This window comes from Denticeps clupeoides, chromosome 10 (assembly GCF_900700375.1).
Source record: "Denticeps clupeoides chromosome 10, fDenClu1.1, whole genome shotgun sequence".
In the NCBI taxonomy this organism is placed as follows: Eukaryota; Metazoa; Chordata; class Actinopteri; order Clupeiformes; family Denticipitidae; genus Denticeps; species Denticeps clupeoides.
In genome coordinates, this window is record NC_041716.1 from 15,904,414 (window position 1) to 16,168,254 (window position 263,841).

General features: G+C 44.2%; 10 protein-coding genes and 1 long non-coding RNA gene across 17 annotated transcripts; 4 read left to right on the forward strand and 7 right to left on the reverse strand.

Annotated features, from left to right (window-relative positions):
- Positions 1-640: 640 nt before the first annotated feature.
- On the forward strand, positions 641-38,847 carry LOC114797647 (protein kinase C and casein kinase substrate in neurons protein 1-like). 3 transcript variants are annotated; one of them, XM_028992587.1, is made up of 11 exons: positions 641-756; positions 8,767-8,829; positions 28,539-28,665; positions 30,288-30,444; positions 30,562-30,797; positions 31,155-31,310; positions 33,038-33,213; positions 34,416-34,536; positions 35,080-35,192; positions 35,269-35,465; positions 36,494-38,847. In XM_028992587.1, the coding sequence occupies exons 3-11, from the start codon at positions 28,606-28,608 to the stop codon at positions 36,601-36,603; spliced, it is 1,326 nt and encodes a 441-aa protein (XP_028848420.1). In that variant the 5' UTR covers positions 641-756; positions 8,767-8,829; positions 28,539-28,605; the 3' UTR covers positions 36,604-38,847. The 3 variants fall into 3 exon arrangements, with proteins under 3 accessions (XP_028848420.1, XP_028848421.1, XP_028848422.1); XM_028992588.1 differs by lacking the exon at positions 641-756 and adding an exon at positions 8,063-8,109; XM_028992589.1 differs by lacking the exons at positions 641-756; positions 8,767-8,829 and adding an exon at positions 23,232-23,498.
- A 1,884-nt stretch (positions 38,848-40,731) lies between these two features.
- On the reverse strand, positions 40,732-47,124 carry spdef (SAM pointed domain containing ets transcription factor). The gene is made up of 6 exons (XM_028992591.1): positions 46,790-47,124; positions 44,542-44,967; positions 43,340-43,537; positions 43,131-43,169; positions 41,906-42,040; positions 40,732-41,814 (listed from the first exon to the last, which is right to left on the reverse strand). The coding sequence occupies exons 2-6, from the start codon at positions 44,957-44,959 to the stop codon at positions 41,636-41,638; spliced, it is 969 nt and encodes a 322-aa protein (XP_028848424.1). The 5' UTR covers positions 44,960-44,967; positions 46,790-47,124; the 3' UTR covers positions 40,732-41,635.
- Positions 47,125-62,324: 15,200 nt separating this feature from the next.
- On the reverse strand, positions 62,325-73,399 carry ilrun (inflammation and lipid regulator with UBA-like and NBR1-like domains). The gene is made up of 5 exons (XM_028992592.1): positions 73,109-73,399; positions 71,258-71,412; positions 70,829-71,026; positions 70,362-70,687; positions 62,325-62,680 (listed from the first exon to the last, which is right to left on the reverse strand). The coding sequence occupies exons 1-5, from the start codon at positions 73,264-73,266 to the stop codon at positions 62,645-62,647; spliced, it is 873 nt and encodes a 290-aa protein (XP_028848425.1). The 5' UTR covers positions 73,267-73,399; the 3' UTR covers positions 62,325-62,644.
- Positions 73,400-77,874: 4,475 nt separating this feature from the next.
- bltp3a (bridge-like lipid transfer protein family member 3A) lies at positions 77,875-100,833 on the forward strand. The gene is given in 22 exon segments (XM_028992581.1): positions 77,875-78,041; positions 83,585-83,747; positions 84,522-84,560; positions 84,686-84,733; positions 84,735-84,778; positions 85,346-85,535; positions 86,108-86,248; positions 86,738-86,908; positions 87,248-87,428; positions 88,988-89,074; positions 89,397-89,567; positions 89,809-89,945; positions 91,113-91,257; positions 91,786-91,979; positions 93,763-95,078; positions 95,526-95,710; positions 95,861-96,006; positions 96,508-96,655; positions 96,877-97,154; positions 97,910-98,018; positions 98,170-98,249; positions 100,470-100,833. Coding segments are annotated over 22 exon segments (4,134 nt in total). The 5' UTR covers positions 77,875-77,997; the 3' UTR covers positions 100,587-100,833.
- A 2,690-nt stretch (positions 100,834-103,523) lies between these two features.
- Positions 103,524-105,876, reverse strand: taf11 (TAF11 RNA polymerase II, TATA box binding protein (TBP)-associated factor). Its single transcript, XM_028992593.1, has 6 exons — positions 105,729-105,876; positions 104,814-104,993; positions 104,591-104,736; positions 104,431-104,518; positions 104,256-104,352; positions 103,524-103,881 (listed from the first exon to the last, which is right to left on the reverse strand). Exons 2-6 carry the CDS (start codon positions 104,967-104,969, stop codon positions 103,751-103,753), a joined length of 618 nt encoding a protein of 205 aa, XP_028848426.1. The 5' UTR covers positions 104,970-104,993; positions 105,729-105,876; the 3' UTR covers positions 103,524-103,750.
- anks1aa (ankyrin repeat and sterile alpha motif domain containing 1Aa) lies at positions 105,819-178,827 on the forward strand. Its single transcript, XM_028993419.1, has 28 exons — positions 105,819-106,539; positions 119,349-119,429; positions 120,164-120,320; positions 127,685-127,981; positions 131,265-131,340; positions 131,802-131,903; positions 132,455-132,541; positions 132,940-133,112; positions 133,744-133,806; positions 134,841-134,970; positions 136,258-136,304; positions 137,230-137,344; positions 138,397-138,463; positions 139,303-139,526; positions 140,075-140,514; positions 152,116-152,185; positions 156,168-156,655; positions 169,052-169,150; positions 169,416-169,562; positions 169,798-169,905; positions 171,459-171,623; positions 171,851-171,988; positions 172,559-172,630; positions 173,349-173,435; positions 173,590-173,727; positions 175,816-176,004; positions 176,986-177,084; positions 177,581-178,827. The coding sequence occupies exons 1-28, from the start codon at positions 106,397-106,399 to the stop codon at positions 177,695-177,697; spliced, it is 4,119 nt and encodes a 1,372-aa protein (XP_028849252.1). The 5' UTR covers positions 105,819-106,396; the 3' UTR covers positions 177,698-178,827.
- Positions 178,828-182,721: 3,894 nt separating this feature from the next.
- LOC114797644 (protein SOGA1) lies at positions 182,722-198,315 on the reverse strand. 2 transcript variants are annotated; one of them, XM_028992583.1, is made up of 12 exons: positions 198,115-198,315; positions 197,480-198,023; positions 196,334-196,558; positions 193,385-193,543; positions 190,867-190,932; positions 188,954-189,997; positions 188,294-188,359; positions 187,938-188,093; positions 186,891-187,079; positions 185,549-185,598; positions 183,894-185,157; positions 182,722-183,812 (listed from the first exon to the last, which is right to left on the reverse strand). In XM_028992583.1, exons 2-12 carry the CDS (start codon positions 198,011-198,013, stop codon positions 183,672-183,674), a joined length of 3,894 nt encoding a protein of 1,297 aa, XP_028848416.1. In that variant the 5' UTR covers positions 198,014-198,023; positions 198,115-198,315; the 3' UTR covers positions 182,722-183,671. The 2 variants fall into 2 exon arrangements, with proteins under 2 accessions (XP_028848416.1, XP_028848415.1); XM_028992582.1 differs by having other exon boundaries at positions 197,480-198,315.
- Positions 198,316-198,481: 166 nt separating this feature from the next.
- Positions 198,482-208,257, forward strand: osbpl2a (oxysterol binding protein-like 2a). 3 transcript variants are annotated; one of them, XM_028992585.1, is made up of 14 exons: positions 198,482-198,626; positions 201,359-201,503; positions 202,109-202,220; positions 202,313-202,388; positions 202,501-202,635; positions 202,777-202,874; positions 203,007-203,189; positions 203,627-203,734; positions 203,815-203,904; positions 204,420-204,546; positions 204,900-205,019; positions 205,257-205,380; positions 205,526-205,616; positions 206,002-208,257. In XM_028992585.1, exons 2-14 carry the CDS (start codon positions 201,467-201,469, stop codon positions 206,102-206,104), a joined length of 1,404 nt encoding a protein of 467 aa, XP_028848418.1. In that variant the 5' UTR covers positions 198,482-198,626; positions 201,359-201,466; the 3' UTR covers positions 206,105-208,257. The 3 variants fall into 3 exon arrangements, with proteins under 3 accessions (XP_028848418.1, XP_028848419.1, XP_028848417.1); XM_028992584.1 differs by lacking the exon at positions 198,482-198,626 and adding an exon at positions 199,188-199,302; XM_028992586.1 differs by lacking the exons at positions 198,482-198,626; positions 203,007-203,189 and adding an exon at positions 199,071-199,302.
- On the reverse strand, positions 205,064-209,687 carry LOC114797653 (uncharacterized). Of its 2 annotated transcripts, XR_003750967.1 has the most exons (3): positions 209,520-209,687; positions 208,456-208,823; positions 205,064-205,849 (listed from the first exon to the last, which is right to left on the reverse strand). It is a non-coding gene; the product is annotated as an uncharacterized LOC114797653 (long non-coding RNA). The 2 variants fall into 2 exon arrangements; XR_003750966.1 differs by lacking the exon at positions 205,064-205,849 and having other exon boundaries at positions 206,665-208,823.
- Positions 209,688-211,155: 1,468 nt separating this feature from the next.
- On the reverse strand, positions 211,156-224,847 carry samhd1 (SAM domain and HD domain 1). Its single transcript, XM_028994647.1, has 15 exons — positions 224,801-224,847; positions 224,585-224,627; positions 224,262-224,422; positions 224,050-224,165; positions 220,135-220,211; positions 219,799-219,945; positions 219,634-219,725; positions 219,290-219,398; positions 216,686-216,777; positions 216,454-216,569; positions 215,694-215,830; positions 215,517-215,585; positions 214,926-215,030; positions 214,425-214,538; positions 211,156-211,920 (listed from the first exon to the last, which is right to left on the reverse strand). Exons 1-15 carry the CDS (start codon positions 224,815-224,817, stop codon positions 211,714-211,716), a joined length of 1,602 nt encoding a protein of 533 aa, XP_028850480.1. The 5' UTR covers positions 224,818-224,847; the 3' UTR covers positions 211,156-211,713.
- Positions 224,848-256,783: 31,936 nt separating this feature from the next.
- snai1b (snail family zinc finger 1b) lies at positions 256,784-258,918 on the reverse strand. The gene is made up of 3 exons (XM_028994207.1): positions 258,578-258,918; positions 257,935-258,453; positions 256,784-257,851 (listed from the first exon to the last, which is right to left on the reverse strand). The coding sequence occupies exons 1-3, from the start codon at positions 258,876-258,878 to the stop codon at positions 257,670-257,672; spliced, it is 1,002 nt and encodes a 333-aa protein (XP_028850040.1). The 5' UTR covers positions 258,879-258,918; the 3' UTR covers positions 256,784-257,669.
- Between the last annotated feature and the right edge of the window lie 4,923 nt (positions 258,919-263,841).

Genomic DNA, 263,841 nt, shown 5'->3' on the forward strand with positions numbered 1-263,841 from the left:
TTGCCCTGTTGGTGGGATAACGTTTGAAATTTACAAACGATTTTTTGGTGTTTCTTTTTTATACAACATAATGGCCATTTCATTTCATTTGTCATCTTGTTTGCGTTGTTACTCTCTTTGTTATAAGCAGGTATAGATGTCTGGCGGTTTATGCTGACAGGCCAACATAGATCATTCAGGCTTAATTGGCACCTCTTTCATTCTTCAGCCTTAAATAATACAGTTGTTTTTATGTGCTGTATATTAATATGAACGTGGGTCTTGTGGTGGTGGCCTGGGGCAGTGATGGCCTAACAGGCCCCGTGATAAGAAGGTTGCCGGTTCGAGTCCCGATCCGCCAAGGGGCCACTGAGGTGCCACTGAGCAAAGCACCGTCCCCACACACTGCTCCCCGGGCGCCTGTCATTGCTGCTCACTGCTAACCAAGGGTGATGGTTAAAAGCAGAGGACACGTTTCGTTGTGTCACCGTGTGCTGTGCTGCAGTGTTTCACAATGACAATCACTTCGCTTTCTCGGCGGCCCGTTTACCTTCGCCACGTTTACACTCACATTAAAAAAAAAAAAAAAGCGAGTAAATGTTGAATATCGAATCCATTTATCGACAGTCGCGGGGCCGCCTTAATTGGCGCGGAGCGCCCCGCCCCCGGCAGCCCGTCGCAGCTCCCCCTGCTGCATTCACCGTGATCCGTGGATGCGGAGAGAGCAGGGTCACCTTCCATCGAGGGGAAAAGCCTGTCCGAACCTCCGATCGCTGGGTAAGCACGGCAACGCACTGCAGCAGCTTGGTTTTACACGTCCATAGCTTTTATTATTTTTCTTTGTGTGTGTGTGTGTGTGTGTGCAACTCCGGGATGTAGGGATCGCGTCGTCCCCGTCTTGCACGTTTGTTTTCCTCTTGCATGACACCCGTCGGTGCACCAAAAAAAAAAAAAAGAGAAAGAAATAAAGAAAGAAAAACCAAGGATGTGTTTTCTAACCTCTGCTCGCGTTTTTCTTCGTAACCCGTACGCAGCAACGCGGGCTTTACGCACCATGTTGTTTTCGTTGAAGTATTTCGCCTGGTTCTTTTTTTATTTTTATTTTTTTCAGTTCTGGCTTCTATTTCGGATCGTCGTGTGAATAATTCATGTGGCGCGTACTACGGCGCCGCTTTACGCGCGTCGTGCCGTCGACAGCCGCGTCCGAGGGCTGAAGGTTGGAGGATCGTCTTCCTCCGGAGCTTGTAAACACTCGCAGGACGCAGCCGATCTTTGCCGACCAGTGGGCTGGTTATGTAATGGGCAACAATGACATTCAAAACTGAGCAAGATCGCTGGAGTCCACGCACCTTTCGGGGGATTTTAATCACATTAAATAAAAGATAGCCTAGCCTAAATGGCAAATCCCATCAGACCAGCCCTTTTACGTCATTTGTGGACCTCGGATTAATTGTCCATGTGCGGATCTCGAATGGACGTCCTGTCCTCACGGAGAGCGCGGCTGGCTTTAAGGGCGACTAGCCACGTTTTTCGACGTAATAGAAGATGTGCAGGATTGTCCCTCGGCTTGCGTCCGATCTGTCGGACGGGCTTCGCTGTCCAGGGTGCTGAAGTTGGGGGGACGCTGGTCTGCACAGAAGTTAAAGATGGCGGCTGTTTGGGGAGGGAGGGGGGGGGTGTTAGTGCAGCTCCACCATTCAGTTCACATGATTTAACATTATATAATTTATTTAGTTCGTGTTTTTTTTTTTTTTTCTTCTTTTTTCTCGGTGTGCATTCGATTAAAAAAGGGGGCGATTCATCATGCAGACGGGTGCAGGGGTACGAGGGGTCGTGTCGTCATTCACGTACATCAACGCCAAGGGCGATGTGTTCGGCACGTCGTTGGGGACTTTTGCTAATGTAAGATTTGTCAGTCAGATCAAATAAAAGCGCAGATAGTTTATCTGCGGGTCTATTTTGGTAGCGGCTGCGGTCCCGAAACAGGATCAGGTTTGTGAGGGAGGAGGGGAAGAGGGATCGGCAGAAGCTGGGCAGAATTTGGTCCCATGGTTGTGACAGTGCTTGTCAAGAATAGGCACAGAGGAAGCCAATCCTTATTTAATGGAACATATTATATTGAAGTATTAAGTAAAGTTGCTGCATCAGTTCAATTTCATCAGATAGTTTAGGCAGTTCTCTCTCTCTCTCTCTCTCTCTCTCTCTCTCTCACTCTCTCTCTGGTTTTGTGAATTTTTCAGATATCAGGAAACACTGCTTGCTCCGCACTTGCTTGTAACATGTACGGAAATGAGTTCAGATCATCCAGAATGAGGAGTTAGGGTGAGCGAGAGTAATCTTGTGGGTAATTGAATAATCACACTGAAACGAAAAGGGGCCTGTAAGTTCACCAATGCGCATGCAGTCCTTTTTTGGAAGGGTGGTCGTTTTGTAGCTTGGTAAGGGATGGTAGTAGCCTAGTGGGTAACACACTCGCCTATGAACCAGAAGACCCGGGTTCGAATCCCACTTACTACCATTGTGTCCCTGAGCAAGACACTTAACCCTAAAATTGCTCCAGGGAGACTGTCCCTGTAACTACTGATTGTAAGTCGCTCTGGATAAGGGCGTCTGATAAATGCTGTAAATGTAAATGTAAATGTAAATGGTAACGCGCTCGCCTATGAACCAGAAGACCTGAGAGTCACAGGTTCAGACCCCACCTACTACCACTGTGTCCCTGAGCAAGACACTTAACCCTGAGTTAACCCTGTCCCTGTAACTACTGGTTGTAAGTCGCTCTGGATAAGGGCGTCTGATAAATGGCGTGAATGTACAGGTAAAAACCCAAAGACGTTCTTGATGTGACATTTGCAAAACATGCCCCGGAAGGTAAATCTTTTACAGCGCTCTGTAAATTCGAGGGAAGGTGCACGGGAAGGTGGGAGCCAAGCACAGCAACGCTAACAACCACCCACGGTGCAGCCAGGCTCTGTTTCATTCAATTCAGCCATCAATGTCAAGTAACCTTATGAGGGGAGCGCAACCTGTCTTCCTCGAACGCCTGTAGAAGGAACCGGTGTGAGATTATGTTTCCAGTACAAAGTTTTGGGACCTATCCCAGAATATCCTAATGCACCCCGTCAAGCATTAAAAGTCAGAAGAGCATCAGAGGAGAGGAAAGTTCTCTGCACACTTGGCGTCACATGAATGGGCGTGATATGCATTTCACGTGCTGTCCTGCTACTGTGGGTCATTTGCTTGCGCCGTTTGGACTTTGCCGGTCAGATCCACGTGCGGTTGTAATCGGTGTCGGTGTCTGAGCGTTCTTCGAGCTCCTTACCGTTAATCTGTCTGTTTGTCAACCCACCTTTCATGGAGTGGCCTTGGATCTCACAGTAGGAGCTGCGTTCTGCCACACGTTTGCCAGTGAGTGTCAAACATTATTCAAATGAACATCTCGGTTCGTCTGAACTTGGGAGATGCTGATTGGCCACAGCAGTGTTGTTATTGGGCCCTGTTGGCAGTCCCCCGAAAATACGCCTGAAAACGTGTCTTACGTTCAGAATCTAGACCAAAAATGACCAGAATACCAGTAGATTGAGCCAGATCTGGTAATCTGATGAAACGAGGACCGTTTTAAGTGAGCTGGTCACCCATGTTGCCAGATTGGCAGTGCACCTTTTTTGCACTTTGCATAAATAAAACGTGCATTCCTTGATTGTGATGGTTCCCTATCACTATGATCTTCAGGTAAAATAACTTCTAAGCAATTTATTCACATCGCTGTTCAACCTTCTTTGATACCGACGGACCTCGCCTCAAGCCAACTGACTGGGCCCTGACTCCTCTTTTGGACTCTCCCTGCCTGTAGCTCGTTCAACCCGGAGGTGACCGACCCACGGCGTTGCCCACAACCCTCTGACAGCTCAGACACCCATGCCCTTAACCCCCCTACCTCCAGCGCCTCGTCCCCATCACCGCTCTCAGCCTCCTCCCTGTTGCGCACGTCACTGTCCTCCTCTGGCCTCAGGACCCCGCCATGACATCGAGTCAGCACGGTAATCTAGCCGTTCGTTTTTTGCCGGGGTAAGCAGCTATGCCATGATTTGATTGCTATAAGAGCTCGGCTTTTAATTATGCTTTCGACTCGGGCCGGCAGTGATTGTGTCAGCGTGGTTTATGGTCTGGGCCGATGGAAGGATCTTCACAACCTCTGCATTTGTTCACCCGTGGGGGCACCGGGTTTTTTTTGGATCGATTACAACACAAGATGAAGGCAGAAGTAGAATGACTGCTTCTTATTATAAACCCTCTCTTCAAATCTTATAGTGATCATATCAATGAACAGGGTAGGTGCTGTATTTGCACAATAACACGTCTTTTTATATTGCATGCAGAATTGTATATGGCATTCAGATCTACTGTTTTCTGTTTTAAAGTTTAGTCTGAACATGAACTGACCGACTTGGAGCCGAGGCATCCTCTCTGTCTTTTGAAATCCACAGAATCAGGAATAAATCCTTCACCATTTTATTTTTGATCTCATCGTAATGAACCTCTCCCAGAAGATGTATTCATTAAAATGACTTAAGAACATTATTGTTTTGTTTAGTTGCCATGGCAGCAAACCCCATGTACATTATTGACATCCCGTTTAATTTCAGGCTTGTTTCAACGGCAAGAGAGTCTGAATGGATGTCAGAACATGCATGAAACTGGATGGAACACTGGAGCAATTGTTCAATTACTCTAATTTAGCAGGCTGTGCAAATTTCAAGGCTGCTGAAAATGATTGTTTTAGCAAAAACAATATTCGGTGATGGATCAGGTGTGGCCAGATCTAATCAGACTTTCATTCTCGCACTGTATCAGCAAAGGCCATCGAGGGTTGGCTGTGACACTGTCTACCGGCCATTTCTCCGCTTGTCATTTGTATTTACTAGCACGCCCCATTTGCTCTATAGTCCAAAATTGAGGCATGCGAGATACTCACTAATAATTAATCTGGGTTACACCTGCCAGGTTGAGCAGTGACATGTGATCACATTACATTTCTATCAAGAGAGGTGAGAGGAACCGAGATGGGAATGCGTTGTGACAGCTGAGGAGACTGGCTGTTTAAGGAAAACTGATGGATCATGCCTGTTAGCTGTTATACACTGATGGGGCACATTAGTTTCTTGTTTGTAATGCAGGATCCAACGGCCTGTGTGCATGGGAACACATATTTAGAACCTAATATAGGTCTACAGATCGGATGTTTGGATATATGACTACACCATGTCTGAGTATGTCGTGTTGACCAATGTTATCTCAACTGGCCTTAATCAGAGATTTATGTTGTTAATTATGCACATTGAAATGCATTAAATTACAAATATACATGGAAGATGCATTCTGATGCAGTGTATTGGCCACCACTGGTGTGCTCTGTGTGTGTGTGTTGGCCTCTTCGTGTAACCTTGATGGCGGGGTACAGACATGCGGTCCCTGTGTGGTCCAGCATCCATTCACCTCAGGACTCCCGGGGACTCAGCTGTCTCTGACAACCTGCAAAAATAGCTGCGAAAGGTAGAGCGAACGTACTGGAACCCGAAAAATGAGTGGGCAAGATGGAGCACTGACGGAGAAACCACCCCCACTACTACTAACTATAAAAAGGGTGGTAGTAGACTAGTGGGTAACACACTCGCATGTGAACCAGAAGACCCAGGTTCAAACCCCACTTACTACCATTGTGTCCCTGAGCAAAGACACTTAACCCTGAGTGTCTCCGGGGGGGGCTGTCCCCGTAACTACTGATTGTAAGTCGCTCTGGATAAGGGCGTCTCATAAATGCTGTAAATGTAAAAAGTAAATCCAAAAATACTACAACTACTACTTATGTGACTGCTGTTGTTGATTTTTTGTTCTTGATGGTTCTATTTCATTATTTTGCAAGAATAAAACAGTTTGCGAATGCTTTAAAGATTACATCACCTGGAGAATTTAAACTAGTTTCCCCAGAAACCAGGAGAGGTTTTAAACAGATAAGACATTGAAGAAATACTTGCTGGGCTTGTCGGATATTCTCAATTTTGACTTGGTCTCCCAGTGATGGTGGTTGTTTTTTGAAAGCAAAAGTAACCCACAGCTGGGACAGGCAGTCTGTCTGGCTTGGACGCATTGGCCACCCTTGAAAAAGTCATATAGCTGAAAGTGGAGTGAGTGCATGAGATTTTTGTTCAGTAGTACTACTGTAATAATATGACTTTTTTTTCTTCACCACAGCTTAAGATCGCTAAGGTGTTTTGGGCTGTGCAGACGAGGATTTATTACTGGATTATGAATGCCAGAGCTATGGGTGGCGATTGATTTGAGGGGCTATAGGCAATGTGGTGTTGCGTGATCTGTCCAAGGGAATGTCCTTTGTTTCAAGATCTACCGAATGTGTGCGTTTGTGTCAGAGAGAGAGATGCCGCGATTTTGCCTGACTTCCTGTGTGACGTTGACTCAGCAAGAGAAAGGTGAATTCAGGTTGCCCAAAATGGCTGCCACTGCTTCCTGTTTCATTCAAACTTTCTTAAGTGAAGTGATTGTCACATGTGATACACAGCAGCACAGCTCACGGTGCACACAGTGAAATTTGTCCTCTGCATTTAACCCATCACCAGTGGGCAGCCATGACAGGGGCCGGGGAGCAGTGTGTGGGGACGGTGCTTTGCTCAGTGGCACCTCAGTGGCACCTCAGTGGCACCTTGGCGGATCGGGATTCGAACCGGCAACCTTCTGATTACGGGGCCGCTTCCTTAACCGCTAGGCGGTTCTGCTTCTGCTTTTTAAACCTTCCCCTTCGCTTGCATCAGAAGGGCTGGCTGCAGCACCTAGCCAGACACATGAGATATGTCTACCCAACATACGGCTGCTTTTTCGGAAAGCGGTGATGACAGATCAGCCTGGCACCGCATGACACTGACGCTGAGTCCGGCGTTCAGTCAAAGGCAGACGTTTTGTTTCCAACACAAGTCGTTTGCTCCTCACAAAGAAAACGATTACGTGTCGATTTGAATATGAAAAGATGATGCCTTTTTTCTAGTTTGCCATTTAACCACACTGACAGCAAAACAGCCCTGACCTGTCAAATTGTGGACTCCACTAGGCCTATAGACCACTAGAATGCCATCAGTAGCAGTTCCATTACGTTGGTGGGGCCTTCCATGTTTTCCAGAACATCCCACAGTTGCTCAATCGGATTTATATCGGAACAATTTGGAGGCCACGCGGTGGTGCAACGGTTAGCAACATAGGCTGTGAGTTCGAACCCCGGCTCGGACTGTGTGTGTGTGTGTGTGTGTGTGTGTGTGTGTGTGGAGTTTACATGCTCTCCCGTGTTGGTTTCCTCCACCATCACAGTAGGTGAATCGGTGGCTCTGAATTTCCCGTGGGTGTGAGTGTGGGTGAATGATGTTTAGTTGTCCTTATTTGTTATTGGCCAACAATACTGGAGTGTTGTGTGTGTATTGTATGGTCCACATGGTACATGTGCAACAGAAACCAGTCACATGCCGCCCCAATTTCTTAATCGGCCACTGACAAAAGGGTCTGTGCATTGGAAAAGATAGCTTTTTACAGGATAACATGAAGCTCAAAAGCAATGCTGCTCCATCTAAGGGCATGTAAGGATGAGGCTGCTTGTCATTCGTTCATGACATGAACGATAAACTGTGAAAATAATCTTACGCTGTTACTTAATGTTTGTGCTGATGTTTCTGTTTGGTTTAGAGACCCGTAGGTATATTGTTTATTATGGGTGTTGAAATTCATCTTACAATGGATGCATTGCGATGAAGACGTGGATGATTCTGCATCAATGCAGTGCAGAACATAATCGATTACATCATAATGACGTTGCTTGGAGATTTTCTGGCGCCGTCATAAAAATTCTCGTCTCGTTGACTCGGTGGCCTGATCTGTGTACAGAAATTTGTTGAAATTTGATCGCTGCGCACCACGCCTTTTTTTTTGCGCGATCAATAGAATCAAAGGGGGGTAGTGTTCAGTCTGGCCCTTCGAAACACACACACAAATAGGGAATGGAGGAAAAGCTGATCTTATCAGTCTCTGAGAGTCCAGAGGTCTACAACACGACATTATCGTTTGTGGTGTCAGGTGAGTCGACCGTTGGAACAAATCATTGGGGCAAATCAAAGCATCCACACGGGTAAACCAGACCTTAACTCTTGTATTTGAAAACATCATGTGAAGTAATGTAGAAGAATATATGGGATGCATTGTGATGCATCGATAATCGAGGCACTGATAATCGTAAACGTCAGGCTTGTTCGTGAAGACGTCCCTGAAAGGCTAACAAGGCTAAACATTTCAATTACTGAACATATCATTGCTTCACTGATCAATGTCCGTCGAAGGACATTTCATTTTAGTGTAATTAGTTACACAACTGAGTAGTTTAAATATGAGGGATATGATGATCTTTACTCTAAAGAATAAGTGGGTTCCTTTAAAATGTTAACTCTGCTGATAGCATAGTAACTTCGGCAAATATCTCTTCGAGATCATGCATAGGCATCTTTGACATAAAATCAAATGTGTTACTTCGTTACATTCATTTAATATGCATTGCATCATCAATGCACAAATGTTATGGATGTACTGTTTAACCTAATAATTCTGTATGTGTATATTCTGTGTATTTAAAGCTTTTCATTCCCTTAAGTTTTATCCAGATTTCTTACAACATTGTTTAGTGTATTCAGATTAGATTTTATATTTATATTGAATCAGTTCTTCTTCTGACTTTTGTAGGTGATTGTCCATACTTCCCCCTGAGGTCTATGGAAACCTGACCTTTTTAGTTAGGTGGAGAAGGTAAGTGTTCATGCATCTTTAATGACGTAAAACCATCTCTTTGTGCTAACTAAGAGCCCATCAGTGGTTCTGCTGATGGATGGTGGAGGCTTTGCATGGTGCGGCACACAGATGTCCAGTGCAGTGTTTGACTCTTGTTTTCAGGGTCCCCGGCAGCTCTTACAAATGCCACCTCCACACGCATCCCCTTACATATATAATGCTATTTATGTCCATGTTACCTGGTAATTATGGTCTAATGTTAGAACTATTTATTAACAGCAACATATGTTGTCTTCTGCATCTCTGCCACTATTTTCTCATTGATGGAAAAATATTGGAAGTAACATTCAAGTAAAATTTATGTTCACACCTGTGTTTCACACAACATTTTGATTAGAATTTTATGGACTTGTTGCCTCAGCTTAGCGTAGTCCATTGTCCTGTTGTCAGTCATGTTTGTTGAACTGTGCAGGTCTGTGGCAGTAATGAGGAAACCCAGAAACATTATGGATGCGCTTCATTAATATTAAGCTCCTAATTTATTCAAATTGACAGAGCAGATCTGATCCACCACCACACTGAACATTGAAGCTTATCTGCAACAAAGGTTATTTTCTGCTGCCACACATCTACAAACACACACACTCACACACACAGTCTCTTACACTGAAAGTCTTTTTGGATGAATAAATGCATATTTTATCCAGTTTGTTCAGCCTCCGAGCAGTATGAAGCATTTCTTAATGTAATGAAGTTGTTGTTTAAAAAAGAACATGAATCATGTCAGAAAACAATCCTGAACTTTTAAACCACAATCAGAATTTTTCTTGGACACTTGTGAATCATTTCATTACATGAGTGAGGAAATAAACTAATAAGAGCTTAATGGAGAAATATTCTGTCCGTTGGTTATTATTGGTATTGATTATAGATAAATGCTGTAAATGTAAAAAAATGTATTACAATAACACAGTATAATCACAACAGACACACAGTCGATTAAATCGATAAAAATCGATTACTAAAAGAGTTGGCAATGACTTTCCTAATCGATTCGTTGTGTCGCGCGACGCGGAGATATTTGATTATTTAAAAAAAACATTTTATTTGAGCATGGAGTGGAGTGAACACACTTGGTCTCTCTCACACTGATTTTGGCGCCTCATAGACAGCGCGAAACAAAAAAAAAAAAAAACGAGCGGAGGTAGAGGACAGATACATGGCGGAGGCAGAGAAATCTGCGAAAAATATGCAAAAGCGACATGGCACGGCACGGGAGCACCACGGCAATGATCCTGCACCTGAAACGCAAACATGTTGGAGTGTTTGATGAGGAGGAAGGGAGTTCAGCAGCGGGGGAAGTCATAAAGTGAAGTGATTGTCACATGTGATACACAGCAGCACAGCACACAGTGCACACAGTGAAATTTGTCCTCTGCATTTAACCCATCACCCTGAGTGAGCAGTGGGCAGCCATGACCGGCGCCCGGGGAGCAGTGTGTGGGGACGGTGCTTTGCTCAGTGGCACCTCAGTGGTACCTTGGCGGATCGGGATTCGAACCGGCAACCTTCTGATTACGGGGCCGCTTCCTTAACCGCTAGGCCACCACTGCCCCAGTAAGTGCAGAGCTGCATTAGCCGGGAAATACAGTCGCTACAGAATCCTACTTTTGTTTCGTTTTGAACGGAACGTAATGTCCCTGGTGCTGGTGTTTACTCGTTATGACAAGTTAGTGTTAGCGTGTTAATAACAGTAGTAAAGCAGGGGAGCTATAGTTACTTTGCATTAAAAGACTAAAGACATGTTTTTATTCACTAGCCTTTTTTGGACCATTCATTTTTCAATCTGTTGTCATGTATAGCTACAAAAAAAGCTTTTCTTACCTAGTAATTTTGTCTCGTTTCCAGTCCAAATATCTAAAAAATCTTAAATCAAGATAACTAGACAAGAAAAATTGCATGAGAAAATTAAGTGACGCTTAAAACTTCTGTTTGAGATTATTTCTTACCCCATTGCCAGATAATTTTGCTTGTTTTAAGCAAACAATCACTTAATTTTGAGATGTTTCTTCAGAAAACAAGACATCATTTCTTATGCTATTTCATGTGTCTAGTAAATGTATCTTGATTAAAGATTTTTTAGAGATTTGGACTGAAATCAGTACAAAACTACTAAGTTAGAAAAGCATTTTTTGCAGTGTGCATCTGCAGTGTAGTGTAGAGAACAAGTTCTGACATTCAAACAAATCCTGTAAAATTTTCTGATTTGTATTGTTCTTTATTTTTTTATAAATTATTTATCGTTCTGGCAGCTCAGGTGGCACTTTATTTTTTTTTAAAAAGTCTATATTTGGCAGATGTAAAGCATACATGTGTATGGTTTTTGTGTTAGTTCATTTTTATTTTATTTTATTATTATTATAACAGCTCAAGGAGCAACATGTTTGTGCACTTTCTAAAGATTTTGGTTCTGTAAAATAAAGGGTTTGGAAATGAATGCTTTTCTTGTTTTTTGTTTTTTTATCCGATTCTACGATCAAATTAATAAAAAAAAAATTAATCGATTAATCAAAAAAAAGAATCTACAGATTAATCAATTATTAAAATAATCGTTAGTTGCAGCCCTACTTAATAAAAAGTGGAGACCTGGCCTCACAGTCACCGGACCTGAACCCAATCGAGATGGTTTGGAGTGAGCTGGACCGCAGAGTGAAGGCAAAGTGGCCAGCTGTCACAACCATTTGGCATGGCGAGGCAGTGATCGAAGATGATGACGAGATGATGAGGAAGAAGGACGCGTTCACACGACGTCACAATACAGGGGTTGAAGAACAGGACGGGGAGACATTCGACAACTTGTGAACACGGAACATAACAAAGACCTGACAGCGAACAGAAATGAACAGGGCAGTTTTAGAAAATAAGACACAGGTGAACACGATTAGGGAACATTACACATGACTAACGTGAAACTCCGGAGTAACCCCTTCCGGACCGGATCATGACACCAACAAGCGCTAAACACCTCTGGGAACTCCTTCAAGACTGTTGGAGAACCATTTCAGGTGACGACTTCTTGAAGCTCATCGAGAGAATGCCAAGAGTGCAAAGCAGTAACCAGAGCAAAGAAACTAGAATATAAAACATGTTCATTCATAGTTTTGATGCCTTCAGTGAGAATCTACCAACGTAAATGGTCATGAAAATAAAGAAAACACATTGAATGAGAAGGTGTGTCCAAACTTTTGGCCTGTACTGTGTGTGTGTGTGTGTGTGTGTATATATATATATATATATATATATAGATATAGATAGATAGATAGATAGATAGATAGATAGATAGATAGATAGATAGATAGATAGATAGAGATATTTATATATCAGCCTGATGATTACTAGTGAAGCATTTGGGAGAGCTGTTTATACCCAGTTCGTGAGTCAGGCAATCGGAAGGAAATATTTTGAGTACTAATGAGCCGGCACACACTGCGCATATAATTATTAGGATTAAGTAATAGTGATGTGTTTGTAAAGGGACCCTGACTATTTGGATGTCTCTTTTCCTTTACTGTTGGTTCCATTGTTTCTGTCACATTCTGTCTTATTTACTGTCACTGTCAGGATTGCCTGCAGCTGGGCTCCACACCTGACTCAAATCCTGACGCCCCATAAATGCCGGAAGTTTCTGCCCGTTCGGGGTCTCTGGCATTTTCGTGAACTCGCTGCACGAACTTGACCTAGTTTTGTTTTATGTGTTTTGAGTTCTGGCAATCGCCACACGCCTACGGGTTGGTTTCAGTTCGTGATTTATGTTAAACTGTTTTCGGCCACCGCGCCATTGTTTCTTTGAGTTTATTGTTTGTTTATAAATAAAACCCTTCCCAGTATGTCAGACCTCTGCGCTTCCTTCCCTCGTAAGTCCGTAGTCGTGACAGAATGCCAGAGACCCACCCAAAAGCGCAGAGGTAGAAAGCAGAGGAGAAGAGACGCCGCGAGGGGCGCAGCACGGCGCGGCGAGCGCGGACGCCGGGGGAGAGACGCGCCGCCCGTTCTGGTGGAGCGTTTTCTCCCCGAGAAGCCGTGGTACGCGGCGCCGCGTGATGACGTCACCCCCGGGAAACTCCGCGAAACCCGGAAGCGACAACGTCGGCGGGTGAGTGGGCGGAGCGAGGACGTTGGCGTCGGCAGCAGCGAGGAAGTGACGTGGGCAGCGAGCGCAGAAGATGCGACCCCCACGATCTTCGGCATGTCGAGCCAAGAACTCTGCGCTCTGCTGGCAAGGCTCCCCGTGGACTGGGACGACACGGACGACGACGAGAGCACGGGAGACGAGAGTTGGGCTCCGCCCATCGCGCCAGTCTGCGATCGTCGCAAGGTCCGTGGGGACCCACGTCACTTCCAGGGGGGTGAGAAGCGGCAACAACGGCGGCGTTCCTCCAGCGAGGAGGTGGGCAGCCTCCAGCCTGAATGGCCAGAGTACTGCCCATGGGAGCTTATCGCGCCATGGGTCCAGGATGTCCGCAGGGTGGACGACCCTTGGAGTCACCGGTGGGAGGACACTGATGACGAAAGCGATGATGACGTGGATTTTCGGTGGGCGGTCGTTGCCGGGATGGCTCCGCCCAGCGCGCGCGTCCGAGATCATCGCGACGTCCGTGATGACCCATGTGACTTCCGGGGGTACGAGGTGGACACGGACGACGACCAGGATGACGCCGTTTGGGCAGTTGGTGCCGGGATGGCTCCGCCCATCGCGCCCATCCAGGATCGTCACGAGGTCCGTGGAGACCCACGTCCCTCCCAGCAGTGTGAGGAAAGCTGGTGGAAGAGGGTGACGGGAGGTCGCCAGCCAGCAACTGCGCTGCCGGGACTGCCTCGCAGGGAATCCTCCATTCCTGCTCCAGTCGCCGACCCGCCTTCCCTCTGCCCGGACGTTCCCCAGCGAAATGGCAGCGCAGCACCAGCGTCCACACCTGCTGGAGAAGACGTCCACCCCCCTCCACACCACACACCTACCACCATCTCCAGCGACGTGCCCAGCCCCGTGTGGGACAGCCCAATTGTCCCGGGACCCTTCAGTGGGGCAGCAGACACTGATAAGACCACCACCATCCTCTCGTGTCTGCTTGGGTCAGCATGGGGCTGGAGCGCAGCCCTCTGGCAGCAGGGAGAGACAGACAGGAGTTTTCGGGACTTCCAGCAGAGACTGAGGGCGGAGTTTGATCGGCCAGAGCCTGAGCCAGGGATTGAACTCTGCCCCTCCACCACATCCAGTACCAGTCAGGATCCGGGGCAAGAAGACCAAGCACTGGCGGGCGACAAGAAGGTCGCGCCTCCCGAGATCCTGGCTGTGCCCCCTGAGGAGGTCCCGGAGTGCTCAGAGAGGGAACTAGACGACCCTCTCTTCTGTCTGTCTCTGTCTGTGTGTGTGTGCGTGGCATATGTGTCCGTATGTCGCCCCCACTTCCCCTCTTTGTGTCCACCAGATGGCGACCCAGCCGCAGAGCCGAACCCCAGGGAGGAGGTTCCTGACCCGAATGTGCTGGTCCAAGGCGAGGTGGACAAGCCCCAAGGTACCCCTAAGTCCAGCCGGGGGGGGTGCTCCCCCAAAGAATTTTTTGGGGGGGTGCAGTTCGGGTTGGGGACTCCTCCTGAGGGGAGGGTAGGTGGGGAAGCGATGGAGCTGGGTCCTCCGGTAGCCAGTGAGGAGGGCGGGCCAGGCATGGGCCTGCGTCTGCCTCCAGAGGGGTGGAGCGCCATAGAGCCCCCGGGTAGGCATGAGGACCCAGCTGGGACAGGCAGGAAGAGGGCCTGCTTGTCCCAACGGACGCAGAAGGGGCTAGCCGGATGGTCTGGCAATGCCCCCCCCTTGGCACCAGGGCTGTGCAGCGAGAGGGGCTGCATAGTCCCAGAAGGCACCAGCCTGGGGTGCCTGGAACAGTCGCCGGAGGCTCTGGGACAATCTCCCTGCGCGGTGCAGGGGGTGACACAAGAAGTGTCAGAGGGGACGTGTGGAGACAGGGCCCACACATACCCAGATGGATCGGCCCTGATTATTGTGTGCAGGTACGAGAGTCCGGGGCCGCCATGCGGGACCATGCCGGGGAGCCAGGCCGAGGGTCCGGGGCCGCCATGCGGGACCATGCCGGGGAGCCAGGCCGAGGGTCCGGGGCCGCCACGCCTGACCACGCCGGGGAGCCAGGCCGAGGGTCCGGAGCCGCCAAGCGGGACCACGCCGGGGAGCCAGGCCGAGGGTCCGGGGCCGCCAAGCGGGACCACGCCGGGGAGCCAGGCCGAGGGTCCGGGGCCGCCAAGCGGGACCACGCCGGGGAGCCAGGCCGAGGGTCCGGGGCCGCCAAGCGGGACCACGCCGGGGAGCCAGGCCGAGGGTCCGGGGCCGCCAAGCGGGACCACGCCGGGGAGCCAGGCCGAGGGTCCGGGGCCGCCAAGCGGGACCACGCCAGGGAGCCAGGCCGAGGGTCCGGGGCCGCCACGCCTGACCACGCCGGGGAGCCAGGCCGAGGGACCGGGGCCGCCACGCCTGACCACGCCGGGGAGCCAGGCCGAGGGACCGGGGCCGCCACGCCTGACCACGCCGGGGAGCCAGGCCGAGGGACCGGGGCCGCCACGCCTGACCACGCCGGGGAGCCAGCCCGAGGGACCGGGGCCGCCAAGGGGAGGATACAGCAGGGCAGGAGCCCTGTGGTTGCCGCCGTCCGCCCCGCCGCCTCCACTGATGGTACTGTTGGGGCTCCGAGGACGTAGCCCTTGGAGGGGGGGCTCTGTCAGGATTGCCTGCAGCTGGGCTCCACACCTGACTCAAATCCTGACGCCCCATAAATGCCGGAAGTTTCTGCCCGTTCGGGGTCTCTGGCATTTTCGTGAACTCGCTGCACGAACTTGACCTAGTTTTGTTTTATGTGTTTTGAGTTCTGGCAATCGCCACACGCCTACGGGTTGGTTTCAGTTCGTGATTTATGTTAAACTGTTTTCGGCCACCGCGCCATTGTTTCTTTGAGTTTATTGTTTGTTTATAAATAAAACCCTTCCCAGTATGTCAGACCTCTGCGCTTCCTTCCCTCGTAAGTCCGTAGTCGTGACAGTCACAGACACACACACAAACATACACACAAACATACGCACAAACATACGCACAAGCAGATTATTCCCCTACTTCTACCCACTCCTTCCCTCTCCACCACCCCTTTCTCGATCATTCTGGAAGGGGCTCTGCAGCACAGGTCACACCATAGAGTGTTCTAGACCTTCTGAAGTGTTGCTTCAACTAAGGGGCCATTGATTTAAACGTTGATACAGGCTGCTGTCTTTTCCGCTTTGTGATTTCTCATTTTGCTCACGGAGAGCCACATTTGCTGTGAAACGGAAGCTGGCTGTATGTGAATGGTTGTTATGATCAAGCTATGACTGCCTCCTCCCTCCCTCTCTCTGTGCTCTTGTGAACAGCATGGGGTGTCCAGAAGGAAGGAATGAGGGGAACAGAGGAAGAGAGGATAGGCTCTTGTAGAGCGAGATGTAGCATGTATTCATTCTAGTGCATTCTCTGCTGTGTTAATGATCTCTGTGCTGCTAGGGAGGTATTCCCTGTTGCCATGGCGACACCGGAGATGGTTTTTAAGTCCATAAAAAAAACAGCATAGGAGTACATGATGGGTGATGAATGCATGCGAGTGTGAGCATTCATGTTTTGTATATGCGTGATGATGCTGTTCCTCCACAGACGTTCACGTTCTGCATCACATTCTTCTTTCGTGGTACCAAAAATCGCCTTTGCTCTTCTTGCAATGTTGCTTTGTAGTGATATGTTCCAAAATATACTTAATTATTATGTTTCAGTCTGACTGAATTAAATCAAATTACAAGTTGTTCTAACACACCCAGATAATGTGACTGGTAGACAAGCTACTCCTCCGGATACAATGCTAGTAAGTGGGGGTCGAACCTGCATCTTTATGGTCATTTGGTTCTTAGGTGATCCCTTTTTTTCTGCTTTGCGTCTAGGGTAGCCGACTGATCTGTTGTTCTGATTAGTCAATTAGTCCTTGGATCTTTCTTTTTCTCCCTGCATACTTAAAATATATCCCTTGGAATATCTGGATTTGGAAATTGAACTCTATTCAATTGCATGTATTTGTAACTTTAACATATGAAAGTGCCATAAAAGTACTGTCTAGTTTGGAATCACAGTTGAAGTAAAATTCAAGGCTTCAAATATTTATGGTCATTTTGAACTGCAGTTCAAGAATGTGGTTTGAATGCATTTCGATGTGCTCTGGAGTGAGCTTGGCCCTTTGATTCAATGTTCCTTTGCCGTTGCATAGTACTAAACAGAGAAAACATAAAGCTGTACCAATTATCACAAATTAATCTGAATACAAAGTATCCGAATTTACCACATATAAGGTACTGCCTAATGCCAATTTAACAATTTACTAATTTTAGCGACATTTGTTGATAAGACTACCTTCCTAAACCTGCACATTACAAACTAACTAGCAAACATTAAATGAAGGCGGTTCAAAGGGAACAAGAGAATAAATACGGAAGAAGAGGAGATAGGACAGGACATACGGTAATTCACTGGTTTACTATTGCAGTTAATACATTCACTTCATTATCTGTCCGACTAGTCAACTTAACGAAACATTATGATACTACAGATGCTAAAATATAATATCTGTAATAGCTTAAATCGCTCAAATTGACCTATTTGAAGTAAACATTGCTGCTCCACTGTGGCTTCATTTCAAATGCTCCATCATTGCACTTGTGCTGCTGGGAATAAAGAGCCATGATTATTACATTCTTCTTCTTTGGTTCAGAATGCCAGTGTTTACCTGAAAAGGCGGGAGCGCTACAGCCCCAGGACTTCCTGTAGTGCATCAAAGTTACTAATGAACATTGGAGGTGGGGTGGAGATACTGTATAGTGGTGGCGGCTTGGTTTTCACTTACATGGTTTGCAATACATGCAAAAAAAAAAGAATCAGCGTTTTTAATAATTGTTTCAGGCCTGTCGGTGTCATGTGACATTTACATTTACATTTACATTTACATTTACATTTACAGCATTTGGCAGATGCCCTTATCCAGAGCGACTTACAACGTGCTTAAGTTACCATCGATGAAGAGATCAATTCCGGTTCACTAGGACCCCAACTATGAATACATCTATTTTATTCACTCTGTTGTAGATTCTGTACACAAGTTCGACAACAAGAAAATTACAATTTAATCTAAGTATTCTTTAAAGAGGAAGGTCTTGAACTGCCGTTTGAAAATACTCAGTGACTGAGCTGTTCTGACCTCGAAGTTCATTCCACCACCAAGGGGACAAGACAGAGAAGAGTCTAGATGAACGTCTTCCTTTTACCTTCAGAGATGGAGGGACCAGGCGAGCAGTACTGGAGGCTCGGAGTATACGAGGTGCAGTGCGAGGTGTAATAAGGGCTGTGAGGTAGGATGGTGCTACTCCATGTTTGGCTTTGTAGGCCAGCATCAGTATTTTGAACCTGATGCGTGCAGCTACTGGGAGCCAGTGGAGGGAGCGTAGCAGAGGGGTGGTGTGGAAGAATTTGGGAAGGTTGAAGATCGTGCTGCTGCATTTTGTATTAGTTGTAGAGGTCGGATGGTACTTAGAGGTAGACCAGCTACTGGTGACATTCCACCACGTTGCCTCTAAGCAGGAGAACGGAGGCTAAATGAGAGTGTTGACAGGAGAGAGCTGGATCATCATTAAGAGGCAAATCTGCCTGTGACTCTCACCGCTAACAAGATCATGGTGCCGAGTCCACTCGGGCTCAACGGGACTAAAGCGGGCCGGCCCCCCGAGCAGCACCGCAATGACATCAGCTGTTCCTAAGGAACAATGCTGAGCCCTCAGCTGCAGTTTGGACTATTTCCCAACCAGGCGGCTGCAACACTGCAGTCTCCCTATGCAGCAGCATAGTGGCTGGAGCCACAGACCTGTGGCTGAATCCTCAGTCAAGGTACCCGAGTGCGGCTTTTCATGCCAATCTTGCAGATTGTCCATAATATCATAGCTGTCTAAGGTGGGTGACTTGCTAGTTTGAACATATCACCAGCTGTTGGAGTTTCACTAAGATTCCTGCCAAAAACCAACCAGGCTACATTTACCGCATTCATCAGATGCCCTTTTACATGCTGTATCCATGCTGCCACGACCCACTGATTAACTGATTTCCTTAGGTTTTAATTAAAACATTGGCATAAAATGATACTGCATGTATTGTCCATTCGTGGCATTTTTTTGGTCAGGTGCCATGGTGTGGGAGAAACGGTGTGGGATAGTGCAGAAATATCGGACACACACCTCCCTGGATACACACGTCAGGTCCGATCTGGCTCTTGACTTCCACACCGTTGAGCAGAGCAGGAAGCCTCCGGCGTCATATCGCCGACTAATAAAAGCGTCAGGACTCCCCCTCTCTTCCTCTCTCAGTCTGTCTCACTCACCAGAACGCACGTTGCTTGATGCCTGTGTCAGTCAAAATCTCCCACCCCTGCCCCTTCTATATGATCAGTCTTTCCACCATCCAAATGTCTGTTCCCATGTCACCCGGCCCTGTCCTGAATCGTGACTCCGATCTCATCGGTGCGGCGCTCTCACCATCCCAGTGGCCTCACACTGAGAATACACCTGCTGCACCTCCTCCTTCTTTTTCTATCCTTTTTCTCATCAGTCTCCGAGGGCCGTGACACCTTCAAACGCCCTCCGATTGTCTTTGCTTGAGCCCTGGCTCCAAATCCAGACTGATGGCGCTGTAATTTCAATACCCAGCTTTCTCAGGGACATAGCGAATTATTTAAAAAAAAAAAAAAAAAAAACCTTGTTCTCTTATTATTATTAGGCGCCCACCATGACTGTTCTGGTTCCCGTGAGGAGGAGTGCAGGACCAGGGTCTGAACGTGACAGCCCTCAGCTGCCGCTGGCGTTCATGAGCCAAGGATCTCAGAAGCATGTCTTTCAAAAGAAGGCCATGTCCACACAGAGACGTACCGGAGGGAGTGGGGGAGGCAGGAGGATAAAGTTAGCTCCTGCCTCGGAAATCTCCTTAACATAATAGGTTTACGTGTGTTTCACCTGGCTTTATAGAAACAACTGCAACTGCAAGCAATTTGCAAAATGCCACCTCCAAATGCCACCTCTTTTTATGTCCTATCACTATATGGGGTATATATTCATTTAGATAAACACATACTTTATGTCATGCTTTAAGTATGTGTATGTAGTGTATTATATTTTTGAGGTTTTCAGGAATTTCACGTTCACTAGTTGGCCAAACAATTCTTGAAAAAAAGTGTTAATAATCGGTCTGCATGTGTGGTTGCGGACGTGGTGCTGTGATGACCGTAACAGAAATCGCAATTGTGATGTCCACTAACTGTGCCTCATGAAGACAGAAAGTGGAGATAAACAGACGAAATGGACGGAGGAGACAGGCCTTTGGACATGAAGCTGCCAGATTGGGTTTATTTGTGTTATATTTCTTGTCTACTATAGGTATGGAGGAACCCAATTCTCATTTAAGTATGTTAATTAGTAGAAGCAGTTCAAAACAAACCAGATAGTTGTGAGCTTTGGTGCATCATTTGGTTGATTTCTGGGTGAAATAATCATATATTTGGCAACACCGCTTGTGCTACTTTGCGCATGTGATATATTGAGTGGAGGAGGTTGAAATCATCTAGAATGTGGACATAGAGTACATGAGAGCTTTCAATCTCGAGTACTGGCTCCTCCCATTTTTATTATTATTAAAGAAATAATTAAACAGAATCATAAAAATAAACACACATCCCTTCACAAAAATTGTCATCTATTTATTTATTTTAATTCTGAAGACACCTTAAAAAATGTTAATGCACTTTGAAATAGGGCTCAGAGCTGCTTTGTTAATATGCTGCTTTGTTTTCCAAATGTTCTGTCTAGAGCTTTAGTATTACGTTCCATAATTCCGCTGGTGAGTTATTAAGGCAATTGTTTTTGTGCTTTTCATTGCTAATTAATTGCTAAGTCAATCTTGTTAATCACGTTTACAGGCTGTGTCACACAAATGGTAATATTCAGGTGTCTGCACACACTAGTTGTGTGATCTTCTGTTGCTTTTACATCATGCATTCACTCCAAGTGTTTTGGGATTGTATGCTGTAGGGTTTACCCAAAGGAAATGTATTATTTACTTTGTGTAAAAAATCAGTTTATTTCATTCAATTCCACAGTAAATGTTGCATTCCTGTGTGTATGTGTATACATATATATATATTAGCGTGATGCTCTGTCTGGAATGAGTTGGATTGAGGTGGATTACTGGCTCCCAGATTGTGATTCGCTCTCCTTTTGGGGTGGTGGGATCAGGGTAGGACCTTGGGAGACAAACGACTTGGCCACGCCTGCAACTTTGACATCCTCTTGTTCTTGTGTCCAACATTGTGGCCGGCAGCGCCTAGCTGGTGCCTTGCCAAAGTTAATGAAGAGTTGGTTACGACCTGTGTTTATTTATGTAGTCTGAGTGCCACTTTATTTTCCATTTATATGTATTTAATAGTACGTCATATGTATTTCAAAATGCAAAAACCACAATTCTTCATTATTTTCCTCCAGTATTTGTTCAAAGTGTCAATAAAGCAGCCCCTGACATGAATAACCAATGTCATGTTTAATGGTCAGTGGTGTAGTGGATTAAGCCCTGACTGGTGCATTATGTATGGTTTGAGATTATTTTGATCTTTTTCTTTTAATTGACTTTTTCAGTCATATTCATTGTTAAACATCAGTTTTTAGAGTGGTTTCTAAAATAGTACAGAAAGGTAAATAATAAATAAAAACATATGCAACATGTATCCACTGTATATATGTACATAAGCTGTACTAATCAACAGTCCTCTTGTTATGTTCAATTCCCTAAAAATTCAACTAATAATTAAAGTCTTAGATATGCATATGCATATGTTCATAATTATTTTGTGATATCTTCACATTGCACATTTCATATTAAACATTTAACGTTAACATAATTAGCTGCTCGGCTCAATAAGATCCATTCGCTTTTTCACTTACTACCGGCAGCATTGTGGCCAGCTCCACTGCTCATAGCTGTAGATGGAATAATGTGATAATTGGACATGTTGAGCCTTCTCATCAGTAAACATAACATCTGGTACTCATGTTGAATATGGCTCGTGCTGTCACCCGTCTGAGGTATGTGCTCGTGACGGTCCATAACGCCGTTTCTCAGTCATAATGTGCTAAGCGTCTGTGCCTCAGTCTGCTGGTTTGAGCTGTCATTCACCTATAAAGCTTCTGCAGAAGTCTGGGAAATGTCACTCCTCTCTGATGTGCATGAATTGTTTTTGTCAAGCGGACTGGTGGCAATGTTTAAATACTATGGTTTTATCATAGAGTGGAATTAGGGAATAATCTCCCATAAATTATTAAGTAAATATCCATATCCAACTTTCAGTCAAGCACTAAATAAAGTGAACTTTGGTGTCAGTCGGTCGGACCAGTCAGTTATCTGTTGAGCATTAGGATAAATATGCAGAGTCAAGGTGGTTGCAAGGTGGTTCGCCCGGGCCTTTGAAATGAATAGGCACTAATTTCCTCATCTTTAGCTAAAAGCATCCTGGTTTGTTTCATCGCCTTATGTCTCATGTATTTGCAATGTCAAATGTTGCATATTTTTTTAAAGAAGCAATAGAAGTACACCCTGTTCCCTGAAAGATGAGGATGTTAATACATAAATATTATGAACGCATAAAGTTTGACACTGTCTAAAACCCTAAGACATATTTAAGTGGTTAAATATTTTAGATTGTAATGAAAATGTTTCATTTACATTCTGTGGCTTCATAAATATAGGATTTTAACCATAAAGGTGCCTCCTGCAACCACTGGGGTCTCTTAGGTCTCTTAGTCATGTGACCTCTTTTATTTTTGTCTGGTCGGAGGCACCGTTCTGCGTAACGCTGATGCGTATGATGATATTTGCTTTCATCGTTGCTATTGTCAAATTATACAACCTATAATCTCAGCACTTTCACATTACGTTACATCCGAGTGCATTTTCATTTGCTTCCCCACAGGAAACAAATGTTTATGATTGTCGCAGGCACTTGATTGGTCCATTATGTTTGGTGCAGTTGGAGGCTAAACAGAACATTTTGCGGTTGGTCAGCCTTGGAGCAGCACTTTGCCGTTCGCTTTGCACATGCAGACATACACACATGTTCGATCTCCCGCTCTCTCTCGGTGAGTCTCCAGATTTCTTGTGCGTGGCGTGAAAACACTGTCTCTGACTTGGACTTGCCCTCATTGGCTCCTCCCCCTCCGTCTCCTCTCCCTCCTTGCTTTGTATAAGCCATTCAAGTGGAACACTGCGGGATTATCCTTCAGGCGTTGAGGGGCAAACTCTTCTGTGTTCACTGAGGTCCATGCCAAGTCAAGTCTGGTTGATTTTTGCAGGCTAAACAAAAAAAAAAAAATTAAACTTCTCCTCTACGTGTTGACATGTTCAAATCATAAGGACAACCGGATAACACTGGGAGCAGATTTCTTGGGGACGGCGCCAGAGGACTGAGCCCAGGGCACGTGAATTAGGACTTCATTGCAAAGCCCCGCTTTTGTTTTTCCGGATGGCTTCACAAATGGTAAGCCAAAAGGAATGTGCAGATATATTCCCAGTCGAGAGAGTGGAGTCGAAGATTTGAGTTCTGTCCCTCGGGCCGCTTCTTTCTGGGGCGTTCCTTTTCATTTACCATGGAATCCCTTGCAAGTTTGTGTAGACGTGGTTATTGACGTCTCAGAGCCGGGTTAAAATCCCCGCTGGAGGTCATTTACTCCATAGACGGAGAGACGGAGTTTCAGTAGAGCAGCAAATGTCTTAGTATCCGACGAGCTTAATTCAAATACCACGTGCACACCTTGCACACCTAACAAAGACATCATGCCACGTTTTGCTGCAATGACTTCATTTGAATTACTTCATCTCTTTATAATTTTCGTAGTTATGGGGACAAAATCTTTGATTGTGTCAGTGTTGTTTTTTTGCTGTGTGAGGAACACCGTTGGGGTTCACACTGGAACCATTGTGCTTCTTCTCTTGATCCTTTGTCAAAATGATTCTTTCTCCCATTGCCCTGGGTTGACCCAGATATTCATGTGACACTGTCCCCTCCCCCAGCCACCTTCCCCGGTCACACTCTCCTTTGTTTGGATCTCTTGTTTTTGGTGAGCTCACTGGAGATTTTTTTTTTCAGCGATGTGGCATCTTTTTGGTCGGAGCTTTGTGATCGTCTGCCTCGGTGCAAGTGGACCAAAGCTCCAGCATCACACAATAATCAAGGGGAGGGATATGCAGGCAATGTTTACCCCTGGGAAGGAAATGAATATGCAGCAGTATAGCAGCAAACCAGCAGTAAAAAACACATTATTCATTAATGGCTTCTTTTTTCTGATTCATCAATGATCCTTTGGGCACTATTTTCTAATTGGTGCTAAGCGCAGTGCTGCACACGTGGACTTGTTTGGTAGTTAGGGCAGGATTTACGTAAATAAGAAGATAGCACGAAAAAGAATCATGATAGTTAATGATATTAGCGCATTTATATAATGCAGGATGAAGATGCAGCTTGCTCGAGACCTCTCAACCATCGGGCTCCTTCCATTTTAAAAAGCATCATTAAAAATTGTGTTGGGGGGTAGCTAAAAAAGATAAGCAGTTGGGTAACACTTTTATCATTGTATAGAAATTCTGAGGACACTAGCAAACAGGCATGTTACACCATAAATAACCCAAAAACATGATTAGACGTTATGATGTTAATATGACCCACCCACCCACCGAGATTTTTCTCCTACATCTGAGTATTTATTTGGAAGCCTGGTATTATTGTCTTACCAACCCATGAGAAGCAGGCTGCTTAGCAGGGGACACAGAGGCTACCAGGCAGAGAAAGTCGATATTTAAATCATAGGCCTTGCTTATGTGCCCATGATTTTAGCTAGATAATGTGGCTTCATGCACTAAGGACTGAAAAAAAACCATTCAAGATATCGGACTAGTAGTAATGAATTGTTCTATTTGTAACCAACTAAGATTAAACAAGTCTTGGTTGTTTATCCAAATGGGACTTTTTTTTTTTTCTTTTTTGCTTAAAAAGAAGTTCTGACTTTATGAGTCGATGTTTTGTTTATGGCGTGAGAAACGGAAATGGGTGTACTTCCACTTCTGTCCATTTCCTAGAGCTTTGCCGGTATGAATATTTGATACTAGTGAGGTACAGTGCTATTTCAAGCCAGAATGTGCCCGTCTCAGACGGCGTGCTGCGGCCTCGGTTATTGCTGAGTCACAGGCTCTGTTTACAATAACCTACCTCGATACTGTCAATGCTAAATGAAAAGGTGCAGTCATCGGCCTAGCGGTTAAAGGAAACAGATCCATAATCAGAAGGTTGCCGGTTCGAGTTTCCAGCTGCCAAGCACCTTCCCCCCGGGCGTCTGTCATGGCTGCTCACTGCTCACCAAGGGTGATGGTAAAAAGTAGAGGACACATTTCGTTGTGTCACCGCGTGCTGTGTTTCACAATGACAATCACTTAACTTCATGTTTATCCCTGAGTTCTGAACGTCATTGGATCATGTAAACTTCCTCCCATAGTTCCCTCATAATTCTTTATGCCCGATAAACAGGATGAGCTGTAAAAAAACAGGACATGCGGGGACAGACAATGGTGTTGCTGCTCAGAAGATCAGGTCCTACCTTGTCTGGTTTCCTGAGAGGATGTATTTGTCAGACGGGGCAACTGACGTTCCAGGAGCTTTTAATAAAAACACTCCATCGAAAATGGTGTTCATGTGAACCATCAACCATAACGCTAAAACCACCAACAGTGCTGACATTAATTATCTCATTAAGATTAAGAAATTAGTGACTTTGGCATAGAGTCAGAGCATATGCAAAATTCTGAATAAAGCATACCTGGGATGACAGGGTAATGATGAGCAAAGGCTCATAGATGTGCAAAGGGGATCCAATGGTAGCCTGCCTGGTCTGATTCCCAGAAGACCAAGAACAATATACTTTTTTTCATGCACATAAAGATGAGCAGTTTGAAGGAAAAGCTTTCAGCTGATTGGGGTTGGGATTTCAAACCTTTACCGCTAGGCCACCACCTGCCTGCCTAGCTGACCCCTGACCTCCATCTAACCACTTCTAGTGGTGATGATTTATCCTAAAACTTTAGGAAATTTTATACTTGATATGCAAACAGAGAACTGAACAGCGACCTCCTTCTGCTTTGGCTAATGAACCTGGCAATAAGCACAAACATAATATTTAATATTAATACAATTTTAAAATTAACATATGTTCAAACACATATTAATACCCAGTTAAAAGTTCTGATTGTTTTTTCTTTCTCACACCGCAGCCTCCTCGACTTTCTGCAGATGTTTGTATGTGAGCTTCACAGCTCTTATTAACCAGTAGTGAGGAGGTTTCCTTTATTTCTTCCACCACAGACATTTTCACACGTTGAAACATTTCTGCGCGGAGTAGAGCCACAGGCCTCGCTTATCAGTCATCTGATCAAAATGGATTTCGGTTCAGAACCAGAGCTGCTCGGCTGCAAAGAAATACTTCAAACTGCTGTTAAAGTGGGGAGAGTGGGGAGTGCTGATCTTTTGCTAAACAACAGCCAAAAACATCTGCTGCTGTAAGCAACCGAGTGATTGGCGACTCCATTACTTGGTGTTGGGGGACGTCTACAGGCTGTCAGTTAACGTCTTGGACAATCGCTCGATACCAGATGGTTGTTCTAATTGCAGTCATTGGATAAACGCTTGCTAAGCACCCAACAGCTAATCAAAAATATTCGTCCTGGTTTTCTGTGGGCATTTCCTGAGGCAGCAGGTGAAAAGCCCCTTAGCACGATGAACGGAATCATCTTTTGACAATATTTTTGTGGATATGGAGTGAAGTTAAAGCCATCTACCTAATGGGCCGAGATGTACTGAGATATGCCAAGGATAGTGAAGGATGATCGCAGTCCATATTGATGTTTTACTGAGCCCTGGGGGCTGGGTTTTTGGACACATTTTTTTGTCACTTGTCTAATTTATTTGGGTATGTGTCTTTCTTGTACCTCATACCGGATTGTGGGAATGCATGCATTCCATATGGCCTTAATAATCAGTTATTGTATTTAATTTTTTTTTTTTTTTCAGGTTGCTATTTTATGACCTGACAAGTCTTCATAATAAAGCTGAATGATTGAAGGGCCTTGTGAATAATAAAATTACACGACATGTTAAACACTACCATGGTGTGGGGACCATCACCTTGTTTCATACTTCCGAGAGCAGTTAATGTGCTGTTTCCTCCAAAAAGGGACTCTGAGGGTCGACTGAGATAATGTTCATAATGTTCATAATTATTATTATTTTAGAGTAGGAGCACCTACGTTTAAACAAGGACCCATGTTGTCTTGCTTCTAAGTGAGGAGCGTGGAATCAGACTTTTGTCTAGACATTCAAGAAAAATTGATCTGGAAGTGCACTTCTTTCACTGGTGGGATGAAGTGATGCAGGGGGAGACGTCAGAGGCAAGTCTGGTGGATGCTAATCAGACAATATGGCGACATTTTTCTCTGGCGAAAGTCATGTGGTTTTGTCACAGACCACCGTGGCATCATCGCCCTGTCTTCTTGCTGGAGAAGCTGTGCATTTATTAAAGGACAGCGTTGGCGTCCCTTGGGGGTGAGGTGCATGTGGTATGGGGAAAAGAGACACTTTTTCTGTCCCATCATTAGCGCTGTCAGCGTTGCTGTTGTTTACTGTGTCACAGTAGCAGACCGACATTAACAGGACGGGTGTGTCTCCGGCCGTGGTGATGGTTGCGGGGTGCGTGATGATGTATCCTCCTTTATCTCAAGCCTGTTCTACCTTCTGACGGGTCATCTGAGAATGATCTTACTGCAGATTCACGGCTCATATGCCCGATGTACTGTGCCTGCCGACACGAAATGTCCAGCCACACGTGTCATTAGGCTACTATCGATCACATGATCCTAATTAAGCCATGGTGGGAATGAAAACTTTCTGTGGGAGGCTTTATCGCACGTGAATGGCTAAGTGGCCTCACCGAATGCTGCGATATACAACACAACACATCTCGGTCCGGAGTTGTATTCTTGCATGCATTCTTCTCCAGCACATCCCCCCATTCTCAGTGGGGTCCAGACTGGGACACTGTGCTTCCATGTGCAATCAGGCCACGTGACCTTGCAAAAGTCCCAGTCCTCTAAGTTCTTGTTTTTACTAATAAACAGAGCTCCAGTATATTCTCTGTGATTTGTCTTCTGTGGCATTCAACACTGATGGGACGTCTTGACCTATACCAAAAACAGAGCATCAACCATACTGGCCCCAGTCTGCAGTGTTTGTAATACAAATATGCATGACCCCTTGAGGCATGAGGAATAGATCCGCTGCAGATTTCATTCAGATTAGTGAGGTTCTTTGTTGGCATTACAAAACATGCTGGTATGTGATTTTATTCTTATCGCAGTACTGTTGCTTTTATCTGTCAACTCATAAATATGTATATATCTTTTTTCAGTAATGACCTTTAATTAATGCAGGAACTATGAAATTTATCACTCAGTCTTCCCTCTTTTCTCTTTTTCTCAGTGCTTGAGGATCTCAGCCTCACTACAGCCCCTATCAGTCTTCAGCTCGCTTCGCTCCATCTGCAAAAATGTCTGGTTCTTACGATGAATCTGCTGCTGCTGACGAGGCAATGGACAGTTTCTGGGAGGTAATTATAGGAAATTATTAATAATTGAAAGGCCTAAGAATATACATTTTTTGCCTGATTGTTTTCCATGGCAGTTGGTACTGAAGTTGCATTCAAGTGAGAAATAAATATATAAAAGTGTCACAAGAAAATGTTGTCTCACATAACTGGGTCTGCCAAAGACCCTCACAAAGGGCGTTTATTCCGTTCTGGCATCCCCTTCCACTTTGCAGCCTGCTGGCCTTTGAAAAAGAAGCGTCTCATTCAATTGAGAAAAAAAAAAAAATCGCATCCATGTCCCCGTTAATAAATTATCCCCCTAAATTCTTTAGAAGACGGTTAAATATTTAAAAATGTTTGTTGAAAGGATCCTGATCGCCCCCTTAATGAATTCTGTGCTGCACAGGGTCATCTTTGTGGATGAGCTGCTCATTTACCAGGCCGCCGTGAATGGGGCATTTGAGAGGCCTGCACCTGCTGCAGCTCTGCTTAGGGACGTAGTGTCCCTTGGAGATGCAGTAAAAAGACGTTCGTCACAAATGACAACTGATTATGTGTTCACTGAAGAGTGCATAAGTAGATTAATAGAAAAATGTGTTGATTTGAACGATACTGCAGTGCACTTCCATGTGTCGAGCGCAACCTATGGAATAACATTAGGTCGTGATGGTGCTGGAATTGTGACCTCAGGGGTACCTCCACTCCACCTGGCCTGTCGGCGGGAGATCTTTCTGCCGAATCTGGAGGCCGGTGTGTGTCCTCAGCTCCGAGAGACATTCGGAGTCTGCCCGGTGGCGTCACAACAGCGGCGATGGGGAATTACAGCAGCGAGCGCTCACACACCCACGCGCACAAATCCGAGGACATTGCATAACTCCACATGCTCCGGCATGGGGCGCGCCGCCGCCCGCCACACTCCTCCCCCTCTCAGCACATCGTGCAGCATTAGCTCATGCCCCCTGCAGGCAGCGGGGGCGGAGCCTCTGCTGGAGCACAGATTCTCTGAAGGTGGACCGGGGCAGATAGCAGAAACAATGCAGATGGGGACGGACAAAGCAGGACGTGTGTTCACCATTCTCACCACTTCAGCGTGCGTTTTGGTGGCAGCAGATAAGCAGAGAACCACGATGCTAGCCAATGCACCCTGTGTACACGATAACATTATTTAAGCACTCTGCACAATGAAGCTTTATGACTATTAATAGTTAGCCACGAGTAGCACTTCAAGTAGCACTTCTGCCTCGGTCCTCTTTTTACCAGATTTGTGAGCCCACAACTCACGTTTCCTTCGAAACTACAAGTTGAACAAAACAAAGTAAACATCATCTTTACAGGAGAGAAGTGATGGTCATCGTATACAGTACCAATATAGACAAATGCAGTGAAATTTGTTTGTATTAGTTGCGAGACATTTAGATAATGAAACCAAAATCCCCATGTAAAATATTGACAAAAATGCAGTTTATTGCAGATTCTTTTAAAAAGAGGGACTCCACATCTCTGAAAGCAATTAGCTTTGTAACAGGATTCATTGCTTTCATTCATTTGTCTTTCTAGCATCAAGGTCTGCGTTTACTGTGCATAATGTGCCAAATAAAGACTTGCCTGCAACATTCTAGGCTGACATTCATTCTCCTTTTCAGGTGGGAAACTACAAGCGCGCCGTCAAAAGGATCGACGATGGCCACCGACTCTGCAATGACCTCATGAACTGCCTTCAGGAACGTGCCAAGATAGAAAAGGCGTACAGCCAACAACTGACAGAGTGGTCAAAGCGGTGGAGACAGCTCATTGAGAAAGGTTGACATCTTCCTGTTCTAGTAAACCTATATAGAGCTAGATATGGATAGCAAAGTGGTTGGGAGCCTTTAGCTGGGTTTTGGCTGACAGAGTCCCTTGGTGTTGTGGTGGTTGTAGGACCTCAGTATGGTTCGGTGGAGAGGGCCTGGCTGGCCGTGATGACCGAAGCAGACAAGGTGAGCGAGCTGCACCAAGAGGTGAAAAATGGCCTGCTCAACGAAGACCTGGAGAAGGTCAAGAACTGGCAGAAGGACTCCTACCACAAGCAGATGATGGGTGGATTTAAGGAAACCAAAGAGGCGGAAGAAGGCTTCAAGAAGGCTCAGAAACCATGGGCCAAGAAGCTGAAAGAGGTGAGGTCAATGTGACTTGATCTCGTCAGCAGATAAGGCTTTTACAGGTGGAATCAGTGGCCATCCCGAGGATTAGAGTCCAGCCTAATTGAGTTTACTCAGCGGATACCTCTGATAGCACAACACTGCTACCTAATCTCCTGTAATCATTGGTGATTGGGCACAGTTGTGATATTTAGGTTACTTAGGCTTCAGCTCATTGCATTATCGTCAACCTTCAGCTGACGCCCATTGCAATATTAAGTACCTTAAAGGTTTGATATGTATGTTATTGTATACTAGCACTATCCTGATTTGCATTCATCTGTGGTAAGAAACTGGAGCTAATGGTCCTGTTGTTTGTGCTGCACGCCTCAGATGGAGACAGCTAAGAAGACGTATCACATGGCCTGCAAAGAGGAGAAGCTGGCGGCTGCTCGAGAGGCCAGTGGCAAGTCAGAGGCCTCGGTAACTCCCGACCAGCAGAAGAAGCTGCATGAGAAACTGGAGAAATGCAAACAGGATGTCCAGAAGGTGAGGGACGGGCACGTATGAGGACAAAATGGCAAATACAAAAACTAACTGAAGACATGGCACACCAGTTGGCACTAAAGCAGAACTCCCCGAGACTGAAACAGTACCCTAAAAACAGTGTGGTAGATATAAATAACTCAGAGGAGAATCTGCAGATAATATAATGGATAAGTGAGCTATAAGCATGTGAGTAGAAGCTAATTAGCAAACACTACTGTAAGAATTCAGCAGAGAAATGTCCTTCAGCTTTAGCTTGAGTTGCAGCTTTAACTGGCTGTAATCATACCAGCAACTGTACTGTAAAGGCAGTACAGGCCAGAATTTATGAAGGTCAAACGAACATATAACCACTTGAAGGAATACATAGTTTCCCTTCAAGCAGTTATATGTTCATTTGCCATCATTGTTGCAATGGTAGACGGTATATAATTTGATAAGTACATTTAAATGTAACAGTTTTTTTTTATAGGGTAACGTGTCCATAGCAAAGACACCAGGAATATGCATAATAAGCTTTTTCATATTTTATCATGCAGTCCTTCCAGGATTCCAAGATTTTATTTTGTGATTTTTAAAATCATAATGACTTTTTTTATTTGCACAGGGCACCAAACAGGCTAGGACCACCCCTGGTTATTTCCATGTGTGCTGTCAGTCCCCAATCGGTATCACTTGCTTGATTGGTTCCCCTTCTGTGTTGGTCCGGATAGGGCACTGACACACGCTTAATAAACCCGGAAGTCCACAGTGACCAAGGGATTTCTGACAGATTGAAGACTTGTTGTATTTTATTTATTGCAGTTTTTTTAAACCTAAAACTCTAGGTTTAAATATCATTTTTAATGACATTTAAATATCATTTTGTAGGAGCAGATATTTTAGCGGTATACCTTAAGTGAAGTGATTGTCACATGTGATGCACAGCACACGATGCACACAGTGAAATTTGCCCTCTGCATTTAACCCATCACCCTGAGTGAGCAGTGGGCAGCCATGACAGGCAGTGTGTGGGGACGGTGCTTTGCTCAGTGGCACCTCAGTGGCACCTTGGCGGATCGGGATTCGAACCGGCAACCTTCTGATTACAGGGCCGCTTCCTTAACCGCTAGGCCACCACTGCCCCAGCAGTATAGGCCGTGTGTGTGTCTATATACAGTACAGGCCAAAAGTTTGGACACACCTTCTCATTCAATGTGTTTTCTTTATTTTCATGACAATTTACTTTGGTATACCTAGTCATACTTACAGTCGCTCTTCTGGTGCTGAAGCCACTGGCCAGTGCACAGTTCCATGGTTTCATAAACTGAAGAACTGATTTGAAAAACCCGTGCTAATGTTTTATTTTCTCTATCATACCCCAGTATCAGTAGTCTCAAAACACTAATGGATCATGATATTATATGGTTGGCCTGCATTAGTTTACTGGATCGTGTGTAGTAGAGCCATGATCTATGAGGTGATGAAATCCATTCCAATGTTACATTACTTAACATGAATTATAAATGTCTGAACATTTTTTTTAGCTGCAGCTTTGATTGAATCTAAAATGATTTAATAAAGGCCACTTATGAGCCAAAGCTCTGCATTGGCAAGTGTCCTGCAAAATTAATGAGAGCAGCCCCTGGCGTAACAAGTGGGATATGGTTTTGCAGACCTCCTAGTGACCAAGAAACCTGTTCCGGCTTAGAGTTTTTACTGGCCAAGTTTGCTTTGGTCGTGTCTGCCAGGCCAAGGAGAAGTACGAGAAGTCTCTGGAGGAGCTGAACAAGTGCACGCCTCAGTACATGGAGAACATGGAGCAGGTGTTTGACCAGTGCCAACAGCTGGAGGTGAAGAGACTGACCTTCCTTAAGGAAGCGCTGCTGGACATCAAGCGCCACCTTAACCTCACAGAGAACCAGAGGTCAGTGAAGCCACATAACACTGCAGGGATTTGCGATGTTTAAACAGCTCATCAGTCTGTCTTCCAGAAGTTTTTATTCGGCCCCTTCAATGCAAGTCAATCTTTATGCATTATCCTGGAACAAAGTACAAACATATTTAATACAGATCATCATGGTTCATTGTTAACGTTTTTGTTTTGGAGTGTGTGGACAAATAGTTATAGGCATACATTTGACACATAGGGCCTTTTTCATGCAAGGTGCATTTTTCCACCCCACACTGCCCTGTCCATCAGTAGTTTTGCACGTTTCTGGAGGCACATTGCTCATTTGCTCGCCACGCGCCTTCATGCTGGTGGGAGTGGTGTGACTGGGCACATTGTCAGCACGTTGCGGTTAAGGCAGTGCAATGACATTGTGCTTTTTTACAGAAAAAAACAGTAGTGTATTTTCTTCATTTTACTTCAGCAGAGCATTTTTGGAACGTGTGAGGGCATAACAATGGCGGGAACATTCAGCGCTTGAAGGGATTTGGTTACCTTGGGCCAACCAGTGGAGCCTTGTTTTTGTATATACATTTTGTTATAAATAGTCATTTTAAATGAACTATCAAACTATTTGTGTTTAATAAGTTAATTGTAAAAAAATGTATTTTGCACTGGCCAGTACAATTTCAACATCAAAATAAGTAAGTGGGCTTGTGCTTTCCCCTTTCTAAGCTTCAGGCATTAACCCGCCAAAACAGGGTCCAAAGTTAGATGAAACAAATGGCATTCTGCATGGCACTCATTCATCAATATGCAAATTCATAATTAGATGTGACAAATCTGTCAAGGAATTAATTCTCTGTTATTATCATTCATAAAAAGATCATGTTCAGAAATCCTACTTAGTTATGCTTCGCCTCCAAAATGTGATTTCACATTGACATTTTTGACATTTGTATTATAGCACATACAATGGTGTCATATAATTTGCCACCTCCTTAATTATGCCAGGCATCTGAAGGTACAAAATGTTTTCTCTCCTCTCATTTCCTGATTCATGCTGCATGTCGTAGTGCCGCTGTTGCATGAAAAGGAACAGACACTCCTAATGCAAAAAAACAACAAAGCACGACATTCTCATCCAGAGCAGCCAACGTTCGAAACTTCATGGGGCAAAGATGATCTGCATCTGCTCGGAGACTCATGTGCTGCTCTGCTCTTGTTCGCTGCTGTAGCTATGCCACAGTGTACCGGGAGCTGGAGCGTACCGTCCTGTCGGCGAACTTACAAGACGACCTGAAGTGGTTCAGCAACAACCATGGCCCGGGGATGCACATGAACTGGCCACAGTTTGAGGTATCTTCCACTTATATGAAGAGTTTGAACAGACATTTAAACCTGGACCATTTTTCCTTTTTTCTACCAGTTGATTGAGGTTTGTGATGGAACCAAAGTTTTAATAGTAAACTTGGCCCCAGTCTTAATGAAGGGTGAGGTAGTGTCGTTGGCCCATTCACACATGAATTCGTGGAATCACCGGTCTGATATTTGGTAAGCTTCTCCATAGGTGATCGTTCTTCTTGTTTCTGGGGGAAAAGGGGCAAGAGAAGCGCACAAGGACCAACACTGTTGATGTTACTCACCTTTCCAGCATGTTAATAGTCAGGATTTTTTTCCAATGCTTCGTTTCTACCTACATAATGTCTCTGACTGGAGACTGAAAATCCACATTTAGCATACTTCTTAGTCCAGCTACAAGAAGGCGGAAGGACAAATATTGTATAATTATAATTATTAAATAAAAATTATTATAATAGTAGTAACAGTAGTGTTGTTGTTTTTGCTTTATATTATTGCTGATCATGAACAAATCTTGTAATATGAATTGCTTCATTTCAGGAGTACAATCCAGACGCCACCAATGCTGTCCCCAAGAGAGTTAAGAAGCCTGAGGGTGTGGCCCCTGCCACTCCCAGCACAGAGCACGCTGGGCAGCCCGGCGATCGTGGCAGGTACAGGCAGCTTCCGTGTCTGTTTGGTCACCACACAAGAGGGGCCTCGGTAGCTGATGGTCTGTAATCTATGCAGCGTGAGCAGCTATGACAAGAACCAGGCCTACTCCACCGAGTGGTCGGACGACGAGCAGCCCACTGCGCACTCGGGCAACGAGACCAACGGCGGCGCCAACTCCTTCGAGGACGACTCGGGCAGTGCGAGGGGCGTGCGCGTGCGAGCTCTCTACGACTACGAGGGCCAAGAACAGGACGAGCTGACCTTCAAAGCGGGTAAAAAAGGAGGAGGACGTTTGGAGATGGAACAAGCCATGCTGTAGTGAAGCAGAATAGTTTAAATACAAATATGTTCTGAAATATATGATACAGACCAGAATAATTTTTATTATTATTAACAATGTTCTGCTCTTTCAAAATGTTCTAGAAATTAGAAAATTGGAAATAGTTAAAACTAATGTTAGTGTTTGGTTGTTGAAGTGTTACATAACGTAACATAAGTGTGTGTGTCTGAAAGTTGTATTAAAGTGAACATTTGTGTATTTTTCATCAAAATCTTTACCACAGAAGATTCTGAGGTTCACAGCATTTTTTCCAGCAATTTTTGGAAATAAGTTGTGCCCAAATCCTCCCAGCAGTGAATGTCAACATGCTAAACACGCACGAAACATCTTGTTCAACAGCTAAATGTTTTAGTCCCATAGTAAGAGATTTGAATGCAGATTAAACTTCTGGCATGTAGTGTACATTCTATAGTTATTCGTGGCTAAAGCATCTTTTCAATCGCAGCTGCACTCCTCCCCGCATCCCTTACTTACCACGCTGCACATGGGGCAGAATAATAAGCATTTACGTGCTGCGCCACCAGGGGGTGGGGTGGGGTGCAGGAAATGACCGTCCATTTCAGAGCTCAGGGCCCTTTTAATTGTCGGCCTCGGCAGGTGGCTCGAAACCCCACAGCAGCTGGTCAGCTTGTGCCCACGTGACCCATGGTCTGGTGTTAGCTTAGAATTTTTTTGCAGTTTTGAGTATTGCTTGTTTTATAATAACAGTATTTTATAAGAAATGATATATATATCATTTATTATAAATACTCAAAACTTCAAAATTTTTCTAAGCTTTTTTTTTTTTTTAATTAATTAAAAGAACATGTTCAGCCTCTCTAATTCAGAATGAAATTCGAATGATTTCATTTATTCGTCAGCCTGTTGTGTTGTCGTGCTGGAAGTCTGATCGCAGCTCTTATTGGCATGCTCTCGACTGGATAATGAAGGATGAGCCTAATTGATATTTTCTCTCTGCAGGTGATGAGCTGACCAAGATTGAAGATGAAGACGATCAGGGCTGGTGCAGAGGGCGCCTGGACAGCGGCCGAACGGGCCTGTACCCGGCCAACTATGTAGAGGAGATCTAGAACAGAAAATGGAAAAAAAAAAGCGGCCGAAGGAGGACATGCCATTGGAGGCAGCTCACATTGTCCTGTCCAATCACACTGCGCATAGCCAGAGACTTAAGAGCAACACATATCTTGCCCAACAGAAGCGTGAAGCTGTCTCAGTGAAACTAAAATCTTAGTAACCTAAAAAAAAAAAACGAAAAATCATAATGTATCTATACAGTATATATTTATCCTGTCTGAAGGGTTCGAAACAGATGCAGCATTTAATCTAGCGATCATGTTATTTGCAGATAAACACGTCCACCGCATCTAAAATAGAAATGTCTCCAGGAGTTCTTTCTCTTAAGGGTGGTGTGCAAATATTGTAAAGCGGAAGTAATAACACCCACGTAGCCCGCAGGAGCTGCCCTGGATGCGTTACGTTGCTTTATTTTCTTTTGTTTCTGGGATCTGACTCTTCTTATGCAGTAACATGACTGTGTGCATCCTTCTTCACCTCCTCTTGTTGTCCGGTGACGGCCTGTGCGCCACAGAGCCGCCGTGTCTGTGTTTTGTGTGGGCTTGCATAGCGGCCTGCGCTATGCAACAGAGTACACTTGACTCTTCGGGTCATCTATTCAGGATGCCACAGAAGCTTTAGTCTTTTTTTTAGGGCAGATTTTTATTTTTTTTTCTGTTGCTCACTTTCAGATATGCACATCATAGTGATGTCTACTGTATGGGTTGTCATTGTGTGAAGGGAGAGGTTAAGGAAGTCTACCCTCTTAATGTGGAGAGTTTTTTTTAAGTTGCTGACAACAGCAAGATTCTAATTGGCCTGAGGTAAAGACAGGGGGAGACGTTGAGTAACCAACACGGAACATCTACGTGGGAAAGCCTCCGTTTTCACTCCCCTTCCCGGCTGACGGTGGACGAGATTTCATAGCAGCAGTCCACAGGTCCTCCTGCACCCGCTGATCTGATCTGATCTGCGCTGTATCATCTTCATTCCATTTGGGTTTGTAGCGCTCGTTTTCAGGATTGGGACGTTTTAGTTGCTCATGCCGCCCCCGTCATGACCTCAGAACATATCAAGCGTCACGTGATGCACTACCGTCCGTAATCTGAGATTAGGAACCAGATGCTCCTGTGCGCATAACATTACTATTTAGAATCTGAGTAGCGTCTGTGGTGCTGTGGTATTTATATACTGTATAGTGGGGCTTTAAATATCTATTTTCCTCCAAATGCATCCGGCGCATATATATACATTAATATATATATATATACTTATATCTTAGTCGCTATGCTTTAAATTATGATCAAAACAAAAGTCGAAATTGATCTGATTCCTACAGCAAGCGTCCATTGCCAAAAATGGGACCTGAGCCTGAAAGTGAACATGCGTGGCCTGCTCTCATGCCGGGATGTGGGTGGAGATCCTCAGTCGGGGGGGTTTTACTGTGAACGCCGTCGCAGAGAGAGGGAAGGACTATCACCAGCTCTCAAGTGATTCGTCTTAGGTCAAGCTGTCCAGCCTAGCAAAAATGATTCATATTGTTTATCATTAAGAGTTCCTGTATCATCCGCACAAACGTAACATGACAGCGCTTGCATTTACACACACACACACACACACGCAGCATATATGCACCCACAGATGATTTACATAACACAGTTTTCAGTGAATATTTTTGGGATGAACAAACATTGTTATCATATCCAGTGTGTATGAGTTGTGTTTATGTAGACAGAATAAAAAGAGAAAACATAAAAAAAGAAGTGGAAAATGCAAGTGGTAAAACCCAGGTAAAATGTTGTGTCATCTTGTAAATGTAAAAAAAAAACTGATGAAAAAGTGTTACTCCAATGTTACTCATACTGTAACAATCAGTAGTCACCATATGATATGAATTTCATTTGGATGGGAATGAAATTGTCTGCGTATGTACCATACCTGTATAAAAGCGTGTAGGGCTTGCCATGGGGTTTGTATATGATGCTGTAATTTAAAGATTATATTCTATCGTAACTGTACAACTGTGTGGAGTAGAACATGAAACCTAACCACGTTGAAGCAGTCAAGAAATGTTTAAATGTAAAATGCTTTTTTTTTATGTTGACCTTCCTTATGCATTCGGAGGGATGGAGGATTATGTTGTGAAAACTCTATTTTAGCAGTCTAGAAGATGTATGTATGTTCATAGTTAGTGATGTAATTTGATCTCCTAACTGGTGTAGTGCCTGTTGATCTTAAATATAACATACCATTCATTTAAATATGCATTAAGGAGACGTTGACTCGGATGGCAATGCTGATGAACATGATAACTGATAGTAGTGAAAAGCCTGAATCTCATCTGTGGTGGTGATGTTGCTATTGCAGTACAGGCCTGAGGTGGGGAAACACGTTTGTTGAGAAAACCTGCCATGGTTGTGTGCTGCTTGCTTTTTATTTCTACTTCTGACGGCAGAAAGCCGCCCCGCTCCGCGTCTGCGCTGTTTTTTTTTTTTCTTTCCCTTATTCTGACGTGCTCAGGATGATAGGAAGTTTACTGGCCAAACAAAACTTTTATGAGCAAACTACAGTCATGAGTATAAAGTCATAAGGAAGTTGACATTTCGTCTGGCTAACAGGTGTCAGTCAGTTCACGACACATTAATTTAAGGCTTGAAACACAGGCGTACCCCTTTAAAATGTAGATCGGATCAGGGAAAACTGAACTACCCCGTCGACACAAATACACGGGTCTACAATGTTTCAACAATGAACATTTGTGCATATTGTAGTGTAGTGTTATTTCATGGCATGATGCAAAATAAATATCTGCCGTACATTTGGAACAAAATGACAGATAGACGCTGGATAAATATTGCAATTCAGAGCCGTGCGGTAGGTGATTTAGTTACTGAGACTATCTGTGCTGCTACATCAGTCTGGCCACAGGAGGTCGCTGCCAAACCCAGAAACTTGGTAAAAGAAAATTCACAATTTAAGCATCACTATGCAAGAACATTAACTCAGCTTCAGTGTGCAGTGCAGGTTAAAACAAGTCATTATTGTACTGTCAATGTATTTATGTTAACATTTACGGCATTTATCAGGCGTCCTGACTTACAGTCAGTAGTTACAGGGACAGTCCCGCTGGAGACACTCAGGGTTAAGTGTCTTGCTCAGGGACACAATGGTAGTAAGTGTGGTCACCATGTGTTACCCACTAGGCTACAACCACCCTGAGGTGTCATAATGTGAGAGACCACACAGAAAGAACGAGGGAAGGATTTCAAGCACATTCTTAATTTATTATCTTAATTAATATTTATTATTCAGACTGTGGCCTGTAGTGTTCTATTTGGAAAACGTGTTTTGATGCAGTTTCAAAACGGAAATAGATGTTTCTTATCAAAAAGTATTTATGTAATCCTTGAATGAATTGGTGAAAGGCAGCATATGTGGAATGTTCATATGGGAGGCACAGTACCTGATATAGACAGATCTCTAACAGGCAGTAGAACAGAATCTTTAAGAATGTGAACTTGTTTCAACACTTAAAGCTCTAGTCCTGAGGTTAACTGGATTCATGTAATTATGCACGGTTTCGTCTTAAGAACAACAACAAAAAAAAAAGAATAGGAGGAAAAGGAAGTGTGAATGAGGAAAAGATGACTCTTTAGGCTGTGAAAATTTTGCATGTCACCAGATATCCTTGTGTAAACTTGACATTTGGCAACACCCACGTTTATGTAGGTTCTGTACAGGCCAATGACAGAATCAAACAAAGGCGAGTATACCCCGGCTGTGAAAGCAAACACGCTGGAGAGGAGGGGTAAGTAAGTGCCACCATCATTTCTGCTCATTCATTACGCATAATAAAAGTCGCTCTGTGACAGCGATGGGGCGCAATTGTTTGCACTTGCGCTCAGTCTCCGTAACTGAAGTCCAGACCTCATGGAAGTGCAGATTAAAGGTGTTTAGTGCTGAATGGAGTCCACGCAGGGAGAAAGTTGTGTTTGCACTTCAACCAGACCATAAAGTAGCCAAAAGTCATCATAAACCACCCCAAAAATAAATAACCTGGAAACAATGTTCGGGATTAAAGATATGGTGCACTTTACTCGACCGCACAAATCTATCCAGGGCCAGAACGTTTTTGCGGTGAGGTTTTTTTTTTTTTTTTTTTTTTTTTTCGTATTACAAAATGGACACGAACTGTTTAAAATAAGTAAACGTGAAGGCAGGTAACGCAAGGGGTTATGACGTCGTCTGGCAGGAGCCACAGAGGCGACGTCATCTTGCACGAGGATCGTTGGCATTTTTAAACGTCGGAGCCAAAAGCCTACGGTAAATTTGCACTGGCTCTTCAATAAGTGGATGGAAACAATAAGGTCTGTGTTTAGACGGAGTGCAGAAAATAATTGTTCCCTTGTAAGGCGAGACTAGCGTGATGCTAACAAAAGGGCGGAAAAGAACTAGCTGTTATTGTGCTGACAGCAACATATTAAAAACGCTAATAATTTTGTATGCAACATAATGTCAGGTGACAGGTGACGTGAGGCAAAGCGCATTTTGGAGGGAAAAGACGCCATTTTGAAGGTGTGTGGATATTGCTTTGTGCGTGTGCCATTATGATGTTTTTAAGTAAATTCTTCAATGAGAAATGGCAGGATTAGGACAGGAAACGTATTCCTACTCCTGTGTGAGCAGGTGGCGAAACGTACTCTAAACAGAACAATCATAGTCAGGTTTGCATATGCCGTCACCATCGGCCAAGTTAGAAACCTGTTGAATTAAAGAGGCTGAATGCTAATGGCCACGTTTCAGTGGCTTCGCCTCAGCGTCTGCCTGCCGCTTCTCCCGGCCTCCACAGTGCCTCCAAAATAATGCCGCAGGCGACAAACCCACATGGCTGGCAGAGTGGGTTTTGCCTACGACTGGCCAATGGTCAGCTCTGCCTTTAATAGATGGGCTTCTCTTGTGTTGACTTTGTAACGCGCGAAGGGCGCAGAAATGAAATGTGTGTCCCTTCCTTAGGTCTCAGCTCACGGTGTCGCTCCAGCCCTGTCCGCATCATACTGGATGGACGAACTGATAGACCAGTCTCTGTGAAACGTCCGGCTTCCTGATGATGCCCTTCTTGTAGTACTGTCGGATGGAACGGCTCAGCTTGTCATAGTTCATAGCAGGCCGGTTCTTCCTGATGCCCCAGAGTTTGGCGACGTGTGCAGAATCCTCTATTTTGAAGATGCCTGTGAAGGAGGATGAATACAAAAATTATTCCAAATATTAGTGCAACAGCTACAGAACAGCTTGCAGGAGGCCTTGAGGCCTCCGTCTCACCTTTCTCTTTGTTGAGCCAGCGAATGCAGCGTCCGTAACTGTGTGGCTTGAGCAGCAGCTCTCGGAGGAACTGCCACAGGTGAATGGGCTGTCCGGAGCAGCAGGAGTCCGCCTCGGAGCACAGGTCCTCCGCTCCTGAAACAACCAAAAGTCAAAGTCAACTTTATTGTCATCTCACCATATACAAGTACACAGAGAGACGAGATTTCAAAGCTTCGGGGATTCCCAGTGTGCAAAATGGAATAACGCACAACACACAATATGACAAAGAACATTGTGCACCACCCCTTAATAAAGTGCAGCTCAAGACAACTAGATGAACCAGGTGGACATGTAGCAGCAATATGACAATTATAACCAGTTATAACCCATTTAACTAATTGGTTGGTTTCAAGTTGCCACTGAGCAAAGCACCGTCCCCACACACTGCCCCCCGGGCGCCTGTCATGGCTGCCCACTGCTCACTAAGGGTTAAAAGCAGAGGACACATTTCGTTGTGTCAACGTGTCACTTCACTTTCACCTTTCTCTTTCTCTAGGGGCAGTGGTGACCTAGCTGTTAAGGAAGTCAATTCAAAGTCCCGAATCGCAAATGTGCCACTGAGGTACCACTGAGCAAAGCACGCTGCTCCCCGGATGCCCACTGCTCACTAAGGGTGATGGGTTAATACAGAGAACACATTTTGTTGTGCTTCACATCGACAATCACGTCCTTCACCTCAATTTCTGTTCTTCAGTTTGTGGCATATCAATTTTCAACATATCTGCATTTTATTGATTGACTTCAGTAAAGTTAGCAGTGAGTTCTGTATTTGACAGACATTCACAGATCTTTGTGGGGTTTTCTCTTTCTCATTAAACAAAAATCTCCCTTTTCACACAGTCATGTATGTGCTCTTACACACGTGTTGGTTTTTGAATTGATGCAGCTGATAAATTGTAAAAATATGAAACAATAGTGAAAATAATAGTGCAAATTGCACAATGTCGAATACAGAGCTCACTGCTAACTTCACTGAGGTCATAGGTTGTAGATGGGACAGGATTCACTCAAGCTGTGCCCACTGCTTGCAGGGCACACCACTTATTTCTTTATTTATTTTATTTTGTGAATGGTTTATTGGTTCATTTGCCAAACTGACCAGACTTTGTAAGAGTGTCACCAGGAAGAATATTTTTCTACTGTGTCATTCAAAAGCCACCACCCCAAGACGTGTAAGCCTTACCGAGTAAATTGTTTCCACACCGCTCTTTCATCCACGCAGCTACAAAAGAAAAGATGACATTCCAAAATGAGTTGATGCAAACTGGTTAAGAAGTAGTGTTTCATTGCAGGATGCAGGATGACCTTTTTTTGGAGGGGGCTGTTTATTTGGGATTTAAGCAGCTTGTCCCATTATCCCTTGATCCCTCTCAAATCCTTCGGTTATCTTACCTGACTTCCAGATGTCAAGGTGGGCGTACAGCACATCACCGCACTGCAACGATCTTTGCCTGAAGTCATCTTCTGTCATGACGCACATATCCTTCCCGGTGAGCTCGTGGAAATCCTTGCCCACCTGAGGGAGCCGGTACAGGTGTTCCGTCCAGAGCAGCCATTTCTGCACATTCCCAGAGCTCCACTCCATAGGGTCTGCGTAGGGGTGGATAGAGGGGGGTGGGTTACGGTCACGTCACACACCTGTTCTTAACGTGTTAAGACTCCAACGGACAGGCATTCATCAGAGTGGCACTGGACAACAAAAGCCATGCAAATGGCATAATGCAGCATTTGTCTCTGGTCGATAGTCAGCTGAGGGCAAGTGACTTAGTGTGTGAACAAGTGAAAAGTCAACAGAGCCATTTGCACAAGGTGGGGTGGCCAGGAGTTTTCCTCACTCACAGTAGAAGGGTTTACAGTCACAACCCGAGCGTCAAAAAAAAAAAAAGAAAAGACGAGAAATCACCAGACAAACATAGTTCTGGCTATCACCGCAATGCCTAGGTGTTTGCGCAGCTATTAGTATTAAATTGACATAGTATCTGTTGGAACTTTCTGGCAGCTTAGACACACGAGTTTTCGTTTTAGGCCAGTCAACTCTATCTGCGAGATGATACTTCTGTAGATAGTAGGGCATAAGATTTCAAGATAATCATACAATAGGGTCTCTAATGTCACATATCACACCGCCCCCCGAGTTTTGATACTGAATGTGAAATGTTCTTTAAAATGGTCAGCGCCATGTACACTAGTTCTTGGACCAGCCCTTAATTTTTGGAAGAAAACACAAAAAAATTGTTCAGACAAATAGAAATGACTGGTTGATGAAGCGTAATGTAAGATTACCATAACATCTTTATGGTAATCTTTAAAGATTACTTATGAGTTTCGTTCCTTTATCACAGCAGATCCACCGCATCCCACCATTTAAAGTGACACAACGGATATGAAAGTATTCAACAACCAATAGTTTGAGCCTTTGTGGTTAAATAATATATAATGTAAATATACTATTGGAAACCAATCAGCGTCTGGTTTTCTTTTCACTTAACAATTGATAACTGCTGTTAGTGTGTTAGCTACGTGGATGGGTGTGTGGATCCGCAAATAAGTGGTAAGGAGTGTTCATGACATTTTGTCTTTTTGTAGCTGCTTACCTGGACCAATGTTGAGAAGCTTGCAGGCCGTCTCTATGTCTTTCAGCACCTCCCCCACCACCATGGTCTGGACTTGCTCTAGGCAGCGGTCCTCCACCTGCCCCTCCAGTCCTGGTGACAGCCCCAGGCCCTGGCTGTCGATCACGGGACACTGTTCTGGCTCCTTGCAGTGGGCGGCCTCGGCGTTGCAGGGTGGCGCCGCATCGGCCGGCTCTGCCTTCTTCAGTAGCCACGCGGTGTCCTCGGAGAGGAACATGTCAAAACGCGATAGGTAGACCCCCGGTAGGCCTCGGTCTGTGAGGCTGAGCGGCGGCTTGATGTCTTCTGTGCTCCAGGTGTCACTGTGGCCGAATCCGGAGAAGTCCACGTAAGGGGGGTGCAGGGAGCTGGCCACCAGGTCTCGGTCAGGGCTTCCCATAGTCAGAGCTGTTTTAAGAGGAGATTTTTTTTTGTTTACAGACAAGTACAATCTTCTCCTTTGGCCTAGTAATCACATTCGACCTTGTGGTAAATGTGGTAAAGATCATAGCAATGGGCGAAAAATCAACCACAAAAAAACCCAAACTGATGGGATATCACATCTTTGTCTGCCTTGCTGCATCCAACGATCAAATTTTTGTTTTTAATTGCAATGCCTATTTCCCCTCTTCATTTCTGTGGTTTCAGAGCTGTAGATGAATGAGATAAGCCAGACGGAAAACGGTGCTGAGCCCCGAAAAATCCCTTAATTTAACCCATGTTCCCCCAGCAGTGTTCATCACTGGCAGCCATGACTGGTGTGAAAAAGGGAAAGTCACAGAGATATTTTCCCTGAGCTCCTTAATCTTCTCTGAGGAGAAGAATGTTTCATCTCTCAGGATTGCCATGATTGTTTGTCGAATGGGGCGGGACTGTTTGCCCTGCTATTGCGTACAAGTTTCTCTTTCATCTTTTGGGGACTAATGGGTTATTCGTTCTCATGGGAAATGCTTGACTTCATCATAACTTCATATTTATTTTGGTCACCCTCTTGATTTTCAGTACTTTCAGTGCTTATGTTCTGACTTTGCCAGGTTACTGAGTTACAGGTCTACTTGTCAAGTAGATAGTGGGAAACCAACCATACAAGACAAACTGCCTTCCATAAATAAATGTATTTATTTATTTTAATAGTTCATATATGTGTGTGTGTGTGTATGTGTGTGTGTGTGTGTGTGTGTGTTTATTTAACATCATACAATTGTGTAGCATGGTGTTTAATGAACTTTAAATGAACCAAGCTTAAAATGTAATATTATGGTCAGAGATACGTAACACCTTGATATGAAACAGCGATCACACTGATAATATCCCAAAATAATTTGCTGTTCAATCAACACTGCTGTAGCTATGTCAACCGTTAGTCTATTATTGTATCAGTCACTGCTGTGGGCGGGGCTAAAATGTGAGTCACTGCCACACCTGTTTGTTTATTTAACAATTTAATCGTTATTTCATTTAAAGCCTGGTTCCTTTTAGATGGCTTACTAGTCGTGTGTGGTCGTAATCATGTGGGTGTCGTTGCATTTGGTTACGGAGGGTTAGGGTTGGGTATAAGCTTGTTCAGTAAAGGTAGTTGTAATCCTCCACCCTCACACAGAAGTACAAACGTCATTAACTGTGTGTGTGTGTGTGTGTGTGTGTGTGTGTGTGCGTGATGCGGTTTTTGTAACAAGTGCCTATGAGCTCAAGCCATTGTATTTTTCCTTGTTTTGTTAAATCATTAATGCGAAAGAAGGAAATGCTAAAAGGTAAAAGTTCCCTGTACCTGTACTCCTCTAGTCTTTGCAGATTCATGCAGTCCTTAAAAATCTCAGCCACCCAAATCTAAACCTGCAGTCGTATGAAAAACCGGCCCAGTTATTCAAATGATTAGGTATTTCATTTGGTTACCCTTGTTTCCCACGGCAGTGACATGATGTTCAGTGCCGCCTGTTGAAATGCCATCACATCAGGTGTCAGGTCCTTTCACCTGAGCGTTAAGGTCACCGGGCTAAACTTTTATAGGCGGCGAATTTCACTGAGAAATCAACTGGTTTCCACCTTCATTTGCATGGTCTGCAAGCCCAAGCCTGTGTGTCATTCACGAAAAACCGCTGAACCTCTTCACACAAATCAGTGAAATAACTGGAAAGGCATCGTTTACATTTTCACACTGAAAGAATGATAATAGTTTATGATAATAGATTATTAGCCTCAGTGGGCCCAGATTCGTTCTTAGTTTCTTTACCTGGTGACGAATGCAGGCCGAGTCACGTTGTCCAGGGGAAAGAAAGTCTTGGTCACGGGTTTCCTGATGCCAGTTTCTTCTGAGAAAGCCAGGCCGGTTACCTGGTCTCCGTCCGAAGATGTCTCCTGCAAGCGCAGCAGCTCCTTGCAGCGCTGCCCCGGCGAGAAGCGGTCGGGACGTGGATGGAAGCCGGCCGCGCTGAGGCTCGGTGAGAGAGTGAGCTGACTGTCTGTGGTGGCCTGTGAGGCAGGGTGACAGGGAGGCGAGAGAACTCTTAACCAGCCTTATCAGTAAAACAATTCCCAGGCATTTGTGCCCCGGGAGGGTGTGTTGAGCGAGAGTCAGCAAGGGAATAACTGTCAGCCGGGCCTTTCAACTCGTATTTATAGGGAAGCCTTGTTTACTCGGGCAAATGAGTGTGTACCTGCGCGTGTGTATGTTGCAGTGTGTGTGGTGGGGGCGTGTAGGTGGTATCACCGTTTGAGCTAAAAAAAAAATTGTCTTCTTAAAGTACATTAACTTATTCTTTATTCAGGAATTCTATAGTTTTTAATTACACTTAAGTATAGTATCGTATTTTTTATATACATATAAAAATAACCTTTGCCACAATTGTTACACTGTGTAAAAGATGATTTTGTTTCTAATGATAATGAAACGTTTTTGGAGAAATACAAATTAATTTAGTGATCATTAAAAAGCTCCACCCTGTTTTTAATCAGATTTGATCATATTTAAAATCATATATATCATGCTATTTTAATACAATTTTATTCTTTATTTATCTATTTATATATTCGGTTATTTGTAGAAAGTGTGTTATATATATATATATAAAATACAAAAACATTTACAAATTCACAACCCTTCCCTCATTATCCATTCATTTATTTTAATTTTTTGCAGGTCTAGTGGAGCAAGGGGTGTACAGTGTGAATTTATGTTATTACGTCATGTTCTTCTTTTCACTAAATATTAAATGGTTCCCATAGACCTGGACACCACACACATGTAAAATGCAGCCTACTTTTGATGTGAACAGTGTCGGATAAGTGTGGTAGTGGTTTGGCAGAGATCAGTGGTTAAACAGGAATCTAGGAGATTAGTCCCTGTTTAGCCTTCACAGCTTTCGTCCTGGACCATGTAAAGGCAGATTCTCAATGGGCAATGCTTGCATCCTTAGCCCAACTAGTGTGTGTATTAAGACCTACTACACATGCAGTTCAGCTTTTAGTGACCTAGGCTTTTAGTTTCAGATGCAAATAATTTCTTTGCACATTTTCACAGTAGTTTGCAGAAGGCTTACTTTCTATTAAAATATGCATGAAGATTTTCTTGCCCTCCACAGCCCTCAGTTTCATTTCATTCAGACTAATGGTATCTGATAAATATAAACTTCCTTAATGTTTTCTAAGGAGGTACTTTGCATGCAATCATCAGGTAAATTAAATGCATATTAAAATGTTTCCCCCATTTCCTGAGTGCTTTGGGTGCAGGATAGGGAATGTTCCTTGATTTGAATAGAGGAACCCTCTCTATCACATGAGACTGATAGGAGATAGGAAACAAGGTGAGCTGAAAATTGTGATAAAGTTTCCAACCACATAACCTAGAGTGTACCATTTTGAATGTCCTCAGGGAATTCAGAGGAAGTTTATTTTTGATCTTGTCTTGTGTTTATTTATGATCAGATCTTTTTCTTATCTGTTCCAGTGTCACACTCACGTCTGCGACTTTCAGACACTATTTGAAACCAGTTTTTCAATATTATCCACTGTTCTCACATGTTTCCGTTAAAGATTTCCCATGAATGGGAAACACATCAGATACTTCACAAACACACACACATACACACACACTGTATCCAGTCCCAAAAATAGTATGATATCTCTTTATTGGGTGCACAAATATAAATATAAAACAACAAAAACAAATGTTGTGCTATGTATTTCCACTGACACTGACACTCTTGCATCACTGTGGCAAGAGAAGGCTGACTGACCAATATGCCTTTGAAGCAAGATGTCAAGTAAATGAGAGTTACATTCAATGTGCTGTATTGAACCTTCAAAAAAGAAACCAATTGGACCCTTGGCTACAAACTTGGCAGAAGCCCCATCATAAAAAATTTGAATCTTATTGTTCTACCAAATTTGCATCTTGACCTCAGGGCCTCTTGGTCAGACTAGATTTTGTTTTTGGGTCATTTAGGCTTTTCTGATCGACACTGATAGGTACAAAAATAGGGATATACTCTTTATAATTCATTTATGTACATTATTCACATCTGTTTTATTTGAAATAGAAACATTCAATTACCAAGTCTAATATCCTTGCCCCTTTACTACTAGTTTAATGGCTACACTAATTAAGTAATTCTGCTACCTGTTGCAGCAAGCCATACGTAAACCACACGTAAACCCTAAAGCAGCTAATTGTGATGCAAATTAGGCATTGATTGCTGATGTAGGTAAACCCAGATGCAAATACGACCAACAGGGATGCAAAAAAGAGCATATAGCCTTTTAACAATGTTGCATTTTTTTACAGCTTTTAATTACATTAGCAAAGTAGGAGAGATGCATAAAAGGTACACATTCCCAAGATGCTCAGTCGATCCAGATCTCACCGAACAATTTCTAATTGATAAAACATTATCGAGGAAGCACCAGTAATTACAATCACACATATTTAATGGCTTTTTTTCTGTTTGCTTACTGAGTTTACTTACTTTCCTGTGTTCCCTGGGGTGTTCAGCTATTTAACATGTTCATCAAACAGCCCATGATCGTCAGACACACGGTAAACAACAGTAATGCTCTCCCCCATGCAGGAAGTAAACAGTTTGTTGCACAGAAAATATTGTTAGACTTAACAGCATTGTAATGAGTTCTCTTGAAAGTCTCTATCTGTTCTATGTTTTTGAAAATCTATTATGTTGTTATGTCCTGTTCTTCATAAAATTGTAAATTTCACTAAACATTAAATAGTTCCCACACACCGTACACCACACACAGGTAAAAATGCAGCCATCTTTTGATGTGAACAGTGAACAAGTGTGCCATGTAGTGGTTTGGCACAGTTCAGTGGTTAAACAGGAATCTAGTCAGAGTAGTTTTAGATTGACTGAAAAAGAGTACCCGGATTCTGGCACTGAGTCCCTGTTTAGCCTTCACAGCTTTCGTCCTAAACCATCTTAACGCAGATTCTCAATAGGCAATGCCTGCATCCTTAGCCCAACTAGTGTGTGTAAGAACTACTACACATGCAGATCAGCTTTTAGTGACCTAGGCTTTTAGTTTCAGAAGCAAATAATTTCTTTGCACATTTTCACAGCAGTTTGCTGAAGTATGCATGAAGATTTTTTTGCCCTCCACATCCCTCAGTTTCATATCACTCAGACTAATCGTATCAGATAAATAGAAACTTCCTTAATGGTTTCTAAGGAGGTACTTTGCATGCAAACATCTAGGAAAGATCACATAAATTATTGTTAAACTAAACAGCATTGTAATGAGTTCTCTTGAAAGTCTATATCTGTTCTATGTCTGTTCACCTCTCTGTCTGGGCTTGTTCAGGCCAATTGTCTCATATGCAGCATTTGATGACTGGGGAGTCATATGAGGAAATCATCTAACTGCAGCTAATTTACATATCTGATTTTATAATTTTTTTATAAAATATTTTTTAGATTTGTGAAATGAATGTTTATGGATCTTAAATGGTAGTCATCCTCAATAAAAGGAAAATGCATACATGTTTCTTAAATATGTGAGCAAAGCACCGTCCCCACTGTCCACACACTGCTCCCCGGGCGCCTGTCATGGCTGCCCGCTTCTCACCAAGAGTGCTGGTTAAAAGCAGAGGACACGTTTCATAGATGCAGGGTAACACAATGACAATCACTTCACTTTCACTTCACTCTGGATAAGGTGTTTGATAAATGCTGTAAACTGTAGATGTAGAAAAAAAATACACTCATTGTGTCCCTTTGGCTGCGCCTGTTAGGGGTTGCCACACCGGATCAACCGGTCTGCTTGTTCGCACGAAGATTTGGCAAAAGTTTTATGCCAGATGCCCCTCTCCACGCCGGAAAAGGTGCAGTCACGTGCATCCCCAGTGGCTGGGTTACAAAATGAGTACACTGTTTAAGTTAATTTAAGTAATATGTAAAAATACATGTACAAAAGTAGTGTTTGATTTGAAGAGTGGCAACATGTTGCAATTTTCCTTACCTTTGGGTGATGTAAACACGGTACTAGCTTTCATCGCTACACTGACACACAGTTGTATCTATCAGCAATGCCAGATGAGAGGTAGCAGCTGAACAAAGTAGAGAATTGTCTGAAGGACATTAGACAGTGGATGCGCACCAACTTTCTTCTGTTAAACCCTGACAACACACTCGCCTATGAACCATTAGTCACTACCATTGTGTCCCTGAGAAAGACACTTAACCCTGAGTGTCTCCAAGGGGGACTGTCCCTGTAACTACTGATTGTGAGTCGCTCTGGATAAGGGCGTCTGATAAATGCTGTGAGGTGAGGTTGAAGTTTTTTGTCATATGTACAGAGTACAGCGTAGAGAGCACAATGAAATTCTTACTTGAAAACCCCTTCCACGTAGACAGAATATAGAACATGATACATAGAAGACATAGAAGACAAAGTGCAGCAGCAATAAATAAGTCACAGAAGGCTAAGTTGCATAAAGCGATTGTGCATAATTTAAGTGACAGTGCATAATGCTACGTAAGTTACATTCAGTGAAGCGTAGATCGATTTACTGCTCATAGCCACAGTGTTGAATAGCCTTATGGCACCGGGGTAGAAACTGTTCCTGAATCGTGTTGTGCGTGTGTGAATTGTCCTGAGTCTCTTGCCTGATGGCAGGAAAGTAAAAGTGCCAGTGCAGGATGGCTGGGGTCCTTCAGGATGCTCTTCGTTTTCCTGAGACAGCACGTGGTGTAAATGTCGGCACTGAGGGTGACCCCAAGGAGCCTGAAGCTGCTGACCCTCTCCACAGCACCTCCTCCGGTGTAGATAGGGAGATGAGCTGTATCCTGCCTCCTCTCTGTAGGCCGTCTCATCATTGTTGCTGATCAGGCCTGCAACGGTGGTATCATCAGCAAACTTGATGATGGTGTTGGATCTGTGTCTGGACACACAGTCGCGTGTAAACAGGGAGTACAGCATTGGGCTCAGAACACTTCCCTGCGGCGTGCCAGTGTTGAGGATCGTTGTGGGGGAGGTGTTGTTGCCCATCCTCACATCCAACACCCAGTTGCACAGCGTAGCACTGAGTCCCAGCGGCCGCAGCTTCTGGATCAGCTTGGAGGGGATAACTGTGTTGAATGCAGAGCTGAAATCTACAAACGACAGTCTGGCGCAGCAGTTCTTATTGTCCAGGTGAGCCAGGGTGGTGTGGATGGTGTGTGAAATGGCGTCATCAGTGGATGTATTGTGCCAATATGCAAATTGAAGGGGGTCTAGACTGGTCGGAATGGAGCTCAAAATGTGCCCCATTACCAGCCTTTCAAAGCACTTCATGGTGATGGAGGTCAGTGCAACAGGCCGAAAGTCATTAAGGCGTCTGGCTTTGTTCTTCTTGGGAACTGGGACAATGGTGGTGTTTTTTAAGCAGATGGGGACAGTTGAGCTCCACTGTAAATGTAAATATAAATGAACTCTTAGTTATTTACGATCCGCCACACCTCCTGCTCTGGAAGGGCGTCCGTCTCTGTATCACTCCTTCCCAAGGTTTCTTCCTTTCTTTTTTCTCTTTTTTTTTGTGTGGAGTTTTTCCTTGTGCGCAGAAGGGTCAAGTGTGGGGGGTGTCAACTGTAGGACCTGTCAAAGTCCATTGAGACATACTGTATGTGATTTTGGGCTATATAAGAAATAAATGTTGTTGATGATGTAGTTCAGCCGTCTGACGGTCTGGTGAAAGAAACTGGGCGCGGTCTGCATGAACAGTTTTGGGATGGAGTGACTGGTGTCTTTGATGGTTTTCCGCACATTCCTCAGGCAGCGCTTGGAGTAGATGTCCTAGAGGCAGGGAGGTAGGTGGTGCTGTTTCCATACAGTTTCACATGCCCTCATTAGCAAGTGATGGAAAGTTCTGAGGTCTTGTGGCAAACCCTTTCAGTCTGCTGAAGAAAGGAGAGACACTGCAGCTCCTTCTTCACAGTTTTGTCCATGTGACCTGAACACGTGAGGTCCTCTGTGATGTGTGCTTCAAGGCAACGAGAGCTTCACACACTTTCCCATAACAGCACCTCTCACAACAGCTTCCTGAAGTCTTCTGTCAGTTCCTTTTGTGATGTGATGTTATCTCCTGGCACCAGTGTCTCATCTGACGTGCTGTCATAGGTGTAGCGTGAATATAGCATAGGGTTCAGGGAACACTCCTGGGGAGCGCCCAAAAATTCAGGGACAATGATGTCCGACTTGAAGCAGACACGTGCTACTACTGAGATCATTTACTATTCATGCTACTACTGAGATCAGCGGACACGTGCTACTACTGAGATCATTTACTATTCATGCTACTACTGAGATTACTACTGAGATTTTGTATGTTGGTAAGGACATCTTTAAAAAAAAAAAAAACATTCAGTACCATCAGAATCATATTATATCCATTTCTCATTTAGAAATTGGTCTAAAAAAACAATTGTTTATTGACCATTGAATTTTTTCACATTTCCTGGAAGGCTTTTGATTACCATTTCCCATATTTCCATTTAAATATGTATAGTTACACAGTATCTCTTCACTCAATAGGATTATCAATACCCACAAGGACTCACTCCCTCACCTTCTTTCCACAGTATTGTCATGGGTGCTGCAGCCCATCCCGGGTCATCAGGTACAAGGCAGGGTGCACACACCAGACACTCACACACTCACACCTACAGCTATTGTAAGAGTCAACCATTCAAAAGATGTTCAAGGGGACTAAGTATGGATTAAACAACAGACTTCTGTGGCGGCACAGGCAGGAAGGACGCAAGACAGGGATTTAATTTACGAGGCGTGAAACATGACACGGAAACTGGTGACACAGACAATGCACACACATTGATAAAAAAAAACATGCAGGAACATTTATAACTAATAACCGGTGACAATAATTAAGGAAAATCGGGTTCATGAAAGAACACGGAACGTCAGGAAAACCTGGTGACAGGTGAAGTTTGGATCATTACACAGGCAAAAAGCAAAAGCCAAAAAAAAAGCATAGACATGTGTATCAGTACCATACCTTTTATATGGAAGGCAGTCCAACAGGCAGTCCTGTTACATCTCACCTTACATAATAGCCCTGACCTCATCGCACCAAAGTAATCCCGCTAAACATTTAACAGCAACTTTAACATTGGAGTTCGTTTTATTTTTTTAATTCAGTACAAATTAATTTTTGATGTAACCAATGAACCAGATGCCCACAAAGTCGCAGTCCCTGTAACTAGTGATTGTAAGTCACTCTGGATAAGTGTGGTGGCCAAATGCTGTAAATGTGTGATTACATCCAGAACGTATATACATGTAATACAATATATCTGAAGAATTGAGTATTTAATTTTGTTTAACATTAAATGTTTTACTGTTAACAAACCAGTACCAGTACCGTGTTCGCTGGAACCAGCTGTGTATCAGAAGCCGTCATCTGCTGGTCATTTGATCTGAGATCACCTGGCCTGTACTGTTATTGCCCATGCAATGCAGGTCTGTTAAACAGTCCCATTCTCCATGGTTTCCAATCTGAGATTACATCAGATGATCTCACATTTCATGCTGCAGAAGATGACTATCAGACTCTGGTCTATATCAACTCACCTGGCAGACGTTGCTTGAAAAGGTGCAGCTATGCATACGAAAACGCCTTTAGGCAAGACCAAGATTCAACAGGATCTGGTGGCTTTTCACCCCAGGACATCTTCAAAATATATCCTCCTTTTTCTTTCAACAGGCTCATTAGATGGGATGCTCGCTCATAAATGATAAATGCAATGACAAGGACGAGGAAGACTACAAGGCCAAAGGACAGCCTTTGACAGGTGCATGTGAAGGGGACACATTTGAAAAGTACTTAATTCACAATGACAGCTTAGAATCAGAAATATGGTTTTACAAACGTCGCTTCAGACTGATTCATCTGGTTCATCTGGTTTTGGTGAAGTCCATCAGTCTTCACAGTGCTGATTAGTGTCCTCATTTATAAACTGCTATAGAGCTATCTGTAATGTCCTTTAGAAACCGTCTGAAGCCCAAACTCAAAGGGGGCAACACGACAGATCAAGTCACTGGTCATGAACGCTAATTCATGCGATACTTCACCGAGATGCCAAGTTGACTTGTGCTAAATGAATGCTAACTCAAATATTTGCTTTGAGTGTCCCTGCTTGCTGTTTGTTCTGGAGACTGCAGTGCTGGAATAAAGACTCCTCCCTTCCTTAAGGCGTGAGGTTACGTTCAAGCTGTCATGAGAAGATAATTGTTCAGGAAAAAGCCCTGTGCAAACTGAAAATGGCAACAAAAAATTACATTTTGACTGTTTACATTACAAGTGCCGTTTGTCATTATCATTGACAAAAAATCTATATTTTAAAAATAATTAAAAAAAACTTTTACCAGATCTATACACAGTTATGTAGATGTTCAACCTGGAATAATCTTGACTTGGTAAAAAAAACTCATTTCAGTTCTTAATGAACTAATATATGAAATATATCCCTGTGTCCTTTAAATGAGTCTTCAGCAACAGAATACTGGTTGATTCAGTATAAACTGGCCTACATGCACTACCTGAGAAAGAAATAGTCAAATACATTGTGTCTGGTAGACTTGGGCTCTGAATGCAGACACACACACACACACACACACACAAACACACTTATGAATGAATATATTTCGATTTGCAGACACGGGGGTAACATAGATGCAACATCTCTGTTCTAAATGTATCTACTGCCATGTAACAACACTTCACTGAGCTTAACCCTTCCACCTAAACATAAACCTAAACCACAGTAATGCAGCTGCCTGTTTTCTCATGCACTTTAAACTGTCCCTGGCTAAAATAATTCAGCTGGCAGTTTTTCCAAACATGCTTCCCATAATAAAAAGACATTTATGCTCTCAAGAAGGAAATAGTCGGTATTAAAGTTTTAAATGTCTAAGTTAGGAATTTTCTGTGTGAAATGTGAGCGGTGGAGTGGCAGTAAAATTTATTGCTTTGTGTATGTGCCCATGGTACATTTTTTCTCTTCTGTATGCTCCGTATCCGTCTTGCAGAACGTGTAGTATGGCTCATTAAAAGTAATAAAAGAGCCCCCTATCTATCTACCAGGTGGCGGAGTTGCTGAGTGTCTGCCAAAGCCATGAAATAAATCCAGTTCGCGGTCTCACACACGCCTTCTGGAAAACTGTTGTCTAATTTGCTTATGGCCTCTGATGGTGACGGCTTTCTGAGCCACGCGGCTCAGGTCCCCTGCAGGTGGCACTTTCACAGATTTTCTCCTGCGTCAGCCGTCAAGGGGAGGAAATCTTTCAGCCGCGTTAACTAATGCCCTTCTTACACGAACGTTCCCGTTTGCCAACACATCCCCTCCTTTCAGAACGATGGCTGTAGTATTGCTTTGGGGGAATTCAGCGCCTCCACTGGTTGACGTGTCATAAGAACTTTATCCCAAATTTGAATGTCCCATTGTCTTCATGACCTCGCTGTCATTTACAGGTGCATTCATTCATGAGAAATCGCTTAACTGCGTACAGGTGTCAGTCCTTCAAGAACAAGTACTTGAGAGGAAAAAAAACATATTTTACTGGGCATCATTTCTTTTGTATAAATTACACCCCATTTACACTTCTGTGTATTTAAATGTAATATTACCATTAGGTTTGACAATCATTTTTTCATACTTGTTCATGAATAATATACTAATGAATAATAATGCTGCACATAAACCAGGAAACAAAATGTTGAAGATATTATTGGCCCCTGGGGCTCCTTAACACTGAACAAATACATTTCCCTCACTCACTGGTGCAAAGGAAAGCGGCAGGCAGCTCATGGGCTGTGCAAAAAGCAGCAGGGCGGCCGTGTGTGAACTGCGTGTGCCACCAGTACTTTTAATTTCCCATTTTCAAACCCTCAGAACAGCGTTTCCAAGATCTTCATGCACCACTGCCAGAACATCACCTTCACAAGTGACTGTTGACGGGGTGAAAAGGTCGCTACATCTACAGTAGCCGTATTCTCCTGGTGCTGGACAAATCTAAATACCTTAATAAGCATGGGGGGGGGGGGGGGGGGGGGTCCATCTCTGGTCCATCAAAAAGCAAACTTTGAGTTGGCTGGGGATTGCCAAATGCCGATTATGGCATGTTGAAACAACAATAATCTGGGTGTTATCAGCACTGCTTATCATCTGAAGTTACTTAGAATTTTAGATTGACCAATTTAGAAAACATATGTTGCATGGAGGGAAATGTTACACTCCTGACATTCTTGTAGGAAAAAAAAAACTTTCACTGCAGTGGTTTCCAAAAATATGGCAGTAAAAGCAGCAGTAAAACCTTGAAATCAGGAAATCCTTTATCAGCTTAACCAATATAATTTTACAAACACATCATCCGTTGACGTCACTTTCTGGACCAGAACAGGCTTCAGAGACAAGATAGAGGGAAAACAAATGTTGCTTTAGCTACAGGTTAAACAGATGTAGGACATCAGCACAAGTCACTACAGGAGGAACGTCTGCCAACGTGACAGCGAGTGACAAATAAATACTATAAAATATAGTATTTATGCTACTATTATACCCAGTCATTCTGCTGATCTGATTACTCGCTCCCACTCACTCACTTTCCATAACCGCTTAGTCCTGTTATTCAGGGTCATGGCTGCCAGAACTGGGCACAAGAGACGGGACTTACCCAGGGCAGGGCACCATCCCACTGCACACACCCTCACAACCTAGTGCGAATGCCTTTGGACGGCTGAAAGAAATCCAAGCCTGGATTCAAACTCACAACCTTGAAGGTGTGAGACTAGATAGATAGATGGATGGATGGATGGATGGATAGATAGATATCACATATCACATAAATGTCTTAAATCTTACACATAATTGATTGATGGAGTACAGGAAAATCCTTGTTTTAATTTTGTATGTCTATCATCACAGGTTCCTTGTTGGGTGGAAAGATCTGGCTCAAGGCTATTACTGAACCTGGGTGTTTGATTCCATCATTCAGTAGCAGCAAATATTCCTTTTTCTTTTCCCCCAGACAGAAGTTGTCAGTTTTTTTTTTTTATTTGGTTATCATGATGAGAACGTCCCTCAGGTGTTAATGCATGACAGGATGTTTAATGAGGGAAAGATTTCTCCCTTCTCTCCCTCCAGTAATGGTTAACTGGACCAGGCCCTAATATACATATATGTGGTGAGTATATGTGGTGCCTGTCTGCTTTAAAGGTCAAAAGATAAATGAAGAGGATTATTTTATGAAGGAGTTTTTGTTAATGCTAAGCACACAGAAAATAATGGATCGGTCGGCTTTGGAGCCTGGGGCAAAAAAAAGAAATATTGACATCAGTTGACAATCTGAAAATCATACTTTGAAGTATATCTCGACATGTGGATTAATTTGCTTTATTTGCAGTTCATGCGCAGCTCCTGCAGTGTGCAACGACTTGGATGTGCCCGTTTATTGGAATAAGGGAAAAATAATGATCCTCCTTTTCTTTCGTGACATTACTGCTGCCAAGTTGCATCTCAGGTTTCATTACAGTTATAATCTGTTTTCTGAGAAACAGGTGCATGTGTCACTATCACCTCAAGCATGCGCAGTTCAAAGTAGCTATGAAATATAAACTTGAGTTGGAAATGTTTTAAAACCAATTTATGACATTTATGGACATGGACAAACCAGCTAAGAACAGGATTCATTAGCTCGTGGCCTTCAAGGTCCAAGTAGTGCTGATATTTTATTATTTCTGAATTAGGTGTGAAGCCCTAGGGTCCAAGAATTCCTAGAATTCATGTAAACTCTTTTCCTTCATTTCAGTCATGGCTAAATCAGCAACAAAACTTGTAAACCAATCCTTGTAATCATGAGGTTAGATTGGAAATAGGAGTGGGAATTACATATATTAACCCATCGTATGATGCCATCCAAGATATTGTGCCCAGCATAATGACAAAATCAGCAATAATCAATTTGTATTCAATAATCAGTGATATCTGAATGAAAAAGCATAAAAATAATTACACCAGCAAGCTCATAACATATCATGACTTATTGTCATAACTTATTGTTATGTAGTCAGAGGGAAAAGAGGATTTTAGTGCAAATTAAGCCATTAATAAGTCTTCCCTGTGTTAGAAAACAAAGTGCATTGTTAAAAATCAATTATTTATCTGGGCTATTAGTAACCAGATCATATGAATGAATGTTTTAGAATCTAATTAATAAGGTGAGAGATATATAAATATATTAATGCACATCAAGGTGAAATAATGTAGCGTACAGATCTTTTTAGTGTCCACCGCAAGGCCATTTGCACAATTCTCTACTAGGATTGCCCACCCCCTTTTTGACCTTAAAAAGTTCAGTTGAGGATCAGGGATGGGTCTCTCTGTTGATTTCGGCCCTTTGTTTTCTCAGCTACTCTAATTTGACCTTTGCTGTTTGGCTTCATGGAGGCTGTTGGAAAATAAACAGCCTGCAGCATTTTTTTTTTCTTCAAACATTTTCTGTGGAAAAAGGAGCCAAAGACTTCTCTAGATGATTCAAACCAGATTTCAAGGATAATGATGGGATGTCTGATGTTGAGGAGCCACCATGCTTCAATGACAAGAGTTAATAAGTTGGTCATTATGTGTTTATTCAGTTTTATTACAAAACATTTAATGGGGGGAAAAAAAGGCTCCCTTTGCATCTTCAGAGCAACTTGTCACAGGTCCTCCGGTCACTGTTACTCTACTGGACAGATGAACACCATTCGTCCAATAGGCATTCTCCTCATTGCATTTCATCATCAAAACGTCCAATCAGAGACGTCACTCCAGATTTTCCGATAGATCTGAATCATCTGGTTTGCCGAAGGACATTTTCATGCCCATCAAACATTCAGCGATGCTTACGTCATGTGGATCATACTCCTGGAGGACACCTCTGGCATTAAGAAGTTCAGGTTCTCCACACATTTCTTAAGAGTATTCTTATTCTTAATTTTGTATGCATAAGCGTTTTAAACACACCTCATGAATCCTGACAGGTACAGTACAGGCCAAAAGTTTGGACACACCTTCTCATTCAATGTGTTTTCTTTATTTTCATGACCATTTATATCGGTAGATTCTCACTGAAGGCATCAAAACTATGAATGAACACATGTGGAGTTATGTACTTAACAAAAAGTGGAGACCTGACCTCCACAGTCACCGGACCTGAACCCAATCCAGATGGTTTGGGGTGAGCTGGGCCGCAGAGTGAAGGCAAAGGGGCTAAACACCTCTGGGAACTCCTTCAAGACTGTTGGAAAAGCATTTCAGGTGACGACCTCTTGAAGCTCATCGAGAGAATGCCAAGTGTGTGCAAAGCAGTAATCAGAGCAAAGAAACTAGAATATAAAACATGTTTTCAGTTATTTCACCTTTTTTGTTAAGTACATAACTCCACATGTGTTCATTCATAGTTTTGATGTCTTCAGTGAGAATCTACCAACGTAAATGGTCATGAAAATAAAGAAAACACATTGAATGAGAAGGTGTGTCCAAACCTTTGGCCTGTACTGTATATTCCAGCCCATGAATTATGAGGTTTGTGTTCAGGAGCATCTAGGCAACTTAAGTCTGTCAAAGACAAAGGCAGAGAAGTTAAAATACTTAGTAATTAGTTGCAGTTAAGGTCATTTTTGAACACAAACATCCCAGCACCTGCTCGGATGAAAGAGACGCAAGTTTGTGCTGCACACAAGTTGAATATACGTGGTGAAATACATGGACACACAAAAACAGGTTTTTAATTATTTGTTCAGATTCTTTATTTCTTGCAGACTTGCGGTGGTGGTGGAACTAATGCAGACCCATTCAGACTCTACTTCACCCACGTCCATTCAGCACTCCAACCTTGTGCAAAACGCTTGCTTAACAGAGAGAGTGAACCCCAAAATCCATCAAGCAAGGAATATCAAAACGCAAACAGCCACACAAGAGAAACGAGCAGTGATCCATACGTTCAATGATGATTCTTTTAAAAAAAAAAAAAAAAAAAAACGCAGAGCCTTAAGCGATACAAGCACAGATAAAGTGAATTACAGTTAAGCCTTCTTCTGCAAAAAAAAAAAAAAAAAGGGGTTTAAAACATCCGCATCGATTTTCAGACGAAAATTGCCCGGAGGGACAGGGGTCTTTCAGTAATCTCTTACACCACTCCAGCCTCTCTCTCTCTCTGCGTGTGTGTACGTATGTGTGGGGCTCGGTCTGGGGAGCAAGAACACACAGATCCACACAGATACGGTCCTTAGTGAAAGAGGCGTGGCGTTTTCCTGTAAGGTCGGCTGTTACTGCCCAGGGCCTGACAGGTTAGTGCTCACTGAAGAAAAGATGAGGTGCATCGCTTCATCTGCATGTGTAACAAACTGGGAAGAATCAATCAGTGGTAAAACCTACAGCCACACACACAAAAGATCGGCAAAGATTAATCAGAACACTTTTATATTACCTACCCTGCAACTAGAAATTTTTTCTTAGGTTTTGTATGTTTTTTTTTCCTCTTATCATTATGATATTCATAAACATCTGAAATTTCCAGAAATAAGGAATATAATTATGCAACTGTGATGATAACGGCGATAACAGCACATCCAAGTTAAAGCACCTGTCTTTAGGTGACCAGGAATTATCAGCTTGTTTTGTGGACAATTAAAATGTTTTACATTCAACAGTTACATTCAACGCATAGGGGCTTAACCAAAAAATATATATAAGAGTTGTGTCAATACATGCAATGTTGAGGAATTGTTATTTTATATCTGCTGGAGCACCTGACAGTCCAATCGTGGCAACAACAAAATATTGTAACAAATGAACTTGTAAAGCCTGCCTTTTCTTTGGCCGATTTCTGGACGCGTGCAACTGGTCTTCAGAGAAAAGTCTCCCCCTACTGACTGATTGAAGAACGACTACAGAACTGACAGTTAAAAGGCTGTGCACTATGGCGACAAAGAACGCTCCTCGAAAATCAATGCACAATTACAGAAGAGAGGAAATAAAGAGCGTTACAATGGTTATGTCAGCTTGAGAATTAGGCCTAGTCACTCAGTAAGCAAATTTCTTCCTCCGATGGCTTTTCCCCTGCCTATTGTCTCTTTCAGGTTGTCGAAACACAGACATACACACATACTCCCACTCACACGCACTTCATAAATCACACACACAGATAAACAGTCCTCCTTTCACTACTATGGACTCTAATGAATTCTGTGACGACACCTAAAAAAAAATAAAGACCAAAACAAATAAGGAAAAAAGTTTCTCACTTTTTTTTTTGTTTTTTTTTTAAAAAGATCCATAGCACTCTTCTTTAAATTAGCATTCACACATGCATACGCTGGGTGTTGAATGTTGGCTGAATTGTATAGCGGGGACAGAGCAGCCTTGTCTTCATTTCATGTGGTGGTGGTGCCAGGAGGAGGGGCAAGCTTGTAAAAGTGTCAGTAGGAATTCTGGGATGCTGCTCCTCCGTTGTCACACCACCCCCAGATTATGCCCCTCCCCAGTCAGGATAGCGTGAACCCAAGGCCACTGTTCCACTGCTCTGGCCGTGGCCACATCCGGCTTTAAGACTGTCCAAAGGGAAAGGATCCACGACTGTCCTGTAGGGGAAGCAGAACAGAGAAGATTTCAGTGGCAGCACAATAAGACAACTGCAAAAGTTGGCAGACAATCAATTTTTTTGATTATCAATAATATGACAATCAATGGGTCACACAGTGGAAAGCAATGTTTATTTATTCTGATACGTGTGTGGGATTGCACAATTTAATTTTGATACAATAGCAAGTAAATACAGGACCAGTTTCATTGATAACAACGCTGCTACGTTTTTAAAATGGCAGCCTGTGTGTTTTAATGGTGTATTTTCATGTAAATGAAGATGCGTGCATGCATACATCATTACATTTACAGCCTTTATCAGACGCCCTTATCCAGAGCAACTTACAATCAGTAGTTACAGGGACAGTCCCCCCCTGGAGCAATTTAGGGTTAAGTGTCTTGCTCAGGGACACAATGGTAGTAAGTGGGGTTTGAACCTGAGTCTTATGGTTGATAGGCGAGTGGGTTGCCCACTAGGCTACTAGCACCCATCAACATACTAACTCTTCTGATATTTAATTAATCCTTAGTTCTGAGTTTAACAAAAAATGTATGGCAATAAAATGTAAGTAAATAAAATAGAAACAATTATATTAAAATCACAAATGTGATAATGTTACACTTTCATCAAAACAGGGCAGGTAAGTATTAGAGAAACAAAGCACCAACTACTAAACAAAATAAGACAAACTACTACAGGCCCTCACTTTCACCTTTGGCTTTTAACAACCATACAATATCTACACATGATACAGGTTGAGATTAGCGATTAAGAGGTGTGTCAGCTCTGTGCTTGCTGTCTGTGTTTTTCCAGAAAAAAGTTAAACCAACCCACTGGTTTTACAGCGTTTCGAGTGACAAAAAATTGTGCTCATTTTCACATCATGTTGCTGCACGACATTATTGTCTTACCAGGCGATTATAAAAACATGCAAAAAATAATTAGCAATATAAAAAGTTAGAAATAAATAGTCTGGAAAAAATGTGATGAAACAGTGGATGTAGGGCTGGGGAAAATATCAATTGAATCGATTTATCGATTTTGTAGTTTAAAACGATTTTTATTTTGCAAACTCGAGTTTTTTGCCACAATAGTTTTTTCGAACGTTCCCGCATTTCGTCCTTGTTGGTTACCGTAGCGCGATATGAGCCAGCCCCCGCCCTGCGTAAACCGGGTCAAAACAACATGGCAGTGTGCAGCAGAGAACTACTTCCAAAGAAAGGCACAGGTCATTCCGTCATTTGGAACTGGTTTGGTTTTGATGCAGCAGACGAAAGACAGACGAGGCCTTGCTGCAAAATATGTTTCAAGGCTGTTGCTGCTGGAAGCAGCAGTACAACAAATCTTTTCCTGACAGCCTCTTGAGTCTCTCCGTCCCACATTGTGGGTGCCGCAGCCGGCCACTGAAAGAGCTGCTCAGGGCTGTCGGGTCTCCTGCATGGGGTGGGAGATGTTTTCCATCAGGAATTCCCCTGTTACTCACTACCTCTACTGGGTCCTAGAACCAATTATATTAAATTATACCAAAAACATGGTAATGTTGTGTTACTGAAGTAAAGTGGACAACCAGGACATTCCCAACTAAAAAGCTCAACAATGACGGATGAAGAGGCAGAAAGGAATACTACATACTAACATTGTTGTGCTTTCAACAGAGTGGTAGTAACCCAGTGGGTAACACACTCGCCTATGAACCAGAATGCCACAGGTTCAAACACTTAACCCTCCAGGTAGACTGTCCTATTTACTGATTGTATATAAGGACACCTGCTAAATTATGTTAATGTAAAAATTCCCATAGTACCGTAAATTCCAGACTATAAACCGCTACTTTCTCAAGCTTTGAGAACCGCGTGTTTTAATACGATACGGCTAATTAAAGGGTAACTAGCTTCCGGCCACCAACACATTTAACCCCGCCAGCACGTGCTCCTCTGATCCAGATTATCCCGAGCGTGGACGCTGTGGAGGATTTAGAATAAGCATTCTGCAATCCATTGAGTTGCCTTAGACTGAGGACTGTGTTTGATTGCTTTGGGGATGGTGTCGATGCAGTATGGTTGAGTGATGCACGGATAAAGGTCTGTCGCCTTTCCCCCCCCATTCATGACCTCGGCCTACAACTCTACCCTCCACTTGGGAGTATTCCTACAACACGAAGCTCAAGAGAGAATACAACAGACGAGTCATCCTGAAGTGCCTTTACAGGGAAAGGCTGTGTTACGGTAAGCGGCAAGGCGGCTACGTTGGTCGCAATTAACCAGACCCACAACAGCCTGAAATCACTATTAAACACACTTCCCCGTACAACCGTGACTTGTTCAAACTCCAATAATGGGTTTGTTTTTTAAAACACTGCAGCGCTGACATAACAGCTTAACAATAAGCTTATCATTAATAACTTTTGCTGGTAGGTTCCTGCATTTTCGCAGAGAAAGTGTATGACGAACAAATTGCATATCTTCAGGCTGTTCAATTCTGACACTGAAGAAGACTACTTAAGACCTGTTCTGAAAAATATATTTTCAGTATGTACAGATGAAACCAACATTTCACATTCACTGTATAAAAAGACATAACATTTAGCAAATTGAAATTATTTTGGGAATCCAGTAAGAAAAAAAAAAGTTATATGTCTTTTTCTACAGTGTATGTAAACTTTTGGTTTCAACTGTTTCAACTGACATTCGGTGGAGTTTTTTGAGGAGGGGTCCGAAATTCTCTGGGTGGACAAAGCATGAATAACAGGGAGGTAACCATTCCCCTTATGATGTCATAAGGGGACAAATTTCAGATCCAACCATCTGAACTGCTGGTCACTGAACGTTAAAGAAGAATGGCCAAAGCATTCTTTATACATATTGCCATTTCTAGCCACTGCAGGACCATAGAAAGGCTAGGAGAACTCGTAACCATGTGAAATTTTCATAATAGCAGACCTTTAAGTGGTTGGCAGTGGTTGGCAGAAAGTAATACACCCGTAATCAGAAGGTACCATCCCCGGTACCCCGGTGCTCCCCGGTGCCTGTCATGGTTGCCTACTGCTCTCTCAGGTGATTTTCACACCGCTATAATTTGTTGAACTTTTAACTTTGACTGATACTCTCCATGACGTACCTTCGCACGACCAATAGAATCCAAGTGGTGAGTGTTATATTTGCTTCTTTGAAATACACACACGAAGCAATCAACATGTTGCATTCACTGTATAAAAAGACATAACTTAACATTTAGCAAATAGAAATTATTTTGGGAGTACAAATGGACTTAAAACTGAAAGGGATTTAACATCAGACAGTAAGAAAAAAAATTATATTTCTTTTGGTTTCAACTGTTTGTAGTTGTGGATATTTCAGGATATTACATTTATAGAATATAAAAAATCTTTCCCGTAACATTTTGCTCCAGACCAATTTTTTTGTGGTCTAGGTCTTGTCTTGGTCTGGGACATTGAGATCTTGATGGGAACAGTATCATTGTTTTTTAATGTGCCTAAATTCAAATGCTACCAGGCAGATGCCTCTATTTAAAAGATATTACATCGTATACATTTTCTCAAGGGACAGTGCGGACTGACCGGCAGTGTGTAACAGTCCACACACATCATACACATTGCATCATAGCAGTCAGGAGGAAAAAAAAATGTCCAAAAAAGTGCGCAAAATCTGCAAAATATAGACAGCTGGGACAAGGTCTGCAAGGTCTGATCGTTGACTAGCTCTGCGTTTCTTGTTGTCGAATTATGAGGGAAAAATCCCCTAGATCTGACAAAGAACGCATGGACGCATAGAACAGTTGTCTGTTCTGGGGGGGATATTTACTTTTTTGCAAGCAGCTAGATCACTACTACAGAGCCCCTTTATCCCTGGGCACACAAGTTATTATCCTGGGAACACAAGTTAGTGAAAGTGAAGGGATTGTGAAACACAAAAGCACAAGCATACGGTGACACAACGAAATGTGAGCAGTGACAGCCATGAAAGGCAGTGTGCCGTGATGGTACCCTGATCAGTGGCACCTTGGCGGTTTAGGATATAACACTTGTACCACAGTCTGTTAGCGCAAGTTTAGGACAGTTTTGTAATATTTCTAAAGCTGTCCCCTCAGAATCCAACTCTGCTAATATGATTCAAACATCTACTTTTTTTGCTTTAATTAAATTTTCTCTGCAATTTGTAACAATGCATTCTTTGTCGCCCTTGTAATTGTTCCTGAATGAAGTCAATAACACAACCTGCACTGTCCTTCCATCAGCTGAGCATGTTAACCTTCAGTATGGGCAGAAAATGAGCCCGGCTGTCTATGTGTAATAATTTCACTGTATTACATTCCAAAATTAAAATAAAACTTTTTAGAGTTTTAGAGTAAATCATTTTAAATAACTTGAGCGCAGTTCATGGTACTTTAGGGGCTCTGTAGGTCAATGAACCAGCAGTGTCTTACTAAAGTTAATTTGACAGATTTGCTAGAAGAAAGAGTGTCAGTAAACATTTGAGAGTCAAATGACTATTGTCTTCAATTCAAAGCAAGGGATCATTACATATCTATATTCATAGCTTATACCAGGCCTCTGCCCCTGGTATAAGAGTCTAATAAGGGCCTAGAGGTTAAGGACGTAACCCTGTAATCAGAAGCCAGAAGGTGCCACTGAGCAAAGCACCGTCCCCACACACTGCTCCCCGGGCGCCTGTCATGGCTGCCCACTGCTCACCAAGGGTGATGGTTAAATGCAGAGGACACAGTTCGTTGTGTCACCGTGTGCTCTGCTTCAGTGTTTCACAATGAGAATCACTTCGCTTTCACTTCCCTTAATATGAACATTTTTCTGGTACATACCAAATACAAGGTCTAATTTAAAGGTTATGATAATATTTGTAACTTTGACAAATTTAGGAGATTTTAAATGAGAGACATATGGACTACATGAATTTAAATTTTAACGAGTAATGACACTTTACAGCAATGCCTTTTTTCCTCTACAGTTGATCCAAGCAATGTGATGTCAATTGTTTTCTGTCTCAACTAGCCTTGGTCTTGGTACCTTCTAGTCACGGCAGTGTCTCGGTCTTGGTACCCACCAGTCTAGGATTAGGCGGTCTTGACTACAACACTAGCTCTATACAGGAATTTATGGTAAATGTTAGTCACAATTCAATTATGATCATTAAAGACTTGATTAACAATGCATCACATACATTTTTGTGAGATGAGACATCTGTGTGAACGAGGCCTTAACCAGGCAGACCCTATTCTCTGCTTATTGGAGCAAATAAAAGCATCTACACGTGCATTCGGCGCCAGCGTGTGTTCGGATGCCGTCAAATAAACGCTGCATGCAACGTTTTCTTTCAAATTTCTTTCAAAATCACGATGAATGTTAAACAGCGGGTAAAACCAGCAATCGAACAAAGCAACTAATCACAGCAACACGCGTATGGTGTTCAGAGGGATTTCATACCGAATGTGCGTGTGGACGAGGCCTTACTCCAACCCGGACCAGTGCTGTAATCAGGTCAGGCTGCCAGTCACTACCGACACTACTTATTAACTATGCAGCTACCAATCATTGTCATTACGATATAATTGATTAAGTTCTGCACTGCGTCCATGTATGAACCGATTATGAGATTCATTTCAACACCCCTAGTAAATGTTTACTTTTGATTGTTTTCACATTTCATTTAATTAGTTTTTATCTTTCTATTTTTCCCTCTATTTTCTCAAACTGTCTTTTTCACTTCATAAACTAAAATTAAAACATCCATTCTACACTATGTTATTTATATGTTCCTGTCACGTACGTTATTAAGTATTTCAAGAAAATGAAAGCAATACATGTACGTACAAGTAAAAATGTCTCCCTTGACTTTGAATCAGTGGAGGACGAGTTGGTTCACTTTTGCCATTTGACCTGTGAGAGTAAAGGATCTGGGGGTAACTAATGCAGCGGAATGCAAAACAAAAAGCAGATAGGGTTGACACCCATAGCAGCTGCCCGTTAAAGAAGTGTGCTGAGTAATGGACACACCTGTTGGCAGTCATCAGTGGCTTGGACACACACACACACACACACACACAGACTGAGACACGCACAGACACACACTCTTTGGCTGGAATCCCAATGCTGTACTCTGAAATGGCCCATAACCAAGTTTTGAAACAAGAACTCCTGTCCTCAACTTACACAGCTGACAGGTGTGGCTCAGATATGTCTTGGAGAGTAAAATGAAATATGAATTTCACACCCTATCAGCATCGCCTGAAAACATTTCCAAAACTACAACAACATTTGAATGCGAATGTATATGATAATGATTTTCCTCTCTCTCTAGGTAAGCATGAGCTTATGCCTCAACTAGAACACTAAAAATATGGATATTATGTAGACATTGGGGTGGAAGTCATTAACTTTGTCATGGAAGTCTGATGTTTAACCACAGCATTTTATTAACATCACTCCTCATATTCACTTATAAGGAAAGATGTGAATGGAAGTGGTTGCTCCTTACAAACCACTATGGTGTTCAAGATAAAAGTGGACTCATTATCATTACTCACAATATCTCTGCAGATTTGGGATAAAACCATTCCAAAACATAGGGTACCAGGAGGTGTGACTAACAACTGTCTGTTCATGGAAAACAACTATTAAAAACAGTATCAAAACAGTATTCATTATTAGGGGTGTTATATTATGTGGGGCACTTCTATATCTATATCTTGATACAGAAACATATGGTGATATTTTACATGGTGATATTAAATCGATACAGGGACATCAATATAGATATTTTTGTCTACAAATTTAGTCCATTGGGTGGTGTTGCTGAGCATTTTCTTTAGTGAGGTCATCAGAGATGAATCATTTACATTTACGGCATTTGGCAGACAGCCTTATCCAGAGCGACTTACAACATGCTTTCAAGTTACCTACGATGAAGAGATCAATTCTGGTTCACTAGGACCCCCAAATATGAATAAAACCTTTTATTCACTCTGTTGTAGATTCTGTACACAAGTTCGACAATAAGAAAATTTACAAGTTAATCTAAATATTCTTTAAAGAGGAAGGTCTTGAGCTGTCGTTTGAAGGTGCTCAGTGACTGAGCTGTTCTGACCTCGAGGGGAAGTTCATTCCACCACCGAGGGGCCAAGACAGAGAAGAGTCTAGATGAGCGTCTTCCTTTTACCTTCAGAGATGGAGGGACCAGCTGAGCAGTACTGGAGGCTCAGAGTATACGAGGTGCAGTGTGAGGTGTAATAAGGGCTGTGAGGTAGGGTACAGCATGCTACTACAACCTCCACTCCTGTAGATGGCGCTGTACAGCTGGGTACTATCCAAATTTCTGGCAGAGTGACATCGCGAAACATGACAGACCGATCAAGGAATCTTGTATTTGAGCTCAGTTTTTAAATTTTCAGTGAACTACAGAATATCGCAATATGTGCCGTGTCACAATATATCGTGACATAATTGTATCGTGACCCATGTGTCGTGATACGTATCGTATGGTGAGAGCCTTGCCAATACACATCCCTGCTAATTACGGTTGATCATTTCCCGCCTGTCAGATAAATATATATCACCTAAAAAAAATACAACTGGTTCCCGTTTGTTTTGGGAACGCGAAGCAGAAAACGGACGATTTACGGTGTCCAGAGAGACCCTGCACACTCACCTGACTGTAGGTCACTACTGATAGGTTGTTTTGCAGGTTGTTGGCTGCTAGAGAAACAGCGCTGTGAGAGTGTCCGTTCTGCTCAGCCTGGATTCGCTCAGGCCCGCTCTCCCAGGGTGCGGCAGAAGGCCCTTTAAGACTGCTGTCGTGCCGGTGACACTCGTGGTCGCTGCCCTCCTTGTTCTTCTGTGGTGACGCGAACGGGTTGAAGTTGCTCTCCACGTTGCGGTGTGGCTGTGTGTTAAACTCCGGTTGGAAAGAGGAGAGCTGCTGCGTCACGCCCAGGAGACCACCAACCTCAACGCTGAGGATCACCCATATCACATCTGCAGAAAAGGGCAAACTTTCAACCCCTTTGCTACCGCCACAGGCCTGAGAATCTCACATTTTCGGACACTTTGGATGATATCGCGGTGATTATTGTTTTGTCGTCATGAAATGATCTCCTGCTCCGAGAAACTCTTTACCTCCATAGAAGAGTCCCGTAGCTGTGCACATCCTCCACTGGCCCTGATACATGCCGGGGGCAACCGGACTGCGCATCTGCACGCTGACATCAGATATTTCCTGGGGGTCCAAAGAGCGGACCATAACGATGTTCACGTGACCGAACTGGTCACCGCCGACATACTTTAGACACACTCCTGGGGGCCAAGATTCTGTCCCTGCAACGTTGCCACATGTATGCATTAGTGTTGCCCTTCCTAAAGTAGGGCCAAATCATGCAAACGAAGCTAGAGAGGCCTTTCATATTTCAAATTGGAAACCATTTATGACAAGTTCTGTCGTTCATACATGCATTTACATATTCTAGGTAATCGATGATCTTATTTGCATGCACACAGATCGACAGGTAATTCCTGTGCCCTCTATGCCAACATGAGCACCATGAGAACCTGTGTTCTGTATCCTCCAGGTCTTCGTGAACGGCGTGTCTGGCGGAACAGACTCGCCCTCTCCGATGGTCACGTCCTCCACGAAAGACATTGACGGCGCCGTGATGTTGGGGCTTTCAAAATCATAATACGCTCCAATGGCAGCTTGCAGGTTCCTATACAAAAAGGGAAAAAATGAGTTGCTAAATGTGTGGGAATGACCGAATCCAAGAAGCAGTCAGACAAACAAGATATCTTAGTGGATAAAAACAATAAACTGTGTCAGTTGTGTCAACTGCTGTGCACACAACTAAACACTTTTACACCCTGGCTTTTAAACCAATGCAATGTGTTTTTCATAACTCTTTTACCACGTATTAAATGTTTTCTCTTTTATTCGGCTTCTTGTTTACTTTAAATTGCTGTGTTTAAGGAGGCGACCCGTGATTAGAAGGTTACCGGTTCGAATCCCGATCTGCCAAGGTGCCACTGAGATGTCACTGAGCAAAGCACCGTCCCCACACACTGCTCCCCGGGCGCCTGTCATGGCTGCCCACTGCTCACCAAGGGTGATGGTTAAAAGCAGAGGACACATTTTGTTGTGTCACTGTGCGCTGTGCTGTTTTACAATGACAATCACTTCACTTTGTTGAGTGCTTCATAATTAAAAATGATGATGATGATGATGATGTGTGTGTGTATTTATATATATAAGATTCGTTTTTGAATTGATCACTGATCAGCACGCCTTGCAGTCCCACCCATCTTTAATCATATCTACATGCCTTTGTGACCTTATACACCCCCCCCAACACACACACACACACACACACACACACACACACACACACACACACACACACACACGTGTGGTAAGGAAACCAAAACAGCTGAACTCAGCAATACAAAAAAGACCAGTCCACACATGAGCAGGACGTTCGCTGTTCAAAGGTGCATGGTGCTAATTTTAGACCCCGCGTTCCTTGACCACGCGTCACGTGACCACGTGTTAGTGCGGCAAGTACGTAATTCCAACTTAAAGCGTTTTACGCGACACACCTTGTAAACTCATGGCTAAGAAAATACGTAACAATAACGATCGTAATAACTGTTGTTATTGTATAGCCACCTCGCGGAAAACGCAAAAGTAATGTAGACGCTGCCATTAAATGCGAACTGACTACACAGCACGGTGCAGTAACACACACACACAAAAAAAGAAAAAATAATATATATGCATACACATACTGTAATCATTGACCTCCTGGAAACGTGTCCAAAGAGGACGGACCCAGGACAAAATTACGTAACAGCACCGCAGCTCCTGGAGGCTTGTTGTGCAGGTCGTGCCACCACCATCTCGATATTGAAATATAAATATCGAGATGGTGATTCATATATATATATGAATCAATGTCGCACCGTCGTCGCGATGTTACTCGACGTCAGCGGCGGAGAACCTTGCTCTGTCTCTGTACAGGGATAGATTTAGGGCCTACACACTAAAAAATTCCCCTCAAATACAAACACAAAACGTGTGAGCTGCATAGAACCGCTGTGTTGGTGTGTGTATGTGTGTGTGTGTGTGTGCATATTATATCTATATATTCACACAGTTTAGCAACCTAATAAACTAGGAGGTCAAATGCTAACGAACTAGCAAAACTAGCTAGCAGCATTCTCAGGTGCGAGACTCCCGCGTGTAACTTTCTCAGCGGCGGGGGAGATGAATAAAATGACTCCAGGCCAGAAGCGTGGAGAGCAAGTGAATAAAACAGAAGGAGACAAAACGCGGAAGTGTTGGCGTGAAACGTCTCCGGTGAAGGCCAGGGCCGGACCCTGAGCCGGAGGCCGCGCCTCCCTCGGGCTCACCAGTTGGTCATGTCCAGGAAGAAGGCGCAGCCCGCCGGGTTGAGCTGGAAGCCGAGCAGCCTCTGGAACTCGGTGATCAAGATGTCCTTGTCGGTGGTGCCCATGCAGCTGAACTTCTGCATGAGCTCCGGGTCCAGGTCTAAATCCATGCCCTCCATCGCGGCTGTCCGGGGACGGCGACAGGGTTCCTCTCTTAATTTAGTCCGAGGCCTCGACCAGTCATAACAAACCCAAAAACATCGAGCGTGCGCATGCGCCAGTGCGCGTTCCCGCGGGCCGAACGTGCGGCGCGCTGCTTCCTGGTGCACGCCCCCGACGCGCGGCGTTGCGCGCTTCCCAGTCCGGGTTAAAGGAGCAGAACCTCTCCGGGACGCTGCCACCACCAGAACGGTCCAGAACGGTCCAGAACGTGGAATATTATTATTTCTCCTGCAAATGAGCGATTTTTCCGTTCGTTTTATTTCATCGTGAGCCTAATAATAATAATTAAAAAAAATAATTATAATGTAATAATAACCTGCACACACACCAACGTTCTAAAGTTCAGGGTCATGTACAGGGTCATGTACAATAGTATTATGGTATTATTTAAATGTTTATTTGTTTATTCTTTTATTTATGCATTTGTTTTATTGCTTAAATTGTTTTTGTATTTTGAAGTGAAATTCAAGTCACTTTAAAGTGATTGTACATCTATCCTGCAAATACTGAATAAACATATCCAAAAAAAGAAACAAATGTCCTTGTTTTTCTGTGAAAAGAATACAAAACAGATAGGTGGTGTGAATAAAACAAGTTACAACATGTTTTATTGCTCCTTTACTAAAATAATAAAAAATAATTTTCTAACAATGAATGAAGCTTGGACTAACGAATGCAGCATTCCATCGGAACGCAAGACTAATAGATGCTGATCAAGTCCCAGGTATTCCATCCCAAACAGCCAGTTCCAGCTACCAGAAAATTTTGCAACGTGAACAATGTCTGTAGTCTAGACTGGAGATTTGACTCAATTGATGTCTTGTAATGGACCAAACAATTGTTTCTGTGTTTTGAGGTCAGACTCTCCACACTTACCAAGGTGCCTGAGCAACATTGGACTCTACAGGAACATGGTGCTGGAACAAGCAAACCTTAGAAGCTGCCCTTAAACATGGAGACAATGTGGGCAATATGGCACAGGGGGGTTGGGCCTGGGATCAACGACGCCGTCAGCTGGTTGTGGAAGAAGTGGGCCACAAAGAGGAAGCAGATGGATGGGACAGAGCCGTCTCCCAAGCCCAGCAAGGTAGCTTCCCACATTCCTGAACTGGTCCTGTGGTCAAGCTCCTGTTTCTATGTCCTGGCATTTATCAGACTCCCTTTTCAAGAGCGAGTTAAAGGGACAGTCCCCCTGGAGACACTCAGGGTTAAGTGTCTTGCTCAGGGATAACAATGGTAGTAAGTGGGGTTACCCACTTACGAGTGTGTTACCTACTAGGCTACTATCACCTCAGTTCCACAGACTCCATTGATTAGAGGTTTGAAAGGAAAAGGTTGTGAAACACTGATCTAACAATAGCGGGACAGGGATGGAAAATTATGGTGTGTGTCCATGAAAGTGGGCTGCAGGGGCTCTGTGGTGAGCTCCACCACAAGGCTCCTCAATGTGAAGGAAAAAAACACTACAATACAATTAGGGCCAGGAATTACAAGTGAAGTGTCAGCGTTATATACATATGGGAAGAATAAATAACTGAGTATGGTTTTACATACAGTGTATATTTAGTGTGTGTGGGTTACATGTTATTGCACATTATTTCACATTGTTTTCAAGTGTTCACAGTAATGACCATGTGGTGAGTAGTGAGTGTTGGACAGTTAGAATAATGTAATTATACAGATACAATGCTGATAAATATTAATATTAATATGTCTGCTGAATTCCTTATTAAATAAGCTTGATGCACTTCTTAGACTCTAGTTATTTTCTATATATTCTATATTCTTAACAAGTTTCTGACTTTCCACAGCTTGTCTGAACAAAAAAGCTTCAGCATAAGCTAATTGCCGGTAGGGAACTGTAGCCTAATGATGTCCTTGGGTCCTTGTTTAAAGAAATTGCTTGTCAAAAAAAAAAAGACCCTTAAGGTCCAGCCACTGTTGATTTTCCAGACTCCTTCTACCGGAATCAAGCATGATGGCTCTGTGGCCAATCAGAATCAGTGATTACCTGGCCTATATGTGGATGATCCAGCCTATGGATGATTTGCATCATCAGCTGTTCAGCAGTGGACATGTATTTGGTCTTCAAATGCAGCCATGGAGAGATGTGGAACCTGCTGAAGGAATTGAGGAATGTCCCATGTTTTTCTGTCATCTCGATGTGATGGACAACTTTCTTTCACAAAGCAAGGTTGAGAGGTTGAGGTGATTAGTTGCCATTTGACGTTTTGACAACCAAATTGTTTTTAATAACCTGAATCAGGCAAGACTTTTTCAAGAATTAAAACACCTCATTATTGCAGCCAATTTACAGCCTACTTATTTGCCTTTATTAAACTCACATAATGAAGAGTACAACAAATGTTAGATATGTTAAATATGAGTCTATTATATACAGTGGAGCAAGTATTTGGGAGGCACCGATTGTTCAAGTTAAAAAAAATGAGAGGTTTATAATTTTCATCATACACTTCAACTGTGAAAAAAAAACCTTATTTGCATGATGGTCCACTGTATGTGTGCTATTGCCACATTTTACATATATATATTCATCATGTATTACAATGTAAGTAGTATTGCGCAAACATGTGGCTTAAATTATATCTCAAACAGAATTGGCTTTGATTCGCTTAAAGTGGTCCCATCAGTACATTTGTATTATATCTGATTTTAGTGTACAGGTTCTCCACTCATAGAGTGTCCTGAGATAATACTGTGGACGCAAAAACTGACTCAACAATCCAGGCAGCCAACGCGTTGAGCAAACAGCAGAGCATTCATGTTTGAGACACAAAGGATGACCGTTTGCTCAAGGGGCGCACGCATAACACAGGAACAACAAAAAACTGCCAATGTGCCATGCGGCCAACAATCTGCGTACTCACAGCTCATAGATAAAAACTGAAATGAAATCTATAGTAGTCCCTCTTCAGCATTATTCATTTGTGACAGTGGACGTAATGTAGACTCTGCTGAGTGACAAACAAATGTGGAGCATTCGCAGAATAATACCAACAACAATATTACTACTAATTCAAAAGCGAAAGTCAAATGATGCAGCACAGCACACGGTGACACAACGAAATGTGTCCTCTGCTTTTAAACCATCACCCTTGTTGAGCAGTGGGCAGCCATGACAGGTGCCCGGGGAGCAGTGTGTGGGGACGGTGCCTTGCTCAGTGGTGTCTTGTTGGTTCAGGATTTGAACTTTACGGGTCCGTTTTCTTACCTGCTAGGTCACCGTTGCTACTACTGCTACTGTAAACTAATAACAAGAAAAAGAAGAATGAATATAATAAAATGTATATGAAGCAAATTAACTAGACAGTAACCATACAATATTTACAGACAACTCATAATTAAAATTCAGATTATATGCACAACCATTTATTTAAAATAGGTTCAAACAACATTGTGCATACTTAATGGGACATATATGGGCTTAGTTTAAGACAGAAATAGAAATGTAAATGTGGATAGTGTTGCAATAATTCCCTGTCATTATTTCTGCGTCTATGTTTACCAGTGAGCAAAAGGGCAAAGAAAGTGACTCTGGACCCCTCTCACCCAGCAAAGTCCCTGTTTAGTCTGCTGCCGTCATCTGGTCAACGCTACAGGGCACTTAACACCAAACCGACCAGACACAGGCAGTCCATGCCATCAACACTAAAATGAATGATTTATCTAACACACACATATACTTATTTACATTTCATATTTGCACATATCACCATACCTGTACAAACACATCATATCTGGTCATCCTTGAATGTCTTTTTTGAAATTTTTTTCAATATTTTGCACGTTATTTTTGTATATCCGCATGTAACTCGTTTTATTACACGTGTCTTGTCTTGTCACTATCATCCTGTCACTAAAACAAATTCCTCGTACAGTCCAGGCCAAAAGTTTGGACACGGCTTCTCATTCAATGTGTTTTCATTATTTTCATGCCCATTTACGTTGGTAGATTCTCACTGAAGGCATCAAAACTATAAATGAACACATGTGGAGTTATGTACTTAACAAAAAAAGGTGAAATAACTGAAAACATGTTTTATATTCAAGTTTCTTTGCTGCTTTGCACACTCTTGGCATTCTCTCGATGAGCTTCAAGAGGTCGTCACCTGAAATGCTTTTCCAACAGTCTTGAAGGAGTTCCCAGAGGTGTTTAGCACTTGTTGGCCCCTTTGCCTTCGCTCTGTGGTCCAGCTCACCCCAAACCATCTGGATTGGGTTCAGGTCCGGTGACTGTGGAGGCCAGGTCTCCACTTTTTGTTAAGTACATAACTCCACATGTGTTCATGCATAGTTTTGATGCCTTCAGTGAGAATGTAATGGTCATAAAAATTAAGAAAACACGTTGAATGAGAAAGTGTCCAAACTTTTGGCCTGTACTGTATGTGTAAACATACCTGGCAATAAAGTTGATTCATATTCTGATTCTGACGTCGTGTACGTAAACCGGAAAGACCGCAGCGCCTCCGCCACCAGATGGCGCCGCGGCGCCATGTTTACATCCGTCCCGTTTCCGCTCCTCCCGCGCTGCATTGTGGGACGGAGGACAGAGGGACGAGCCCACGGAACGGAACGGCCGGTGAGCCGAGCTGTCCCCGAAGATGCTGCCCAGGCAGAAACGCGGTGCGCGGCCCGAGTGGTAGGGGCCGAGACCGTCACACGCGAGAATGGCGGGGATTATAAAGAAGCAAATCCTCAAGCATCTGTCCAGGTGAGGAGGGGTTCGTGTCGACGCAGAACGAGCGCGATAAACGTGGCATTTCGGTGGCAGCCTCGTTAAACAGCCTCCGGTCTGTGTATGTGTATATATATATATGTAATATATAATATATATATTTATCTTTGCTTCTGCCTGGTTTGAAACCGACGTGAATCTGATTTGTGTGTTGCGGACAGACAGATCTTGTATGTCTGTGTCTGTGTGTGTGTCTGTGTGTGTGTCTGTGTGTGTGTCTGTGTGTGTGTCTGTGTGTGTGTCTGTGTGTGTGTCTGTGTGTGTGTGTTGTTGAGATTACGGTCACGACGTGGATGCTCTCATGTTCCGGCTCGCTGTCCTGCTTTTTTCCCCCGTCACCACCTTTAAACCGAGCCCGGGATCGTCCCCTGCACTCGTGTCGCGTCCTTTGTGGAACCCTGTCACGGCACGAACTTTGATGTTTGGCCCGGGTTTGTATATGTAAGAAGTGTGGTTGCTTGTGTAGTATTTATTTACTGCGTGGTGTGCAGAGACCTGCTCCTCTTGCCTGGAACCTGAGCCGGACGGCCATGAAAGATGAAATAATTGTCCTGCTGTGACCGTGGTGTCCTGCTGGCCGCCTACTTTCAAGTCAACCAAATATTGTCTTAGCAAAAATGTGTTCGTACAACCGGAGGGGCGGATGGATCGCAAGAGAGGGATGACACCCTCCCTCCGGGGCAGTGGTGGCCCCCGAACCGCCAAGGTGCCACCGTCCCCACACTGCGCCTGTCACGCCTGCCCCCTGCTCATCAAGTGTGATGGTTATAAGCAGAGGACACGTCTCGTTGTGTCACCGTGCGCTGTGCTGCTGTGTTTCGGCATGACGGTCACTTCACTTTCCAACCGAGGCATGGACAGAAATGTCTGCAATGATGGCCTCTTCAAATCTGTCGGTGAGTTGTGTCGTCCACGGCGGGTCATGTCCCCACCGCTGTGGCCGATCTGGGACAAATTGCATCGCCGTCAGCTCGTTCCCCGAGCAAAAAGTGAGACTGCATCCAGGAGCCGGTGGCGAGGTCAGAGAGCGCGTCCCACGCGCCAGCGGCGCCCTGCAGAGGGGACGCCGCGCAGGAAATGGCCTGCATCCACCAGGCTGCCTCTGGTGCGGGGGACGGGGGGAGCGTGCAGAGGGGACGCCGCGCAGGAAATGGCGGTTCTCCGGTGGCCTGCATCTGGTGCGGGGGACGTGGGGGAAGGGAGTCTCCGCTGACTCACCGGGGGTGAGGGTCGTCCTTGACCCTTGACCCACACCCCCTCGCCGCCTAGCTAGATTTGGCTGGGGGGCGACGTAGCGTGTTTATTGGAGGTGAGGTGGCCGTCGTTGTGAAGCGCTGCAGCACAGCACACCGCGTACTGCATTCATGGGTTTGGCTGTTTTTTTGGGCAACTCACCGCTTGCCTGTTGGTGCGAGCTCGGTTGGGTTCCGCTGGACTCCTTGTGCCGTATTCCCGCCGAGAAGCCCATACCCAGCTCATGGAATCAGGTGTCAACAATTTGATCGTGATATACTTTCCTATATCGAACGATAACTTTTTTTTTTATTTTTTATCACAGTTTTTTTTATCGGATATGAAGACAATAATTGACCTTTTTAAATGTACGCAACCATGACTGTCGCTACCCTCCTCGGCTCCACTTGCAGCCATTCCACTCTTTGCTAGCTTTATGCAGTGAACCACGTCACATGGCACTACATGCGTTGATTCCCTAATCCCAAAGCTGATCACTGAGATCAAGATGAATTTTATCACGATCATTGATCGCCAAGGGTTGCAGGTTCAAATCGCAAATCGTCAAGGTGAAAGTGAAAGTCAAGTGGTTGTAGCCTAGTGGGTAACACACTCGTCTATGAGCCAGAAGACCCAGGTTTAAATCCCACTTACTACCATTGTGTCCCTGAGCAAGACACTTAACCATGAGTGTATCCAGGGGGGGACTGTCCCTGTAACTACTGATTATAAGTCGCTCTGGATAAGGGCGTCTGGTAAATGCTGTAAATGTAAATGAAGTGATTGTCATTGTGCACACAACGAAACGTGTCCTCTGCTTTTAACCATCACCCTTGGTGAGCAGTGGGCAGCCATGACAGGGGCCCAAGGAGCAGTGTGTGGGGACGGTGCTTTGCTCAATGGCACCTTGGCAGAACGGAATTTGACCCAACAACCTTTTGATTACTGGACCGCTTCCTTAAACGCTAGGCAACCACTGCCCCGGTGCCACTGAGGTCCCCTTGATCAAGGCACCCCACACACTGCTCCACAGGCGCCTGTCATGACTGCCAGCTGCTCGCTGAGGGTAAATTGTGTTGTTCATCACAATGAAAAATGACGACACTTTTACTTCATTTTTTTTCCCCAGTAGTCTTGCATTACAAGTATTCCCACGTGACTGCGTGTGACATGTGAGACCGATTTATGACTCACAAGAGGCCAAGCAGAGACCTACCTGTCCGTGTGACCATCAGCAGTCCTCTGTAGCGTATCTATGAAGGCCTTGTGCTCCTCACTGGGACGCCTCACACGTTCACCTCACAGCGACAATTTGTCTTAATTCCTCAAGGCCAGTCTACATTCGCTTATGTGCTTTCCGCCCCACGATCAGCTGACTGTTCTCAGAGTGAAATGCCAGCTGGGTTCAATATGGTGCTGTGACGATACGTGCCAATCAATACTTTCTTCTGCTGTCCTAGGATCCACATGCAAACCACTTTCTTTTTGTAAATTTATCCTACATTGACGTACATATTTTCATTATTTAGTTATTTTAGCTGGATCAGTCGTACCCACATGTTCCACTGGTTAGGAAACCCTGTTTGAGCAGGCGTTGTCCCATCACGGGTTGACTGCTCACACCGGCGAAACCCGGGTGTGGTTTTGTAAATACTTTGTGTGATTTGGAGTTAATGCCGACTTAATAAAAGCAGGACATTTATTAAAGCACTTTTCATTTAATCTCATCTGACTCACTAAGTATTCCTTTCTAAGTTGCCTACGCTGGCTTTCGCGATGGCTGGTGCGATGCGGTGGTGTCGTAAACCCTCTCATATGTGGCTGAAGCTACAACACTTATGGGGGGGGGGGGGGGGGGGGGGTGTTCATTACTTTCACATCAAGGGTTTACAGTCATGAACGGATATTAACAGACATAAACCATGAAAGGACTATTTGATATTTATCTGTATTATGGGCTGAAGGAACTAACGATCCGAAAAGAGCCAGAACACAAACTTTTTGCAATGATTGACAGCTCTCACGCAGCCTTCTTTCTCCTTCTGGATGATTTGAACCACCTCCTGTTCATTCCAGGACCCATGCCCCCCTCTTCTAACGTTTCCTTCAGTTTTCTGAACGGAAAAGTTGGACTTTTGTCACGGGTCATCAGCAGATGCCACCAAGGTGTTGTATTCCATTATGGCTGTCACCAAACCAAACATGCAAGACAGTGATTGAACATCTCCGCTGTGCTCACCAAAATGATATTTGTAGACATTAAATGATCAAAACTCTGTATAATCCTGCATGCTGTTTAGACCAGACCTGTAAATCTTATCGGGTTCGTACTCAATTTCTGTCATTTTTTTCAGGCCCAGCTCGGTCAGCTTCTATCTTTTCCATATGATTCGCTTCTTGTCAATTATTTTGGTGATTCAGTGCTCTGGAGGGCAACCAATTGAGTTGCACATGTGACCTAATTTCTTAAAATCAAAATTCTGTAAACTTCCTCCCTATTGTGGCAGCGGATGTCAATTAACATGACTGTACCAACACGCTTCGTGACATTTTTTTAAATGTCATTTTTCATGGTCAAAGATTTCTTCCACACTTCAGCATCCGTTTCAACGCCTCAGCTTCCATTTTTTGCACGAATCAATACGCATCACCTGACCGCGCATTTACCATCAAGCCTGGGTAAAATGCTAGGAAGTAAATGCTGAAAAAGCACAATGCATCTGAAAAGTGACAGTGAAGTGATTGTCATTGTGTTACGCTGCAGCACAGCGCATGGTGACACAACGAAATGTGTCCTCTGCTTTTAACCATCACCCTTGGTGAGCAGTGGGCAGCCATGACAGGCGCCCAGGGAGCAGTGTGTGGGGACGGTGCTTCGCTGAGAGACCCCACTGCACCCACCTATGCCTCTATACAACCCATTAGACACCGCGATAAGTGTACTGGCCCAGTGTCCCCTTTCAGCACCAGGCAGCAGCAAACAGACCATCAGAACGAGATGATATTCAAGTTCAAGCCCTTAAAACACTTTCACTTTTAATTTAGATTTTTCTTTTTATTTCATTTCCCTTGTTTTAATGCACTGGACACTGGCGGGGGGCTTCAGGGGAGAAAAAATGTTGGGAACCACTCAGCAATCAGCCAGTTCTTTTTTTTTTAAAAAGTGCTGACAAAAGGGGTCTCTCTGTGGTCTGTTTGTTCCTGTTTTATAAACGTCTTGCTGCTGCACATTGACTTGCACGCAACATGCATGCTATTTTTAGAGCATGCTCTATTCCATTGTCCGTCTCCAGGTCTGCGGGGTCTGCAATTGGCTTAAGTGGTGCATCGGAGAAAGAGGTCCAGTGGGATGGAGATATGCACCCTGATCAGCCTCAAGGCAACCGGCCATCTAGGACCGAATCACCACGCTCCTTTTAAACACATCCACCAAACATCCTGGCATTCTGTGCGACTTCTGCCCTGGAAGCCTGTGTTCCACTTTTATTCCCTGAGATGCGTAAATTAGTCTCTGGGGACTCCGGTCAGTTTCTGGACTCAAAGCACGAAACCTTTTGCACAATATTTTATCATTTTATCATTTATTTCACAACATGAACAGCGACGCCTGGTTGATGAGTGGGTGTAAATGTGTATTTTAGGCATTATAGCGCTTCGCTGCTATTTGAGTTTTTGAGATGAGTCAAATATCCTTTTGCACAGAGCTCATTCACTGGCAAATCGGTTTGATGTCTTCTTGTTCTTCGTTTCTTCGTTTCTGCACCAGATATATAATTAGGTAAAAATTTTTTTGGTGATTTTATGACAACAAATGAGTTATAAAAGACATCATATATTAAAGTATATATTCTTGTATATTATAAATTGTAATGTTTTACAATAATTTTTTGCATGGGAAAGTGTTTGCAGTTCAAGTTTTGGAAGGGAGTTGAAGGGTTTGACTGACAGTAAATAAGTTTATGCTAATAAAGGAGAAAATGCACTTCAAACATTTTCCAAAATTTGCAAACGTACTGGGAAACAAACCTATACTCCTATACCTATACAAACCTAAACCTATACTAATGAACATTATAGGAACATTATAATGAACACTTGATTTAGATTTTTTGGTGTGTGGATTGCACATTTTTTTGCAGCTCAAGGACGTGAAACAAGGCAAAGCCTTGAGCTACGCAGCCCCATAACGCTAATTAATCAGGATCAGCTCTGCAGACTCGAATATCCCAGAATTTTCTCCCAGGCTTGCCTAATCCAATTCCAATCCCTCTCTTTGCTCTGTGTAGGTTCACCAAGAACCTGTCCCCGGACAAGATCAACCTGAGCACGCTGAAGGGGGAGGGCCAGCTCTCCAACCTGGAGCTTGATGAGGAGGTGCTTCAGAACATGCTGGACCTGCCCACCTGGCTGGCTGTGACTCGGGTCTACTGCAACAAAGCAGCCATCAGGGTGAGACCTGAGACCCTGTTCACTGGCAATTTAAACTGCCAAAGACTGATCTCTGAGCCTGGAATAGTGGTTCCGGTGTGGCGCGGGGACTTCATTTAATGTGGAAAAGCGAACCTGTGTCGTGTTTATATTGTGTTCACGGTCATCAGGTTTTCGTTTTGGGAGAACAATGAATGGATCTGTCCAAAGCTGATTCATCTTGGTGATAAATTTGACCCCCTAATAGAACATGATCACTGTGGTTTTAATTAGAAGACTTGTTGAATAAATGTTGACTGCTTCCCACATTTGCCTCTTTACTACACCTACCTCTGTCATTGCTTTAGTCTTAAGAATGAATTGCATTTAATTGTAATTCTTAATCTATTGACAGCCCTTAAAACACCTGCTGGATGAAGCGTTGATGCTGTTGAAGCACAACGTTCAGATCTGAGCGTCACGCCCGTCCTGCTTTAGATCTGTGTGACGCTCTCGCTGTAGATGGAGGACATCTGTGTAGTTGTCAGAGGAAGTGCTGCTTGCGCAATACGTTAAACGGCCTGCGCTCTGAAAACGAGACGCCTGCAGCGATGTGGTCAGAGATTAGTGTGGTCGGTTGCCATGCTCCTTTCAATCTTATCTGAGATGATGGATTATCTCTGGCCTTTCAGTGGTCTGTGTTTTTTTTTTTTTGTTATTATTATATTTAATTTTTTTTCCGCACCAGAGAAAATTGTTGACCAACAGAAATTTATGAGGAATGAGTTCTTATTTGTTTCTGTTTACTCCTGTCAGATACAATGGACAAAGCTGAAGACCAGCCCCATCTGTTTGGTAAGACTTAACCGGCCTACTGACACAGAACATCTCCATTGTCTCTGATGATTAAACGAACACAGCTGATTGTGTGTCTTGATAGCATCTATAAATAGGTTTATATGTATCGCATATCCTTACAGTTTCTGGATAAGGTGGAGGTAGAGATGAGGACTTGTGAGGAGCCACGCCCCCCCCAATGGCCCCTCCCCCATAGCCATCACTGCTGGCCAGAGGTCTGAAAATATAACAGTTTTTCTTTCTAATATATCATTTTAACTACATTTCAATTTTGGTTTTGTTTATTGAAACAGATGGCAACATTTTAGAGGGTTGTAGATCAATATCAATGTGCAGAAGTCAGTTTGAAAATAATTAATTGTTTTTCATCTAAAAGTAACTGAAATTGTTAACAAATGAGCTGTATAAAAGTGCAAAACACAAGAAATTAATGTTTTCAGAAGGTTGTATATTAATTAATCTCTTACTATAACTATAACTTACTATATACAATTACTATAATATTAAATCAGAGTTTAGAGAGCAGCAGAACGACATATATCATAAAAAAATAGGTGATTATGGAGTAAACTGTTTTGCATTGTGCTATTTTGGTGCCTATGTTTGCACATTTATTTTCAGATTGGAATATGTAGACAAGGCTTATTGAGATTCAGTGTGGTAGTCACGTAGTAAACAGTGTGTATACATTTTATAAATCGTCTCCGAAAATTATAATTCCAGGCTGCATTTGGTTGGGAAAACATATGTACTACGTGTGTTGTTGTATTTATTTCTTGCAGCGAATATGGCTTTGCTGAGAAAGTGGTGGAGGGGATGTCCGTCATTATCAACTCCATCACCATTAAGGTGCAGGCCCGCGCGTTCCGCGCCTCCTTCGAGCTATGGCAGCTCCAAGGAAACAGCCTCAACCCAAAATGGCAACGCAGTGACCTTCGATACACACGCATCACGGACCCCAAGAGAGGAGAGGTAACGTCAGGGACTTTCTGCTTTCAGGCCTGTGTGCTCTGCTGAAGGGAACCACAAGGCTCACATTTCTGCTTTGTTCCTGTTTGGGTTTGGTTTCGCCATCGTGTCAGTTGTCTTCTGCCCAGGTGTCTAGATCCTTGCGTACCCTTCTATCCCTCTGATGAATCAAACTTTTCTTAGTCATGCGAAATGAATTAATCACTGGATTTGGCTGGCAGAAATAACCCCCATAAAAACTTTTGTTTTACTATAGAAAATGAGTGAATATGTGATATCCTATAATCATCTAAAGTGTATAGATACCAGTGAAATCATACATCTTGAACAAGCAAGCATTAATTTCTTGTGACCATAATATCAGGGTTATATTTTACTTAATAGTTTTGGAAATCATGTGCACAATTTTGTGGTAGAAGTTAGTGTACAGCGTATAGCTATATAGCGAGCAGATGTAATGCATTGTGTTGTAATGTATTGGCTATAACTATTAATGTGTCCACAGACGTTAGTTATGCAAAAGGAGGTTTACAAAATTTCTGGTGACAATTTTAAAATGTTCTCACCACTCTCAGGTCCTGACCTTTAAGGAGATTAACTGGCAGAGTCTGCGGATTGAGGCAGATGCCATGGAAGGTCAGGAGCAGGACTTGGGCAGCACCCCTCTGCGGCTCATCACAAACCAGGGGCGAATTCGCATCGCACTGAAGAGGAGGGTAATCTACATCATTTTTTTCATTCAATCAAAACTAAAAGATAATTGAAAACAAATAAGAGTGGATTCATGAAACTATTGAAAAAATGGACATTAATAAATAAATAAAATTACAAAATAAGATACAAAATTTGCATACCCACAGGTTGATTCAAAGGCTGCAAGCATAAATACTAAATGCCACTCCATATTTCCTAGAACCTGAGTGACCTAGATGGTGTCAGTGACAACCAGAAACCAGTGAAATGACCTTAAAAGTTGGGTAGAGCAGAGAAGAGAACATTGCAGGGAGAGAAACGGTTGCACTTCAGCAGCATTTCTGAGGAAGGATTCAAAGTTCAGATCAGGTTCCAGGTGCACACCCAGATTTTCACTAAGCGGCTTTAGCGGTTTGTTCATCTTGGAAAGTTCAGAGTAGATAAAGCATAGCAATTACGTATCCAATTAATTATTTATCAGAGGCACTTTTGTCTTGTTTTTTCCCCTTTAGGTTAAGGACTGTAATGTTCTGGCCTCCAAGCTGCTCTTTATCCTGGATGACCTGCTGTGGGTTCTGACCGACTCGCAGCTCAAGGCTGTCATTCACTATGCCAAGTCTCTGAGTGAAGCCATGGAGAAATCGGCCCAGCAGCGCAAGAGCATGGAAGCAGAGTCACTACAGGTAACAGTTCTGTTACCTTGAGAAAATATAATGTCAATATATGATATGACACATAATTGATCAGACATTATAATGGGATGGATTGAAACTACGCAGCCACAATGTTCTAAATTGTTTGGGTCACACCCATTGTGCTATATAATACACTCATGCAAAAAGATGGAATGGTTGATAGGATAAATTAAAGATATTGTGTGCATAGTTTCAAGCAAAAGTATTATTTTATAACATTTTCTAAAAAATAGAACAAACCATATAATATTTATAATATAATAGCAATAACCATATTTGAAATTGTCTGAAATTGACCAATTATTTCAGACTTATTATTTGTTTTAGATGGCTCCTCCTTCTCCTGGGTTTTCCTCCCTATGTGCGGATCCAACACCTCCCCCCAGCGGAACCCCCAGCACACTAAGCCAATACTTTGAACTCCACGATGTAAAGGAGTCTTCTTACCACACCTTCATATCACGTCTAGACCTCCACATCTGCAATGACAGCTCTTCCATCGACCAAGGTCACAAACAACACATGTTCTATTATCACCTTACACAAACCAGCACAGAATAAAGAAAAAAAAAAAAAGCATTTGAGTGCAGATTAATGGTCTCCTATTAGGATTTTTTTTTATTTTACATCGGTGTTATTGGTCCCCTAATAATGTATCTGAAGTCGCTTTTTGAAATTCAGCCTTGGCACTGAAAAACATCCACTTTTAGGCAGTCCCACAATGAGATTTCCTCAGGACGTGCTGTTTTGGTGTCTAGCTTTAAATGCAAATTAGGAGGAGAAAGGTGGGACGAGGAGGAGAGCATCCTATAAAAGTGAGCAGGCATTCGCAGAAATTACGTCAACACCATTTACCAACCACAATGTTGGCGCAAACTGCATTTTTCTAGAAGAAAAATGAATTAACCCAGTGTTTCTTCAGAGTCTCACGTGATGGAACTAAAAGAAATATATTTGTGCTCGTCTGAGCAGAATGGCCAAAGCACGCTTCACACCTATCACCATTTCTAGCCACTGCAGGACCATAGACTGGCTCGGGGAACTCATAGTAATGCTAAATCTCACAAGGTGAAAGGGGACCTGTAAGGTTTCACAGACAAATCCTGGCAATACTCTCATAGTCATTGTATTAAATTTAGGGCAGTACGTTAACAGGGTGGGTGCAAATAAGACATAGAACATTAGCACAGGGGACAAAATCCTGACTTATAAGTCCACTTGCCTTTTCATGCCTTTCATTTACTCTGGAATTTCTTGGCAACCTCACTGATGACCTTTTCTGGTTTAGGATCTTTGTTTTCAGTTGTTGTTTCGTGAGATATTCTTGTCTTTTTTTGGCTTATCTAATTGGATATAATTTTGTTCATTTTGTCCATATTTGTGAAAATGGTCTGACAGCATACAGATGAAATCGCCTGAGGACAGTTGTTATAAAGTAGGTGTGATGAATAACTAGTCTCTGTTTGTTTGTTTAAAGATGAATGGAAGTATGTGGGCAGGCCCGGCCCTAACAAATTTGGAGCCCTAGGCACCAGAACGCAGCCAGAACACCTCTTTTTAGGTCATTCTGGGTGACACTTGACGGCATAAAAAGTGGTGATGAACACGTGTTTAGAACTTTGCTTTTTAGGGTGACCTTATTGGAAAGTTACGTATCGTTATTATTATTATTACTACTACTACTTACTTAATAGGCTTTGCTAAGCAAGTAAATTCATTCAACTAATTTTAAGAAACACTATTTTTTTTCTTCCTTCAATTGTGATGCCCCCTGGATAGATGGCATAGACATCCTAGACATTTACCTTTTATTGCCTATGCCACGGGGCATCAATGGTTACATGGATATGGATGTACTTTTTTTTTTTTTTTCCCTGCTCATGTTTGTCATTACGACCACAGTGAGGTGACTGTTGATTAAATATGTCCACAGAATGTCTGTGTGTGCACAATTACATGTGCCTGTTCATGAAAAATTCATAAGGGGACACATTTTTTTTTTTAAATATGGCAGTGTGTAGACAACATGGAAAAAAGGTTGTTTATATCGACCCTCTGACCTTACAGATGAGCCTTCATCTAGGGGGTCCCAAGGGGCCATGCAGTTCACCTTTCGCAAGCTGGGCTTTGACCTCTACCCCTTTCATCGGCCAGGTAGGTGCACGTGACCCTGTTTTTTATTATCTGCATTGTGCATTATCTGCTTCAATGGAACATCATGAATGTAACATAAGCACACTCACCGAGTCACTCATATGTATGGTCAAGACTGTTTTAACGCAGCCATTTTTCCTAAACACTTGGCAGAGACTGGGAGTAGAGTAGGTAGACCGTGCCATGAACAGCCTGTGTGAGGGCAAGTCTGATATTTTCAATCCCATTGTCCCATACTAATACAAACATGTTAGTATGAAAATGATGAGATATGCCTGACAGCGGGATGAAGGGGTCAGTGATCTGGTTGCTTTTCCGCCAGGTGATGGCTGTCGGCACTGGGAACGACACTGTAGTGCCATGGACACCCGGGCCCAATGGGCTGCCAAGCTGCTGCAGGAGTTTCAGAAACGCATGGAGGCAACAGGCATACCAGCACCCCCCTCTGAACCCCCTCCAGCTGCCAGGGACTCCCCTGCCAAGAGGGCACAAGGTACGAAACACATTTTCTCTGAAGGGGAGAGTGAAAACGGGACTAGTTCAATATCAAGTAGGAATAGCTGAGTGTTATGCACTGTCCTCACACACGTATAAATACAAACATGTGTGATAAGTGTCTGTCTCTGAATGCATCCATCATTGTTTTCGGCCCCATTACTGACCTGTTTTTGTGAAATGTGCTGCAGTGTGTGAGTGAGTCTCATTATTGCACGTCTTTGTTTCTTTTTTTTAAGCCGACGGAGACCCTGTGTCCAGAACGGTTCCTGATCAGCCTCGCAGAGGCTCAACTGCACCGCCTGTGGGAGCGAGTCTGAAGAGGTTGCGTTCCAGCTGCATGGTGGTCCGAGTGGACGACCTGGACATTCATCAGGTGGGAGACCTGATTTGTATCTTATATTAATGGTGTGAATCTCTATAGGAAATTGTCTATAATTAATAATGACTAATCACAGGTTTGACATGGTAACATTTGCTTATATTTTTTAGCTTGTGAAACATGTGTTGTCATGAATGGTTATGTAAGCTGAATGGAAGTTTTTTTTTGTATATAATGTTTTTGATTTCTGAGCAGTAGCGTCTCTGACACCATAAACACTATTATTCCGTAGCCTGATTGCAAAAATGGACCAAACAATCAAGTGGCCAACACAAAATATGTTTTAAGATGCCATTAAACAGTCCAGAATGTCTCAGACATTTATATTGAAAAGGAAAGTAATTGTGATACACAGCAAACACAGCACATGGTGCACACAGCAAAAAGTGTTTCCCTTGCATTTAACCCTTCACCCTTAGTGAGCAGTGGCCAGGCCGGGGAGCAGTGTGTGGGGGCGGTACTTTGCTCAGTGGCACATTGGCGGTTCTAGATTCCTTACCGCTTCCTTAGCCGCTAGGCCACCACTGCACCCAAATATTGCCTAACTATTCATACATGCTATGATTATGGCCAGAAGTGTTAATATATATGAGATTATTATTAATTAAAATCTCAATTAAGTGCAAGTTTTGGCTTTGTGTTAACTTTGACAACATTACTTTATATGTGTGTGTGTGGGTGTGTATACCACCCACTTGTCCCAAAATATATCTCAGTTCTAAGTATATGTGTTTATTATGTAATTAATTTTTCAGTCGACCCAATAAACACCAGTAGCAAACTAATATTTGTTCATATGTTAAGAGCCTAATGCACACCTGCTTTGGAGATCCCCAACAGTTCAACTTTGAACAAACTTGAAACTTAAAAAATAACATTAATCTCTATAGATGATATTTCAACTGGCCCCAGTGACTTTAAAGACAAACAGCCATGCGAGTGAGGCTTGTGGTTAGTGGTAGAGAAAGATTTACCTCATTCTTTCACATGATTGTGTGAGTAATACAAAAAGAATGAAGGAGGAACTAAAACCACAGTGGGTCACATCTGTAGGGAATTTCACACCTGAAGCAGTGAAGCCACATGCTTCACATAAAAATAATGATTATTTAGAAGTGTTTTATTTACGGATGTCCCCTGAAACTGTCCCTTTATTCTCAGGTGTCTTCTGGGGGACGCCACAGCAAGAAGAAGACTCAGTCCCTTCTGTCCTGCAACCGCAAGACCCTCAATCTGGCCGACAACGTGCCAGCTGTACACATTCAGTTCACAGAGTACTACTTCCCTGATAATCCCGGCCTGCCCAGTATGTGGATAATATTTATTCTTCCTCTTTTCATGTAGCCGATTGAATCTAATTTCCACCATGGTTGCGCAATGCAGTGCAGCAAGATCAAAACTGCATATTCTGCACACGCATATTATCAGGTTGTGAAGGGTCCTATAGTACCATGGGCTGGGACCATAACAAAAAAAAAAGAAAACTGTGAAATGAACACAATCTAATTTAACAATAGTGCAATATTTGTTGATGAATTTTTAAAGATTTTTTTAATTATGGAGGAGACCTGCAATTGAAGAAAACAGCTGTGAAATCCTACAATGCAGACGTGTGAAAGCTATCGGTTGACTTGCTAATGGAAACTTCTTTGGCCTTTTGAATCTAAAAATAGTGCCATAACAGAAAACTGGTTTAATTATTTATAATAAATACTGTGCAGGGCAGAGCTCTTTGTTGGTGTGTCTGTTGTCGTGGAAATGCAGTCTGAATGCTATCTGTTGCACATTCTGATCACTGTCTGTCCTTGTTTTTCCTGTCCTGCACTGGGGACAGTACCCTACTCCAACCTGTATGCCCAGATGAATGGGGTGCAGCTGTGCCTGGACCCCACCAGCCTGCTCTGGCTCAACCTGTTTGTCCGAGGTCTTCTGCACACTCTGGAACAGGTCAAAGCCTTTTATGACCTGCAGGACAGCAGCAAGAGTGAGGAGCATGTGGACCTCCGTATGGATGGAACTCAGCTGAAGGTAGCTCCTGGGAATGCAAACGGCCTCCATCTCTTAATGAACCAGTATTTGCATGTCCTTGTGGTCTTTTGAAGACTTATAGTATCAGTGTGCAGTGTGCAGACTTATGTGCAGTGCAGATACTGTCAATTATTTACGTTTTTTTTTTTTGCAAATAACCAAAGATCATAAAAAGATATGAGTCTAGCTAGAATTAAATTATATGTTCTTATAACTTGATAATGATATCTTCATTAACTGTAACACACACATCCTTCAAATTAGAAAAAAGACAAGAAAATGATTACATGTACTTTTTACATCCAGGGCATTTTCAAAAACAGGTTCAAGTTACTTTGATTCTCTTAAAGAAAAAATTAAGAGTTCCAATAGATCTAAAACAATAAATCCCTCACAGGCTCTTGGGGACCTTTTAAACCCAAATGGATTTTGAAAATGTCAATATGAGCATCACCTAATTAACTGATTAATTAATTTGTCTAGGCATATTTGTCTCATAATTAACATGAAAGAAAATGTTTTTGACACAGTGTTTTGTGTTTGTGTAAATTTTTTTAAATGTGTTTAAAAAAAAAAAAAAAAAAAAACTGCTTGCATGATTACTGGGGTGTCAGAGACTCAACTGACCCCATTATGTTTAATGGACGTTTAAATAATAGATAAGCATTAAAAAATCTAAAATAATAAATGTAGTTTATTTTAGTAACTAAACATAGACCAAATATTGTAACGATGAAAAAATTATAATGACCTAATCAAATATAATTTTTTGGAAAAGAATAAAACAAATAAAAAGAATCCAGTTCCCCCATTGGGGGGGGAATTATTCAATGGTCTTTGCAACCCCAATAACAATAAAAAGAGGCAGCATGTACACTGGGTACTGAAAGTATTCGGAACCCCTTAGATTTTTTTACTCTTTGTTATATTGTGGCCATTTGCTAAAATTATTTAAGTTCAATTTTTCCTCATTAATGTACACACAGCACCCCATGTTGACACAAAACTGTTATAGATTTGATAACAAAGAAAAACTGAAATATTCAGACCCTTTGCTGTGACCCTCAAACCCAATGTAGCATCTCTGGTGAGAACTAAAAATGGCTGCCCACCAATGTTTACCATCCAACCTGCCAGAACTGGAGAGGATCTGCAAGGACGAATGGCAGAGGACACCCCCCCCCCCAAAAAAAAACAAACAAACAAAAAAAAACAATAATAATAATGAATAAATAAATAAATAACTTCTTGCATCTTTCCCAAAAAGACAAAAGGGTGCTTCTACTAAATACTGAGCCAATGGTCTGAATACTTGGGACCATGTGATATTCTGGAATCTTTCTGTGTTAATAAATCTGCAAAAATGATTTAATGATTTTATCAAATGGCTGCAATATATCAAAGAGTGAAAAGAATTAAGGGGGTCTAAATACTTTCTGTAAACTGTATATACAATAAAAAGAGGTTGTGAGGGTTAAAGTAAACTATAATAAAAATAAGCAAAAAAAAGTTTGATAAATAGAAATAATCAAACATTGTACTGGTTCAAGTACAAGAACATGCAAAAAGGGAAGTAACAAGATTGTACTACTGCTGTGGTCTAGCACAGCATGTCCCAGGATTCAGTGGTTATGGATAGCGAATGAGAAATTGAACGGTCACTTTTTCCGCTCTGTAACAGAGCAACTTTTTGTTTTAATAATTTTTTAGTTTAAATGGAAATTTTAACATGAAACTATGTGTTTCTCTCTCTCTTTCTCTCATTTCTCCTGGTCTTCTGTAGCTCGTTATTCCTCTAGAATCCTCTATACTGGACCACCCCGACCGTCCTCAATCTCTAAGTGTGACTGTCCCCCAACTGGTCCTCAGCAACACGCGCCACTGCCCTCACGGATCCCACGCTGACCTCAGCAGCACCTACGCCAGCTTCTCATCTCATTCATTCTTCCAGGTTTCATCCACCAACCCCTTTCCCCGTGACCGGTGTACATTCCGACCTCTGTCTCCTGTCTTCCTTGCGCTCTCCCAAGAAACCAAGTTAGTGCCTCTGCTGGACAAGAGGCCTCCCCGGTCCCAGGACGTGTGGTCCCTCAGCTTCTCACACATGGCTCTGAGCTTTGAAGGGGCCCGCCGAGGCCCTAAGGGAAAACCTCTTCCATTTGTTGAGCCCTTTGCCATGTCTGTGTGGATGTGTCGTCCTGCTGCCTTTAAGAACAGCCTGACCTTGTCCCCAGGTGAGGCGTGTCACTCTACCCATACCAGCATCAGTGACCACCTCGCTCAGTCCCCTCCTCTGGAGAACGGGCTCCAGACCAGCACAGGAAATGAATCCCAGAGCACAGGGGCGGGTGCTGAGGCCTCTGTTCACGTCCTGCTGCAGAGCGTCACTCCAGTGAAAGTCTGGCTGAACCACTTTCAGTACGTGGCTCTGTTGAGGATGAAGGACACCCTGGCCCGGCTTGGGGCCGACCTGGGCCGCGATGCACGAAATGGACGGGCTGACGGGCAGACAGCTGAGCCGCCCACGATTAGTGTGGCCCTCCTCATAGACACTGTGGAGCTGGGGCTGCTGCTGCCACCAGCACCCAGAGACCCTGAAGAAGACATTCGCTCCCCTCCAGAGACTGAGAGCCCCAGCATGACGGACTCGGACCTCTCCCCTGTCCACCGGGACTCTGCAACCACACTGGGAGTGCTGGAGGACAGCGGGATTGGTGGGAATGGTGCCGTCCCTCTGCAGGGTCCACATGAACAGGAGGAGTTGGAGGAGGTTGAGGGTGTTGTGGAGGAAGCCTGTGAAGCGGTGGAGGAGGGACCAGATGGACAGACGGAGCAGAATCAAAGTGGCCCTGCCCCTATGCCGCCCTCATCTCCACCTCTCTCCCCCGGCAAACAGTCTACAATGTCCAGAAATGTCTCCACCTTCAGTTTGGAGGGCGAGCTGTCAAACGCTCTCAACACCACCAAGGACGTCACCAAAGACGCGCTCAACGCCTCACTGGACCTGACCAAGGGGGCGCTGTCAATCACCAAGGATGCCTTCAGCATGTTTAGTCGAGGCTCTGCCATGAGCAAGATTCTGTTCAGCCCCTCAGCCAAGTATGTACCTCTGAGACCCAGACACATCAATAAAAATGTATATATTATTTTGAACCAAGATAGAGCATGTATAGTATATTTTTAATCCACAGTGTCTTTTAATCTGGTTTTATTAGGTCTGTTTTAACCATGGCAAAAAATTAAATGTACGTTTAAATCAAATCAAACAATCTGTTATCGATAGTCATTATCAAAAGTTGAAGCATTCAAGTTCACCAGTTCACCCACAAATGTCTCTGGTGTATGAGTGCAGTGTAAATTATAAAATGTGGGAGGGGTTGGCACGGTGTCCTCTCTGAGCAGAAATAACTTTTTTAGAATACCTACTGGGGAAAAAGAAAGGTTTGAAGATGCTATACATCAACTAACACTATATCGAGCATCAGAGTAGGAGTCTAATAAATTAGACAGCAAGTATAATTTTTTTTTAATTGTGTTCCTTTGCAGAGAACCGCCTCCCCGATCTGAAGAATCAAGTCCTTCAATAGGAGGAAGCTTGCGCATGCAGACCGTGAAGCAGTCACCGTCCCAGCATTCATTTGACAGTGCCATCCTGGATGGCAGCCTCCCCGACGACGGGTTGTCTGTTGACAGTGACACCAGCGAAAACTTTGTCATTCTTATGGACTCTGGTATTATGATTATATATATTACACTGAAAGAAAGAGTTCAATCCTTAATCCTGCTTAACAGTGTTCAGTTCCTGTAAGGCTTGATTGAACTTTGTTAAAAGGGCAAATATCATTATTTATCTCGTCTTGCTGTGTGTTTGTGTTTTGCAGAGTCGGGGGTGGACTCAATGCGGCCTGACAGTACATCCACTCAGGTCCTCGGGGTAGGAGGCCCTGGCATGGGGACAGATGGGGGATCTTCAGCTGACCTTAGCAGCTCTCTTTCCCAAAGCATCGAGGATATGAGTCAGGATACGGTGAGACGTTTACAGGAAAACTGCAGCTCTTGGCTAAAAAAGAACATTGTTGTTCCACAGACCATAGTTAACGATGCTGAAATATTGATGCACTTCTGAGTTCATTGTAAATTGAGAACAGAGGCAATCACAGTCTGACTACTTCATCTCAAAAGACCTGTCTGTCTAGAAGATTCTCATCTATCCTTATCAGAATAAAGAAAACTTTATTAATCCCAAAGGAAATTGTTTATGCTACAACTGCACAAAGGGAAAGACATAAAATGTACAATATTTCTTTATGTTTTTTGTTTAAGGATTTATAATATAATGAACCCATTTAATAGGTAAGAGTAAAAGCATCCTGGAGTGCAGAGTTTTAACTGTTTTTGCAGCCCCAGTAGTTTGCATAGAAAAACTTTCATTATAGATTATTTGGTGGTTAAATCTGACTACAACACAGAGAGAAACAAAATGTTGTGGCATAACATTATAAAATAATTATGATTATGTATGTCCTAGGCATCTGTGCTTCTGCTTTGCCTGCCTGGGGTGGGCTGTGTGATGGAAGGCAAAGGTCAGGATGCTGTGGTGGCACTGATGGCCCAGGACTTGATCCCGCGACAGATGGGAAACCAGAAAATCTCTGACCTGAGCGGACTGAACCATGGTGAACCTTAGAATCTGTTAATTCACACTTAAATAATTTGAATTGGTTTGAATGAATTATTTTACAGTTGTTTGGATTTAGTTGCATTGCTTATATTGCTTTGAGGTGCATGATAAAAATAAGTCTTATTAGTAGTATTATTTAGTATTACTGCTTATCAGTCTCAGCAACTTGCCAATAATAAATGTCCAAAATGTCATAATTTTTTCACTCTCATTCAGACTTGTCATCCCAGAACCGTCCCACGTCACCCTCGCAGCAGGAGGCCACTGGCCGCTGTACACCAGTGTTCTCAATGCGTGTGGAGGTTGGTCCGTCCGCTGCTCGACACTCCCCCCTCGCTGAAACTGCGGGATTCCTGGACATGCGCGTGATTGGCTGTCGCACCGAGCTCATGGCCTCCACCATTGGAAGCCTGGGGCCATTTTTGGAGGATGAGCTCATCGGCGATGTCCAACCGATGAGGATCAGCCTCGATGGGATTGCAGTCATGCTGAAGGTGAGGACCTGATTTGTCTAGAATTGCAACAAAATTCTCTGATGATCCAGATGTAGCATGCTTTGCTAACTCTACATGTGAGACAAAAATGGAACTGATACACATTTCACACCTCTAGTGAAGGGTTTTTGAATTAACATGGCATTTTGCATTCTACTCTTCTGGACAAAATTTGGATCGAGAAAAAAATAATAATAGCAGATGGATTTAACAAAACACACAGTCAAGTTTAATTTGATTTTCAAGTAACTGATTTTCTTTTATTTTCTTTCTACTTTTATTCCGTGTGGATGTGAAATCTGTGTTAAATTCATAATGGTTTTAAAAAGGTTTCACCTTATTGAAACCTACAGAAAAGTGCTATGTTGGAGTTTCTCTGGATAAGAGCGTCTGTAAAATGTGAATGTCAATTGAAGGTGTGGTCTGATCAATCTGAGGAAATGATTAACAGCCCGGTTGTTTAAGAGTAATTTGTATCGCAGCTTTATAAGCCGTCATTTATTCAGACAGACTTAAGAACATGGTTTCCCCTGCGCACAAAAACTGTGATGGACTCCAGTTCTGGAAACCTGCAGTCTCCTGTGCTTCTGCTTAAAAACACAAGAATCATCTCATCTTGTGTGGCTTGAATGGGCAGAATATGCTGACAGACTCACATGGTTCACATGGTCATGATTGGACAGGGGGTCTTCTCACCTGAAAAGGAAAGTCTGAGAATTTGAGTGATTCGACAACGTATACCTTCTTCTCCCCAGGATGATGGACCACGTGTTTACCCCACAGCCCCCCAGCCGGTGCCGGTCATGTTCACGTTTGACGGGGTGGTGCTGGAGCGCTCAGATGATGGTGTCTTCAGCCTCAGAGGTGCGTTGATTCGCCGCTGAGAAAATCAGACGATTAAATACCAATACTTAATTGTATCTATTATTTATTAGTAGTTTTAATTGTTCTGCCAGCACATTGTTTTCTGGCTGAAATTCTGCAGCATGTCTCACTATTCTGCCATCCTTTGCAGCTGATGACAGCCAGACAGGAACTGGGGAATGCTGGGAAAATGCTGACAGAGGCTGCCTCGCCATCAGAGAAGACAGCAAGGTATGATGAGCTCAGTCATTAAGTCTTTTTCTTTTCTTCTAGAAGTCGATATAGTATTATATTTTCTCACACTGCTTATGTCCAGCTGTGTAAAATGACCAGGATGCGGGGAGCTACTTTACACTCTGCGTAGGTAATGTGAACAGCTACAGATTACCGTACATGGCACTGTGGCAGGATGCTGGTCGTCGTAACAGTAGATGTGCTTACAGTAGGTCGCATCTCAGTCACCCGGTTGTCTCTGTTACATTACTTGGCAAACAGCAACAAAGATGCCACAGAACCCAACACTAATTTACTTCATCTGACTCTTAGAGGGCACTCTTAGAGTCGGGGCAGTGGTGGCCTTGAGTCCTGAACGCCACTGAGTAAAGCCCCGTCCCCACACACTGCTTCACTCCAGAATTATATGAATTTGTGTGCTGAGGATGGGAACCAGTATGTAAAAACCTTCTCCAGAACGTCCAAAAGATTCTTAGTGAGTTTAAGTTGCCATGCCATCACAAATACAAATTTTCAAATGTTCTTGGAATCTGTCTGTGCCACCAGAAAAGAAAAACAAACATTCAGTGTATTCAGTAAGTCAGGTGACTTCATTTTGCCACATAATGTTGCTGAACCCAGATCTGAACGACTGAAGCCACCGTATATATATATCAAGAGTTACGTGTGATTGGTGCATCGCTGCATTCCCTTCCTTTCCATCACTCTGGAACAGGATAAATCTGGACTCATCGCACCACATGACCTGTTTTGCATTGCTCCAGAGTCCAATCTCTGTGCTCCCTTTGTTCTATGATTATCCTCAGCAACAAGCCGCTTTCTCCTGTCCACACAGCCCACATAGCGCCAATCCTCTGCGTTACTGTTGCACAGCGTGCATGGAAATGATTTTGCTTTGGCTATTAAATAGAGCTGTGAGTTCAGCTGTCCATTTTCTGCTATTTGACTTTAAACGGACCTCTGGTGGATGCCATCAGGATTGTTTTTTTCCCACTGAGATGATTGTTCTCCTTCCAGGTTTTTAATCAGTTCTTCACACAATTGTATTACGTTTTGTCCCCTGTGAAAGACAGTGACATATTGTCCACAATTGTGACTTTGTCGTCTGACTTAATAATCAGAAAAATACTAACCACTGCAGTAGTTAGCCAATGTCTCTTGCCTGTCTGTTCATTTTATTCCAAGTTTACATTTTTGGGTAGGACAGGGAAACTGCAGTCTAATATTTGCTCAGCCTTTTCTACAGACAAAAGCTAGTTAGAATGTTAATTCCACAGGAAACTCAATTAACTGGAAAGGCCGGGTTCCTAGGAGGACTTCATTTAATCCAATTGAAATCTCAGGACCCTGCATTAAAGGCTTAACACGGTGTGCCCATACATTTTCTGTGTACGGCATCAATAAAAATATTCATTTACATTTGGAAGAATACTTATCTCTAGGTTTGTGTCAGCTTTGTTGTATGAAAGGAGGAGGGTCTAATTGATTGATCTGCGTCCTGGTCTTGGCTCTCCACTCTTGCACAGTACAGTGTGTTGTATGGCATGTCACACTGGAAGAAGGTGAAGAGAGCTTGGGGATAAATCTATCATGGCTAACTAGCTTATGAACTACTTTATGAACGAATGTGTGTGATTTCAATATTAGAGCAAAATACTATATACAGGGGTCACATGCCAGCAACATGTCTATTGCCAAAAAAAACGTAGTCTTCATGTCACCTTTGGACCCAGTCAGGGGTTCCGTTTCCATGTTTTGTAGGCATACTTGACTTGAGTGATGTTAACAGACACAACAACATGATTGAAGTCCTTGTCTTGCGGTTTGGTTTGGCACTGGTGTTGAATTTTGTGAAGGCTTTGTGAATTTTTTTTTTTTTTTTTGGCTTGAAGTGGACCTGTTATAAGCTCCTTAAATTCAGATTTGCAGCCACATTTTAGGGCTGTAAGCTCTTTGTAACATAATGATAAACACATGACTCATAGAATTAAACTTGTCCGAACTCTTGAATTCTTCAAAGTTTTGGTTTATAATGATTTAAAAGACCGAACAGTGCAAGGCACGGAAGCCCAGGTGAACATGTGAGGAGAATTGATATCAACTTCAACTGTTCTGGGTCTTGATTTATTTATTTATTTATATGAACTGCATTATTTCTGCCTGAAAATAACTTTTTAAAGTAGATCTGATTTTTTTTTTTTCTTTTGTGGTTTGAAGGAGGAGCTCCTGCAGTCTCAGCTCACAGACGCTCAGGTGGCCCTGTCGCAAGCTCTGCTGGACCGAGAGCGCCTCCTTCAGGAACTCAGAAAATATGACCCACTGTTCTCCCTCTGAACCCCCAACCAGAAGAGGGTGACATACTGAAGATCTTATACTGCAGAACATGAGTTCCACTTGGAGCTTCTGCGGAGGGAAATTAAAACAACACAGGAGCTTATTCTACTATTTGAGGAAGCCCTAATACATCTTTGAAGATCTTTCATCTGTTTTTCTGTGTGACTGTGATGATTTGTGGGGAATGTTGTGACCCCACATCCACTGTGTGACACACACATGTATACGGGATAAAGGATCAAAATTCCATGGACTGTTTCACTGCCTGAATACCCTCAGATGTTGAGCTAAATGTCTTTTAAGCTTTTATTAGAGTTTCCAGCATGCTGTTACAACCGTTAGTGTTAGAGGAACGTTAGAGGCCTCCCCGCCATGCTGCATCCGCATCTGTGTGTAGGTTGTGGCCGTAGCTCTGGTTAAAAAGCTCGGGTGTACACATCTGTTACCACTAGCTGCTATTTAGATTAGTGTAGGACCAGGAAGGTAGTCTGGAGATCACCATGTGAAAATAAGCACTTTGACTCAGAGCAGATTGCTGAGCAAGATGCTGGGTGTTACTACAGTGTTATGTCTGGCAATGTCTCAATTCAGGGGCCGGATCTTTTGGGGGTTTTGGAGGCTGCAAAAAGATTTTCTTTTTTTGTCATCCTGGTGGATAATTTAAAAGTGTTTACTTCAGCCAGAAAATTGTGGGAACACAATGAAGGAACTAGTCAGCCCACTTATGTCACTGATGGTTTTCAGATGCATTTTCCAAGAGCCCCGACGCCACACCCACAGAGTCAAGGACACTTTACTTAAGTCAGTATTGTTGCCAAATTGTGGCAAAAAATCGATACACACCTTCTGTTGTTGCAACTTTGTGTACGTTGGTCTGTCAGGACACGATGTGGCCAATTTTATTTTATCTATTTTTTATTCTTGTGGTAAACACTGAAAAGCAGTATAGTTGTCAGAGGGTACTTCATCAGTGAACCCTCTCATTTTCATTTGCCTTCGCTGTTATTGGGCCAACGCTAACAAAGAAGGGCAGGTCTTTCCTCCTGCCTAATTTTAGCCTTTTCAACTCATTTATTAGAACCTTATCAATCAAACATCTTCCACCTTATGCACATTATGTAGCAGATTTCAGCAAACACATCCTAAGGCATTTGTACTGGTGAAATATACATATAATTTGCACAGGAGACTGTCAGCGGGAAGAAGTAGGACAGAGTGCCACGAGACAAGCACTTGGTTTTTAATGCCAAATATTTTTGAACTGAAGAACCTGTTTCCGTATTTAGTTTCTGCCGTACGGTGTCTTGCACACAATTAAAAAAAAAAAAAATCATTATTTATGCCTGGGTGTTTTTTAGAAGGCCGGTTTTGCACATAATCTCCAACTGTATCAAAAATGTGAAACATCTTCCCCCGATCCTAGGTTCAAAATTGATCCAATGGGATTGGTCCCTTTTTTTTTGTTTTTTTCCTCACTATTTGAAATCTGGTATGAGATAATGAACTGTTCATTTGAAAAAATTATTCAATATTATATTGGCCCAAATATGAGATGACCCTACTCTCTAAATTCTAAGTAACAAGTATTCCAAAATTCTGAGTTTTTTTTATTAATGTGAGTAATCCAATATTTCAGAAGGTTTTGTTTCTATTCTGGCCAACAATGTACTTTTGGTGCTCAAGCTGTATGCATGCATTATGCGTTTCTCAGGCTTTCTATTGGTGTTGGTGAACCTCTGAGATGATATTGTTACAAAGAAAACACTAGCTACTCTAGTTTATTAATATTTTTCTAGTGTTAGTGTCTAACTCTCTCGTTGATTTTTTTTGTTAGTCAGAGACAACCAGTGTCTAAAAGGTACAACAGCTTCCAGCCCTGGATATGTGGGGGAACCTACTTGGTTGCGGTGGTACTGAATTTTAAATATCCTTTTAATTGCATACTTCTTCCAAGATTTTTTTGCATGAATTGTGTGTGTGCATATCCCAAGTTTTCAAGGTTACAAACAGTGCTTAAAGAATCTACTCCAAGGGTCTGTACAGGGAACGGGATGTCTAATTCAGTTGTTGTGATGTGCATTTAAGTGGTTTACGTTTTCTTATTACAATGCACTATTCGAGGCCTGAAACTTGAAGTCCTCCTGGCTGTAGAAGATGGACGTCCAGTGAGCTTGCTCTCTCCCGAGTGTTGTGTTTCGGTCACCAATCTGCTAGATCAGGCCGGTCTGACCCCAGTCCTGTCTGCAGCCCTGCACATTGGGCTCCTCTCATCTGATCAAGCTCACAGTTCTCCAGATGAAGAGTCAAGGGCTGCAGGGCTCATTGCTTCCAGATTCCTGATTTTGTACTCTTACCACCTTGCACACTTCAGATGGTTCTGTGAACCACTGCAGTGTTAAATACACAATGAATTAAGAAAGAAATAAAAAAAAAAAAAAAAACGACTTTCTACCTTGATGTGGTGTCTCGGTCTGTCATTTCTTATTCACACGCTGCACATAACTCCAAACGCATGGTGTCGTCGTATAACAATTCAACCAAGTCCATACCAATATTTCTCTGGGCATATTCTGTAAAATAAATCCAGGTTCTTATTATGCTAATTATTCTGTATGCGGGTAAGGGGAACCTGTAAGGCAGACGAATGTGCTGCTTGTTTTTAAAGAAAACATTAGAAATACTTTAAATTAATGTAAATAACCGATTTTAGCATTTCGTTGTCTCCGCATTACTTAACCACAATGGCAATTGGTGGTTGAACAAGAAAGACCAGTTTTGTCTTAAGCGCACTGCCAATCACTTTACAGGTTTAAAAGGTGCTTCGGGGGTTGGAAGTTAATTCACAAAAGTTACTGGAAAGGATGCAGTGAATCTGTGATGCTGTATGAAATCTTCCAATGGACAATGTCCCCAAAGAAAATTAGATTTGGACGGAAATAAAAAAGGAAAGTTTAATAGAATACCATAACTTTACAATAAAGATGAAGATACTTAAATGAAGAAATATTCTCACAAAGAATAGATGCTGTAAAACTGTACACCCCCCCCCACAGTATTTAACATTTTATGTTGCGGTTGAGTGGGTAGTTTTTTTTTTTTTTTTTTTTTGAAGCACAGTTCCATTCCTCAGTTGTTGCAGTGGTTCCTTGTGGCCCAGTGCAACTTCAGTGGAACTGGGTGCGTTTGTACTTTGTGTTGGGAATCTGATCTCGGTTCTTCAGCCGTCTCACAGCCTCCCTCATATGTTTGGGCTGCAGAGGAGGCGTTTCCCCCCACTTCTCACACACGTCCAGAGCTGCAAGAACAACATTCTTTCATTTTTAGGATGTATTCCAGACCTTTTTTTTTTCCGTCAACACACTTGATTTACATAATCCACTCTGCTGCTAAATGCTGAAAACATTAACTGGCCAAGGATTATAAAATATATATCAACATGCAAGTAATTGTCATACATAATTTGTCATTTGGATTTATATGGATGGAAAATGTACATTTCCACTAAAATCTCCAAATGGAAGAAAGAAAGCAGAAGGTAGCTGCTAACCACAGTGTCACATTCACACAGCATCATTATGCAATGCAAAAATGTTCGTGGATGACAATGGAACCTGTGCCAAGGAACATCTAAGGCCATGATGAGTATTAAAATATATTTTTTTGACTCACCTTCCTCCACTATCTCCCCAGCGAAGACCTTTGAAATGCCAGACATGGCGATGACCACGTTCTGAGACACTGACGTTCCAGTGATTGACTGTATGAGCTGAAAGGAGAATTACGATGAAGACCTGAGCTGCTGCAAACCCTGGTCACATGAACTCACTATACTTTGGTGTCTTACTCTTTTGATAGCAGCTTTGGGAAAGGCGGAGCGTCGGTACATCTCGTAACGATTCAGCTGTTCTTCAGAGAAAGAAGATACCAAAACCCTGAAGAGGAGCAAAACATGAGCAATTCTGTCTTTTTTTTTTTTTTTTTAAACTGATGACATCTGTACTTACTGCATCTTCTGGATTTCATCTTCATCAACTTTTTGTTTTCTCTCTTTTTTCTTATCTGCCTCCAATTTCATTTTCTTGGCTTGTGCATTGAGACCAGAAGAACCTTCGTCTTCATCCTCTCCTGCTACAGACTCCTTAACCACACCCTTCAAGAGAATATTAAACTTAATACTACAGACTTCATGTCAATGTTCACAGTTTAAACTTTAACAGGCCAACTAACCTTGTCCTCGTCTTTCAGTGGCTCCTGCGAAGTGGAATCTGCAGGGGGCTTACTGGCAGCAGACGCTCTGTCCGGCACCTCACCCTGCTGAGGCTCTTCCTGGGTCGGTCCTGCTTCCGAGCCCGACTCCTTCTTAATACGGACCGGGTCAGCCATTTCCACACAGTGCTCTCTCAGCAGCTTTGTGCAAAAGAGTCCTTATGGTTATACTGCTATAACAACTTCATAAAGTGAGATACGACAGCTGAAATGCCCACCAAGTCGGTGTTGGAGGACACTTAGAGCTACTTAAAAAAAAAAAAAAAAAAAGATCTGGGCTCCTTGGCTAAGTGGATTCAATTGGTAGTGGTAGTTGAAGAGCTGCAGTAAAACTGAACAGAAGCCCCACATTCTGCACTTCTGGGCTCTTTACAGAAGTGCAGGGAAGAGCCACAGTCTGCTGTGAAGGCCCTCTTACACACGATTCACACGTATTTCTGCATTATAACAACCACTTCCGGCGCTCTGCTCATTTCTGAGTTTCCTTTCTCATTTTCTTCTTTTTTTGTGTAAATTTGCCACTTGTGGGACTAATAAAGGACCATCTTATCTCTTATCGGCCTCGCTGCTGTCGTCTTATTATAACGCCACACCAATGACAGATTGTGTCTTTCTTTTGTAAAGAGCTGGTTGTGAAATGACACGCTGCGGTCCAAATTTAGCTTCGTTTCCTAAAAACCACCAGTTCTGTTCTTTAACACATCAACAGGCTCCGGCAACTTTGAACCTGTCCTTCTGACACACACAGACACACAGACACACACACACATCACATGTCGGCGACGTGGTCAGTGTAAAAGGCGTCATCGAGGCAATTCGGAACGTAATAATGTAAAGATTAATAACAACAACAATCCGAAAGCACGCGCGGTTTACCGTGTGCTGGAATTGTTTCGGCCCCCGCGTCTCGCCGCTGCGGCACTTCCGCTTCCGGTTTGAATGAACTTTATTGAGGAACTTTATTGACGCGGTATGTCCACAAATTTAAACGCGTCTACTACAAACCAGTCGTAGCGAGAAACCAGTCCGCTGTCCTCCTTTTTATACGTGATGCTTTATTGTCGAACCATGTTTGTCTCATAAAATCCTCAATTGTTTTGTTTAAGTGCGAAAAATAGAGATCACCTATAAAAAACACGTCTCTTAAGGTAGAAATGCTTTTAGTTACTATGGATCAGTGTTGCGCTTATAACGCTGCAGTCTGTTGCGAGTTTCGTGTTTTCTTCGCGCTGCGAGGCGGCCGAGTTGCTCATCTCGTAACAATCTGTCGTATTTGATCCTCGTTTTTGCGTAATAAACCGGGCGACAAGCCACCGCGACGTCACGCCGAAATGTCTGGGTGTAGGAAGTGACGTGTCCCCCGCGGTCGGAGGAAGTTTGTCCCGGCGGCTCCGGAGGAAACTTTCCCCCCCGAAGCCGCAGCTGGAGTCGGCGCCGGTCCAGCTCGCCTCCGTCGGATCTGCTGCCCGCCCTTTATTCAGCGAGGATTCTAGCAGCGGACCCGGTTCCCGATCCCCCATCCCGCCCCCGCTGCTCGAGCCGAGATGGGGAAGGAGCAGGAGCTCCTGGAGGCGGCGCGCACCGGGAACATCGCCGCCGTGGAGAAGCTTTTGTCGGGGAAGCGCCAGTCGGCGGGGGTCGGTGGAGGATCTGCGGTAGGAGCGGGCGGCCTGTCCACTTTACTCAGGTAATTAACACGACAACAACCGCGACGTGCGTTCACGGCGAATCCTATAATCCCCACGGTCGCAATAAATATCATAATTACTACAGCAGAGTAAAAAAAAAATCACAATAACACTCACATTTTATCAGCAAATCTTCAACCTCAAGGTTTCTATGTAGGGTCCTGATCACGATCAATATGCGGTGCTGCAAGTACGTACTATTGTTATTATTATTAATATTATTATTTTTATTTGGTTGCTCTGCGCGCTCGACGCTGCTTTCTTTGTTCGATTACGGTGCAGCGGTGTGTGGGTTTTATTGTGGGTAACGACGTTCTGTCTCTTTTTTTGTGTTACCCGGGTAGCTGGTGAGGTGGGAGAACCCGCCGGGAAACGGGGTACGGTCCCGCCCCTTCACCGGGGCGCGGACCCCCGCGACCAGCAGAAAGTTCCAGATCTGCCGTGACCTCTGATGACCCGAGCAGGAGGCTGGCCTGATGTGGGGCCGCGGTGTTCCCCTTTTCTGTGTCACACTGTGACGAGCCGGTGCTGGGCAGCGTGGGGACGAACCGTCCCTCGTCTCGTCCTGCGGGCTGTTTGGACCTGGCCATGGTTGCAGTTTATTTACATTTACGGCATTTACCAGACGCCCTTATCCAGGGCAACTTCCAATCAGTAGTTACAGGGACAGTCCCCCCCCTGGACACACTCGGGGTTAAGTGTCTTGCTCAGGGACACGATGGTAGTAAGTGGGGTTTGAACCTGAGTCTTCTTGGTTCATAGTCGTGTGTGTTACCCGCTAGGTCACTACCATCATAACAACACGGCCACATGCATCTCCTACCCACAACCCCGCGTTTTTACAACACGCCCCCGGCGCTGGAAGGGGTCCGTTGCTGGTTCTGAGCGTGAGGAACCTGCTCCACCAGATCAGCTCTCCGCCTGGAGTCCGAGGCCCGGAGTTGATGCATTACGGCCGCGCCGTTCTTCAACTAATTACATTAAGGCCCCTAAAATCGAAAATCCAATTCCAGGTTGTCGTGCGTTCGTCTCCGCCTCCTCTTCCTCCTCTTCCTCTCGCGCTCCCTCAGTCCCCGCCGCGTCACGTGCGGAGATAATGACGAGACGGGCCGGTGTTCGGATATAAATCCCCGTCCGTTCTAATCCGCCAGGCCGGATATTGGCGTCTGCGTTTACCGCAGAGTGGCCCTGGGGACCGGCGCTATTGTCTGTGGCGTTTGATGTAGTGTGAGGCGGGGTAATGAAAATGTCGATACGGCTTCGGCGCGGCGGTGAATTGGCGCGTCCCCTTTTATTTATTCATTTGGTCCGTTTTTTTAATAATTTTTTTATTTGCGTATCGCACGTGAGCCGTTCGATCCAGCAAAGTGGATTAAATTAACTAAATCCATAAGGTCGAGTTGAGCGTTATTGCCCTGCTCCTCCAGTGGATCCAGCGGATCTGGAAGGAAGGAGGTAAACTCTGTGTGGATCTCCTGAGACGAGCGTATTCCCGCCCTTCAGCTTTGGTAAAAGAATGGAGTTCGTGTCGGGACTTGCTCTGTGCCGGAGGGACGGGGAGCGCGGCCTGGAATGTCTGTCGCAGTACGGCTGCCGTTCGGCTCGAGGCCGCACTCCAAATCAAAACAACACACTCGTTTTTAACCGTATTTTCCCGTAACCCTTGCTGGCCGCTAGCGGTTATTCGGCTTTTCTTTCTGATGTTGGTTAAACCAGGCTGACAGGAATAGCTGCACCGTACCGGTGCTTCCACATCCGGGGGGCGGGAGCCCAGGACGTCCACAGGAGGTCCCGGCCAGGGCTGTATTCTTTATTTTCATGACCATTTACGTTGGTAGATTCTCACTGAAGGCATCAAAACTATGAATGAACACATGTGGAGTTATGTACTTAACAAAAAAAGGTGAAATAAGTGAAAACATGTTTTATATTCTAGTTTCTTTGCTCTGATTACTGCTTTGCACACTCTTGGCATTCTCTCGATGAGCTTCAAGAGGTCGTCACCTGAAATGGTTTTCCAACAGCCTTGAAGGAGTTCCCAGAGGTGTTTAGCACTTTGCCTTCACTCTGCGGTCCAGCTCACCCCAAACCATCTGGATTGGGTTCAGGTCCGGTGACTGTGGAGGCCAGGTCTCCACTTTTTGTTAAGTACATAACTCCACATGTGTTCATTCATAGTTTTGATGCCTTCAGTGAGAATCTACCAACGTAAATGGTCATGAAAATAAAGAAAACACATTGAATGAGAAGGTGTGTCCAAACTTTTGGCCTGGACTGTATAGTGTATAAAGAGATACTCCAGAATACTGTATTGGTTTCCATCTGCAGACCTTTCCCCATATTAGATATCTTTAATATGTTTAGAGAGATGTGAGAGCCCAGCCTTCAGTTCAGTATCTCTGGTATAAAATGAAAAGAAATATTTTCTTTATTTATTTTCTCAAATTCTATGTTATTGGTAGGTGTTGCACTTTAGGTACTACCCAGTGCTACTCCAACAACCTATGATGTGAGTGGATGTGGTGCTTGTTTGTGAAAGATGGATGGTGGTGTTTTTTTTTCTCTCTCTCATGGTGCCACACAGGTCTAATGACAAAATTTGTGTCTGTGCAATAAATCGAAATGGCTGAGGACCACAATGTTTCCTTTAGTGACGTACTGGAATCAAATATTAACCAGGCTGAGCCAGGTTTGCATTGGATGCTTTGCTGTAGAGGTATTTTTCCTCCTCAGCAGCATTACTGTTGTATCTGAGATATGTTGCTCATAACTATCGTTCTGATTTTATCACCTGGCAACAGTGTTTTGTAGATAATCTTTACATATACTTATAACAAAAAAAAAAAATTATATATATATATATATATATATATATATATATATATATATATATATATATATATATATATATATATATATTGGTGTCATTGCCCTGTCTCAGACTGCCGTCATTTTATGCTGATATTTTATTACGTCTTTCCACTCTGAATCAATGTGAAGTGTTCAGCGTACAGCTTGTATAAGAGTGTAAATAATTACACCCTCGAAATAATTCCACACACAGAGGAGTGGAAGAACATTTGCACCAAAAATGAGCCTCAAATGTTTAAAAAAAATAGTTTTTTATGAAATTGAGGGCCACTACACGGTCCCGTGAAGCACTGCTATAGATAAGTAAAGATTTATAGTAGGGCAGAGTGGTGGTGACACGTGTCTGGTCTGTCACATCTTACGCAGAATTAAAAGGTCTTCACGTGCCAGGTCTTTCTCAGGGTTTTTGAGGTGCAGCGCCGTCTTCAGTGTGTCTTCAGTGTTGTCCTCGTGTTTGCCGGCGGTGGGGTCTTCATCCCACGGCCCCCCCGCCACTCCGGTTCACTCGCTGCGATTCGTGAACGAGGTCCATTACTGCGTTGCTTTCACTTTAAAGAGACTCTGCGTTCGCTCGCAGTTGTTCTTCCTCGGCAGACTCTTAATACGAAACTCCGCGTGGTCGGCGCATCGCCCTCTGGCCCGCTGAGATACCGAACCGCTTCCTCCTTTCTGTGGGCCGCGCACGCCTCGCCGCCCGGCCTCGGGTCCCACCGCCTTTCCTGTGCGGTTGCGGTTGCTTTCGGCCTGTCCGGAAACGCCCGGCTGGCTTTGTGGGGATTGTGGCGTCTCTGGCAGAATTGTGCTCCTTCGTACGGCATGCAGGAAGCCGTCTAACCAAAATGGAGCCGCTGCGTTGCTGGGAATGGCTTCAGGCGTGTCCTCAGAGTTCGGTTCATACGAGTCATTCGTGTCTAAGTTTCCCGGGCACTTTATTAGGTGCTAGTGGGGTTTTTTTTTTGGTGTCCCCCCCCCCCCCCCCCCCCCCCCCCTTTAAAACAGCCTGAAATCTTCTTGCACAATAGCATATTGGAACCACAAACCCCACTTGCCCGCGCCGTGTCCTCGAGCGAGACACCGAAGCCCGAGTTGCTCTGTCTGGTTACCGCGACGTAGTGAGTAGCTATTCCAGCCATTTTGGCCTATGGTCAGCTCCGGGGGTCATGCTCTTTCTCTTCATTTCTAGGTTCCGTTCATCCACAGTGGGCTTTGGTTCTTGGATCAGCTCATGAATGTTTCAGGAGGACATTATTCCCATAATCAAAATTATATTCTAATATGCTAATTCGACACCCCAGCGACACCCCAGGATGGTTCCGAGGATTTTCGAACTGAACTTAACTAGCAGGCGTCTGAGCTCTGTAATATTTCCACCTCGTGCACAGAATGGTACAGAATGCTGCTGAAATAAAAAGGAGGCGCCATCATGGTTTAAAGTGCATGTTGATTCTGGGGTGGTGCAGCATATATGAATAGGTAGGCAGACATATAATAGGTTTTAATATGCTTTTCTGTGAAATCTGTGTGCTGACGACTGCTTAGTTTTTTTTTTTTTTTTTTTTTTAGACATCTGGGATCTCATTTACAACCATTGCGTACGTGCTCAACTGAACCTAAAGGATGTGTACGCCTCTTCATACGCTTACGTTAGAATCTATAGGGAAAAACTTAACTACAAAATGTGCATATTTGTGCGAACTCTGACACATGCATGTGGACATTTTTTCGGGAGACATGTGAACGGTGGTGTAGAGTGTGAGCAAAAACGTGGTATTAGTGCAAATATAACAATTCCTTGTGCCAGTGAATAATACACCTTATATTTAATAGCATTTTTTTACATATTTATAATAGTGAATATATAAGTTACATATTTATAATAGTGAATATATAAGTAAAACATAATTTGAATTAAATATTAATCTACACTTTTAATCTGTGCAGCTGACATGTAAAAATACTGTATGAACTGTAATGCTCCGCCCATGTTACGCCATTTTCTGTGTCGTATCTCGTGACCCCAGAGGTGCTGTTTTGATGTATTTGGCGCATTTTAGATGATTTCCTCCGTCTTATTTCTGGTTGATCATTTCTGGTCCATGTGCTTGGTAAAAACGCGTCAGGTATAAATACACAGCTCAAAAACCAAGGGGAACACAAAAATGGGGCCGTAGTGGCCTAGCGGCTAGCATGACACTGAGCAGCCGGCACTCCAAATTAGGGGCAGTGGTGGCGTAGCGGTTAAGGAAGCGGCCCCGTAATCAGAAGGTTGCCGGTTCAAATCCCGATCCGCCAAGGTGCCACTGAGCAAACCACCATCCCCACACGCTGCTCCCCGGGTGCCTGTCATGGCTGCCCACTGCAAAAAAATAAATAAGACATGAATTAATGAAATATTCTTATTAAATACTTTACATGGCTCAACAAAATCACACAAAGATTATTGATAGAAATCAAATTTATCAACCCATAGAGGTCTGGTTTTGGTGTCACACTCAAAATTAAAGTGGAATAACGCACTGCAGGCTCATCTAACTTTCATGTAATGTCCTTAAAACAAGTCAAAATGAGGCTCAGTAGTGTGTGTGGCCTCCACGTGTCTGTATGACCTCCCTGCAATGCCTGATGAGGTGGTGGATGGACTCCTGAGGAATCTCCTCTCAGACCTGGGCTAAAGCATCGTCCAACTCCTGGACAGTCTGTGGTGCAACGTGACATTGGTTGATGGACCAAGACATGATATCCTAGTTGGATTTAGGTCTGAAGAACGGGCGGGCCAGTCAATAGCATCAGTGCCTTCATCTTGCAGGAACTGCGGACACACTCCATCCACATGAGGTCAGCCACATTGTTTTAGGAGGAACCCAGGGCCAACCACACCAGCATATGGTCTCACAAGGGGTCTGAGGGTCTCATCTTGGTACCTAATGGCAGTCGGGCTACCTCTGGCGAGCACATGGAGGGCTGTGCGGGAATGTGGTGTAACACCTGTTCGACTTTCCGGCTCTGTTCAGGTCAAGCTCTCGCGGTAAATAACTGGTCGGCAAACATGAACTTATGGGCTATAGTTACTTGTACATTTTTTTTTTTTTTGTGGTTGGTGCTGCATTAATCCCAAATCGCAGCTTGGTCGTGCGCCATGCGTCGTACGGTGTACGTGATGTATGTACACCGATTCACCCCTCCCTGTTTGAGATTTGTCACCCGTCGCGTGGTTGGTCCTCACTGCGCATGTGCGACCGCTGAACTGTTCAAGTCCAAGTAGCAGAACATGGAAGCTCGGCTCGTTCCGCTGTGACGTGTTCTCGCCTGCTTATCATGAGTGGAACAGCAGGGAGAAACGTTATTTATAGTGCTAAAATCGAATAAAATTTTGGCCATGTGTGTTCGGATGTGTTCATATCGGTCGTGTCGTGTGAGCAGTCAGGTTACATAGGACTGGACCGTGTATGCACATAAATCATGAGGGGTTTTTTTTTTTTTTTCGTTTTTTTTGCATGCATTTTATTACTGCGGTTTGAGCCGCGTGTTCACCCCACGGCATGAAACGACCAGGAAAAATCCCACAGGGTATGCACACCTTCCGTCTCGTAGCGCTCGTAGCTGGGCTTGTCGGGTCGGGCCGGGTCCCACTATTGTGACGACCAAACATATTTTTTCGACTTTCCACTTCAGCCGCAAGAACATCTATGTCAGTTTCAGAAACATTTCTACGTGCAAGTCTTCGTGTGAAAAATCCCAGGTAGGGTGCCGTATGTAGAGCGTACATTGTGTGCGCATGTTTTCATAAATCTGACATTTTCTTCGCCTACATCATTTTCGTCTTTTGATCGTACATCCATTTTTAGTATGAGTTCTAAGCAAGGTTTTATAAATGAGACCCCTGATCTGTTGCTTTTTCTCCATCTGGTTTTGTTTCTTGGCCAGAGACTGACTTTTTTTTTTTTTGTTTTTTTGGTCCAATACGTTGAACACATGAAAAACAGCGGCTCTATCCTGCCTCGGTGAAGACACTGCAAACATGCTGCTAAATAATAAGAACTAAAGATGCATCCTGGGTCCTAGCCCTCTTTCATATTTGGTTGAGTCTTAATTTGCGGAAGACTGGGCTCATTTCTCACGCATGTTCAAGCTAAAATGTGACCTTGTCGTGGTGTAATTCTGGCTGTAGACCAGGCCAAAGACGAAAGAAGAAATCAGTCTGGAGCTCAGAAAGAAGATAGTAGAGGCTCAGGGAAAGGTGTCATCAAGCCATTCACAGTGTCTACAACTGCTGACCGTGGCAGTGTTCTGTACGATTGCTGTACGAATGTTCTGTGGATGTCTTGTTTCAAGCCGACGTAACAGTAAAATATCGTAATGAAACTTAGTGGACATTGTTATTTATAGAGTATTTGTTTCCAGTATAATAAACGCTGTTAGTTGTCAATTTCGTGAGGGGGACACATAACTTTGGCCTCAACTGTAAATCCTAGTTTTGTAACATAACAGCAAGCAAGTTAATTGTGTAGTAATCTTATTGTGTGCTTGTGTGTTATTATGTGATAAATGCTGTAAATATAATAAACATTTCAATATACCGTTAAAGTCCTGATGTAATGCCATCGCCAACACCAAATTAAACCATTTTATAATTTGATTTACCCCTTCTAGTGTCATGTTGCCAGTTACGGTTATTGGCACGTGTCTAATGGAAGCCTTCCTATCCCTTTAAGCTTGTTAAACGGATCTGACGGTAATCTGGGAGAGCGTATTGGCAGGTACACTTGTGATGCAACGTGGAAGTGATGCCACTTTCCCGCCGAGCCGCGGCTCGCCAGCGAGCCATCTGCTCAGCGCGCGCTTAATTAAACCCGAGCCGCCCTGGCAGGGCACCACTGGGCAGCGGGCACAGTGCCGCGGGGCCCGGCCACGAGCTCTCTGTCTGAGGGCAAACATTGCGGTATGTTTGTGATGTTATCGGGGCTTCACAGATAGGGGCAGTGGTGGCCTAGCAGTCAAGGAAGCGGCCCCGTAATCAGAAGGTTGCCGGTTCGAATCCCGGTCCGCCCAGGTGCCACTGAGGTGCCACTGAGCAAAGCACCGTCCCCACACACTGCTCCCCGGGCGCCTGTCATGGCTGCCCACTGCTCACTCAGGGTGATGGTTAAATGCAGAGGACAAATTTCACTGTGTGCACCGTGTGCTGTGCTGCCGTGTATCACATGTGACAATCACTTCACTTTTTTTTTATTTCTGTTGACTTAAGCCTACAGAAGAGGGACAGTCATCTTTTGGTCAGAACTATTCGGAAAATGATCCTGGGAATGTGGTGGGAATTGGCTCGTGGCTTCTGTAGAAAGGCCAAATACAGTTCATCAGGGTCGTCCGTGTGTGTTTCTCTTTGTGAGGGTCGCTGTGTTTTTCTTGGAATTCCCTCTCTGTACAGAGCTGGCTGAAGATACCTCTTACAATCCCAGATTTGAAAAGTAATGTAATTGTCAGAAAATCACTATAATTTGTAAGACATGACCTCAGATATTTTTTTTTTTTTTTTTTTTTTTTTTTTTTTAAAGAGGAAGATATTTAATCATTTGAAGCCCTGATTTATCAAATAAACCTGCTCAGCACCCCACATTCATCCACACACCCTCGGAAGACGAGTCCTCACACCAGGTCGTCTGCTGTGTGTGGCCGGACATTTGGTGCCATGGCAGCCTGGGAAATTCTGGTCGCTCTTCAAACACGACTGAAGACTCTTCCTTTCAGTCAAGATTGCTGTTCTTCCTCTGATCCAGACAGACAGAGAGTACAGGACCCGACCATAATGACCACTTTCAGACGTCTTTTAATAAGGTTGGAGGAGGATTGTTGGGGAAAATATACGATGTATTTTTTGGTGGGAAGTGGGACAGAAGGGACATTTTGGGTGACCACACATTTCGGGGCGAGAATCTCATTCAGACCCCCAGCTTCGTCGTGCTGATACCCCCTCGGGGAAATTAAGGATTAGCTTTGCCTTTCACGGTGGAATTTTTTTAATCTGTTCCCATGCTCTATTCCGCTCTGCGTGCCCCCATCCCGTTCCACGTCGTCCCTCAAAGCTCCTCTTTGTCCAGTCATCTCGGAGTCTCCATAAGAGGATCGAAGCGCCTGTGACTCATGCCCTTGAGATGGAGGCACGTCAGGTTGTTTCGCAGGAGACCCTGGTCTCCGTGGACATCAGAGGTCACAAAAAAAACAAAGAAACTGACTAATAATCTTTGCAGTGTTTGCTCTTTTTTTTTTTAAATCCCACAAGACCTCTGCAATTCACCCTGGCAGGCTGTCAATCATCTTCTGGCCCTGACTGATGGCGACCCGTTTCTCTTGAGAATTAACCTCAGGTTCTGTATTAGAGAGAGAGAGATATAAAATATTAGTTAGTCCCAATAGTCTTTGACAGCAGGACAAGTTTGCGTTTTGGTTTCCTCAATTTCTCAATCACTTTAGGGGACTGTTCTAGCCGTGAGACATGAATTTGTGTGTTGGAATATATAATAACGGTTTTCCTATCAAACCAATTCTACATTTACACACTTTATCTGCTCTGCACTTTATCTTACGTAAGGAGGGTCTCTGTCAGGATGCATCTGATAAAACCCCTTCTTTTTTTATTATTTTATTCTTTTTTTATTATTTGATTTGAGCTGCGATGTTTTTATTGAGCACGAAGAGGAAAACTGGGCGGATCCATTCAGCCTTTGTGCCGGACGAGCTTAGCACAGCCGTGCATTGTGGGAAGAGAGCTCTTGTAGGGCGTCCAGGCCATCGTTGGGGTGAAGGGCCGACGGCCGTGGGGAGTGTTTTTCTTCTGTTTGGACAACCCTCAGGTTTCTTGCCTTGTGAGTCGGTGGAACCTCGGTTCTAGTCCTTTTGTGCCTCCCCGCGCTGAGCAACGCTTATTAAATGTGATTGGCCTTTCAGCATAATTGCAGGCTGAAGTGCAAAGTCACACAATGGCGGCTCATCAGGGTAATGAAGATTGCATGGCGCATGCTGAGGTGTGACGTGCCTGTACGAGTAAGCAGTGGGGCCTGTGTGGTTTCAAAGATGGAGGGTTGAAACCCAAGGGTTGAAAATGTACTTTGGTGCAGGAAATCTTTTTTAGAGGGCCCCCGGCCCAAGCGTTTATCAGATGCCCCTATCCAGAGCGCCTTAAAACCAGTTGTTAGAGGGACAGTCAGGCTTAAGTGTCTCTCTCATGGTCGTTAGGGGCAGTGGTGGCCTAGCGGTTCCTACGGTCATTGGGGCAGTGGTGGAAGTGGGCCCGTAATCAGAAGGTTGTCGGTTCGAATCCCGATCTGCCAAGGTGCCACTGAGGTGCCACTGAGCAAAGCACCGTCCCCACACACTGCTCCCCGGGCGCCTGTCATGGCTGCCCACTGCTCACTCAGGGTGATGGGTTAAATGCAGAGGTCAAATTTCACTGTGTGCTGCTGTGTATCACACGTGAAAATCACTTCACTTTACTTTTTACATTTAAAAGACTGGAATTTTAAAAGAGAATTTTTCAGGCATTGGAATATGAAATGAATGTGTAAAGTTCTGGAAAAGTCATTGGAATCTATTTGACACATGAACGTATAATGAAGTACATTGTTCCCGTAAGACTGCACGATGAATGTTTTTCTACATTTACAACCACAACTAGTGCATGTAGCGTTCGTCTTGTGGTTCTGCGTACGTTGCTTCCTTTCCGTTGCTCGCCAAAGTGATGAGGACACATTTTTCTAGATGACTCTAGATTGGCAGTAGGCGTGTGTGTGTCTATGTATAGATGGTTTTTCCTAGTTAAAGTGAAGTGATTGTCATTGTGAAACACTGCAGCACAGCACACGGTGACGCGACCAAATGTGTCCTTGGCATTTAACCATCACCCTTGGTGAGAAGTGGGCGGCCATGACAGGCGCCCGGGGAGCAGCGTGTGGGGACAGTGGCACCTCAGTGGCACCTCGGCGGTTCGGGATTCGAACCCACAACCTTCTGATTTACAGTTCCGCTTCTTTGAGAAGCCATGACCCAGATCTGCATTATGCTGTTATAGATAGTTCGTTTGTAGATGCAAACGCTGTGACTTCAGATGATAAACTAGATGTGACTTCACTTGATAAATGTGAAGCGTAGTTTCATAGTTTATAGTTTGTGTAATGACAAATGAATTGCTGGGTGTAGTATGTGTTGCTAATTATGTTAAAACGGACCACTAGCAGCCCTGCTCTTCGCCCCAGAACGTCCCGCCACGTTGGACCTTGAGCAGCGCCGAGCACCGCGGCCCTTCCGCCGGTTTAATTACGCCACGTGCCGCGGATTCGCGGAATCGAGGGAGGCTGGCGGTGCGAGCCCTGCTCAGGTCAATGTGTGTGTGCGCAACAGCGCCGTATTTATCTCCAACGACTGATCTGATTTGGGTTTTGCCGGGACTCCCCGCAGTGTTGATGCGGCCTCAATTAAGCGGCGCTCGCTAATGAGACGATCTTCCCTTTAATTAATGCGCCCGCCGCCGTGTTAAAGTATTTTAAGCGCGATCCATATTTAATCAATACGTCTCCCATGGGCCTATTTCATGCAAACTATTTGGAGGCCTCGCCGGGCCACTCGTGATTGGGCGTGGTGCACTTACTTCATGTATACTGGTCAGCCGTAAGCCGTGCTCTGGACGCCACGAGGCCGTGGTACGTGCCACCGAGTTGTCAGTAGCATGTCTATCAGGTGAGGCGTCATTTTCTCCATTTTCCTCCGGATCTCAGTCGAATGACCCGAACCCGAGCACCTCAAACTACTTGTTTCCTTAGAACCAGCATGGGAGCGTACTTTGTGTGAGTGTGTGTGTGTGTGTGTGTGTGTGTGTGTGTGTGTGTGTGTGTAAAGTACATGCATTTTTGGGTGGCAGACGGCTTGTTTGACCTTTTGCTGTCTCCTCAGACAAACGCCTTCTGCTTCTTCCTCGTTCCTCTGCCTCTTCCTCTGTCGTGTGCATTTTGTATTTTTATTTTTTGCAAACGAGGGAATGCGTTCTGGCACATTCTGCCGCAGACTGTGACAGCGGCCACACACTCTCCCACACACACTGTGGAAGAAGAGTTTTTTAATCTTTCCTCAGGATAAAAGGAAATGCTCTTTCCGGCTCTTTTTTTTTTTGTTTTGTTTTTTACGTGACCATTGTTGTCCGTGTTGTTGGCTAGCTGAAGGCTGCCAACATGTCTGTGGCGCAGACATGCAACAACGCCGCCCTAAAGCACAATAAAGGAGTGTTTGTATTGGAGAGACTGTAAAGAAAGCCAAAAAAAGGTCACCGTTAAATCAGCTCTCATGGAAGAACCAGGCTGAAGGTCAAGCTGGTGTGGAGTGAAGCTTTTTATTCACACGGAGGAAAAAATTGGTTTCAAATCCTTATTTGTACATTTCGATATGTATAAAAACAGAACTGAGATTAAACTGCCCGAAAAGCACCCCAGAATAGACAGAATTGAACATGAACAAGTACTTCAGGTAGGTGGAGGGCCTGCAGGGCCATGTAAACATTTGTGGGGAAAATTTTTTTTTCTGCAATTTACATTTACATTCTTTATATGCATTCTTTTTTTTTGCTTTACTGATTATTAGTTAATAATGTTGTTAGATCTATCTAATATATAAATGTCTGAATTTCTGAAATTCAATTTTTGTTTGGGGCTAAAGGGTTATGATCTGGAATTTAATTACAGTACAGGCCATAAGTTTAGAGGGTTTTCTTTATTTTCATGGCCATTTACGTTGGTAGATTCTAACTGAAGGCATCAAAACTATGAATGAACACATTGAATGAGAAGGGGTGTCCAAACATTTGGCCTGTACTGTACATTTATTTTTTTAGATGCACTAGCGTTCCCTATCCCACTAGTTCAGCCTTAAATCTAGATTTTGCTTCTCTCTCTGGCAGCATTTGGAGGGGCCCTAATGTGAACTGTGTGGACAGTACGGGATACACCCCTCTACACCACGCCGCGCTCAATGGTCACAGGTGAGATTCGGTTTGCTATGTAGTGTTTGTTTAGTCGATGTATTTTTAGGACTAAATGGTCTGTACAATTTCCAGAACTAATCAGGGAATCAGGCTTGGTCTAAAGAAGGGGCTTTTCTCCTTCTTCAGAGTGAAACTGTTGATGAAATTATTTGCACGTCTTGGAAACGAGGTCGATAGGTCCAGCACTGGTGTGATTTGAACATTTTTCTGACATAGTGTACCGTAAGCATATTTAAAATCATCCTGCTGTAATAACATTCAATGATATGAGGAGGTAGGTTCGTCACTTGTTTCAGTTTTTAGTGTTTATGTGATAATTGCTCTTAAGTAGGGGTGTGTATCGGTATTAAAATGTATTTGGGTATTGTGATTAATGGTAAAAAGAAGACAAGGTCTCATGCCTGCGAGCTTCGGCCTAGTGGCTGCATCTGTATTACTTTGTCAGAACTATCAAAGGTATAAAATCAAATATAAAAACACACCAATAATAACAATTTTAGTTAAAAAAAATAGATTCAAAAGAACTGGATCTGGCTGCTTTCAAAGTCTGTTCAGTATTCTAGACATTTTATTAATGCATTTATTAATTTATTCATTATAACAGAATGCTCATGGAACACCTCCACAACTTATTGTGTGTGATTTTATCTTCTGATTTGATCCACATTTTGAATTTTCATTGTTAAAGTGTCACTATGATGCAACTTGAACTGTCCCCCTGTCCTCCACAGCGCTGTGGTGGAGCTGCTGCTGAGGAACGAAGCCCTGACCAACATCGCCGACAACAAAGGCTGCTACCCGCTGCACCTGGCTGCATGGAAGGGGGACGAGCGCATCGTCCAGCTGCTCGTCCACCAGGGACCCTCACACCCCAAACTCAACCAGCAGGTCTGACTGCCCCAGCCTCCGCCGTCTGTGCGCTGTCATCCTCCTCGGCACACTCACACAAAACCATTCAGGTCTGGTCGTACTGAGCCAGGGATCTGGTTTCATCGCTGGAGTGGACTCCGGTCTTCCTAAATGGCATCTACTCATTAACTATGCGTCCACGGGCGCTCTGTTAGGGCACTCTTCACACGGTCATCTGCCCACGGCACCTCCCATGATTTCATCCTGGAGTATTCCGAGGATTTTTATTCAATTTCGAGGCATCGCAGCTTTCCTGCTTCCTATTTCAGGCTCTTGTAATCTCTGCGAAGAAAAGAAAGATGGCATGCTCTGGGAGACTCCCCTCTATGGGCTCTCTTTCAAAAAATATTTGGACACTTATTACATTTTACTGTGGTAAGATTTATAGCTTTTAGGTGAACGCTCCATCTTGAGATGCTTCTCTGCACTGTGCCAATTAAATTGATGCAGATAAGCACCGCAGACACTAGCCAATCACATCTTCTCTCAGTGGGGAGCAATGCGATTGGTTTAATATTGTTATAACAGGTACAGTTACATGTGTTTTTGCCAAGCGTGTTTAGGCAATTTGTTCGCGTGAGTGCAGGGTAATGAGACCACGTGCTCCACCACCACGCCCCGATCACCAAAACACCCTTATTCATGTCACACTGGATTTTCGCCTTCCTTTCTCCTGGTGCCTTGCATGAGTGTAGGAGCCCCCAGAGTGTGGGGGTGCACTGCAAGGATTGGTTTCTGCCACGAGACCAGAGCACAGTCAGTAAAAAGAGCAGCAGAGGGTTGCTGGGTGGTACCTGCATCTGGGGTCAAATAAAAGTATAGCGTGCTTGCGTATACACCCATTGTGCCAAGCCTGTGCATCTAGGCCCCCGGAGGCTGATACGGAAGTGATGCTTGCATGACGTCTGGTTCAGTCTCACTAATACTGTTTATGGCTTCAGATGACTGCAGTGAGTGACTGTTGCTCGTCTCATATGTGATAATCGTTTTGACTTTCTGTTCCTGTTCAGGTTTGCCGACTGTCGGAATTTCCATTTGTTCAAGACTGTGACTAGTTTTATTCATTTACTTTTGTTTTGGTAGAAATGGCCTAAAATGAAGTGACAATGAGATGCAGTGCTGCATCAGAGTGCGGCACAGATAATCATACGAGGAAACTGGTGTCAAACAAATTCATTCATTCATTCGGCCGGGGTTCTGGTCCAATGTTCACATTCGCTGCCAGCTCATTACTGTCTCACCCTCATTTCATTTTGAGTCATTTCTGTCATCTCTTCCTGGTTCATAATCATTAACTCGACTCCATTTGAGACTGTGCTCAACCACTGAGTGGCTGTGTGTGTGTGTGTGTGTGTGTGTTACTATTGAACACATTGTCTCATGTTCTCTTCCTCCCTCCTAGACCTCTCTAGACCACAAAGAGTTGAAACGCTGTGGGCCGTTTGACCCCTATATTAACGCCAAGGTGTGTACCCAGCACTCCCAGGCCGCCACCCTGTCAGCCTTCCTCTGCTCCGCCTCTTCTGTCCCTCCTGTCGCTCGTGCATGATGGGGACTCCTGCCGGACACTAACGCTTCCGCCCCTGAGCTGCGCTCTTCTCTTCTGTCGCTTGAGCAATTTACTTGGGGGAGGTGCTTGGTTTTGAAGGAGACGTCCGTGAAGATTCCCAGTCATCCAGGTGAATTTGTCTGAAGGTTGAGGCGTGGCAACTGGACTTTCTTTCTTTAAGGTCGAGACGTTTCATGCAGTTCTTTGGACGCAGAATGAAACGTCTCTACCTTAAAGAAAGAAAGTCCAGTTGCCACGACTCAACCTTCAGACTTTTGAAGGAGGTGTTTGTTCAGGATGTAGGCTTCAGAGTGATATGGCTGGTTGAATTAAGGGGAGGGGTGGAGTTTGACTCGGGTGTGTCCACATTGGGGGAGGAGTTAAGTGAGAGGGATACGTTGTCGGGCGGCATCAGTCAGCCCAGCGAGGGGAGGGAAAGGACGAGAACACGAAGGCGGATAAACACGGAGGCGACGCAGACTGCAGGACAGACAGCGTGGCGTAGTGACCGTAAGAGCGAGGGAAGAGCGTGTCGCTCTCTCTCTCTCTGCTGGATGGCTGTTGGCGCCTCGTAGTCCAACTGCGGCGCTTTGCCAGAGACATCACACACTCATTAACACTCCCTCTGTTCCACACACTGCAGACCCATGGCGAGGAAACACTGCATACGCTTCTGCACGACTGGAGAATTACGTCTTTAGAACGTAGAACCCTAATGACATATTTCCAATTATGGATGCAAACGATCATATCTCAATTATTTACATTCATATCCAGATTTTATATCGTGCTATAAATGGGACTTGTAGAAACGAGCAGTGGCCGCAAATGAGAAACTGGTTGATGGGCGGTGGTGGCCCTAACGGTTAAAGGAGCGGCCCCGTAATCAGAAGGTTGCGGGTTCGAATCCTGAGCTGCAAAGATGCCGCTGAGCAAAGCGCCTGTCATGGCTGCCCACTGGTTGATGGTTAAAAGCAGACGACACATTTCGTTGTCTCACCGTGTGCTGTGCTGCAGTGTATCACAATGACAATCGCTGCACTTTCATTATACAACCAATTAAATATAACCAACAGCCATCGCTGTGCCCGGCGCCAGCCCACGTTACTGTGCCAACGTTGAGGGTCACCCTTAAATACTTCATTTCTTAAGTTAAGGAAACGGAGCTAATCAGACGTATGCCGTATTGCTTTAGATCCTGACTGAGAACCGAGACGAGGAGAGGGGAGTTCCAGCAGTGGCGACGGTCATCTATAAAACATGCCGGAGACTCCGAGATTGTTCTGGGCTGCGTGCCGGGCAGAGGTGTTGCGGACCTGGTCAGAACCGGTCCACGCTGTGACGTGCCATGCATGTCTACCCATAATGCACCGTACCTAGTGCCTCCCTCGTTTGCCCAGCACCGAGGCCTGGCTCGGCGGCAGCATACAGCGCACGGTACCCGGCCGAGGCGCCGCGCGTGAAGCGACTGGCACACGGCAGCCTGGCATGGGAACGGCGGGCGGGCCGGGGGGGGGGGGGGTAAGTGGCATTAGAGTACTAGGCGCGGGTCTGAATAATGCATGTGCGGTTATGAATAAGTCAGGTTGCTGCGGCGGCGGTGGGCGGCGCTGTGCCAGTCGCCCCTCCTCCGCGGCAATGGAGGAGCTTCGCTGTGCACCCATCTCCTTGCATCAGCGTCATGAAGAATTTTGCCCGCGTGTCGGGGTGAGTAAGTGTGCTTGCCCGCCAGTGGCAGAGAGGCGGGGGTGGGGGTCGCCATGGCAACTGTGTCAGGTCTGATTGGGCAAGCGGCTGACCTAATGGCACATGTGGATGGAGGAGATTGTCTGAAAGAAGAAAAGAACGGTGGGGTTTTCACACATCCCCGGTAAAAAAAAAACCCACGTAAGTTGCCACATCTGTAACTAGTTATGGTAGACGTTAAAATGAAGGCTCAGGCATAAACACCAAAAACATCTTCTGTTGTCATACACACAAATATACATTTATCTAAAATAATTTAAATATTCTGGGGAAAAAAAGCGTTCATGCATATTAATATGCAAATATTCTGGTTTTATGTTGATGGCTGATTATCCAAGTCAAAAATTCACAACACAGAAGTTCCCACCCTTGAAAATACTCCTCAATTATACAGTCGTTACTCTGTTGATTCTGATTTAATTGAATCGATTCCTTTTTGAGGGAATTTTTGCAATATTCCCATTTTTTGAGCTGCACTGTACATTATAATTTTGATGATGGGCAGGTAGGGTGGCGTTGATGGAACTGGTTGAAAATGCCCCATCTGTCTGCTCAGTAGGTGGCCATGCTGCTGCGATTTGGACTGAGCCCAGCCCCTGAACTCCGGTTTAATTAGGAGACGCGGTTCGGCCTTATTCAAGATGACGGCTGGTTCTGTAGTCAGCTTGTTTTTGAGGTGCAGCCTCGGCACCTGATGGTTGGATATCGGGCTGAATCATCATCTTTCCCTTTTTGTTCACGTCTCTATGGTTTCTATATGCTGAAAACCTGTTCTTTTGTGAGGACGTTTCGACTCTGCATTGTGTGTGTAGTTTCTGTCTGACGTGTTCTGATAGAAAAAAGATCTTTTGAAAGCGGCAGGAAATGCTTTGAACATATGAATGTGACTGTTAATATGTATTAATATGTAGGGGGTGGTAGTGGCCTTGTGGGTAAGACCCTCGTCTATGAACCAGAAGACCCATGTTCAAACCCTACTTACTACCATTGTGTCCCTGAGCAGGACAACTTAACCCTGAGTGTCCCTGTCCCTGTAACTACTGATTGTAAGTCACTCTGGATAAGGGCGTCTGATAAATGCCGTAAATGTAAGATTGTGTGTATTTATATAACCTCCCAGAGACATGAGCACATAGTATACATGGGTTTCTGTTTTCTCCCACATTTCCTCATGACTGAATAATTCTGCTTGTCAGAATCGGCTTGTGAGTCACCCTACAGGACTGTGTATCTGTGTGTCATTTCACACAGCGCAGCTTCATGGCTCACTCCGCTGGACTGTGTGTGTGTGTGTGTGTGTTTGGGGGAGCGATTGGTCCAGCTGTTGTACCCCCCTGCCTTGAGGGCGTAGGCCAACATAATCGCCATCCTCTCCACCACTGCATGTCACATGGCAGAGGTCACATGTCACCTAAAGGTAGCTCCTCTGCTCGTCTCAGAATGCTGCACCGGCAGCCCGTTTGAAGGCACCACACTTACTGCCCCAAATCTCTGTCCTCTGTTAACAGACGTCAGCTAAACACTTTCATTTCTATATCTGGCCCTCTTATCCTTATTAACATTCAATAACGACTGGCTCAGTTCCTCCGGAGACGTGTTTTAAGCTGCAAACTAAATGGAAGTCTTTTCCAGATCTGTTTGGAGATCTGAATGGTCTGTGGTGCCGAGAATGGAGCCTGTAGGCGGGTTTGGACTGACCCATTTAAGGTGTGACCAGAACTTCTAGGACAAGATCTTTATGTGCCTTCAGTGCACCAATAATAGGGGACACGATTCCCACCAAGAGGTGGCACATGCTTTTTGCTTTGTTTCTGCATTGTTGTACATTATTTCAAAATGTAGTGATCATTGTCATGAAATACTCTGCTAAAAAACTGTGCATGACAGTAATTATTTTTATTATGGAGAGTACGATTAGTATAAAAATTTGTTGTGGGTCTCTCTGTTTCCCGTTCCAGTTTATTAGTGAAAATATTAATGTCTTTTGTTGTACATCACTAATGTTTTATCCAGTGTAAAATATTTAAAATGTGTGTAAACCCCAAATGTTCAATTTTAATTTCTGTTAGACTCTTTATATTAGGCATGGATGGCCCTGACCTTTGGCAGGCTGCGTTGGTTCCTGGATGTTAATATAAGTTATTATTGACTGTACCCCAGTCAGTACGTACAGTGCATCAAGTGTGCTACATTCAGGGTATTAAGAATAGTGACTACACACCACCAGTGGTGGTGTTTACGGTTTGTTTACGGCGCTCCTTCGTGATGGTGCTGATGAATTGATAGGAAAGGTGTAAAATATTCAGTGGTTCTCGATCTCGGCGTCTGTTGCGTAGGAGTCTCTGAGGTTGTTGACTGTGCGGCTGGCTGAATAAATCCATCGTAGCGGAATCTCCCACAATCACCCCGATGCAATCCCGGCCTTGCCACTGGTGCGAGACGGCAGAGACCTTTTGTGAGCGGGGCTGAGCAGCTTCGGCGCAGCACAAGGCCACTCCTGATGCGCTTTAAAAGCCACAGAATCCCACGAGGCGCAGGAGAGGCGGGGCAGCGGTCAAAGCTTTGAAAAATGCACCGTCAGAAGGGGAATAAAGGCGACTGAACTAAGCGGAGGCTTTAAGTTCCGCTTCTTGTTCATTCTGGACCATTGATGCCACTGCTGTGTGTGTGTGTGTGTGTGTGTGTGTTGGCAGGACCGGCTTGGCGGCTGATGTGTTGGAGGCAGGTGCTTTTTTTGTTTAGTTTTGTTCTCCCCTGCCTCATGCTGTGACCTGTTTCCACAGCTTGCCACTCCTCTACCACGGCAGGATGTGTGTGTGTGTGTGTGTGTGTGTTTGAAGTGCTCTGTTTAGTTGGGACCGTAAAAGGCTGTTGCTTTTAATATATATATATATATTTTTTTAACACATGCAATTAAACAGAAACCAGCCATTCAACTGAAACAGACAGGAACAGCATTACACACACACACACTCACACACACACGCACAGACACTCACACACACAGACACTCAGATCATTTACAGTCAAACAACGTGAATCTGCATACAGAGTCACATGCATCCTTCTTGCGTCGTGTGTTTTTGGTTCTTACCTGCGCGAGCTTGCCAGTAGGTGGAGGTGGTGGAGTGTTCTTAGAGCCAATATGGGCGGAGCCCCTTTTTCTTGTGCTTTCTTTTAAGAGTCAGTATTAATGTTATAGCAGAAGTAGAATTCAGCCGTGTATCAACATTCACACACAAATAAATATGTACATTTTTGGTACTTGGACAGCACAAAAGTACCTCCGTTATGGAGACAATGCAATCAGATGCCATTTTTTGCGTTTTAAATGCTGCAATTAGGGGTCGAGATCACTGTGATATCCCGTGGCACAAAATGACTGCTGACAGAGTTCTTGTTGTAGTATTAAGTGCTGGTTTCATGCTGTGCCATCTAATGGTTGTGCAGGGCACTGCACCATAAAACAACTGTACATTTGAGCTGTACAGCATAATGAACTAGGCCAAGTGTGTGTATGTGTGAGACAGAATGTGTGTGTGGGTTTTTTTATTTATTTATTTTTTCTTTTATTTATTTTTTTACCCTGCATGACTTGGTATGGGAATTTCTAACCGCTAAACAATGATGCTTTTCACTTCCATTTGCAATCTAACTGCATGCAATCTGTCTAATGGCATGGGACCCCGCCCTCAGTTAATACAGGTTTCACTGTGCGTTGAAAAACAGAATAATCTGGTTATTAAGCAGATGCCCATAACCAGACATTGCAGGTAAAACATCAATCAAGTGTATTGATTTTATACAGTAAGATTTTCTCTTGTGATTATCTATACATGTACATTTGAACTAGTTTTATCATTTATTTATCCAATATTGATAATTGTGGAAAAACACAGGCTAGACATGGTCTATAACACGTAATATTGGTTAATGTAATAACCAATATTACACAACGCTGAGAAAACTCATGGCAAATTGGCCACCAGGGTTACTCACAGGCTACTTCAGTCTTTCTCCATCTCTCTCTTTTTTTCTGTCATATCAGAACAATGATAACGAAACGCCGCTGCACTGTGCAGCGCAGTATGGCCATTCCAAGGTGGTATGCCTGTTGCTGGAGGAACTGACGGACCCCACCATGAGGAACAACAAGTTCGAGACGCCCCTGGACCTGGCTGCCCTCTACGGCCGGCTGGAGGTGGTGAAGCTGCTGCTGACCGCCCACCCCAACCTGCTGAGCTGCAACACACGGAAGCACACGCCCCTCCACCTGGCCTCGCGCAACGGCCACCTGGCAGTGGTGGAGGTGCTGCTGGAGTCCGGCATGGACATCAACTACCAGGTCAGTGGCCTCAGTCACCCGACGAAAAGGGCTTTGCTACCTTGTAACTTTAAAGCCATGCAAATAGACTTCCAGCATGGCACCAGCAGAAATGGGACTGACTGTTGGAGGACTACAACGTGTAAAATCGACTGGATGATGAAATGAATGGATGTTGAGCTGTACTGTTCTTTTATCTCTGGTTTTAGAGACTTTTTGAGACATTGTTCTGTAGTGTCAGGTGTCCTCTGTGAATGTCATTAAATATTAATATCCGGTCATTCTGTGTCCGAACGCTCCCATACAACCATCTCATATTTGCTAAAAAGATTCCAGGAGGTTTACCCACTTCCCAAAAGTCCCAAATTGTAGCTCTCAATTCCTAATAGTTTTGGCTGAAAAAATATAATTTTTTGGGGAGCCACTTTGCACTATTTAGAAACAATTTTATTGTAGGTCCTTAAAATTTTTGTGGATTAATATCTATCAGATGGGTTATTAAGATTTAAAAAAATGAAATGATGTCTGTCTGTTCTGTGATGCGTTCTGTCTGATTTAATCGGTAAATTAATTTTTGAAAATGTGGGATGTTTGTACTTAGGGCAGTGGTGGCCTAGCGGTTAAGGAAGCGGCCCCGTAATCAGAAGGTTGCCGGTTCGAATCCCGAGCCGCAAAGGTGCCACTGAGCAAAGCACCGTCCCCACACACTGCTCCCCGGGCGCTTGTCATGGCTGCCCACTGCTCACTCAGGGTGATGGGTTAAATGCCGAGGACAAATTTCACTGTGTGCACCGTGTGCTGTGTATCACGTGTGAAAATCACTTCACTTTACACTTTACACTGATGGGTTAAATGCAGAGGACAAATTTCACTGTGTGCACCATGTGCTGTTCTGCTGTGTATCACATGTGACAATCACTTCACTTCACTTTACACTTTACACTTGTGCAGCCTTCATTGCCTATGAATGCATTTTCAGATTCTAACGAAATGTCCTGAATTTATGCTACACATCTTAAATTCAACGAAATGCTTCATTCGATTCATGCTAAACATTACCCTGAAAGATAGCCTATATGAAACCTTTAGATATTAAAATAATGGAGCTCCACTAAGGGTGAAAACTGAAGATGGTTACAAGCTGTTACATTTCTAGGCTGTGACCCTGAACTCTGAAGATCCTTCACAGGTTTGGGTTTTTGTTTATAATAAACGGAAATGCTGATTGACTCTGCTTATTGTCGGGAAAAGGTCTCTGGTTATCGATGATTGAAAAACGGCACCTTGGTTTCACCGGCTGCGTCCTGCCACTGTGTAAAGGTGCATTTTGGGTGAGCTGGTGCACCTAAGTTGGTTCTAATTTGCTTGATTTGTCGTTTCCAGTAATACATGACGGTAGAGGCTCCAGCCTCCCTGGGATCCAGACATAGATTAGTTAATGGATGGAAGGATGGTTTGACTTCGGGAAACATCGTTCAGCATAATCGCCTTGTGGGTTTTTTGGTCAAACAGACTTGAGTCATTATGTGGAGAAGCTACATCGATTTCTAATGTTTTTTCCCATGAAAACCATTCCCATGGGTTATAAAATAAAAAGTGCAGACCCTGCTCCCTGCGGCAGAAAAAGCAGCGATCTTATCTGTTTATTAGAGAGGTTCAGCTTTGTCGCCCATTCGTTTAAAGGACTGTTCTTCAGTCCAACCACAACATACTTCCTGGAATCACAGAAAACTAGTTTTGGGCAAAGAGCGAGATGGTGACGTGATAGCCTTGCTCTACAGACATTGTAGAAGAAGCAGCCCCAAGGGTGCATTGGGAGCCGGCTGCACTTCTCCCATTCTTCGGGATGTTTATTCCTCAGGTGCTGGAAAAGATTTGTTGTACTGCTGCTCCCAGCAGCAACAGCCTTGAAACATATTTTGCAGCAAGGCCTCGTCTGTCTTTCGTCTGCTGCATCAAAACCAAACCAGTTCCAAATGACGGAATGACCTGTGCCTTTCTTTGGAAGTAGTTCTCTGCTGCACACTGCCATGTTGTTTTGACCCGGTTTACGCAGGGCGGGGGCTGCCTCATATCGCGCTACGGTAACCAACAAGGACGAAATGCGGGAAAGTCCGAAAAGACTATTGTGGCAGATAAAACTCGAGTTTGCAAAATAAAAATCGTTTTAAACTACAAAATCGATAAATCGATTAAATCAATTTTTTTCCCCCCAGCCCTACCTGAGACACGCATCAACCTATCCCAGGGCTTCTTAAAAGGCCCCAATCGTGAAAATGTCCCCTTGTGAGATTGTTTAACATTAACACGAGTTCCCCGAGCCTGTCTCTGGTCCTGCAGTGGCTAGAAATGGCGATGTGTGTAAAGAGCGCTTTGGACATTCTGCTTTGCCGTTCAGAGAGCAGCAGCTTAAGACGGTCAGATCTGGAATTTCTCCCCTTATGTCTTCAGAAGGGGAAAAGTTACACAACGTCATGTCGGCGCCATGTGCTCTTCGTCCAGCGTCTCTTCTCCTCACCAGCATTTAAAGCTACAGACACCGGAACGGCGCTTCCTGAGGAAATCTCATTGTGGGATCGCCTAAAAGTAGCTGTAATTCTTCAGATTCACTATTAGGGGACCACTAAGAACCATAAAAAAGCAAAATAAAATTTCATGTCAGTGTTAAGACACATGCTATCGAGATACGGTCCAGAAATGGTAGACCACCAACACAGGCTGCTAAAACTTTATTCCATGAGTCTGGTTGTGCTGTGTTGCATTGGTAAAATTTCTACCCAATGCCACAGAACACAGTTCACATGTGGACATGTGGACATGTCCTCATTTACAATGAGCAAATAGGGCCCGTTGAGTATTATCATGTACCTCTTTATATGCACCATCTGCTCAGTTTCGATAATACACACACTCGCCCTCTCACGCTCACGTGGCCTCGCTTCTCAGCTACAGGAAGGTGTAGTAAAGGCCAGTTTCCTGTAGCTTTTCAATTAGCCTTGCGCAGAGTGCTGGCATGGCGGCTGCCTCAGCTCTGTGAACCAGATAATTGCCCACAGAGAGGCGTCCGGCCTGCAGCACCTTCTGATCCGGGAATTTTGAGGCTGGGCAGCGTCTCCATGGCGATGTTTCTTCCCCAGGTTGTGTCCCTGCCTTGGCTAAGGCATGGCTAAAGGTCATCCCGTCCGACCCACCTCAGAGGAAGATGATCGGTGAATTTGTGGGCACACTGCAGGATCAGTTTGGAATTTCAGCATTTATAAGCGTTGTGTGTGTGTGTGTGTGTGTGTGTGTGTGTGTGTTGCAGACGGAGAAGGGAAGTGCCCTACATGAGGCAGCTCTGTTTGGAAAGACTGATGTTGTGCAGAAGCTGCTCAGCGCAGGTTAGTTTCCTCGACACCCGTACACACCTACACTCACTGATCACACGTGGATGTGCCTTCCCACAGAATCATCTCACACACACAACACATGTATAATCGACTATTACTTTAATGTAACAATACACCATTATTTGAATGTGTCCATGTCTTTGTAAAAAAGTGGGGATAAAACAGTGAGTGGGCTGGTATGTCAGGCACTATATAACCCACTTTTTAAAAACCATTTGAAATGTATACGCATGCATGCCCCGCGCCCTGAAAATGTGGATCCACTTTCTTGAAGCATTGCCCTGCTAGTTTTAGCTAGTACTTCTCTTGAATGTGTTGCTAGATTTTCTATTACTTCTATTTTTGGTAAATTACTGTGAACTCGGTGTTGGCGAAAACACTCTACCATTTAAATAAATCGCACTCATAGACATCGTCTGTGACCAATGCAGCACATTGTGGGTGTTTCTCAGGTATCGACGTGAATATTGTCAACTCAAAGGATCAGACGGCTCTGGACACTGTGAGAGAGATGCCCTCTCAGAAGAGCAAACAAATCGCTGCATTGATACAGGGTGAGTAGACTGGGAGCCAAGCCTCCCAGCCCTTTAAATGTCCACTGACATGAAATTTTATTTTGCTTTTTTATGGTTCTTAGTGGTCCCCTAATACTGAATCTGAAGAATTACAGCTACTTTTAGGCAATCCCACAACGAGATTTCCTCAGGAAGCGCCGTTCCGGTGTCTGTAGCTTTAAATGCTGGTGAGGAGAAGAGACGCTGGACGAAGAGCACATGGCGCCGACATGACGTTGTGTAACTTTTCCCCTTCTGACGACATAAGGGGAGAAATTCCAGATCTGACCATCTTAAGCTGCTGCTCTCTGAACGGCAAAGCAGAATGTCGCTCTTTACACACATCGTCATTTCTAGCCACTGCAGGACCATAGACAGGCTCGGGGAACTCGTGTTAATGTTAAACAATCTCACAAGGGATCATTTTCACGATTGGGGCCTTTTAAGAAGCCCTGGGATAGGTTGATGCGTGTCTCAGGTGATGCCCAGTACTCCATCACAGTTCTGGATCCCTTCAGCACGTGTGACATTTCTGTTTCTTCTAACTGCAGGCCATGTGACAGGAAAGCTGCCAGATTTATCATTGCCTCCTCCTCCAGCTCCACCCCCTCAGGAGAACTTGAGCCCTCGAAAAAAGGGTAAGCTGTTTAACAGAAGAATAGTTCTTAGGGTGGGTGTGGCCTAGTGAGGAGCACAGAGTCACAGGTTCGAACCCCACTTACTACTGTTGTATTAATGTGTCTCCAGGGGACTGTCCCTGTAAATACTGGTTGTAAGTCACTCTGGATAAGGGCATTAGATAAATGCCATAAATGTAAATATTTTAATTGATATTACTTAATGTAGTTTGATCCAGTTAGCGGTTGAAATGGTTTAGTAAGCCTGGCTCTCCAAGACCACATGTAATATGTAAAGACCACATGTAATATGTAATTTGAACACAGTTAAGCCAGAATATTACTCTTGGTTCATAAACAGACATTTTAGAAGATTTGTGAGTTTTTCTGTGTTTATTCAAATATAATCATATGCGCAGGTGAGGTGGAAAAGCAAGTGAATGAGCTGATCTCAGGGCTGGCCCCTGCGCCTGAAGAGGAGAGTCCATATGAGGCGCTGTTTGAAGCCACATCCTGCCACTCCCTGGACAGCCTGGCCAGTGGGAAGTCTTCCGACCGGGACTCTGGGCGCCCAGACAGTGAAGCGGGAAAGGCAAGTGTGTTTTACGTGTTCCGTGCTGCGTGACATGTTACTCCCCACTAGAGGGAGCCGGAACATTTCAGAATTGGACTTACAAATGTAAATTTGTAAATTTTTTTGGTGCTATAGCATGGGCACAGTGCCTGATGGGAAACTTCCGGTGAAGTGATGAACAACACACTCTCAACACAGTTCACAGATCCCTTTAAACTGAGTCTTTTGCTCTTTTAATTAACATGGCTGAATACCCTGTTGTGTCCACTATGCACAGAACCACAGGAGGATTGTAACGCACCCAAAATCTTGCATCTCAGTCATTAAAATTCATTTAATTCATTAAATTAAAACACAACTGTTTTAATGCAAGATATTTATGTCACATTTGGGGCACATTGGTGCTTAATTATGGTGTCATGTGAATTATGCAGTGCACCCAGCCTGCTTCACTTTATCTGTTAATCTGTATGCGCATGCATAGTACCGTAACTCACAGTTTTGGGAGCAACATACCAGCCATTTAAACAAATCTGTTGCTTCCTTGTTTCTTTATTGTTACCTTTTTGTTTGTCTGTTTAAGGTTGTGGCTTTGCTAAGCCAAGTTGTGCTCCTGGCACTTAAGGGTAATAACCGTTCTAAATTACAGAAAGATCGTCTTCCCCCTTCATCTCAGCCTCCTCACAGTCACGAAGAGGAGCCAAGCTCCGAGGTAAACCTGAAAAATCTAAATCAACTGAATAATCAACTAAAGTCCTGCTGACATTAGTTTTTGTAGATTTCTCTTTTGTGATTTTTAATTTCTAGACTGGGTTCAAGAGATATTACTGTATTAAATTTTATATAAATATAAACTGGGAAGAAAAAAAATATACACACACACACACACACACACACACACACACACATATATATATATATACTTATTTTCTTCCCAGTTACTGAAAAATGACACACTTCCACCAATTACAGCTGATTCAGCTACCATAATCCAGCATTAATTTTCACTTTCTTCCATTTGTAAAAGAGTGTTGCTGATAAAATCAGTTTAAAAAGTGTGAAATGAGACTGTGAGTCTAGCCTGTGTATCACCTCTCTCCCAGTCCTGTGAGATGTTGTGGCCCTTATCAGTGAAGGATTCCTCCAGTCAAAACCTTCTAGACAGGCAGTAGTGCCTGTCTTCAGTGGAATCAACAGCCAGATTCCGGCAAGCAGGGTCCAAGTGCGGTCGAGTCTTCCATCCTTCATTCACCAATCAATATTGATGTTGGTGCAGTGTGGGCATGGCACAGAAAGCATTGAGTTTGACTGGTCTGGGGGTGAGGAGGCCGTGCACAAAACTGAGAAAATTCTAAGAACATGGTGTCCTTACAGAGGTCTCCAGATAAACAACAAGAAATGGGTTCAATTCACTCAAGTGGTCTGATAGGCCTGGGCAATAAATGTCATTATAGTATCAATTAAGATTTTGCTAATGGTTGCCAATGATATCAAAATACAACAAAAGATAAAGCAATAAAGGGTTTTCTGTAATATTTTTCATTTTCAGTTTTGAAATTTGAAGACAGTCCTGTTCACAGTTAATATGTAATCATTTAAAATAAATAGTTTGCAAAAAATCATCCTGATTTAGGATTTTTCCCAGTGTCAAGCAGCCATATACTTGCAATAAATAGAAAAATATAAATGAAGTGCATTTAGTTATGTAAAATAACACCACTTGTGCCTCCAATTTACACAACCTAGGCCATCTACACCAACAGCAGCATAGACGACAGGGCCGAGACAGCGGATGAGGAAGACCACACATACGAACTTCTGTTGACTGCTCAGACCAAGAGCCACCAGGACCCAAACAAAACCGTCTCCCACCCAGGTTAGTGTGCACATGTACACACACAGTCGCTCACTGCACTCACATTACTCACATTACTTACTTACAGTAATACACCGTACTGGACCAAATGTCGTATCACTGCTGGGTCCAGAGGTTGAGTCTTCCGTAGGCCATTCCAGACTCACCCATGACAGGGCACCAGCCCATCTGCATTAATTAAAACACCCATTTAACTTTGCACCACTGTTTTTTTTTTTGAGACAGTGAAATAGAGGCAGCCCCTCTTTTGTTTTAGTTTTTTTGACCCCCTTAAGCACCTTAACCCCCCCTGTAATGATTTGCTGTTGACTGGAACATATCTAAAGTTCACTCCCCATTTTAAACGTGTCATTTGCCCTTGTTACCGAGTCAAGGGCGTTTCTAAAATTCACCCCGCACCTGTCATGCTGCTCCCTGCCGGGCCGCCTGCACTCCTCTTTCGCCCTCAACTCTGCTCTTCCCACAGACATTCCTTCCGCCCCTGCACGACCCTTTCTGACCTCTGCCAACAGAGCTTTTTTTATGCCCAATCTGATGACATTTTTCTCTCAAGACTCTGTTTCTTTAAAATTATGAAGAAATCTTCTGCCCATGTACTGAGTTAGGGGTCAGTATTGGGGCAGTTGTGGCCTAGTGGGTGGGGAAGAGGACCCATAATCAGAAGGTTGAGGGTTCGAATCCCAAACCCTCAAGGTGCCACTGAGGTCCCCTTGAGCAAGGTACCATCCCCACACACTGCTCCCCGGGCACCAACTGCTGAGTTAAATGCAGAGGACACATTTTGTTGTGTGCACCGTGTGCTGTGGTGCAGAGTTTCTCAATGACAGAAACAGTCAGTTTTGTTTTGCCCCGTGACTTGTGGCTGTTGAATGACACGCCACTTAATTGGATTAAGGATTTCATTAGCAGCCGGATGTTAATATTGATGTTTAAAAATTCCCCAGAGCCTTTTCTCTGTCACTGTACATTCTGTAATTCTGAGTGGTCTCAGGACAAAAGACACATCTGAAGCTCTCAGTTCATGTGGAACAACAGTGCGAATGGGATGTTGTTTTAGAGCTGGTGTCACTTTGCCTAACACATCTCTGCAAGAAGTTGTTCTCAGTTTGTCTCTCTTGCTCTGTGTGTGAGTGTGTGTATTTTGACCCTATGTAACAGCGGCTGGGTCTCACCATCAGGCCACTGTCACTCACAGAGCCTCTCATGTTCGACACCTCGCTCGTCATCATAACATCAGACCTGTTGAAGATGAGGCAGGTTTCTGACGTTTCTGTTTTTCTCTTGTAGAGGAGGAGGCTAAATGCTGGAAGTCTTCCAGCAGCGTTCTACCTCAGGTAATGCTTCACTCATCCGCACTTCACAGCTTTCAGTACATCAGACCAAAGCAAACACCCGGCGGAATAAATCCACGGAGGCAGTGGAACATGTTGCGGTGGTGGGGTTATTCCCCTGATCTGGTTTAATGAAATCTGATGAATGATAATTTTTTATATTATTATTGTTCTTCAGTAATTAGTGCTGCAGCTAATGCCATTATGCTTTAAGTTTTTAAGTTTCCATTGATTGTTTTTTCATGTGTTTTTCTGCACATGGCCTACTTAACGTTAACCATTTTGAAGTGATATTATTTCAATAATAACTCCTCTCATAGACACATATGCCTTGTTCATGAAACGCTTTTCACAGTGTTGAAGATAAATAAGCCCCATACAAATTTTCCAAAAAAAAAAGGGGTGTATTGACCGCACATCCACTCCAGCCTGTGGGTTTCTCTGATGTCATTAGATATTCTCCTGCTGTTGTGGTCTTTGGTGAGATTTGCACCGGCGAAGGCCCATCGAAGCAGACAGGAAGTTCTGACCGAATTACCATAATACCCTTACATTGGTTTAAAAACCTCTGTTTTTTGTAGATGCATTGCTCTTTTAAAGCCCATGGCATCTTCTCCATCCTGTCTCCCAGACCTTCTGTCTTTTAGTCGCTGATCTTGTCTTCTTTATCTCTGTCTTCCATCCCATATCTGCGACACTCCTCCATATTGTCTATTCTTCTGTTCATGCCTTTTTAATTCTTGAAGAGAGAAGTATGCTGGATGCTTTTAGTTACGGAATAAAAGACAGATATTGATTCCAGGAAGAATCAATAATCTGACTTCTTATTACATTACACCTGCTGGTTATTGAGTTGATTTGGGTTTTTTTACCTGCTGCGTTTGAATGATGTTTGAAAATATCAGGGTCAAATCTGGTCTTGTTTCAGGAGCAGAAGCCCCCTGTACCAAGTGACCTACGACCTCTAGGCCGAACCTGTGAGACCCTGCAGCCACCTGGACCAGCGGTTGGATCCGGACGACCAGGACCGCATTCTGCAGGAGGTAAGGATGAACCATTCATTTCTTCTCCTTTCTCTTGTGGCGTTATTTTTTTTTTTCCAAACCACGGTCTTGTCTTGACATTTAGAAAAGTTGAAGATGAGGGTCAGTCTGTCTAAGCTGGTGGCTTGGTGGCAGTGGTCTAGACTGTCTGTGGACATCTGACAGGTTCTCCCCAGGGCACAGCCTGTGTGAGGCTCGTTGATAAGTGTGTGATTGATGTCCGCTGGCAGCTGAGATGGAAAGTCATTTGATCAGGGCACGGCACCGAATTCACCATCAGAGGTCTGCAACTTCAGCATCTCGGCTGTGCCTGAGAACAAGCAGCAGAAATCCTGTGGAATTTTACAGCTTTAGATGAGAAAGCCTGAAAAGTTTCTCTCTCCGTGTGTGTGTGTGTGTGTGTGTGTGTGTGTGTGTGCGCGCGCGCGAGTGTGGCAGCCTCTGATTCATTAGAATATCAATGAGCCGCCTGCTTCTCCACAACGCTGCATTCATACAGGCCAATTTAAATTCCCTTTTTGTACTTCTGTTTCTCTCTTCTACTTTTTTTTTTGTCCTGAAGCCACTCTCCTGCTTTCTACCAATCTAATTCATTGTCGAACACACTGTGAACATCTGAACACACGTGGACACACACACACACACACACACACACACACACACACACACACACACACACACACACACACATACATACATAAAGAAGGTGTGTGGCCTGGGAGACAATCTCGCTGCTTTTTAACTATTAAAGAGGATGCTGGAATCCATGCCCAGCTCCCCTTTCCTCCGTTACTCAGCATGGGGGGTGTCAGAGTGGCCTGAGGAATGAAAATTCGCCCCTGGTAGACGTAGATGACAGTTATGGCAGAACAACCCTGAAGCACCTGTCATAGGCACAGCTGGGAAAACATGAAACATTTTTACACTCATTCCAACACACACACACACACACACACACACACACACACACACACACACACAGACCAACCCAGAGACAAAATGCTCTCCTCATACTGTGGCCTTTTCAATAACATCTACTGTTCCTGGGCCAGTAATGCCAAGCCCCATGCCCCACTCTAGAGATCTTTATCTGGCCATGGCTCAGCTGCCCCTGGATCAGTGCTGGGATTGGATTACTGCAGCAAAACCATCTCCATCAGCTGTCTGGGTTTCGGAGTTCAGCAGGTTACCTCAGTGGTCCCCACTGTGTTTGATTAATGCAGTAACTGCAGGAAAAAAATTCTGCCATATTCTGATCGTTTTGTAAATTGCACTACTTCATACAGCCGTCATTTCAATTGCAATATTCTAACTTGTAGATTGCCTGTAGATTTTAGATCTGCAAAAATGCTGACAGTGGATGTTTATTATGAATCAGTCGATGCATCAGAGATTTAGCATTAAATGAAAATAAATGAGAGTGATGTGAACTTTATTACATTCTGATCCTGCGTGTCTTTGATTTGATGGTGTAGAAGTGGATTCAGTTAAATCACTTGATCAGCGTTATTTTAATAATGACAGCTATACCAACATGGAGAAATATTCCAACAATTGCTCGTCAGCTTTTCATGAGGTCCCTCAGTGTTGTCTTCATTAAACAAACAAGAAAAAAAAAAAATGACGTAATAAATTTGACCTAAGGGCTCTAATGTCAGCCCAGCTCCCTGTTACCATGACTCATGGCATGTGGTTGGGGTGTTGAGGCAGAGGGGGTTTATTGTAGTGTAATAAAATAAAAAAGGGCGGGGCCCTCATGCGGTTCCATCATTGGTGCCGCATGACTTCTGGCGTTAAGACACACACCCAGATATGCTCGCCTGCACACACTGCTCCACCCTGCTCAGAGGCAGCTGGACATTTAGGCTGGGTGTGGCTACACACTGTCACGGCTTGACCCTTACCAGCCATTACTACTGCTTCAAATAATAATAATAATAGTTATCCTGTGTTTTTAGAAGCAGCAATGTCACTGACCCAGTTTCCTCTTTAGAAAATGTACACACACACTCACTCTTCCACAAACACACTTCAGAGCTGGCAACGGGCCGGCTGCCTGGTCATCACAGACTGTCACTTGAGGTGTGTGTGAGGGAGAGAGAGAGTCACCCACTGGTTGAGCTTGGACACAGTGTGCTGGGATTGGAGAGCAGTAGTGAGCCACCCATCGTCAGCAGGAAAGGTAGGAGGTACAACACACACACACACACACACACACAATGCTCTCTTGGATTTGTTTACAGTAGAAAGCAGGGAAGGCTTATCTCTCCTGGTCACCCTTCATGGCTGTTTGTGTAGAGTAAGAAGCGAGCGTCCACTGCCGAGTAAAACAGATTGTGTTTGGGGAGACGGGAGGATTTATTGGAATTCTTTAAGTAGGGATTTCTTTTTTTTTTTTGTCATTGGGATCAGGCTGAAGTACTGTGTGTGTTTGTGTGTGTGTGCGTGCGCGTGTGTGTGGTCTCAGTGTGGTATACGGTTTCAGCAGCCAGATTAAGTCCTGTGGAAGTGAACCCTCGCTGAGACGGCCACTAGTTAGCCGAGAGGCGGAGAGGGGTGGTTGTTCTTCTTTTTTCCGCCCTCCTCCCTCTCGCACTCTCCCGGGTTTAGAAACAATAACACATCTGTTTCAAGGCCTCGTGGGCGGCCACTTGGCCACTTGGTCACTTGTTAGTCTGACTGGATCTTGTCGTTTGAGAGGGTTCTCTCTGTGCCTCTCTCCATGGACAGAAAGCTCCAGCGTTCCTGAACAATTCACCGGCCTCCTCCACGGCTCCTCGCCCGTCTTCGACTCCAGAGACGAGCCAGTCCGGGTCCCCGGCGCCGCGGCAACGAACCAGAGCCTAAGCACCGCAGCCGGTAAACCTCCCGCCACAGCACCTTCTCGCCCTCCTCCCGCCAAGGCCAAGGTCATGTCGGCTATCCTGCCGGACTGTGACCCCAAAGCCATCTACGCCACCATCACCAAGGAGCCGGCCGCCACCCGCATGCGTCCTCCCGGAGACCTGAAGCTGGCCCGCAGCCTCTCCAAATCTGACTCGGACCTGCTGGTGTCGCCCCCCAGTGAAGACGAGGGGGGGCTGGGCAGCCGCAGCGAGTCGGTGTCCAACTGCAGCTCCAGCAAGCGGAGGCTGGAGAAATCACCGTCCTTCACCTCCGAGTGGGACGAGGTAAGCGGACAGAGTGTGTCGCTATAATAAATAAAATACACAGTTTTTATTGGTGTAGTAAAGTATAACAACACCGTATGGTGTAATCTAGCACGTTATAGGCTTGTAATTAGGGTTGCACAATATATTAATGGAATATTGTTATTGTGACAGTCGCAGATAACTGAGTAGGATCTTAATAAGCTTGGTCGTGTATTGTTTACCTTATGGTGTAAGCTGGTGGTAATTTATCATTATACCTATTACATGCTCCATAATAGGTGTGTGTATTGGCAATGATCTCACGACACAATACGCATCTCGATAAATGGGTCACGATGTGATTATATCACAATATAATCGCACAATTGTACTGTATTGCGATATTCTGTTTAGTGAAAATGTAAAAATATGCAAGATGCTGTGTACGATCTGGGTGGATCACATCACATTAATAATTCAGCCAAAACAACATAACTCAGAACACCCTTGGACTGATATTTCATGTCCCTCTAACACTATATATATGGCTGTATTGATATGTTTGAACACTCCTACTCCATAATATATCATTTAAACAATATTAGTATGTTGTTGTTCATATTTATGAATAAGGACTATGCTCCCTTTGGTCCTTATATAATTTAGTTTATTAAGTTTATTGAAGTGGAGATTTTGAATATGAAGCGTTACTGATAGCAGTTCTAAATACTGTCTGGGCTTCTGTATGACAAGAAAGGTGGAGGTGTGTTTCTGGGCTCTGGGTGTGGACGCCATGTGTCCGGATGAGTTGTTTTCTGACGGCTCGGCCCCGCACCATTAACACAACAGGAGCGGCGTCTCCTGCTGTCGGTCTCAGGAGGCTGGGCTTCCTTCTGCTGCTTCTTCTGGAAACTTTTAGCTCCAACTTTTAATTTGATTTAGCTGCCTGAAAGAGATAGTGGCGCTATGCAGCAGATTCTGGCTGTGTGTGTGTGTGTGTGTGTGTGTGTGTGTTAGAAAGACAGAGACAGAAAGATGCCTTATTCTGTTCTCCTCTGAACCAGGTTGCCAAGGCTTCCGGCTTTAATCTGAGCTCACTGTGTGACTGTTTGCAAGTGAGTGTTACAGCTGAGGTAGAGTGTTTGTGTGTTTTGTGTATTTCCCTGGGTGGAGTTTTGTAATGTGTGTCTGTGCATGTTGGTGATGATGATGAGGATGGTAGTGATTGTTTTTATTTGAGCATTTCTCAGTTGAGTTTTATTTGCATCAGTTCAGACTCTACTGCTGTGGTGCTTTGTAGCTTCTACCCATCAGCAGGGATTCTGTCACATATAGACCTTTGGTTTATTCTGGTTACTGTTGCAAAAAAATCTAAGAACCTCCAGCTCTGTATTTCTGTCTGGAGGATAAAGACAGCAATTTGGAGGCATCCCCAAAAAAGTACAACAAATGGAACAGGAACAGGGGAATGAACCTTCTCCCCCAGCACTGAGAATAAAAATCACGATGTAGGGACTGAATGGAGAATCACTTGCACCATCATTACACAGCTGAGAAATATATTGATACAGTGCAACATTTGTTATGCTACAGCCTTATTTCAAAATTCAGAATATTCTTGAGAATTCTACACACAAAACCCCATAATGACAACGTGAAAAAAAGTTGACATTTTGGCAAAGTTGTTATAAATAAAAAAGTGAGAAATCACCTGTACACATGTATGTTCCCATTTGTAGCATGGGTCAGGTTATAATATTAATACATATTTTTATGAAGTAATGAACTAATCATTGGGGTAATCATTGGGCATAGTCATTAATAAAAGACACCATATTCTTTAATATTCTACATCACTGGATTATATGAAAATTGTTATCCAGAAAATATACACCACAGCGTTTTAGGGTGCATCCAGTCTACATTTTTTGAACTAATCCTTGATTGACTGTTACTCCAGTCTGATGAGGGATTGGCTGGCTGTAACACTCTAGCTGCTTGACTGGGAACAGATGGCCAGTGGGATGTCTGCTGCTGGGTGCTAATATAGAGCCCAGATCGTCCTGATTCAGGCAATAAAGCTGGATTTGTACTGAGCACATGGCATATACGGGTATAAAAGGGTCTTTATTTGTTGTACAGTAAATATGAGTTTTTACTATTGTCACAGCAACAATTCTGCCTGTTGCAGGTAGAAACAGTAAAAAAAACTTTATACACTGCCTCAGGATAAGTTGCTATATATAATATTTTTGATCATACATGATGTTTCTAAATGATGATGTATTTGAAAAATAGTTATACATGAATAATTGATACATGAAATATCTGTGCAGACGTCCTAGAGGGAATTTGCAGAAACAGCACCAACTAGTATAGACACGATACACAAACATCATCTGTAGCCGCCGTGATAAACACCATTACACTGATACCCATCTAAAAAAGGCATGGCATGTTCATAATGTACAAATATGTACAATAAATAAACAGCCATAAATACTTATTGTTTTGATTGGATCTGCATTTTAATATGCATATACATGCATATTAATACAATATGTTTAATAAACAATAACAAACATTTGTTGTTTTTTTTATTAATCAAGTAATTAATTGCTTTAAATAATCAACACAATAATCATAGTTACATTTGGTTAACTTCCTGTGTGGGTCTGACCCATGACATGCATGCAAAATTTGTCCAACAATCCCTATATATAAACGGAGATGGTTTTTAGGGCCAATGACCTGCATCTGGACGCATTGCAGGCACATTGCAAATTTAAGAAGAAGCCCAAAAAATAATTCAGTTAGAAATTCTAGGATCTTTTATTTTGAAAAAAAGTGAACTCGTCATCTCCCCATCACTCCATGTCGGAGTCTCTTTACCAAACGTATCTCTCTTTTAAATATAAATTATACCTTAATGTTTTATTCATTAGTTTAGGGTTCGTTTCTGTTGGTTTGGTTTTTCTGGTCCTGTCTCACTCTTTCGCAAGCAGCAGGTTTGAGTGTTGAGCGCCTTTACTCCACATTCTGACCTGACATCAACGTCAGCGTTGCGTCTTACTGCAGTGTCTGTGTTGCTTCGCTCTATTTCATCGTCTAGACATCGTCTGTTTTATGTTTAAATGAACAGTTCTAATATGTCTGACTCTTTCTGTGACTGTATAACTCCATTTCTCTTTTCTGGGCTGAGAGGAGCCATCGTGCTGCGTGGATTTACGTCTGAGCCACTTTGTGCTTTTGTCCCTACTGCGTGCCACACAATCCTGCAGCACCGTGAGCCAGGAGAGAGAGAGAGAGACACTGTTAAAATTTTCATCATTAACTATCTGCATGGCTGTCTGATCAGATATAAATGAGAAGCTCTTAAATTCCTCAAAAAAAAAAAAAGAGACTAGTCTGTTAAGAAGCCATCCCTTGACCCCTCTTTTTTTTTTTTTTTTTTTTTTTTTAATAAATGCATAGATCTTGCTGGGGTAGAGTTTGAGTCCCTGTATTCCATACTGTTACTCATGATTCTCTCTAGATCGAAAGAACAAAGAACCATATCAAGAAATTTCCAGGTTGAGTTTAGGGTTAAGTTTGGTTTAGGCGTATGCATGTCAGGAGACCATATTCTAATCGGTCGTATGTTGCCTGCCTTTTGAATGCAAATTCCTGTGTCCAGCTGTGATATTATTTGCCGTGACTCTGAATGGTAAGCCCTATAAAGGGTTCCCTCATTAGATCCCTGATAAGTAGCAGGTTTTGTTAGCAGGATAGATGCTGTGAACAATGATGGCTCGTGACCAGCCTCTCTGTCTGGGCCGAAATGTCACTCTTTCGGACCAGGAACCAGCTTGTTTGACTTTATTAAAGATCAAAGACCAACACAGTTCTGCTTTGACTTTATATAATCTGTGTAACCATAGTAATAGGGCAAAATGCAGCAGACATGGGCCCCAAACAGCCTGATTAATTCCATCAACTTTAACAGACATGAGAGAGGGGGGGAAAAAACACTTGAATGTCGGTCGAGATCTAATCATTTCCAAAATCTCCGTTAGTCAGCAGGAACTACCATGCAGTTCTGTTGAATGGTTTCTCATGCTTAAGCTGGAGGGTCGTCCCTTTTCTGTAATGCGCGTGACATTTGCTGGTGCACTGTGGCCATGTTTTATTCATCTGTTTGGGAAAAGCCTCTGTACGGAGCGGCGATAACGTGGCGCCTGCCTTTTCCTGATAGACACATCACAGCTCCACAAGATCCTCCGGGGTTCCTCCGTTCCTCTAGTCTGTGGTAAATTTCAGTGTTTTGTTGGGTGTATTACCGGCTCATCGGGATACAAGACTGGAGCCGGCCTTGCTTATTGATCAAGAGAACTAAAGCACCGAATGTGATTGGAAAGGACTGGACCGTTTCTCTTATTACACCTAAATATTTACGTTCTGTTTTTTCCTTCTCTCCTTCATACCATTCAGATACATAAGATGAAATGTGAACTATCTTGAAGTTCACGGTTTAACACACTCGCCTATGAACCAGAAGACCCGGGTTCGAATCCCACTTACTACCATTGTGTCCCTGAGCAAGACACTTAACCCTAAAATTGCTCCAGGGAGACGGTCCCTGTGACTACTGATTGTAAGTCGCTCTGGATAAGGGCGTCTGATAAATGCTGTAAATGTAAATGTAAGTTGTGGTTTCTAACCACCTGTTTAAACCTCACTTTCTGGTCACTGTGGTCACTTTAATACCGCTCTGTTCCTTTAAGCCAGGTTGTGGGTGATTACTTCTCATGTCTTAATGACGTCATCACCATTTTAGTTGCGGTAATATCATGTAATAACACATCGTGCCTCAAGAACCAGTAGTACATTTACATTATATTTAAGGCGTTTGGCCACAACGTGATTTCATGTTACCATCGGTAAAGTGATCAATTCTGGTTCACTAGGACCCCAACTATGAATACAACCTTTTATTCACTCTGTTGTAGATTCTGTACACAAGTTCGACAATAAGAAGGTTACAAGATAATCTAAATATTCTCTAAAGAGGAAGGTCTTGAGCTGAGTTTGAAAGTGCTCAGTGACTGAGCAGTTCTGACCTCGAGGGGAAGTTCATTCCACCACCGAGGGGCCAAGACGGAGAAGAATCTAGATGAATGTCTTCCTTTTACCTTCAGAGATGGAGGACCAGGCGAGCAGTACTGGAGGCTCGGAGTATACGAGGTGCAGTGCGAGGTGTAATAAGGGCTGTGAGGTAGGATGGTGCTACTCCATGTTTGGCTTTGTAGGCCAGCATCAGTATTTTGAACCTGATGCGTGCAGCTACTGGGAGCCGGTGGAGAGAACGTAGCAGAGGGGCGGTGTGGGAGAATTTGGGTAGTAGCGTCCAGACTGTCCTCAGTCCACCATGAGAGGTTTAATAACCTCCATTTTCCAGTCCTTCAACTCTAGACCTTGAATCCACCCTTGTGACCCTTGTTTTCAGTTCTCCCTCGTACTTACATATTCTGATCAGTATCTGTTGCCATGTTTGCCACTGACAGACTATTCTTTATTTCTTGGTTTTAGTTATGTTTTTGTGTTGGATGGCTATTCCAGCACCTTCGTTTCTTGTGTTTGTATATGTTTGTCCTTGGATTCTGCATCATACAGAAATAATGATTTTTTGTAATCAGTTCTGATGCTATCCCAGCATGCAATATTGATCAACGTATCCCAGACTCCCGTCTGTTCTGCCTCGGGTCCCTCTGATCACGGTGTTCCTCCGTAGCGCAGCTTAACTCCGACTTAGTCCAACGTTCCTGGCCGAGCCTGAAAATTTCTGAAGGGATAGAGATGCGGAGCATTTCATTCCACCCCAGTTGCCGCGGCACCCAGTTAATATTAATGAGCTCAGAATCTCAGGGTCTGTCGGCTGCGCCAAGCGGCTACTTCTGAAGAGCTCGGATGAAAGTTAATTGCAAGACGCGGCGGATTCTTTACTTCGCGTCGCTTTAAAAAAGAAAAATCTCAACGAGCGCTTCCCTGCGCACACAATGGCTGGATGCGGATCAATAGATTTTGGGAGTTTAGGGGAGCCGTGCCCTCTCACCACCCCCTCTGCCCCTCCTCTCCACCTTTCCTGTGTGGCTTTGTGGGAGCGGTCATTTTGACAGTCACAGCTGAGCGGCCCAGGACCCTCTGCGGGTGCGGTGACACAGGGTGGGCGATGGGTCTCACCACACCCACACACGCTTTTATTTGGTGGCTTTGGGCTCTTTCTCTCTCTCAAACACACACACACACAGTCTATGTCTAGGTTTCAGACAAGGTGCAATTTGACTTGCATGAGGCCCTGGGACCCTGCGTGGAACTGTGTGTGTGTGTGTGTGTGTGTGTGTGTGTGTGTGTGTGTCAGTTTTTATACAATTGTCTGTGCGCATGCGCCCACTCGTGCTCACCCCGACGCAAGTGTCGGTGCTGGGAGAAGACACAATTTGACAACCCGGGGCCCACTTTGAATGGGCCGCCAGCATTTACCAGGACAAGAGAGAGAGTAGTGGAGACGGGGACGCGTCGTCCGAGTTGAGGGAATAAAAACCGGGCTCCTCAATCCTCCTTCATGGCTTTTGTGAGTACATCTTCACATCCGTTTCTTTTCTGTAGAGATGTTCGGATGCTCTTTCGTGATGTCCTCCTGAAGTTCTTTTCCATTAAACTTCCAAAACCGAAGAGGATTAGAGGCTTAACTGCAACTGGAGGAAGGTGGGAGATGATGGGACCCCTCCTGGGCTCTCAGTTCTGCTCTTTTGGTGTAGATCTTGGTGACAGTCACACGTTGTGCACGTGAGAAGAAGATTTGACAAAATATATGCAAAAATGGCAAATTGTTATGAGGAGATTTTTTTTTTTTTTTTTTTGTCTTTTTCTGTTCGTTAAACAGACAGATCCGGCTTTTTAATAAAGACTTTTGTTTCTTTCACAATGACTGTAACAGCTGCTGTAGGCCATTCGGTGCCCACTTCCAAACGGCAGGAGCCGTGCCACATTAGATCCACCCCTGCTCGTCCTAACTAGGCCTGGTGGGGCTGCTGACCCCTGACATCAGCTGCTGACCCCTGACCTGGCCATTGTTTGCAAATGACCGCCGCAGAAAGCCACTCAGTGGTCTGTCTGCGAAGAGATGAGCGGTTTCTTCACACCTTTCATGAATAAATCTACGTTTTACTCCCTTTTCCACCTAACTTCCGCCAGCCTGGAAGGCTTTTTATTTTTTTATAATTTATCATTTTTGATAATTTCCTTGCTCCCCCAGGACTCATAGGGATTCTCAGACTATCTTTCGCCAAGCGCCTTTTTTTTTAAGCGTGAGAGCCCCATGTTGAAATGGCATATGAGGTTTTTGAGGAGCACCCACGTCAGAGTACCCCAGGACTCGAGCCGCTCCGGCTATGGACGTCCTCCGGAGGGCGCCTTCTATAATGCATGACCCCTCAATCCCTTGGGCTTATGGTAGCAGAAGAAATGGATTTGTGGGTAATTTTTCCAACTCCTCTCCTCAGGGCCTGGCTTGATGTGTGCTCGTGATTATCGCCCATCCATCCATCCATCCATCCATCCATCCATCCATCCAGCGAGCCCTGGATACGTGCGGCGTGATTAGTGAGCAGAATAACAGAGTACAGGTCGAACTGGCGGTGCTGCTAACGTGCTACAGGGATTCATGGCTTTGAGTCTAGGAATGGCAGCTAGGCGAGCGTCCTCTGCCCTTGGTGGTGATTCCTGACCTGCCTCTGAAGATTGCTGGGAGGGACTACTTGATACGATTATCAGTACATATCCTGATAATCCATTCTAATTAGAATTTATACTTGTTTGGCAGTAGCACGCGCTATTTTATATCTCATGATCAGGTCTTATTTTCTACCTGAGGTCCAGTCGCAGCGTGTACCAGTCTGTGTCTGGAGGTGGCCTGGCAAAGCTGACCGTGTTGCCAACTGCGGTGCCCATTTGCACCTATTTACCGCACAGCCAGGTGTCTGCTGTGCAAAGATTCATTTTGGTCGGAGGGATCTGAGTGCGTCTTGATTATTTGTTGAGATATATCCTTTCCCCTCGAAGTCTTTGCCGCTTTTCCACACAATTTTCCCATAATTTGGCTGCGGCACTAAGCTCTGTTCGTTTGTCTGTGACCGAGATTCAGCACTTCATTCCCTTCGGAGATTTGCGGCCACATATTATATACCCTCCACCCATTTCCTGTTGCTTAATGCTGCCAGGCTCAGGTTTGGGCCGTGCTGAAGGCAGGAAGTCTCAGATCGTAGTAACATCAACATCGGAGAATCGCCTGCCGACTCGTTTTGCTGTTCGAATGACAATGGTTAACGTTAAGCTGTGATCTTCTATAAACTCTCATTGTAAACTGTGTTGTAGTAGTACTTACTTTAGCCTGGAAAGTCCTTAAATGTCTAAAAACTCTAAACTCATTGCAATGGTGTTTTTTTTTTTTTTAAGTGGAGCATCATGGAGTTTCTGCTGGTGCATTTCGTATGCATGAGTTGTCTGAAGGCCCCGCCGTACGCATTACACACTCTTAATGGACACGTCCCTTCTAAGTGTGGGGTTTTCAGCAGTGAGATCCTTGCCTCTCTGCACAAATCACATCCTCCTCGGAATCTTTATATCAATCCCGGCCCCGGAACTCTGATGTGGCGGCTTGTATTATTGATGCCGACAGACTCTGTGTTTGAGCTGGAGCGGCAGAAGGTCTTCGCGCGCCGTGAGAATCCATGTCTCAGACACTCTCCGAGGTCTCTGAGACGGCTCCTTTGTTGTCGGCCGGAGAGGGATGGCTGTTCACGCGGGGCTTTGTTTTTTTGTGAGAGGGTTTTTGTGTGAGATGACCTCTGGCAGGAAAAGTGGAAAGGACACAAAGGGGCGTGGACCCTCCGTGAAACCCCCTATTCTCCAGAGGGGACCATCTGACCCTCCGACATTCCTCTGTGTAGGGCAAACATCTGCCTCCTCCCGCGAGCCTGACACTCCCTTAATACGAAATTAGGGGCGTAGGTCACTATGCAGGCTCTCTCTCTCTCCCCATGGAGCAAACGCTTGTTTAGTATGCAGGTGTGTGTCTGCCGCCACGGAAACAATGGGAAGCAAGTAGCGCCGATGGCCGAGCCAATCAGGTGTGCGCGAGAGCACAACAAAAGCCGGAGTGGACTGCGCCCCCTAGTCGGATTGTGAATGCCAGGCCTGTGCACATGGGGGCACCGCAGTGGCGCAGTACGTGGGGGGACACGTTCGGTGCGGGGGGAAGTAATGGCAGTGTTAACGCGCTGATCGAGTTCATTCGGATTACTCGTCCACTCGCTCCGGCGCGGTGGCTCTGTTGGAGCTGCAGTCAGGGAAAATGGAGTGATAAACGAAGGTAGATCAAAGGCGTCACCCCTAAACTTCCCAAACGTTGCTCTCCTACTGACTCCACATTGTCATCTCAAGAACTAATCGGGATTAACTTTTCAAGGAGCCGAAGAAAAAAAAAAAAAAAAAAGACTTATCTTCAAAGGGTTTATAAAATCTTCTCCTGCTACTTTGCGGCAAATAAAGGAAATTCCTGCCCCCCCGTCCGTCACATTTTTGACCGACTTGACCATGTTAAATTTCAGGTTAACCAGAAAGGAACATTAACATTTTTAACGTAGATAATCTTGTTATTTGCTTTTAAAATTTCATAAGATTCATTTATGTCAAAATATTGCACATCAGGTTTATGATGTCCTTAAATAAATATTGTGTATTCATCTTATTTAATACATTTATTTCCAACAATTTATCTCAAGCCTCAATTTCTTAAAAACTTGACTTGCTGTCCTGTGATTACAATACATTATTGTAGACTTCGTAAAATTTTAGTTAATTGAATTTGCATAGAATTTCTTTTCTTGCCAAGAATACTCATAATGTTGATATAAAATCTCACTATAAAAGAAATCTTTTTTTTTGTCCATCTGGATGATGGACATCCATTGATGAGTGAGGTGTGGTGTTTTGAGTAGGAAGACTGGTAATGCCGAGGGAGAACCCTCTTAATAGAAACGACTTTTTCCCCAGCAGAGACAGACGAGTTCCAGCGCAGCCACCCGGAGACCCAAGTCCTTCCACAGCGTAAGCGAAACGTAGCTTCTTCTGGTCGGCATGGGTCGGCTCTCTCCGCAGAATGTTCTTTTGGGCTCTGAAGGTTCTGGTCTGGTTCTGGCATCTCTTGTCTTTTTTTCCAGTAGATGACTATCAATCAATCTATCAATAACTTCAGTGGTCGAAGCGTTTTCACGCGAAAACTCTACGAGGCCACAAAGGGAAACAATTTCTCTGCTGCATTCTGTCCAAACTTGTGCATGTTCTCATGATGATCTTTCTTCTTATTCTGCAGATCTCTTCTTTTGTTTGTCCTTCTGCCCATATTGCACACGGTTCCAGTGTTCAGTCTTGTGGTGCGGTCAGTTAATAATATTTCACCACGAAACCCTACCGCACTCTTTACACACCTCCAGTTATTCTGGTCTTTTTCCTCTGGATCGTTAACTTTTCATCCATGTTGGTGCAGTAGACATAACATGGCGACCTTAAGCATTGCAGCGGTGTTTTGCTGATGCTGTGTGTTTCCCTGAGAAGAGGGAAGGAGATTTTGGCAGGCGCTTTATGGTCCTGGATTAATTACCCAGGTAGCTGTGAACTGTGCAGGCATCATCATTTATTTGTAACCCTTATTTTGATACTCCCGTTATATTAAAAGCGTAGGTATTCATTAATAGCAGCTCAGAAATCTCTCATTTGTACCACGTGACATTCTACTCTATTATAATTTGTCAAGCGTATGGCCGATCGAGTCAATACCCGAGTCAATCGTGCCATGCTGTCACATCTTAACGACTTTCCCTGAGGGCTGGCCTTGTGTCACATGGCTCTGTATGAACGGCATGAATGATTCATGTTCCATGATGGTCCTGATTCCTGTCATCTTCCATCATTCTCAGGCCCTGATCATGCGCCACGTGAGATGCGTGACCGCTGTAATCTTGCTGCCACTTTAGTTGATCATTAGATGTCTGCCTCTGTGAATTTTACAGTGCGTTAGAATGGACTTTTCAGCTTTCTGTTTATGTGTTGGTGTGAATGTGAGATCCACAGTGGTCTTTACTTCTGTGGGGAATAACATGGGTTACCTCTCCATCTTGTTTGTTCTGTATGTGGAATATAACCTGAAAATCCCAAGGTGCAAGAATCCAATCGCTTCTTTATTGCAGGAACCGTTTGGCATCGGTGTGTCTGTGATGAATGTGTTTCCTGTTTGAATATTCTGCATTCAATCCATCAAAGACATCACAGTGCGTTTTCGACTAGAAGGAACGATCTGGGAGAACTTCTGGATGACTGGCTTATGGATTAAATTCAGCCGTTCTTTAAGATCTTGCTCAGCAATCCAATGATTGGTGTTTATTTTAATGATTTATTATAGCATGTAAATTATTAATCAGACCATGTCATGTACATGTGTACAGCTGTGTTTGAGGCCAATGGTCAGTTGAGTGGTGTGGATGACTGTGTGACACATGTTTTATCACCAAGGGTCTCTGACATTTTTGCCCTTTTTGTTCACAGATTGAGAAAATCATGACACTGATTGGAGCAGGAATTGACTTTTCAAAAGACCAGCAGGGCGCGGCTGCAGGTGAGTTCCTCATTTCGCACAATCTTTGCAAAATCCACAATTAACTTTATCGCAAAACGCAACGTGACACGTTTAACCTTCAGAATAAGATTCAACATTTTCCATCTTGTTATCTGATTATTGCCTGATTAGCACTGCCTGTGGTGTCTACATATCACGTCAGCAGGCACATATTTAAAAAAAAAGATAATCCAGGATTTAGTTCTTCTCTGTTTCTTTTCTTAATATTTGAAGTAATAAATGCTGCTGGTTTATGTCTCTGCGGTGTAAGGTGCCCAATACAGCAATCCTGGGAAGACGTATAATCCTGAATCGGTGAAAGATTGCATTCCATCGAATCTGCAGCTTTCAAATTGCCATTATTTTTGGTTGGAGCCTTTGTGGCTCATCTCAGTGTTCCTGGAAGGACTGGAATGGAAGGCTGAGAATTAATTCTCTACAAAATTAGAAACATCCAAAGTGCATCCAGTGGTGTGTGTGTGTTTTCTGTAAGAGGATCCAGGACCCCGAAGTCCCACTAGTCCCTTCCTGGCCTCCGGGCAGCGCTAAGGAGATATGGGGCTTCTCCATCGATATTCGGCGCTGCTGTTCCTCCAGTTATTTGGTTTCGATGGTTAAACAGGGAAAGGGGATAGTCTCTGGGTAGATACCACCGGTACACAGCCAGGCAGTGCGGCAGGTGAGCTGGGTCAATGGTGCAGCTTCAGCTGCTTTAATAGTGCATGAGTGGGAGCTCAAGGGCATGGAATTAAATCGATGGGTGCACTAAGAACCACCATGGCCGGGTCAGGGGGGATCAATGACTACATCGTTATAGGAGCAACCCAACTATGTGCGGAACAGAGCTCTGAGCTTTTTAATTCCTTCACCTCTCTGTGGCTGTGGTGGAGCCGGTGGGTCATGAAAAAGCATTTCTACAAAACATCATTTCGCATTTTTATTATTAGCACATTGAAAAGGACACATTATGTAATTATGTACCTAAATTATTAGTGGCCGTTTTTTCAGCCACGTTCTATATTAGACATTTTATGTTCTGATTTTGTCTGAAACCACATCAGCACCTCTTTAGTCACGTGCGTGAACATTATCTGTCTCCATTCAGCAAAATTGTACTCGAAAAAAGCACGAGCACAAACAATTTAAACTGGTTTAAGATGGTCTGAGCTACTATGATCGTTGTGAAAAAATACCTTGCTGGTCCACAAGCTTAACCAGCTTTTCCCTCTTGAACTGGCCATCCAATTGTGCCCCATGCAGCGGGGCAGTTTTTGCCTAGTGGGTAAGGAAGTGGATTTGTAATCATGGACCAGCATGGTGCTCACCAAGGGTGATGGGTTACAAGCGGGCGACACATTTTGTTGTGTCACCGTGTGCCGCTCTGCAGTGTTTCACAATGACAACCACTCCACTTTCACTTTCTTAAAGTTGTTCAGCTTCATCAAGGTTATTGTTAGAAATACAGTAGAAGGTTGGCTGTATAAAGGTTTATGAACGAGCCCATGAGCTTTAAAGTATTAATGGCCTCATTTATCTTGGACTGATTTGTGTCATGTTGTCTTTCTTAGTTTTGAGCTTTGGGATCTTTTGCGGCACTTTTAAGGCTGTGTTATGTTCACGGAATGTTCCTCTCGGATGGTTATTACTGAATGGTTGAGTGTTACTGGTTGTTGAAGGGTCCAGGGTCCTAAGATGTTGCATTAGTGGAGTCCTCACATAGGTGTGCATTTATTTGCTTTTAATGTTCTAGTGTAGAACCGAGTCTCTGGGTTTAGTGGTCAGCACTCTCTGTCAGCTCCTCCTAATGGTTGCTTAGCAGGTAAACCAACCCATCTACGCTTGTGACGTGGTCCTTTGTTCCTCGGCAGTTTAAAGCACCTACATGGCAGGTGACATTTAGTCTTGTAACTATGCACCAGCCTCAGTCCTAGAGCCCATGGCAACGTCCATGGATTGCTGGCATCTTCAGTGGATCACTAACCCAGTCGGAGTTGTGGATTCTGTTCAACACCAATTCCAAAAGATTCTCGACACGGCGTTCTCTCTCTGTGTGTGTGTGTGTGTGTGTGTGTGTGTGTGTTTGACTGGCTGGTAGAAACAGCGTTCTGGGGCATTCTTCTGAAAGAATAATCTCATGGCAATGAATTACATTTCCACTTGTCAGGAAGAGCGAAGGCCGTGTTCGGGAACTTTTAAACTCCATTAGCCTTCTTCAAATCACTTTTGACCAAAAGTAAAAGTTTTTCGGCTGTCCGCCCTTGCGGTTAGCGTCCACTTGGAAATGCTAGGGAGTTGTCTTCCTTTGTCCTAGTCCAGCCTCAGAATTCCAAGCAGTCTTTAGCCTATTTTTACAATAATCTTCACCCACCAAGCTTCGCCGATGAATTGAAATTCTAGTCATGACTCATCATTTGTTGTATTCCGTAATGTGTTCATCACGGGGCTCCGCATTTATTACTCTGCACTCCATTACACATCTGTATGCTGATAGCTGCGTAGGGTCTCGCATGAGGTGTTATTTATAATGAGGTGTAATTTGGGTTTAATTAATTATTTGGACTTTTTATTATCGCAGCATTGGTTTCAGTCATAATAATTGCTTTTTAGGCAATGTAGCCAGATTTACCCATTAACAAATGGACTCGGTCGATGCTCATAAGCGTATGTAGGTTCCGTGATATTTATTTAAGTTGTTATGATGTATTTATAATGAGCTTTGATGTAGCCTACTTATGTAGTCTATTTAAAGTCTGTGCTTGCTTACAAATGTGCATGTAATTTACTGCTAAATGATGAGGTTTTATGCGTATCACATTCCGCCGCATCCTCATTCATTCGGAAACGCCTGAGCTGGTGCCGTTATGGGCAGTTTTTTTTTTTTTTTAACGTCCTGTATGGTGCATTAAATTATTTATACACACACACACACACATATATATTTATTGGCGGCTCCCCCCTCGATCTTCTCAACTCCACACAGCTGACGGTCCATTTGGTGCGCCCGTGTAAATCAACAGGACGGGGGGGGGGCGCTCTCGCATTTCTCCCGCATCCCTGTGTTTGTGGGGGTCAGCGGGCGCTCTGTACTTCTGGTCCTGTGCTAAACTGCCCCTTCGGTTCTGATCCAGATCTCGCTCTCCAGTTTCCTTTACGAGCGCAATAAGCGGATGAAAAGAACGAGTCTTTGGGGAGGGAGGGAGAGAGAGAAGGGGGGGGAAGGACGCAGTTACGAGGTACGGAGCAGAGGAGGCTTGATTCTTCAGACAATGAGCGTCAGCTCTGCAATGGGCAGGAGGGAGGGAGGGAGGGAGGGAGGGAGGGAGGGAGGGAGAGAGAGAGAGAGAGGGAGGGGTGGGAGCTGGAGTGCAGGCAGCTGAGCTGAATTGACATGGTGCAGGACAATGGAAGGACGGTGCCGCTCGCCCCTCTAGGATCAGGGACCCATCTCTTGCGGAGCGGCTCGGCGCCTGGAGAGGGAACGCTGGGGACAGGGTGCGTCCTCTCCGTTTGAACGGTGCAGGCGAGGGGAGGGCTGGGGGGACAGCAGCAGGAGCATCGCCGGGCGTCCTGGACACCTCTGCCTGTGGACTCCCTCTGAAGACGCTATTTCATCTGAGGAATTAAACTTTTACCACGTCTGGTCAATTCAACAGGCAAGCGGGGGATTACAGCGACTCGGTTGGATGAAATGAAGTTAATTAGCGCTGGACTCGTTACTGATTGTATGATGCTGTTATGATGCTCAGATCTGAGATGTTTATGGTTAGAATATATCAGTTTTGAGAATATATAGTTTTGAAATATCGGTACTGCACGCTGAGATGCTGGTTAAAGCGCGGAGATGAACGCGTCCGTATGTCGGCAGGAGGTGGAAGTTAGTCCGAGGACTCCGCTGGGACGCTGAAACACCGACACACTCCTCGCCCGGACAGCCCATAATAACCAGCGCTCCCTCTCTCTCTCTCTCGCTCGGTCTGGTCAGGTGGTACAGGTGAGCGCTCCCTGCGATTGGCGGCCGGTGGACTCTTCACAAACTTTAGACTCGGCCCCTGGCTCAGTTTCCCTCCACACTCTGGCGCCTCGTCCACCGGTGCGACCGGCATTGGACAGCGGGAGGACCCTCCCCAAACCGAGTGTTCTTTTCTCCGTCCTGCATTCCGTGGTCCAGCCTCCGCCACCGCCGCGGGAGCTGACGCCACGCCCGCCCGGCCCGGGACGCTGTCTCCTCTACCGCTGTGCTGTTTTTGCCCTCGGCGCTGCTGGCCGAGGATGATGTGGCAGTGCCACGTCTCGTCCTCAGAGTGCCGTTGCTACCGACTCAACGGTTTCTCGCTGCTCAAGCGCCTGCCTCTCTCCGCAGGTGGCAGCCGGATGCTGGAGCAGCCGGTGGGCGACTGGCTGGAGACGGCGGGCCTGCCGCAGTACGAAAGCAAGCTGCTGCTGAACGGCTTCGATGACCTGCGCTACATGGTGAGTAATGGCCGCAGAACTTCCATATGTGATCTGGGCTGAGATTAGCGGATTAAGGGGTCCGGTTCCCAACTTCTTTATTGCTTAATAATAAGTCTTAATAAAATGAGTCTGGGTAATCAATTTATTTTCCTAAATGAATTGGGGCAGTGGTGGCCTAGCACCCATAATCAAAAGGCTGCCGGTTCAAATCGGTACCTCGAAAGGTACCGTCCTCACACACTTCTCCCTGGACACTTACGGGTGATGGGTTAAAATAAATAATAATAAAATAAAGTGAAGTGATTGTCATTGTGAAACACTGCAGCACAGCACACGGTGACACAACAAAATGTGTCCTCTGCTTTAAACCATCACCCTTGGTGAGCAGCGGGCAGCCATGACAGGCGCCCGGGGAGCAGCGTGTGGGGACGGCGCTTTGCTCAGTGGCACAATAGTGGATCGGGATTCGAACCGGCAACCTTCTGATTACGGGTCTGCTTCCTCGACCGCTACGGCACCACTGCCCCACCTCTAAATGCAGAGGACACGTTTCATTGTGTCACCATGTGTGGAGCTGTCTATCACAATAAATTTTGTTTTTGATTGTGATCAAAATATGCATCTGACCATAATTAATTTTTTATCTGAACGATTTCTGGCCTAGTAGAGTGTAGGGCTTGGTAACCGCTCTGGAGAATTCCTCATTGGATGCTTTGTGGATTTATGGATTTGTGCACGCACTCCAGATGCACGGCAGCGTTGCCTCATCCACTTTCCTGGAGCGGCGGACACTCTAAAACGCTTCACTCATTTACCACGATTAAATGTATATCTTTTAGCGCTCGGCCGATCCAATTAGCGTCACGCTGAAGGAATCCAACTGAGTTAAGTTGCCTCCGATCCAGTTTAGTGTTTAAGCCAATCAGGAGCTCTGAACGTCCACCCCCACCCCAAATCAGGTTGCAGATGGTCCATGCTTGTCAACTGGGCCATTCCTTGAAGGCACCAATGTGAGCGCTCCACTCCAAGCGTTTTGAGTGCTTGTCTATTTCAGAACGTTGCGTTTGGATTTGCCACAGACAGACCCACCATTCCAAATAGCTTGATGTGAGGGGGCCATGGTATCTGTGATTGCGGCGTGTGGATGCTGTAAGATTATTTCACTCTAGTACTCCGTAGCTGGTCGTGCAGCAAAGATTTTTTTGAATGAGAAGCAAATTCACAGACGTCAGGTCTGTAGCTTAAATATGTCCTGTTTTATTTATTTATTTATTTATTTATTTAGGTCCAACTCAGCTGCTTGTCCCTGGTTTTTGATGAGCATATGTTTTCAAGAGCATAAGGAGCTCTCCACACTCCTGATTACTCCATGTATCACATTAAAGTAGCAAGCATTCTGGGTATTTCTAAATGCACCTGCTGATTCAGACTGAGTAGGCCTCCTCAAGGTCTGGAAGGGAAAAAAAATACACGCACACACACACACACACATACACACAGTGTTGACTCAAGCCACCTTCAAATTTGTTCGTGTTAAGTGTTTAGATGGATGCTGGTGGAAATGCAGCCAAGAAAACGTCACAGCAGCACAAACGGAGCACTCAGCAAACGCAGAGGCCGGCAGAGTCGTCCGGACCCCGATACCCACCACAGCGCGAGTCCCGTCCACAACAACAAAAAAAACGCAGCAACAAAGCACTGCAGCAAAAGGGCTAAAAATATTCCAGCGCGGGCTTCTGGGCGAGGAATAGGAACATATTTGTCATTGGCGCCTGCAGGATTTATAGAGCTGCTGCTTTATGCTTTGTTTAAGAATATGCTAACGGCGAGCAGAAATTGATTGGCGAGTGAGGGGTGTAATGAGCGGTTCAATTTAATCAACACTTACGCAGTCACTGAGTACATGGACTACTGCATTCGAATTCTTTAATTGATTTAGAGATTGATTATTTAAATAACCTATGATCACTAGTATTAGACTTGGACATAATATGATACATTAAACCTGTAAATAAATGGGTTAAAATGTCAAAAATATAACTGGTAAATAGATGAAGTGTTATTATTATGCACAGATTTGTAATCATGCTGCCCATTTTAGAATACCAACCACTAAAGCTTCTGTAAATTTTTAGATCATTCGCGAAAGACTTGGTTCATCATCTATTCCGTTATGAGAGCCAAGTGTAACGTAACACGCACAACAGTGCAGTAGCTTTGATTTGACTAATTGCTTTTATCCTAAAATGCATGCTGGTCATTAACTCCAATAACAACTAAGACGTTCAGAGCCAGTCTGTATTTGGTATTTTAATTTCCTGTTATATTACAAATCTAAAGTGAGATAAATGGATAATGTGATTTTTTTTTTTTTTTTTTTTTTTTTCCTTTTAGTTGTGTTGAATGAACAGAGTGACGCTGTACTCTCAATCATGGTCATGTTGTAGATGCTCAACGACTCTTAATGAGCAGGTCGTTTTTCTGCTCCAGCTCCCTTAAGGTCCTTGAAAAACCTTTGAGTTTCATGTTTGGGTAGACTTAATGAAATGGCAGACCATACCTGCCTCCCCCAGACCTTTAAAATCCCTGATGTGGTTCAATAAGACCTCCGCTAACCTCTCTACTGTTCGCATCGCGTGCATTCTGGTTCCTTTTCTCCAGCTCCGCCCACTCCAGTGACGCCACAGACCCCCGTCCCAGTCCGTCACTGTTGCCTGGCCAACGGAGCGGTCGGCCTGGAAATGTGCATCACTTGAATTCTTGAGTTCCTCTGCCATGTTGGTCCCAGCATGCGCAGTAATGAATACTCTGAAGGCGTTATAAATGATGGGTCATGGTGGATAATTCCTTATCCAGTCAAAATAAGGAGTCAATTAGCCATTTTCATTTGGTGTGTCTGGCTCTTCAGATGACGGCGTTGTAACACCGGCCTTGTTCTCACCTTGAAAGTTTTTCCTCAGGGACTCTGAGCACGTCACCGCTCTCTGCAGTGTCTGTGACAGCTTTTTCCTCTAATGGAAAGGAGATGCTGCTGGTTTTTATGACCAATTATCTTGGGCAATATTCCAGTATTTGTTTTTTTTTGTTTTTGTTTTTTTTATTGAATTTGAATTATCATAAAACAGTCAGTGAAAACATCATCGGTCTGGAAAAACTTTTGCAGGCTACTTGCAGGACTGAATGATGGTTATGGTAAGGTCCAGCTTGTAGGCTTTAGAAGTTTCTTTCGGCAGAATTTTAATACTAATATTTTAATGTTTTATATATAATCTCTTAAATTTATATTTTAATCTACTAATAGGGGTGCATAACCTCTTTTGAAATTGGTCCAGAAATGTCCAGTGATTGGACATCAACTGGCCGCTTACAGCTTATCAGGATGTGGGTGCTCGCTGGGAGCGTCTTCTTCTGCACTCCCGGAACAGCGGGCGTCACCGTAGCACCAGAGCCTGTGAAGATGTAACCAAAGTGAACATAATTGTCATTGCACCATGTACAAGTACACAGAGAGACAAGATTGCAAAGCGTTGGGCATTCACAGGGTGCAAAAGAGCGTAGTACAAATGGAAATTTAAAAATGACACAACTCAACAACATGACCAAGGACATTGTGCACCGACCCATAATGCAGTGCAGGTCAAGACAAACCAGACAGACATGTGGCAGCAATAGGATAGTATATCCGTATATCGCTATTTTTAGTATATATTGTATATAATATGATATATATTAATATAATGATAATATAATATGTTAATCGCTATATATTATATTATATATATTCAAATTTTATATGTGACAAATAAAATTAGAATTTATATAATATGATATATAATGATAATAGTAATAATACAGCAGCACAGTGTGAGGTGGTAAGAAATGTAACAAAGTGAAAAATATATAAGCGCCAATAAGTGAAAGCCCTCCCCGCGAGTTAATGTCCAATCCCAGTTGTGCGTCCACCCACTCACCCCCTCTCACACTGTTGTAAATGGAGCTGAGCTGGAAGTGCAGAGAACAAAAAGGCTGGGTGAGCACTAGCTGAGGAGCCGAGGGACAAAAGTGCGAAGAAACACAGTCGAGCAACTTGAAAGCGCTTCAGGTCCATCTTACTTCCATCTTACTCGCCGTTTATTAACTTCTAGTATGTCAACCTTACTCTATGTGTTCAGACATGGAACGAGATAGAGGTCACACATTCCTTAATGCTACCGTTCTGTTCAAAATTGAGAGTAAAATACGCGCGGAGCTCATTACAAGCCGCCCAGTGTGCCGTTTTAACTTGACTAAAGTTAATCACACAAGTGCAGGCTAATCCTACGTTTTACGTTTAAAACTATAATGGTTTGGTATTTGGCCTTGGTTGCTTGGTTAGGACCTGTATTCAGTATTTGATGAGACCGTTTAAGCGTATGGCCCGGCAGACTGTGAGACGTCAGAAGTAGTTCAGAGCAACCCCAGCGGTCTTTTCCTCTGCTTCTGGGCATACTAAAGATAGATGGAGCTTCTGAATGGAAGGTTGTCGGAGAAAGGCTTCTGATTTGCATGACACAATCATCTTTAATGAGCTGCTGCGCGCAGAGGCAAGTGTGTCATAGCCATGAATTAATTGGCCTTGTCGTGTTTTTGCCTGTGATGAGATTAATCCTCCAGGTTCCATAAATCCAGTGCAACCGTTCAACATCACGTCTGGCCCCTGGCTCGGGGTTAATCTGGCCCAGTGGGACTGGAACAAAAGAGACATTTCTGTGTTGAGTGAAAGAAAATGTGTATTTGCACCCCAAACAGATTAGCAGATACATTAACGAGTCATGATTCTTAATGAATTTTACCGGTCATCTTCGCTTTGTGATACATGGCCGACATTTTGCACAGTATCTGCAAAAGCTTGCATTATTCATTCATTGTAACACGGAGTGTAGAAAATTTGGATTGATGAAATTTATCTGTGCCTCCAGCCATTGATTCAAGATGAGGTTCTTGTTAATTGTCAGCACTTTTCTCGATGTGTTGGCTACACAGCAACACTCATTTTTCAAAGCTGGCAGTGTGAGCAGTGAAAGAATGGCCGCATCAAAAGACAAGGACAAACTATACAGTACATGCCAAAAGTTTGGACACACCTTCTCATTCAAAGTGTTTTCTTTATTTTCATGGCCATTTACGTTGGTAGATTCTCACTGAAGGCATCAAAACTATGAATGGACACATGTGGAGTTATGTACTTAACAAAAAGTGGAGACCTGACCTCCACAGTCACCGGACCTGAACCCAGTCGAGATGGTTTGGGGTGAGCTGGACCGCAGAGTGAAGGCAAAGGGGCCAACAAGTGCTAAACACCTCTGGGAACTCCTTCAAGACTGTTGGAAAACCATTTCAGGTGACGACCTCTTGAAGCTCATCGAGAGAATGCCAAGAGTGTGCAAAGCAGTAATCAGAGCAAAGAAACTAGAATATAAAACATGTTTTCAGTTATTTCACCTTTTTTGTTAAGTACATAACTCCACATGTGTTCATTCATAGTTTTGATGCCTTCAGTGAGAAATCTACCTGAGAGTCCAGATCACATTGAATGAGAAGGTGTGTCCAAACTTTTGGCCTGTACTGCATGTAAGAAGCAAAACAAATGAAATTTAATAAATGTGCTTCAGTGTAGACCAGATATTGGTGTGAAGTCAATGTTAAAATCTGATGAATTTAGGCACAAAATTATATTAGTCATGTATTAGTTTTTTTTCTTTACAATCACTCTGTGCATAGCCTGACTGTAATCACTTTGAATGTGATTTCTAGAGTCAGGGATGCCTTCTATCGAGCTGTTAAAGTACCTGCTTTGCACTAATCCTTTGGCGGATTTAGAAAGAAGTGGCAGCGGCGTCTCTTGTGTCGAGCGGTTCTGGGTAAACCCTGATGGAACGGTGGTGTGGTGTTCTGTTTGTGTGATCTTTTCCTGTCAGATCTGGACTCTCAGTGCGTCGGCCTGGAGTTGCCGTGAGTTTTAAAACGCTTGGCCGAATTCCTGGCCTTGTTGCTCTGCTCTGTCTGGGCCGATATGTTTGGAGCTCAGTTAGCAGCTAGGGTGTGAAAATCGGAAGTGGGTCATGTGACCGTCAGTGCAGGTAAGCTGTTTTACTTAGATGTTATAGGTCCTGGGCATTTTAATCATCGCCGTCTCGCCACCTTATGCATTATGTCGACACAGTGTGTGTGTGTGTGTGTGTGTGTGTGTATATGTGTTCGCCCTGGTGTATACTTGTGCATGTATCACTTTCACTGAATTTGGCCCTTAATTTGCAAGTGAGATTTTTATCTTTTCCAGCTAATTAAAAATGCATTCGATAGACTCCATTCACTAACCAGCAAGTTTCAATATCAGGAGAACATTTTATGCCCCAACAGACGTGTGTGTGTGTGTGTGTGTGTGTGTGTGTGTGTGTGTGTGTGTGTGTGTGTGTGCGTGCGTGCCACCTTTCTGAGTCCTTATGTCTGGGTTTGGGATGGGGAGAAGGGGGTGTCCCTTTGGGGTGTGTAGGTGTCTTTCTGTTTATCAGCACTTTGTTAGCATGGTTCTGCGTGTGTATGTTTTTTTTGTGTGTTTTTGTGTGTATGTCAGCACTTCCATGTCCTTGTTTCACCCCAAGCTCATTTCATCTGTCAGGGCTGAACCCAATCTGCAGCTTGGACTCGAATTGCCATTGATTTCTCATTTGGCCATAAGAAAAAAGCTAAATGGCTCTGTCAGATTGACTCCTCCATGTGTGACATCCAAGAAGCACATAAGAGATTCTTTAGCTGATATGAAGAAGAAGAAGAAAAACACTCCCCATCTGCCGAGGTTCACACTTGATGAAGACATTCTCCAGCTTGCTTGGATATCCGATGGCTCAGTGGTCGTGTACTCCCTCTAGCAAAAAAAAAAAAAAACTTAATTAAGCATCACTAATTCAGCCTGCAGCGTGGCCTTGATCAATAGATAACAGGCTTTGTATTGAATAACTGGAGAGGAGGAGGCATGTTAAAGTAAAGGAGCCACTCGTGGGGGCTGGGAGGATGCAGCTACCCCAGGTGCTGGCGGTGATGGTGACACATGGGCCACCGCGGTAACAATGGAATCCCGATTATTCAGAGTCAGCGATTACTCTGTGTAATGCAAGGCAATTATTTACTACACGCTCCAGGGCTGTGCGATATCTGTTGTCAATGACGATAGACATCCAGGCTAACCCGAGCATTAAAAATCATGTAAATTACTTAAGCGAAGGAGTTCTGGAACATCTGCAGGTGAAAAAATTCTGGCTAAAATGTGACCTCTTGTGAGGTGTGTTCATTACTCCATTTCCTGATTAAATGAATCCTGAAATTAGGTTTATTTAATTAACATGAATTTGGCTTCATTTTGAAATGGCCTTGTGTAGGGTTGTGTCATTTAATCATTTTCCTGAAGTTGGTGCCCCAGGCGGAGAGGCTGGCGTCAGCGTTAACCCATTTCGGTGCCGCTCCAGAGCACAAATCACGCAGCGGGGTGGCCCGAGTGAACGTGGCGGGCCAGAGACGCGCTGCGATGGCTCCTCCTCTCTTCCTGATCAGACGAAGGTGGCCGAGAGACGCGCTTCTTTCGGCAGGCTGGCAGGCGGCAGGGATCTGAGGGAGAGACGACATGCATAATGAATGTCTCAGCGATGAAAGCAGGGTGGGCTGTCTGAAGCGGCCCCGCCACCCAGCCAGAGCCGCGAGCGAGGATCCGCTTCACGCGAGACACACCTCCTAACGTGCACAGAAAGCGGGAGCGCAGCCATGTTTCTTGTAATGCACCGACGCCCCAAGTCTGCACTTCCGTGTAATTAGTTCTACCTCCTGGTTGAAGAATTGTGCTAATTAGTTCTAATCAGGCAATTGGAAGGAAATAATAGGACGGGCCTTGGTGTCCTTATCGCATTTGAGTGTGCGTCTGCACACGAGCGGTATTTAATTACAGAGATTGAGGCAGCGCCGGGCTGGATTGGAACGCTCACCTGTCGATGCGGTGGCTCTTTATAGTATATAGCCGGTTGGGAAAGAGTGAAAGTCATAGAGCCGGGCTGCGTGTTCCCAGTCTGCCCCCCACCCTGATAAAGTAAATGGGGCACCGGCTGTCGTGTTTCCCTCCGGCGAAAGAGTGGGTAGGCGCGTCCGAAAGACCAGCAATGGGGAATTAAGGGAGAAAATATAGCCCTGTGTGCAGAGAGCAGCACAGAAAATGGGAGGTAGAAGGTCTGAGTTCTTGCAGTTTTTATTGTAGTGACGTGTCATGAAGAGCTGCTCATATACGGTTGATCTTTTTAATTGTCAGTGTATATTATAAATAATAGGCAAGGTAGGCCGCTCTCATTCAACCATGTAAACTTCCCAGCTCCTCACACTGGACAGTGTCAATCTTTTGTCACATGACTAGGTCAAGTCGAATGTTCCTCTCCTTTCGCCACACTGCTAATGTGATCTTTTGCTTTGCCACGCCCTTTACTAAGACTCATAAGACTCAAACTCAAAACGCACAGATAGGTTACCAGCTCTTTTATTCAAGTGTCCGTGAGGTAGTGAATATGACATTAGACACACTACGTCTTATGGACGTAGGGGCAGTGGTTGGCCTAGCAGGTAAGGAAGCAGACCTGTAAATCGAAAGCCACCGAGGTCCCCACACACTGCTCCCCGGGCTCCTGTCATGGCTGCCCACTGCTCACCAAGGGTGATGGTTAAAAGCAGAGGACACGTTTCGTTTTAATAACCATTGTGGCTGTAGCACTGAAACCACAGTGTTATTTCCCTGGAACCGAGAACTTGTTCTCACTCCTGATTCTTGTTTTTCATATTCCTTCATATTCATATTTCTTTTTTCTTATGCTCAGATTTGTTTGAAGCTTTGTTTGCAATGAAAGCCGTGACTCCATAAAACCAAACAGGATCAGATGTCCCTGTGTTTCTATTCATCTTGAAACAACAGTAGTCGTACCCTTAGGGATGTTCTGAGCATGATTCAATACCTGCTCCAGGAACATCCTGGAACAACATTTATCGGATCATCCTGCACCCCCAACAGTTCCTTGCCAAACCCTGAAAACACAGTATTGTGTTTGAACGGGAAAGTCTGTGCAGATTGGACCAGTGACATCAGTGGTCTTCTTTTACAGTTAATCTCCCATGAACCTTTGCAATCATCCTTTCCCCTCTGCCCCTGTACCCAAACTTTTCCTGTCTCTGTTATGGCCGCACAGTTCTGATCATTGTAGTGCATTAATCACCAGTGACATGAACTTCCTTTGCTCTAATGACACAGGCTGTGGTTGGCTCAGCGGGTAAGTAAGGTTGCCCGTTCGAATCCCGAGCCACTGAGGTGCCACCTGAGCAAAGTACCCGTCATGGCTGCCCACTGCTCACTAAGGGTGATGGGTTAAATGCAGAGGACACATTTCATTGTGCCACCGTGTTCTGTGCATGCTGTGTCTCATGATGACAATCACTTTCACTTCATTTCTCTTGGGGCAGTGGTGACCTAGCGGTTAAGGAAGTGGATTCAAAGTCCCCAACCGCCAATGTGCCACTGAGGTGCCACGGAGTAATGCACCGTCCCCACACACTGCTCCCCGGGTGCCTGTCATGGCTGCCCACTGCTCACCAAGGGTGATGGTTAAATGCAGAGGACACATTTTGTTGAGTGCAGTATGCTATGCTGTGTATCACAATGACAAAAACAATCACTTTCAATCTTTCTCTGAAACAACCCCAATGCAGGCGTATCATTAGTGGAGATTACCTCTTACCTGCCAAGCTCAGTGCCAGGCACCTAAATTGGTGGTGTCAGTCAAAGTGTATTAAAGTGATTTCCCCCAAGCCCCCGGTTCAGGGTGCAGACCTCTTGGCGCGTCTTGGCTCTCGCTGCTGTGTTTTAATAAATCGCATCTGGCCAACGCCTTACTTTCTGCATTAGGCAGAGCACTTGTGGTGGACTTCAGCGAACCCAGTGCGTTTTTACCTTCATTTCATATATTGACTGGAGCTGGAGGCACTGGCTACTGCTGCCTTCGGTTTTTGTTTTGGTGTCAGTCCAAAGGATCAGCGAACCTGTAATCTTTTTATATAGATGAAAACCACAAACCTTTACAAACGATTACTTAGCGTGGCGAGGGTCGTTCCTCTTGACAAATGTTTGGGGGTGGACAGTAGTTTACCAGAAAGCCGACTACCTCTATTGCACAGATACTTACTGGCGGTCTTTCAGGATGGAGTACACCAAGCGGCAAGTTCAGTTTGGGAGTTCAGTCTGTTATCATCGCTGTAAAATAATACAACACCAAACTGTGTGCTTCAAGTGCAGCAAAGTTAAGCAGTTGTTTTATCTGTGGTGTCCTCCTGTAGGTTTGATTTGTTAAGTTTGTCACAGACAAGACAGAAGAGCAATATTAACCATAACTTCATACTCCCACCACGTTCTATGTGCAAACATCATGAATATATTATTTCTTTAATACAAATCTGAAGTTAAGGTGTTATACTTCTTTTATATGAAGTTGATAAATACTAATCCTTTTTTCCTGCCTGAATCTGGATGATGCTTTATTATTTTCTTCCTTTTGACGGGGCTTGGATCCGGTGGAGGTCATGCAAACTTTGTCCCGGTTATGTACATCACGAAGCCTATAAACACATTAAACAACACCGTTCCTTCCCACCAGAAACTAGGAGCATTAAATGACTTTTTTTATTGTCTCTCTTTTCTCTCTTCACCGCTCTGCTTAATGTTCGTTCTTATTCCGCTCTTGAAGCTGGCTTACATTGGCATACATATTCATTTATAATTACAACATTAATCAGGCGGCCTTATCCAGAGCGACTTACAATCAGTAGTTACAGGGACACTCAGGGTTAAGCGTCTTGCTCAGGGACACAGTGGTAGTAAGCTGGGTCTTCTGGTTCATAGGCGAGTGCGTCACTAGGCTACCACCCTATTCGCTACTACAACCCTATTCGTATTTCTGCTGAACTGTGGGTGGCACTATTTCCTCAATCAACCGACGTTTTAACTTGCATAACTTGAACATGTTGACAACAAGATAAACATTAATACCTCTAGTACACAAACGAGTAAACACTGTATAAACCCTGTAGAAGACGTCCACTTTTGTGTGGACCCAAGTCTGTGTTTGGTTCTGCCATCCACTGCAGCAATGATGTCAGCGTCGCTGTGGAAAACCGTGAGGGTTGTTATAATGGAGACATATCTGATCAGCGTGGCTCAACGCACTGGTGCAGCCTTGTTTCTAGGTCCAGTAGCTGGTTTATTTAATGGCACTGGTTCCACAGACGCATGATGATCCGCACAGAAACCTTGACTAATGGACTGGTTCACCATCCGCTACCATGTGAAGTGCGGGAACGGTCTGTCAGGGTTCGCTTTCCTCGTAGGGTGTCCTTGATCCAGCTGAGTGGGAGTGAGGGTTGGGGTGGAGTTGATGGGGGAGGGTCTATCTGGGGAAATATCCATTCAGGCTGTGTGCCCGGGCAAGGGGGAATGGATGACATTGGGATGTTATTGAGGGTGATGTCATGTGGGCGTCACAACCACAGAAGAACCCTCGTATGCAGCTCTGCTTTCCTTGATCTTCATGTTTTCTTAATGAAACAAGTACATACATGTACTTACATTTTTATTTAACTCTCTTTTTCATTTTAGCTGATTTCTTTGTATCGTGACTTTAATGAATGCAGCAGTTTTGGGACTCTGTTTAGAGCAGAATGCATCAGGGCTGATATACTGACCCAGACTAATGCGATTTGCAGTATGAAATAATACATTCAAATATTGCGATTTTTTTTTTGTTCATGTTTATGGGGATATTAGCTGCCAAATGCAGGTCTCTGTAGATATGGTACATAACTAATCAGCACTGAGATTAAAGGAAGTGATGTCATGGGACTATTGTCCCTGCCAGCTGCTCTTTCCTGGGCAGCGTCTCTCGTCCCAACAGCCCTGTTATCATAAACGAGGTGTCATTAAAGGAAGTGCTGGGCTCGGGATCACAGTGATTGAGTCACTTTGGGATTCAGCTGAGTGTGTATGTGGGTGTGTTGGGGCGAAAGCCAGTCTGGCTTAAACCTCTTTGTATTTATTTCATCAGCATCCATTCTGTTTCCCCACCCTGATTAAACGTTCTGCTGCTGCCGTAATGTTGGCCGAGGCGGGGGGCAGGTCGGGGTTGGTTTATGGCAGGTTGACCAGTTCGTGATCTCTAGTGTAGCATTTAGGTGGAGGGATGAGAGTGTGTTTGCGTGTGGAGGAGGGGGAGGAGCTCTGAGCTGCTGCAGCTTGGGGTATAGCTGATATTCTGTGTGTGTGTGTGTGTGTGTGTGTGTGTGTGTGTGGCGGTGTGCGCACTGTAGGGCAATAATGTGATGGAAGAGCAGGACCTGAGGGAGATTGGGATAACTGACCCGGGCCACCGGAGGAAGCTCATCCACGCCGCTCGATCTCTACCCAAGGTGGGTGAACTTCATGTTCTTCTCACACAAGCTGTATTTGCCACTGTGAGGCCTTGATCTAAACAAAATCTAAAAAATAACACCATTGTATGTTTGGGATGTATGTACCATGTATGTGCTGGATGCATGTGCTGCACACTCAACATCCACCTGACTTCAGTTTCAGTTTTTAGTCTTAATTGTTGCATTTGTGTGTGTGTGTGTATGTGTGTGTGTGTGTGTGTGTGTGTGTGTGTGTGTGTGTGTGTGTACGCCACCCCTGCAGGTGAAGCCTCTTGGATGTGATGGAAGTACTTCCCTCTCTTCCTGGCTTGAGACACTAGGCCTCCAGGAGTATCTGCACAACTTCCTGGCCAGCGGCTATCGTACCCTGGACTCAGTCAAGAACCTGTGGGAACTGGAGATAGTAAACGTGAGAGCCAATGAGCAGCGGCTTCCACATCATTTATGATTTATGTAGAGAACAGGGTCCGGTGCAGGGAACTGTCAGCAGGAGAAATATGCCGAGAACGAGGAAATTAATTCACTTTCCACAGATGCTTAGACTGTGGGCTCTTGCTTGAAGAAATGCTTTGGCGTCCATTTAACTCAAATTGACTGTGTGTGTGTGTGTGTGTTTTAATATGTTTTTTCATCTATGTTCATAGGTACTAAAGATCAGTTTATTAGGGCACAGGAAGCGAATTATTGCTTCCCTGGCTGAGAGACCATATGAGGAGCCTCCGGTGAAACCACCTCGCCTCTCCCAAATTAGAGTAGGTGTTTCCCACAAACACCAACACAAACGTGTATATAGATATTCAGTTAAAAGTTTGGACACTCCTACTCTGGTGAGGTTATCGTGACTAACATGGGGCCTTTTTAATGAATACAATACATATTTAGTATTTTTTGTTGCAAAAGCTTCCTTTAGCAAGAAAGTGAGGAATGTTGGATGAATGTGTCGCCTCTATTTACCTTCATGGCTTAATTGTTCACATTTGTCATCATCAAAAGCTACTTCATGAGATGCTCATTAACATGAGTGGATGATAAAAAAGTGTTCATCTTAAACCTTCAGGACGGTTGGAAACAGTCCCTCTTGTCTAAGAGAACCAAATAGTGTAAAATGCTGCCATCACAGCAAAAGCTCCCTGCTTTGGAGGGACTCAAATGTTCAATTTTTTTGCCTTGCTTGGTATTGTTTGTTTTTCACATAACCTATTTCATAGTCCCGTGTCTTCAGTTTTGCTTCATAATGTAAAAAATGCAAGACCCATAAATGAGTTGGTGCATCCCAATTTTAACTGGTAATTTATACACAGATACATTCATACAAGCACTCATAGGGCTTGTCGTTAAGGAACCGTTCCACTAATAGATATTGAATGCATGCGCACACACACACACACACACACATACAAAATAATGGATTAGACAATTAGTATTCAAATCAAGTTTTCATAATTTATTATAATCACGAAATCTTGACAGTGGTACACAGAAAAGTGTGTCTGCTACAGCTATTCATATAAAGAATAAAAATATGCGACATTGTGGAGTGCAAATCAAATGAAAGGGGAAAAAATATATACGATGCAATTACAGACATGCAAGGGGTGAGAAGCACGATATGCATTTGAGTGTGGTTTTAATTATCTCCATAATTTACCTGTGCTAAGGTTTGCCTTTTTTTCCATGCCATTGTTTCCAGTTTACTGACATTTATGGTTTTGTGATTGTTTTTGACTTCAGACACTTATTCAACCAAATTAATCTGTAAGGGAAAATACAGAATGGAGCACGCCATTAGCATAATATACTTTTTAAAAATATGTCACCAGAAATCATTCTGCTCCTGTATTAAAAGAGACCTTTGTGCAAAAGTTACACAGTGGGGTAAATATGGATTAAATTAATGTATAATATTTTGATTGTTTCTGGCCAAATACAATTTGTCAATTACTGTGCTCAACTGTTGTGTCAAATTTCTTTTATTTTCAAGACTAATGAAGGGTCTTGCATACTCTTATGTAATTTTATTTCTTACATATTTCCTCCTTTTTATTCATTTATTTATTTTATTAAAGCTGTAGTAATACACTTTTATGACCATCCCTCAAATTTAATTAGCATCTCCATCGTCAGTTTCGGTTTGGTTATTTATTATTTGAAATCACTCTTATTTTACCTGCACAACAGGTTTTTTTTTTTTTTTTTTAATCAGCATTTTGAAACGTGCATTGCAGTATGAGAGACCGACCACTTCTAAATAATGGAAGCAAAGTGCCATCCTGTTGTGTTTCATGTCCATCTCCTGTCTTCTCAGTGTCAAGACCTGCTGACTCAGAGCCCCTCTCCCCTCGGTTACATGGACTCGTACACCTCACGTTCCATGGACCCGCTCCTGCCCCCAGGGGATTCTGGGAGGAGAAGAGGAGCGGACCCTGATTACGACATCGTTCACAGACCACAAAGCGAACGGCATCATCACGTGAGTGTCACGTTGGAGGCATGCGTCACCTGAATCAGTTGTGGTGTGTCAGGCATACAGTGGCGTGGCTGCTGCATAAAATATCAGTTATTCATACTATTTAAATAAGGAGAGATTTACTGCATATATGATTTAAAAGTAACTTGTGTCTATGTGGTTTTCTTTTTACTGAATAAATGAAAATGGAATTAGCTTTCCATAAAAACACCTTCACCTCTGTCTTATAGGAGAGGCACGAGGAGCGACACCGGGAATCTCGTCTGACCCTGCGCCCACCCAGTCTGGCAGCACCCTACACCCCTGTACAGAACTGGCACCACCAGCCAGAGAAGCTCATATTTGAGTCATGCGGCTACAAGGCGAACGTAAGAACAGTTTTTTTATTAGCTTTTGTGTTTCAATGAAATGTGGTGATCTTTTTCATTAAAAACAGTGGATTTGGTAATTAGCACATCCTGGAAGTAAAGCTGAGAAATGCTACTGTAAAAATTTTCTCTGTTAATAATGCATTTTCCTGTTTAATGCCACAGTTTTCCTTTTCATGATTCTGTGAACCATCCACTGCCCATGTTGTGTAGTTGCGTGTCCATATATGAGGGATATTAGTGTAAATATAGCAGCTAACTAGGGTGTTTGTATGATATATGATGCCAATCTCATTTAGACCAAAATACTGAAAATCGTGGGAATATATCAATCTTGACCAACTTAATGTAATATTAATATTTGTGAGTCTGACAAATATTTGTGAGAGTTATAAACACAGATAGTTAAAGGAACATTTGGCCCTGTTTGCTTGCCATAGTGTTTCGTATTCAGCCTTAGTCCCACTCTGGTCCTGATTTACTTATGGTTTCCGGGCCAATCGGAGGCACATGCTGTTGAGAAACATGTTTTTGACCCGTCTCCTCCTGCTTCTCTTTCTCCCCCCTCAGTACCTGGGTTCCATGCTGATCAAAGACCTGCGGGGGACAGAATCAACCCAGGACGCCTGCGCTAAGATGAGGGTAGGCACCTTATCCCGGCGCTGCGTTCACTAATTAATAGAGGTGTAGAGGTTGAGAACAGGAGTCTTAATTTCACCTTGTGTGGCTGCGCCGATTCTTATATCTGCTCTCGTCCTGTGGTGCGGTTTGCTGGTTGAGGAATATTTCACTTTAATTCTCTGTTTATTTTGTTTTTTCTACTATTCATCAGCTGTTTTTTGGAGGAAATTTTAAAGTGCTAAAGGCATCTGAGCTCAGTCCTGCTGTGCTGTAGGTCACCACGGCAACCTTGATAAGCAGCTTTCATTAATTTGCATCACATTTACATTTTGCATCAGATGAACAGTTCTGTCCTGAGGGACGACCGAGCACTGCTTTCTTTCTCTCTCTCTCTCCCTCACCTTTCCGTATTCAGTCCATCGCTGTCTCTTATCTTATTTCTCATTCCATCACAACCACCTTCTCTCACTCGGTCCTTCCTGGCTCACCGACGTTCTCCTTACTTTCTTAACCCACCCTACATTTTATCATTACTATTTGCTTTAAATTCGCATCCTGTTGCTGCTTCATCTGTGCGCAGGGCATATGTTGTTTTTCAAGAGCGAGGAAAAGGACAGTTATGTGATTCAATCGTGGTGCATCATGTTTTTTGACGGTGATCAGGATATTAATTTCACACTTTAGCAGTTGTTCCTCTTTTATGTTAACTGTTCCTCTTTATGTTTTTTGTTCCGTTCAGAGGTCGACAGAGCAGCTTAAAAAGATCCCCACGATTTTCCTCTCCATAACCTACAAGGGGGTGAAGTTTATGGATGCCACCAATAAGGTGAGTGGTTTCCTGGAAAACATATTGAAATATACTTGGCTGTGTCATTTAATATGATGGTTAAACAATAGGTCACCTTCCCATCAAGCACTTGGTTGACACAGGAGTGAATGGGTGCGCTTTGGTTTATTATTTTGCCCCTGTCTCTTTGCAGAACATCATAGCAGAACATGAGATCAGGAACATCTCGTGTGCAGCACAGGACCCTGAGGACCTCTGCACTTTTGCCTACATCACCAAGGATCTGCAGACCAGCCACCACTACTGCCATGTCTTCAGCACGGTGGACGTGGTGAGAGCTGGAGACCTTCCCTGTCTCTTTAACTTATTTTCCAAGGCCACCCCTTTATAAAGATAATAGCGATTTAATTTACTTTCAGTTGAGTATCATTATATCATCTTTTCATTGCATAATCAAGAATTCTTCCCAGTTTCCTAAATGTCTCAGCGTGTTATACACAGTACAGGCCAAAAGTTTGGACACAGCTTCTCATTCAATACGTTGGTAGATTCTCACTGAAGGCATCAAAACTATGAATGAACACATGTGGAGTTATGTACTTAACAAAAAAAGGTGAAATAACTGAAAACATGTTTTATATTCTAGTTTCTTTGCTCTGATTACTGCTTTGCACACTCTTGGCATTCTCTCGATGAGCTTCAAGAGGTCGTCACCTGAAATGCTTTTCCAACAGTCTTGAAGGAGTTCCCAGAGGTGTTTAGCACTTGTTGGCCCCTTTGCCTTTTCTGTTTTGATGTCTTCAATGTAAATGGTCATGAAAATAAAGAAAACACATTGAATGAGAAGGTGTGTCCAAACTTTTGGCCTGGACTGTATATATTACTAGTTTGCTGTAATGTATTTTCCTTGTATTTATGTTGCATGGTTCTTGTGATTGATGTACAGCACTTTGGGCAGTACTAACTGTTGTAAATGTGCTATATAAGTAAATTTTGCCCTCACATTATTGATTATGATGTCACATATACAGACACTCTCAGTCATAGTATGTTTTACTGCCTTCTTGAGGCAGAACATTTCGTGTTTTTATAAGAGCAGAGCCCTCCGTGAGTTTTCAGGCCAGACAGTTTCTTTTAGTGTTCACACCCTTTTTCTCACCCTTCCTCTTGGATCCCTGTGTGATGTTGGCGACGACACCTGCCCCATGACACAACTGACAAAAAGCCACCCGCAGTGCATTGTGGGTGCTGCTTTATTCCTCTACACAGGGGACACGTGTGATCACGACATCAGTCCTGTTTTAAACAGAATTGACCGGGCCGCTATCTGACCTCGCCAGGCACTACTGCTGCATTTTTCACCCACCCCAGCGCCCTCTTCTGCAGGCAATTTATATACAGAGACAACGATGCCTTTTTTTTCGCCGGTCATAATTTTCACAGAAAACAAAGATATGTGGCCGAGCGACAGTGGCTGTTCTATTCTGTTTTGCATCTTAATGAATTAAACCTTTCCCAGTTTGTATACAGCTTTTGTTGGATTTGGCTACCCGGGGCATTCAAATTAGGAGGCAGTATTTTATCATAAATTCGGTATTCACCAATCATGTTTATTCATGGATTTTTTTTTTTTATTTAAAATTCAGGACTAGCTGTTACTAAGCAGTACAATTCAGGATGCAGCTTGTCTCTTGACATTGTAGCTGAAGTTAATGTAATAAAATGGAATCATGGAATGAGTTGGATCAGGTTCAGGCACAGATCGAACGTCACGTGATCAGATTATTTATAGATTAATATTGACAGATATCGATCAGCAAACCCGTATTTGACGCCGTGCTGGGTTCCGCTCAGCGACTCGGGAGGCCAGGTGGGAACTAACTGAAGGACCAGATTCAGTTGAAGGTCTTACACAGTCAGATCCTGTTCTCTTCTAGCACAGCGCGACTCCAGACTGTCGACTCGGCCTGTCTGTGTGTTTTGTGCTGTCATCCCCATTCGTGTTTCCAGCCCGTTTGAGAACCGACAGAATGCATGCACAACACCCGGTCCCGGGCCGGCCATCGCAGGTGTATATCCAGAGAGGAGCAGCTTGCTGTCTCAGACGCTTCCCTGATGTTTTGACGTTGATGCGTTTCTTTTCCCTGGGAAAGTGTCTCACAGGCAGAGGACGCGTGACTCAGGAGTCTGTCTGCATTCTCCTGCAGATTATTTTGTGTCTCCGGGGTGCTTTTAGCTGCTGGAGCTGAATGTTTTACTGAGCATGGTAACAGTGGGTATGGTTTCTTGGCAGATGCTCCTGTAGACGTTCTCCTCTTCAGACTGGCGTGATATCTTCTTCCAGGCTGACTGCGTTAAATCAGTGTAATGTTACTGTAATGTGGATGTAAAAGCATGGTCTCCCACCTCTGTGTGACAGAACCTCACCTATGAGATCATCCTGACCCTGGGACAGGCATTTGAGGTGGCCTATCAGCTCACTCTGCAGGCTCAGAGGACCAAACAGCAGCAGCAGCAGGGTGTGGCAGGGAGCCTCGGATCTGAGGTCATCGACACCAAGAGCAGCCGTCCGGTGCCCAAGCCACGGGGCAACATGCGCAAATCTGGGGTGAGAGTGGCAGGAGTGGAATATTACAGTTTGACTGTTTATGTGGAGCGCCTGCTAAATACAATATTTCCCAAAAGCCTATGTTGGGGGGGGGGGGGTAATAACGGTGACCTAGTCAGTTGGATCTAGTCAAGCAGCGGCAAATGATTACCTATCAGTTTACACATATTTTTTTTGCTCACACATTGGCTAGATTCAGATTTTGGCTTTTAAAGCAAACACAAATGCATGACTCCTCTGTATTTCACCTTCCGCTGCATGCTCACGTGAATCTAGTTTTCTGACCCTGCAGAAGCAGTGATCTACTTTCCATCCCACTGTGATTACGGCCACTATTTCTCTGTGTGTAGCTGTAGCATTGATCTACTGGTCTGAGGGGCGACTTAAATGAAATGAGTCTATTGATCGTCCACTCAGTGATGGCGATTCGTCGTGATTTGTGAGTTTCAGGTGAAACCAAAGCAAACCCAATATACAGAAAATCACTGATCTGGAAGAAACACTGATATCTAGGATTCTAAAAATACACAAACACACACACACACACATATCTTTAACTACATGCTTGAAACCGGATATTTTAAATTTTCTATCTACTGTTTGAATGAAGTGTGGGTGTTATTTAAAAAAGGCCATGTGACTGCTACCTTCAGATTATATTCAGGACACATTTAGACCCAGTGGCCATTGAGTAGTTCAGCATAGGAGATAGCACCTCAGCATCTCAAAATGGATTTTAATTTCACTTTCAATAGTTTTGACTGTTTTAACCCAGAAAATCTAGTCACCTGTTAGACGCCAATCATTGGAAATCAACGCCTCAGCGAAATGAGCCTTAGAAGAACATTCTAAAAGAATATCAACCAGTTTCAAACCATCTTCTCTTCTGCTTTTTGTCTGTCCTTCTTTCCTCTGTTCTGCTTTAATGTCTTTTTTCATTCTTCTGTCTTTCTCTGTGTGTGTTCCTCCCCGCTCTCTCAGGCCTCTCCTATGATTGATAGCCTGCGTTGCTACTGTCACACGTGCACCACCCACCGCCCCGCCTACCTTCCCCTGCGCTCCAGCAGCCCTGCGGGCCAGGTCCTGCTCCCCACCTTCACTGTCCTCTACACTGTCCCTCTTTTTCCTCCATCAGACTTCTCTGTCCCTCCTATCTGTTTTCTTAATGTTTTCATAGCCTGTTATTAATATTATTATTATTGTTGTTGTTATTATTATATTAAATATTAACATTTACAGCAGAGCCATTTATAGCAACTTACATAAGTGTCTATCTGTGACGTGCTATAAATGACTAGAATATGACATTCTAATAATAAATTTATATTTGAATATATGTTTTCAATATTGATTCAGGCCATGTATAACCATTACTTTTGTTGAAACACACTACCTTGTATTTTATTATTTGTGTTTTTGTATTGGATATACTGGTTTTGTTATAATTCTTGGTAGCTATTGCCCCCTAGTGGCCTGACTGGTTATGTTCACTGAAACTCTCCAACATGTCTTTGTCTTTTGATTTAGTAAAAAGGTTTTTTTTTTCTGTATTTTAATCTTGTTTCTTTTGACTTAGGTGGAAGCCCTGGAGCTGGAGGCAGATGCGCAGTCTCAGGGCAGCGCCACGTGGCTGATGGACTCCAAGGACTCCAAACGCACCATCAGCACCAAGTATGAGACCACCATATTCTGAGTGGGCTGGCCTTCTTTCTGGCCCCATCTCTGTTTGTGCCCCACTCCCTCCTCCCACTCTGTGCCTTTTCACTGTGACTCCGCCTCCCTCCCAGATGGACTACCGCTCTCCTCCTCTTCCTGCTCCATTTCTCTTTCTCTCCGTCCGCTGAGCGCTGGGCCCTCAAACCTGCAACCTTCCCCTTGCCCTGCTGCTACCCTCAGCTTGGTCCTGCCGGCCTCGCTTCCTTCTCACAGCAGCCATCGCTCTACTAACTGGGCTCAGCTCCTCTCCTCCCTTATTCTACTTCACCAGACGGCACCCAAACGAGAGCTGCAATTAGCCAGCACTAGCACCAAAACGTCCCCTGAGATCCGTCACCATTCCTTCTCAGTAGCACTTAAAGGTCACTCTGAAGCCAGTTACAGTAGTCTTTGTAGCTTATCTTATGATAATAATGTTTTGACTGAGCACGTGACGCCAATGTAGAGGTTTAACTGGAGGGATACTGGAGTTCTGGCTCTGCGCTGAAAAAATGAGTCACTCTCTTCATCAGAAGCTCCTGGTCCTCAGCACACCTCCCCAGAACTGATTTTCTCTCTGCTTTTCTTAACCTTTATTTTTTTAGTCTCAAAATCTTTCTCCCCCCGATCTGGTGCTTTTTTTGATGAAAGAAATGGAAGGAGAAAAAAAAACGTCTTATTTGAATTAAGTTGAATTAAGAATTTTTTATTACATTTTTTTTTTAAATCACTGTGCTGAGCTAAGCTCGTGTAGAATGACCGAGCGAGGCCATTTTTACTGCACTGTGCACCATGCAAAATGTCAACTTCCACACTGGATGCTGTGAAACGGGACACGTAACCTGACCTAATTTGTGTGCCAGATGAAGGTTTGATAACGTATTTGTTGGATTTAGCCATTTGATGTAGCAGCCCATCGAAAGCCTGCATTTCACTCGCTGATGTAGCTCGAATACGGCCGAATTATGCAGCCCTTCGCAAAATAACACTCAACCTACCTGCTGAAACCACCGACTGTTAAAACATTTAGTTTCTTTTCCTTCACTCACACGCTGTCCTGTTTATTCGCCCTGTTGTTCATGCATTGCATCTGAGCGCATTTTATGGAAGTGTGTTTTTTTTTTTTTTTTTTTAAATATGGTTGCACTGACTACCTGTGTGTTTCCCTGTAGCTGACTGCTTTGATCAGGCAGAGGTGAGATGCTGGATGCTTGGTGTTTGGGGGGAAAAAAAAAAAACTTTGCACCGGTGTCTCTCACACAACTCACACACCTCCACCTGCAACCCGAATGGAAGGCCTCCTGACATTTGACCCCTGCCTGGGTTCCTGAGTAATAATCTCCACCATATCCAGCTTCACTCTGGGCTCTTGTCTGACCCACATGGCACTGCACGGTCGTTTATCCCATCGAGACCATCCTGGAACCATCACACAGTTCGCCAAGCACACACCCCGCCAGCATGGTGACGACCTGTCACTCACACACCCATCTGTGTTGTGCAGCATCCTGGAACATCTCATTTCAACATGAAATCCCCTGTTTTACTTTTTCGTTTTAATATTAATCTCGGAGCTATTTATGTTTTGGTACGAATTGAACATGAATGACTGAAGTCTTTACTCTGATGGAGATGCTTTTATGCTGGTACATGAAATTAAATTTCGGAAAAATAGCTAAATTGTGCAATACTCAAATGAGAATCAGCAGAATTTACTGAGGCATCTTAATAAACAAAAAACAATGGAAGAAAAAAAAAAAAGATGCAGTGACCATCCAGAACAAACTCGTCTGCTGTTGACCTCCAGTCAGAAGAGATGAGTTCATTCATCCTAAAGGACTGGAGCTGTTCAGCTAATTTTACATTACTGGGGTACGTGTACGCCTACAAGAATAAATAAGGAGCTATGTTCTATACTGTGATTATTAACTGAAACGACGCTGCTCTGCTGTCCTGGAATCAGAATAACACTACTGGATTCAGTTTCATTTTTAATTTAATTTTTTTTTTAAGACCAACATTGGTTTTCAGTCCGTTATGTTTGGTGGAGGAGGATGAACAAAAGGAGAACTTACTGAAGCCAAACCTGTTCATCTTGTACAGATCGTGGTGAATAATGGTACAATATTTTATTACCTGTACACTCCAGCCTGGTCCCGTGTGAGGTTTGCACATTGACTTTCTGCTGTGGCTTGTTCATCTGGGACTGGTTTTAAAAAATAATAATTAAGGATGGGTTTAAAGAAAAAAGAAAAGATGGGATTGTAAAATAGTCTTGAGTGGTCTGTATTTTGATACTTGAATGATGTTGATTTTATAGATAATCTATATATAAATATGTATATGTATGTATGTATGTACTTTATGTATGTAATGTTTTTGCCACGTTTGTTATAAAACTAGAGGATTGATTCTTTTTTAAGCTCAACATATCATGAGACATAATTTCCTAACATGGGAGTGAGAGCATGGACTGTTGGGTTTCACTACAGAACCTGAGAATGACTGTAAATATTCCTGGGCTTCCAGTCTTTTTTATGATTATTATTTTTCATAATTGTACAAGTAATAAATGAAGAAATGACAACAACAGTTTGTCTGTCCTATCTTTTCTTTTATATTTATTTAAAAGTCTTATTGAATCCTCAACGTTCTGAAAACCCAATGGTAGTAAGTGGGTTTTTAACCTGTGTCTTTGTGGTCTTCCGGTTCATAGGTGAGAGTCTTACCCACTAGGCTACTACCACCCCTAGGGTTGTATAACAGTACAATATTGCAATTTTATTGGGAGTAGTTTGTTGAGGTTTCTGTGCAGAGGAGATGTTGGGCATGTTGACTTTAGTGTGGAATTAATTAAGAAATTGCAATTGAAATTAACAAGAGCCATTGTCCATTTGAACCTGAGATCAAGATTCCAGATTCCTTGAGTTGAAAAGAAGTGGGGGAAAATGAATTGCCTCTTGGCAGGGGCCTTCGATTAATAGCGACATATTAGAGAAATATAAATGAAATGCATAATAGATTGGATTTATGGTATCATGTCTGGCTCTGCGAAGGAAGGTGGTGAATAATTCATCACTCTCGTATTAGCCGGTGGAAATCCTGGCTCTGTGTGCCCCTCAGAAAAAAATGAATTTTGCAAGTGCTGATTTACACTTCAGTTTGTCACCATTCATTTGTTTTGCGAAAAGGTGTTGGTTCACATTCATTTGCCATTTGTTACTTTAAAAAATAATAAGTTGCAGCTCTGGGTGGTAAATACTTGACCTGTTTTTAGAAACCTTTTGATTTAGATCCTTTCAGCTGCTGAGTTGGATGAAACAGACTCTTTACTGTCAGTCTTTACTGTTGCTGATTGTTTTTGTCTCCAGTGCTCTCTTGTCCAGATCACTACTCAAAAGAGGACGCAGACAAGGTCAGAGGTTGTTATATATATTCTCTAATATACACACACAGTACAGGCACACACCTTGTTTTCTTTATTTTCATGACCATTTACGTTGGTAGATTCTCACTGAAGGCATCAAAACTATAAATGAACACATGTGGAGTTATGTACTTAACAAAAAAAAGGTGAAATAACTGAAAACATGTTTTATATTCTAGTTTCTTTGCTCTGATTACTGCTTTGCACACTCTTGGCATTCTCTCGATGAGCTTCAAGTGGTCGTCACCTGAAATGGTTCTCCAACAGTCTTGAAGGAGTTCCCAGAGGTGTTTAGCACTTGTTGGCCCCTTTGCCTTCCCTCTGCGGTCCAGCTCACCCCAAACCATCTGGATTGGGTTCAGGTCCGGTGACTGTGGACTCCACACGTGTTCATTCATAGTTTTTATGCCTTCAGTGAGAATCTACCAAAGTAAATGGTCATGAAAATAAAGAAAACACATTGAATGAGAAGGTGTGTCCAAACTTGTGGGGTGGAAGATATAAGATGTAACTTAAATTAGACAAATGACCCAAAGTTTATGTGGGGTATAAATAAACTCATCTAGTTTACTCATTGATTATTTGACGAAACACACAGGATTCCAGTGGAACTAAAGACTAATTGTTGCTGAGAAAGATCCTGTCTACATGTATGCAGATATTCCATCATTAACAGACTTTTCCAGCAAACTGTCATTTACTACATGAACGTCTAAACTGAAGTTTTCACCATTTTCATTTTCATGACATTTTAATGCACTAAACAATTGTTCCTTATTGAAATTGTCCAATCCAAATGACCCTAAACCTTTGAACAGTTGTATGTGTTTGTGTGAGTGTTCATTCCACTTAGTGTTCATTTTGTCATGTAGTTTTTGTCTAGTCTGACATTTTACCAGTATTACTGGTCAAATTTAGTGTCGTACCGTAAAATTCTAAATAACATTAAGAGGAATACACATTTGGCCAAATGTTATTTTGTGATATATTAAGCAGTGTGTGTATGTTAACATGACTAGCCATTGATAACACATATTTGTTGGATTTAGCCATGTGATGTAGCAGCCGATCGAAAGCCAGGCTGCATTTTAATATACAGTTTATTCATTTCAGTAATGGAAAAGAAGTATTTATGTTATCTTTAATTTCACAATGGGATGAAAGACACTTGTGAACATATTTGTGAAAGGTCAACTGAACAAGTAAACCTGTATTCCTTTTAAACGCATTGTTCGAACACACAGAGAGTAAATGGTGATACAAATGATAACGTTGTGCAACATGTTGGCTACAGGCTCATTAAGGGCTTAGACTAAGTATTCACTCTGGTTAAGTCCTGCTGCCATGTGCCTGAGATCACAGCTGTTTGGCTTGAGAAATCCTACCTAAACGTGACCCCAATGACCCGTTCTCACTCAAGTGCACAGGCCAGCTAACTACTGATGAGCCAGTTGTCACATTATTAGTGGTGTGGCGCTAGGGTCAACACACCAGACACAGGACCTGAGGGCTTTTAATACAAACTGTAGGTTGTACTGAAGGGTCTTGTCTTTAAAACCAGTGGTGTTGAAAAAGGACAAAAATGTTAAGCCAACCATGATTACAATTTTGTTTATTTTACAAATTCAAGTACATTTGTATTTAAAGGTCCCCAGTTATTAAAAGTTCACTTTGTGAAATTATTTAACCTTAATACTAGTTCACCATATGCGCTTTGGTCATTTTACTTTGCACAAAAAACGAGCACAAATGTTTGTTTGTTTTTTTTAGATCCGTCACACGAGACTCTGAAGAAACAGTGCGTTAATTGAAAATTTTCTGTAAAAATGCCGACGTGACAAGTGGCTATAATTCTGCACTGTGGCTGAATTTCAGAAAGAAACTTCAGATGTAGTATTAGAGGATCACTAAGACCGATATTAAAGACAAAAAAATCATAATAGGGGACCTTTAAATCAGTAATGAAGCTGAAATAAGCCTTCACAAACAACAATACAGAAAATCTAGTTTTGTTGCTTACTGGCCAACTAAATATATAAATTAATTCACTCACTCATTAAATCATTATGACCTAGTCAAGTTAGGTAAAAGAAACCTTTATCTAAAAAAAAGAAAAAAAACGAATGAACTTTAAGGTTAGATAAACCTACATCCTGCTGTTACTTGCTGCTTCAACATGTCAAACCATCACCATACTTTATTACACAGACTGTGAGACCTGTAATACATGCTGCCACAACTTCTCCATTTGAAAGTAATGCTGACTCATTACGAATATGTATCAAAAGACAAAGATGAAGCACGGAGTGAATTGCAACAGAATACTATACTATACTACAGAATACTAAGTAAAACCATAGAAATATGAAAACACAATCTGGGTCTCATTTCATAATCAACAGCAAATTTCAGTAAAATCAAGGAGTTAAACATTCTTTTGAAGTTGGAGAACACTTAGGTGAAAAGAAGAGAATGTGAGTTGAATAGTTTAACAGGATCAGAACGATCAGAGATTCTCCACATCAGTGAAAATACGGTTCCCATTTCACTGAAGGGCGGAGCCTCCTTTCCCCGCTATAGAGCAGTCCGGTGGCTTGCACTGGCCGTGGGTGTGGCGAGGGGTGGAGCGTGATGGTCGGGCAAAGCAGGAAGTGAGGGAGCGAGAGCTGCATTCACACGGCCCGTCCTACCAGGGAGAGAAAAGCCACAGGATCAGGATACAAACCAGGTCCCCACACTCGGTGGCTGCTACCGTGTGTCTACTCACCTCCAGGGCGGCGCTGTTGAGGTTCTTGTCTCTGCTGCAGTGCGTTTTGTTCGCTGCGGTCAGAGGTTCCTCCTTCTGACTGTGCCTCATGAAGCGGCGGTTGACGATCCTGGTGACGCTGTCACTGCGCACCAGCGGCGTCGCGGAGACGCGGGACGGGTGCCGCTCCGTCTTCTTCTGGCCTGGTGGACACGTGTTACTCCTGCGCACCCCGGTCCCCTTCTCCGCTCCTGCTCCACCTCCTTTACCAGGCTTCTCCCCCCGCCCGCACACATTTCGCAGGAATTCCTGTACCAGCCCGTACTTGTGGATCTCCACACTCTTGTGGCGTTTGTCACCATTGGTGCCAGTGGCGGGCCCACCTCGACTGACGGCGGGCCGTGTCCAGGAGGGGACCAGAGGACTGCGCTGACCACGTTCTTTAGAGACCTCCATCAGTGAAGGATTAGTCAAAGAAGAGGAGGAAGACAAGGAGCCAGAGAAAAATGAGGATCTAGAGGATGAGGAGGTTGAGGACCATGAGGAGGAGAAGGGCGAGGAGTGCCGACGATGCATCTTGGGAGAGGTCGAGCAGGGAGGTGATTTGTCCAGCCGCCTGTTCACTTGGTCCAGAGAGCAGGAGACCTGCTGAGCCCTGGCTGCCACCAGTGAGGAGGAAGTGACCCGAGGAGACCAGGACTTCCCTGCCGTGGCGGTAAACGTCACATCTGTCTGCAGGCCAATGCTAATGCTCCGGCTGTGGGCGTGGCTATGGGTCTGAGTGGCCACAGTCTGGTTCCGAGGCTCCCTCTGACCGCTGTGACCGCCCTGCCATACGCTGGCAGTCATTTCCTTCATGTCGTCACTGAGGTTGGCAGAGTCCTGCAAACTGGGGAAGGTCTGAAAAACAGTTCTGTCTTGCTGGTCCCTGGGAACATCCTGGAAGGAGGAAGTAGTAGTGTCACCAGCCCTGTCCTTAGGTTCGGGTTTCTCTGTCTCTGTTCTTCCTTCTCCATCATCCTCTTCACCCAGAGGGGCATGTGAGAGATGAACCCTGCGAGCAGATGGGGGGCTGTAGTAAATCCGTAGTGCAGATCTCTCAGGGGCAGTGTGGCTCCTTTGGGTGACCTTCAGATGCAGGTCCAGGCCAGGGAACCTTGGGGGCATAATGGGACAGTCCCATGTCTTGCATGGGTCTCCAGGGTCACTCACAGCTGACTCGGGCTCCAGAAACTGCCAGTTCTTTTCAGATTCACACGTCCTGGTCCATTTTCCATGCTTTGTCCTGCATTTCAGAGGAAGAGCATCTTATCAACTACTGTACTGTAGTTCATGCACTGACTAAAACATTTGTTATTATATTACATGACGTTACTTATATTAAGAATATGATGTATGTATTGTTGGTCAAAATTGTTTTTAAATATAATTTTTAAAAAAAACTAACCTCTCAGAATGTTTTAATTTACAGACAATGTCAAAAGCATTAATCTGTCATGGATTACTTTATGTAAACTCAGCTTGTCTCAAATGTCTACAACCTCTCAGCGGACCGTCATGAACCGGCCAGCAGAGGTGAAAACAGGACTATGCCAGTGTAGTACAGTGACGTAGGTGTGAACGAAGGTCTGAATATTAGGAAGATAATATGGGAGTATGTGACATTTCGAACTGACCTCTCCATTCCACAGAGTCGTCTCCTGCTGGACATCTTGACTCCAGAAGACTAGAACGAATTGAGAACAATACTTCAGCTTCATGCTTTAGTACTGAATGTGTCTTTTATTTTTTTTTTTTGGCATGGAATAACATGCAATTAACATGTTTCTTAATGCATTTTGATCAGATGAAAGATCTGGAAAGGTCCAAGGGAAGTGTGTACAAGTCATAAAAAGAATGACTGAGTAAAAGTGAACAGCAGAAAAGATTAACTTCCGCCACACAAGACTCATCACATTAAAATCACTTTTATCAACAACAGGAAATGATGGGTCAAAACAGGAGGGCGAAACCAGCGTAAGACATGTTCTTCAACGGATCTGAGTCATCATTGTATCTGATGTTACAGTGACCGGAAGGGAATCTGAGATTCTCTTCCCAGCAGTCATCCCAATCTCTGGGTTTCTCTGTTTGTGGTGTGGTCACCGGTGCCAAGTCCCCCCTGACGGCAACGACCTGACTGCAGATTTTGTGGGCAGGCGGCCCAGTGTCGTACAGCCCCAGCAGGGGATTAGCCTAAATTCGGAGGGCTTCGGACATTCAGGCTCTGCAGGGCTGTCAGGGTTGCTGTTTAAAGGTCCCCTATTATATATAACTTTCTTTCCAAAATACAGCCATGGTGCAGAATTATAGCCACTTTTAGCCAGTCCCACGATGAGATTTCCCCTGGATGCGCCGTTTTGGGGCATTTGCAGAAATGATGTCATCAACACCATTCACCAACCGCAATGTTTGGTGCAGACAGGAAGTCCTGTCAGCATTTTTCCCCCCAAAAAATTAACCCACTGGTGCTGCAGAGTCTCGTGCGATGGAACCTTTTTACATTCAATAACCGAGCAACTGCAAATGCTTCACGCGTTTTCAAGGCATGACTGTCGGTGTAGATAATGTTTCAGGGGAGGGGTGGGAAATTCTCTGGGCAAAAAAAAAAAAAAAAAAAAAAGCGAACCGGGAGTTAACCTTTCCCCATAAGTGGAGACAACATAAGTGGAGACATTACAGATCCGGCCACCTGAGCTGCTTCTTTACACATATCCCCATTTCTAGTCACTGCAGGGCCATAGACAGGCTAGGAGAATTCATATTAATGTTAAATAATCTCACAAAGTGAATTTTTCATAAGAGGGAACCTTTAATGGCAACTGACTTACACTTAGTAAAAATTATAATGTGGTGAGAATTTACATGAGTTGAGTCAGTGAAAAAAAGTGAACAGTGTGGAGTAGAAACAGCTTTTGGTACCTTCATGATGACCAGTGTGACACACTTTCTCCCTCTACCCTCCCGCTCAAGACAAACCTGGTTGAGGCGCTCTAGCAGCTCCTGCTTCTCTCTGCTCCAGCTGCGCTCGCGTGCCTTCAGCTGCCGACTGGCATCCATCGCTGCGGCGTAGGCCTCAGCCAGGAGGTGCTGCAGTTTCTCAACATGGTCCCTCTGCAGGGTGGCCTTGGTGTCAGGAGTCGCGGCCTCACCACCACAGCCCTGCAGCTGAAATAAACCATTGGCATTTACAATTCTCTGTTTGTAATGAAACACATTACCTTCAGAAAAATGTGACTTGACCATAGTGGCCTGGCATTTCAGGCCAAAAAAAAGGAGCGAGACTAGCTGAGCAAATAGGGGCATTTGTATGAGACCATCAAGGCCAGCTTGATGTTAGCATAGCCTTGGCCAGACGTCTGAACAAACATTTGACTGGAATCCAGAGAAGAGACTGTCTCTTCTTGGTTTCCTTTAACACATTTGATAAATAACAACTGTACTTAAGGTAGAGTTGATGGGTATGATCTCCTCGTTCCTCTTCTGCCAACTCTCATTCATTTCAATGAATGAGAGCAGCTTTATCTGTTATGAGGCTGTTTTTAGAATATTTGTATCACTGTGCATCCATCTAGACATAACAATTTCTATCTTTAGTCTTTTCAAGCTTAGAAACACATTATGGGATGTGTTTCGGTATAGAGGTATCACCATATACAAAGGAGGCAATGGCGAAAAAAGCTTCTTTTATTCATCTCAGCTTTGCTTTTCTCTGCTTGCATTCTATGTAATGTTTGTTCACACTGAAAACCTTCTGCATCTAGTATAGCTGATATTCTTTTACAGTTGTACTGTATTTAACCTGTCGAGGACATTTTTTCTCCAAAAATGTGCTTTGTCTTTTTGCTTTTAATTAAATTTCAGAACCTGTAAAACGTTAAACCAATTCAACTTTTTAACAATCATTAAAAAAAAAACAGCAGTACTTCTAACTGAATGAAGAATTGCGTTGGTCAAGCTAGAGGTTTTTAGTGAACAGTACATTAACAATAAAAAGGGGCAATTATATCAATTAAGACCACTGACCCTGCTGATGACCCCTTTCAACTCCGACTTCTCCACATCCCATGACACCTTGGCACGGGCAAACTGCTGTGTCACTTCCTGCCCTACCCGCCGCTCCTCCAGCAGCTCTGAGCCAAGATCCTGTAGTGCTGTTCGCAGGTCTGCAAGTAGTTCACTCTGCCAACAACACACACAAATCCAATTCATTTCATGACAGGCTTACAGAAAGCAGAGTCTCAGAAAGAAACGGACCCTTTTTACGTTTTATCTCCCTGAATGACACTAGAGTAACAAGACTCAAATCTAAAGATTTCTTTAACTCTCCACAACATGCCTCTACCTGTATGTACAGTTGAACCATAATGTTTCATCCATACCTGTCTCATGGAGGACAATGCAGATGAGGGACTCATGTTGGCCTCCTTATCCCCAGACTCTGGCCCCTGCATTAAATGGTACAGCTCCTTCAGACATCATGAAGGTACAATTCATGAATTTTTATTTACATGGTGCAATATGTGTAGTTTAGGAGGATACAGCATTGGGAAAGCAGTACAGCATAGTCAAGTATGTTCTCACTTACTCACACTCTGGAAAAACCTGCTTTATCCATATCAGGCGCTCACACCGATGGACAATTTTTCATTCACCAGTGTGTCTAACGCACATGCATTTTGGTAGAAGAGGGAACCCTCATGGCAGGGAACCCACACTAACAAATTGAGAGCATGCAAACTGTACACACACAAAGCCTAGATTTGAACCCATGACCACAATTCTACCCACTGCAATGTGTGGCCTCAAAAGGGTTGTCCCTCTAAAGTGAAAGTGAAGTGATTGTGAAACACTGCAGACAGCACATGGTGGCACAACAAAATGTGTCCTCTGCTTTTAACCCATTTGCTCAGTGGCACCTTGGCGGATCAGGATTTGAACTGGCAACCTTCTGATTACGGCGCCGCTTCCTTAACCGCTAGGCCACCACTGCCCTTACTGATTGGAAGTCGCTCTGGATAAGGGTCTACACATCAACTCACCTCAAACAGGTCCTTGCTGAGACTACTGCATCCTGTGACTATCTCCCCCTGTCGCCACTGTTGGAGGAACCAGCGAAGCTGCACTGCAAGCAGCACCAGCCCCTCCTGATCACAGCGTCCATCCTGCTGCTCCATCTCAGAGGAATGGAGACCCTCCTCTGCTGCCTCAAGAGAGCTTATGTTTGTGACCCAGACATGGCCTTGACCATCAACCAGACTCTTCATCCTCTCCAACAGAGCGTTGAGCTGACCCTGAAGGGCCTCCAGTCCACCAGATAAAGGACTCAGATTGGACAGATCCACATGCATTGCATGGGGCTCAGTATTAAGGTCCAGCTCTTTTTTTCTGAGGTACGCTTGGGTAGGTGAAAAGCCATTTTTATTGGGTGCCTTCAGGAGCTGGATGGCAGAGTCCACGAGCAGTGCTTGGTCCCGAAGGTCAATAAGAGTTTTGAAGTTCAAGCTGTGATTGGGGTGGTAGGATTGATTAGCAGTGGTTCTTTGGTCCCTCTCTCCCCCTACTGTGTCCTCTTGAGGGATCTGGCTTGTTGAACATGTCCCAAAGCCTCCCTCATCAGTTTGGATTTGCTTTGTGTCCAGCATTCTGTCACCTTTTGTCTCTGTGGTCTTCTCATTTAGAGTCATCGAGGACAGTGAGGTCAAGTGTTCTTCAGAAACTTCCATCATGTCCTCTTCATCTTCCTCTCGTCTTCTTTCTCCTCCTCCTCTCTCCCTCAGTTGACTCATCTCTGCTCTTAGCCCACGGTTTTCCACCTCCAGCTCCACAATGCGCCGACTCAGCAGTGTGGCCTCTTCCTCCAGTAGCCTCAGATGAGATTTGACCTCTGCCTCACGAGTATGGGGTGAGGTGGTGAGGTCAAAAGGAGCCCAAGAAGTATCCACATCACCGTATAAGAGGCGGTATTTTGCTAGCTCCTCCCTCATGGTCTCGTTGTCCACAGCCATCTTGGTCAGCTTCTTGCACATGAGGGCCGACTCCTCCTTCGCAAAGTGCAGTTGGCACTTCAGATCAGCACTGTCCTCCTAAAATAATTATGCAGGGTACTGAGTATGTCAAGCATCAGTGATCATCACCACACTCTACTCGGGACCATTCCCTAAAGAAAACTGTCCAAAATACAACATTCCAAAAGTTAACACTTTGAGAAGAGGAACATTCTGTTGAAATGATCCACAACACTAAGACCTGTTGTGATATTTGTTTACAGTTGTGTAAAGGGCCTGTCTTGAAACATCATGTGTAAGATGGCCAAACGATCATAAAACCATTTAACTTTAATTTGTAAGCTCAGGATTGAAACTCTGGTACCTGGTGATCAGAAATGAAGTCTTTTTGATATGGTCTTTAAGGCCACTAGCCGGAATGCTAGTATGCCTAGCGTGGTATAGCATGTGCCAGACAACATTTTACCTGCTAACAAGTAAATCTTTAGGCGCTGACATCTGACGTTTGCTTGTGACATCGTCACACACCCAGTAAACCATAATGGTGCAATGGGGGATACAGAAAAAAAAATTTTGTAGGTTTGTAGTGCAGAATTAACTCATGTAAGAAATTTTTTTTTTTTTTTCTTGTGAATCAACACAAAAACTGTGTGATAATGGGCAGAGGGGTTGAATCGGGTGTGCTAAATGAGGGTAAACCCAAAAGTATGCAGGACAAGTGCCTTCCAGGACACTTAAATCTAGATTTTAGACCATAATCCAGAACTACAATGTTGGTTCCATGTTACTTAAGAACTGGGTGCTGTTAAAGGCAGATTCTGAAAATTTGGCATAATGCTGGTCACAGCACTTCACGTTTTCGTGAAAGCAGAGATTTAAAAAAAATATATGTCCTACAGTGAACAAATAATGTGAATGTAACACGTCAGTCATGGTGCTTGAGTCACCTGTGAGGAAAGCTTCTTTTCAGTCCTGCCGGACGATGCCCTCAGATTTCTCCACTTCAGAGATCCCTGCAGTTTCAACAGCAGTTAACAGCACAGAACTAGGAAAGGCATTTAAATGTGCAGTGAATACACAGAAAAAGACGTTTCAGAAGGTCTTTCCTGCCAACCACTGTCAGACTCGCATACAAAGACTAACAAGCACACACATCCAATGCGCCATTCCTGTTTTTTTCTAGCGTGCAATATGTTTGTATATATCCACATATGAACATATTCCATGTATACAGACATTCACAAATGTTGTATTTACTGATAACTCACAGTCACCCTTTTTTTTTTGTATATTGAACTTTTCATATTATAAAGTTGGCATATTGTCTATGCTATAATTTTTTCCTGCTCTTATCTTGTACTGTCCACTTTCTGCCATGGCAATGTAAATTTCCCACTTGTGAGACTAATAAAGCATCGTCTTATATTATCTCATCTTTCATTTTCAAGGTTTTTTTTGTCAAACACAGAACACAGCTTGGCACATAAATTGCATCGTGTGTCACAGAGATGAGAAAAATGGGGTCAGCTATGATGTGAGAGGATATCACATGCCTAGGGTAATCCACAGGGCCAGCAAGTGATGCTCGCAGTTCACACTGACCCTGTGGTCACGTAGAGCCACCACACCGTTAACAAATGCAGGTACCTTTTATTAAAACTGTGACAAACACACATAATCTAACAGCAAACTAATAAGAGACTTGCATCTCAGGGCTGCAAAAAGCCAGACGTTTTCTCAAGGGAGACCCTTTAGCAGGGTCTCCCAGCGTGAAGGCGTCACTTTTGATGAACAGAGAGAGGGTCTCAAACGTCAGCATTGAAATAACTGGAGTAATCCACCCACATTCCCAATCTACTGTAAATCCCCTTCCACGCTGAGCAGAGCGACTCCAAAAAAGCACCAATGTTCCCACACTAAATGAAACGATAAAGGAGAAACGAGAGTAGAAACACAGTTGTAAGGTGTTTCATTTCATTCCAGGCAGGTCAGTCATATTTGGGGAGATCTACAAAAAAAATACCCGTTATGCCCAAATCCAGAATCACACAAATGGGCACAATGTTGCTCAATGCTATTCACAGCATCTCATTTATTTCAGAAAAATGACCTTATAACGGGCAAATAAAAGCGGCCTTATCAGTGAAAGACAAGTAGTGAGTACATACAGCCTGAAGAAAACATTTAGGTCATTTCAATTATGGTTGAGTCAAAACATTTTACAATGAATCAGTTGTGATTAAATCACAAGTTTGCTCAATACTAAAATGGGTCAACGTTTTAATTTTTAGATTTCCTCCTTGGGCTGATGGGACCCTGAAAACCATGTGACCTCCGAGCTGCTCCCTGCCTGAAGGATCAGCGGGAAAAGGCCGCTCTAGGAGATGAGCGCCCTGCGATCTGAGCTTAACCACCCAATCCTGGATTAACGCATGCAAAAGGGGGCTCTGCTCTGTCGCCAAGGGAAACCAAGGACTTTTAATAGGCCAACAGGTACAGCAGAATAAAGACTTTTCCTAAATGAATTCTGGTCTCGGTAGATGAGGAAAAACCGAAACACGGGGGAAATTGAAAAAGATTATTCTACAGCCAGGGCAAGTAGACTTGGCATTTTGATCTCCACAAGGGCCAAACTTGCATAGTATTTCACATTTATGAAGTACTTACACGTCTTGACCTACATTTAAATACGTCCTGAGAGCCGAAGAGGATGGGGGCAGGGAGGAGCTGCGGGATCGCCACTCCTCATTTATTTTTAGACTTCTGCCCTACTGTTCTTTCCCTTCACCACCCCTTTCCATCGATGTGTCCTTCAGGCTTCCCCCTCTCCCCAACTTCTCTCTCTCTCTCTCTCTCTGCCCCCCCGACTCTCCAGAGACAGTGTCAGCTGCAGTCGGAATTCTACCCCTCTGATGCCAGCTTTCAGCTGTCTGCCACGCCCACAATGTGCCCTCCCAAGGTTAAGACCTCAGTCATCTGGAGCCGTAACAGCGGGGGTCAGGCTGCTAGACATATAATCACACTGGACCAAGGCAAGCAGGACAAAAACTGCTCATTAATTAGTGCTTTAGCTAGTGTTGATTAGGCATCCTGCTGGTGGAAGATGCTGTTTGGGGTTGGAGTTTGGGGTTAGCTCAGGGTTGCAGAAAGGAGTGGCTCACCTAGACATACCCAAAATAAGTCAAGAATAACACTGCACCAACTTAACAATTATGATCTTTGGCTGGTTAACTCAGGCTATACTGTACATGGGTTCACTAGCTTCTGCGGTTTCAGAGGACACACAACATGGCAGAGTGCAGTGAGAGAAGATACGGTTGCTTTTAAGACTGTAACACTGTAGGCTTTTTTTGTTGAAAAATCATTTAATGGACAGGCAGTTCTGTATGGTACTGGACCAGGGTAAAGAGTTCAAGGTTCGGTGTAACAAGGTCTGTTTAAGTTGTGAACGTGGTAGTGGTGTACCTCTCTGGCTTTGTCCATTTCGACCTGCAGGACCTGCTGGGTGACCTCCAGGTCCTGCAGTCGCTCACGCAGGGCCTCGTTCTCCCACTCCAAACGGGCCTTCTTCTTCTGCACCGCCTCCAGTTCGTTGTGTAGTCGGAAAGACACACTTTTTGCCACCTGGCAAAAGAGATGGGCGTTCAGTCACATGTTCTGGCAAACAAGCTTGCCTACATTTTATGCTCTTTATAATGGTCCGTTTCATTAGCCAGCATTTACTGGTCTGCAGAATTGTTTTCTGTTATATAAATTTCAGCATAATGAGAATATAAATCTGTATGTAAATCATGTTCCACAATTAGAGCTTCACTGACTAATTTTGCATGAACTTTTTGACACATTTACAACATAATAACTCAATAAACATCCACTAATACAGAAGACCACAATCTCTGAGACATTTGTGAAAGATTTGTTGTTGTTGTTGCCAAGACACAGAGAATGTGGCATCCATGCAGCGAGTGTACTTTGTGCTTGTGCAGCGGTACAGAGCACATGATTCGGTTTCCTAATCTTAATACAGCGCTGTTCTTGAATTTGAGAGAGGAATTTTTGCCTTAGGGTTGCACATTAGCTCAAACATTCACATTTGTTCATTAGGGATGGAGAAAATTGTGACATGCATTGTGGGACCTTAATGAACTGAATCACTTTGCATTGCTTACCGCAGGAAATATTTTGAGATGTTTTTTTTTTTTTTTATCTTTTCTAGCGCAGCATAAGCACCAGCCAAACAAAATCCATTTCCATGTGAACCCTCTGGTCAATCAGTGACAAGGTCCGGCCGATTCAGGTAAACTGGCTATAATGACACGAGCAAGAAACAACGATTGGATGCTGCTCAGCTGCTGAAACGACACATATGAACGCAGCAAAATGCCAGTTCGAAATGCCAAATCGAATGTTGCAAGCACTCTGTGGTCAAACCTTCCAACCAGCAACCTTCTGATTACGGGGCCGTGAGGGTGCTGCTCAGTGATGGCATATTACTTGCACAAGGGTGGTAGTAGACTAGTGGGTAACACACTCGCCCATGAACCAGAAGACCCAGGTTCAAACCCCACTTACTACCATCGTGTCCCTGAGCAAGACAGGGGGGGCTGTCCCTGTAACTATTGATTGTAAGTCCCTCTGGATAAGGGCGTCTGATAAATGCTGTAAATGTAATTGAACCCAGCAGCAAGAAGTGCTTTCACTGCAATATACGTTCGGTCTGAAACCGGCTTTAGGCTCTGAATGCAGTAAAGGAGCCACTGTGCTCCATGATAAGGACTCCAATGTCTAACGTTAATGCTAAAACAATAGTTCAGCACAACATTTGAAATGCCCAGTGCTTTCAAAATACTCCCAGGTAAAAATGTACTCAACATTGACCCCATTCACGCAGCGGAGACACCACAATTCCAGTCCCAGACATTCACCTCAACTCCTTTCCTGCTGTTGCTTATTAATCTGGAGGACAAATTTAGAGTAAAGACTAAACAATCCATTGTCTAGTTCAGGCCGGAGAGCCAGATGAAACAACGCTACCTGACACTGGGTGGGGCCTTTGTGGGAGGAATGCATGTTGAGAGCCTGCGTTTGATGGCGAGGGTCACATGGACACACTCGCGGGTCCTGCAAGCATGAAACGGGGTGTCCGTTTCTATCCACAGCGTGAAAATAGCCTCACGACGCGCAGACAGCTGTGAGGCCGGGCCCCCAGCTCCATATCGGCAGGAAGCGCTCGACGGCGTGAGGGGAGCAGATGAAAATAATCTCTTCCCTCATGAACACAATGAAAGGAGCCTGTGTGTCCTGTGGGGAGCCTGACGTGAACTTTCGCTGCAGGTGATCACATTGCTAGTCCCATAACGTTCAAACTGCTGCTCGCTGTGAATTGCTTCGCCCCCGCTTTTTCTGTGGTATGAGTCCACTCTTCTACTCCTATACTTTATTTAAAATAAAGGGAAAAAGAAAGTGTGTGTGTGTGTGTGTGTGTGTGATAAAACATGACCATAAGGATATTTATGTGAAACATGGAGCAATTATGTTGGCATTCCGCGCTTTTATGTGGTTTCACCCACCGCGCTGCTACGTCTTTTAATGCACCAAACTTTCCTGGAAAACTCCTTCCTTCTGATTGGCCACAGAGTTCAAAACCAAAGGATGCCTGACTTGTGAATGGCTCACCGCAAGGAAATAAGCAAATGAGCATTTCTCATCTGGCAATGAAGCATTTTCCCTCCTTTTTCCCCTTCCTGGAACAACGCTGGTGCCAGGCACCTACATCCTCACACAACAACCGGCCCTCACACACAAGGGTTCGGGGGTGTGTGAAAGGCAAAACTGCCAGTAAGTGGCTGAGTCATAAGCTAAACGGGGGTCCTCTATTACAAACCATATAAAAATTGAGTCATGTCATACATAACGACAGGGGCGGAAATCATCATCAAAATCAGATTCGTGAAATGATGACTGTTAAGCTTTTCTTTGCCAAAGAAGGTGAACGACAACTATGGAATTCAGTCACCCTGGAATGGTTTTCCACAGTTCAGAACACAACTGAACAAGCAACTGGAGGGATTGGGGACAGTCATGCTCTCTTTATAACATTAATTTGCACTTGGGCTTTTTTTAAAGTATATTAGAACAATTTAATGACACCAGCTTTAAAATTGTAAATATAATGGTGTGTATAATAGTCATATGTATCCACTTTTTATACTGAAAATCATGTTACTGGCATTTAAACTTGACTTGTATCATATTCATGATTTACTGTATTCTTCAGATTCATTTTATAACGTAACAGCCCCATGATGAGATCGTGATAATTACCACACTTCATTCATGAATTACATAATACATGCAGCGCATAATCCCAGTACACAGATCCTGTTAAAAACACACACGCAGGCGGCTCCTCACCCTGACATCATGCTCCAGGGTGCGGATGAGCTCACCCTCAACCTGCCCCGTCTGTGCCACGCGGAGGCTGCGCCGCTCTGCCTTCCTCAGCCGGTACTGCAGGATGCGACAGGTCTTGTTGGCTTGGTCCAGCTGCTGCTGGAGCTCCTGCAGCTGGCACATGTCTTCCTCCAGAAACACATCCTTCATCTCCAGCATCTCTGACCGGAGCTCTTCCACCTCATCCTGCAGGAAGACACAGCGGGAGGCACAGACCCGTCCACCCGTTAATCTCTACATCCGGAATATAGATGCATAGAACCATTCAAAAGGTTGTTTAGAAAGATCACAGATTTGCTAAGATAATAATAAATATTCATAGTCAAAGATTGAAATAATTATGTAGTTGAACCCACATATGCTGGACATTTCTAAATAACGAACTTGTGATTTAGCCTTGAAAGTGAGATTTTAAAATATATTTTATTTTAAAATTGTAAAAAAAAAAAAAAAAAAAAAAAAGGCTGATTGTTTTCTGATCGTGATGGCCAGAGTCGCCTGGCCATCAGCAAGCAATTTTCAATCCACTCGAACCTGCAACCTTCTGATTACGGGTCTGCTACGGGCCTAGCGGGTAAGGAATCAGAAGGTTGCTGGTTCGAATCCCAATCTGAGGTGTCTCTGAGCAACGGCTGCCCACTGCTCCCTCGGGGTATGGGTTAAATGCAGAGACCACATTTCACTGTGTGCACTGGGTGCTGTGCTGACATTTGACAACTAATTACTTTCACTTTCGAACCAGAACAAAACGAGTTCAGGTGAATATTATTGATCCAAGAATAATCGATTATTATGAGTGATCCATTTGGTTTCTATTGTTCTGGTGCTGACACGTGACGAGACCTGCGAGGTACCGCAGTGAGTCCAGGTTGCCATGGCAGTGGGTACCGCTTCACCCCTGAAAGCCGAGTTCTCGTGACGTCACGACAGCCTCAGGGCGCGGGTTTAAACCCGGATTCCGCGTCCCGCCGCGTCCCGTCTGTCGCGTGTCAGGGGCTAGAAGGGACCTCGGCACGAGGCAATTAGAGAAAGTGTAATCTGTTCTCCCCGAACTAATCCCCAATCCCGCGTTCAGGAAAAGAAAAGAGCGAAAAGATTCCAACTCACTTTTAAATACTCGTTTTCTGATCTCAGCTCCTCGATCTCTCGGACCAGCTCGTCTCGAGCCCCGTCCGCGAACTCTCTGGCCAGGTCCGAGAAGGCGAGCAGCCGGCTGTCCGGAGACGCGAAGGAGCGGTCGTCTCCGGGGGAGATGCTGCCCGGAGCCCAGGTCCCCCGGCCCGGTCCGGCGTCCGCGGACAGCTTGCGCTCCTCCGGCGCGCAGTCGGACACCTCCGAGCCGCTGTCGGTGGACGACGTCTTCCCGGTGCCGCAGCCGGAGTCTTTGCTGAGGTCCTCCGAGGTGCTGCTGGCGCCGGACAGTTTCCTCCGTTCCTTCTGGGCGCCCTTCTCCGGCTTCACGTCCCTCCCGCTCGGCGTGCGTCGCACGGTCGCCCCCTTTCTCTTCGCCGCCGGAGCGTCGTCGCCGTGTTTAGGTGGGGCGGGCAGCCCGTTCTTCGGGCGCGGAGCCCTGTCCGCATCCACGCCGCGCTGCATCTGTGGTCCGGTGCGCCGGTCCGGTTCCGACCTTTCCTTCGTCATCAAGTCCGCACTGAGGCAAGCGCGAAGCAAATCACGCCTCAACAGGAGCGCAAACCCATAACCTGGAGAAAACGAAACTTGTTATACACATAGACGCTTACGGCGCTTCTGAGCCCACGCTGCCCGCTGGTGTCCTGAAGTCTGGACGGGATCCGTTCGCCGGGAGTCGTTCCGCCCCCTACATCACGTGTAGAGAATCAGAGTTGAGAACCAGAGTCATTGAGAACCAGAGTCAGAGTTGAGAATCAGAGTTGAGAGTTGAGAATCAGAGTCAGAGTTGAGAGTTGAGAATCAGAGTCAGAGTTGAGAATCAGAGTTCAGAGTTGAGAATCAGAGTTCAGAGTTGAGAATCAGAGTTCAGAGTTGAGAATCAGAGTTCAGAGTTGAGAATCAGAGTTGAGAATCAGAGTTGAGAATCAGAGTTGAGAATCAGAGTTGAGAATCAGAGTTGAGAACCAGAGTTGAGAGTTGAGAATCAGAGTTCAGAGTTGAGAATCAGAGTCAGAGTCTCCCCCCGCGGCTCTCCGATTCTTCCCAGGTTTAAAGCCCCACGGGATTCCCGCAGATCTCCTTACAGAATAAACAGCTGCATTTAAGAGCAGGATTATTTGTTGTAAGTAATATCTGTTCTACACCGTAGTTTTTCCTACTTGAGAAAACAAGTTGCTGATCGTCTTTCCTTCGTCATCCAAGTTTTCTTTGGATGGGCGGGTTGATTCTGCCCCCTTGTGGCTGGAGTTGTTTTTGCGTGAATCGTTTCTGAATTATTTGTTTTATTAGTTTTATCTTATGTAATACATACGCCATTCTTCAGTTTATTAAATGAAGGGTATTTGAGTAGTTATGATGCCTCCATGCGCATACGACTGCAGAAGAGCCGAGAAACTGTCACAGAGCCGAGAAACTGACTGCTGCTGATTTACGTGAACGCTTAAAAATAGCCCATATCCATACCTTTTCAGTACATAATAGCGCTGCCCTGAAACTCCTCCCCTTTGGCGCGCCGTGGCTTCTGGACTCGACCTGTTCATTGGTCAACCGCACGCCGATCTGTTGTGGTCCCGCTCACCCGACCCGTTGGCTGTGGGCTGGCTTCCATTTCACGAAGCGTGACTGGTTGGAAACGCGCCTTTGGTCCCGCCCACCCTTCGCTCTTCCGCCCTTTGGCCCCGCCCCCTTGGCTAAACGCTTCCGCCCTTCTGTGTCACTTAACAAGTGCGGAATATTTGCGGGCTGTCCCGTCGGATAAACAGAACGCCCTCCGGCCCAGGACCCGGGAGCCAGGACAGGTAAGAAAAGAAAGAGAGACGCGGTTCATTTCAGCGGCGCCTCTGACGACAAGCTTTGCGCCGCTTGTAGTGTTTTAATAAATGTTTAAAAGTTGTGCGCTGGAGAAGTTACGCTCGGCGCGTCAGAAAGGACGCGGGATGCTAAGCTAGGCTAACGCGTATGTCGCCCGTGAAGCGGCAGGATGACGCGCGTCAAGGCGCCGGCTCACGTATGGACTGAAAAAGCGAGTTTTGTCGCGGCGGGCAGTGTTGTCCTCTGCCGCGCTCGCTGTCGCGGTTTGCCGCCTGTTCCGTGCGCCGAATTGCGCGGTCGGGGGCATGAAACCCGAGTAGCGTTTCTGGGAGCTTCTGCTGCTCCGCCTGACGTCCCAGGGCAGGTCGCGCCCGGCGCGGACACGTCCGCGGCTTCTGGGGCATTTTTTGCAGTCCTGGCTGCGTGGCTGTCACTGATTCTGCGGGGGGGGTTTCTATCGCGGGCTGGAGGAGCTGACATGGTGTCATGAATAAGCAACCGTGTTGATCCCGAGGGCAGTTTAGGAACCCACTAAGTTATTTAGACCCTCTCATATTTACACTTACAGCATTTATCAGACGCCCTTATCCAGGGAGACTTACAAGCAGTAGTCGTGCCCCCCCCCCCCCCCCCCCCCCCCCCCCCTGCTGGAGATACTAAGGGTTAAGCGTCTTGCTCAGGGACACAATGGTAGTTAGTGGGGTTCGAACCTGGGTCTTCTGGTTCATAGGCGAGTGTGTTACCCACTAGGCTTTTGCCGGACTTCTGAATAGTGTTTTGGACCCATTTCCAGCTCAGGCCAGGTCGACAGTTCTTCTGTCTGTTCAGTACTGTCTGCCATTGCCCCCGTAAACAATAAAAAAAGGTGCCGAATGGTTGGAGATAGGCCTGCGCAAAGGATGAATATGTGCCAATTTCGGTCAGATTAGACGAATTGGAAACCATGTCATTCTAGTTTTCCTATTTGTAATTGTCTTAATGGCGGTTACACAGAATTCCGCGTTCGCAGCGATGTTTGTGCAAAAGGGCCCGCTCTTGTGTGCGCTTATCTGTTAATTTACTATCAACTAATCTAGAATGCGCAGCTCAACGGGACTAGCTGCATAGTCTGTAGATACTGCGATAAGATGTTCCTTGATTTCGAAGAACGCGACCCTGCTGAAGTACAGGTTGTTTGCATACGTCGTGTTTGACCCGTGGACGTACCCGCACAGTACAGTCCGTTTAATTTAAACACGGTGCGGTCGATCCCGTCTGCACACCCATCTTCACGTTGTGCTGTCAGAGGTGGTGTTTGGGTTTTATGGGCGCGTGTAATCAGGGCCATTTCGATCAGAAGTATATTTTTATCATGCCGTGCAGCGCTGCTCTCCTCTAATAAATGTTGGTAATTATTGAATATTTTATCGCGTAATCCCTAGGCTCAGTTTGAGTCACATCCTGTATGCAGAGGGCGTTATAAAGCCGGACTTTAAAACCCCAACATCCCAATACTGTCCGCTTTTCTCAGTCGTGTTATTTGTGTGTCTTGGCTTAAAAAATGTGGAAAAAAATGTTGCATTTAATCTGTGGTCTGAGCTCGTGTACTTGGCGTTTTCGCATAGGCCACGGCCTTTAATCATCTCACAATCTCTTATCTCTCAGTACAGCATTACAGAACATGCAGGTTACGTGCCTCAGATGTGTATACCTTCGGGCAGTACATAGAGCTATGTTGTGCAGGACAGTATTCTTCTTCTCCCTTCTTCTACATTTAATAGTGTGAACTTATTTCAGCCATGACATGTTATTAAAATCGTTTTTATATAATCTGAAATGAATTTGGATGGGTAGAATCAGCAGAATTTTGTCTACCATACAATCAGCTTCCAGCAAGATGCAATACCTGAATACCTCAAGATTCCTGATACCTGAAGCAAGAAGACAAGCATCTTGCTGCTATGTTGTTCAGTTTTTGTTCAGTATTTCAGTCTTCTCTGAACTTTATTTGTTGGTTTACCTTTCATTACAATATGACCTGTTCTTCGCATGATTTGTCCTCAGGTTCAAACAGAAGTGAGCTTCTGCCAGAGGGGGGTGAAGTGCGAGCGACTGTCCAAAGAAACAATGACCTCTGAGTGACCCCCCCCCATTCATCTGCACACGCTCATCATGAACAGTGAGGAGGAGTTCTATGACGCTGAGACTGGTGAGTTATCGTCTGCATAAACACTCATCAGGTAGACAGTGCTGTTGCAAACTGGCAATAAATCAATTTACTCAGTTAACCTATTTTGATTTACTCAGTTACAGTTTAATCACATCACGCCACTAAAGTAATCAAGTATTTGTGCCAAGGACATGTGTGGAAGCACATGCACAGACATCAGTTTAAAGCACAACGCAAACTGTTTTTCTATATCAGTCAGGACAATGCAGCATGTTACCTTGTCCCATCACCTACACTAGTAAAAACCTAGTAAAAATACAGCATGACTGTGCTTCAACATTAAATCTAAGAACTTATTAATGTGTCTATTGATTACACTCACACTATACACAGCATTTGAAGAAGCTGAGGATAGGTTTACTTTATCTTGTGCACTAGATTTTGATCAAATGAAAAAAAAAAAAAAAGATTTTTTTTATTATAAAAAATGTATTTACTCCAGCTTGACTTTTGGAGTGTTCCCCGCATCACGGGTCAGGCATTCAGGGGAAAATTAATTCTATATGCTGACAGGATTTGATTAGCCAGGAGCTCTCTAGCTGAAGTAGAATCATTATGCTGAACTGGCGATGTGCATGCCACAGGTTTGGACTCGGACGACTCTTGTGAAGTCAGTTTCAAAGATGCTACTGTGTATGACGGCAAACAAACATCCAATGGCAGCACCCTCTCACAGAACGGGGTGTGGGGGAGAAGGCAAGTTTGTGAATTTGTGTATTCTAGGAAATTTCCCAAGAAAGTCGTTTTTGATCAGCCTCAAAGTTTCTGTTCTCTTTGTTTGTCTACAGAACGACTCTTCCAGCCCCAATGTTTTCTAGAAATAATTTTAGTGTGTGGGGCTTTCTAAAGAAATGTATTGGCATGGTGAGTAGTAGTCGAGTAATTTTTGTTTTATTTAATGTTTTACTTAATTATTGTGCTTAATGTCAAAATTACTTCTGCTTTTTTCCCCCCATTAATGTCTCCAATGGTGTAGGAGTTGTCCAAGATAACAATGCCAATCGTATTCAATGAACCCCTGAGCTTCCTGCAGCGCATCTCAGAGTACATGGAACACACATACCTCATCCACAAAGCGTGCACTCTCTCCGACTCAATAGAGCGTATGCAGGTAAAATCACGTCAACACCCGTCAGCAGTACTCACTGTAGAACAGTCCTTGGTGAAACGCTTGTTGATATTAAGAAAACGTTATGTTTTGTGTGTGTGTGTGTGTGTGTGTGTGTGTGTGTGCGTGCGTGCACCTTGTTAGTTTGTAGCTGCATTTGCAGTGTCAGCTGTGGCATCTCAGTGGGATAGAACTGGAAAGCCCTTCAACCCTTTGCTGGGAGAGACATATGAGCTTGTGAGGTAAGGAGACATTTTGCCCTCCTGTGTTTTAGGATTTCGGACCAAAAGAGAAACAAAACTGATTTTGAATTCATATTTGTAAGTTCCTGTGTGCAGTGATAGATTCATATTTAATGTAACAACCTGTCACAGAGAGGACGAGGGCTTCCGTCTCATCTCGGAGCAGGTGAGCCACCACCCCCCGATCAGTGCCTTTTACACAGAGTCCCTCAACCAGGACTTTGTGTTCCATGGTTCCATCTACCCCAAACTCAAGTTCTGGGGCAAGAGTGTGGAGGCAGAACCCAAAGGCACCATAACCCTGGAGCTGCTCAAGTGCGTGAGAGCTTAATTCGATTACATTGATGCAGACATTTTTATGCAGAGTGACTGTCTTTCACTATTGCATTGACCACTTGACTACAATACAATTGCAGTCTTGGAGGTTTTGTGTGTTGATTGTTGTGTTAGTTATTTGTTGTTTAACATGCTAAAAACTGGGCCAGTTATGAACTGCCTTTAAATTTCCTATCTTCTGTGTTTAAAATTGTTATGTTTGTGACAGAGCTTCATATTATCTGTCTCTTTACATAAGGGAGTTAAAAATCTGTCATGTAATACCACTGTGTACCTCAAGAGGTGATAGTGAGTCACTAGCATCTCAGTCCTGTACAAAAGTAACGCTTGTCAGCGGTTTTAACATATTTTGTTGCTTTAGCAAGTCTGTCTCAGATCTGCACAAACAATTCCATCTTCTCCCTCCAACTTTTCAGACACAGAGAAGCCTATACCTGGACAAATCCTCACTGTTGTATCCACAATGTCATCCTGGGCAAGCTCTGGATTGAGCAATATGGCACAGTGGAGATAGTCAACCACAGGTCAGAGATCAGTATGACCACTTTTTTTACACTTATACAGATTAAATCTGTTAGTCCTAAACATCTGGTGATCATTTCAGCACTGGGGATAAATGCATCTTGAACTTCAAGCCATGTGGAATGTTTGGGAAAGAGCTGCACAAAGTAGAAGGCCATATTCAAGATAAAAGGTGAGTTTGCTTCAAAAATTACAAGAATCTTGGAACATTTGTAGTGACTCTTAACTATTCTGTAATTCTTGCGTATTTATTTGCTTAATCGCTTTACATTTAAACTCTTCAGTACACATATTGAGTGTGTACCTGTAAAGTGATTGACATTGTGAAACACTGCAGCACAGCACATGGTGTTACAACGAAATGTATCCTCTGCATCACACCCTCACCCTTGGTGAGCAGTGTGAACAGAACCTTGCCGGTTCGGAATTCAAACCAGCAATTTTCCGATGAATGACTGGGTCTGCTTCCTTACCTGCTAGACTATCACTACCCCAACAAGTAGTGAATTAGTCTTCTTATATTTGCCTTTTTTGGAAAATGTAATTAAATGTAATAAAATTGAATAAGACGTAATACTTGCTACATATCTTAGCAAATCATTCAAAAAGCCATTCTGATCATTGTCTTTTCCTTCTCATTCTCCTTCCATCCTTTGCTGTTTATTTTCTTTTGCTGGTCACCACCAGTAAAAAGAAGCGCCACGTGATCTATGGGAAATGGACTGAGTGCATGTACGCCATTGATCCTAAAGTGTATGACTCCAGCAGAAAAGCAGAAAAGAAATCTGGAAGCGATGCCAAGAAACACAAACAGGTGAGGCACTGATGTTGAAGCACACTGTAGCTGGTTACGTGCCTTATAATCGGAGGGAGCTGGTGTGCTCATCACTCCATCACTTTTTTGAGTGGAAGATTTAAATGCATACATTTCAACAAGAACGAAAACCCTGACATCCATTCGGTATGTTATATCTGCAACACACAACTAATTAGTTCATAACGTCTAGCAATTTGTAAGATCATGTTTTATTTCATTCCTTTATATTCCTGAACGCTTACTATACAATATCTTTATTTAAGTAAAGACATGATAAATTGATTGTTTGTACTAAAACCTACTGTACTTTGAGGGGTATTTAGTAACTCAATCTGTGTTATTACCACCAGGAACAGAGTGCTGTAAGTGACGACTCTGATGAGATGCCAGAGGTTCAGGAGACTGTAGCTATGATTCCTGGGAGTTCTTTGCTGTGGAGGATAGTACCACGTCCCCCACATTCAGAACAGGTAACACACAGCTCGTGTCCTGAAATTAACGTGACCACATGCAATACTGGAAATAGATTTTTATTGTACAGGTTCCAGGACTTGAGTAACCACACACACATACTGAATAAAAAACATCTAAGTATCCCATGTTTACATTTACATTTATGGCATTTAGCAGACACCCTTGTTCAGAGTGACTTACAATCAATATTAAATCAGTAATAAAGACCATCTGTCTGTCTCTGTGATGTACAGATGTACAACTTCACCAGCTTTGCCATGTCTCTGAATGAGCTTGAGCCGGGTATGGAGACAGTGTTGGCCCCTACAGACTGTCGTCATCGTCCCGACATCAGAGCCATGGAGAATGGGGACATTGGTATGAGTCTTTACAAAAGCACATCATGAATAAATGTTTCTTGTTGCTGACACGATTCAGCAAACCAAAACCCTTTTATTTCAGATGGTGAGAAGTGAAGTCAGTTTTCAGTGGTTTACTTTATTGTGTGATCTGTGCTTCCCAGACAAGGCCAGCATAGAGAAAGAAAGACTGGAGGAGAAGCAGCGAGCTGCACGCAGGGAGAGAGCCCGAGATGAGGAGGACTGGTCAAATCGGTGAGTTCTGCTTCTGTGGGATTTTCCTATTTGTTGCTGGATTGTGCGTTATCATGAATCCCAGTTTTAGTCACCCAATTCAATTCAGTCCCTTCACATTTCTACAGGTCCCCTTCATATACTATAAGGGGGCAGACATCCTCTTCCAGTTTGTCCACTTTTTCAATTGCCTTGATAACCCTTCCCTGACTGATGATGGTCAACAGCTTTGTGTTCCAGTGCACTCTTATCAACTGTAAATGGGAAACCTTGTTCAGTAACATCTTTACAGTAATTGTTTAGGGCAATGTATTCAAGTTTTATTATGCAATATCTATTATTATCTGTACAATAGGTTTACTATTTCAAGCTTGTACTGTGTACTTGTACTTGTGTAATGGTACAGGTGGTTTCATCCGGGCACAAACCCCCACACTGGAAGCCAGGACTGGATCTACACTGGTGGCTACTTTGACAGGAAGTTCTCAGACTGCCCTGACATCTACTGAAACGTGGGGCAGAGACACAGGATGGCCTTAAAGACCCTTGATAAACCTTCATTAACCCACTCATATCATCTCATCCAAATAGTGCTTTTATTAGAATTCAACTTTTTTTCTGAAAATCAGTTTACCAAACTAACAGATGAATTCCTAAATTTTTTTTACATTAATCTTTTGACATTTTTTGTAATGCTGGGTTAATTATGGTGAGTTAATTCTGATTTATTCATGATGACCTTTCATGAAGAAGCCAATATTTACAATATTTGAAACATCTGATGAGTGTTCCGAACTGAATCATCATTATACTGTGAAGTTTGGGAATTTTTCCTAAACGCAGCCATGTTCCCGTCAGTGCGAAAAAGAAACTTTGCTACATTTATGTCCGAATCATCTAAATGTATTTACTGTGCATAATGACACTAATATTTTTGTCTGTGGTATGAAATATCCCGTCTCACGATGTGACCTCTGTGATGGTAGGTAGAGATAGAGGACTCTAAATTTAATTGAGATCTACCCAACACACACACACACACACACACACACACACACACATACATCTGTGAGTTCAACACACTTTATTATATATTGTTTGTACAAAAAGGCTTTCTCAGGCCATTTTTACTTTGATTCAAGGGTAAGGGTAGATTTGTAACCCACACTAAAACATGTATGCACATAGTAATTAATTGCATGTTTATTAATAATAATAATAATAATAATATCATCCATCATGTTGATTTGAGTTATGTGACTAGACTATAAGAAAGCTGCTCATGGTGATGTGTACTTCTTCGTAAAGTAAACATTTTGTAAATGACTGTGAACAAACGAATGGCAATATTTGAAAAGCATAGTGGAACCTTATGTCAGTGTGTTCTTGTGGTTGCCAAAGCTGTCCTTTTCTGTAAAACTTAAAGCCATAGAACCTGTCGGGAGTTACAGAGTGCACAAATCGCTGCAATGGAATACAAATTGGTGCTACTAAAGTTTGTGTTTAGCTTGTCAAGGTTGCACAACATGTTCTAATCATATAATCTCTGTTTGCCATGGATTGTACAGGCGGAGCATTGTTCATAAATTCGTTTTGTGTGTTATGCCATTTTATGGATAAACTTCAATAACTGCGCTGAAGTAATGCACCCTGAATTTCCATAACTTTTCTTTCTGACATAATGAAAAATCACAGTCACACAAAGTGTGGTAAAATGAATTGGAGATGAACTCAGAGGCACAATAATCTTCACAAGCAATAAACACTCAGATACTGCTTTCAAGGGAAAAGAAGAACTCTATGCAAACACCAGTCAGAATGTCTCTAGGTATCTCTGTCAGTTCGTTGTACATTTGGAGGAGGGGGGCAAGGTTTAAAAGAAAGTCAAATTTCTGTCATTGTTCTGCTTTGTTTGAGGCCACGATGGGAGGTGGGATGTAGGGAATAAACAGAGTTCTGTATCATACTTCAATTGTAGTGAAGCTTTCCCTTATCGTGATATAATATAAACCACATTACGGGTTATTGCCTTATATTGAATTTCCCTTTATGTTAATGTAGATTAGATCATATAGTGATGGTATCAATATAAAGAAAATTATTTCTGTCATGGCTCAGTAGAACATTTTTACATGGCCGTGGTTTCTGGCACGCCTCGTATTTTGTGTCCGCTGTTTTTCCATGGGTGAAATACGAAACAGCATGTAATTATGTATAAATAAACTACAGTGCATAATAGAGCTATAGATTGTGTCCGATTCAGTAAAAGGTTCACAAGCCCCTGGTTCATTCACAGTGAATGTCACACCTAATCTCTCGCATCTGTTTTAGTGTTGATGTTGAATAGCTACATGTACATGTGGAATAATGTTGACAACATTGTACATTAAGTGCAATTATGGAAAACACACACTAGCAAAGTTTTTTATTTAATTTATGCAAGAACTGCATAAAATCAAGGCCTTAAAAGAAGATTCAGTTGATTCATGTCAGCAGTTATTTGACTTATATGAGCTTTAAGTAGTTGCACTCAATGTATATATGTTGTTTTTAGCTACATAGAATAGATTTCTAGATTAGAGAATATAATTTGACAAATGTCCCATGAAATGTAAATCTGGTTATTTGCAAGATGTCAATTAAAAAATTGTGCCACAGTTCATAAAAATTTCTGTGTTGTCATTTGTGAGTATCCATGTAATTAAATAAATAAATTGCTCTAGACTTGTGACCCTCTGATATGATAAAAGAAGTATATGTTCTTACCTGAATAATCATTTGTGTGGTTTCTCTGACTGGAACTTATCTGTTCACAAGATAACTTTGAACAATCCTATAATTGCATTATTGGATAAATTACCATAAATTATCACCGGATGTAAAACGGTGTCTCCTGACCAGAAGCCCTGGATGAGAGGTAAACCTTGTATCTCTCCTCCTCTTCTTTCTCGTCAGCCGTTGCTGTTGCAAAAAGCAAACACAGGTTGCGTAGTACAGAGCAAAGCACACAGGCTCCACAACAACAACGTCCGTCACACCTCCGGATCTCTGACTCCACTCTGAATGCACAAAGATGATGTGTGGTGTGGCGTCTCCCTTCGCTGCCTCGAAACCTGTGCTGACCGGCTGGCTCCAGTTTTCACTCAGGGACTGTCAACACCAGCGCTCCACAGGGATGTGTCCCACAGGATAGTGGGATGGTAGTAGCCAAGTGGGTAACACACTTGCCTATGAACCAGAAACAAAGAAAGTGAAGTGATTGTCACAATGTGTAACCCTAAGTTGCTCCAGGGGGACTGTCCCTATAACTACTGATTGTAAGTCACTCTGGATAAGAGCGTCTGATAAATGCTGTAAATGTAAAGGTCCTGTTCCCACAGTTTTCCAGGACTGGCTGCAGAACTGCTAAATGGGTGGGCCATCAAATCAATCAAGTGATCAACATTATATATAGCCTGCTGGGCGTGTGAAGGCCAATGGCACCATGAAGGAATTACACAGATACAGGATGAGGTAAAGATGAGGTAAATCATGCTAGATTAGGGAATTGTCCCATGTAATGCATATAAGCAGGAGGTGATATGAGTTCTTTTTGCATATTAAACATTTAGGCATAAATAGCAACCTGAAGGTCAGGCGTGCCACCACCGGAGTCTTTTCCTTTTGGCGTTGGGAGAAATAGAAAACCATGGAAGGCCAAGTGAGATTGTCCCTCCAGCAAAAGAAAACTGCTGCTTCTGACCTCTCAGACACCAAAAAAGCAACAACTTTGGTGGAATTTTTTTCTATAAAATTATTAATTCAACTGAAAATTGTTGGATTCTGCTCTGAACCAGTTAAATAACCAGTGAAGTTTCTATACTAATTATACTACTGATACATTACTTTGCATGCTACGGTGTGGCTGATGTCAGTAGTCGTGACCTTTGTCGGTGAGTGGAGGGCTGCAGGATGGAATCATGGTGCCTAGCAGTGTGCTGCATGGTTTTCTGGTCCCATCACGCCAGGTCTTTGTAGGGTGGTGGAGGGCTTCCAGGTCTCCATCGTGTGTTGGCTGCACGTCTGATCTTTCCACGCCCTGCAGACAGAGGACCAGAGACTATTAGTGAAATCGTTAAAGACTTCATTCAATCTCTACTATGTGTGATTTACATTTACATTTATGGCATTTATCAGATCATGAGTGATGTGATCATGAGTACCACCATAGTTTTCTTGTTCTCATAAATTTCAATACTAGTTCTAAAAATAAATGATTCACATTTCCTTCGGAGGTCCTGTTGATGGGAAAAACTTAAAAAAAAAATGAGGGTAAAGGCTCCTTCAGACGAGCCAGCCGGCTTTTCAGTGCCAATCAGGTTTGACCATTATAAACATTTTGTTTTTAAACTATCAACTCATCCTTGAAATATCTGGGGCAGTGGTGGCCTAGCGGTTAAGGAAGCAGCCCCGTAATCAGAAGGTTGCCGGTTCGAATCCCGAGCCGCAAAAGGTGCCACTGAGGTTCCACTGAGCAAAGCACCGTCCCCACACACTGCTCCCCGGGCGCTTGTCATGGCTGCCCACTGCTCACTCAGGGTGATGGGTTAAATGCAGAGGACAAATTTCACTGTGTGCACCGTGTGCTGTGTATCACGTGTGACAATCACTTCACTTTATTAAACTTTATAACTTTACTTTAAAATATACAGTTTCTTTCCACCAGATGGCGGTAGAGACCACTCACCTTCATTCACAAGGTTTCAAAAGGCAGTGGCACCAGGCTGCATCACAGATTCTTTTCACAGTGTACGTTACACTCCACTCCCAAGGAGAAAAACACCCCAGCAGATTTGCAGCTTTACACACATTTTTACACCTTAGACACAGATTGTGAGGTTACTTGTCAGTTTGTTTATGCATGGCGGTATGAGGTATATGACCTTTGACCCAAAGACCATATGCCCCATGTTCAGGCAATGTATTTCACACTTTACAGCAGTAAGAATTCTACTACTGTTCAGATTTTCCATGTTGATTGACATGTTACTGTAATGGAGTACTGTACTCTAAATGTTTTCAGTCTGCAGCATCAGTCTTGTGCAGTGCTTTGGTAAGTTTATAGAATTTCTCTTTATACCTCAAAGTAATAAAGAAGAAAGTCTTTGTCATCTAAATTATCCTATAACCATGCTCTACAACACTTTCCGTCTGAGTTTTTTTTTTACACATGTGTTTTGAGCTTCCTATGGTAGTGTTTAACAGACTGAGACAGTATATGACCATTGAAAGACTGTGTTAGTGACATGAAAAAAAAGACATTTCATTTTGCAAATAAACTGGGATTGTGTGTAAACAATAAAAAAAAAACTGTTAAGTCTAACACTTCATATGATCACATTTACACTTAAGGTCACGCTATATTCTTGTTGTTCATTGAAACCATTTCAGGATGTTGCGCGACTGTGTCTCATCCTGCAACCAACACGGCTGATATAAAATTATTAAAAATTATTTTCCATGACTGGTTAAGCACTGGCTCACTGACACAAGACCAATCAAGACCAATCACACAGAGTAATGTAATTCCAGATAAATTGTTTATTTTTAAAAGTTTATGCAATCCACTGCAAAACATTTTTGAAAGATCAAAGATCAAACAGAATACAGAGCAACTAGATATTGAAGTAATGAAACAATCTAACAATTTTGCAATAACAAGACCAGGATATTATAAGGATATTATATGAAAATTATATTATGTAAGACAAAGCAAAAGTGATTTGAAAGATTTTTTTGGTTCTATAGTGTTTTTCTCATCACACCATTTATTTCAAATATACAATTACAGTAAGAGTAGATGTTTAAAAAAGCTTATAAAAGTGATGACAGGTTCTGGTACATGAGGTGGAACATTTCCATTTTTTCATCATACCTTTTATTATAATGCACATTGATTATAATTCATATTACACAACTCAACACTCACTGACTGACTGACATTCCATTACCGCTTAGTGCTACTCATGGTTAGGGAGGAAACGACAGAATGCAAAGGAAACCCACACTAACACAGGGAGAGCATGCAAAACACACAAGGTCCGAGGTGTTCAAACACTTCAGACTTCTTCTTGCGCACTCATTCATTTTCCTGACGCAGCATTTCCTTTTTCTGACGCATTTCATTTTCCTGACGCAGCATTTCATTTTCCTGACGCAGCATTTCCTTTTTCTGACGCAGCATTTCCTTTTTCTGACGCATTTCATTTTCCTGACGCAGCATTTCATTTTCCGCTTTCAGATCATTTATCTGCAGTTTCAGACGCTTGTTCTCTTCTGGCAAACTCTGTGAAATTATGGAAGGGAAGACAAAAAAGAATTCAGAATTTTGTAGAATTTCGAGGAAAAGAATAACCAGCCACTGTTTCCTTGTGTTGGGAAAGTTGCATCAGGGAGGGCATCTGGCATAAAATGTTTCCCAAGCCTTTGTGTGGCCAACCACACTGATTGGTCCACTGTGGCGACCCCTAACGGGAGAAGCCAAATGGAGACAACACATGAAAAAAAAAGAGTGATAAAGAACAGGAAAATGAATAAAAAGAATTTACACCAGTCTCAATCTATCTTGCCAATTATATTCCAAATGAAATAAATAAAAGACTGTTTTTTATTTTTTAAATCCATGTTAGGCTAGTCTCTTATAAATCAACACAAATGAAGGGACAATAAAAGGGCTGACATAATCAGAATGCAAATGTATTGTGAAACAATAAGCCATAAAGGATAGCACCATCACAGCGACAGTTGATATTAGGAAGATTCATGATAATAATGTAATAAAAATCTCTCAATAAAATAATACCATTATTAAAGATTTTTTTTTTAAAAGGCATTTATCAGATGCCCTTATCCAGAGCGAATTACAGGGACAGTAAGTGGCTTTTGAACCTGGGTCTTCTGTTCATATGCAAGTAGGCTACTAGTGGCAGTGGTGGCAGTGGAGCAGTGGTGGCCTAGCGGTTAAGGAAATGGCCCTGTAATCAGAAGGTTGCCGGTTTGAATCCCGATCTGCCAAGGTGCCACTGAGGTGCCACTGAGCAAAGCGGCTGCCCACTGCTCACTCAGGGTGATGGGTTTAATGCAGAGGACAAATTTCACTGCGTGCACCGTGTGCTGTGCTGCTGTGTATCACAATCACTTCACTTTAACTTTACTACCACCCAAAACTTGGCTACTACCACATACAAACACAAACTGCACACCTATTAGACTGTGTTAGACACTGATAATATTACATGAAATTACCAACGCACTTTGTTGGTACCGCAAAATGAGACCCAGGCTAGCACAAACAAATATCCCACTCCAGTGCCCATGTAGGTGTATAGGAACACTGCTTCTGAGTAGGGAGGAGCCCAATAGACTTTACATCTGTGGTGAAAAGGATCCTGTTTAAAACCAGTTTAGATAACCAAGTTGCTGCATAGTCTCTTTCCAGTACAACCAGTATCAAATCAGGTCACCAAATCAAAGTATGCAATTTCTCCAGTATGAGTTTGTATTCATATGTTCAGATATCCTAACATACTACACAATGCCATTGCTCAAGCCTATGTGCAGAAATATTCAAAGGGAAGTCATCTGTGCAATATGATCCAACTATCAGAAGCATGGGATTGGGGCACACATGCGGCCGAAGCTGGGAGGCAGGAAGAAGCTCGGTCACTTGTGCTCTCGCTAAGGGGATGCTTGACATGACAAATACTGGTTTTCATAAGGTGCACCACTTCAGGTTTTATTACAATTTGCATATACTCCAGAATTTTTTGAAGAGTAATCAGATGAATTTGCACTTCATTTCAGCCCTGCCACTAAAGATGATTCAGCTGTGGGATCGGGGTGCCACCAGTGAAGAGCTTGCGCAGGAATGGAAGCAGACCGGTGTAAGGGCATCTGCACACACAGTGAGGCGAAGACAGCAAAGAAGCCACTTCTCTCCAAGAAAAACATCAAGAACTGATATTCTCCCAAAAGTACAGGGATTGGACTCCTGAGGACTGGAGTAAACGACCAAGACTGCAAATATTGACTTTTTGCATAAACTACAATGAAAATTGTAAAATGCTTGTAATTATACTTCAATACACCAGAAACAATTGACAAAATGATCGGAAAACAGTGAAGCAGCAAACTTGTGAATAGCAGTATTTGTGTCTTTCTCAAAACTTTTGGCACTTCTCTCCATCTGCAGGAGGAGGACGTGATTCAGAGGAGGTACAGCACCCAACGTGGAGTATTGATAGAGGACAGCAACAGGCTGTAGACGTGTTGTACAGAAGTGTTGGTCACCAGGAGCAGATACAGTGTCAGAGGCAGAGACAGAATCGTGATCAGGGAGGGAGCATGCGGTGAAAGACAAAAGTGAAATCCAAAGAGCGTGGACGGGAGCAAAGCAGTCGGCTTACAACAGAGCGATAGGAATCAGAAATGAGTTTGCAGTTAGCAAAGATGGCCGCCCGTGTTTTAAGCATGCTGTTGACCTCAAGTGTGATAACTTCCAGGTTGCCGGCGTCGGGGGCAGCCACGCAACCCCTGCCTGGCCTGGAGGATGGGTGGCAACCATGACACCAACTAATCAACACCTTCTTCATCTCATTATAGCCAAATGTATATTTAATTTTGAGTAAGGCTTTTGTTGTTTGATTGGATTGACTGTTTTGGACATGAAACACTTACTTGAACTAATGAATACTAAATAATACTCGAGTAAAAGAGTGGGACTAATGTACAGATTATTTGAAGATCAATGATAAAAGTCCAGGCTACCTGAAGTGTATTGTTGTTTTTTACCTTGTAGTTTTTTTTCCAATCCTCAAAGCAGTCTTTTGCCTTCTTCAGGTCCTCATTTCCCTTCCAGAAAACCTGGATTAGGTATTCTTCAGACTTCTCAGGGATAGCGCCGACCTGTCAGTATTCACCCAACCACAGGCATGGAATATAAGATTATAGTTCATTAAGACATACAGACATAATGTTTGCAAAAACGATTTGAGAAAATAAACATTCATGAGGATGAAAAAGAAAGTGAATGGCAGGACTAAGGGCTCTAAATTAACTTGATCACCAGCCATTGTGAATGGTTGACTGTAAGAATATGAATAATATTATAAATAGAGGACATCCAATTTGATCATTTTTGTCTTTTCATGATGACAAACATATTTTTGGACAATTTTAACTTAAATTGGGTGGGTTATCGGTGGTTTCAGTATGTTTACTGTTCATTAAGAATCCCAAAGCAGCATTTAAACATTTTATATGACACTTGGGGGTTTTTAAGAATTCATTTACCTGGTCTAGTTCGATTCTCTTTGCTTTCTTAGGGTCATCTTTACTGTAAAAGTTAAATCCATTGATGAGGTTCTTTTTCTTCTTTCCATAGCCAATAGCCACAGCCTGTGAAGGTTTAACCAGAGAATTTTTAGTAAGACAATTGTAAAATGACACATCGTATAAAGTAAGACAATGTAGTGTTTAAAGTGGTACTAACAGCAGCACACTTACAGTCACTCTGAAATCTAGACCTGAATTTATCAAGCACTTCACATTAGGAAATCAAATATCAAGAGCCTCAAAAGCCTGATATGTCAATGTTTTAATTCCAGGGGTAGGAGTGAAAACTAATGTTCAGGTAAAAGGTTACATTTAAACTTAAATCCAATACTTAACATATGCATCTGGTTCTGTATTTGATTGCACAAACTGTCACATTCTAAACTACATTTATGCTTATGGATTCTAATACAAAAAATGTAATGCTGGTCTGGAAATGGTGCATTCAGCATAAAAACTTTACTGCACTACAATTCTGGAGGCCCAGTTGAGAAATTCTCAATTGAGTGTTTTCCTGGGTCATTGTGGCTATATTTCTAAATGACTTACAATGACACTGAAGTCGCTCTTCTGTAGCTTCTTCCCAGTGTCCAATTCGACCAGTTCGTTTATCATCTCCTAAAAACCATAAGCATCAGATAAGCATCACATAACCAAAGGGTTGCATGGAGTCTAATTTCAGTAGGATCAACACGTTAACATGTCCACAATAATTTGAATTTGTACCAAAGGTTTCTTCTCTGTCTCCAGGAAGATCTGTCCCACAAATTTGTAGTGCTGATGCTTCACAATTTTCATGAGGATCTCCTTGGAGTCCTTAAGTTCCTCTTTGGAGGAATAGAGAATCTGCTCAAAAATATGATCTGATGTAGAAAGAGCAAAAAAAAAAACACAAATTTAAACTTGATATTTATACCATATCATCAGGTATGGTCATTAGGATGGGAAAGAGGGGTAGGAAACAAAAAAGCCCTGAAGTCCTGAATTTTTTTTCATGCATTGCTTAGTTGCCAGTTGGGGCCAGGAGGACATTTTCTACTTTTTGCCTGCTCCAGGTGATTGATTGGACTGCCAAGAACAACTATTATTTTCTTAATATTGTTTATATATGTTTTTTCTGATGTCCCCTTTTTTCACATTTATCTCAGTATTCTGTGTTTTCCTGTTTAACACGATGGGAGTCTGTGTACATGACCAAGTACCTTCTAATAGAATTTGAATAATAATAGAATTTGTTTCAGGGAGAAATCCTACAACACCACCATAACTATGTAATAGTTATTATAACCATGTAACAGGAACAATTCATGTAGAATTTGTGACACACCTATGATAGTACGGGTATTGCAGATTTTGCCGTATTATATCCCCAGGAGTTTATATAGAAGGTGGTCACTCAAATAAAATAACATCATCATGGTTCTTGGATTTAACATAGCCTCATAATAATACTTCATTTTCATATAAAAGTTGATATTTTATTGACCTGTGAGCTTGGTGTATGCCTCCATGTCACTTATGGCTTTGGTGATGCTGAATTTTTTGCCTCCAGATCCCGCAATTTCCACAAAGTCATCTGCTTTCTTAAGAGCATCTATTACCCTGCATGAACAGATTATTTTACAACTGAAAATAACAGACTGTACAATATGATGTTGCCACAAATCATTCTTAAAACAGAATTGTATTACATTACTCTTTGGATTAGAACCACTTGCATGATTTTGATGACATTGACCACTCTGTGCTGGAAGGCCTTGCAGTGCAGGGATTTGCGTGTGGCAAACATGTCATACAGATTTTGAGCTTCCTGGTGGAAATAGAAAAAAAATTTCTTCCAAAAGCTTCAACAAAACAAAAACACCGAACATACACTACATGCAACAAACTACCCATCTTAGTATTTTATTACTCTTTTTCTGTTGTTCACCAGTACATGCATACAAATTAGTTCATCATAATTTATTAAATTAAGATGTCTTTTTCTACACAGTGCACATATCACTTGCAATGTATGTGTACCTCTGATGATTATAACATAATTTATTATCCTGAATTATGTTATAATAAGCAGACCTCATTCATGTTCAATTGAATTGAGAGCTGTAGATTGGTAACCAAATCCTTAACCGCTAGTCCACCACTGCCCCAATTGAGGTATGTAAGTTTGCAATGTTGTTTGACCTTTTAGATAGAAATCTGTCACAGGTGGGCTGGACATGGCGGTGAAGGAGGACGCATTCGCACGATCACAGGACAGGGGTTTAATACAAAATACACGAGACAAGGGAACATAAACACGCACAATGACCCGACGGCGAACAGACACGAACAGGATAGTTTTATACAATTATATAAATAGACAGCAGGTGAACACGATCAGGGAACATTACACAAGACGAACATGAATCTCCGGTCCGGACTCCGGATCCGGAGTCAACCCCTGCCGGTCCGGATCATGACAAAATCACATTAAAGCGTCATACATATTTTACACATCCCCATTTCAAGGTCAGAGATATTGTCAGGCTTTGGCTACTCACAGTTATATGTTTTGGTCATGCCCTTCTTTACATGACTATAGGCTGCAGGTATTTTGTTCAATTTCCATTTGTGTTGTAACTCAAGTTAAACCAGTAGCTCTGACAGCATTATTTGGGGTTTTGTTCCTTATTGCTTCCAGAATAAAAGCAGATTTTGTGGCATTTGTTACATTAATAGCTGTCTGACTTATGTATAGAAACTACAACAGAGTTAATAAAAATATTGTATTCATAGGTGGGGTCCTAATTAACCAGAACTGATCACTTCATTGATGGTAACATGAAAGCACGTTGTAAGTCGCTCTGGATAAGGGCGTATGCCAAATGCCTCAAATGTAAATGTAGCTGGACAGCTGATTTTGTTGAGGTGTAAAATTCCTCTTCTCATTCCTCATGGATTAAGGATAGTCTGTCTTTTGCTAAAGTTGAGAAGATACGGTGTACTATCAATGGTTCAATACATAAATTCAATAAGCCTAGTTCAAAAGCTGGGATTTGAAACCATTCCTGATGGACCTTTTTTATTATTATTGAAATTTTTTTCTGTATTATTATTTTCTGTGAATGTTTATTGTGTGTGGGGGGGTCTTTTAAAGGTCTGAAGTTTCATTAATGCTGAAAATGTTGACCTGTGAATTTCCTATGTAATTTAAAATTCAATAAAGAGATTTTAAAATAAAACAAGTGAAGTGACCAGGGTGAGGTTTATCAACTAACTGTAATGTAAAAGGTTAGCATGTAAAAATAATCTTATGTCTATGTAATATGTGTAAATAGGTGACGAAGAGAAATTTTGAAAAAAAGAAGAGAAAAATCATCTTAGGCTTCTTTTGGTGCACATCTGTAGTAAAGTAGGTTGTATATTTTTCTTTCTGCTGCATGCCAACAAGCAAGCCATACCTGGTAGACGAAGCTATGTGGTTGATGCATGTATTTGGCACACTGTGTCAGAACACCTACCATGCTGTTTTGTGGGGTTGTGTAGTGGTAGAGTTAAAACAGATTACTTCTTTGTCGGCTTGGTTGTGTTTCATTCTGTAACATTTGATCAAATCCTTGTTCTAGCGGTTCTACAAGCTAGTCAGAGGAATTATCTCAATTTAGTCCTTGTCAAAGCCAATCAGTCCTCACACTTGCCCATTTTTTCTGCTTCTAAATTGTCAATGTGATGTAGAAAATGTTCACTTGTAGACATACACATGCCACTCATTGTCAGGTGTCACTAAATAAGATTTATTTACTTCACCTGTTATAGTTGGCTAACCTACATTATGTTTTATCTGATTCATGAAATTATACCAGACTGAAAACGTTAGGACATATGTCTATGAACTATTTAAAAAGGCATGTTTTGGTCCTACCTAAAACCCATAATCTAATGTTATGTAAAATTTTTAAGTAGTTTGTTAATATGTTGAACTATGAACTTTGAAGCTCAACTGAAATAGACTGCTACCCATAACAACTATACTACATTTACAGGACGAAAAACACGAAAACACTGTTTGGTCGGGAGAGAGAGAAGCCGCTGCATGTGTACGCGCCTCTTGAGATTGTGCCTATTCTTTGAAAAAAAAATAAAAAATACTCATAGTCAGTTACAAGACTGCTCTGACACTTTTACACTTTACAAGCTCTGTTGCACTACATTGTTTACGTGGTTCTCTGTATGTCCTGTACATGTCCTGTACACTTTGACTTTGACTGATTTACCAATGATTGTAATGAAGATATGTACCCACACTGGGCTGAAAAAACAGGTATGATATTGATGATTACCTTGTCTCTTGTGCAAATCTGCATTTCCCCATCAACACTGCACACACGCGCAAATCTCAGGAAACGTCTGTAGTCAAAGTTGTTTTGGACACCAAGGTAGTAACAGTCTCTGTGTGTAAGGACAACAAACAACCAGGCAACATGACTAAAACTGTAATATCAAATATACAACTTCAGTCATGTTGGTTTTAGTTGGGTTTTGTTTTTTTTGGGGGTTTTTTTTGTGACTTGAATACAGGTTACCCCCATAGGCCTGGTCACATATACATACACAATTTTAGTATGGAATATATTTTAAACTAATCATAAAACATTTCCCCTTTGTAATAGCTGTACTTGCTCACCGGGCCAAATAATCCCACTTGTCCACATCAACGCCATTCCTACTGTTCGCCACAATATCATACAGGAATTTCTTTCCTGGACCCCTGGACCCCTGTGGAGCAGATAATATGTTGAAGTCTCAAAAGACAGATTTAACCCCAGTTTCCATGGATACTCTAACTCACATTAGAATTTTCGTCAAGTCCTTGGATCAGTTCTGAAATGAACTTGCGGTCATCCTCTTTCAAGTCATGTTCTTCCATCACAGGCTTCAGTTTGTTTTCAGTATCCTCCACCAAGTGCTCAAACATTTTGACTGATCTCGTCTCGTGCTGCAATAGAAATTATTATATTTATTTTGAACATTTCTATTTTTAAACTTATTTATTCAGTGTATATCATTCTCAGATGATAAAATTATCAGCCATCTGTTTTGTTTATAAATCTTCATTCCTCAAATTAAGAAATATGTTAAATCAAACTGGTTGGCTCAATAAATGTTACAATTTAATTTTATTTACCTTTAAATCCATTTTGTCTGCATTCTTACAGACCTCCTTCAATAAGTCATCGTAAAGATGTGAAAATGGTCCATGTCCTAAACAAAAAAACACTTACCCAAATTACACAAAGCAAATTAATCCTGACAACTGTTCTATTTGATTAAATCATGGACAACTGCAACATTTTTTACTGTGATAAAACCTGGAAAAGTTATATTATCTTGTGCTTGCACAATGACACCACAGAGGTTTGAGAAGGTTGCTTGAATCAAATACCAATTAAATACAGGGCCAATATTTCTTATACCAGTACCAATATTTGAACCATGAACAGCCTAGCAGTGATGAGCAGTGTGTCATGATTCATGAGGTGAATGAATCATAAGTATTCTACATAAGAATACATTTTCATGAACATTTGAACAAAGCATATTTCCTTTGTGCATGATAAAACACAGGGCTGATCATAAGCAAAAAACCGGTCTAGTGGTTAAGGAAGCAGCCCCGTAATCAGAAGGTGGCTGGTTCAAATCTCGATCCGCCAAGGTGCTACTGAGGTGCCCGATTGAATCCCACTGAGCAAAGCACCGTCCCCACACACTGCTCTCCGGGTGCCTGCCGTGGTGCCCAAGGGTGATGTTTAAAAAAGAGGACACATTTCATTGTGTCACCGTGTGCTGTGTTGCAGCGTCACTTCACTTTAAAATATAAATAGTCATATGAAAATGTTTTGGAAGTGCTTTCCGCCTGCAGAATAATTTACTTTACTTTTAATGGTATGTCTTTCATCTGGATGAGGTGTTTTTTAGTGAAGCAGTATTCATTTGTATTAAATTAAATCAAAGGTGAAAAAAACTTTTGTGAGAACCATTTGTAATTTTCCTGATTTTAATGAAATTGCTCAATACTGATTACTTGCAACACAATATTAGTTGGATTAGCTAGTTTAGCCTTGATCTTAATAGCCAGGTACTTAAGATGGCTAATTGCAAGTTGTGAAACAAAGGGTGCTATTACGCCTACAGGCTTTAACACATTTGAATTAATCTAATATACACCTTTGGCTTTGGTGCAGTTAGTTTGGTCCAGTATGAACACAGTTATCACACTCAGGACCCACAAAAAAAGGTGGTCACAATTTGAATCAAATAGCAAACTCTGGTGTGGTCTGCCTGGTGCAAACTCATACCAAACCAAAAGAGGGCCATTTGAGAAAAGTGAATTATGGGTAAATTTCAATGTGGTTACTTAATTTGTACAGTGCATCCAGCACATCACTTCTACCACATTTTGTTATGTTACAGCCTCAGTCCAGTCTGCAACCACGCAACACAACACACTCTTCACTGGCTATAAAATAAAACAGAGATCGTAGATGCTATTAAGGACACCATTACATGCTGATGCAAGGGAAAAGCAGATGTAAGTGTTTCTCTCCAGTTTGATCAGTCAACTGAGCTGATGAATGTGGCACAGCTTTGTGTGTTTATGATTATGGTTTTTGGAGAAAGACGTGCTGCTGACCATTTTAAAAGAACACACAATTCCACACTTTCATGAAATTTGGTCATAAGAGCCCTTTGTAAGTTAATTTCCATCAGCTGATGGTGCTCCAGCAATGGTTCACTGCACTAGTGCGTGCACTGCATTGTGCAAAAAATTTGAAAAAAAATTTCCTGGACTTCGTTATTGATTGAGTAATTCAAATTTTATTCTGTGCTCATTTGACTTTTCATTCATCAAACCTTTCGCCAGCCATCTGTTTTCCATTTGGTGCCACTGTAGTAGCAATATTCGTAAGGCAGTGGTGGCCTAGCAGGTAAGGCTGTGGATTCATAAGCGATTTAAAATTCCAATGTGTCACTGAGGTCCCCTTAATCAAGGTACCGTCCCCACACACGGCTCCCCGGGCGCCTTTTGTGACTGCCCACTGCTCACTGAGGGTGATGGATTAAATGCAGACAAGCCATTTTGTTTAGTGCACAATGTGCTGTGCTTGCTGTGTATCACAATGACAAAAAATTATCACTTTCACTATTCCACTCTGGTGTATAGAATGAGATTATCACACTGCAAAATATTGAATATTGAAATGAAATCAAGGGCAACACCTGGAATGAACGGAGCAGAAAGTGTCTCGTGAATTGACTGCATTTGTGTTGCAGGATGCCTGGTGATAGAAAACTGAGCCCACAGGTTCCTGCTGCAGACAGCCAGTATAAAAGGAGAATGGATTTTCTTGTTGTGTCTGGCTGCTTGTCTGTTTTTTCAGCTGTAAATTAATTGTAAAATTGCTTAGTTTTGTCTTAGTGGGTTTTCACTTTTCTTTTCTTTTCTTTTGTTATGGGCCACACAGTTATCACTTCACTATAACTATTCTGCTTCATATATGCTGCCAACAAGAAGCAACGCTCACTATCAAATCCCATCTGGGCCTGCTATAATGCTCGGTTTCTATTGGTGATTGATGACTCTTCATGAACACCTCCGACAAGCTTCTGCAGGGTCATGAGTAGAGCTGACAATCTTTGACCGAATGGGTTTGGGCTTCCACGGAACAGTTCTGGCACCATTCCTCTTCAGCATCTACACTGCAGACTTCACTCACAACTCCACCAACTGCTTCCTACAGAAGTTCTCTTGTGACTCTACAATAGTCGGCCTAATCACAAATGGGGAAGACAAGTAGTACAGAGAACTGACTCAACACTTTGTGGACTGGTGCCATCAGAACTACCTTCATCAATACTGGAAAGACCAAGGAGCTGGTGGTAGACATTCCCACTCACCTTCATCTGAACAATAAACTGAACTGGACTCACAACTCTACATGCTCTCTACAGAAAAGAGCAGCAGAGGCTGTATCTGCTGTGGAGGCTCATGACTTTTGGAGTGAAGGACCCACTCTTGAAGACCTTTTGCGACTCTGTGGTGGCCTCAGATTTCATTTATAGTGTGGTCTGCTGGGGAGAAAGCATCTCTGCTGGGGACAGAAAGAGTGGACAGACTGATCCGGAGGACCAGCTCTGTTCTAGGATAACCTCTGGAGAGTGACAGGAGACTGGTGGCTAAGATATCATCCTTGCTGGACAACAGTTCCCACCCCCTGCAGAAGATGCTGACAGCACTGAGCAGCTCCTTCAGTGGCAGGCTGCGGCACCCACGATGTGGGACGGAGAGACTCAGATGGTCTTTCCTGCCAACTGCTGTCAGGCTCTACTACAGCTGACCAAACGTACATAGACTAACAAACACAGACATCTAATACACCATTTCCATTTTTCTTATGTGCAATATGTGTATATATATATATCCACTCTGTACATATGTACACTTACTTATATTATATGTATACAGGCATTCACAAACATATTTTTTTGTATATACTGATATTTTTAAAACTGTTTTTTTTCTAGGACTGTTTGTTTCTATATTGAACTTTTTATATTATACAGTCAGCATATTGTCTGTGATATTGTTTTTTTGCTGATCTTTTTTTGTACTGTCCACTTTCTGCCATGACAATGTAAATTTCCACTTGTGGGACTAATAAATGATCGTCTTATATTATCTTATCTTAACTTAATAGGAATTACCTTTACAGAATAGCACTGAGATAATGGTCGTGGAATTACATGATGCATGTTCCTTGTATTAGATTATGATTGTGTAGCTATAGTGTTATTTTATTAACATTTTCATATGCAAAGTTTATGAGTTTATGAACTATAAACAAACTACATTTTTTCATAAACCATGTTCATAAAGTTGTACTTCATGCACAATGTCACTAACACTCAGCTGCAATTATTGCATTTTGATTATTTTAAAACCATAGTGATATAGTAATCATACAACTTACCTTATTCGCTATTGCTCATGTTATTCATTTAAATTATTGTTTAATATAACCATCTTTTTTGTAGGGCTTACCCAAGTCATGACAAAGGCCAGCGATCTGAACACACAGAATATCCTCTTTAGTTATGTTCAACTCTGGTTGGCTTTCTCTGAGTGTTTTTGCCAGTTCACCTGCCAGGTGGCACACCCTGCCCAAAAGAGCAAAGATTCAGTTGTTTTATACAAACATGTTGAGTAAATATTGTTGTGTTACATTATTATAGACATGTACACATCATTCTTACCCAAGTGAGTGTTCGAAGCGATTGTGACATGCCCCTGGGTACACCCAGTAACCAAAACTCAATTGTTTTATGTGCCGGAGTCTCTGGAATTGAGGTGTATCTATGATTTTGACCAGAAGAGGATGCATCTTAATGGTCCCATGGATTGGGTCATTGAAGATCTACACAACATACACAACATACATCATCATTTTAATTAGATGTTTACAAAATAAATATATGCTAATTGAATCTTATTTTATTTACTATGATAACTTTGTTAGACATTTTACATTACAAGTAATAATTCTATGTAAATTATATGCATCTTCTTGTAGAAATACCTTGTCAGGTAATTCTTGACCTGTGGCATTCTGTTCAGAAGACCTGAGAGAGATCAGATAGATAAATTCAGTATTTCATCTAATGACAATTACTAATGAATGTCAGGGGGAGGTTTGAAGGAACACAAGTTGGTTAATCGAATTACAAACCCCTGACACTGACTAAATGCCAACAGCAAACATAAGTTTAACATAAATGCAAGCTCCTTCACTTACACTGAAGGTTCCCCCATCTTCACAGACCTTCTTGCTCTGGGCAGATGCAATGTAGGTGTGTGGCACATTTATACCACAAACATAATTCCAGGCATGCCTGATTCCACGCCTACATCGTGCCACGCCAACCACAGTTTACAGATGTGAGTAAAAAAAATTACACAATGAGGAAAATAATGATATGCAAAAAATTGTTTCAGGGTCAACTTCATTGCTCTTTAATTACTGTTCTGTTGGACAGAACCATGGTGATGAACTTTTCATTTACCTGTTGGAATCAAGAGGGCTGTTGTTCTTTAAGTATGTAACTACTGTGTTTAACCAATAATTTATTTACCAATTTCCATATTTTGACAGTCGAGAAGGTTGTACAGACCCACACCATATCAGCAGGTATAGTTGGTACCCAAAAGCCATCAGGCTACTGAACTCCTGACATTTTTGCAGATATTTCTCTTGTGTTTAGATTAACAGATAATGTCATCTAATGTATAATGCTTATTTCAAATAGTGCTTTATTCACATCTCTGAGTGACTTTACAGTAACAAGCATAAATCAGAGAGTAAAAAGCGAATCAGAAATATTAAACACTGTAAAGAAGAAAAGACCCAAGACAACGATCAGAGTCTGTAGGTGTCAACACTGCATCCATTCCTGACTCAAGCTTGGAGACATGACAAAGCTCTGCTGCGATCAGGGAAGTGGTTCCAACACAGAGAGAATGAGCAGGAGCTTCTTCCCGCAGGCTATACGAGTTCTCAACAACAATAACACTACAGGACAGAACACTAATACACTCCAGAACTTTCACTTTCAATCACTTCTGGTCTCTATCCCCCCAGAATCTTGCATAATTTTTTTGCTTTACTTTCACTTTACTCATTTCCACACCTTCACCCTACCTGTTACACATATTTTATATTAAAACATAAAAGTGTAATATTTGGTTATGGTTGCAATATTGCATACTGATTCACTGTATATGTGACAAATAAAATTTGAATTTGAGATGGTGAAGTTGTACATCTGTAAATTATAGAGACAGCATGACAAAGGGGGAAGAAGACTTCTTACATTTGTCTTACACACATCATGCCAGAGGTTCACCAGAAAATGTGTGTGTATACATGTTGCTGTAGCTTACTAAACAGTCCTGATTTTTGCCTTCATGCATCTTGTAAGAATCTAATGATTTTTTAGGAGAAAATATTTGTACACGTACATTACATTTTTAAAAAATCATTACCAAAGTCTAAATACATTTTCAACCTTCACTCATTAATAGTTCTTTTTGCTGTAATAACTGCAATAACAGGCTAAAGATGCATCCAAATCAACAAAAGAATAGTATTACTATTTTTACTAAGAATAGTAAGGGTAGGAGACACTTCTCATGCATTACAACCATTGTACTCTTAACCCATGTATATTGATGTCTTTCTTTTCTAACTTGTCTTTACTATGGAATGGTCATGTGACCACGAGTCAAATAATACATAACTTCATTGTTATCTGTAGATGGCAATTTAAAACTTGAAAATCAAGATGGCCAGATGAATTTTAATAATGTATCATTGCAGGATAGAACAATGAAAGGTTGGAATGAAGAATCACCAGCTTCTTAGTGGTGAAGTAGTCATCACTAACGAAGACAGCATGTTGGCTGATTCCTATAAACGTATAATATTTTGATTAATACATGCAACACACAATTGGAGAATAGCCTCCCCAGCGTTGACTGAGTGTGATTGATGATCTCGGGGCACTGAGTGCAGGCCCCGCCCCTTTCCTGATTCCCTGCACCTAGTTTTTCTCTGTAAAAAGAAAGAAGAGAGTACCTGCATCTGTGTTTGTATAACTCAGAGTTCCCTGTGTGAGAGTAACCTTTCTTGTCCCTGTCTCCACTTCTGTTTGCCCCAGGTAGAGCACTATATGTTTTGTTCAGTTTATGCACCTGCGCCTGGGTCCTCTCCTTCTTTGGGGACACAACAATTTTAACAGGGGTGTGTACACCTTTTATTTATACTTTATAAGTTCTTATTACCAAGCAGGAATTTCTCACACAGCTCTGTTTGCACAAATGCATTAACAAAAACTTTCACTGCATCTTCTGTAGGTCTGTGTCTTTCCTAGGACAGTAATTAATCAAAATCATTTTATTTGCCTTTCCGTCTTCTCATGCTCCCACATTAACGATGGCAGTGCAGGATCTTCCATGCCCATTCTAGCGGCTACAGACTCTACCCTCAGGCCCCCAAGGCTACTGAACAGCTAATACTGTAGCAGACACTTCTTATGCATTACAACCATTGTACTCTACATGTATATTGCTGTCTTTCTTTCTTTTCTAACTTGTCTTTACTGTGGAAAGGCCATATGACCACAAGTCAAATAATAAATAATTTAATTTCTGCATTGTTATCTGTAGATGGCAAATTAACATTTGAAAAACAAAATGACCAAATAATCTTAATAATGTAGCACTGCAGGATAGAACAATGAAAGGTTGGAATGAAGAATCACCAGCTTCTTCTGGGTCACTGAGGGTGAGGTAGGCATAACATGCTGAAGACAGCATGTTGGCTGGTTCCCATAAAATATGACATGACAAAACAAAATTCCATTCTTCAAATTAATCAGTCTTGCAGCTTATAATATTATATTTTAATACACATAACACATTCATCATTTGGAAATGTTTCTTTTAGAAAGCTTTCTCTCTAGTGGCAGAATGAGATAGCTTATACAACCCACACAAGTGGCTCAGGTAGTGCAGCTCATCCAGGGTGGCACATCAAAGAGCTGTGGCAAGAAGATTTGCTGATTTGGTCAGCATAGTGTCCAGAGCATGAAGGCACTACCGGAGACATGGAGGAGGCCAACAACCCAGCAGCAGGATCGCTTCCTCCACCTTTGTGCTAGAAGGAACAGTATGAGCACTGCCAGAGCCTTGCAAAATGACCTCAGGCAGGCCACACATGTGCATGTGTCTGCTCAAATGGACAGAAACGGACTCCACGAGGGTGGTTTGAATACCCGACAGGTGGGGGTTGTGCTTACAGCCCAACACCGTGCAGCACATTTGGCACTTTCCAGAGAACACCAAGATTGGCTAAATTCTTCCTGATCTCTTCACAGAGTCTGGAGACGCCATGGACACCAGAGGTAGCCTGACTGCCATTAGGTAACAAGATGAGATGCTCAGACCCCTTCAAATATAGTAAAATCCTTTACTGAGTAAAAATAATTTACTCAGATATGTTTCATCATAGTACTAGAATAAAATAAATTGAGACATAATTCTAGGATGACTAACAATTTGTTCATCCCTTATATTATAGGTGTGACTGTTGAATTTGTTGGATTGCAGCTCTTTATTTTAAATCTATTTTGTGTTGTTGTTACAAACTGCAGCAATATATTGTTCGTCCCAATTCAAGTTTCCACATTAACGATGGCAGTGAAGGATCTTTCGTGCCCATACTAGCGGCTACAGACTCTACAATCAGGCCCCCAAGCTACTGAACTGTAGTAGACACTTCTCATGCATTACAAGCATTGTACTCTTAACCCATGTATATTGTTGTCTTTCTTTCTTTTCCAACTTGTCTTTACTGTAGAAAGGTCATGTGACCACGAGTCAAATAATCCTTTTTATGCACCTAAGCCTGGGTCCTCCAAGCTTCTTCTTTGGGGACATGACAATTTTAACAGGGGTGTGTACACTTTTTATTTATACTTATAAGTTCTTATTACCAAGCAGGAATTTCTCACACAAAAAAAGACGACCAGATGAATTTTAATAATGTAGCACTGCAGGATACAACAATGAAAGGTTGGAATGAAGAATCACCAGCTTCTTCTGGGTCACTGAGGGTGAGGTAGGCATCACTAATGAAGACAGCATGTTGGCTGGTTCCCATAAGTGAGATGACAGAACAAAATTCCATTCTTCAAATGAATCAAAAATGTTTGCCTATTTTGCTTTATTCTTGTCTGGTCCTCCCAATGTCTGTCCTGTAAGGCTGCATGAACTAGTTATATATTAGCCCCCTGTTCATGAGAAGCCATGCAAGTGTGTCCATCTATCCTGTCCACTTTCTGTTGGCAATGTATATTTTATTTACCTAAGCAAAGCATTGCTGGTGTCTGCACCATCTTAGTGTCGGCATTAGAAGGGCTTTTATTAATTTACATTTATGGCCTTCTGTTAATGCCTTTATCCAAAGCGACCCAATCTCTCGACACGCATCTTCCACGTCCGAACAGTCCTCCAGCACCTCCTGCAAAAACTTCCTCTTCATCAAACTGGAAAAGAGTACTTTTCAGGCACCCGAAATTTCCTTCCTGGGCTTCCACATCAGTCCCCAAGGAATCGCCATGAACCTTGTCAAAACAACAGCTGTCACCGAATGGCCCATACCCACCCCCATCCGTCACCTACAACAATTCCTTGGGTTCACTAATTTCTACTATTGTTTTATCTGTGACTTCAGAAAGGTGGCACAACCCATGACTTCCCTCCTCAAGGACAAACCAACACAACTTCCGATGGAACCCCCAGGCTCAGCAGGCTTTCCTCAAACTTAAACAGCTCTTCACCACGGCTCCCATCTTGCACCATCCAGACCCCCAACTCCATTTTGTCGTCAAAGTTGACTCATCTAGTCTAGGCGTGGGAGCAGTACTGTCCCAACGCATCCCGCTAGACAATAAATTACACCCCTGTGCCTCTTTTTTCCGAAGACTTAACCATCTTCAGGGTGCCAAAAAGTTAATGTTGTTGTGGTGAGTAAATCCCTTTCCCATTTGTGGGTGCAAGCATAAATTCTAGAGGGTCGTTTTCTGATTGGAATTTTTAAAAACTTTCCAATTATAAGTGAATGTTCAAGATATCATTTCATACTGTTAAATCTGTTAAGTATTTGTTTTTGTTGATACCATAAGTTTCAGCAATTTTGTCAAATGAAATTAGGCGATTCTGATGGATCATATGTTCTAGCACCATGAAAATTGTATTAAAACACAAACATACACATATAACCATACATTTTACACATAAATTAGAATTATAAATACACATTACAAATCATGAAAATAAACATACCTCGCTGCACTCACCAAGGAATGCAAATGTACAATACAACAATCAATTTCTCTGTCATCATAAAAGTGTCCTAGCCTATCTTTGGCCATACAAATGCAGCACAAACTGGGTGACAAACTCATCCAGTGGATTCCAGAACAAGGCACAGCTCAGTCAATGATCAAAACCTGAAATTCTTGTCTTGATGAACAGAAATTTTTGTGCAAATTGGATATTGTGGTAATGATAAAAGTGTAGGACATGAGAAAATGGATATGTTATAATAAATGGATGTGAATTGGAAATTTGTTCAGCTTGAATTGACACATCTGTATTTGTCAATGTTTGGTGGATGTTTGGGGTGTGTATGTTAAACAGTTTGCTCAAAAATCACACCCTGCATTTGAAATTGAAATATCAAAAATTCCTTATAGACACGTCATAAGGAACATCTTAACAACATACTGACTGGTGAACGGTGTATAGGCATGACACAGGAAAGTGAAAAGTGGTAAAGTGGCTTTTTGTCTTGCTAGTTGGTGGCACTATACCAAGGTATCAAAATTCATATATGGGATGTGGATGTGACACTGAATATTTTTGAAGTTTTCAACCCAATAACTTCTTTTCATCACCGTGGAAAAATCTGGATTGAATCCAACACTAAAAAATTAAACCTTCCAGATTCTTACTTCTTGTTGGGTAGAGCTAATGTCAGTTGGTAATAAACAATGCTGTGTGCACCACAAGACATGATGCATTAGATTTTGCTGTCGAAACCTTTGGCGATGCCAGAGGCCCTGGTAACCCCAATTCCTGTAGAGTAAGTCCATTTTTTGAGTATGGGAAAGACCTAAAAAAACGACAAAAAACTACATTAATAATAATAATAATAATAATCCTATTAGATACAATAGGGCTGTCAGGATCTGGTCCGGAAGAGGTTACCGGAGTTTCACGTTTGTCATGTGTAATGTTTCCTAATCATTTTCACTTCTGACATCGTGCAAATGCGTCCTTCTTCCTCGTCAAGTTTCCTTACCGTCTCAGTTCACCTGCCTCGTCATGCCAGATGGTTGTGACAAGGGTCTTATCCTCTATAAGGAGATGGCCCTAATTAAACATAAATGGAAGCTGCTTTATGTTATTACCACTTGTGTGAAAGTTCTATTGTCTATCCTTCTTGATCTAGGTAGAGGCTAACGTTGGTGTGTGGCAAATACATTTTTACACTGGCACATTTATACCACACATATAATTCCAGACACAAATGATGCCTACGTCATTTCACACAAAGCATAGTCACAATGATGTAAAACAACTAGTAATTAAAACAGATTATGTTAAATTTGATGAGGAAACCAAATGATAGTTTTCAAATTAATCACTCTTGCACATCTCCAGTAACTGACTTTGGCACCAAATGTCTACCAGCACCTGAGTGTTCAGCACACTTCACTGTTTCTACATTATTTTATGTTACAGGCTTATTCCAAAATAGATAAAAATTTGACCTCAAAATTCTACACACAAAACATGATGATGTTTGAACCTTAGCAAAAGTTCCGGCAGTAAAGAACATGTTGATTTTGATCTTCCGACAATTGGGAACATATACATTTTTGACATGATGCAGACCTCTAACATTTGTTTAACACAAATCATGCAAATGTATGAAAATGTATGTATACAAGTAACACAAACACACTACTGACTCATTTTTCAAAAGAACTTAGAGCTAGCTGATAAGTTAACTTTTTTCTCATTTACATTTACAGCATTATCCAGAGCAACTTACAATCAGTAGTTATAGGGACAGTCCCCCCTGGAGCAATTTGGGGTTTAAGTGTCTTGCTCAGGGACACAATGGTAGTAAGTGAGGTTTGAACCTGGGTCTTCTGGTTCATAGGCAAGTGTGTTACCCACTAGGATACTACCACCCATATGCATCTTACGTGGTTCTGTGCCTCATTCCACTCCACTCTCTTACTACAGTAAATAATAAAAAAAAATATTTGCCTTCCAACTTTACTTTTAAAGATGAATGTAAAGTTAGCACTGTAGTTGTCATGTTACTCCATTCATGTGACCGGGAGCAGTGCGGAAATAGGTGATGCTCCTATTTAATCAAACGCCGGGCAGCTGTGTCCCGCTCGCATAATAAAAGATTCACCAGCCCCCATGTGCTGCATCCGCAATTGGTTTTATCAGTCTCACTGACATGCGACAGAATGATGGATCCAAACATTAACCCCGCAGATTTTGCTGCTTTATATGACCAGGTGTCACAACAAGCCACCGTCATTGAGCGCTTGTTCCAGGATGTTACACACCTGCAGCAGTGTTTACATGAGGTGGCTGTTGAGTGCCGGGCACACAGAGCAGCCGCAGCAGCACACATCCCGTTTCCTCTTTCTCCCCAAGTGCTACAACAACACTGAGGGGAACAGCAAAGCTCTATTAACCATCTTGTCTCTCATCTTTTGAGTTACGGCCATGCCGTATCCCTTCATCTCTGTCCCATATCAACCGCCACCTACTGGCCCAACCCAGGACCACCAGCCCATCCACTAACGTGCACTGAACACCCCGAGCTCCACCTTCACCACCCAGACCAGTAGTCAGTCATCCCGAACCACTGAGGGATCCCAGGCAACTAGGGAAGACCAGCCTCACGGCCTTCAAGAGGGAACGGCTTTACAGAGAGGGCCTCTGTGCCCACTGCCCATCCCCATACCACCACTGAGCGGGGGACACACGTCACCACCCACATCCTCACTGTCTCATCTCATCTTGTCTGTCGTCCTGGAGTGGAAATACATAAAAGCGAAAAACAAAAAAACGTCCCTTGTGGACTCCACGGTGGCAGGAAACTTCCTGGACTAATCCTTTGCCCTCACCCACCACATTCCCCTGGAATCACTCTCCTCACCAGTCACCATCACTTCCGTTGATGGCTGGCCTGTGGCAGCCAGACCCGTCACTCATCGAACAATGCCTTATGGACACCATCAGTTTCATGATCACCAATATCATCACCTGGTAGTAGCCCACACTCGCCTATGAACCAGAAGACCCAGGTTCAAATCCCACTAACTACCATTGTGTTCCTGAGCAAGACACTTAACCCTAAGTTGCTCCAGGGAGGGACTGTCCCTGTAACTACTGATTGTAAGTTGCTCTGGATAAAGGCATCTGATAAATGCCATAAATGTAAATGATTTAAATTTGGATTTTCTCTGGCTGGCTGCTCACAAGCCCATCTCTTCTGGTCTTCAGGTTTGGTGCTGGAATGGAGTCCTGTCTGCCACCGACAATTCCTCCAGCCTCAGTCCTCTTTTGTAACTGCTCCTTCACCATCCATTTTACCCCAGGCCCCTGACCCCGTTTCATCCTGTTATCATAATCTGGCTGCCATCTTCAGTCCATCCAAGGCAGCACAGCTTCCACCACATTGACCGGATGACATAGACATTAACCTTCTCCCAAGCAAACCACCTCACGGAAACCTGTACTCTAAAAATCCAAACATCAGGTCATGGAGAAGTTTGTGAAAGAGGCTCTTCGCAATGGCACCATCCATCCATAAACCTCACCGGCCGTGGCAGGGTTCTTTTTCATCTCTAAGAAGGATGGTGGATTAAGATCAATAAGATCACAGATCAATAAGATCACAGTCAAGAACTGGAACCCCTTACCTCTTGCTAACACTGCCCTCTCGGGTGAAACTTAACCAAGTTGGATCTCCGCTCAGCATACAACCTGATCCGCATCCAAGAGGGCGCACGAGTATAAAATCATTAGAACCCTTGGTCATCCCTTTTGGTTTATGCAACGCACCCGCCGTCTTCCAGCAATTCATTAACAACGACCTCCGGGATGGTACGTGTATGCGTCTTTGGATTATGTCCTCATATATTCACCATCACTTGCGACCCACATACAGCATGTGAGAGCAGTCCTGAGGAGACTGTACTGTAAACTGGAGAAATGTGCTTGAGAAATGTGACTGTACTGTAAACTGGACAAATGTGCTTGAGAAATGTGACTGTACTGTAAACTGGAGAAGTGTGTTTTTCAATCTCGTCCCAGGGTTTGGACATGGAGCGCACAGTACACTACACTACACTATGCTGTGGAGAGGATCCTGGTCCAGGTGCACTGGGCTAAGTATGGTCCCACAAAACGGTCCTGGATCCTGAGCCATTTTATCCTGGACCCTTCATTCATCTCCGAGTACAGACAGCATGCCACTTCCACTCCTGCGCCATTTCAGGTGACGACCTCTTGAAGCTCATCGAGAGAATTCCAAGAGTGTGCAAAGCAGTAATCAGAGCAAAGGGCAGCTATTTTGGAGAAACTAGAATATAAAACATGTTTTCAGTTATTTGACTTTTTTTAGTTAAGTAGGTAAGTCCACGTGTTCATTCATAGTTTTCAAATTCAAATTTTATTTGTCACATACATAGTCATACACGGTATGATATGCAGTGAAATGCTTTTTGCGACTGCTACAGACCACAGTATTGCAAATGTTGCAAGTATACAATGAACCAATATGCAAATATTGCAAACATAATCAAATATTACACTTTTACGTCTTTAACATAAAATATGTGTAATAGGTAGGGTGAAGGTGTGCAAATGAGTGAAAGACAATCTTAAAAAAAAGAGCAGTAAAGTAGAAAGCTCAAAGATTTTGTGCAAAATGATTTGTGCAAAGAGTCCAGAGTGATTGAAGGTGAAAGTGCTGGAGTTCTATGTAGTGTTGATGACAGCCTGCGGGAAGAAGTTCCTCCTCATTCTCTCTGTGTTGGACTTCAGGGAGCGAAAGCACTTCCCTGATCGCAGCAGAGAGAAGAGTCCATTTTTGGGGTGGCTGATGTCCTTCACTATCTTCCTGGCCCTGGTACAGCATCGTTTGCTGAAGATGGATTGAAGGTCAGGGAGCTTGGTACAAATGATGCGTTCACCTGATCGAACCACCCTCTGTAGGGCTCGCCTGTCCTGCATGGTGCTGTTCCCGAACCAGGTTGAGATATTTCCCGTCAGGATGCTCTCTATGGTGCAGGAGTAGAAGTTCCTGAGCACCTTGGAGGGCAGTCTGAAGTCTCTCAGGCGTCTGAGGTGGTAAAGACGCTGCCGGGCCTTTTTCACCACGGTGTTGATGTGACAGGACCATGACAGGTCCTGCGTGATGTTAACACAGAGGTAACGGAAGCTGTCCACTCTCTCCACTGGGCTCCTGTTGATGACAGGGGTCTGGTAGGTCTTCTCCTGCTTGGTACTGAAGTCCACTAATAACTCCTTTGTCTTGCTGATGTTCAGGTGGAGATTGTTCCTCTGGCACCAGTTCAACAGATTTCCAACTTCCTCCAGGTAGACTGTCTCGTCGTTGACAGAGATCAGGCCCACCACGACAGTGTTGTCAGCAGACTTGATGATGGTGGTGGAGTTAGTAGTGGCTGTTCAGTCGAATGTGTACAGGGAGTACAGCAGGGGGCTCAAAACACAGCCTGTGGTCTCCCGGTTAGGAAGTTGGAGATCCACTGACAGAGAGATGAGCTGAGTCCCAGGTGTTCCAGCTTGGTGGTGAGTGTAGAAGGGATTATTGTGTTAAATGCTGAACTGTAGTCAATGAAAAGCATTTTAACATAATTTCCCTTCTGAGTGTCCAGGTGGGTGAGTGCTGTATGGAGGAGATATGAGATGGCGTCATCTGTGGATCGGTTGGGATGATAAGCAAACAGTAGTGGGTCGAGTGTGTCCTGTAGTGAAGATATGATGAAGTCTCTGACCAGCCGTTCAAAGATATTCATCACTACTGAGGTGAGGGCTACAGGGCTGTAAATTGTAGTCATTGAGGGAGGCAGGGTGGGTTTTCTTCGGGACCGGAACTATGAGGGACTCCTTGAAGCATGTGGGGATCACCGACTGAGATAGAGAGAGGTTTAATATCTCTGTGAACACAGGTGCTAGCTGGTCTACGCAGGCTCTGAGGATTCTCCCCGAGATACCGTCTGGTCCTGCTGCCTTCCTGGTGTTCACTCTCTTAAAGGCTCTCCTCACGTCATGCTCCGTGATGACAAACGCATTCTCGGTGCTGGCAGTGTCCTCCAGTCTGCAGCTGTTGGAGCTCCTAGCCGTAGCATTTAGCTCGTCTGCCAGAGACACGTCCGCATCTGTCATACCGGATGTTGGTGCTTTATAGTCCATTATTGTCCTTAGTCCCCACCACAGGCTCCTAGAGTCACTCTGTTCGAGTTGTGACTCCAGTTTCTTCCCGTAGTGCCGCTTCACCTCCTTCTCCGCTTTCCTGACGCTGTACGACGCAGCCTTGTATTGTTCCATGTCCCTGGAAGCAAGCCGTCGCGGATAGTTTTATCCACCCACGGCATCTGATTGGGAAACGTTCGTTTCCTGAATGGTGTCGTCCGTTAGTTTCCCAATGAAACTCACAACCGCTTCCACAAACTCACTGATGTTTCCGGAACTACTTTTAAACATGCCCCAGTCTGCATCATCCAGTGCGTCCTGAAGAGCAGCCACCGATTGGTCCGTCCAGCGTGCCAACTCCCTCTGAACCGAAACTTTCTGTTTAAGCCTTTGTTTGTATTTAGGCATGATGAAGATGGCGGCGTGAGGAAGATGGCGGTGTGGTTGGATTTTCCAAACGATGGATGACATTGTGCCCTGTATCCGTCCTTTATTGTCGTGTAACAATGGTCCAGTGTCCTTTCGGCCTTGGTGAGGCAGGTGACGTCCTGATGAAAATTTGGCACTGCGCGTTTGAGGCTGGCATTTTTAAAATCTCCTGCCACAAATCAGAGCAGCGTCCCGGTGCTGTGTCTGGTGCTGTGTGAGCGCCTCCTGCAGCTTGCATAAGGCAGTGTTCGTGTCCGCTTTTGGTGGGATGTAAGCGGCGCTGATGATGACCTTTGTGAACTCCCGAGGAAGGTAGAAGGGACAACACTTGATGGACAATAGTTCCAGATTCGGTGAGCAGGAGTGTGTGAGAGGGACAACGTTATTGCACCAGTTGTTATTTACCATCAAACACACGCCGCCTCCGCTCCTCTTCCCCGAGTCGCATGTCCAGTCCATGCAGTGGACCGAGAAGAACTCGGCCGGCTGGATGGCGTGGTCTGGCACCGCTGGGTTCAGCCATGTCTCGGTGAAGCAGAGGAGGTTGTGTCTCTGGAACTTTACCCTGGCCCTGAGGTCATCGAGCTTGTTCTCCAGTGACTGGACATTGGCAAGCAGGATGCTAGGCAGAGGTGTGCTGTGTGCACGGGCCCTCAGCCTGTTCCTGTGCTGGCTCGTTTCCCGCGGGGCCGCCACTTCGTGTCGTGTCCTTTGTTCTTCTTCTGGATTTCACTCGGCCAGCTGGGATTCGGAAGAGCAGTTAAATTCTTCGAATTGTTTAGGCACTCGGAGTATACGAGCTTGGCTCATGTACAGCTGCAATCCAATTAATTCTGGGATTGGTTTCTAAATAATCAGCGTGTACACTCTCACAAACGACAGAGGAGGCAGAAAAGAAAAGCATGTGTTGGCCTAAATGCAAGGTGAGGAATGATTTTACTTCCATAGGATGAGCCATGTCGAAGTGAGGGATATGACAAAGCAGCAACCACAGGTGCACGTCGGTGTTTCCAAATCACGTGAGTAGTGTCACGTGACAGTACCCCCTCCCTCTCCAGGACTGACCCCCAATGGCACCGGAGTGTCAGTACACCTTGATAAGAGCGAATGAACTGGCTCGGGACCCAAGAAAGCTCTTTGGGCCCATAGCCTTCCCAGTGAACGAGGTACACGATGCCGCGGCCTGTAAAGATGCGAGGAGGTGGAGAGTCCGGAGCCATAGAGTTCAGAGGTGAGGTGACAACAGGCTTCAGGTGGCTGACGTGGAAGACAGGATGTGCTCGGACAGAAAGAGTGACTGAATTGTTATGACTGATGATCCAGAACGGGCCAATGAACCGGGGGTGATTCCACCTCGATTCAAAGGTGGAAGACTTCAATGGAGTGCAGTGAAAGCGCGGTTGACCAGGGTGACGACCGTCATACTGGCTGGTGGTACGCTAAATAGCCGACCACAGTGGCTATATTAAGTGGGATTAAGTGGGACAGCAGGATGAACCAGGTGGGCAGGAGACAGCAGGGTTGGTGTGGCCGTGAAGCCAGCTCAGGGAGAGCCAGGCTGGGCTCCGGGGACGTAGGGAGAGGGACCGCTGCCACGACTGCTGCCCCATGCAATTGGCACCCAACAGCCACCTTATGTAAGCGCTGCCGCAGGTGTGTAACCTTCTGTGAAAGAGGCTCAATGACCGTTTCCTGCCAGGATACCTGATCACACAATGCTTGCTGGGTTCATTGTAGGCTCTGTCATTCTGTCACACACGCACAAATGGTAGAGGAGACAGAATAGAAGAGCGGGTGTTGGCAGAGACAAAAAACCCAAATACAGAGCAGCCCAAAGTGGTTGAGTGAATCTCCACCTGCTCAATCTGAAGAAACAGAGAGAAAACAAAAGGCAGAGCTGAACAGCTGAGGAGACAGAGAGGTGAGGACTGATTTTACTTACACAGAGGTGAGGTTGATTTTTACTCTACTTGCATAGGATGAGCCGTGTCAAAGTGAGGGACTTTTTTGTAATTATATGTTATATTTACAATGTTATAATATTTCAACAGATCATTTCTTTATGCAAACATCTTATGGTAAAATTATTGGAAAATTGTTGTGATTTTTTTACACAAAAAAACGGACATTTGTAGAGGGGTGTGTACATTATAATTTTAATATATTGTATAAGTAATTATTACCAAGCAACTTTACCAAGAAACTTTCTCACACAGCTCCATTAAAATGTTAAACGCCCCAGTCCCTCAGTCTGGCTCCCCGGCGTGGTCCCGAATGGCAGCCCTGGACCCTCCAACCTGCACACATAAATCAGGGCCAATCCTCCCGGGTACGTGCGGGCCCTGTCTCCGCACGTCCCCTTTGACGCCTCTTGCGTCGTTCACTGTCCCTGACCGTTCACAGCACCGCTGTCTGGTGCCTTCTGGGCACATGCAGCCCCTCTCGCTGCATGTTCCTGCTGGCAGAATGGCCAGCTTCTCTCCCTGCACCGCGCAGGGAGGTGGTCCCGGACCGTCCGGCGACCGATTACGGCACTTCAGGCTAATGCCTGTCACAAATGTGCCACACCCTGTAGTTTTGTATGATCTAAAGTACTTATTAAATCAACATTAAAATCCTGTTGTTGTCATGTTTTTGTCCAATCCTCATGCTTCCCCACTGACAATCAGGCTAGTGTCACCAATATGAATTTAGAACAGATAGATCTTTCAAATCAGGACCAAATTTGAATTTGTTTGAAAATCATCTGTTTTGCCTTTTTCCCATCATAGTACTGGAATAAAATTACTTGAGGTATATTTTTAGGAAGTGTTCAAAGGGCATTTTGCAGGAGTTCATAATCTCCATAATCACAGCAAACCAATTTGTTAGTCCCATATATAGAAGGTGAGGCTGTTGAATTGGTTAAAGTGCAGCTCCATGCTAAACCTTGAACATTTAAATGTATGTTGTGTTCTTGTCACAAACTGTAGCAATCTAATATTCGTCCAAATTCTGCTATGGATAGTTTTGTTTGAGGGATCAGATCAGCTGATCTGCCAGATTTCTCACTCACAATGAGAAAGAAATACCTCACCAAAACAAATTAATTTTTATGTAATGGATTACATAACCCATGGATCCACATTAACGATGGCACACCTATACTAACAGCTACAGACTTCTCATGCATTACTACCTCTGCACTCTGAAACCATATATATTGTTGTTGTTTCTTTTTAACTTATTTTTACTGTGGAAAGGTTGTGTGACCATGAGTCAAATAATAAATAACATTGATATCTGTAGATGGCAATTTAAAACTTGAAAAACAAAAATCACCAGATGATTCTGAAAAATTAAGCACTGCAGGTTGGAATGTAGAATAACCAGCTTCTTCTGGGTCACTGAGGGTGAGGTAGGCATCACTAACGAAGACAGCATGTTGGCTGGTTCCCATAAACTATGAGATGACAAAACAAAATTCCATTCTTCAAATGAATAAAAAATGTTTGCCTATTTTGCTTTATTCTTGTCTGGTCCTCCCAATGTCTGTCCTGTAAGGCTGCATGAACTAGTTATATATTAGCCCCCTGTTCATGAGAAGCCATGCAAGTGTGTCCATCTATCCTGTCAACATTTACCTAAGCAAAGCATTGCTGGTGTCTGCCACCATCGTAGTGTCGGCATTAGAAGGGCTTTTATTCATTTACATTTATGGCCTTCTGTAAATGCCTTTATCCAAAGACTGGCATGTACCTATATTCATATTCTGTCGTGTAAGCATAAATTCTGGACAGCAGTTTTATAATTCCTGTTTAATCTACTTTGTATTATTGATTTAAGATGGAGATATTCTAAGTATTTATTTTTGTTGATTCCATAAGATTCAACAATTTTGTCAAATAAAATTAGGCAATTCTGATGGATAATCTGTTCTAGTCGTTTAATTCCTTTGTTATTCCATACTATGAAATCTTCGACGGGCCAGATTAAAAAGACCATTGGCCTTGATGTGGCCCACGGGCCATGGATTGCTCAGCCCTGGAATAGAACAAATTCACTTTTTGTCAAAATGGGCAAAGTTAAACTGTAACTGTAACTAAGTACAGACCACGCCCCCTCCTGAAAAAAAGTGTTGTGGGTCCGGTCTTGATCATCTGTCACTGGCACATGTTTGTCTGTGTGAGTCTGTATGGCGTTGAGTCGTGACTGGAATCATGGTCTATAAAACGTATTAACTGACATCTGCGGTTATTACCAGCCCCACTGAAAACAAACTAAGGTCAAGCACCCTGGAACATCTGGAGACAAGTGCTGACAAACAGCAAATTTTGAAATTTAAGAAACTGGAGCTACTAATACTTTCAGTTTAGTTTTATATAAAATACCTGTTCATAATATCTGTGGGCACTTTCAGACCTTCATACGTTTGCTTTGGTCCGAATCAGTTGGTGATTTTGTAATATTGTGTCATTTGCCTCTTGGTTCTGTTTCCTTTCACACATGGAAAAATCCAAGCAAACTCAAGTGCGCTGCTTCAAATCGCATGAGAACTTTCTCTCTGCTGTTTGTTCAGATGTACAGCCGTGAGGAACATCAAAAGTAAATACAGTAAGTAGATTTGGCCAACACACTGTAACACCCTGGTCCTGGAGGAGCGTCTGCCAGTAAGTATTCATTCCAACCCACATTGCTTCACAGTCTGCAACGCTCATTATAAGGCCATTAAGAAACGCCTGAGACTAATTAAGAAAGGGTTGGAGTGAAGACACCTTTCTCAGACGTTCCTAAAGCACACGGGTTGGGAAACCCTAGCTTAGATGAAGACTTCCCAAGAGATATTGACATCTTTCCCATCTTTTATAATAACCCAGATGCAATCGCACAATTATTTGTTGTGCCATAATAAAAAACAACCTGTGTATATATAACACAGAGAAATGTGTTAACATATATGTTTGCATGTATGCAAATGAAAATGCAATATTTGTTATTTAATACAGAAATAAAAAAATGACTACTTGTTAACAGGTAATTACAATTACACTTCAGTTACAGACATCCCTTTGAGGGCAACTGTCAGGATTGCCTGCAGCTGGGCTCCACACCGGAAGCCAATCCTGACGCCCCATAAATGCCGGAAGTTTCTGCCCGTTCGGGGTCGCTGGCATTTTCGTGGACTCTGCACGAACTTGACCTGGTTTTGTTATGAGTGTTTTGAGTTCTGGCAATCGCCACACGCCTACGGGTTAGTTTCAGTTCGTTATTTAAGTTAAATCGTTTTCGGCCACCGCGCCGCTGTTTATTTGTATTTCTTTATTGTTTGTATTAATAAAACCCCGTTCCCAGTATGTCAGACCTCTGCGCTTCCTTCCCTCGTAAGTCCGTAGTCGTGACAGAATGCCAGCGACCTCCCCAAAAGCGCAGAGGTGGAAAGCAGAGGAGAAGAAACGCCGCGAAAGACGCAGCCCGGCGCGGCGAACGCGGACGGCAGGGGAGAGACGCGCCGCCCGTTCTGGTCGAGCGTTTTCTCCCCGAGAAGCCGTGGTACGCGGCGCCGCGTGATGACGTCACCCCCGGGAAACTCCGCGAAACCCGGAAGCGACAACGTCGGCGGGTGAGTGGGCGGAGCGAGGACGTTGGCGTCGGCAGCAGCGAGGAAGTGACGTGGGCAGCGAGCGCAGAAGATGCGACCCCCACGATCTTCGCCATGTCGAGCCAAGAACTCTGCGCTCTGCTGGCAAGGCTCCCCGTGGACTGGGACGACACGGACGACGACGAGAGCACGGGAGACGAGAGTTGGGCTCCGCCCATCGCGCCAGTCTGCGATCGTCGCAAGATCCGTGGGGACCCACGTCACTTCCAGGGGGGTGAGAAGCGGCAACAACGGCGGCGTTCCTCCAGCGAGGAGGTGGGCAGCCTCCAGCCCGAATGGCCAGAGTACTGCCCATGGGAGCTTATCGCGCCATGGGTCCAGGATGTCCGCAGGGTGGACGACCCTTGGAGTCACCGGTGGGAGGACACGGATGACGAAAGCGATGATGACGTGGATTTTCGGTGGGCGGTCGTTGCCGGGATGGCTCCGCCCAGCGTGCGCGTCCGAGATCATCGCGGCGTCCGTGATGACCCATGTGACTTCCGGGGGTACGAGGTGGACACGGACGACGACCAGGATGACGCCGTTTGGGCAGTCGGTGCCGGGATGGCTCCGCCCATCGCGCCCATCCAGGATCGTCACGAGGTCCGTGGAAACCCACGTCCCTCCCAGCAGTGTGAGGAAAGCTGGTGGAAGAGGGCGACGGGAGGTCGCCAGCCAGCAACTGCGCTGCCGGGACTGCCTCGCAGGGAATCCTCCATTCCTGCTCCAGTCGCCGACCCGCCTTCCCTCTGCCCGGACGTTCCCCAGCGAAATGGCAGCGCAGCACCAGCGCCCACACCTGCTGGAGAAGACGTCCACCCCCCTCCACACCACACACCTACCACCATCTCCAGCACCGTGCCCAGCCCCGTGTGGGACAGCCCAATTGTCCCGGGACCCTTCAGTGGGGCAGCAGACACTGATAAGACCACCACCATCCTCTCGTGTCTGCTTGGGTCAGCATGGGGCTGGAGCGCAGCCCTCTGGCAGCAGGGAGAGACAGACAGCAGTTTTCGGGACTTCCAGCAGAGACTGAGGGCGGAGTTTGATCGGCCAGAGCCTGAGCCAGGGATCGAACTCTGCCCCTCCACCACATCCAGCGCCAGTCAGGATCCGGGGCAAGAAGACCAAGCACTGGCGGGCGACGAGAAGGTTGCGCCTCCCGAGATCCTGGCTGTGCCCCCTGAGGAGGTCCCGGAGTGCTCAGAGAGGGAACTAGACGACCCTCTCTTCTGTCTGTCTCTGTCTGTGTGTGTGTGTGCGTGGCATATGTGTCCGTATGTCGCCCCCACTTCCCCTCTTTGTGTCCACCAGATGGCGACCCAGCCGCGGAGCCGAACCCCAGGGAGGAGGTTCCTGACCCGAATGTGCTGGTCCAAGGCGAGGTGGACAAGCCCCAAGGTACCCCTAAGTCCAGCCGGGGGGGGTGCTCCCCCAAAGAAATTTTTGGGGGGGTGCAGTTCGGGTTGGGGACTCCTCCTGAGGGGAGGGGAGGTGGGGAAGCGATGGAGCTGGGTCCTCCGGTAGCCAGTGAGGAGGGCGGGCCAGGCATGGGCCTGCGTCTGCCTCCAGAGGGGTGGAGCGCCATAGAGCCCCCGGGTAGGCATGAGGACCCAGCTGGGACAGGCAGGAAGAGGGCCTGCTTGTCCCAACGGACGCAGAAGGGGCTAGCCGGATGGTCTGGCAATGCCCCCCCCTTGGCACCAGGGCCGTGCAGCGAGAGGGGCTGCATAGTCCCAGAAGGCACCAGCCTGGGGTGCCTGGAACAGTCGCCAGAGGCTCTGGGACAATCTCCCTGCGCGGTGCAGGGGGTGACACAAGAAGTGTCAGAGGGGATGTGTGGAGACAGGGCCCACACATACCCAGATGGATCGGCCCTGATTATTGTGTGCAGGTACGAGAGTCCGGGGCCGCCATGCGGGACCACGCCGGGGAGCCAGGCCGAGGGTCCGGGGCCGCCATGCGGGACCCACGCCGGGGAGCCGGGCCGAGGGTCCGGGGCCGCCATGCGGGACCACGCCGGGGAGCCAGGCCGAGGGTCCGGGGCCGCCATGCGGGACCACGCCGGGGAGCCAGGCCGAGGGTCCGGGGCCGCCATGCGGGACCACGCCGGGGAGCCAGGCCGAGGGTCCGGGGCCGCCAAGCGGGACCACGCCGGGGAGCCAGGCCGAGGGTCCGGGGCCGCCAAGCGGGACCACGCCGGGGAGCCAGGCCGAGGGTCCGGGGCCGCCAAGCGGGACCACGCCGGGGAGCCAGGCCGAGGGTCCGGGGCCGCCACGCCTGACCACGCCGGGGAGCCAGCCCGAGGGACCGGGGCCGCCACGCCTGACCACGCCGGGGAGCCAGCCCGAGGGACCGGGGCCGCCACGCCTGACCACGCCGGGGAGCCAGCCCGAGGGACCGGGGCCGCCACGCCTGACCACGCCGGGGAGCCAGCCCGAGGGACCGGGGCCGCCACGCCTGACCACGCCGGGGAGCCAGCCCGAGGGACCGGGTCCTCCAAGGGGAGGATACAGCAGGGCAGGAGCCCTGTGGTTGCCGCCGTCCGCCCCGCCGCCTCCACTGATGGTACTGTTGGGGCTCCGAGGACGTAGCCCTTGGAGGGGGGGCTCTGTCAGGATTGCCTGCAGCTGGGCTCCACACCGGAAGCCAATCCTGACGCCCCATAAATGCCGGAAGTTTCTGCCCGTTCGGGGTCGCTGGCATTTTCGTGGACTCTGCACGAACTTGACCTGGTTTTGTTATGAGTGTTTTGAGTTCTGGCAATCGCCACACGCCTACGGGTTAGTTTCAGTTCGTTATTTAAGTTAAATCGTTTTCGGCCACCGCGCCGCTGTTTATTTGTATTTCTTTATTGTTTGTATTAATAAAACCCCGTTCCCAGTATGTCAGACCTCTGCGCTTCCTTCCCTCGTAAGTCCGTAGTCGTGACAGCAACCATAATGCTGACTGCCCTGTCTTCTGGGCTATATAAAAAAACCTTAACTTGTGGGAAAAAGAGTTCAGTAAAATAAAAAAAAGTATTCATGTCAGCCACCAGAGGACATCATTGGACTGCAGTCTTGTCCATTTCTTTTTCATACATCCCTCAATTCTTTTAAACATCTCATTGCAGCTTAACTTACAAATCTTTTAGTGATGAACATTGTATTTTTCAACCTATCTTTCAAAATACGTAAAAGCAACTCTTAAATACTAGAATGGATTTAATTGAGGATGCAAAGTTCAATTGGCCAAACCTGAATCTTGACTATATTTAATAGAAAGAGCTATAATTAAAGAATGAACTGATTAAAAATGTGTGTGTATCGGTTTATTCATTAATTATAGCTCCTATTAATGTTGTGTGTGTGTGTGTGTGTGTGTACATTTCAGGGAGGATGAACTGATTAAAATGTGTGTGCGTATATAAACACATTTTTAATCAGTTCATTCTTTAATTGTAGCTCCTTCTTTCACATTTGTGAAAAAGAGAACTGTGCTATGTAAAAATGTACATAATGTACCTTAGATAGGATTATTTCACCCATCAGTCTCACCCGAGCATAGGTCACAGTGTCTTGCTTTAGTTGTGTTTATTTCGTCAACCAGTAGAGGGAGCGCCGCTACCACATTTATACACATTGGACAGCAGCAATTTTACAATTTCATTCATGTAATTTGAAATTCTCTGCTTTATTAAAATGTTTTTACCGATTTATCTAAACTCTCTCTGGTGTGCACTGTGTTTTGGTTGAGAATGTGGACAGATAAGGACAGATAAGCAGCCCTGACCCAGTGAAGCATGGACCCCACTGAACCTCTGAAGGTATTCTGAGGTGTCTGGTACCAAGATATCAAGAAATGCATTTACAAGCCTCCTTGCCATAAGTATATCATCCTCTTCAAAGTGGTCATAATGTTATTACAGGTCTGTATAGATCCCTGTCCATGCAGGCGATCAGTGTGGAAGCTCATGATGTGATTGCATCGGCCTACACTACTTCTAGCAGTCACTAGATAGAGCACTGCTCCCATGGTTTAATGTGTAAAGTCACTTATTTCAAACGTTGATCTCTCTAAACTCATCACACAGCAGCATGTTTTCAGAGCCATAGTGACCTGGTATCTAATAAAAACTCCACACATCCCTTTGGTGCAAACCGTGCTTTGCTTTAGAGTGTGGACAGATTAGGACACTAATTAGAATATTATGAAATAAACGAAAATGTTGACCTTATCTGATCACTAATGATTTTTATTTTCTGAGCATAAAATGTGGATTTAAGCAGTAACACGCTGCCGCCCCTCTCAACAGGCAGCTGTGAGGATTTTCTGTGCAGGAAATAGAGCTTTTAAAAAGGCCACTCTGTTATCCCCCCTCCACCCTATTTCCACACAGCATCCTGTGGCACTGATTCAGACAGTTCACCCCACACACACACACACACACACACACACACGTGTACGCACAGAGAGAGACACACACTGACCACCAGGGCCAACTGCTTGCTAGTATTTTTATAATCTTCATCCTCCCTGACCTATTGCTCCCCTCCTGGCGCCAGTGGTCTTTCTCCCCCTCACCAGCCCCCCTCTGTAGTACCCTGTGGCCCTTACACCCCTTGGCCCCTGGGTGGATAATTGAGACCAGCTGTTGCAAGGTGCCTTCCTTCTACCCCCTCCCCAGCGCTCCTGCTGCACTTGCCTTTTTGGCAGTTTGCTCTCTCAGGAACCTGCCCCCCCTTCACCCCTCCTCAACCCATGTGGCCCGTCAGCCCTGATCAGAGCTCCCGATTGACAGATTAGGTCTAATCTTTGAACGTCTTCAGCTGAATGCTTGGTATGCTGACCTGATTGATTTGTCAGGGTTGTTTTGTTTTTAACGCCATATTTAAATAAAATTTCATTTTTTGCATTTTCTTCTTTGGAGAACAGCGTCCAAGCATTTGACCACTGACGTGAGCTTCCTGGCCGCCGGAAAATCTGTCGCCTCTCTCATATTAGGCATTTCCTTGAGCGCCGCATGGACCCCCTGAATCCCAAAGGAAAGTGGTGAGCCCCCAGCATCGTTTTCCTCAAACCCAAATAAACACAGAATGGGGCAGCGGTGACAGTGTGCAGCCTGGCCCGACACACTTAGGAAGGAATGCGGTGTCAGGAATGAGGGCAAGAGCAGTGTGTGTGTGTGTGTGTGTGTGTGTGTGTGCGCGTGTGCTTCACAGCTTCTCATTAGGGGGTGAGTCTGTCTGGCTCCTGACCCCCACATGGCAGGATTGAGTGCTGAGTCTGTGGTGATCCTGCCACTTTGATGCCCCCTCACGGTTCCTACACTCCCCCTTCTCTCCACCTGCAGGGGGGTTAATGAGGGTCGGTGTGGGATCCTGTGGAACGGGGGGAGACGCTCAGGCCCGGAGAGGGGTGGTGCCCCCAGTAGAAGGGATGTGAAGGTGGATTGTGTCACTAACTGCCGCTGCGGAGAATAATGCAAGGTTATGTCTGGAAATATCCTGGCCCAGCACAGGGACATCCTGTCCCCGGTGTTATCCCAGCTCCCTTTCTCTCACACTCCCTCCCTTGCTCAACCCGCTTTTCTCTTTTTCACACATGCATCAGCGCTTACACCATGGACAGTGGTGGCTTAACGCCACCAATTTGATCATCAATAAGTGTCCAAATCTGCATTCAGCAAACAATCTTGAAACAAAGTGCAATAGATTTCTGTCCACTTTGCTGACCATGCTAAGAAGATGGAGACAGTCATGTAAACAGTCACCAAAAAACAAACAGATAGCTGATGGATCGTGACGGACATGGAGGCATGTGATGCTTTTGTCCAAGACAAAATGTCATATTTGCCCAATATTTTCTGACAAAACATTCAGTAGCTTCATGTCATGCCTTTTCACTTCAAATGAACTGAAAGGACCATTTTTACAAGTGGTTCACTGAGAGGGGACTTTAAAGACCATTATTCACAAATCATAGGTTTGTGACTATGACAGCCTGTTGGGGGATAGTCTGGTGTGGATCAATAGGAGCGGTCGGTGAACCTGTGATTTTGTCAGTGATCAGTTGATAGACACCCCTAGAAAGAAATTCACAAGATCCCGTTGAGGTGACTACACGCTTTCAACCCTGTAGATCAAACAAGACCACCGATCAGAGTTAAATCAGTAGGTGATCAGCGATTTGCCAATCGCGACCTGTGAACATGATCAAAGAACCTCACTGACTCGTGTCCAGCAGTTATAACCAGATATCCACCATGATAAATATCCAAGTACAGACGACTGTAACAGGAAGGTTGAAAGGTTATCCTGTATCTGTTGCCAATCACTCGTGATGTGCGAAGCCTCACCACCCAATCACAAGTCAGAAATTTGGAACCTGAACTGTCACTTTTTCCATGGCTGAAACCCCATAACAGCTAAGGTGAGTCAGCAAGCGACCTGGTGACCTTCCGTAGTGACACGCAGTGTGAACGCAAAGAGTCCAACATGGCTGTCAACCAGCTAACCCGAAAAGTCACAGGTCCAACCCACTTCTACTAATCCTGTTACGATCATTGCGGCCACCCCCTGAGCAAGACCCTATCCTGCCCCGGGGGGACTGTCCCTCTAATTAGTTCCTGTGAGTGACAGTGACAGACAAATGAAGAAGAAAAAAAAAAAAGAACAACTGAACTCCTTTTCTCCCAGGAGATTTTCTCCCAGGGTTGGTGGCACCCTCTCCACCCAACTGCAGTTCATTAGCACAGCTAGCGCCGAGGAAACGCAGCTTAACGCATTTAGTAGCAGACTGGGCGTCCTTTTATCAATCCCTCTCACCTGCTGGCCACCTTTCTCTCGCCGACGTCTTCACGCCTGCCGAGGTGTGAGGGAGCGTTGTGTATTTGGTGGGGGTTGGGGTGGAGCAGCGGCTTCGATAACCCCACCCCCCGACCTCCACACACACACACACACACACACACACGGGTCTTTGATCAGGGCAGGCGTCTGCTCTGGGGTAATTAGCTGTGTGTTGCTCATTTAGCACCACGGTGAAAGGCCGGGCCATAATTGAGTGCTTGTTAGGGCTACGGAGCGAAAAGCTTTCCCCACGTCCCTGTTAATTGAATGAAGGGGAGACGCAGACAGAGAGAGGACAGGAGCACCTCACCCCGCTCGTCCACCCTGGCGTGTGTCACCCCTTCCTTGTTTGTGGGGCACGTCTGGCCGGCCGGAGCTGGGCGCTTTTAAGCCTCCGTCCCCTGAACGCCGTCACAGCTATGTAGGTGGAGATTTAGGCAGCTGTCGGGGATCTTTCTGTCGGGAGCAGCGCTGTCCCCGCTTCTCCGTTTTCAAATCCCTCTGACCGAGGGGGAAAGCGGGCCAACGTGAGGAGGGTGGAGAGCTGAAGAGCTGTCCAGAACACTCCCATATAAATCACTGAATAGAAAGAGCAGCTTCCTGAGTGCGAAAGCAGCTCTCATATGGGGAATATCAGTGTTTAAGCCGTGACCTGACCAGTTATGGGACACTTGAACCATAAAAACGATGGTTATCAATAAAATCAAATAAAAAGCCCCAATTGATCAGGAGGCCATCAAGCTCACTTGAAGGGAGTTGAGCGAATCATTTAAATTTGACTGATTTAAAAGCACCGATGTCCATGGGAAAGGTTCTGTCCCGGTTTACAGCTCGCACGGCGTGTGCTGTTCTCTCCTTTCTCACAGACTGTCTGCGCAAATGCTTTCCTTATGTTTGCTGGGCCAGGGTCCATTTCAGCATTTTGTTGGTGTGTTACCACAGAATTGTTTCCTCCTTCTCCCCTCTTGGTCAGTGCCCCCCCACCCCCCCGCCCCACTCCACCTCCCACCTCAGGCCTTGTGAAATCCTAACGCTATCCCCATCCCATTTGGCATACGTCGCTGAGAATCCACATTTATGACTTCCTGTGTTCGTTATGTGTGCTTCCAAGAAGGAGGCCGGGGCGAGCAGGAAATGGGTGAATTAGTGGCAGGGCGCGCTAACTCAACAGCCTTTTATTTTATTCCCATCGCATGCAGCATCCACAACCTACCGACAGTTTTCACACACCTGCTTTCTCTTTCTGTCTTTACCTGGTGCAACGAAACCGAAAGAACCCACATGAGGTTAAACACTCAACAGGAAAATGTTTTATATTTTACAAGTGTAAAATCACACTCTTGGCTTGGCCCTGAAAGGGTTCCTACACTTGTTGCTGCTTTTCCTTTGCGCGCGTTAATGATCTCATGTAGTTGCTTCTGATGATCTTGCAGTATCTTGCAGGGCAGTCATGAAGAAAAAGAGAAGAACCTGGTTCATCTAAATATGTTTCACCTTTATTAGGTCCCTCAAAATAGCCTCCATCCTTTATATCAAGTGTATGGGTGTGTCCCATTTGTGTTTTTACATTCATTGCATAATCAGTCTGTTTAAAATGAGTGTATGACCTATTGCTGACCTCAGGGTTTCTCAGGGTTCCTCTTTGTTATCTATATTATTGTACAATGGATGCTTCTGCTTCTGCTTTATGTTACTGATGTTTCTGCATGTATGTGGCAGCATGTGTTTGTATGTCTGGACTGTGTGTGTCTGTGTGTTTGCAATTGGTGGCATGTCTGTCCTGCGGGACGGATGTGAGAACATCTGGAAAGGCTTTCTCGGCGGCGACGGGGTCCAGTGCAGCTCGGCCGGTGCCGCTGTGTGGGAATTCTCTCAGCACGGTCTGTAGGGGGCCGTTTTCCTTTGGGTTTAGAGAAAAAAAAAACACAAGCTCTAAAGTAATGGCTTCAGTGTGTTTGTGCGAGGGCGTTTTAACCGGGACGGGGAATTGAGCTAAATAAGCGCAGTTGGCATGGCAAGAAGGTCTGCACATCTCTGGATCCAATTTGCTGTGATTTCGTCTTGCTTTGTGGTCCTTTTGGTTGGAGCTTGTTGGCATGAGCGCCCCCCCCACCCCCCCCAACCCCTTCCTTTGCACAGGGCTCTCGGTGACCTCATGCCTGCCCCTCTTCCTGTGGGACGCAGGAACAGAGAGAAAAGAACACAGGAGCGGAAACAAAAAGAGGCGGACGGGGGGGGAGAAATGACAGTGGTGTGTAACTCTCCATCCACAAATAATCTATTGTGAGGTCCCACACACACACACACACACACACACACACACTAAAATGTTGGTTGAAGGTAGCAGGCCAAGGGAAGGTGCGCTGGGATTGTCCCACAGATGTGGCGTTTGAAGGCAGCCTCAGACGGTAGTTTGGGGATCTCGGTGAATAATAATTAAACGTGTGCCGAAAACAAACCCCTGTGTTGGAGGCAAATGGAGACACGGGACGGGACGCAGGGTGGCCCTGAGGAAAGGGGCTGTGGGGGTGGTGCTCGGGCTCTGCTGTTGTTTTGGCTCCACAGGCAGCGCGAGCCGCTCCGACACTCAGGTGGGGCAGGAGGTAAAGTTTCACTGTGACAGCTGTAGGCACACTTCAGGGGACCCTGGTCAAGCTGGCAGGTCACGGCGTCTGCCACAGTCTATCGACCTGCACCACACACGCGTGTGTGTCCGTGCGAGAGACAGACCATGCGGTCAGATATTCCAGCGATGGCTGCTCCTATAAATAATACGGAGAGAAACGTCCGTGTTCCACGATTGTGTGCTTCACGGCAGAGCGCATTCCAGCAAGATGTGTGTGTGTGTGTGTGTGTGTGCGCTCCTCTCCTTCACGTAACCAGATGCTGTGCAAGCAGAGACAGGTGTCCCTACCTGACCACGCCCCTGAGCCACAGGGCACCTCCTGTCCTCCCCACCTGTCCCCACCTTCTGTGCAGGGACTCTTTTTCTCCCCAAGCGTCCGTTCTGCCAAGCGGGCCTGGAGACTTGATCCCTCACACCCGCCCAACAAAAACATACCAGCCCCGATCCCCCAATATGCCGAGACAACGTAGCAGAAGAACGTGGACAAAGTGTGTGTGTGTGTGTGTGTGTGTGTGTGTGTGTGTGTGTGTGTGTGTGTGTGTGTGTGTGAAAACAGGTTTGATTTAATGCCTGTCTAGCGTAGCATGTTAAATTTGGTTAGAAACCCTCACGGTTGTTATGGTTTCTGTAGGCCGCGATGCTCTTGCCTGCAAAAGGAATGCGAAGTGCAGACGTGAGTTGACGGGTAAGGGGACACCCGGGTTAAGTCGCACATGTGAGACTGTTGTAAAACCCCTCCTGCCAAAAGAGAGAGAGATAAGGCCCCGGCCTGGGGGTGTACATTTCGGGCAGGTGCAATCGTGCGCCCCGCAATCGCAGCGCTCCTCAGGAGTGAACAGGACGAGGCGGCTTAGAGAGCGTGTGTGTGTGTGTGTGTGTGTGTGTGTGTGTGTGTGTAGGGCGTCAAGCCGCGATCCCCATGTCAGCACAATTTGTGCTCCCCATGCCGGCTATCCATGAAGAAAGGAAAAACTTGCAGCCCTCCCCTTTTTCTCCCACCCCTTATCCCTCTCCGGGTGGAATGTGCCGGGACAATAGAATTATAAACACTACTCCTGGAAGCACCTCGGAGCCCCTGCAAGCCCTGACAGGAGAACAAAAGTGCACCTTGCGCCTCTCCGAACATCCAGCGCCTCCTCCGAGGCAAATACTTGCGGTGAATTCTCACAGTGTGAGAGCGAGCGAGCGAGCGAGGGAGGGAGGGAGGGAGGGAGGAGAAGGAGTCCGCAAGTGATCTTTCTTTTCTCTGCAACCAGGTGCACTACAGAGGCGAGCAACACGCCCCACCTTCACATCACCTGGAGCCCAGAAAAACGATCTGACCGCGTCTCACTGTTCGGCACGCAGTCCGCCGTTTCACCAACATGTCCATAATTTGGCCCCCCTGTACCCCCCCCCCCCCCTCCCTGTCTATTGCTCAGTGATTTTCTCTTGCACTAATCTGATTGGGAATTCTGCATCGCGTCACGACGTGCTCCTCAGGCTTGTCCGGACTCATTGTTAAGTCCATTCCCAGCATGTAGTTTTTTGCTTCAGTAGCAACACAAGGCGTGTTTTTATTAACCCTAGAATTGCCCAAAGAAATATTTCCAGTAGGTTGCAGTTAATAAATGTTATGCTCACACGTTTAATAAAAATCTGCAATGCATACACTGTTCTTGATGTATTTGTTTTTTGATCAGACAAATGGCATAGTAGGCATGAACAGAAGGGCAGACTTCTTGCGAGAGGCAATAACACTTTTTTTTGCACACAATCATTTGAAAAATATTGTTTTCTGTAACTCTGTGATGGAAAAGCTGTTTCTGGCAGTGTAAAGACAAGTTCTCAAACTCTGTCTGCCATGATGATTTTATTTAAACTCACTCAGGTCTGTGTACAAAGTTTTACATACATCTGAATGTAAGAAGCAGTGTAAATCTTGACCCAAGTTCTTCTGGACAGCCAGCTGGCAAGTGCTATGTCCAGCTCTATCAGCTGCTGGAGAAGAGGGATCATTGCCTGAATTAGGAAGTCCAACTGGACATCACATGACCTGCATCAGATGACATTTAAATGACAAAACCGTGTACTGATTGTTTGATTTCCTATGCAAATTGTCCCTTCTTCTTGTGCTTAAGTACGGGTGACGTTGGAAGTCTGAAGAAGTCTGGTTTGTGTGAAAGACAGAAAGGACAGAGTTCTCATGCCTATTTATTGATTTTCTGCCATTGCTCAGCTGAGACAGGCCAGACCCGTGGCTGGACAACACATGCTACTGATCAAAGCCCCCAGTGCATCAGTAAACCTAAATGCAATAAAAGCCACAGGCACGACACTCATCCTCTCTCACTGTCTTTTTCTTCTCCAGTAATGCGTCATCCCATTCCAAGAGCCTTGTGGACATCATGCCACTTTCATTAGGTTTTCTACATCCCCCAACATGCATAAGTCCAACTTACTTAGTAAGAAAGAGCTTTTTGCAAATAAGCATGGCAATATGAACGTTGGCATGTTTGCATAATTATTGATTAGAAAGGGAATCAAAATTAATCATTGTTGGATGGTTTGTGGTTCCATATTAGATTAGGTGTAAATTAGGTGTAGTGCATGTCCGAGGGGAAAAATCCTTTGGAATTAATGTGTTACAATGAATAAATAAGCAGTAGGACCCTCACATAACGACTGGGGTCCTTGGCTGGTGAGGTGAGGACTGAAGTAAACAGCATTGTGACGGTGACACTGTTTGTAACCCAAAACGAGCAACTAAAGCCCTCCTGGCTTAAAACATGATCCTTGGTGAGTCAAACTCTTATGAACCACAGAATAAACAGGGGCAGAGTGCGTCATGGCTCAAACATGCCGAGTTAGAGACGGCTCTGAGTTTACTACCAGCTTGTCACATACGGTTACGGCCCAAGGATGAGGACTCGGGATCAGAGATTCTGCAGAGATTAGCCCATCCCCAACCCCACCACCACCACCACCACCACCTTCTCTCGTGCTTACTCGGCAACCCCACCCAGATGCTTTTTATCAGCCCTTCAGGATGGGTTGTGTTTATACGAAGCTGACAGGCCATTTCCTGTGTCCCAAGGTCTGGGCTCTAAGGCTCGGACGGAGGGGAACGCACGCTGGATCTCGGAGTTGAGAGCGAGCGCGGAATACAGAGAGAAAAGGGGGAGGAGAAAGAAGAGGAGAAGACGTGATCCAAACTAGGTCAGCACAATCTCTGCTGAGGCTTCCTGCCTCCTGTCCAGAAGCAGCTAGGGGAGGAGGAGAGAGTTCTTCAGGGACACAGCCGAGTCCCCGGGCCACGGCCTGGAAGGAAGGACAGAGAGCTGGAAGGAGAATGCCCATTGTCTCTGTCCTGGGGACATAAACTGGACAGAGTCAAACAACAACATTTGTCGTCGCTTGGCCGTTCACAGGATTTTTTTTTTTTCAGATGTTGCTAATATCAAATTCCCAATTTCATCCAGAATTTCAGTATGTCACAAGCTACAAGCCCTCAGCACTTCGGCACAAAAGATTTCCCTGACTAGCTGTATTGCCACGTCCACTAACGAAGGGGCATTAAAGTAGCACAGATTCCACTTGGACTGTTCAGACTGATGTTGCACTAGAACAAATCGGACCTGTAACACATTTACGACCACACCATGAAATCAAAAAAGATGTTCGTCACTGTTCCCACTGCTATGGGAGAAAATTGGAAATGTGTCCCAGTCAGACAAAAGACTGCAACTGAGTCACTTGAGCCTGGCGGTGTGAACGTGCTACAGGCCTTTCAGAACACTTTCAGAGGGAGAAACTGTGCTATCATGGTGAGTCGAGCATGGAATAAACACCAGGTTGCCGGATAGATTGCACGTGGGGGGGTGGGGGGGGTCAAAGTCTCAAACTGTGCAAGATTCTGCGACAATGAAACGTAAGCCGCGCGATGTAGCTGAAGGGCTTACATTTCTTGAGTGGTTTCTTGATGTAGGTGGAACCGAGTGGCTTTGAGATCACTCACATCACCGTGGTGTGTTTTATGTGAACATTGCATATGCGGGTCCTGATTAATGGGACATTCCTCGGCCATTAGTGACAGACACACAATACGAGCCGTCGACAGCCCCCCTGGAATGATGGCTGCAGCGCCCGGCACCCAACCCACCGGGGCAAACAAGAGAAGGAAAAGGGTGGCCATCTTGAGCCCATCACCCATCATGTACGGCCTGTGTTGAGCACTGCAGGTTGGTTGATGTGAGTGTGTGTGTGTGTGTGTGTGTTCTTGTCTAAATAAAGCAGACGAGAGGGAGAAAATATGTGTCATTTCAGGCAAGAGCCTGGCGCTCTGAGAAGCCATACATCATCCAACCCCCCTACCTCCATCCCACAACCCACCCACGCACCCTTCCTCTGGCTGAATATGATACCGTTACCAGTGGGATAAAGTTGAGCCCTCCCTCTCCTCCACCAAACCCCCGTCCGTCTTAAAAGTGTCTGACTCACTGTCTGAATTGGAGGCCGACCACATCAAACCTGCGTGCCCCAAACACCCCAAACACTGGCCCACACAAGGCCAGGCCATGTCAGAAGTGGGGAGAGAAAACCTCCTTTGTCCTCCTGCCCCCCCCGGAGCTCGGCTGTTTAGGTTACGCAGTAAAAGAAACAGTCCCAGTCCTTCTGGCTCCAGCTGTGGCGGTGCCGACACCAGACCCCCCCCCCCCTCCTCCCGCCGAGACCTTCTGAAAAACCTCAGCTCTCCGTACCGCAAAAACCAGCAGAGGAAGGACATCATTACTTCAGCAAGACTGTCTGGCGTCAGCCTGCACGGGTCACGGGGGCACCGTCGATCTACCGTGTCGCTCAGGAGCCCAACAGGGAATCCCCCGCGGCGGCAAGGCCGGGTTTTCCATGCCGAGCTAGCAGGGCTTTCCAGATACGCGGCGCTTTCTGTTTTGTTTGCTGTTTACTGGTCCGCCCGGGCGCTCTGGTTAGTGTGGCGAGCCTCCGTCTTCTCGTCCCTCGGTCCACCTGCAGCCATGACGGCTCGGCAGCGTCCGTTGGACGCGTGTTAGCGTAGCATTAGCGGCGGGGGCGGAAAAGGCTGGCAGGTGTGCACAGGTGTCCTGCCAGTCACTCGGCATGTGACCGTCCACCCCTCCCCATCGACTGTCCCCACGCACCACACAGGGACATCAGACGTTAAACAAAAGATAAATAATTTTATTTGAAGAGGCCATTGGTCTTTCGTACAAAAGCAATAAAAGATAAAAACAGACCTAAATGTGATTGTCGAAACAGATTGCACAGCATTTCCTCAGTAGCTCCCAAATACAAATCAGAGCTCTTTTTTTTTTTGCACATTCATCAACGCACTTTGGCTTGCATAGTAAAAACAATTGATCTGTGCAGCGGGACGGGTCCATCTCTAGTACAAATACACACAAACACACACACACACACAATACTAGAACATATTGAAACGCTACTCCAGTCTTGCCCTCCCGTGTATTGTACAAGCGTTCACTATGCACGTTCGGTCGTAACAAAGCAGAATTATTACGTTTTATAAAGTGTACCAAGGCACTACTGGACACGTAATAACGGGGGCGCTGGCATAACCAACCCCTGCTCTCTCTCTCTCTCTCTCTCTCTCTCTCTCCGGTTTATCTTCTGCTTCCTGGGCAGAGAGCAATCGTACGGGTTGTGGAAGAGGTCAGGGCCAACACATCTGTCAGCGGCCCCGCCTCCGCGGCCCCGCCGTGGGACAGCTGTCTCAATACGGCCCCTGGAAGTGTGTGGGGCATGGTGAGAGATGTCCTCCATGCTGTGTACACACACCGTGTCTCTCTCTCTTGCTCGCCAGCAGCTGCGCCGTCACAGTCCCGGACCAGCCGGCACCGAAGGGCATCCTGGGAATTAACTGCATGCCCAGCTGCCCCGGGTGCCTGTCCCCATCTTGGAATCCCCCCCCCCCCCACCGACCGGGACCCCGCTCCCGTGTTTGTAACGTGGTGCGGGCGCGGCGGGAGGTCTGGTTAGGTGCCGTTTTCGGGGAGGGGGACGTCTGCACTCCCCCCCCGGGTCTCTAGGCTGACGGGCAGCAGCCGGAGACGCCGTGCTTGTGGAGCAGCGACATGCGGCTGAAGGTGCGAGAGCAGGTGGCGCACTGGTACTTCTTCACCTCCGAGTGGGTCTGCAGGTGGGCCCGCAGGTTGGAGCGGTCCGCGAAGGCCCGGCTGCAGTGCGGGCAGGAGAAGGGCCGCTCGCCTGGACGGGGGGAAGGGACAGCGCGTGAGTAAGCGTGCGGCGCTCCGGCGACCCCGGCGGCCCCGCGGGCGCGGCCCACTCACCTGTGTGCGTGCGGATGTGGCCCCGGAGCAGCCACGGCCGGGAGAAGGCCTTGCCGCAGGTGGTGCAGACGCAGGGCAGCGTGTGGGAGCGGATGTGCATCTTCAGCGCCCCCAGGCTGGTGTACTCCTTGGGGCAGTGCTTGCAGTGGAAGGCGGAGCGGCCGGCCGGGCCGGCGGCGGACAGGGCCGCGCCCGCGCTGCCGCAGTGGGTCAGCTGGTGCCGGGACAGGGCGGACGGGCTGCTGCAGGCCTTGCCGCAGTGGGCGCACTGGAAGCGGTCGGCGTGCTCGGGGCTGGGCGGGTCGGACGTCCGTCCCTCGTCCTCGTCGGCGCTGCTGCCGCCGCTGCTGGACTGCGAGCTGAGGTCCAGCGGGCCCGCCGGGGACGCCGTGGCGGGCGACACGGGGACAGCCTCCCTGTTCCACACCAGCCCGGCCGAGTAGCCGGTCAACACCAGGCCGCCTTCCATCGGAAGCTCGGCCGGCGGGTAACCTTCGGGCACCACCGCGAAAAGAGGACCTGAGAGAAACCATTCATCATCGTGAGCGTCTGTACGTCACTTCATTTGACTGGCGAGACCACACGACCGCACAGATGCATAAAACGAGGCAAACATCAAAAATAAAGGCGCATGAAATCTCACCATTCTGGCTCTCCAGCTCGCTGTATTTGGGTTTCTTGTTGGAGAAATACTTCTTCACCAGGAACGATCGAGGCATTTTTTTTTTCGGCGTCCCCCCCCCTTTCTTTACGCAGAACAACTCGAACCCACAGCACCCTGCCGGGCCGCTGAAAACGGCAAAAAGAAAGAAAGAAAGAAAGAAAGAAAGAAAGAAAGAAAGAAAGAAAGTTTTGCGAAGTTTTTTCCTGAACGCGGGTCGATGTGACCGGAGCACCTTCTTCTGGAAAGCTGCACCCACCCCGGTCCCACGCGTCCCCCTCATATACCACGGCGACGCGAGAAGGGGGTTGGGGTGTGAAGTCGTGTCCCCGCCCCAAATTACATCCCACTGAAGACCGACAGCCAAAAAAAAAAAAAAAAAAAGGGACCCGCGAGGGTCGCGGCCGCAGGTGCCCCGAGGAAACGGGGACATTAATCCGCGCTAAACCATGACGAGTCTCCGTCACACCACGACGTGACCAACTTTCACGCGGGGTTCCGTGGAAATACTCCTCCCGTATTCCAGATATGTCCCCCGCGTGTTTTTTATTCGCGGTGTTATATTTTAATCCTGAAATCGCAGCGTCCCCTGTCGGAACAGAACTCTCTCTGTCTCTGTCTTTCACAGTCACCAGAAAGCATCGTGCTGAGATGGGGATTGATACCAGTAATATTATATTTTTACATTTACAGCATTTACCAGACGCCCTTATCCAGCGCGACTTACAGTCAGTAGTTACAGGGACAGTCCCCCCCTGGAGACACTTAGGGTTAAGTGTCTTGCTCAGGGACACGATGGTAGTAAGTGGGATTTGAACCTGGGTCTTCTGGTTCATAGGCGAGTGTGTTACCCACTAGTATACTACACCCTTTTATATTAATTCTCTAGTTGGTGTGGAATTGTGAGGTCACTTTTTAATTTTGGCGCCGTGATTTATTTCGGACGTGTGGGGGGGGGGGGCCTGATTTAATTCCGCAGTTCGGTACAAAAGCGCCACTTGTCAGCGCGACGTGGGTGCGTGGCGGACAAGGCCCTCGTTCTACTCCCCCGTCCGGCGGGGACGAGGACAATGTCGCGCTGTGAGCGCGTCGTCACGAGCCCCTTTACGGTGAAATTGAGCCCCCGGGGCGCGACTGTCCCCGCCGCTCATCAATTAATGCGGGGTCACCGGTGTTTGTAAGGATCGTGGCGCAGCGACACGCATGAAACACGCATGTACGGAAAAGCGGCAACTTCCATCCATGAAAAAAAAAACACGTGACGTGCAATTAACGGGGAATTAAATCCTGTTTGCATGTTTATAGCGGCCTCGGTGATTTGCGGCCATTAAGCGCCGCGTTTTCACACGTTTAACCGGCCGCGTTTTGCATGTGAGAGGGCGGGGACGGGGACCTGTACACCTGTCCGCCGCCATTGTCCCCCGGCTGCAGGAATGTGGCGCTCATGTCGGGGGAGTTCACACGTCGTTCATGCGTTCAGCGGCGACGCCGCCGAGACGGGGGTGGAAAAGCCATTACGCACCAGAGCCGGGCCTGGAAAATACCACAGCCCGGCCAGCGGTGTCCACTTGATCCGTGGATGGATTTTTAGCTATCTATCTATCTGCCTGTCTATATATCTATATATCTATATCTATCTATATATATCTGCCCATAAATCTATCTATCTGTCTGCCTATATATATATATGTGTGTGTGTGTGTGTGTGTGTGTGTGTGTATATGTGTGTGTGTGTCTATATATCTATCTATCTGTGTCTATATATCTATATCTGTCCATATATATATATATATATATATATATATATATATATATATATATATATATATATGTCTGCCTATTTATCTGTCCATATATATATACATACACACACACATATATGTGTGTGTGTGTGTCTATATATCTATCTATTGATCTATTTGTCTGTCTATTTATCTTATCTGTCTGTCTATCTATATGTCTGTGACATCAAAGTCCATGCACTAATCTTGTGCATGCACAGATTACAGAGCAATTTTATCTTGTGTGGAAAAAATTGTGTTTTTCCCAAGATGGCAGTGAGAGAATTTTTTTTATGTATGTCAGCATGACATGTGTTGTAGACTTTCATCAAAATCTACCCGGCATAATCAAAAGGAAGAGCCTGAAATAAGAACAAACCACCATATTTGGGAGATGTCTGGAAGTTAAAATTGCTCTGCGTGTTGATTTAAAGTGACATTTCTATCCTAAAGTGACATTTCTATCCTTTCAGTTTGCCTGCATTTCTCACCCGAGATTTATAAATAACCAAGTTTTTTTATGCTTATAGACAACAGTCGCTGGTTCTGTTTTCTGACCAGGCAAGAGCATGACCTTGTGACACTAAGAGACACAAGACGTAAACCATAAAAATGTCCTCAGTTGGGAACAGATGTTCCTCTTGTGTTGCCCAAGGGAGCAAGGCGCTTCCCTCACAATGGCCAGGAAATGGTATTTAGGCAGCAGGGACTGATCTAGTTAGGGACCTTGTTACCCGTTTGCGGTATTGATACATATCAGGAATGCAATACAGTAAAAACATGTGTTTCATGGGACATTATAAAGCCAGGATTTATTATTTTCTGTGGCAGGGTTATTCCACCCAAGTCAGTGACACTATTTTATTTGCCTCATTAAATTACTGGGGTTTAAAATGAACATTTTTAATTGACAGGTTGATCTTTCCTCACTAGAGGGCACCATACATAAAAGTGAACATATCAAATGTTCATTCATACATTTTTTAGCATGCTTTGCTCATTGTCTCCCTCTGTTGTAAAGCATTAACATAAACCATTTTTTAAAATAACAGTGAATATGTCTATAATAAAATCATTTTTATGTGTGAAGATGGATAGATTATTCAGATGGATAGATTATTCAGACATTGTATCTGTAAATGGGTATATTTCCTGTTGTCTTTTTTTCCTTTTTAAATATGTTTACAACACAGCATGCGATTATTAAAAAAAATTAACATATATATTTCACTTAAAAAAGCAGCGCTGATGTAGTGGCCGAGAGGGGAGATAAGCTTTATCTTTCCTGGCCGACACAGCCGGAGCAAGATAAGGTGGGCATGACACAGGGAAATTCCTCTGGAATTTAAACCTTACCATATGGGGATTCACTTCTCAGCGAGAGTTCAGGAATTTTCCTTAATGACCCCCCACTTAAAGAATTAGTGGCTTTGCCCTCTACCCACCCCCAAAGAATACACTACCAGTGGACTGCTTACGTCATTTAGCCTTACAGGCTTTGGTTGATAACTTCAGGAACACATCTGGATTTACTGTACTTTCATACTTTAATTATGCTTTTGGCTCATTACCGAAGCAGTTTTAGTCTGCTGTAATACTGCGGTGCGCTCTCAGGACAAAGGGCCAGTAATGAGCAGCATCTATGTTGTGGGCAATAAATTACATTATTCAGACAGGCAACAACAAGAACAATATCAGAATGTGCTGATCAGCACATCAGAATATGCTGATTACACTTGAACATACATTTGAAATATAAAAAGCTCAGGCCACCATGTCAACTGCAGAAGACTTTGGGTCCCTTTCTTATTTTAATTTTTTTAATCCTTTCGAAACAGGCTCATCAAATGGCCCTCTTGTTTTTGTGACTGGCTCGGCCCTTTGAACGGAGCTAAGTGTGAATGGACGGCACGAACGACCTGGGAACACCTTCTCACGGGATGACGAGCTGGTGATCTTAAATGAACTTAATTCAGACGTGTCTTGGAATGTTCAGTAGTTCACTCCAGACTTCGTCTATGTTCATCTTTGTAGCTCTACAATCAATCCATTATGAAAAACGAGAGGAAACAAGAGTATAAGACCCCAGTCTTGTCAATGTTGAGACAGCCCTAAAATCCCCAAATCACTGAAACGCTTGGTGTCTGGTCAGAAGTTGTTTCATGAGGCTTTTTTTCTTGCCTCCTCCTTCTGCTCTCCTCGTCTTCTGCCCAGTGCTTCTAAAGCTGGGGTCACCAACCCGCGGTTCCGGAGCCGCATGTGGCTCTTTCATCCGTATACTGTTACAAATGCCGCATGTGCATATATGCCCGCCACCCCACCTGGCCAAATCTCCTTTTTATTTCTCAAACATTTGTCACGTCATTGGCTTCTACAATTATGTTTGTGCTAGTTGCCCCCGCAATTATGTTCTTTGCATGAATAAAATATCACAATCAACAAACTAGCGTTGCAACAAACATAGCATGAAAGTAAAAAGAAATATGCAGTGTTATCTTTATTTTGCATGTGAATTTGCATCTCCCGGTGCTTTCTCGTTTGTGGGGCCTGGTCCAAACAGCCAAACGGAGTGTTAAAGGTTGCCAACCCCTGTTCTGGAGCAATGTCACGTGCCAGGCCACTAGAGGGCGCCAGGCCCACCATTTGATTGTCCACACCTCCTCACCCCAGCCACCTGATCACACCTATTTCCTATTCTGTATTATGAAAGTGAAGGGATTGTCATTGTGATGCACAGCAAGCGCAGCGCACGGTGTACACAAGGGTTAAGGCTTAACTAGCGGCCCCGTAATCAGAAGGTTGCTGGTTCGAATCGTGATCCGAGCAAAGCACTGAGCAAAGCAAAACACTGTCATGGCTGCCCATTGCTCACTAAGGGTGATTGTTAAAAGCAGAGGACACATTTTTGTTGCGTTTGGTGGTAGTAGCCTAGTGGGTAACATACTGGCCTATGATCCAGAAGACCACGGGTTCAAATCCCACTTACTACCATTGTGTCCCTGAGCAAGACACTTAACCCTAAGTTGCTCCAGGGGGGGACTGTCCCTGTAAATACTGATTGTAAGTCGCCCTGGATAAGGGCGTCTGATAAATGCTGTAAATGTAAATGTTAATGCAAATGGTTGCGTCGTCGATGTGCTGTGTATGACAATCACTACACTTACACTATCGCCCTTAGTGAGTGTGTGGGGGCAGTACTTTGCTCAGTGGCACCTTGGTGATTCAGGATTACGGGTCCGATTCTATACCCGCTAGGCCACTTGCAGCAGTTGAATTATATGTGTAGTTTCTATGCTCACTCTGACAACAATGCTGAATTATTTTGTTACATATAATTATGACAGAGCAATGTAGGCCAATATTGGTCATATGTAATTCTTTAGATTCCCCTCAGTTGTGCTGGCTTTGCTCCACAAATCCACTTGCATTATCTAAAGAAAAAATCTATGCATTAGTAATGTTTCA

What these genes read in the sequence shown, in the direction of transcription:
- LOC114797647 (XM_028992587.1), top strand. Translation starts at nt 28,606, where the DNA reads ATGTCTGGTTCTTACGATGAATCTGCTGCTGCTGACGAGGCAATGGAC. An exon ending in AACCTCACAGAGAACCAGAG is followed by an intron (nt 33,214 to 34,415) that starts GTCAGTGAAGCC and finishes TCGCTGCTGTAG; the next exon opens with CTATGCCACAGTGTACCGGG. An exon ending in CGAGCTGACCTTCAAAGCGG is followed by an intron (nt 35,466 to 36,493) that starts GTAAAAAAGGAG and finishes TTCTCTCTGCAG; the next exon opens with GTGATGAGCTGACCAAGATT.
- spdef (XM_028992591.1), bottom strand. Translation starts at nt 44,959, where the DNA reads ATGGGAAGCCCTGACCGAGACCTGGTGGCCAGCTCCCTGCACCCCCCT. An exon ending in GCTTCTCAACATTGGTCCAG is followed by an intron (nt 43,538 to 44,541) that starts GTAAGCAGCTAC and finishes ACCCCTACGCAG; the next exon opens with ACCCTATGGAGTGGAGCTCT. An exon ending in GTGTGGAAACAATTTACTCG is followed by an intron (nt 42,041 to 43,130) that starts GTAAGGCTTACA and finishes TGGTTGTTTCAG; the next exon opens with GAGCGGAGGACCTGTGCTCC.
- ilrun (XM_028992592.1), bottom strand. Translation starts at nt 73,266, where the DNA reads ATGGAGGGCATGGATTTAGACCTGGACCCGGAGCTCATGCAGAAGTTC. An exon ending in TTCCTGGACATGACCAACTG is followed by an intron (nt 71,413 to 73,108) that starts GTGAGCCCGAGG and finishes CTTTTTGTATAG; the next exon opens with GAACCTGCAAGCTGCCATTG. An exon ending in CTGGAGGATACAGAACACAG is followed by an intron (nt 71,027 to 71,257) that starts GTTCTCATGGTG and finishes GCAACGTTGCAG; the next exon opens with GGACAGAATCTTGGCCCCCA.
- taf11 (XM_028992593.1), bottom strand. Translation starts at nt 104,969, where the DNA reads ATGGCTGACCCGGTCCGTATTAAGAAGGAGTCGGGCTCGGAAGCAGGA. An exon ending in CACTGAAAGACGAGGACAAG is followed by an intron (nt 104,737 to 104,813) that starts GTTAGTTGGCCT and finishes ATTCTCTTGAAG; the next exon opens with GGTGTGGTTAAGGAGTCTGT. An exon ending in GATGAAATCCAGAAGATGCA is followed by an intron (nt 104,519 to 104,590) that starts GTAAGTACAGAT and finishes GCTCCTCTTCAG; the next exon opens with GGTTTTGGTATCTTCTTTCT.
- anks1aa (XM_028993419.1), top strand. Translation starts at nt 106,397, where the DNA reads ATGGGGAAGGAGCAGGAGCTCCTGGAGGCGGCGCGCACCGGGAACATC. An exon ending in CATGCGGCTACAAGGCGAAC is followed by an intron (nt 171,989 to 172,558) that starts GTAAGAACAGTT and finishes CTCCCCCCTCAG; the next exon opens with TACCTGGGTTCCATGCTGAT. An exon ending in CCAGCAGCCCTGCGGGCCAG is followed by an intron (nt 177,085 to 177,580) that starts GTCCTGCTCCCC and finishes CTTTTGACTTAG; the next exon opens with GTGGAAGCCCTGGAGCTGGA.
- LOC114797644 (XM_028992583.1), bottom strand. Translation starts at nt 198,013, where the DNA reads ATGACGAAGGAAAGGTCGGAACCGGACCGGCGCACCGGACCACAGATG. An exon ending in TGCTAGAGCGCCTCAACCAG is followed by an intron (nt 185,599 to 186,890) that starts GTTTGTCTTGAG and finishes AATTCGTTCTAG; the next exon opens with TCTTCTGGAGTCAAGATGTC. An exon ending in CGACTCTGTGGAATGGAGAG is followed by an intron (nt 185,158 to 185,548) that starts GTCAGTTCGAAA and finishes TCTGAAATGCAG; the next exon opens with GACAAAGCATGGAAAATGGA.
- osbpl2a (XM_028992585.1), top strand. Translation starts at nt 201,467, where the DNA reads ATGAACAGTGAGGAGGAGTTCTATGACGCTGAGACTG. An exon ending in AACGGGGTGTGGGGGAGAAG is followed by an intron (nt 202,221 to 202,312) that starts GCAAGTTTGTGA and finishes GTTTGTCTACAG; the next exon opens with AACGACTCTTCCAGCCCCAA. An exon ending in TAAAGAAATGTATTGGCATG is followed by an intron (nt 202,389 to 202,500) that starts GTGAGTAGTAGT and finishes CCAATGGTGTAG; the next exon opens with GAGTTGTCCAAGATAACAAT.
- samhd1 (XM_028994647.1), bottom strand. An exon ending in CAGACAAAATGGATTTAAAG is followed by an intron (nt 219,946 to 220,134) that starts GTAAATAAAATT and finishes TTTCTATTGCAG; the next exon opens with CACGAGACGAGATCAGTCAA. An exon ending in AGACAGAGAAGAAACCTTTG is followed by an intron (nt 215,586 to 215,693) that starts GTACAAATTCAA and finishes TATGGTTTTTAG; the next exon opens with GAGATGATAAACGAACTGGT.
- snai1b (XM_028994207.1), bottom strand. Translation starts at nt 258,878, where the DNA reads ATGAGGGGGACGCGTGGGACCGGGGTGGGTGCAGCTTTCCAGAAGAAG. An exon ending in CGAGCTGGAGAGCCAGAATG is followed by an intron (nt 258,454 to 258,577) that starts GTGAGATTTCAT and finishes GGTTTCTCTCAG; the next exon opens with GTCCTCTTTTCGCGGTGGTG. An exon ending in CCACATCCGCACGCACACAG is followed by an intron (nt 257,852 to 257,934) that starts GTGAGTGGGCCG and finishes CCCCCCGTCCAG; the next exon opens with GCGAGCGGCCCTTCTCCTGC.